At 43.8% G+C, this 288,358-nt stretch overlaps 2 protein-coding genes across 2 annotated transcripts; one reads left to right on the top strand and one right to left on the bottom strand.

The window, feature by feature from the left end:
* Positions 1-56,203: 56,203 nt before the first annotated feature.
* Positions 56,204-228,579, top strand: RUNX1 (RUNX family transcription factor 1). The gene is made up of 8 exons (XM_030477907.1): positions 56,204-56,493; positions 56,678-56,791; positions 152,198-152,451; positions 157,426-157,582; positions 174,488-174,592; positions 192,113-192,304; positions 219,146-219,307; positions 223,049-228,579. Exons 2-8 carry the CDS (start codon positions 56,737-56,739, stop codon positions 223,540-223,542), a joined length of 1,419 nt encoding a protein of 472 aa, XP_030333767.1. The 5' UTR covers positions 56,204-56,493; positions 56,678-56,736; the 3' UTR covers positions 223,543-228,579.
* A 22,779-nt stretch (positions 228,580-251,358) lies between these two features.
* Positions 251,359-282,908, bottom strand: CLIC6 (chloride intracellular channel 6). The gene is made up of 6 exons (XM_030477130.1): positions 281,457-282,908; positions 256,682-256,791; positions 256,109-256,234; positions 255,252-255,358; positions 254,520-254,701; positions 251,359-253,275 (listed from the first exon to the last, which is right to left on the bottom strand). Exons 1-6 carry the CDS (start codon positions 282,816-282,818, stop codon positions 253,114-253,116), a joined length of 2,049 nt encoding a protein of 682 aa, XP_030332990.1. The 5' UTR covers positions 282,819-282,908; the 3' UTR covers positions 251,359-253,113.
* Positions 282,909-288,358: the final 5,450 nt, after the last annotated feature.

Here is a 288,358-nt window from a genome sequence, read left to right as displayed (position 1 = left end):
GTAAAATTTTTGGACATTTTGGCCTTGGTCTAATATTGAAAGTAAATTAGGGAAAAACTCCAAGTGATTTCAGTTAGGCCAATGCTGGACAGTTTTGAAAATCTCACGTGAAAGTCCGCAGGGCAGGTGCTCTACTGTGCTTTGACCTGGTGCCTTCCCGGTGTTGCTGTGGCACTGCTTGAATGCATTCAGAGTTGTGCAATATGTTTTTACATATCTTTGGCAGTCTCTCTTTTCAGAAAGTCTGGACATTAGAGAGTAGAGAAGAAAGGCACTCAGATGTTCAAAGCAGGGACTACATCTCCTTTTGTCTTGGTCTTTAACCTCAGTTAAGGCCAGTTAAGTGCTACTATAACCTGGCTAATGAAATCTAAAATTTTAGTTTCTTTTGCATAATGCATTTAAATTAACAAAAACCCCCAAACCTGGTAGCCCAGGACAATCTCCACATAGATAGGACAAGTAGCAGAGTAGCAGGTACCACTGCAGTGTCATCAGGACTCAAGACATCCCCTCCAGCCCATACAGCTCGAAGGAGTTCTGTGATGATCACGAGGGCTGTGTAAGTTTTTAAAGATGACTGCAAGACTTTATTTTAAAGAAAAGATTTCCCACTCCTACTGAGCTGCAGAAGCTAAATATATCCTTCCTGTTTACTCTCTGTGTGATTTTAAATTAAGCTCCAGTCTATAAAACAAAATGCATCTCTGGCGTCTCTGCTCAACAAGGAAAAGTACAGTCCTGGTTAGTAATACAGCATCGCCTGACTGCCTGCCTCTGCCAAAGCTGGCAACAAAACACACTTCAGGCAAGTTCAGGGGACAGCTGGCAATATCTGGATCAAATCAGTTCTATGGTTTAGTTCGAACTTAAGGGATAAGGCATATGCTAATGTTCTTTTTCTTTCCTTTTTAGGTAAACATTTTCATTTGTAATGAGACATCAATTTTGGAGGCTGCAGACTGGATTCAGTGGGAGAATCTATGGAGTATCCAGGACATGTTTGACATCGACAGACTTTCCAGCTTCTCCATTCATGACAGAATGACAGCTGGTTTCAGATATCTCGTATTTAACTTTTCTAGTTTTCTTCAGCTATGATTTTTTTTTTTTTTTTCTGAATCTTTCTCTTCATAGCAAAAACCTATATTGGCCCAGTGAGACCCTCTGCATCCCACTCAAAAAGCAGAATCGCACTCAGTAATCATGGATGTTCTGTTTTATTCTCTACCCAAAACAGGCATCTTCTGGGAAGAAAGGGTAACGGGATGATTTCTTCTTATAAGCAGATGTGAGGAACTTGGAAAAAAAGCCTCTTAATAGCCAGTCCAAAAATGGCCAGAGGCACTGTTTTGCAATACAGGGTGTACGACCTCTCTAATGTAACATAGCTATTTCTTCCCTACCTCTCTTTTTGTCCCAAAGAAAAAGGTCAATTTTGTATTTAAAACACACTATCAAAGATTTAATGATTTTATAGTTGGCCATAGTTCAAACAATAGAGGCAGGAAAGAATGTACAGCTGTCAAGTGTAAACAGAAATGGGTACAGCTCAGAAATGCTTCAGACAAATCATTGTATGTCATCGGCTGGTTTTAATTAAGAACAGACCAAATATTCTCTCCCTTCCCCCTCCCTCTTTCTTCTCCCCCTTTTTCTTCCACCCCTTCAGTAACTTAAAACAAAATGATTTGTAGTGTATTGTCTTATTGGAGTCTGTTCTTGTGGAAGTAAGCAAATGGATATGGAAATAGCTTGACTCAAAGTTCAAAGCATATTATGACATCCCAAGGAGACCACAAGATTGTAATCTTAAAACTGCAACAGCAATAGGTTAGACTTGCACCTTCCCTCTTTCTGCAAGGAAAGTCTTGCTTCAGGAACAGAATCCCATCGTGTTGTTTCATGTTCTCATTTAAATCATTGTTTTAGAAGCAAATTTCAGGTTGATCACATCAGTCAAGTGAGTTTTCTTCATTATGCGCCTTGTGCTAACACCAGGTCTGTCAGGCGGGAAACCTATTTGCAACATATCCTATTTTCAGGAATGAGACATTAACCAGTACTTAGATTCTTCTGGATGGGCCTGAGCCAGAGACAATACAAAGGAACTGAAGAAAGATATGATGCATGCATTATTTGTTTTTATTTATTTATTTTACATTAGCTTCGCTGGTTTGCTTCTGTGTTTTGCTGTTGTTACTGGTATGGATCTCTTCTGAAACTGAGACTTCAAAAAGTAATATTCACCAGTAGACATATTGCAGCTAAGGAGCTGTCACTGAAGAAATAGCCCCAGAGTTACCTCTCTCTTACTGCTGCAGCACAGAACTGCTCCTGTGCAAGTATCAAACAGCACTTTCTCATGTTGTGTTGTATTTTGGGCAAGCTTCCCCCAGTTTGCTTTGAGACCATGAGGTGGTTGTATTTCCAAAGCAGCAGTGGTATAGTCTGTACATGTATTGCAACCATTTTGAAGGGTAACCAAGAGAAGAAAATACGCTGTCACAGTCCTAAGTAGAGCACTACTTGAGTGCACTTTGACTCAAGGCGGGAGAAATTAAGTCTCTTCAAGGAAAGAAACTATAATAGATGTTGGGGTTTACCTGCCAGCTCATCCTATTTCTCTTTGCTGTGAAGAATAGCAATATGGCAGTAGTAATAATGTTATTGACGGTACGTCGTGAAAAGATTGTAAGGGGGGGGGGGGGGAGTGAAAAAACCACCACATGGATCTCTACTGAAGTGACAATGGTCTGTGCATCTTGTAAAAAGACATTCCTGCATTTGCAAGTTAAATAGATGGGGAATGCTTTATCACCTGCTCGCTTTCACTGTTGTTGAAAGTCCACTTCTTCTGGGCACCAGACATTTTCTTTGCTGCTACCCTCAACCAAGACAGAAAGGGTGCTTTTTCCTTGGAGAGCAGTTTATAGCTTCCCACATTAAAAGAATTCTTGGTAGACATCATCCTGTGTGCTAATGACCACAGAAAACAGTAGACGTCATTGGCAAATGCAGTACTGGTTATTTCCATATTTGCTCATAATGAAGAAACAGAAGCAATGAGAAAAACTCAGTTAATTTATGCCCACCAATAGCTCCATACCAGTGCCAATTAATGAAAACTGCAAACAGGCTTACCTTGCATAAGATTTCCAGAACCTCTTTTGATTTCCTAGTTAAAGAAATCTTTTTCATTTAAAATAAAGGAAATAAATAAATAGTCTCTGAATCACCTGGAAGGCAAAATGCCTCCCACATGATAGTTGCCATATTTTTATTTTTTAAATGCTTACTTTTAACTAAAATCCTGTGACCTAAAGCATAGGGAATGGGGCTCGGTCTCTTAGAGCACTGGGGTACACACTTACCTCATGATCAAAGCTGAGGTAAGATGTTTTCTAGACATTAGGTGAAGGCCAGGGTAAAGGTACTTTTACTATATAAGACACGTGCTACAGCTGTGTAGTTACCAAAAGGCCATATGCCTTCTGATCTAAGCCTTTCAGCAGTTAGGCTAGGGGACAGTTTTTGGGTTTTTTTTTCACTAGCCCCTTACTTAAATACTGTCAATTAATGCTAAATGTAACACATGAATCCCTGCACAGGGACTAAACCACTTTCATATTTCATTTTCTTTTTTGGCATATCTTTCTCTCCAAAAGAGGATAGTAACCACAAATGAAGAGCTGGGAAGCAAAAAACCTTGAAAATTTTGTTAAGGCTATGTGGAGAGACAGCAGAACTGTCTTGACTCTGGCTCTACAGCAGCCTAACTTGTACCAGTTCTGAGACAAAAAAGAAGGGAAAAGAAATGCAAACGATCATAGAAACATGAGATGAATTAAGAAGTCATATGGAGATCTCCATGAAAGATGGCCTCTAAATTTACTGGGAAACATGTTTCCTATTTGCTTCACACGTTCAAATGTCTGGTTTGTATGCAGCAGAAACAGATTTTCTTGATATTCTGTGTGGGGTAAGTGCAATATGTATATTAATTTATGAAACATAATTCTGCAGTGCACGCATGTATGTATTTTGCACATTAATTATTATGGTTATATATAATATGTATGTATTATAGTGTGTTTATTGCATAACGCTTGTATCAGGTTTGGTAAGCAAGCCAATATTTTTACCAAGTAACATAGATGGAGGCCCCCCAGATGGATCAGAAGGATTGTCTGAAAAAAGCTGTACTTTTTTACGAGGCTCAGAAGCCCAGTAAAACTTCTCTACATCCTCACCCAGCCTCCCAACAGAAAATAAAAATCCTTTATTAAATAATGTGGCCCTTTAGGGAGACATATATGACATCATCAGAACAAATGTATTTGATGAATAATGCATCATGATGCACCACTCTGAGAGTGTGATTATGGAGCTCAGTGTGTGGGAGGCCTCCAAAATGGACAACTTTTCTACCTTAATATTATTCTTGTAAATAAAGATGATCTCAGTCTTTCTGAGAAACAGGGAGGGATGTTTCCCTCTGAAATCACTATGACTTTACACAAGATTTTCTCTTACAGACCTGCAGAGGTATTATGTTACTTTCAAAGCTCCTTTTCACTCATTTTTTTAAGTATCTATTCCAACTCAAACCAATTGAGACAAAACAATGCCTGTATGAGGGGAAAATCAAGTAAAAGAATGAGTTAGTTTCGTGATTCATCAAATTCCTTAATTCTTTTTTTATCTCTGCTGCTTATTCTGTTAAAGTGCAATGCAGGAGTTTTCATGTTCTGTAACTATACCAACTTCAGCTTAAGAAAAAAGACATCTTGTATTACTGCACATGAATAAACAACAGGCGAAAGTCTGTATCTACACAATGTCTTGTGGATATGCAGGGATCTCTGGGATGATCCTAGCATGGAGTAGAAAATATTTGAGAGGTGGCTCCCAATGGCATTAGTTGATCGGTTTTCCTTTTTCTATTGTTGCTAGGTCATCTCTGCAAAACTCATGGGATGACGAATTGCAAACAGTAAGATCAGATTATAACACAGGCTTAAAAAAGAGAAGTCCCACAATATGAAAACCCCAGAAAATCACTTTATTTTTGTTTGTCTAAAGAAATGAAAGATCAGGGAAATTCCTGGCTCAGGTTCATATTTGAAGCTCTGTATTTAACAAGCCGTCCTGAGAAGGCTAAATAGCCATGGCTAATGACAATGGAAACAATTTCGCTGTGTGGTGTCTGCTGTCACAGTAAGCCCAGAGCTTTGATGTCTGCCTGACACCAACACACTTATTAGGAATATAAAACTGAAAATTATTGCCATCTTAATTGAAAGCTCCTACTGGTGCCTGGTGAAGGCTCCCCCCAGCTCCGTCAGGCACTGCAGCCTCTTTCAGCAAGATGAGCTGCAACATTTGCAGGAGCTTTGGTTTTATTGCATGGGATTGCTGCATGGAAACAAATGTGAGGAGGAGACTCTTCTCTTTGAGCTGTCCCTAAATCCGTGGCATGTGGCCCCCAGGTGCTGAGATTGGCCTTGTGGGCCCATCAGTAGTGCTCCAATTAAATTAACTTCCTTGTTTGTCATTGCTCCCTACACCTCTGATGCACAGCCTTGTCCCAGGGATGCTTCTGGTCCAGCTTGTGATGTTCCCCAGAACCATAGAGAAGTGAGTGCTGTGCACCCTCTGGAGCTCTCTGAAAGAGTTTTACAAGATTTTTGAGACCTCCTCAGCCCTGCTCCAAATGTAAAAGAAAGAACTTCTCCAACGAGTTTTTGCAGTAGGCAAGTTGTCAGTTCAGCTAAAACTACCAGTGACAGAGAAAGACTGAATAGTTCTGGGGTTTAATTACAATGAACTGAGTTACGGCATTGTACAGTAGTAGTAAACTACTTGAAATCCAACTACAATCAGCAGCGACCAGCTGACAACTTCTTCGCAGCGTGCACTAAATGAGTTGTAATCGCTGATCTGATTTTAATAGACAAACTATCTGTGTTGAAAGGAAATAAAAAAGACACCCACTGTTTCTTTGAGGAAGATGTCAACAAATAAAACATGCAGGAGCACTTTGTACTGAGTTTTTTTTAATATAGGCTCTACAACCATAATTTAGAAAATCATAGCCTTTAGAAAAAGTACTTCATAAGCTGATTAAGGACTTCTAGAAAATAGAGAAAGTGAGGGTAACATGTGGAAACTTGCATTGCCACTCCTGTGGCTACCCCAGGTAAGACATATAGAATATTTTCTGGGTTCTTAGTTCTGGTGGCACTTTGGTTTTCAAAGACAGCTAAAATATGCTAAGTTAAAACTAAAGAAATAAATAACGCTTAAAAAAAAAATCGAGAAAAGTGCTTTTCAAGCAGAAAAAAATCTGCTTCAAAGTCGTTCAGGTTTGGTTGCCCTATGTCTTACTTAGTGTAAGCAAGAGTTTCTTGAATAGGCTATGTGAACGATGACGATTATGGGGAAATTCCCACCATACACCCTGCCCCCTCACCTTCTTCCCATTGACATGTGAGCTGAAAGGTGCGGTCTGGCAAGAGCGTTTGGAAACTGAGATACCTGTACTACAGCCCCCTGTAATACATTGCACCATCATATCCAGCCTGAAATATTTTGCCTTTTTTTGCCAAATAAACAATGATTTTGATTTGTTACTAAAAATTTTCATTTTTTCTCCCCTAATTTTTACGACATGGCTACTGTGAAAGCCTATTAAGTTTCGGTGAGGCTCAAAAGTCATTATTGCAGATGTGATAAAAAGTTCATAAGCACTGAAAATTAACAAACCTATCCTACCAGTATCCTACGAGTAAACAAGAGTCATTTGTGTTCTTTAAATGACAGAATAAGCTAATGAAAAATGACCAGGATTAGTTACATTACTATACTTTCGAGAGCCTGAGTGTATTGGAAATACTTGGTTAGAAGCTAGAAAGTCCTATTCATAAAAAGTACTGTTTCCAGTGGAATTTCTGACCAATTTACTATTTCTGTGCAATTTGTCCAGTGTGTTTTCTCCTCTTGTAAGCAGTTATTTTTCACTAGATGCACTTTTCCTGTTCTTGGTTTCTGTGACTTCAATTACACTTCTAAATACAGTCAACATCATTGACCTTCTTACTCAGAAGCCAGGCAAAATCCATGAAAATGTTGTTTCTGCTTGCAGTAAACAGGATGGGTCACAGGTGATATCTACTGCGACGCCAGTGAAACCAAAGTAGGTACACATGGGATGAGCCTAGCTCTTGGAAACTCCATGGTATAGTAAAGCTCATGGCAATATTATGATAACAAATTATTTTCTTAGTTGTCTGAAATTTCACTTTTCAATGGGGAAGAACAGATTCAACAAGTTTAAGAGAAAAGTGCCCAAAAAGTAGCTGTGGATAATGGAGGATGTATGACCAGAATTCATATTGTGCTGCTGTAGTAGCAATGAAAAGATCTCAAGCCAGAGTTTGAGAGTCATGCCAAATGCCAGCTCCACAAAAAAATCAGTTCCATCTGAGGGTACATACTATATGGTCAGACTGAGAATGTGGGGCTGAATTCAAGTGAGGGATGTGGCACTGAAATGGGCTGCCTGGTGCATGCCAAGAGCTATGTCCCTAAGACAGGATCCTCAGAGGCCAGACCTGGTGAGCATGGGTTACCTAAGATGGCCTACAGAAAATGGTGCTGGCCACATGCTTCGTTATGACCTGAAGTTCGGCTGACGATCCAACTGAAAACTGGATCAGTCCTTTCTCAGAACAATAAACAAGGAGAAAAAGGCAAGGTTGTTCTTCGCTACTAGTACCCATTCAGGTTCAAATCCCATCTCCTTGTGACCTGGAATGGGAATGTGAACCTAATCCTCCATTCTTCTGTGGAACGATCCTAATGATTCAAGTAAATTGCAGAGCACTTGGGGTCAGGACAGTTACTCTTTTGCTTCTGTGGGGGCTGTTGAACTCTGTGTACCCCCTGCCCTCATCAAGATGAAATGCTTTTCAACCTTGTACATCCAGTCTAGGTTTAAAATATGGGTCTTATATCTTGCTTCTCAGTGTTCTCAGTTTAAAGCACCACACTGGGATTGGGAATTGATCCCGTCTAAACAATTCAGCTGTGAAGTTAACATTATTAAATGGTTCTTTTAGTTCACCACAAGTATTGGAGGTTTGCAGGTTAACAAGCTTTTACAGTTATCTACTGTTTAATTGAACAAGCTACAATGTGTATTACTTAAGAAGTTGTTGTCAGAGAAAGTATTAGCATATGCTTTTACATCAAGGGTATACAGAGTGCCACGTGCATGTTGTATTTAATGTGGTAATAAATGTACAACAGTTTATTGAATTGTCATATTCATAAAGGTGGTTAGATGGAAGGTGTGTACTTTGTTTAATACTCTTTACCAAGTGCTTCTTAAACAATCAATATTTAATATGCAGTAATTACATTGTATATTTAAATTGAATGGTTCTTTGGAGAAAATTGAAGTGGCAGTAAAACTCTGGCTCTGGGCCGAAGGGGTGCAATAGTCATGGTAATGGTGAGGAAGACCTTGGGCAGAGCAGCTGTGGCATCTCCCCAGCTCTCATTTTTAGGCCTCTACCTGTGGCGTCCTCCGAAACAGCAGACAGTCACCACCTAGAGATGATGGGTTGATCCCAGTCCTGCTGAAGCTGGTGGGTGTTATTTCACTTAACTCGCTCACCTTTGAGTGGGTCTGAGCTCTAGGTAAAAGTGAATGAGTGACATCAACTCTGTTATTTCTTCTCTTAATTTCACATCACTGCTTTGCTCACTGACAGCCTAGTTCAGTCCCAGAAAAAAGTTCTGAGGACCCTTCTCACCAGCTTACATTGCTTCAAGTAGAGACCAGATTATTTGCAGCAAAGTGCCTACTCACTTGTCAAAAACATACTCAGATTTTTCAACAACCAACACTAAATGGTCAGTCTAAACAGGGAGTCGCAGAGGAACATGAAAGCCACAGTGCACAGCACCACATGTGGTATATTACTTAAACTACTCACATGACCACAGGAATACCTTGAACCTCTCTGACTGCAATACTTGCTGTTTTGATTTGTTACAGAGTTAATCCAGCAGGAAACAGAAATAATGCCATATGATGTGGGAAATAACTGACCACATCACAGCTGAAAAGATCAGTTCTGCAGCTGAATGCATTAACTGAAATCTCACAGTATTACCAAAAAAAGAGAGGAAAGAATGAAAAGCCGGAAACAGTCAAACTGAAATTAGCTGTTGAATTTAGAAGAAAACCTGTGAATTTTTTTCAGTTATTCATTTATCACTAGTCACAAGTTATTTCACAACTTCAGTGATAAAAGTGGCGCCTAATCATGATATTTAAACTAGTTGCAGGACACAGATGACTCACCTGCAGCCGAAAGAGCCTCTCATTTCTGTCAGGCCAAAGCCAATATCATTCACGTAGATTTTTCATGTGAGAAATGTTAAGATACACCAAACTGACTTACTGTGGACAGTTCTCTGAATGTCAACTCAGCACTCAGCAGCAATCAGATGAGAAATAGTGGTGTTAAGACAGTAGTCAGGAATAAAATAGAAAACATTATTAAGACACATTTTAACTCAGACACTCCTCTTGGCCCCATCTCAGAGGTATGTCAGATATGAGTGCAGGAAGGACACATGGAGTGCACTGTGGAGGAGCATCCATAGAGAGACTAAAGAAACTATAATCTCGGGAGGTGGGAGAGAGAAAGGTATAATTGAAAGGCAGCGTGCAGTTAAAGCAGGAAGGAGTGACTGGAAGAGGAACTTGCCATCACGTGAAAGCTGAGGGGCAGCCTCCAAGACAGTCAGGCACAGGTGTGGGATATGCCAGAACAAGGACTTTTCCCCTATGGCAGTTTTCCCACGTATTTCTAAGCTGTGGAAGTTTCTGCCATCAGATACTGTGGAAGCCAAAGTCTAAATGAAAAAAAAAAGGGCCATTAGGGACTATGAAACACAACAGAGAAAACACAGCCTTCAGCTCAGGACCTCCCTAAAGCTCTGATGGTCAGAGCTGCAGAGGAGGGGGGAGACACAAGTAGATCTTTGCATGCTTTCTACATTTCCTGCTTGTTTTCTCTAGGTGTCCACTACTTACCGTTGCTAAAAGCAAGATAGTGAACTGAAAGGACATCAGCTTTGACCCACTATTGACTATCCTTCAGTTCTTAGTAAAGGCTTAAGGAGAAAAAAGCTTTTTCTTGGAGATGCCCTCCTACACCTCAAGGCAGAGCAGCTTAGCACTAAGCCTTGGTCATCCAGACACTTGCACGCAAGTGACTTCACATATATAAGTAGGTCCATTAAAAGGCCTGGGACTACTCAAGTGCATAAAATTAGGCATATGCAAAAGTGCTTCCAGGTGCAGGGACTTTAAAATGCACTCTTTTTGGTCTCATCTCTGCAAAGCATGTGCTTAAGACCCCCCCTCCTCCCCCCTGCTGAAGAACTTTGGTGTGTTTGGCTGAGCAGGCATGGGCTTGTGGCAGAGCTAAGCAGTGATTTTTACAAACATGTAGAGCACAAAGCGTAAAATCATCGAATACTTGTTTAAACTCTGATTAAAGAAATCAGTAACAGTACGGTGTACAGCTTGCACGCTGCAGTTGCAGGTTTATGAACTCCACAGACATGATGAGAGAAAAGTCAAAATTGCTCTAATATAGCCATTTATTTCTGATCTTTCCTTTCACCAAGCTCACTAATTGGACAGAAATTACCTTATTTGTGGGCATCAATTTATCATAGTCGTGATTATATGCAGCTATGGTTTTACTTCTTAAAAGCTGTTCCAGAGCAATAGGATTAGGTGAGACTGTCATTACAGTATTCTGATAAATAACAAGAAAAACCTTAAAAACTCGCTGACTGCGGAACGGAGACACTTAAAACAGAATGTAGTGTTTAGCCCCAGGCCTTGGCAACAATTGAAACAAAATGTTTTGAAACAAAGCAAATTGGCATTTTGCTGACTTTTAATGTACTGTCTTTCCAAGCAAGACACCTGGTTCAACTACACAAAACATCTATTCAGAATTATAGTCTGAGCTTTTGTTATGCAAAAGGTAAATGAGGGCAACATGAACTTTGTGAGAGTGTCAGGTTTGGGTTTTTTTCTTTTTCCCTAGGGTAATCTGTCAAGAAGATACTGGTTACTGACAGGAAACCAGGAGCCTTTTGAGGATGTGTTGGTTTCTTTTTTGGCGGGTGGGGGGAGATAGTCCAGTGGAAAAAAGATATAAAATGCAGTAAAATCCACTAGCTGCATGAACAGAAAGAAATATCTCCACATTTGAATCTCAGGTTTTATAAAAATGGCACACGTGTGTGTGCACGTGTTTACATATGCATACCGGTATATAAGAATGGGGGATTGTGTATGTAAGAGGCTAGAAAGGCACATGTCACAGCATTGCTCATGTGTTACCTTACGTATGATGCTTCAAAGGCATTTTATGATATCCCTGCTGATGGTGAGGGAGTCGTTCGTGTGTTTCCTTGAACTTCTGCCATCTTGGGATTCTAATGTATTCAGACCATTCAAATCTGATCAATTATCGAGTTTGTTAATCATAAAGATGGACCAAAGTCCAGACTAATGGAGACTGCAGCCCCAACTTTGGTATTTAAACTTATGGGAGGGTATAGAATCAATAAAATCCTTGCCTGTTCATTCAGAACACCTCTTTCATCTGGAATTTCATTTGACAGACAAAATATGCCATATTTCAGTATTAAATGTCAGTCAAGCTGATCAGAAGCCCAAAGAGCTTGACCACTCACTCCTCGAGCTCCTCAAGCTTTCATGCAACAAGGAAGTAGCTCCAAGTCCTCTGTCACGTGAAGCAGGGCTATCTGCCCAAGTACCAACATTAGAACAAACCCCCCTCTGTATTTGCTCATCAAGCCTCACACCTCCAAACAAAGTGCACAAAAAGCCCTGCAGAGGTGATGCAGCCTTTGTTCAGGCTTTTGGTGAGAGGCAATAGTTGGATGAATATGCTGTGTTTAACTGCTGTAGGTTGATCACTGTTACACATGGAGTCCTCTTTGCTGCTCGTGGGCAGAGCATCTCATTGACCAACAGCTAGAACAGAGTTGCTTGAGAATGTTTGAACAAAACATATTTTGTCAGAGCTGCCAAATAAAAACTTCTCAAGAAAGACCTGTCTTTCTCTAATTTTTCTCCTTGAAAAAGCTATTAAAAAATACAGGAGTCATCTAAATGTTTCCCTTTGTTCTTTCAAAGGGGAGGGGAGGTTCTCTTTAAAAGCACTTTTCATTTTGTAATACAAATAAACAATGTGTTTAAAAAGCTGAAATAAAAATGAAAAAATATTTGAAAGTCATTAAATGAAACCTGGTTTGGTTTGGTTTGTTGTTGTTGGGTTGGGGTTTTTTTTAATTTCAAAAAGATACTTGGTATTTTAACTATTTGTTCTGACACAAATGGTTTTATTTTTTTACAGTATCTTTTACAGTAAGATATTAAAAATCTTGAAAATTTACCATGAAATAGAAAAAAATATATCCTACCCAACTCTACCAGAAATCACAACATGAATAGGTAATCCTGACTTTCTGCCTGAACATGTTTTTTGGGGAAGGTGAGCATGAAGGAGGTAAACACTACTGTCAGTGGCTGCTTCAGGAAAATCAGATCTGTGCTGGAAGGTATGGGTGGCAGATAAACCAGGCTGCAGGATGATGGGTCATGTGGGTTCTGCGAGATGATTCCCTGGGATAAAAAAGGTTTTACTGTAACAGTGTACAACACTTTGCTACATACACCCTTCAGATAGTTATTTTTTGAGGCAGAAAAGCCAGTTCCTTTTGCTGGTGGCTGCCTCTAATATTATTTAATTACAGTTATGACAGTATTGCAAAGTGCTCCCATGGCCAGGTAGGATGACTGCATTTCCACTTAGGTAGGAGAAAGGGATTGGAGTAGGATGGGTAGCCCAGGCATCAAAATAGAGACTCCAGCCCCAGCCCTCCCCGTCTCAGTTCCTGCCTGCCCTGGGTATTTATCCCCTCAGCTCTCTTTTCCTAAACCTCCTACAGCTCCATGCCTGCCTGAGGCTTCCCAAGCATCCTTCTGCATCTTTTGCCCTTACCTCCACCCTTGCACATGAGAAGCCCATACCCTGTCTCAGCAGACCCTCCAGCCTTATGTATCTTCCTGCTTCAGAGCCACCCAAGCCTCCCTTCCCACCAGCACCTCCACCCCACCCCCTAAACTCCTGCCCCATGCCCTTGGCCTCTTTTCCTGTCTTCCTGCTCCTAAACTCTCTTCCCCCAGCTCCCCATGCCCACTTTCTGCACAGGAACCCATCTCCCTGGCTCCAAACTTTCCCCATCCCTGAAGCCTCTCCTGTCTGCCATCTGGCCTCAAATGTGGCAGATGATTAAAATTAGTATAATTAATCCCATTCTCTCTGTGCTAACAGAGACAAGTGCAGGCACTAAATCATGCTCCTGCACCTGAATGTAATGCTCACTTTTGGCCCCCAGCCCACACCCATTTCCACTGGAGGGCTTTTCTCCTTTTGGCCCCTTTCCTCTTCCCAGGGTCCCACCAGAGACCCTTGGGACTTCTGGCATGTGCAAAGTTCGACTCCATCCTATGGGCCACAAGCTGCCCCAGGGCTGCCTTGGCTGGCCAAACCTGCCTCCTTGCTTCCTCATGGAGCCGCCTGGGCTCCTGGCAGAGATTTCCAAAATCCAGACAGGAGCTGCATCTTAAACTCCACCTAGATCGAGCCTGGAGGGAAAGAAAAAGCGGACATGTCTGGGAAAAAGGAGCTTTATGGTAATTCTGCAGCAGGCAACCAGACTTTTAGGATGGGAGCCAATTTTCTAGAAGCTTGAAAGGGGACATGGAGCCCAATATCCATGGGCAACAGCAAGTGTGAACGTAGCAAGAAAAGGGTGAGACTAGTCCTAATCTGCCTGGTCAGATTAGGACTAGTCTCACACCAGATGGATGCTCTCCAGAACAACAAACTATAACATATTCTTCACTCTGACTTGTGACCTGGGGCTGGCAGTGGCCATAACCATAACATTCTATTCTATTTTATAATTGCAGAGTGAGGGGTTCCTTGGGGCATGTGTGGAAAGGCTCTTCCCCCGAACACCCTCGTGGCAGGGGTGACTAGCTGGGGTAGGCAGCCTGAGAGACCATGGGAGCGCTTCCCTCTCAGTTTTAGTGATATATCAGGTCCAGCACTGCATGGGCATCAGATCCACAAGTTCTTACCTGGGCATCTCAGAGGCCTGCCAAGAACACCATGAGGGCATGTATACAGAAGACAGGAGAAAATGAAACAGCTTCTCCAAACACTAACAAGCATAAGAAAGAAATGTTGCTGCCCCCAAAGCTGATCAAATGGGCACAGAGCCATGAAATGGGGCTGCCACTGAGTGAGCAAGGAGGGTCACACAGTGGCCAAAGAAGGGGACACCAGAAAGCCATGGCTGCGGTACCCCCTTCTCTGGCATCTGGCAGGGCCACGTCGCTGTCAGGAGGGATGAGGATGGGCTGCCTGCATGCCTCTGGCAAACCATCGCAGACCTTTGGGCTCAGTTTATTGTTTGGTAAAAGGAAGGTGATAATATCTGCCTCACAGGGGAGTTGTAAGGCTTATTAACATTTTGTCTAGTGCTTTGAGATCCACCGAGTGAAAGTCCTTTATGACTATTTTATTGTTATTGTACGGAGATCAAAGTAAGAGCTCTAATCTAATGCCATCCCTTTTATGTTTATACCACCCACTTGCATCCAGAAGTCAGCCTGACTGCAGAGTCTCTCTTCAGCCTCTTGGTCTTTCAAGGCTGCGAGTGTTTGTTTGTCAGTGAGGTTTTCCAGGGTAACTGGCTGCTAGTCAGTCATAGTCTGAACCTTGTAAAAGAATGAGGGCAGACACAAAATTGCATCATTATTTAACAGGGCTGGAAGTAAACCATTGAGTTCAGTATTTTCTCTGGTTATGTGCTATGTTAAGGAGATAGGTGTGGCAGGCCAAAAATGTACAGTACCGAGGCAGCACTCTATTTGAAATAATTTTTAGTTTATAGGTGTTCAACCTTTGGTCCTTTTATTATGCATGGGGATGTTCTTATAAGTGCATATATATTTAGTATACATCTGTGTTTTTAAGCCGCAGAAGTCTGTAAATCACAGAACAGAAGACAGCATATGGGTAATTCATGGATTTTCCTTACCTTGTTTGAAGGAGCTAGTGTCAGAGTGTGATCTAATCCTACAAGATACCTGTTTTTTTTTCCTGTAACAGAAAGCTGCTACTGGGAATCTCAATTTATTAAGTGTATGTACTTGTTTCTTCTTGGACATCAATTTTACAAAGTGCCTTAATGTGTGAACTGTACACAAAGGGTCCAAGACATTGAAGGGTGACAGTAAGTGCTCTGTTGACAGGAGGCTGTGTGGTCCAATTATTACTAGGTGGAAAAAAAAAAAAGCTAAAGAAAAAGAAAAAAAAAAGGTATGCAACTTCAAGTCCAAACCTGAATGAAAAGGAGGAAAAACATGAGCTCTATAGAAGTCATACTCCGATTCTTGGAAGGAGACCAAACCCCATGGCAGATATGTTTATTTTAATACTTTTATTGTGTTATGTATTACTCTAAAACCTGTTCATTTGAAGTTCAGTACCAGAGGGTACAGCTCCCGCAAGCAACCTAATTCTCCACTTGTGCAGTGATTCACACCTGCCTGGGTATGTAATGTAGTGCTGCCTGGGTAATGGAGTTTTCTGTTTAGTGACTGAACTGAAAAGGGGGAACAACAAGGATTTAAAAAAAATAAGTTGTCCCACAGTGGAAATGTCTCAATTCTTGGCAAATCAAAGAGCAGCGTGTTTTATTTTGGATCGCTCTCAAAAGATTCTCTGGAGCCAAAACTAAATGTTTGGGGTGGAGGGGATGTCTTGTTTCAGGTTGCTTGCACTTTGTAGTAAGAAACAAAGGAAAACCAAAATGTTAAAACAACAACAGAATGATCTTCTTTAAACGAACAAGTAATTGAGATAAAAACTTAGCACTTCCACTTCAGAAATGCTGAAAAAATGCATTTTTATGCTCTGGAAATGTCTCTCTTCTTGGTTTTTACCTCACCTAAAACTGATCATTGAATTCAGCTCAAATTTGTGAAGTTTCTGACTGCCCAAGCCTGTGGTTTTGACTCATTTTGATTTGACAGAGCAAGTAAGAGCATGTGTTTAAGTACTTATTATAAATAGAGAACTCAGATAACTCCCAACTGTGGGATTTATCATCAAGCAATTCCACATCCTCATCTATCAGCAAACCAAAGCCTTACTTCATGAAAAAATGAAAATATGCATCTATCCTGGTGACAACAAACGAGGGTCTGAGGAACGCAGGCATGTCCTGTGAAAATACACGGGCAACCAAATCCCACATTTTCCATTAAAAGAGTAAGGGGTAGGATTTTGTTAAAAATCTTCGTGCAGTTCAAATAAAAAGGTGCGCAGCAGATGAACATCTGTGACAACAGAGGTGGTGTGATAAGGCAAGTGTGAAATGGATGTAATTGCAGAGAAAGATTTTGTAGTATGGGTTGTTACACTACTTTCAGTGCCCCTGTCAGCTGCTCTATGTGTGGATACTTATCTATATATACAGGTAAGTATATCTACATATACAATCTATTCAACAGTGTCAATACTCATTTTTAACCATTCAAAATGTCCTTCTACTGCAAGAAGACCCAAACCTACACGACTGTCATCTCTAAGCCCTTGACCTTAAAGGATTACTGCGGGTACATTTTTAAACTAGCATTCAACATCAGTAAATCTTGCACTAACACCCTTAGCAACTCGTAGCCTTTATTTGGTTTTCTACAGTCATATTTTCCAAAGTCCTCAAAGTTTGCCTACCTCTCCCCTCCCAACAAGGCCTTCCCCTGACTTCAAAGGCACGAGAGACAGGCCAGCACAAATTGCTCTTGAAAATCCCACTCTCATCTATTCGGCTGCTCTCCCCACCTGATCTGAGCGTCGCCTGTTACCCTGGGCAGCAGCACATGCCAGCTGCAGGTAGCACAGTCCTGACTTGTACGCTAAATGAGAAAAACTATGCTCTGCTGCCCTAATATGTGTACAGAATCTCAGCAAGTTGTTGGTTAGAATGACAGTAATTTTTGAAGATGATTGTGGGATTACATCACAGAAACTGCTCCCCTCCAGGGTGGGTGGCACTGCTGCATTGTAGGTGAGAAATTATCTTTTTTTGGCTCTTTGTGAAGCATGGAGTCTAAGAGATTTGTCAGCAGGCAGTGTCCTGGGACTGCGTTATCTGTAACAGTAATGCAAACTCATTTTTATTGCAGTTTAGCAATGGGGCTTGATTCTTTTTTTCCCCAAGGTGGCCTTTTCATGTGCTAAAAATGCCTCATCATGGTAAAACAGAAACAGGACCTTCCTTAAAATCCCACCCCTTCTCCTGGGGTGTTTGCCTCATCCAACTCTTTGGAGATCGGTGTGATTCATGTAGACTATATCAACATACTTCATCTCTCCCCCATTCCCTTCCCTTCATTTTCAGTGCTTGAAGCGAAAGAAAAATGTTTATGAAATAGTGCAGGGTGACAGCAGGGTGAAAGAGAGCTTGTGGAAAGCTGACGCTGCACTGTCGTTTCCTATCCCAGGGTCAGGAATGCATGCCCAGCACTAATGCCCCCTCCAGCCCAGGACCAAAGCGTTGCCCAAAGCGTAGTCAGTATCCACCAAAACCTAGCTGCACAATGGGCAGGTGCAGCCTGGGAACATTTGGCCTGAACTTTGCCTTTGTTCCTGCTCTCTGAATCCCCTGCTGTGGTGGACTCCTGCAGTTTGTGCTCCCAGGCTGACAGCCAGCCCTGCTACAGCAGACGTGAGAAGCCAGCAGCGTCTTCTTCACTAAGGCATTTTATCCTGTGTCTGCTTACTGCCACATGCCCTGAGTAGTTCTTATGAGAAGAGACTTTGTGAGGGACATGAAGGAAGCTCTTTCGTATCCAAACAAGTGTCCTTAACCACAGGGACACAGCTATGGGGGCACTCTCCCTCACCCCTTTCCCGCTTTGCAGAACTTCTCTATTTCTGACAAGAAAAAATTACCCTGATGCAAGAGCTTTATGGTGAAACAGCCCTGCATGGCAAACAAAATCCCATCTGCACTCCCATTCAGTGGCAATCCATCCTTGCCCGTATGCTGTCCTGCAGCTACCAGCTGCACCCCACTCCTCTTCCTCTAAACAGCCCTGTGTATACATGAGCAGGATTTCATGGGGCTTTGACCCAGTTTTAAGATTTACAGAATCTTTGCAGGTCCTGAATGTAATTTTACAAAAAACTTAATTTAGGTTCCAAACAAATAACCTCTTGATGGTATTAATTTGCTACACTCAGTGCTATTAACAGTTTTGTCTTCACATTAGTGACTACATTGCAGCATGGGTCTCTGCAATCCCTTCCGTTCATGTGCCAGTAACTGATGGAAGTCCCCTATGTACCTTGTGTTGTTCTACTTCTCCCCCCCTTGCCCCCTGCCAAGCTGATAAATTCTGCTTACTTGGAGATCAGGCTGTCCAAGGGAAAGTTTCTGTATTTGTACACTGTGTGTCTTTGTACCTCTGAAAATCGTTTCCACTATAGCAATGATTTTCTTCATGATACACAAATTACTTTACTTTGCAAAAAACCCCCAAACCCATGCTGATCTGCTTTCCTTCAATCCACAAGGCCCAACCTATGTGCTTCCCTCCTCTTGCCAAGGGGCAGATAACCAGTATACCAGTGGTCTCTGGCTCTCCAGGTTGCACCCTGTGCCACTGGTGTGGCTCAGCAGTATCAGTGGAATTATGCTGATAATTCCACTGGCCTGATCTAGTGATTCTCCAAGGCCCAGTACACACGAGTTAATTTTGAAAGGCCAGGTCCTCAACAGAAGGAAATCAAAGTAAATCTGCAGTTGCTAATCACAGCTAAACTAGTGCTATTAATTGGTTGAAGTTCACACCATGTACTTATTGGGATTGTCAGCTGCTCCCATTGAGAGACAGTGAAGATTCCTGTCCAGCACCTTCTGTGGAGATGCTCTGGATTTGGGTTACTGGTGAGAAGCAAATCTGTTCTGACTGAACCAAAAGGAACATTCATACAGGAAAAAGTTAGTGGGTTTTTTTGCCTTGTACAGTTAGACATGTTATCACTGTATTTTCCATTAATTTCACTAGTATAAGCTAGATTTACATTAGCTGAAATACACGTGAGAAGAATGTGAAATTATAATTCTAAACCAAATTAAGCAAAGACACTAATGGGCAAATTGTAATAATAAATGTGTAACAAGAGGGACAATTCATCAGGGACTATAGCGATAGGGCAAGTTGTAAAGGGTTTAAACTTACACAGGGGATATTTAAGTTAGATATAAGGAAGAAGTTCTTTACTGTGAGGGTGGTGAGACTGGAACAGGTTGCCCAGAGAAGCTGTGGCTGCCCCATCCCTGGCAATGTTCAAGGCCAGGTTGGATGGGGCTTGGAGCAACCTGGTCTAGTGGGAGGTGTCCCTGCCCATGACAGGGGGTTGGAACTAGATGATCTTAAGGTCCCTTCCAACCCAAACCGTTCTATGAGTCTATGATTCTATGATAATAGAGAAGGAAATAGAACTGAAACTTGAGCTTTAGTCCTAGGCCCACACCCCCATAACTTTCCTCACCCTAGTTTTACTCCACTCCGCTATACAATAATGGAAGAGCTGAAATGCAAAGATCAGAGTTAAATCCTGACTTTGCAATAACTCATAGTGTCTGGTCCCCACCCCTCCTTCCTGCATTGCTCTCTCTGTCATTCTCCAAGCATCATGCTGATATTTTGCAGTGCCACTGCTATTTGACTACATGACCCGTTTATCATCTTTACATTTCAGCATGCTCATTTTTCTTAATTTAACCGATGAATGAAGTAGCCCTAAATCACAAAATAGAAATGAGGGAAAGTGCTTAACTGGATCTAAGAAAGCTGCTGGCTAGAGTCCTCCCTGGGAAAGCAAAATAAATGCCTTTATTTTCAGCCTCAAGTTTATCACATACTTTCTCAGACTGAGAAAACCTCCTTTACTAGGTTTACAGTTTCCACATTGTGCAACAGTTTGCTCTGACTCATCTGTACAAATCAGTCATTTTTTGATCGAGGTCCCATTTTTGCAGATGAAGTTCCAGGGAAGAAACATCTAAGTTCTAGAAACAGTCATCCCAGACTTCTTCTAATAAATTAATCCCCACAGATGGCCAGCTAGAGTCAGCGCTCCTGCCTGCAGTAGACGTGTTTGGCACATTCACACTTTGAGTTTCTCCACATTAAGTCTTCCCTCCATTCCCACCAAGCCCTGCAGTGGGGCATTTCCCCAGAGTTGTGTAAGGACTCATCACTGTCTGCCTTGCACCCACCTCCTGTTAAATCCACCTGGTGGTTCCTGTATGCTCAACATCACTGGTCTCTCCTACACTAAAGGGTCCTAAACTAACCACTCATTCATGACATAGAAACTGTATGTACATGCTTGATGACCCTTGCTAGCCTTCTATGCGTTCTTTCTTGCCCCAGTATGGCCTTTTCGAAAGGGGCAGCAGGACTGGCTGCACACAGTATTCAAGACAAGGACACAGCAGGGTTTTATACCATGTAGCAGTGACAGTGGTTTGGTTCTTCCTTTCCCTGGGCACGGAGTTGATATTTCCGTAGCACTCTTGCCCCAGGACTACATTCCTGGATGTTCACAGGTGACTCAGAGCCCAATGTTGCATACTTAAAGTTATGATCTTTTTTACCCAGAGTGACATCATTTTACAATGTTGAAATTCATCTGCCATTCTTATCTTCAACTTAATTTCCTTCTGCCAAGTATGAATGAGTTCCTGCATCTTAGGGTGCAACAGTGTTCACCATGATGCTCGTAAACAACTTTAGAAATGTGCTGGTACTAATGAATTTATAGTATTATAATTAATCCCTTCTATTGCCTAACATCAAATGCAAAGAAGTATACTGCTTTCAAAGCCAGAATTTAAAAGAAACCTCGCCATTGACCATTTGAGAACTGTGGAAGAAAAGCAAATAATTAAAAGCAATTGATGCCATCCCAGCTCTCTGCCTGTGAGCAAAGCAAATTATCCACAGCGCACCATTTTCTTCTGCTTTGAAAATATGTGCACAGGGAAAAAAATCACTCTAGAATTCTCAGACTCATTAGACCATGTTGAAAAAAGAGTGTGTGTTAATATTTTCAAAATATTTTTTCACATCTTTCTCTTTCATGTGATTTTTTTTTTTTTTTTTTAATTTGTGTTTTAAAAATCAAATTTCAAATTTTGGAATCTTTCTGTTAAAAAAATCTTTGTGGGAAAAATAATAATACATTTTAAATGCAAGTGACTGCTTTTTCCTCTATAGAAAATTGCTATTAGTTATGTCAAAACTATATGTTAAAAAATTCTTAACCTACTCAAAAGAGGCATCATGGAATGAAGGTGTAGAAGAATTGAAAGCAATTTAGGGCACTGATGAGCAAAAATAGGCCAAAATCACTGCTCACAAATTGTGTGTGTGACGATGGATGGAGTAAAGATCAAGGCTAGGAGTTTTTCAAAGCAAAATATCAGAGATTCCTCAGCAGAAGGACAAAGTTCAGTGAGTGAGGAAATTGAAGCTCCCTTTTGCTAGGGGAAATGGAGAAGGTGCATCAAAATAATCAACTGCAAAAGTATTTCATGGTCTATCCTTTACTTGGAGATAAATGAGGGATATTCTGTTTTTCTCCCAAAGATGTATGTGTGCCCAAGAAACTGGTTCCAGTGCTATTATCACAAAATGAAAGATAAATAGCAATTAAAAGAGATGAACATGCCACTTACTTACAAATCAGGACTTTCAAAGCCTGCACAAATATTTTTCTTGAAAAAGAAGAAAAACTCAGCAGAAAATTTCAAACCAAACAAGCCAACTTGCTTTTGAAACCTTACTTTGCTGGGTTCAGCCCTGATCCGAAAGCACAGTGAGCAGGATGGGGAGCCATGCCAGGCACACACCACACTCAGGTTTTTACCAGCTTGTTCCTATTGCTACATGCACTTGTAAAAAGTCCTTCTCCAGCTTTCTTGTAGGCCACCTTTAGGTACCGGAAGGCTGCTATATGGTCTCCCTCTGTGTACCTTCAGGTTCCTTAGATGTTCTCAAACCTGATCTGCTCCTATAGTAGGTGGTTCCTTATGCTCCCAGTTCCTGCCTTTGCCTTCTATGCCTTGGTCAGTGTGGCTGGAGCATTTACCAGTGAAGACCAAACCAAAAAGAGTTGTTGAGTACCTCAGCCTTCTCCATGTCTCAAGTAACCAGGTCTCCTGTTTCCTTCTGGAGAGGGCCTACTTTTTCCCTAGTCTTTCTTTTATCACTCATGTACCCGTAGAAGCTTTGCTTGTTGCCCTTGACATCCCCAGCCAGATTTAATTCTGTCAGGGCTTTAGCTTTCCTAACCTGATCCCTGGTTGCTTGGACAATTTCTCTGTATTCCTCCTAGGACACTTGTCCTTGCTTCCACCCTGGCTTCCATTCTGTGTTTGAGTCTCAGAAGGAAAAGCAAAGCAGAGCAGCACCATGGACACAACATGAGAGCCAGAGCTGGGGGCAGAGCTGCACAGCAAAGGGAGCGCTGGCTGGTGGGAAAGGCTGGTGTGGTAAGGGAGGTACATCAAGAAACCCCAAACTACAACTGTGTGATGAGGCAGGCTGGAGGGAGAAAGGCTGGAGACAGAAGGGGAAGAGCTGTGTCTACTGCCTGGACCTACATGCGATGACAATTTATTAAAGCCTTGGCAGCATTTCTGGATGAAAATACCACATCTGCCTCTCTTTCCTCATCTCCAAATTCAGGTTTTTTAGCCAAGTTTGGTGGCTGTTTTGGGGTTTATTTTTGATTCGGGCACTGAAGCTCCAAGGGGTGTTAACTTTGAGTCATTGTAGAAATCTTAAGAATCATTGTAGAAAATCTTGAAGGGAGAACAAAAGCATCCTAACTCATCCCAGGGCTTACCGGCAGCAGCCAGAAAAGCATCACTTGGTCACAAGGAGGGAGGGAAAGCCGATGGGGCGGCTGTGGGCAACCGCAGGAGGATGGGAGCAGCGGTTTGAGCGAGCAAGTAATAGCATGTGCAACGAACGATGATGAAATGTGGCTGAACCAAATAGTTAGGGCCAGATTCCTGCCTCTCTTTCCTATAGTCAGCAAAGTTTATCTGGGTTTACAGCAAAGCCAAGCGGGGCTGAGAAATCGAGTTCGGTGTCGTCCAGTTTTAACCACCCCGAGTGCCTGCAGTGCGCACACGAGGTTGATCAACATTTACTGTAACTCGTGTTTTCAGTGTCTCTGAACTTGGCCGCCCCCACAGGAAACAGCTTGGAGCAGGTGGTCAGCGGAGCCTGCGGATCACGGCTGGCTCCGCTCGGGGTACTTGTGGGTTACTGACTCACTGCCGAGTTATGAGCCCAAACAAAAGGCTTTCAGATAAACCAGAAATCAAGGAACTGGAAAAGACAAGGTGAAGGAAATGGTGATCCCAGCCAGTGCCCTGAATGCAAGCAAGGGGTAAGGAACTGGTAAAGAGCAAAATAAACCAAGGGGCTGTTGTGCTGGGGTTTGGTCCTCCTACTTGCCAGAACACCTGAAGGAGAAATCATGGGAGTGTGACAAGATATGGCAGGTGAGGGAAAAGCTGTTTTCCATGTGTCATGCTGCTTCTAGCCTGCTAGTAAAAAACCCAAACTTGCATTTTAGAGGATATTTGAACCATTTCATTGGGCTGAAACTGTTTGCTTGAGCATATTAAAAGCATTGAAATTCTTACCAAAGAATAGCTCCTAGATTAAAGTTTTGTGAATACTGCCAGAAATTATACCAAACGCCAATATTAATTATTTTTTTTCTCTGTCACTTTTTGGAGCTAAAAAGCTCACAACTGTGGCAGAAAATCCTACCAAACTGGAAAAAGTTTCCTACTTATTTATCAGTCATGTCACATGCTGAATTTTTATGTATTACTTTCAAGGTACTTACTATTATTAAAATAGATGTTTTCGTTTCAGACACTTAAAAAATAAAGACATGAGGGTAAAGGAGAAGAAGTCAGCTTTAGACGACAGTACATCTTTAACCCCTCCTGTGCTCAGGGTTTGCTGTGCATGCTGTTCAGTGGGCGATCACAGGCAGGTCACTGTGCAGTGACAAGAACGGTTTTGCACAGTGAACTGAACTTTCAGTGTCCCCCTCCATGTCTATAAAATGTACTGTATGATGGGGCTCTGAACAACCTGGTCTAGTGGAAGGTGTCCCTGCCCATGGCAGGGGGGTTGGAACTAGACGGTAGGGGGGTTGGAACTAGATGGTGTTTAAGGTCCCTTCCAACCCAAACCATTCTGTGATTATACGATTCTATGGAAGACTTTGGTGATTTAGATAAAGGGAGCCGAAAGGACCCCACTCAGACATGTGCTCTTAGGCTGGTTCACAACCCTCTGAAGATCTGGAGAAATATCAAGCAGGAGGCTTGTGGGGAGCAGAGGCAGAGGGGGAGGTGAACACAGCAACACTATGCATTTATTTACTACTATTTTCCCAGGCATCCCTTTGTGGTGAGGATTGTTGTTTCTTTAGGGGACCTTCTGTTTTCACCCTAGAAGTCCTCTGCTGAAGGAGCCAAGCGGGCATGGTCAGCTCCAGCCCTTGAATGGCAGTGACATTAATTTACTGTTTGCTCTGTTGGCAGGTTTCCTTCCTCTCACCATCCCTCCTGCTGCTTTCTCAACAGCATTTGCTTTATGACCTCTCATTTATTTGGTGCATAAACTCCTGCACCAACAGTGCTTTTAATATTTGTTGGAAAAGAGGAAAAAAAGTCCCATTTACTAAAAGGGGATTTTTCATTCAGAGAGCACAGCTCGCATCATGAGTTTGCATGCTGTAAACTAGGTCTGCCTAGATGACTCACAGCGGTTGCCAGCAGACATACCTGTACAAGCACACACCCTGAAGTATTATAAATTAGTCTAGTTGCCTAATGCACTCACTGAGTGCCTAATACTGCTGGTAAAATATGTGCTGGCTTTGCTAGCATGGGAGGATGTTGTAAGGTCTGATCTGAAGCCAGTTTAACTCAGTGAGCTTTAGATCTGGGTTTGTATGGTGAGAAATGCCCCAAAATAGCTCTCATTCAGCGGAAGACATAAAAATGCACCTCTTTTCATGCTTCAAGTGGGGGTTTAAACACCCAGCAATATCAGGGTCTGTATCAGGGTTAGCTAACGACACTAAAAGCCAGGTCCCTCCTTCCCAGATTCCCTGATCTTGTGTTACAATTTGGGCCAGGGTATGTACCATAAACCTCTGCTAGTGTAGCAACACAGTTTGGAGGTGTGAACTCGCATATGCATTTTATACCAGAATGTTGTGTGAACTGAGCCATACCACAAAAACAATTGCATCTGCAGTAGGAGCTTTTGCTCCCCTCTATTGTAAAGTTTCTGTGGCAGATCAGGACCACAGAATAGTTTACTAAAACTAAAAATGTAGGAAGCCTAGTGCTCATCTGTACTGGGGAATCCTTTCTGCCCTGTACTATGTGGGTGAAAAAAATAGACGTCTTTCCCTTTTGGAAAGAGTGGTATATTTCCAAATATTAATATTATGTCATTCAGCTTCCTTCAGCTGGGCAATGTGTTTCAAGTCACAAAGACATAATACTGCAGTTCAGCAGAAATCTCTTCTCTATCTGTGCATGCTAGAATACAACATGAAAATTTCAAATGCTCTTTCTAAACTCTTCAATCTCAAATTGTAAAATAAAATACACATTCCTGCAGTGCTTTCCAAGAACATTTCATGTGACACATCTTCAGGAAAAAGCCTACTACTCGGAAGCCTGAGTGCATCAGGAATTCACTGGTCTTTTATGTCTTGTTGGAAATTAAACTGTTTGGGTTTTACTTTCACTACCTTAAAAACCATTGCTGTGGCTGTGCACTTTACTGAAAGTAGCTAGCAGAGCCAAGACATTGGGAACAGGAAGATTTCAGGAATATAGATTTCCACCCACACCTGCACTATTTTTCAAGGCATCAATTTGATTCTGTTTACTTGCCTGTGTTGCTTTAAGTCAGTGGAAACAGCTCTGCCTCTCAGGGAGGCGGGCTTGGTTGTGGTTTCAAGCAGCCAGAGCAGCCTACAGAGGTTTGAATGAGCTTTCAAACAGTGAGCTTGCACGATGGAGCAGTTTTGCCACAACAGTGTGAGGCTTGATGAGATACTTAATGCTTCTGAAGTGCATTTCTGAGTGCCAGGGAGTTGTGTGTTTCCTGCTAGAGCTAGCCCAATGCTGGTACCCAGATGAACGTTTTAATTGTGAAGAAGCTTCTCTTCATCCTGCTGTAGCAGCTGTGATAAGGCTTCTCTTGCCTAATTTGGCCCTCTAACAGGGAGGGAGGTGTGTGGTTCTGTCTCTCAGCTTTGGCAGCTCGTCTGCAGCCTCCTTCCAGAGGTAGGCACTTCCCTCCCTTCACTGTCCAGGGAGGGGAGGTAATTAGCTGGGACTACAGGTCTTGCTTTAAACAGCTGAAACTGGGTGAAATTAAACCTTCCTTGCGTGAATCCTGAGACTGTGGTGCCCTAAGTGGTTCCAGCACTGGGACCCTTCAGCTTTTTCTATATCTTTCTTTCACCACAATATCCAGATTAAAAACATATTGCAAGGATTGTTTGGGGCATATGTTACTGTCAGATCTGTTCTGTGAGTTTCTGAAATTTGGTATTCCCATGTTTGTAAGACAAGACAGCAGTTTCTGCATTAAGTTTTGGCTTTGATAGTTTGATGCTGTCTCTGAAGCAGATGGGTATTCAGTTCCATATGTCATCCAGAGCTTTGTTTTGAAAACATCCAGGAAAAAAAAGAAAGGAAGAAGGAACTTTTGTCAGATTTTATTCTGGTTTGTCAACCATCACTGAAAAGAGGACAGACATTTAACAGTGGGTCTGAACACAGACATTGGAGCAATAGAGCTCCCGAGTATATCAGATGAGTCAAAAAATTAAACTGAAACTTTCTGATTGAAAAGCTAAAGATTTTAAAAAGATAAAAGCTCCTCGGCTGCTTACGTCAGTTTTGCCACATTGCTTACATCAAAGAGGTATTTACAGGCTGCATGACTTTGACAAATTCTCTTGGAGATGACTTAGTTATCACTTCTTCTTCTTATAGTTAAAAATACCATAAAAATTAGTTTTTAAAGGGCTTTAACTACATAAGAGTTCTCTATTTCTGGTCAGGTGAGAGAGTTCATTATCCAAAATACACAGTTTTACTTGTTCATGTCAAAATCTCTCTAGCAAACTTTCTGGGCATAAAATTGAATCTCTCTCCATTCAGTATATTGCCACAGAAAGGAGAAACTATTTGTTCCACCCTTAGCCAAAAAGACACCTATGGAGTCATATATTTGGTCCCCACAGCTCCTGCCTTATGGTTTTTGGCACCCTTTTCTCCGTGGTTCACAGCTGCCACACACAGCAGTACCTCCTGTCCACCACAGGGACAGCTGCACTCCTGGTGACTCAGCACTAGAAGCACCACAATTCATGGTGTGATGGGTTCAGATGAGTTTTCCCCAAAGCTGGCTTTCCTGATAGTGGGAGCTGGCTCCCGAGCCTCCCCAGCATCCGTGTGGTAGGAGTGAGGGAGAGCTGGGAACAGCAGCCCTGACAGATGTCTCAGGCTCAGCCCACCCTCTTGCCCAGCAGACCAGCATCAGCTAACCAGTCTTCTTGTGGAGCTGTGTTTGTGCCTGTACACAACAGTGTTCAGACCTTAATGCGAGCACTACAACTGCACTTGTAAAGCAGTTGGATATTAAAGGGAGGAAGGTAACTGGAGCACCTAGTCAGATAACCACCCTTCCACGTGGACATCATCACAGGGGAGAAACAGAGGCCTTTAAAAATAAACTTTTAACTCTGCAGCTAAAAACATGATTACATATCTATTTTAAACCAATACCTTTAGTAAGATCATTGGGTAGTTTCATCACATTTCACTTTTTAAAGACTAGTGAAGGATTTTGCACACACCCACAGACACGTACATGCGCACACAAGCACATGCATTTCCTTTAATCGTTAATCCAGACAAACTAAAGATTATGTTGTCGCATTAAAGGCTAATGTGATGAAAAGATCAAGGCATTTAATGAAGTGCAAAATTCGTTCTACTTATGACAAGAAATGTTGCTCTCTCCAGGGAAAACTCCATACAGAAAATGTGGCTTTTTAATGAAAGTTATTTGTGTCTGTTTAATATTCTGGACCATGAGAAAAGATTTTTGTTGTTGTTGATTTGGCACGTTAATAGAGCAGAGTGTGCATCACTTCATTTTGTCTAACAACTCGAACTTTTTGGCAGACAGCCCCACTCAAGAGTGGATTACCTCTCAGCTTTAATGGGATAGTTCATTAGTAGATTTGGTTATGTAATTGGGAAGGATAGTAGAAAAATTTTAAGAACTTCCTAGCTGCTGTACGTTCAGTTCACCTCCTGTCAAGCACTGGGAACCCAGACCCACCACAGCCTCTGAGACACTCAGTTAATTACTCTCTGTCTCAGAGCGATTATTCCTGTCCCATCTTCCTCCTCACAGAGGTTAAGCGCTGTCTAATGAATGTGGAAGGAGAATTCAAAAATCACAACCCTGAGTGTGCGGAGATCAACTGTTTGAGACTTTTCAAGCTGCGTTGTAAAGACGGAGTTAGCAAAGTGCACATAGAAGAGAAATCTGTCCAATGCAGGCAGCTGCTCGTGACCATTACTGCCCAAGTAATGGTCATAAAAAGCTCCTAGAGAGCTCTCAGAGCAGGCTGCTTTGCAGGAATTTCTCTGCCTTACACTCATATGCATCTTGAAATACTTAGATGCAGCGATTGAGTAAGCAACTTCATACCACACAGTATTTTACTTGCAGTCAAGTACACCTATATCCCTACACCCTCCAATAAATTGCAGAGAGCTAAATTTGGAATTCCTTGTCATGGGGATTTGGAGAAAAGAAATGTATTACAGATGAATGCTATCAATAGTTTCCACAGATTCAGTCTAAAGCTAAAAATCACTTGTTCACTTTTCCTAAGGTGGTTTTCCCTTACAGCTGAGGTTTGCAACTGATGATATCCCTATAGTAAGTGACAGTATGAAACTATTTATTTCCAGCAGTAAGGAAATTATGTATTATATTACTCACAAGAGGCATGGTGTATTCTGTTCTTGGAAGTTCATGCTCATCTGTAAGTTTTACAGGAGCAAGGTTGTCAGAAGCTCTGAACACTCCCGGCCCACTCGTGAAGGTACTGCAAACTGGGGATTTACTTGTAGTTATCAGAGTGTGATGAGAGCTTGCTCTCAGGAGAAGCTGAATTACGGGAACCATGCAGCAGATATGGAAAGCTTGGACAACCTCATTGCAATTGTCTATAGAGGAAGGAATGTCACAGTAGGCTGACAATTATCTTTAAGTTCTAAAATGTTCCTAAATCAGGAGTCAAAACCAGCTTACTAAAAAGTTAAAGGTGGCCACAGTGGTTCTGATAGTATCCTTTACTAAGACATTGTGAAGAACACATGCCTTTCAGCAGGTACTGCCAGTTTCCTAACTAGAAGCAGTGAAAGTCCATTGTTGTATTTCAAATTAGAGGCTATGGCTATGGTAGTGCTTGTTATGTACTTTGAAAAAGGAATAGTCTACATAAGATGCAGGCACTGTATAAGGGGTAATATGTGTCCAGAGTCCAAGAGAGAGAGAATATCAATAGGATGTTTATATACACCCCAACCTTGATTCATTACAGCTGAAATGGCAGAAGAATAGGTCTTTAATATTTGTGTGTTTACAGCTGGTGTAGATTCACTGTTTAGGACTAGCTTGCATGGGAAATTTTGCCCTAGAAGCTACGCCAGGGTAGCTTCCTTTGTGGACTCTATTCTGGAATAAAAAATCAATTACTTCTTAAAAACACTCTTACTCACAAAATGGAAGTACTATTCTGGAATAAGGGATGTTTGTTCTGGAGTACCACCCACATGGGGAGTCGTATTGAATGGTAACACAATATCAGTTCTGTCCAGCATATTTACTCTGGTTGATTTTTTTTTTCCCAAAGAGAGGGTCTGGTGACAAATACATGAGTGTTGAGCATGCTAGACGCAGAAGGCATGTCTAGGGTAGGAACAGATTTAGAGTAGCTGAGAAAGAGACATTTTTTTTAATTTTAGAAAACCATCTACAAAATGGTGAAATTTTAGAATTCCGGGAAAGTTCCAGGTTTCAAAACAAACACAAGACACTGAAAATGAGTGGAAAACACAAACACCCTACAAAACAAAGCTGCCTATTTAGACAGTTACTACTACCACTAGGGCATTGACTCATGTTGATTGCTGGAGTAGATTGGGTTTACTCTCTCTGTACAAAATGAATGTAAGAGATTGCCATATTTCTGGTATTTTATCAGAAGATGGATGATAACCCCATAGCTCAACTGACAGGAGCCAGGTCACAAACATTAACCAACAAAACACTGGGGTTTTGGAGAAGGTCTACTGAAGGAAGGCAGCGGCCTGCAGCCTGTCCTTGGTATGCAGAAATAAATCTTTAATCAGAATCTAGCTTACATTTTGATGGACAATGCAGATTTTAGGCTTTCCTACACAAACGCACAGATCCAGCAGTTGAAAAGATTAAGAGAGACTCTTCTTTACAGCTGCGCTTTCTGTTTTAATGCATTCTGTACAAAACCTTTTCATATGTCTGAAAATGTCCACTTTAAATGATTAGGGTGCTGTTCTCAGGGAAAGTTGAAGACATCCATGGTAACAAAATAAATAATGGAGTGAAAAATGGGTCACGCTTTATTACAGCATTTCACGATAACATAGATCTTTTTTTGAAGTGTTAAACTGTGTCTTTTATTTGGTAAAGCATACCAGCCAACACTGGCATTTGGCAATCTGCAATTTATTAGCCATGATCCTCTTTCATCAGAAGTCATTCTAAATAACGTTGTGTCTGTTTTTTATTTACTGTAACTCATTACATTCACTGAAATGATGATCTGGCAGGTGAAAGTGAACAGCAGGGAAAACTGTTGGTGATTTTTCAGGTGGGGCAATTGCACTGGTGGGAATGTCACAGGGCAATAGCAAATATGTGAGGGGCAGCAAGGACCCTGCATGTGCTGGAGGTCACAAGCATTTCCAACATGGGCGGCAGTGATGGAGGCCGCTTTCCAGCAGTGAGCTTTTCTCCCCAGTGCAGATTCTCCTCAAGGACCTGGAGAACCTGCCAGAGGACAAGAGTGAGCCTAGCATTGACTTTCTTAAGAGCAGTTCATGAGGCAGGTACCAGAGGAGGTTCAAGGTTAAGGCAAAAATTGATGCCTTCATGATTTTGCTGAACAGCCAAAGTTCTTCTCTTGAGATGTAAAAGTTGCTGCCAGGAGCAGGGTAGAGATTTAGCCCTCCTAAATCTATTTTAATTAGCACCTCACTTTCTGGGAAATGGACTCTCTGGGATATACCTTATGTAAGGGCAGAGCATCCACTGCAACGTGCCTGGACAACCACTTGTGGGAATGACCTCAGTTTGAAAATCTTCCCTTTATTTTTCCAACTGGCAGGTTACCAGTTTTTCTGAGGCACATGGAAGGAGAAATTCATCACCAGCTTTGAGCCAATTGCTCCCCAGAATGATTCCAGCCTCTACAGGAGCCTCCTGTCACTCAGAAGAGTCTGTTAGTCCTTGTTTTGAATTTTTAAATTCCCTGCTCGAAAGTTGAGCCTGACAAAGACAAAGGTACATCCTGCCTCCTGTATCCTTTAATCTGTGCTATCCCTGGAAGATCTTGCATCCAACTTAGATAACTTTGAAAAATCTACCCACTCAGGCAGCTTTCTCCATCCTCTATGCCTTATGATGAGAATAAGGGATATTGTCTTTTTTTCTGAGAGGTCTGAGAGGGGGAAGATGAACAATATATGAAGTGCATTAAGGTCTCAAAGTGGGGCAGCCACAGAGACATGGACATGCCATGTGTCTCTTGTAACACCTTTGGTGAAGGTGCAGGAATGGTATGAATTCCTCGTCCTGGCCCTCTCTGGGTGAAGGTGATATCTAAATACCAACCCAACATTCCATCACTCTGCTAATCTTGAGCCTTCAGTTATCCTCATTTGTTACATGGAAACATGTATTCAGCACGGAAGTGGAAGATGTAGCCCCAGCTCCAGCAAATTTTCCATCTAAATGATACCTCAGTGGCATAGTCTGAACATCCAGTAAAGGAGTAAAATGTACAATGAAGACAAATGAAGTCTTTGATACAGTCATGGCAGGGCTTCTAATGTATTTTTCCTCTTTTCTTGGTTTATGTCTTTTGCAGACGGGCACAATTTGGTTTGCCCATGCTCTAAGCTATGTATACACAAGCCAACTGTGCACCGGAAACCACATGGCCATGATTAGTGTAGCACTGTGCCCAAGCTAATAAACTGGGCTCTAAGGCAGGATATATTAAGTTGGGCTCACTGCCACCCTAATATGTCTGCCTGGCATCCATCTGGTACAACATGCAGGCAAGGCATGGTTTCCTTTTCCTTCAAAAAAACATGTAGCTGCACTCTCAGTTATCTCCCCAGTGATTAGAAGTTAGCTTTGGAGGAAGGAACATGTTGGAGGAAGGAAATGAAATGGAGATGCCTCTCACCTGCCAAGCAAGGGTGAAGAGGAAACGTTATGGATTGCGGCCATCTTGAAAGAAATTAGAGGGATTAGAGGGAAGACACAATAGAGGCAGCCACAATATGTAAAGGCAAATGGAGAAATAAAGACTTCATCCAGTGGTATAGGCCCAAAGTCCTTCTGTTGACTGAACATGTTGAGACCACAAGAATTCATCACTCACTGCCTCAGCCAGGTATGAATGTCCCAAGTAGAGGGATACCTCTTACATTACCATCCACACTGCTTTGGGCAAACACCAAAACCCCTTTGCAGTATTATTTTATCCTCTTCTTTCTCAGGTCCCACCCAGAATGACACTCTTCCATCACATCCCAGTCCTCTCTGCACTGGTACTTGTGAGGCTGCATGGTCAGAGGTGCCCCTGACATCTTAGCATCAGCACCAGCTACGTCGAGCTGAAGAAAAGGAATGGAAGCCAGTACAGGGAATTCTCCCATCAATTTCATTCAGCCATGGAGGTTTGTAAAATTTGGTGTGAGAAAATTGCGAAATGAAAAGTCAGACCTGTTCTATTGGATAAATCCAGAGGTGTAGGAAAAGAAAATTTGTCTAGACCACAAGCCCTATGGAAGCAAAAGCCACAAAGATTTTGGTCTTCTCTTTCATTCCCTCTCTCATCCTTACAGTTTCAGTCCATCTCATACAGCTGTTACCTGTTTCTTTCCCTCCTGTTTTTCTTGAGAATTTGCCTCATGATGCGGTGTGTTTGATGGAGAAGGTCTGGCTGCTTTCCAGGCTGAGTCATCTAAAAGGGCAACTGCTGAAGCATCTTCATTCTCAGGTGCAGAGCATCCAGTCCGTACATCTCTGGTGAGCTGAGGAATAAGGCACGGTACTGCAGAGGTCAAATGTATTCCCCATGGGTTGCTGAAAACAGCTATTTTATTTTGCTGCTACCATTAGACCACCCTAGAGCCTCCTCAGCTTCTCTGAGACAAGGAGTCCTCATTTTATAAATAGATCTAGGGAATCATATTAACTCCTGGATCAAGCTGGGGGTGGGAGGCAGGTTGAGGTTTGGCCTATTGTAGACAGAGGGATTGCCTGAAATTTTTGAGCTGGAGCTGGACGCTGCCATGAGATGGGAAGGGGAAGGAGAAGGAGGAGGCAGAGGTCCTTGCAGGCCCTCCTCTGGGGATTTGTATCAAATTAACGTGGACCAACTGGCACAAGATGAGAATGTTTTCTCCTTCTCATGCACTCTTAGTCATTTTTGAAGGAGGTGGGCAGGGAGCAGGAGAGGATATACATGTATGAATGTACGTTTATACATACACATATATTCATGGTAGGACCTTTACGTTGCACAGAACAGACCATTTCTGGGCACTTCTCCATATTCAAAAATACATTCTGGCAATTAAAGTGAATAACACGCAGCCACTTCCACTTTGGCCTTACAACCGCCTTTCTTTTCTTGATTTTGTATGTCTCCCTGTAACAATGTGCTAATCAGAGCCCAGGGGCTTGCCAAAGCAAGCCTCCTCACTATGATGCCCTCCAGCCCCCTTAAGGCTAGCTCTGGTGAACTCTTGGAGGAAGCAAATTCCAGAAACAAGAGTTCACCCCTGGAGCAGGCACAGAGGTGGGAATACTCCTCTGCTGCAGAGATTTCAGATATGTGATTTCTGGCCTCTGTCTAGCACACACAGTGTGTGCTGGTATAGAAGCGATACAGTTGTGCTTTGTAAAAGATAACCTTCCTTTTTTATGTAAGTAGCTTTCTGATTGCAGAATAGATCTTTCAAAGGCAAAGTACAGCATAATGAGGTTGTCTGGACTTCGTGCATAATGTGAACCAAAGCCTCAGGAAAGTAAAAAGTTGCCCATTCTGTAATCGACCTACAGTGCTCACTCAAATGGATATACCTGAGGGTCCACATAAAGAAAGGAATCTAAAAGTAAGACAGAGAACAGGGTGAAAGAATAAATACAAACTAGGTCAAAAAAGCAAATAACATAAACCTAATTTTACAAGAAGGTGATGCTGAATGCAAAAATATGACACCAACTAAACAATAGTGATGGTAACAAAATGTTAGTGGTTTTGGCTTTTACACAGCTGAAAGAAATCTCCCAGGCTGGGAGAAGGGTGCTATGGCATGCAGTCCTGGAGAGTGACTAGAGGGCTATAAAAGTGCAAGGAAAGAGCCTTTGCAGTTTATAATTGCAGGGAAACGGGGGTGGTTTACAGCAACACTACTTCCTGCCTGTAGTTTAAACATAACATGACGGTTGCCTTAGAATAAAACCAAAGCAAGAACTGTTCAAAATAATTATCGTTAACACCATTTCAGCAATGACTACTCTACACTAGTGATGGCTTTCATCAGCTTCTCTATGAGAGAAGCACATGGTTTTCCAGGAGCTCCAGGCATCTAAAAGAAAATTTTGGCACTTAAGATGCTGCCTTAATTCCAGTAATTGTTTAAAGAGTTCAAACACAAGCCTCCCTCTGGCTTTTAGCTAATCACTCATTTTACTCCAGGTGACATAATTTTCACATATCTCAAAAAGATGCGGAGAGGGTTACTTAATAATTTTGTAAAACCTTCAAAGTCACACAACTATTAGCTGTTAGGGTTGTTGTGTGCTGTCTGTGGCCACTTTTGGACACCCAGCTTTCTGTGCACTGAGAGCAGGCAGTGTTGCAGGAGATGCTCATTCTGTAACACTCTCTTCCTAAAAGCCACGATAAGAAAGAAGTTTAGTTGCAGCAGTCATGTCCAAATAATGCTAAATATCTGACTAGGTCCACAAAACATGGCGGTTTAAAAGTTCTGGCTCAGGTTTCATCCTTACCCCACTATTCAGTGTCCTGAAAGTTAAGCTGACTGTATTGGTATTCTCTCAGACATATAAGCAGACCATCAGGTTGGGAGCCATTTGTCTTCTGATACACAGAGAATTATCTGTAAATGTTAAAATGTTCCAGGTCTTCCAACAGTAGATGTTCTTGGGTCTTCAACAGAGATCTAAGTACTCCTGCATGAGAGATAGAGTAAGGAGGAGGGGGGTTACCTCTGGAGAAATAATTAATGTCCGTAGTACTGACAGAATATATTGAAGGTACAGTTTTAATTAGGTGCTTATAAATGCGGGTTTTAATTAAATACTGAAACTATCAAGGATAATCTGTGTGCTTTGAATCTGACTTTACAGATTTCTAGTATGCCACAGAAGAAACATACGCATGCAGCTCCATAGCTGAAATAATTTATTATACTGCCAATAGAGTTGTAATAACTCTTTGCAGTTAACTTTGCCCCCACAGTACTTTCTTCTGTTGTGAACTTTACATATGTAACATTTAAAATTATTTATTTGACAGGTAATCCTTGACACCTGTAGCACTTTCCAGGTGAATATGAATGTATTTTCTGTACAAGGCAAGAGCATTTTGCTGTGCTTATGTATGTTGTGGAGGAACCAAGGCAGAGCAGTTAAAAGGCTTGCGAGTTAGCACAGCAGGTGCTGTTTTCTGTCTGCCTGGTAAAAAATGCAGGTGAGACACAAACCCCCAAATTTTAACCACTGGCTTGTGCACAGGCATCCTTCTACCCCAAAGTTTGCCAAGGGCTCCAGGGGATGGCAGCTGGTGGAGAGCTGGGCTGTTCATGGGCCATGTAAGGAAATGCAAAGCAGATCAAAAAGCAGAAACAGAGAGTGCAAGTTTTAGTGATATTCAAAACAAGTCGCATGCAGCATTTGCAGCACTTTTTCTGCCTGCAGTCTAGTCCTGGAGTCCTTTTGAACTCTGCGGTGAAGTCCCGTAGGCTTTTTTTCAGCTTCCTCTTCTCTAGCGTGCCTAGGAATAAATGCCACTTGCCTCCATAGGTCTCAAACTCCCATTAGACAAGCAAGCCTGGTCAGTTTTGGGGGAGCAAAGAAGGCTTTGGGAGAGCCAGTCTCTGCCCTTAGCCATGTGGGGGACTTCTCCAAGCAACTGCTTCAGCTCCAACATGAGGAGAATGAAGCAGATGTTTCTGTGCTTTAGCATGTACTGGTAAAGAGTGAAATCTTGCTGTTTTGAACACCAGGCTCTCCAGAGGACTCTTCTTTCCCTTGTCCTAATTTTTACTGTTGTGGTCCTTTTTATTCCATCTACATTTAGTCAGAAAAGGGATTTAGAGGAATGTAAATAAGTGGAATGTATGTCTGTAAACATATGCATGAAATTGGCAGTCCACTGTCAAGTGGTCTGGTAAATGTGTTGACATGACCATACCGTATTTTGACAGATTTAGGAGCCTGCCTGGTTTCCCACTCTTACTTTCTCTCTTTCTCTGCCTCACACACACATAAAGACCCATTCACATTTTAAAACTGATCTAACCAGGCAGGCACTATATTTGCCTGTACGACAGGTAAACTGAAACTTCCTTTATACCTTGAGCACCTTAAGTTAACTAGTTACCATTACACAGATAGACAGATGGATAGACAGATAATTTACTGGTACGTTACCAGATGGGTAACATTCAATTTCTTTTGACATCTGCAAATAGCTCAATCTTGCAGCCTGACAAGAGAGTCACAAGTGGAGCCAATAAGGATGTCGCCCGTGCCCCCTACAGCTTTGTCACCCTGAATAGATTTTGAAAGTGGTTGGAGTCCCCAGAAGCTTGTCTTCCTCCTGCTTGTCTGCCAAGAGGCAGTCTATGAAAAGGAAAAACGTCTTGGGCTGGAGCCTCTGGAGTCCATACGGTGTCTAATATATCCTTGAGAAGGAAATATAGTCAATTCTCTGCAAATGGTCATCCATCCTACTAACCAATAATATCAAGTGCTGAAAAAGTCTCTCTATATGTTATCTTATATTATCTAGCCATATCTTAGACTGGCAAGTAAAACAGCAGGATGTTTGCCAGCTGTTTCAACAAGTTTCCTGAGCAGCAGCAGCATCCACATAATCAGCCTTAAGCAGTGCTGTGGCCACAGTGAGAAGACACGACATGTTCTAGGAAAGCAAGTTTTACCCAGAAATTTAGATTGTTTACTGAATTCTCTTGAAGTGAGAAGATAACTGGTCTAAAAAGCTGTTTTCTCCCCTCTTCCCATTCTCTCCCTTCTAAAAACATGTTTTTTCTGGAGTGTTTTGTGAGCAGATATGCTCACATACAGCAAACTCTACAGCTTGCTGGATTCTGACCCACACGGCAACGCTGGGGGGAGCCTGGCCCCCAGCCGCTGTTCTGAGCCAGCAGTGGTTCCTGCAGTGGGTCCACCTTGCTGCCCTGGGGATGATCTGGGAGACTTGCCAGCTGTGAAGGCTGCTGGCCTCATCCAGGGAATTGCCTCAGGGCAGCTGGTCTGGTCCAGCAGGACCATTTCCATTGTCAGCAGTGGCTGTGAACACCAGGCTCTTGCTGCTTTTCAGGGATGTTGGTTTGTTCCGTTCATAAAGAAATACAGAAATACTCAGTGATTGTCTACTAATGTGGAGTGAGGTGTGAGCATAGTAGACAAGAGCCAGTTTGGTGGGGTTGGGGACTTGGTTTATATAGATATACAATTTTAGATTATATATATATATAAAAATATATATATAAAATTTTAATGAGGAGAATAACTGTTTTGAATGGGAGGAAGTTGGAGTTCTTTTCAAGCTGCTCCACGGGGCCTAGCAAAAAAAAACCAAAATCAAAACCTGAGTGGGAGTGAGAGAATCGGTATTTTCCTCAAACCTTTCTGACCTCAGTGGTTGAATTGCTGTATTTGTTTTGTTTCCTTTCTAATGTAGGAGAACCATGAATTTCTGTACTGATCCCATGTGGTTCAAGTAATCACGATGTTGTCTGTGAAGCCACTGTTTAGCTTTCGCTTCTGACTGCTAAAAACCAGGCACATTTCAGAAGTCATAAACCTCTCAGTCACTGGTGGGAGAAAAGGCAAGAGGTACCTGCAGCTCCCTTTAACCCCCCATCACATTGCAACCAGCCACTGTGCCCTGTTGCTTGCTCTACACAGCTTCATGCACACCCCGCACACCAGCCAAAGCAGAAAGACTCTTCGACGTTAAATCAAGCCTGTGGTTTGCAGGCACATTATTTGGAAATGAGGCCAGTGACCAACTCATGCATAATGTCAGAGGTGGAGTACTTGGACGGTGCCTTTTTCTGGAGGAAGCGGGGAATGCCCTGGGAAGCTCCTGTGGAAGGTGTGGCATGGGCCACCTCTGCAGCCATCTGCAGCCACTCAGATGGCTCCTGTGCTTGCTGACTGGGAAAACGTAGGGAAGGAGGAAGGAAGAAACACAAACAAAAACATCGTCTCTGAAATCTTTACCATCTGGCTTTGAGAAGATTAACATACAATGTTGTTGGGGTTTTTAACGGACAAGCAGAGAAACTTGGGGTGGGTATTTTTTTGTTTTCTAAGGGTTTGTTTTAATTTTTACATTGGTGTCTTTGACTCAGTCTCCTAAACTCCCTTGTCCTATCTCATCCCCTTTGCTTGCCTATGCAGAGCCATTAAAGGCTTACAATGGAAATATTTTTGTATCTATGTAGTGGAAAACACCCGTTTAAACCGGATGTTTGAGATCAGAAGGACTGACCCAGAATCTGCACTGGGGCAGACATGAAAGCATGAAAATTTCATTCACAAAGGTTTTCTGGGACCGGTTCTCTTCTGCCTAAGCGGAGTCACGCACATGCTGGCTCAGACGCTCCCACAGCGTTTCCAGAGCAGAGTCAATTGCTTTTAAAGTTATGCAGGGCTACATCCTTAATGGACAGAGGCCATGAGCACGACTGGGAACAATTACCAGCTGAATAAGATGTTCATCTGCAAGGGGTGCCTTTTTTGCCAGCTACTACCCTTGGATGGCCCAGGGAGCGAGAGGCACAGTCAATCCCACGCCTACTTGTTTTCCTTCCCTTCATTGCCACAGTTTCAACTGATTTTGATTACTCTGGCGCCAAATAAATGAAAACATTTCATAGACATATAATCATCCATCACTGTGAAGAAAGGAAAAATGCTTGTGTACTGTATGTTTATAAATATGCTTAATGAAAAAAGGGATAGCTCTACCCTTCCCAGCCTCGTGCGGCTGTAGCCAGCATAGCTGTGTGTCATGTTGGAAAAGACAGTTGCTGCTTACATCCCAACATGGTCTCTGGCACAGCCGTGGAGCTGGTGGTGCTACGGAGGAATGCATAGCCCTGCCCTCCCACCAGGTTACAAAGGTTAGTGCCCGGGGAGAGGTAAGTGGTGCAAGCTACTTGCATCCTACAGGAGGCAGAAGCATAACCTGTGCCCATGGGCTACAGCAGAAACACAGCACCTGGGAGGGAGTAAAGGGAAAGGGAAAAATGGGGAGGGGAGAAGGAGGAAAATAACTTGCAGGCACAGTCTGCTGCAACTTGTTCAGTCCCTGGAAAGAACCTGACTCAGCTTCCACCAAATCTGGGGACTTTGGCATTGCCAGGGGAATAGGAAAAGCAGTCCTTATAGAAGCGGTACGACAGCCTGCATGCTGCTCTCATCTCACAGGAGAATCCAGCTCGTCACACAAACTCTGTGTGCAGATGCTCATCGGGAAGGTTTTCTGAATATTTGGCAATGGTCTTTCCTTACATATTCTTTCATTTTTTACTATGGGGAGTGTTTGGTTTGCCTCTGTTTTGAGGAATGCGCTGCTTGTCATGTCAGGCTAAATACAACTTGATACAAGAATGCCATGCCCTAAATGCAACCTTTAAAAAGGCCAGATCGTCTTCTGTAAAAAGAAAACAAATGTGAAAAAATATCATGAAAAATTGCCACCAGGATCTATCCATAAAGTTTTTTTGACCCTTATTCTTTACACGTCAGATCTTTTGATAGGTTACTGTTTGCATCTGGCTTGGACCCATGAGCACAGGCATGCTGTTGGCCTTTCCTGAACTATCACCTGAGCTGCAGTTTGTAGAAATTGTTCCCATCAAGCTTTTTTTGCTTTGAAAGTCTTGTGAGCATTGAGTGGAGATGAATAGAAATGTAATGTATAAAGTGGACATATTAAATGGATAAAATATTGTGGCAAGGTGTCATGCCAGGTGCTTGTGGAGGTGGGTGCTGCTGCAGGAGCAATTAAATTGCACCACACAGTGTGCACTTGCAAGACTGTGGTGGGTAGGGAAAGAGAGAGATTAGATTATCAAAGGCTCCTTCTAAGTTGCTGCACTTTGGCGGGAATATCACATAATAGATGAGAGATGCAAGTGCAATCACAACTCAAAACACAGTAAGTTACTCTTTCTAAGGCACAGGCAGCTTGTAATTCACATTTTTATTTCTTCTTTTTTTGATCAATGTTATATAGCTGACACAGCATTTCAGTATTTGTGACCTTGTTGTAAAAGTAACAGATTTCATGTTCCATCGGAAGCACCATGTTATGAAGAGGAATTATTTTTTCAAAGAATGGTCTATGATCTATTTTTATTGCATCATGACGGAGGATGGATTTAAAAGTTTTCTTCTTCAGGCATGCTTTGAAGCCTGTCGTGTGGCTTTTGGTGGCTGTCTTGTGATAAATGAAGATTTCAGATGGGGCACCAATACTACAGCAAGAACTGCAGTCTGACATGAGCTGTAGACCAGCATCTTGCCTTCCAAAGTGGAAAATGACCTTTTCTTTCTTGAAGCCAGGACACTCACAGACTGGCTTTGTGGAGGGAAGGACCGGCTAGATTGTGCCTCCTGATAGAAACATAGAACTAAAAAGTTGGAAGAAATCTAGGAGGTCATCACTTCCATCCCTAAAATGTAAGCAGAATCAACTATATCAACTGGCAGGACTGCCATTTCAAGCATTCCTGCTTTTCAGAACTTCCAGTGGTGGTGAGTTTGTAGCCTCCCTGAACAGTTTATTCTAGTTCTTGGTTATCCTAAACTATTGAAATTTTTTACTCAAGCTTAACCTAAGTCTCCCTACCTGCAGTTGAATACCATCACTCCTGTCTACCTATAGTGAATATAGAGCGCAGCTCACTATCTTCCTATTTGTTAGCGTGTGACAGGTTGGAAGACCAGATTCAGCTTTCCCTTGAGAGACTGGGAAACAACCCCATCTGAATCTGTCCAACAAACCGCATTTTTTGAGGGCTTTTCCATTGGTCTCTCCAGTTCACCCACACTATTGAGCTATGGTGAACTGTGGAGGGCATAGCGCTCCCACTGGGGTTTTGTCAGTACCGACTTGAACAGAAGGACTGTGTTGTGTGACTTGCCCATGACACTCAGCACTTGCTGTTTCTGTAGCCACATAACACGTTTACACCATGTCACCTACAAACCCTATATCTTCCTCTGCAGAACTTTTGCTGAGCCAGTGTTTGTCCAGCCAGTATTTGTGTATCTAGCTATTGCTAAATATACAACCTTGAACTTGCATTGGCTGAAATTCACCCTCTTTATTCACACTCATTGGGTCAAGAGCTTTTAGGAATTTAGGCTTGTCTTCCAAAGTGTTTGTGGTTTCCACTGTTCCAGTAGCACCAGTAAGAGTGTTGCAACTTTCCTTTCCCTAGGAGTTAATACAGGCAGATCACACCCGATGCTTTTTTTCTTTGTCCTTGCTAGCTGCTCCTCCAAGACATCTTAACTTCTACCTGCTTATAGGTGAATGGACCAGGAAAATATCAGAGATCCTGGAGCTGTCTTCCCTCTTTTTCAGCCCTCTGGGAATTTATTTGCTTCTTCAGGTTCCCAAGGGTAGTTGCTAACAGCCCTGGGGTAGCTTCAGCCAATTGCCAAACTGCAATTAGGGTTCAATTCCATCCAGTCCATCTGATGCCAAAATGCCCAAGGGCACATCCCCACCTGTACTTCAGTGCGAATCAAGAGTGTGTTTTTGAAGCAAACCTCCTGCCCATTCCCCCCAGCAGAGCTTTGGCTCACACTGTGGAGCACTCACAGGACACATGCACAGCGTGACTTTCAGATGAAACTAAAATGCAAGGTGCGCTCTGGCCCCAGTCATCATATGGACCAGACTATTGCTACTTCGAGATGAATCTCCCTGATATACCTATGACACAGAGGTCAAGTCCTCAGCACCAACCGTTCCCTGGCATTATTACTTTTTGCAATTCTTTTCTATATAAGCTTGAACACTTACCTGCCTGTCAACACCAGGACTGTGTAAGCCAGCTCCTTGTATCAGACCATTTCCATAAAGACTTACACAAAAGATGTAATACACCCTGTGGTTTCCTCGGGATCTGTTATCAGGTTTCCCTCCCCAGTGAACAATAGACTGGCTCCTTCCTTGGAGGATGAGTGTCAGATTACTGTTTGTTCAACACACACATGCACATGTGTACAATCTCCATGCAACTATGAAAACACCCCTGGGGTACTGCTTCTCTGGAACACCCATTGCAGCCAGGCATCTGGCTGTGATTAAGGTACCATTTAACCCTATGAAAAATCCCTTCTTTCCTCCTTCCATCATTAAATACAGGGAGTCTGAATGTATCTGAAAGAGTCATCATTCACACGTGTGGCTTAAAGCGTTCAGAAAGGACAAAAACATCTTTCCTGCACTGGTGCAGAAGTGAGTGTAGACTTGCTAAAACTGCACCTCCGTTCCCAGGGAAGTCGTTCTCATTTGGTGACTAATGTTAAACAGTGCCAAAGCAGGCAGGCTGAGCAGGTAACTTAAAGCAGACCATAACTGCCTAAAAATGTATAAATTAATATTGACTTTTATTTAGGATACTGACCAAAGTGGGTTTTCTCACATATTCTTCAACTTAGACAATTTCAGGGCTGCTGTCCAGGCTTTGATATCAAGACATAACTGGCTAACTGCTACCCTCTGGAAATGCTATTTGAGGTTTTTCTTAAGATATTATGTCATTATGCATGGCATAATATTTCAATACCACATAAAGTATGTGCATTTTGCATTATTACCAAATGATACAGAAATGCACGATGTCTAATACAGAAGGAAATCTGTTATTGATCACTTCTACTCAACTCTGATGCAGACTGTTTTAATTTTTTATTTAATTAGCATTTACCATGGCTCCCATACAACAGCTGTCTTTCCACTGAATGCCACAGAAATGTCTGAACAAAAGCAAAATGAAGCTAAAGTAATGGAACATCTTCTATTTTGCATGCATATATAAGGTACAGTTGTGTTTTGTTAGGTACAAGGGCCTTTTTCAAAGGCTTGTTCAACCTCACAATAAATTTATTCTCTGACTTGAAAAGGAATAAAAGGGAATAAAGAAACAACCTATTTTGTACAAGCAAACACAAGTAAATTAATAGGTACAATTCCAGTCTTTTACAGTAATTGCCTCCTACTTGTAGTGCCACAGATCAATTTGCATTTGGGGTGAACCTTTGTAGTCATTCTTTACTCTACTGGCTAACAGGGAACCAAGGGCACACATCTGATCTTCTAGGGTGTGCATCAGTTCATCGTGTACTGCCTTTGGAAGAAGATAGAATTGAAGTGCCCTTTAGCTTAAAATCATAAAAGTCTCAAAAAGTCTGAATAGAAAAACAAATAAACTCAGACATTTTTTAAGAGTAGGCAGAGAAAGCAAACTTAAAGGAAAAGGGTTGGCATATATTTGGCCCCTTCAGCCACAAAGAGTCAAGCTCTAAAAGCTGATTTATTCTCAGAGCAGCTAGAGTTTAGCTGCTTTAATGTTGAGTTCTCTGCTCTCTTGCAGACTTCCTCAGCAAATTACTGCCACTTCTATGTCATAGTCCAAGCCTGAAGGGAGGATCAGTAATGTCTATCACAGAATCATAGAATGGTTAAGGGTGGAAGGGACCTTAGAGAGCACCTAGTTCCAACCTCCTGCCACAGGCAGGGACACCTTCCACTAGGCCAGGTTGCTCAAAGCCCCATCCAACCTGGCCCTAAAGATATAAAAAAATAGTGGTATAAAATACACCATTTAAACTGTAAACTGTTCAGATCAGTAGCAAAAACTTTCTAAACAATTGTAGACTGCATAAATCCCAGAGGCTGGCAATACATTTTCTAGGAACAAACAGTTACAGAAATGCATCACTGCCATTTCAATGATGCTCCCCCTTTTTTTACTCACTTACCTAGTATGGCTCTGAGGTGTGTCCCTTGATCTCTGTGTCTCTGTTGTCCCCCTTCTGTCACCACTTGCAGGTGCATGAGTTTACATTTCTACACGTCTTGACACTTTTTTCTGCACTCTATCACATGTAGATCAGAAGGCAACACTAACCACTCTGTTGCATGCTTTCCTCCTAAGAGCAGTGGGGCTTTTGTGTTGAAGATATGTAGTCTCCATCTCATAAAGTCATGCCTTCGTATGCACTTGGAGTTCCTAAATTGTTTCAGGAGCTCAAAAGTGATTGGGAACATCAGAGATCTCACAGTGGGAATGTGCACCACCTCTGGGGCAGATTCTGTTATTGGACTCCTGAACAGTGATGGGTTTGAACAGCAAGTTATTTACTTGCTGGGCAAGAATGTACATATGTGTGTGTATATGTATATACACACAGATAGATAGATAGATAGATAAAAGACTTTGTAACTTTATGTGGCTCTGATGGAGTGTATCAGACAGTAAAAGCCAACCTCTGCACCCCCAATAAGCCAGTTAGAGTGGACTTTGTAGGCAAAGCTTTGTGAAGAGTACAGGGAAGGGCTTTCAGAGAGCTCAGAAGGGAAGGTTAACTACAATACTACCAAACCTGCAACATCCAGAGACTGCCCTGCCCTTGGCCTGCCTGGGTAAATGGAAGATTTCTAGTGTCCCCAGTGAGAGAGAGGTTATTGAGACATAACTTCTCAGTGGTTTTTTATTAACTGCCCTAAAGGAGCACAGGAAGAAATAGTACATAAGAGCTGATGTGCTCCTGATTAACTGGCACATTACCCCTTCTCAGACTCCACAGAGTAAGAAATGAAACCAAACCAGGTGACAGAAGCTCTTCAGATTTTAAAGGAACAGAATAAGCTGCAACCCCTCTCAGTGGAAGTCCTAGGATTCACTGTAAGGCACAAAGGCTCCCTTCCTTTGAATGTGCACGTTAACACTATTTTAATTTTTAGCAGTGTTCACAGTCTTAAGACCTTAAAGTCAGATAAATGTACAGATGAGGAGATTGTTCTGGTTTTTCAATGGATGGAACAAAATAAAGGACATGTAACATACTCTCCAGAAGGACAGCCCTGTGAGGGGATTAGGTTGCAGGCCCAGCATGCCTGAAGCTTCGTACAATCTCACAAACCTTACATAGCTACCTTTAAGCAAATAAGCGGTTGCCAGCTCTCACAGACAAAATAAATAAACCTAAAAAAAATGTGCTTATTTTAAGACTATGGTTCAAAAACCAGGGGCTCCCTTCCAGTAGGCATTAGAGCAGGCCTTCAGATGTTTGGAACAGCGATTTCTGTCAGTATCTCAATAAGCAGTCTCCTTTCACGGGTTTCCTTCTGCTGGCATTTTATCCATCTGTGTGGTCTGTTCTGAAGTTGGATGTGCCATGCTACTGCAATCAATCAGAGGAGATCCAAGGATTCCCCAAATGCTTTCCCTTGAGGGCACTTGGCATGAGACTTTGCCAGGGAAGAAACACCTTTGAACACTCTTCAGTTGCATGTTTTCAGAGATGAACAGGCAGAAAGTAAGGCAGAAAGCAACATTCAGAGGTTCAGAGTGGGAGAGATATCTCTGCCCTATCCACTGCAGTTACTCAAACAGACACCCCACCTCCAACTAAGGGCTGTTCTTTGTTGCACTGTGGGGCAAGAAACTTATTTGATATGAACTGGCAGTGAAATGTATTTTGTCATTGATCCACTGGCAAATTGGCCCAGAAAGATGACATTTGCAGCTTGTTTCAAGGGATTTGCTCATGGAAAGAGCAAGATCACTCTGTTGTTGATGGTGAGTAATAAGGAGCAAAAAGAAACAGAGCTGTGAGGTATCTGAAAGTTCCCATGGATCAAGCAAGATTTGGAAAGATTTCTTCCCCAGGGATCTCACCTTTCATTCCAAATCACTTTTTTCAGTTAGGTCCTGGCAGGCTGCAAGACATCATAATCTCTCCAGCAAAATGGAAACCTGCACCAACTTTCCCTGATTGCCTTGAACATTCACTGAATCTGAACCAGCAGGAACTACTTATTAAATAGATATATCTGCAGTAGTTATTGGGAAAGCACACACTGTTGCCATGATTTCTATTTCTAGGCTATTGGGCATTTAAACTTTAGGAACAGGGACTTCAAAAAGATTTGACAGACGAGTATACACTATGACCTAGAGTTTCAAAAGCAGCTAATGGTGCAGAGTGCCTCTGCCTTCTGATAGCTTCTGTAACAAAATTAAAGGATCTTAATTTTCAGAAAGGGATGGATTTCCTATTACCAGATCTTTCCAGAAGCTCATGATAGGAGTATGGAAAATCATTAGCTGTTACCATCAAGTCTACTGAAGGATTATTTCTATAAGATCACCTTCCCTCCCAAACTGAACAGAGTTGCTCATTTTTCTTACAGGTGTACTAAGTTCACAGTGTTAAACCTCTGTCAACACAAAAAGCAGTTTTGTATATTGCTGCTTTCTGTGTTGTGGTGTGATCTTTTTTATGTATATGCTTGCAGCCTGGGGTAAGAGGGCTCGGGTATGGTATTTTGCGGAAAGTTTTCTTCATCATTTCTAGGGCTAATGCATAAAAGGTTGCAGATACAAAGTTTCAATTCTGTTCTCAGTAAGTCTAAGCTTATAACAATGCAATTACACTGAAAATTTTGGCATTTTCCTGTACTTAGCTACTGAACAAAGAGTAAAATTTAATTGAGAGGGTTGAACATCATTCAGTGCTTGTAAAAACAGAACGAACTCTTTCATTTGCTAGTTTCCCTCCCATTCTGGTGACTGCCTCTTTATTGCTATGAGCTACCTTGAGGCTACAGAGAATCTTGTACAGCTGTCATTGCAGCTTTGAATGTTGGCCAACACATGACAAGCTGATGAAGTGATGTGAACAGCACTCGTTGCTAATGACTGAACGTCTCATCAACTCACACTCCCATTCTATGGTTCGCCAGTGCTTCTTTCCTTTAGGAACAAACCTTAAATGAAAGACACTTTACAGTTAACTTTCAGTAACCTTCTGCAGGGTATCTATCTCATCTCTGACCCACTGATAAACATGCATACATTTAACACATATTTTTAAAGACTAAGAAAAATATTATGTTGACTTTGGTACCATCAGCACATCTGCATCATCAGACATACTGAGTGAAACAGTGGCCCAACATAGGATGATCTACACAAAAAGCAAGACTGAAGCTCTTCTTTATGGAGCTACCTGACTACACCCCATCCTGCTTTCAGCCCTTTTATCTGTTGTATGAGTAAAGGTGCGGAGATTTCGTCAACTGGAAGACTGTAGTCTCCGGGAAAACAAATGCATTCTTTGCCTGCTCAAGAGATCTTTCTCATCACAAAAATGTGCAGAATGCAGCACATTTCCTCCTTGCCATTGAGGAAAGCCTTCAGTCACTTTCAGTGGGGGCTGGATCAGACCCAGTTGTGCCTGTCACTGAACAGGCCCACACTGTGTAGGGGCCAGGCTGTTTGCTGGCCTGTAAGCAAAGGTCATAAGATACAGATACTCTCACAGACACAACAGACTTTATCGTAATCAAAAGAAGGTGTAGGTTTGGGATTTCTTTTTCCCCAGCCATTGCTCCAACAGGGCCCACCAGGATGTTTGTAGCAGATGTAATGGTGGAGATGTGCTGTGGCTGACAGCAAGAGAAACTCAAACATTGTTTTGCAGCATGTGTCCAACTCACAGCTGCCCTCCATTTCAATTTAACACATCTCCAAGCAATCAAGACATCCAAGCATTTCATGCTGAGGAAAAGGGGAAAAACCCAGACAGTGCCATGAAGAGAACATATGGAAGAAAAGGCAAGTAAATCCAGCATGGAAAAAAACGGTAAACCACTCATTTGACCGCGCTTTCTTTTGTCAAGCTGTTTCTCAGGATGGAGTCATAGCATTAAACCTTTCCTTCAAAAAGTCTATGACAGTAACTTTATTGCGCTGGTTCAATTGCTACTTCCACTCTCTTTCATTTAAGGCATTAAATGAAATATAAAATAAATACAAAATAAAACAGCATTCATCTGTTTTATTTTGTGGCAAAGTTTCATTTATATGATGCTACATCCCATTTTCATAAATGTCTGCCTCTATTTTCTCTAACAGAGTCCACCTGCCTTCATTGAAATTACTGTAAGACTTGTCCATTTCCCTGATCAGATTATTCCCTCTTCAAATGTATCTCTGACTTTCCATTTTCTTTTAGCTCTTTCCTTCTCCTCTTGAGTTTTCTCATGTTGTGATATTATTGCAAATGGATGCTCCTCAATCTCTTGCTCACCCTTTTACATCACAGCCAGCTTTCCTCTATGCTGCCTTTTACACCCAAAAGGTGTATCCAGTTCCTGCTTATTAGGCATCTTCCCTACTGCTAATCACGACTACGCAAAATTAGTCCAGTAATCATGATCAGACAGGGCAGGAGGAACAGTTAAAACTTGTTAAAAGTGAGTTTTATTAACATATGAAGAAAATTGGTAGGCATGTTCCTTTAGCAGCTAGGTCCATGAATCCTTTGTACAGAATTTGGAAAATCTTCCCCAGAAATCTGTTTGCCGTTTACCATGGGTGGGCATCCACCCATCTTTCATACTGGATCAGGCTGGAGCTCAGTGCAGAGGCAGTCACAGATTACTTTGTCAGAGGAGGGTAACCAGGTGTAACTCCCAGGCCACCAGCTAGTTGAGCCAACTCATGTCATGGCACCATACTGGGAAGAGGTTGGCATAGCTATAAAAACAGCAGCCTTCCCTGAGAACCTGTAATCAACTTTGAATTTAATGTATCCATCACTCGGAACATACTGTTATTCTTACAGTGAGAGACCTCTGTCATAAATGTTGAAAACTTTTCTGAGCAATTAGAGAGAATTAGTTTTGCTAACATCCCCTGTGAAATGCCAAGCGCTATTCTCTAAGCCCAGAGAGAAGAAGCAGATAAGTAACTTGAAGTTTTATCACTAAATTACCTGGATTATTTCTCTTTCTAACATAGCTACTTCTTATTAAGTAGATATTTAATTTCTCATTTTTGACATTTATAGGAAAACAATGAGTTGTTTTGATAAATATCACCAAGCACATCCTAAAAAGTAAAGAGTGGAAAAATAGCTCATTACAATATCTAGACAATCTTATTGGTGTGCCTAAAAACACAAAACAAAGAAGATGATAGCAAACCCTGTAAAAAAAATTCTCTGCTTGTTAGTAATCCCACTGAGTTCAGTAAAACCACTCGCATGAAGAAATGTAAGCATGTATTAGCTGTTCCACTGTGTTTTCTTTGTGACTTTACTGACAAAAGTTCAAACTGAGTCCTTACAGATTTAATCCAAGTCCAGTTCTTACCACAGCTTAGTGTGAGGATGTCATTTAGCTGCCTTGAGCTGTTTCTCTATTTTATTTTCATCCAAATGAGGTTTTGCTGGTGCAGATATTGAGACAGTGCAAAGTGATGGCACTTGTCAGTGTACAGGGTGGGCTGGGGCTCGTGCTGGAATTTTCTTCCCAATAGGTGAGAAAACAGAGAAAAAAAAGTCAGTAGGGTGGGGAGTTGCTTATTTTCACCACTGTACATCACTTGTAATGAGACACAACTGTGTTAGTCCTCAGGGAGCAGCATATCCCTGACAGTCACTGATTTTCACACAGAGTTTAGGAACATGCAGGACAGTTCTGGGTTGGGGCTGGCCTGCAACCTTTTCAATATTTACCAGAAAATTAAAAATATTCAGAAGTTCTAAGTATTAAAAATACCCAGAAGTTCTATGAAGAACATCTTCAGGTGCTTTTATGGATTTTTGAGACCCTTCCTTTCCCCTCCTTCCCCACAAGTTTCTTGTTATTCCTTTCTTTTTTTTTTTTTTTTCTATTTTTCTGCCTTTCACCCCGCAGGCCACGAGCTTTTGACTCATTTCAATTCACTAGCAAAAGGCTGATGAAAAATCCTCCAAACTCTATTACTGAAAATAAGTCAGAAAACAGCTCTTGTAACCAGGGAGAAAAAGGACCAAAAGTAGTGTAGTGGTATTGGTCAGGTTTCTCTGTACCAGAACACTCTGTAGCAGCACTGCTGCAGCATTTTTGGTATGGCTGCAAAACAGGAAGACCAGAAGGAAACAGTTCATTTAGGTCAGTCCTTTTTTTAGCACAGTTATTTAATCTGGGTCAATTTTGAAATTAAAACCTAAAGCGTTTTATTTTGAAACTACCACAGTGAGACATTCAGGTGTTGTTTTGAAATGCTTCCATGCTCTCCTCTGCTGTATTGACTGACAGCTTCAATTCACAGGCTGATCCAGTCCCTCTGAAATGACATCTTTTGGTGAATTTTTTCCTCTGCATTTGTTTTAATTACTATTTTCATAACTCTTACACCTCATTCACAAAGTTATGAGAGGCCGTTGTAAGCCAGACATCCCTGCTGATGGTATAAAAGAGCCAGCAGCAATAGTTTACTACAATACCAGTTTGCTGTAACTCATGCTCTGCTATTCCATAGTGACTTTGCAGGACTGCTGGACCTGTGACATTTCCAGCCTCTCAGTGCTAATTCAGTAAGCGGTTCAGACTCCAGGTTTCTTATGCTGCCACTCAGTAGCATTCAATTGTCCATCCTGCTTGCGCTTGAAGCCAACCTGCTTTGTCTGAGTCGGGCCAGGCTCACCACACATTTTGGTATGTGAAGTCCAGGCTTTGCTTGTGATGAAGCAGAGCAGCAGAGTGCATCTAACATGCAGATTATGCCCCAAGTGTCGAACACATCCTGCTACATTGAGACGTACATTGTCTGTTTGGAAGATCTCGATGGATTAAAGCCAGTCTAAATTGAAAGGAGGATGAAAACTGAGAGGCTGCTATCAGTGGAGGGAAGGAAGCCATTGTTTATGTACAGCCGGTCACTTGTAGGGCAGATGGAGAGACTACGCACCTCCCTACATTGTTGTGTCAGACCTCAAACTGTAAACCTGACCTCCCAACACCTCCTGAGAGCAGCCAAAATAATCCCTAAATCATTCTGGTTTGGACCTCTCAGTAACTTGTGGGATTTTGCAGCCTGCAAGGTGGCTGGCCTCTGGAGCATACCTTGGTGGGGTCGGGTTATTACTGTGCTCTGTGAGGGGAAAAAGTCAGTTTAGATGTACAGACTGATAAATCTTAGTCCTCAAAGCTTCCGCTGTGTTAATTTATTGTTCCTACCGGTGAGACCTTAACTATCTGCCCTTTAAAAAATGGACTTCTGTTGAGGGCTTGAGGGAAGGAGTGGTGATGGGCTTTTTACAAATTTTGGCAAGCTTATGAGATTCCAAATAGGATCTGTTGACCAAGACCACAGAGTATGTACATGCCTGGTGTGAGGGCTTGTTTACTGGAGGTCATGTTCCAGCCAACGACCCCAGACAACAGGGCCAACCTCTGCAGTACTAATGCAGAAAATATATTCCTCAGTACACCTAAATCTTTGAGTCCTACCCCATATATCAAATTAAACAAATGACTACTGACACAATAATTTGATCTTTCCACTGTTGTGGGGTCGCTTGTTGCTTTGCTTCTTGATGTGTCAGCTTCATTATCTAAAATAGGTATTACTCCCTGAAAGTTAATCCTTACCTTACATCTTATTCATTAGAAAGCAAAGGATGTCTAAATACAAGTAACAGGCGTTTTCTAATGGTCTCTACAGGACAGCTTTTAAAGAAAATTGAGAGTGGCATTAATGGTGGCGCAGCTCACACAGCAACAATTGGGTGTCCTCCTTGGGGCATGAATTGTGAAATGATCCAGTTTATTTTTCTCCTCTGAGCAATGTCAGCTATGCTAACAGTACATTTGACATAGATTTATTGTAAGGCTGTAGGAACAGCTGATGTGCATCCAGCATAAAATGGTACTGTGAGCATTGCCAGCAGCCCTTGCCCACTTTTTTAGGATTCATGGCTTCTCTGCTGTGTGTAGCAGTGGCCTGGGAGAAGAGTCGTCCATCATCCTGCTTGAGTGTAGCACAGACCCACACAGTACAGTCGTTTCCTTGAAAATTCAAGATGGTTAGACCTTACTAAAGCATGTTCCTGTGTACTATTTGTAGCTGACTGTTGGCAGAGAAGTGACTAGAGTGGCAGGCTACATGTCGAAACACTCAGGCTTTTCTCTTGCATCATCTGCTCTAGCTATGAGATGACAAAACCAGCCCAACTGTTGCTTGTTGCATAGCATAGCTATGCTCTGGCCTTCATGGCAGATGACTGAGGTGAAGGTATTAACATAGCTGACATTCACTGTGCACTGGCACGCTGTGCTGCTGGGTGCTGCCCAGAACGCTGTGGATGCTCGTGACACATGCTCTAGCTGCCTGGGTGTCCGTCCCAGCCCTGGCAGCTCTCCTGCCCTAGCCCGTTGAGTATTAGAAAAAAGAAACGAAACGCAGCATAAATAGTGATTTAAAAGCTCTGATTGATGATGCCTTCTGAAGCAGACAGGGACAGAGCTCCTGCAGGAAGGGTCTCTTTACCAGATGCTGAGACAAAAGGTCAGAAATAAGGGGTCTGATATTTCCCTGCCACAACAGTGAGCTTGCCCAAGCGCACCCCTGCAGCAGCCTTGTTCCTCACACTTTCTGAAATACATTCCTGTTGGCCTCATCTCAAACGTCTGATGTAATTTAAAATCTTCATAATACATCCTGTCTTTGGGACAGAGCAGATATATAGTCCCAGGCAACTCAGCACATCGTATATCTCTTCTGTGTCACTGATTTAAAAATCTCTTTTTTATACGGTGATAGACCTGTGAGGTCCCCCTGCCCACAACAGGGGGGTTGGAACTAGGTGATCTTAAGGTCCTTTCCAACCCAACTATTCTATGATTCTATGTTTCTATGATTCTATGATTCTATGATTCTATGAAATTTGGGAGATTGACTGCCACTCGGGTGAATGTTCCATAAGGTCCTGGTTCTGCTCTCTGACCAGCCAAGTTAAACTTCTACAATTAGGCTTCTGGGGCAGTTACCCTGAGAAAGTAAAGCTGAAATTAGCTTACATGCTGGATGCATGTACAACAGATTGCTTGACTTCCAGCTGCATTGTACTGTATGGCACAACCCAACTGCGTAGGGAAAAACAGAGCCAACACCCACTCCTGGCTCGGCCACACGCCGGTAGGTCGCTGGGTCACTTAGACTCTAAACTTGGCCCGACTTCGAGCTTTTTCCTTTCCAAAGATGCTTCTCTCCCGGGGCTGCAGGCTCGTCCTGCCGGGCCGAGCTCCCTCTGCCGGCCCCAGCCCCGCAGCGCCCGGGGGCATGCATCCCCCCGGGCCAAGCTTGGCAGCCCGGAGCGCTCCCGGAGCACCCCGGCTCCCAGGCAAGAGCCCTACGGGAGTCGGCATTACTGACAGGTTTCGTCTTTGGCAGATGCTTGTTGAATTGTTTACACGGGAGTGGAAGGAGTCCAGCTCTGGGAGCGGGGACAGGTTTATCCCAGACCAGCCAAAAAGTTGGTCTGGTTGTGGTAGGCTCTGGAAGAGCCCGTAAGCAAAAAAGCCAAGCTTTGAGTTACCGGCCTGATTCAAGTGCAGCAGAGGTTTGAGCCAGCACAAGGTAGCAAAGTGCCCTAATCTTCCTGTACTTGCTGCTCAGAATTGATCTGTTATTTTCTGGAAGTTCATTTCAGAAAATTTCCCAATTTCTTAGGTAGTATGTGTCACTAGACCTGCCACATCCTTTTGCACCATGAGAAGCTTCTGTTTTAGGAGACTGAAACACCTGAGGAAAACCTATTGCACCCCCACAGGCAGTTCGATGCTAACCCTAAAAGGAAGCCAGGATGCCCAGGTAGATTGCATTTGCACTAGAAATGCAGTCTGTGAGGAAAAGTCATTCTACTTCTATAGTTGCAATAAGCAGAAAAATCCAAGCGCATTAAACACCTGATTTTGTCTAGGTATCCCTGCTTCTCAATGAGGGAGCTGCTTTTGCAGAACCCCACAGAAGTCTGGCATCAGTCTGTGCCAGCGGTGTCTGTGTGCCAGGGGGTTTGACTGTGAGTTCCTTGCGGGAGGAACTGTGTGTTGTTACATATTTGTGCTCCACCTACTAGTATTTTTGATAATATTGCAAAGGCTTCTTGCTGTTCTTCCAAGGGAGGTCCTTCACTGTATATAATCACTCAATGGGTGCAGGGGAAGTCTTGTCTGGCTTTAGCTCCGCTGTTGGTGCAGTCTTTTTATCACCACAAGTTTCTTGGCAAAGGAGTCATGGGTTTCAGTGTGCTGAACCCCAGGCTGTACAGGTGTGAGGCATCCCATGCTTTGCAGAGAGGTGGAAAAGGGCTTCTCCTCGTGGTTCAGGAGAGAGGAAAAGGAGACAAAAGGTAGTACAGCAGCCACTTCTGTGTGCTGTAGTAAGTGACTTTTCTTACCTCTTTTTGCATTGTCACAGCCAGAGCCAGAACTGCCAATTGATTACTAGGTTTAGGAACCTTTTTTTTCCTCTTGTTTTTAATTCTTTTGGAAGGGAGAAGGAAAGAGAAGAATTTTGGTCAGGAAAGGCTTGTTATCCCCTGGCAAGACGCTGAACTAAATCTTGAGGATTTTACTCAGGTTTTCTCACGGGTAGGGATCCTTCTGATGGGAACAGGAGCTGTGCTGAAGAAAGACTACTGAATTCAACCTTATGGAAGTAACTAACAAACCTTTCCTGTGGGCTTAGAGACCAGCACGCCTTCAAGCATGCCTTAACAGGTGTCAGCATGAAGGCTCAAAACAATGTTGGGGCTTTCTTGTCTCCACTGACAATTAATTTTTCTTTTTTTATTTTATTATTTTTTAATAAACTTCTTTACAGTGTTCTTCCCCCAGCCAGTGGTCTTTCCTACAGCTGATTCCTAATGTTTTATAGGATGAGTTTGCACACCCTGCCTGAGCAGCAGACTAATGCTCGGGCTTGGATTACTATTGAATAAGCAGCAATGAAATCTCTATCAAAATAATCAGTACTTCCAAAAACCACAAACAACAAAACAAGAGGAGTTGAACTAACTCAGCAAGACCATTTGTAGCATCAGGGGCGGTGAGTCACTCTTCTTTTCCCTCCCTCAGCAGACGGCACTGGTGCCTCGCGCAGCCCCGGGGAGGGCAGGTGGAGTGGGTAGGGCATGACTTCAGAAAGCTAAAAAAAAAAAGAAAGAAAGAAAAAGAAAGTCGACATCACTCCGGTCACGTGATGCAAAGGGACCAATGGAGGCAGGTTCTGGAAAGGGGAACAGTTAAATTTGTAATTTTGGTTGTGTGAAACACTTCTTTGGGCCTCATAAACAACCACAGAACCACAAGTTGGGTACAGAGGCAGTCACACAAGAGCGGGTCCGGGATATTGGTCAGCAGGCAGGGCGAATCGTTTTGACTGCAAACCACAGGGTTTCGTAGAGTGGTAAGCATCATCAACCACAACCGACCCGCTACTTTTTTTTCTTTTTAAGAAACAATTTCAGAGTTCTTTTAGCAAAAGAACCTTATCCGCTTTGTGCTGCTCCTGAGGCACTGGGATAAAACAGAGCATGATGGCTGGGAGGAGGGTGGTAGCAATGACCGTTCTTCATCTTTCATTCCCCAAGGTAGAAGAAATCATACATTCCTTCACTGTAAAGAGAGAGTGAGTTTTAAAGAGGAAACAATGGCTTCAAACAACTTATTTGAGTCACTTCCTTCTTACCAGCACTTCTTGAGAGGTAAGTACTATTCAGACTTTCTAAATATACTTTTTACTTTCCCATACTTAAGAAAATGCATGTTTGGAGAGTATCTGGGGACATTCTTGTAGTACATGCTTTTTCCCACTTCAGTTTTCTTTGAGGCACTCTCATCGAAGCTAATATCTGAGCTTTCAGGAATACCATCTCATTACTTATCAGTCCATTAAAGAGATTATAACAAGGACTCATTTAAGCTGTTCAAACAACCATTGCATGCTTGTGAATTTTCTCTTCATAAATCAAAATGTTCTAGAATAAATCACAAGTACTAGTGCAGATACAAAAACAGTAGCACAAGACCCTTTTGATTCTTTTTGGCAGAATTATGACTTTTTGAGCCACTGCCATGAAAAATGACAGCCAGCAGCATACGACACATATTACAGGCTGAAGCACGGGGAGTGAGCAGCAAGCTGGTGTGTACAGCCAGCAGAGCGTGATACTGTCTCATTTATGCTAGACCATCAGCCTGAGTAAACGCATGTTCATGGGGGAGAAGTCAGGAAAAGCTTAGAAACCTACTTAAAGTTAGCTGCAACTCACGTGGCTCAGGAAAAGGAGCAGTGTGGATAAACTCAGAGATCCTGTTGATGCCATGCAGGTCTCAGATGGCTGCAAATTAACAGCAGCAGCCACCCTTAGAGAAGTGAAGCAGTCCTATAAGGGCTGACAGTGGAATTAAAGGGCTTCACCCAGCAATCTGTCTTTTTTCACCAGTGACCAAGAGCACTCAGAGACTCCTTCTAACGTTCTCACAACCCCCCGTGGAGCTAATGGTTTAGTCATGGGTTATTCATACAAGTAAGCCAGCGACTGGCACGAGAAACTTGTCCGCTTCCTCGTAACTACCTTCCTAAATAGCTCATGCTACAGCTGAACTTTTCCCCTTTCCATGCAAGCCCTCTGACCGCTCAAGCCCTTTTTGCATCAGGGCTGTTCCTGTGCGGATGACAAGGCACACAAAGCCTGTCGCAGACCGCTCGTCAAGCTTGGCCGGGGTGCTGCCAGAGAGCAGCACTTCATAACTCTTTATAGTTACAGACTACAGCTTCCCGGCCTCGCTGGCGGTGTCGGTGTGAGTCATGAGTTATTCGTATTAATAACCGGGCTGGGGAATGCGGAAGGGTCGTCCCAGCTGCTGTGTCACAACAAGCAGCAGTTCCGCCGGCACCCTGCCGCTCCTGCAGATCAGCACTCCCCGAGAGGGACGCGAGCGCAGGGCAGCCTGCCGAAATGCGAGCTGCTCTCCAGCCTTGCATCAGTTCTTTCCCCCCCGACCCCATGTCAAAAGTTCTTCTACATCTGTCTTTCCTGGCACTGGTGGAGAACGGAATCGCAGCGCACAGCGTGAGTCACTCAGGCTCACAGCACCTTCTAGCCTGGGCAGAGGAGATGCTGGAGGCTGAGCAAGAAGTGGCGAACTGCTCTGCAGCACTCGCAGCTGACATTTCCTCAGCACCCCTACCAAACAAAGGAAGCAATACTGCTAGAATAACAAGAAGGATCTTCCTGCATTTCATCAGACTTTTTTTTTTTCTCTTTTTCTGTTTTTTTTAGCTCACCCAACTGTTTACTGTTTAATCTCTAGCACAGGAAGGCTTGCTGAGGAAATTTTGTGCTTGTGATAAAACAACAAGAGTGAACCTCATGGGGTAGTGCTTGCAGTGAGAGCCAGAGCACAGCCTGTCCATGGGATAAGACGGGATGGGGACAGCAGAAACTGTATTGAAGGCAGTAGCCCAGAAAGCCTGAGAGCAGCTGGTGGGAGCCCAAGGACTGATCTGTCCAGAAAAGGAGGGGTTTCATTAAAGCTGGTTAATCCAGCAAGTGATTTAGCTCAACACTCCAGAATGGTTGTATTATCCTCCTTATTATGTTCTCATTTTTGCTGTTAACATTACAATAGCACCAGCATTTTGTGCTTATTCGTGGACTAGGCTGGAAGTCTTGCTAGGCTAGAAGTCACGCTAGATACCTTAAGATATTCATCCAGTTTGGGCAATTCAGGTACAGACCCTGGTGCACACCCAGCACAAGCAAGACCAAACTCCCACTGTACAATGCTAGAAAAGCTTGGGCAATAGTGCTTCAGTTGAGTTGTAAAGCAAACGTTTCATCATTGCAAAAGAATATTGTGTTTTGAACGTGGAAGCTTGTGACGGTTTTCCGGCAGTTCCCTTTTTGTTCCTTTCTTTACTCAAATGAACTTCACACAGTTTCAAAATCCTGGGTGCAGCAAAAGTAACACTTGGGCCTCAGAGCGAGAAAAATAAATCATCCCTAGGGTTGGTTGTTCTCACTCCCGTATTTCTCAATAGTGTTTACACAGACCAGTCATTCGAAATGTCCCAAATTGTCTCTTCTTTTTTTCCCGCCAAAATTTATTGCGCTCTCTCTCTTAACTGAAATCGTGAAGTAAAGGGAAAAATAACAAGCTGTTTTCTGCCATGGATTTCACTTTATCAGTCCATGCAGTTCTCTGAGAAGGAAATCCATAACTCTTTTTTAGCCTGATACTATGTGAAAATTGGGAAAAAAGAGGGGAGTGGGGAAGCAGAACCATTGTTCCAGCCCCTGTGAGCAGTGACAGACATAGAAAGCCTGACATATTAATTGAATGTGGTACACCACAAAGGATATGGCCCTTTTTCTATCACACCACACCAGGTCCTTGCTTCTGCCACTAGGTAAAGAAATGAGGATTACACTGAAACTTCCAGTGGTGTGCTCTGCATGCTGAACATATTCAAATGTTTGATGGCTCTGCTTTTAATGATGGCCTCATTTTCCTAATGGCCTCCCTCAGTTTAAAGTCTCGGCTTGGTGTTAGGACTACGGGGTAGGACCATCTGTAAGTGTCTTGCTGCAGTGCAGCCTGCAGAAAAACATCGCTTCATCTCTTTCTCAAATCTAGGACTGCATCATCAAGGCAGTAGTTTAAACTTTTATTCTAGCAAGATTCGTAGTATAATTATGCATTTGCTGGTTATATTCAGAGTTCATGTGTATTGTCCGGGTCAACACAGTGATACCTTTTGGGTAGGGGGACCAAAATGAGACCTGTTGGAGAGCCTTGTATTAAAGAGTAAACATACAGATTTTAAAGAGTGTCTAGATAGCTACATTATATTTCCCCACCCTGTAACTTCTTTTAACTAACTAAGGACATTAGACTGTCCTGTAAGGTTTCCTAATAGTTTTGCCTACGAAGGAAGACAGAATAACAAATCTTCTTGCAGGGTTTTATGGAGTTCTAAATAGCATGAAGCATAATATTTTCCAGGAGGGCACTTTTTCCTCATTTTTCCTTTTGCCGCGAGGTCGAATGATTTCAGTATACAAAGAAGGTTAGTCTTGGTTTTGCCTTTGTTGTATTTTTTATTAATTAATCATGGCAATGAATACTTGTGCTGCAACATTTTGTTGGTTTCTTATCAAATGGAAAGGAATTCCAGTAGAGCACTTTTCTAATATGGAAAAATACACTGTGCATACTTTCTTCTTAGTTCCAATGTGCCAAGCAGTGCCCAGTCACTGTGGGTTTCTTCCTTTGCAAATGATAAATAAAACTGTAGCAAGAAGCTCTTCCTGTTCTGAAGGGCTTCCTTGCCTGGACCTGTGGACATCTATACCTAAGGTTGAGAGCCATTGAAAGTACTCATTGAGAACTTCTCATTGAAAGTTAGTGGCTCTGACTTGCCTTGTGATGGGGTTTACATTGGTAGGCTCCTAAAGTTCCTGGTGCTGTATGTGAGCAGAATCATATACTAGGAGTAACTCTGCCAAAGATACGTTTCTCTGGGAGATGCACAGTACCTAACACTGCCATGTATTTTCATTCATTCACCAAGTAGAAGAAAACTATCTTTTCACAATAACATAAACTACATTCTTACTGTGTAGGGGTGAGAGAAAGTTTTCTGCCACTTTTGCAGACTGCCCAAACTGTAAGAAAGAGTTAATTTGCATCAGCATTATATGATACTAACTGCATCTTGTGAATAGGAAATTGAACTAAAGCTCATAAAAACCTTAGCTTACTAGAAGAAAAAAAAAAAATGCACAATGTCTGATTTACACAATCTTCTCTCAGTTTGAGCCTTTTTTTTAATTTAAAAGCCTTCAGAAACATTGCGAGACCTGAACATAGGAATTCCTGTGAAGCAAGGGGTAAAGTTCCTGACAGAGATGAATACACTGCTTTGGTAAGATCAAGAGATTTTATCCTAAGCCAAAATATTAGACTGTTTAACCAGTCATATTTAACATAGTGATATGTTGTGATGACAGCCTTAGCAAGGACTTAAGGTTATGGCTGGCTTGCAGATCCGCCACACTGGCTTGCCCTTTATCATGTGGCCATTAATAAGAGACTGTTGGATGGCAGCTCTACCACAAAAGCCAAACTCCAGCTCTGAGGTAGCTCTCTGGTGGGAAATAAAAGTATCTTCCGCATTCTACCGGTGCATGCAATATGAATGGAAAATACACTGCATTTTTTCATGACTAGAAGATAATCATGGTTTAGTTTGATTGCTAAGGCATGACCCCAAAAGAACAGTCTGCTTATCTTTAAATGCATGTGAAAGATAGTGATATTGGCAAGTTTATGAAAATAATTTATGAACTCTGGAAGAATTTTACTTCAGAACACAGAATGAGTATTGACATCATCTTGTTATTCAAGAGGGGAGAGTCTATACCAAAACCAAGAGTGGCAAATAAATTATTGTTCTTGGATTTAGAAATGGACATATTTGCTTTTAAAAGCTAAGCAGAGGCTATCCTAAGGAAACAGCAAGAGCATTTCTCTGTAAAACTATGAGGCTCTTCCACCAACAGGAGAAGCTCAAACAACTTTGACACCCTGCCACCTGCAGGTCCCAGTGGTCTCTGCTGCACATGGCAGGAGGTCCAGGCAGTGGAGATAGCATAAGGTCCTCTTGTGCTGTCATGGAGAACAAGGATGAACAGCAGAGTGGGCATGGGAGCTAAGGGGGAATGTCACTGGTAGGAAGAAGTCAGGGTGGGTGGTGCTCTGCAAAAACTGCCAGCTGCAGTGCCTCACTAAGGGGTAATTTGAGGTTGCTCACCCCTGTGACAAGGAAACCTGTCTGCCACTTGCATGCACGGGGCACGTGTTTGCATGTAGGAGTCTGCCACAGAGTACCTAGCTGTCCTTGGTAGCTCGGTGGAGGAGGAGGAGGGCAGTACCATGCAGCTATGATGTCTGTCAGAGGCTTAAGCTGCTTGTGCTGAAATGCATGGGTGCTGAAATGCATGGGTGCCTGGAGGGCTGCTGGGCAGTACCAGTCCAGCAGTGCCAGCACTAGGGCAAGAAAGAAGTAGCTCTAGCTCTGGGTAAGGACAGATGAAGGCTGGCTGGAGAGGGACCACCCAATCTTTGAATCCAAACCCCGCTTGGCATCTCTGTCTTCCCTGTCCAGCACAGGCCTTCTGAATTGCTGGGTGTGAGTTTAAATTGGGGTGTATGGTGTTTTGGGTGGAGTGGCTACCATGAGCATCAGGCTGCGCACAGAGACGAGACACTCCAGCTTCACGGGGGAGCTCAGGACAGGCCCCCTTCACTGCAGGGGATGAACCTGCATGAGCCTGACAGATTTTCTGTGTTCTGAAGATTGCAGTGTTCAATCTTCAGAACACTGGATGTGTTTGCTCAGATTTTGTTAATTTGCATCATCAAGGATGTGTTTGCTCAGATTTTGTTCAACTTTTATTTATTTACTTGTGTTTTCTCTTTGCTTGGGTTTTTTTTTCCTAAAACAACTAGTATAGTCAGCTCACCCCTTCACTCCTTTTTTCTGTGCTTAGTCAATGGAACAAGGTATGGTGGAATTGTTTTTAAACAGTGGGTGATTACAGGCTAGAACACATTCCCATAAAATACCATTGAAACCAAGAGTTTAGCAGGATCTTTGAAACAGCTGGGTCTGCATATACATAACAGTTTATTATTATGTACCAGCCATGTAAAGAAAAAAGAAGCTTTGGAAGGGTTAAGTTCTCCCTTGGACTCTCACTGTCACATTTCAGAGCACAAACCGACCTCTGTTAAAGCTTGGAAAGAAAGCTTCCCATGTAAGCACGTCTGTCATCTGCAAAGTGAATTGTGGCTTCCTCCATGACATCTGGCCACAGAGACAGACCACTGGCTAGGTGAATCACTAGTCTGAGAGAAGGACAAGAAAACATTACACTATCTCATTACCTCTTCTGTCATCTTAAGAGAATGGATAATATTTGTATAGACTTGAGTCAGCTTTCCGAATAGTAGATGAGTAGTAGGGGTATCTCCTCTCTGAAGTGTATTAATGAACTGTAGGGGCTGACAACAGTGGTGGTGTTTGGAGCAGTAGAACATCTACAAAGGTCTACAGTAAGCTGCTGAAGTCCATACATGCACCAGCATATCCACAGTGAATGCAAAAGACGTCATTCCTGCTGCCAGTGGAAAGGAGACTAGAAATTCTAGATACAGATTCCCGGTGTAATCAGTTTTCAAAAGAAATCCACTTACATCCCAGGAATGAAAGGCCTGGGCTTGTGACCAAGATACATTTTAGTTCAAAACATCAAAGTCTCTATAAAAGTGTATTCAGACAATCAAATTTGGGAAAAAAAATAAAGGGTATAGAAGAACTGACTGTGAAAGCAGGGAAGTAGAAAGTGATGATAGCTGCTACCTGGTAGAGATTCCAATTCATCCTTAATACTGTCCGCAGGGCTCACCACTTCTGCTTGCAAGTGAAACTCTGTGAAATTGGGTAGTTTCACTTCACGAAGACCTGTGAGAACATTTTCGCTGGCTTTGATCTATCTGTTGGTTTTAGTTTGGTTTTTGGTTGGGGTTGGTTTTTTTTTCCCCAGACTATGCTTTTTGTTTCTGATTCCTGAAGCAGTCCGAGTCAGGGGCTTGGGGCTTTTTCTTTTTCCTTCTAAGTATTTTGTCATGCAGTGTGTTTTCTGTTGTCTGGTTTTACACTGAAGTTGTGATTTTGAGATGTGCTCAGAAGCTGCCCTGAGGTTTTGACTGTAAGTTGAAAGGCTTACCTTTCTTACCTCTCTTACTGCACTTTTTGTGAGTGCAGTGGAAGGAAACTTGAAACCTGTCAAGCTGTATGTGATTTGCTACAAACATTTCACTTGGCTGTACTTAGGGCAAGCCTGCGGTCATGTCAAATCAGCAACATCAGAAGGCATTGACCAAGCCCTTCAAGTGCCTTTTTGTGGTCTTTAAACGAGAAAGATGACCTTTTGTGAAATACCTTGTGTGTTTGGGGTGAAGCGGACAGCGTGGAGCCCAGCATCTCTTTCCTTTGTGACAAATGTCTTGCACCTCCTCAGGCCCGGCACTGCCTGCATCTCTCGAGTCCATTTTCTAGGCGGTTTTATGGCATATATCTGTGCCAGACGCGTGCCTCGACGGTATCATGACATTTACAGAAGCCTTGAACAAGCACCAAAGGATGCCAAGCTCCATAAATGTTGCTAAAGCACCCTGCAGTTGCCTTTTGGCAAAGCCAGCTTGCTGAGGGCAGGTTAGAGTTGGGTGTCACAGCCTCTGCAGTGGGCAGACTACAGTGTTCAGGTATCTATTTATATTTGTTGTAGTATCAAAGGGTAGTAGAAGGCAAGCTAGCACAGCAAAGAGAAGGCTTTCATCTGTCTAGCAAGGATAAAATAGATGCAATCGCATGGGTGTAAGTCACCACCAGCCAACCCATGGTAGACATCAGTACACACCACAGTGGTGAGTGGGGGTGGGAGACACACCTCTGGGTTTTCACTACTGTTATTATACTGGCTGGGTACATTTAAGCTAGCACGGCTCTACTCCCACATGCCTGCAGGCGCGCTTCCCCTGTTCTCTACAGACATGACCAGGAGCAGAAAAGCATGCCTCAGAGCCAGTTCTTAGGGTAATATCCTGGCTCCATCCAGAAGACGATGGCTATCAACTGCAGCAGGAATGCATCTGTCCTGTAAGAACAAAGAAACCTGCGAGAAAAGTATGAAGTTTGAATAAGACAGGAGGTGAACTCTGAACGTTGATGTTGACATGGGGGCTGAAAGAAACATACCATTAAGATGGAAGTATAATTCATGTAGTGCCAAGTAGCAGAACTATGGCTTGAGAATTAAAGTTTTTGTCTCTTTTGCCCAGGAGATATTGGTTAGAATAATTATTTATGGCATATTATGCATGTTGTAGAAAGAGCTTTGAGTTGGCTGGGATTTTTTCTCTGGTTGGTAGTTGTTGATTTGTACTTAGCTTAATACATCAAGGGTGTACACTTGACCCAGTGGACAGGTGGGGTGTATTTCCTCACTAAGCAGTGATGAGAGACTGAAAGAAGCACTCTTTAGCATGTACCATCTCCTGGTCTTATACAGAAGGACAGAGGGGGAAAGGACTTCCATGAGGGCAATAGCAGCTTTGGGAAGCAATGCTAAGAGCACTTTCCAAGTAAGAAGCAATGAGGAGGAGGCCTCACACGTGCAATCAGGCTCCACATGGCAAAGGTGCCATGGCTGCTGACCATCTGTCCATGTTGCACATCACCCAGAGCAGGCTACTGGTATGAGATTACACATTATGCCCAGTTCATAGGAACTGCAATTTATTTTATAATACAGTTACTAGATAATATCAGACTTCTGTAAAATGCTTCTGTTTTTCAGGACCTACATGTAAATGAGCTTTGGGTTTTGCATAGGTCGGGTGTAACCGAACTCTAATCTGGAAGATACATTCAAGACTTTGTTAACCCCATTTGCACGGAGGTCACCAAACCAGTTGCTGCAGCTCAGGGTAACATAATTGCTCCTATATACATCCAAATGCTTTGCAAAGGAATTCAGTACCACTTTGTCCATTGCATCTCTGGACTCAGAGGCAGAGAGTTGAAGAGGTTACTTCATGCAGAGTCCTAATCAGACCTATTTCCACCAGATCATTGAGCATGCTTCTACACCAACCTGATTCCTGTTTAGCTGCCACCATGCCATTGGAACCCTAGCTTGGGGTGCAGATAGAATCTGAAAAGCATTCTGCTTATGACTCCAGCTAGGGAATCAGGGTGAGCCTGGAGACTCATCAGGCAGGTTGCCTTCTCACTAGAGAAAGGACAGCATGGAGAGCTGCCACATAGTTTGCGCCCCCCACGTGCTTTCTAAGGACCTCCAGTAATGCAGCCTGGAGAGACAGCCACCTCTGAAAGGAAACAAAGACACCTTAGTCTCTGCACCTATTCTTTCTTTATCTTCTGCACTTTTTGTCTGTAAAAAGTGATAATGTACAGTGCTAAACACCCACACATTTTTTACACTATGCATAAAATAACTAGCTTTTTGAAACCTAGATTCAGGTCTCATGCATGAACAGGAACTTATTCTGGCTGTACCTCACTGCACTGGAGAAAATTATTTGCTTTTCTAAATGAAACAGGGCATTTCAAGCACAGTATGTTGGGCTATTGTGGAAACGAAAGAATGTGAATGACTTGCCTAGGTAAGAAGAAAAATTGATAGGATAAACTTCTTGAGTTCAAAAGTGATGAACCACTTACTTACTATTTAGTATAACAATCAGAAATTTTATTGCCTTGTTTGAGATTTTTTTCCTCCTAATAGGGATTGAATGTAAATAGTAATTTTTTTAGTTTCATACATAATCCAAACAACTTTGAGTACTACTTTCAAAGAGTGACATTATTTTGTACTTATATTTTTAGGTGCATCTTTTTTACACTATAAGGCAGAAAAGCTACATGCTTGTCTTCTTTCTTTTACTATGTAGGAATAATCTTTGCCAGTATGAACACTTTTATACCTCTGTAAGTCCATACCCGTTTGGGAGAGTGCTCTGCTGTAACTAGACATGTACTAACATGAATAGGGATTTACAGTTCCCCTGTGGGGTGAAGTTATGTCATTAGACAGATGTCTATATGGGGAGAGACAGTTTAGGTTCACATTTTACTGGGGCAATTAAAGCAGCCCAGTATTTTGTGTTTATGGTATCTGATCCAAGAGCTAATGAAACCAGTAGAAAGACCTGGCTGACATCTTTGGGCATTGGATGAGACCTGTGATGGCTATTGTCCTCCAGATCAAGGTGTTAACAACCTGAAGATGTGTTGCTGACAGCCAAGGTCAGTGGTCCCTTTTCACCTGGCTGTCCTTGCACCCTCACACACATGAAATACAGGAGGGTAAGGCTGACTCCCCTTCTGTGCCACATCTTGCCTTTTGCTTTATAGCGGTGTCCCAGCCCTTTCTGCCCCATTTCTCCATGCTCACAAGAGCTGCTTAATAAAAAATATCATTCTGCAAGTTAGAGATCGCATTTCCAGCTGCCCACTGATGTGCAGCTCCTTTTTACAGGCTCATTAGGGCAGCCCCCTGCAGCTCCTTCCCTCCCTTTATATGTCCATGCTTTGGGCACGTCCCTGACCCACGTGGAGACAGGCAAACCAGCTCCTGTAGCCGCATCCTCCAGGTTTCGGTGTGTTACTGCTTTGACTAAACCACACCAGTTGAAGATCAAAAGCACTGCTTAAACAGAAGCGGTTGGAGGCTTTTCAGGCTGTCTCATCTCCCCTTTCAGCCTTCAGAAAAGCCCACTCTAGCCAGAGGGATTAGGAAATACAACATACCCCAGCTGTGTCTGAGAGGATTAGCTGGTGTGATACCAGCTCGGGGCAGCAGCTGGGCAATGAGAGTGCCCTCGGTCTGCCTCCTGCTTTTTGAAATCCTGCAAAGGCATAGGATCATAGAATCACAGAATCAGCTAGGTTGGAAAAGATCTTTAAGATCATCAGGTCAAGTGTTACCCGAGGACTGCCAAGTCCACCGCTAAACCATGTCACTAAGGGCTTCATCTACATGGCTTTTGAACACTTCCAGGGACGGTGATTCCACTTCTTCCCTGTTCTGATGCTTGACTACCCTTTTGGTGAAGGAATTTTTCCTAACATCCAGTCTAAACCTCCCCTGTCACAGCTTGAGGCCATTACCTCTTGTCTTATCACTTGTTACTTGGGAGAAGAGACCAACCCCCACCCCACTACAACCTCCTTTCAGGTAGTCATAGGGAGTGATAAGGTCCCCCCCTTGAGCCTTCTTTTCTCCAGACTAAACACCCCCCAGTTCCCTCAGCTGCTCCTCATCAGACTTGTCCTCCAGACCCTTCACCAACTTAGTTGCCCTTTTCTGGACCCAGTGCAGCAACTCAATATCTCTCTTGTAGTGAGAGGCCCAGAACTGAACACAGACAGTGTGTCCTGATGCATGGCTGGGAGACAGCTTCCCCTTGTGTATCTCCACCCTGTCCGCCCCTCTGTTCAGAAGTAAGAGAAGTTTCACATTTTGCTCCACAGTACCTATGGGGAAATAGGAGCTCCTTCATGACAGCAGTGGGGTTTGACTTCACAACCCTGGGCTGCCTAAAATAAGTAGAGGGAGGTGAATGGGTCTTCCTGATCAAAGTTTTTCACCATCATTTTCATCTTCAGCTTTTGAATTATTCTCTCCCCGTCAGATGTGCTCTCATTTATTCATTGCCAATTTCTTCATCAAATACTGCTTGGTCTCCAGCTTGTTCATGAGCAAACCCTGGTGTACACCACAGTCCTCACAGGAGAGACTTCTCAGCATGAGTCACACAGCTGCTGACTGAGCAGCATGCACAGCTAACCAAGGCAACACGAGGTGCCAGCTCAGTAGGTTTTCTCCCAGTATACGACTTAAGCCAGCAATTAAGCATTCTTAACTAAAACTGTAGCCTTCTCTGAAGGTTCATTCTAATATGATTTGCTCACACAGAGGTTTTGGTAAAAAAAAAGCATCTGAAACATGATTTAACAGAAATTTGTTGTCAGATTACAACTTGTTTTTAAGGAAAATCTTATCACTGTTCTTTAACTTGTGTTTTCTCAGAAGAACCTCACTTGTTAAGGTCTCATACCCTTTTCTTGCAGTGCGTTGCTGGATTTTTTTTTCCTTCAGAAAATGCAGGCAACATTAAGGCATCCCTTATTTGAAACAGCAGTTCAAAGAAGGAATGAAACGAGAATTAGAAAAATAACCTGTATAAAAACATTAGCTGTCCTATTTTAGGAGATAATTAGCTGTAGCAAAGTTTCCCTCACTTATTTTTCCTTGGTGAGAAAATAAACTACCTTGTCATTGAGGTTTTCATAAAATGCTGTTGTTTGCAACATTTGCCACAAACAAATTAACCCAAACATTTCTAGTGCATGACTTACACTAGTAATTTTGCTACTATTTTCATTTCTGCATCTGAAAAACAAAATGCTTTCAGTTATCACATAACGAAGGAAAAAGAAAAAAAAAAAAAGAATCACATATTTGACTGCCAAGGAGTATGTATGAAAAAATTTATACCAAAAATGTCTTACCAGAACCCAGCAGAGAAGGGAGAGTGTGAAAGTCAGGAAGAGAGCAAGAAAGGGAAAAAGTATTTTACTGTGTGGCAGAGGTGGCGTGCCTGATTTAACCCTTGAATTAGCAAAGCTACTTCTCCTTAGCAGGCCTCTGGGATATAGCACTATTTCCACTGGGAAATAGCATTTTCCAGCTTGAATAGGGCATACTCCCAACTAATTGCAGCTGACACAGTTTCAGGGGATCTGCACGTGATGGAGGCACTAGGCCCAGCTGCTGACATTTGAGACACAGGTGCTTGGAGCTGTCTTTGCCAGAAGCCAACAATAAGGCAATATAGGCAACTCCCACAGGTTGTGCTCTGAGAATAATCCACTGGCATTTGTTTGGGGTTTTTTGAAGCTTGGTGTTTGAATTAGAACCCTTGTTGTTCATAACGTCATCCTACCATCTTATTGAATTGTTGACCTTTTCCTCACTGGTATCTTCCTACTTTGGCTAGAATTAGATGAATACAGGTGGCCAAAGGAAACTATGCTTTGTGCCTCGCACCTGGTACCACCCCCCTTTGATGGTGATGTCTGTAGCCTCATCCCTTTCCAGTTGATACTAGAAAGTCAGAAAGGGATAGAAGGACTGGCTTCTTGTGGTGCTGGTATGCAATCCTGCCCTTTAATTTCTAAGCTTGCAGATAGTCCTGAGACAACATGTTGTGTATTTGGGCCTTTCTATGTACATGGTGAGTACACCTATAAGGTTTCTGATTTTTTCCCCTGAATCTCAAGTTTTGAACACTGTGCAGAGGTTGCCATGGAATCAACAGGTGTGTGTTTCTGTGGGTTCTTGCTTTCCTATTTTCCAGCCTCTCCTACAAGGCTTCTGCACGAGACTTGGCCTGTTAGTTTAATTTTGGTAATGCAATGACATCAATGCAAAGCTTGAAGGTGAGGTGGTGTGCTGGGTGTGGGAGGGAGTAGGGAAAAGAGAAGTATTTCTAGACTAACTTCTTAGCCTCTTATATTTTCATGTTTAGCATCCACTAATAGATATGAAACTTGGTAGGCAGCTTGTGTCAGATTTCTGCTGCAAGTTATGATATGGTAGATAAAAAGTGTTGAAGGTATTATGCTAGAGGGTTGGTTCAAGTACTAAAGATTATATCTGCAGGATTCTTTTTCTTTTTCAGTCCTATGGTAGCATTACCTTTCAGTGTGCCTTACAACAAAATAACAATACAATCATGCTAGCTTGCATTCTGCAGGGGATATCAGCACAGCACCTCCACCAAACCAGAAGCCCTATGCAGCATTAGTAGTTACTTTCTTTGTGAGACTTAATGTTGGACTTCTGTGTTGCTATGCCTGAGCCCCATGACTCTTTAGGATGCTATATGAGACTTTTTTAGTGTTGTTATTTCGGAGATAGTTGGAGTGGGAGCATACCAAGACCTGTCTTGAGCCACAGCAGATGCTAATGATGGCATCATAAATGTTCTTGATATGTTGTTAAGGAATTGTTGGGGAAGCGCTTAGGGTAGGGATGGATTAAGATCTGCCTCAAACACTATGGGTAATTATGCTGTGTATATTAACTGTATTAAATCCAAATGCTCTCATCATGTGTTAATGTGGGCCTTCCCCACAACCAGTGTAATGTGGTAAAAAGCTCTCATGCTACTGGGGCTGTGGGAAGCTTCTCATGAGAATTGTCATTTCTTTTCTGGGTAAGCCTTGCTTCACTGGGAAATTTCAAAAAGCTAATTTGGGTTGTTTGATTGAAAGCATGCAAACTCACTGAAAATCTTCTCTACGGAAATGCTGGGCTTATGGCAAAATCTTAGATGGAAGCAGCAGTCTGAATTCAAGGCACGTCTAGTTCGATGCATTTACAAAGCCAACATATGCTGTCCCATGCAGAACTACTGAACGCTAATTTCCTACAGAGATGGGTCTTGTGGTTGCATTCTCTTAACATCCGATAAGTCTTTAATCTGATCGAAGATTCCTCTTTTCTTGAGGAATCTCTAAAATCTTTTTTAGGTGCCCTTCAGCTGCGAGCACTGACAGAGCCTCTCAGCTACTGCCATGTTTTGTGAAAGCCATAGGAACTTAAGACCATTTCTGCTCTATCAAATATAGTTAAAGTTGGTCCACAAACTAGAAAAACTAGTGGAAGTACAGAGAAAATGGGAGTAATCACATAAGTGCTGCCTCCATAGAAAAGCATGCTGATAAAGGAGCTTAGTGGTTCAGTTTGATGTACACTGGGCCAAAGTGATACACAAAGACAGTTGAGCGCATTCAGAAGCTGCTTAAACTGCTCTGGGAATAGCATGTTCCTCATATTCATGGGTGAAGAACCAGGGAAGAGTGATCATATCGAATCTCAAAGGAGAAACAAGTGAAAATAGAACCCTCATTTTTTTGACTTGCAGTTCTGAGCCTGACTATCTACAAAATGATTTCTTGTTACTTTGAATTTCAAATCTGATCAAGTTAATGTTTTCATCAGAATTTTGCCTCAGTGTTACATTCATTATTTCAGGGCCCAGATATTGTACATCTCCAGCTGCAACTGGGCAGTCCAGTTCAAATAGCAAACCATAAAGAAAATCCAGGAAAAAATAACTTTTGAGCAGCAGGCAAACTTGAAAATATTACGAGCTGTTTGTGGAGGGGAATAGGAAAAGAATTAAGACTACCTGATAATTTGTGATGCAAGACTCATTCAGCTCTTCAGAATTTCAGATCCAGGAGGAGCGATGCCCTAGGGTTTTCTCCATCCTGGCTTAGCACCATCTTGGCAGTAGATAATGCTTTGCGCCTCCCTGTGCCAGCAGAGCAGGGGGATAGGGCAAGAAGAGCAGGAGTAGGGTACAGCTCAGTCCCACAAACACAGCTGGAAACATCACTGCTTGGAGACTCCCAAAAAACCTCCCAGGGTCCAGCAAAGCTGGAGGTCCGTGTTGAGGTACAGGGAGATGTGAGAAGAAACTATGCATCCATTTAGAAGTGTTCCCTTTGAGTTTTTGGTTTTGTTTGTTTGGGGTTTTTTTATTTTTTCTCCCAGAAAATATTTCAAAAAGAAAGCTTAATTTTTCTGAAAATTTCATTCTAGAGCTTTTTATTTTTTTTCCTGCTTTCTCTAGTGTTGATCTGCCGCAGCACTTGGCAGTGCCAGAAAAGCTTGAAGGTTAGAGAGCTCTGCTGCAAAGCCTGTGCTGCCATTGACACAGGCTCCACCTTTGCTGACAGAGGCTAAGCTTTGGCCCCGCAATTATCAAACCAGCGACAGAGTGTGTTTTGCTTTTCCCATATCTAACTCCTGAGTAGAACCCCAAGCTGGTACCTCGCTTGTTGGCAGACACAGCAGGCTTCCCTGTAGGATAGTCCAAGTGACCTGACAAACAGAAGGTTCTTCTTGAGGTGCAGGAGCAGCAAAGCTTGGTGCAGGGGTTTTGCTAGCACTGAGGTGAAAATGGGCAGTAGGAGCTGCCCAGCAGTGGTGTCAGGAGCCCTGGCTCTGCCACAGGCCCTGGTGCTGCTGGCTGTGAGGACAGTTGCTCCTTTACCTCTTCTGGTAGCATCTCCATTCAAACAGTCCTGCCCTGTGTCTTCGCTCCAGAGGGACTGCATAGCGAAGAAATCATGCTATCCACATCCCTATGGCCATCATGCCATGGCACATCAAAGCTGCTGAACAGACCAGAGAGAAGGTGAGCAGCTTGGAGGTGCCCTTGGTGCCTAAACGTAGCACAACCATTTCCTTAATAACTGCTTTTAGGTGGACTAATAAAAAGTGAGCAAGATGAAAGCTCAGCTTTTCCTCTCCGATGCAGCCAAGCCTGTACCACATGCTTCTTGTTTTGCTCATCAGCAGCGGGCTGCAGGAAGGAGATAGGTCCATCCCCTCCATGGCACTCTGCCCAGGGTGCACCTGAAGCCACTCAACCCAGGGGAGAGAGACGAGTGGCCCCGGGGCGATGAGAAGAACCCACGCCACCCCTCGCCCTGGAGTTACAGGGAAGCTGTCAGCCTGAGCAGAGGCATCCTGTTTGTTGAAAACAAGTGACAGTTGAAGAAGGGTTGCAAGAGCGAGCAAACCGCAGCTCCTGCGCAGGGCTGATAACAGCCCTGCACTGCCTCTGCAGCAGTTCCGTCCCTGCCAAGCACCGGCGGGGGGATGGCGTGAGCCTTGCCGGCGCTTTCCTGTTTCGTGCTTCTTTCCCGCCGCTGTTGCTTGCTGTTGAGTTTGCCACGTTTTTTCAGTTATTAGCTGGTTTCTCAAAAGGGCCCTCCCCTGCTATAAACGGCATGCCAGGGGCACCCCGGCACCTGCTCTCTCCCTCCAAGGGGAGACCAGCAGCATCCATGGAGCTGAGAAAGGGGATGGGCCCCAGCATTCAAGGAGGAGGCTGCAAATAAGTACTTTTAAAAGTGTGCACCTGTCATGGGTTGGGTTATTATAACTTTGTACCCATGTCTACGTCCCTGCCAGACAGAGATCTCAGAGCATTTTATGAGGCTTTGTTTAACCCCACATTTCTGGAGGAGGCCAGAACTGGTAATGTGAAAGGAAAAGCTTTTTCGGGCTCAGAGACCTGCAGTTAGGCATGTAGACCTGTATTTAAATCTGAGAGTGATGCAGACTTAGACCCTCTCTCGGCAACTGTGCATGACATTATTGCCATGACCATCGCTGGCTCCCTTGGGTCTGATGGGAACGCTTTTGTGGTGGTGAAGTGTGTGCATGCATATGTGTGTGGTTTCTGTTTGCAGCATGAGGAGCCTTGACTTTGTGTATAACTATGTAAATGATGCAACTCACCTCCTCAAAGCTAAGCACATGTGCAAGGCTTAGAAAGCTCAAGCTCACAGATGCATGGGCTACAAAAGTATTGGACACGTGTATCTCCCTCTGCGGGAAGCTGGGACGTTCATTGGGCTTCCCATGACTCAGGTTTACTTGACTTACTTTAAGGTTCAGCCACATGATAACATAAATGGCTTTCCATTCTTCCTCTCTGATCAGAATGCTGGGGCTAGCAGAAAAGGGGTTTTCTCTCTTCAACCAAGAATGCTACTTTTCTTGAGCTTTGCATAAAATTCATCGGTATTATCAGATTGCTCTTTCTCCTGAAAGATATCTCAGGAAATGTTTGTTTAAAGAAGCTTGACCAGCATTCTTATCAACCTCCATTACATCATCCTGATAATTTTTTCTTCATTTAGTAAAAGATGGGCTTCTAGTAAGGAATTCAATTGTCAGGAAAAAGATAAGTTGGAAAATTGCTTCAATAAAATGCTGATTCACTTTGTTCTTGTAAAAGAATAATAATAAAAATGTGGACAGAATTTTAATTTCAAATGCTGACAAAACCACTAGCTTTTGAGTTTCATGGTTTTCCCTGTAACTTTGCCCTCTTTCTTTTTACTAATACTCTCCACTGCTGTGCTAGGAGCCATACAAATGAACAGGAAAGCACCCTGAAGAATTAGCAACCAAGAAAACAAAATCAAAGATAGGTGAAGGCTCACTGGACTGGTACTGTTGAAACTTGGTTTGTGAGAAGCATGAAATGAAACAAAAAGGTAAAAATGATTTTGGCAAGAGCTAATGTCAGTCACACAAGTGTGGGGGGGAAGTCAGAGAGCCCTCTGTAAGGCTTTCTGAAGTTGCCTCACTCTCCACAAATCACTCCCTGCCCAGGCTTTTACTTCCCTCCTAGTTACGACAAAAGAGTTCAAGTGTTGGGGTCCCATGCTGTGCTGTTTGGGCTCCCTCCCCAGGCATGTGCATGCTCCTCTCCCCTCTGCTGCTTCCCAGGCAAGACCTTTCCTGGCGCCAGCTTCTTGCAAGAGCTGCCCTTTGGTCGCTTCCCCTCTCCCTCTCATGTGGTTACGTGTTTTCTGAGACTGCATACTCCCTATCTTCCTGCCCAGCCTACGGGAATTTTTCTTTGCCTTCTAAGTGGGAAACCCCCAAGAAATCTTTCTGCAGAGCTCAGATGTTAGAAGGGCACCAATATCCACATGCTAGCAAGCATTTAGACTGGGATCTTCAACTGGGACTTAGGCAAGCCCCACCGACAGGCTTCAGAGTAACTTGCACATCCTGCTTCCTCAGTCACTTTAAGTGTCAAGGCTTGCTGTGGTGTCTCTTAGCGTAGCAAGCTGTGATGAGACAGTGGAATTGTGATTCACGAAAGACTGCTGCTTGATCAAAGTTACCAACTCCAGCTTTTTAGTTTAGTGCTTTAGGGGTTTTTTTTAAGTGGCAGAAAATGAAGAAAGTATATTTTCCTATGTCATTTATTGGTAAGTAAGGGAAGCATACATGACTTTCTGTATTTAGTAACCCATCTGCATTGTTTTCCTTTTTTAAGAGACTTAGGATATGAAATCTTTTCTTTTTCAGACTTTCTTTCCCACAGAGCATACCTGGAGAATGGGGCAAATAGTGAGCTGACTCGTTAGTTGTTGGAACCAGTTAGCAAAAGTTGCTACAAACCACTGTTCTAGATAGCATGATGGTTTTCCAGGGCTTGTTTTCACCTTTGAATATAGAGTCAGGAGGTGAAAAACAAGCTGGTAGCTCACTGCAGTCATCCCCTTCCCACCCCATATACCCCGAGGTGATGGAGGATCCCCTCAGAGACCAGGGCCCCACAGGAACCTGCACCCAGCTGTGTGAGTGTACTGGGCTCCCATCCCAGGCCCTCCAGCCAGCCGGTGACCAGGGCTATGGCACTGCTGCTCTCACTTAGTAGAGTCATTGTTGTTTTAGAAGATGTGGTAGCTTTTCATTTTGCTGACACAAAAAGATAACTTTTTGGTGTGTAGCTTGCTTTTGCTCAAGCCTTTTGTGCCCCCTCAAAGACAAAGAGTGGAGAAACTTCCAGGTTATCCAGACAAAACTTTTACAAGGCATAGTTTTACGGTTGCAGGGTACTTGCTCTGATGGGTTTTGAACGCTGTAGTCATTAGGATTCTTTCCATCCCTTCCCTTAGGTAATTCACTGGGAGAATCTATGGTTAGGGTTTTTTCCTTAGCATTCAGCAAGTTTCTATTCTTTTCATCTAAGTCGCCTAATTACTGGAGATTATTGCAGTTGATGAATGTGTGTTCATAATATACAATATAGAGATACATACATGTGTGTATGTGTATGCGTGTCCATAACTACGTGTATACACACTGAATTTTATTTACTTTACACCCTAAATAATACCTCTTCTGTGTTTTACACCCTCTGAGTGTTTGCTGGATATGCTGACCATGCCAGCTACTCATTACTCATCCAAGGACAAGCTCTCCTTATATAACTTGTCCTTATAAACCTGTTCCTTGAGCCTGCTAGCTACACACTCCTCTGTGCGGGGTGGGCAGTGGTTTTAGAGTGCATGGCTGTGGAGAGGGAGCTGGGAGGAGAAAGTGTCACCTTCTATAGCCCCATGACGATGGCTACATGAGCCAGGAGCCTTGTGTCAGCCTCGACACCGATATTTTACATCACCACTGGGACCTTGAAGACTGGCCCAAATTAGCCTGTAATAAAGCCAGTCAGCTGTCCTCTGTATAAAGCTGCAAAAGAGATCTGCTCTGGGGAAGATGCTCTTCTCCCCCTGAGCTGGCTCAGAGCATCCTCCGAAGTGCTGTGAGCCCTCTGTTTCCGGCTTACTCCTGTGTGTGGATGTGCTAGATGGAAAGGGATGGAGTAAGATATGTCCGGAGAACCTGCTCCAGCACTGGGAGGGAGTGTGCATAAGGGTGAGAAGGCAAGAGGTGGGAAGAAAAGGTCTGAAATGAGCTGAGATTGGGCACAGAGTGCTCACAAAGGGCTACCATCTGGGAAGAACCATCATCATCTAGCCCAAATAAAGCCCTTTGCTTTTATTTACCCCTTCTCTTTTATCAGTGGAAGAAGCTGCTCCTTAGAAGACAACCATAGTCAGCAGCTTTGGCTTTATGGTGCTGTGATTAGCTTTGATTTCATCTTCTAGCTGCCAGAAGTGTGAATGCAATGCCGCTGGCCCCAGTGAGTTTCATAGAAAGTGAAGCTGCAAAAAGTATTAGGTTTTTTCTTGTGGGAAGGCAAAAGCCACATACACCACTAATTCCACCACAATCATTCCTTGGTTGCTGATGATAGGCAGGCTGAAGGTAAATGGGGTACTCTGCCTGGCCACAGATAGGGCTGGCTGACCTCATTTTTTCCACCAGCATTTCACATTTATTTTGGTTTCTTCCCAACATGTCCTTTTTGCATTTGACAGAACAGCAGAGAAGGACAAAAGTGCCACCCCTCAGCTCCCAAAATTAGCATCTGTGGTATGGGAGAGCAGCATGGTGGAGGCTGGACTAGAAAACTGATGGTGTGTGGGGAAAAGCTTGCATCTGAATTTGTGGATAGGCCTTCCCTGGATGGAGCACTTCTGGGGTTTTTATTTATTTTTTTTAATTTAATTTTTTTTACTCTTCTTCCTAGAAAGCATTTCTTTATTAAAATGCAGGAACAGAGACAGGGAGGGAAAGAAGCATGACAAATCTTAAAGTGTTTAAGTTCAACCAAAGCCTGCTGTAAACGTGAGACGGCCGTCCTTTGCTTTGGCCAAGGTGCACAGTTCAGACTGCAGTTTTATTTCATATAAAGATATCATCCTAAAAGAATTACCAGATATAACCAGGTATCTGCAGTTTCCTGAGGGGCTTTGCCTCCAGCCTCCTCACTCAATGGTCTCTGCAAAGCTCTGCCTCTCCTGATTCAGCACAAACTCTCGTAGTCCAAGGAATAAGTTCAGCTTCAGGATCAAGCTTGGATCAGAACTTCCAGGTTAGGCTGTAGGGAAAAACTTAGTTTGTTCTTTACATTTCTAACCCTTAGAAGAGTTGCTTAGGTGTGAATCGTGAACTTCTATCAGTAGGTTTTAAAACAGACTGTATGGTGGTTCATTGTCTATTCCCTACAATCTAATTTGCAATACAAATGGCTTTCTCCTGGTAAGGGTTTTCCACTCAGGTGACCACAAAAGCCATTACTTGTTAACTCAAGCTATTGTCAAAAATAAGTCCATTTCCTTTACAGGACTAGCTAAAGGAGAAGTGTCACTATTAAAGACCTCTGTAATGTGTTGCTGTCTCAGGATATTTTGTTTTCTTAACAGAAAGCTATATAGAAGACGGCTTGCATTAATGATGGGCCTGACAGAGCCATTCCACAGGGATTTCATTAAAACCCAAGAAGTAACACACCTCTTCTGGAGAATTTGTCACAATGCCTTTGCAGCAGTTTCAGACCATCTCTTTAAATGAAGATTAATCCCTCCTAGACTGTTTGTGGGTATCCCTGGTTTTCTAGATGCAAAGCCACCTCTAAAAGGCAGTATTTTGGATGAAGGATATTTGGAAGCTGCTATAGTCAGCTCTTCTAAATCAGCTCTTCTGGTAAAGACCAGGGCTCAAACAAATGTGCCCTTTTTTTTAATGAAGATTATTGAAGTTCATTGCATTGCTTGTGAAGCCATGAAGGCAAACCTGGAAGTCCAAACCTTCTGTGCACCAATCAGATGAAGCAGAAGCAGCAGGCATACATCCCTCCCCAAAATTGCCTGGCTAATACCTGAAATGTCTTTAAAGGAGAGAGGGCAATTCATGTACATGTTCCGTGTCATTTCAGGAGCAGGCCATGGGTGAGAAAGGAGCTAGGAAGGATCTTGCTTGAAGTGAAGCAGTTGCTGTATAAACCTTGAGCTGAGCTGCCAAATAAGCACAGCAAACCAAGGTACCAACTAAGGGATCAAACCTGGCTTGCATCCTCGTCAGCTCTCAGTGCAACAGGAGGGTATAGAGTGTGCTGCTCATGCTGTCCTTCTCTGGTTTGCAAAGCCGTGTCGCTTGTTCTAGATGCATTATGTGGTTGGTGCTGGCGGCCTGGGTGCAAGGCTTCCTAGAAACCATAGGACAAAGGCTCTTACTGTGTGCTTGATGAATGCCTCTGGGTAGTCTGGAGCTTTCCATGCAGTGCTAGAGCATGTATTTTGAAAAGTCCCTGAGATGCAAGTGCCTGAATTCTATGAATTACCATGAATCAGCCCCAGATAAGCTTGCTACCGAGTAAATCAGGAAACACGTGTTGTTGCTCAGCCTGTTTATGTGCTTTGGGCTTTGTGGTAGGCTGCAAGCAACTCACGCGGGCACTGAAGGCAGCTCTGCCAAGGGGATTTCGGAGCAATCCCTGCTGCTCTCTGGGTATGACTTATGGAGTGTTAGGAGCAGGGGGTGTGGACGCATTGGTATGTTGATATGATGGCACCACTTGACTGGATGAAAGTTTCTCCTTTTGTATAAGACGAAGCTGCCAGGGAGCAGCCTCATTTGCCTTGAGGACAGGTGCATTTGCTTTGTGCAGGAGATGCTGTTGTGAGCTCTCCTTTTCATGTGCCTTCACTCCAAAGCCAAATGATGCAGCTCATACAGAGGAGGGTCAACTGTTTGTAGATGGAAAAAAGGTATAAAAGATGTGAAGACAGATAGCTGGTTAACTAAATGCTATTATTCCTAGTTTAAAACAAACAAAAAATCTCTCTGACCTCTATGAAACAGTTTTCCCACTATGCTGAATTAGCTATCTTTTCTTATCAGTGTGAAATAATTCCTTCCCTAATGCAAACAATATGCTTGTCATAAGAACAACAAATAGTTGTGAAGCTCACACTGTAGAAATTTCTGGAAGATCAGCAATACTGACATGATTCTTCTCCTTATGAATTTGCCCCTGCCTCTTCAGGTCAAGTCTTCGAATTCAGCTCTTCAGATTCTGCATTTAGAGCAGAAAAAATGCAAGCTGTGAAACCAGAGCTATAAAAAAGTAAGTGGTAATGTCTGGACAAGGAGGCTTGAGCAAAGCTTCTCTGAATGAGTTCCTGCTTGAGGCAGATGCAGCAGAGACAATCATGGGGAAGGAAAAGTGCGAAGAGTATCAGAGAGGGTTTTATCAGAGGGGCAAGGAGGGGTAGGAGGATAGGAGGAAAATGAAGCTCAGTTTTAGGGGAAAGGGAATATCAACAGAAGAGGGGAAATAAAAATAAAAAAGGTGAGAAGGAAAGGAGAGAAGAAGCTGCTGAAGAAGAATCCCTTGGGACAGGGAAGGAGTCGTTGCACACCTTTACTCCCTGTATCTCCAACACAAAAATCCCCCTCTGGGCTTTTGCTCCTTTGAAGTGCAAAGCAGGTTCATGTGCTCCTCAACAGCAAGGAAAAGGGTCCCCCAAAAATTTCCTACTACTGCAGCCCTGCTGCTGCATGGAAAGTTTGGTCTTTTCTGTAAATACATGACTAAATTGGTGAGTCCAGCCATGGGGTTTGCATGTTCACACTGTCAAGAGACTAATTCCTATTATTCTACTGCTCTGATGCTATGGCTTCCTAGCCAGTACAAAAAACTAGCATCCCATATTTGATAAAGGGATTAGCTACAGCTCTGATTCCATTTCCCAGGGCACAGGACAGCAGAAATAAAGCTGTGTGTCCTCGCCCTTGCTGTAACACCCCTCTGAGAGCAGGTTGAAGGGACTCCTGTCAAAAACAACTGCTGTGCTGGTTCAAGTTTGGGGATATTTTTGTTCATTTTTCAGGGATGAATTGACAATATATAGTGCCACAGAAGGTATTCAGAATGAGACTATATTATTTCTCATTTGCATTGAAGAAAACAAAACTGTTGTACAATTTTCAATTATATATGAATGCAAAAAAACCCAAACCCCCTGAACAAAAAATACCCCAAACAAAAAAAACCCCCTTTCTGCTACAAAATCTCAAATCCCTGGTGATAAGAAGGGTTATACAGCCAATGGTGTTTTCTTAAGTAGTGAGAAAAAGCCACAGTTCAGAGTTTGTTCCTGGCCGCTTTAATCCAGTAGCACCTGCCAAAGGACATCCAATAACCTACTCTTTAGCTGGGAGGGCACACACAAAAGAGAGTGTGGGGTGTGGGACTCATATTTCAGGCCAGCTGCTTGCTAGGATGGTTAGGCTTCTGGAGGAAAAAGGGTCCAGGTCGCTTTTGTGGCTTTCAGCGGAGTTTACTTAAAAGCTGGGGTGTGGGGCAGAAACTTTGTGTGTCAGTGCTGAAGAAGAACTAGTTTACAAGCAAGCTGAGAAGAATGTCAAGTCTTTTATTTTATGCATCTTGATCAGTGGTGTTAGCATGAGGTTTTAAACGTTAGGTAGTACTTATTCATAAGGTACAATTTGTCCTTCCATAGGAAACAAGCTACAGCTGGCTGTGGGAGGAGGTTATGGTGCAGCTCTGAAGCGATACGCAATGTTTGATCTACTTAGGAGCACAACTTCACATTTCCAGAGGTTCCCAAGGGAATTAGGAGTCCATCTGCCACTTTTAATGGGGTTTAGGTGCCAAGCTTGCTCCATGTCCTTTCTGAATCCAAGGCTGGGAGGGGGCCTTGGCTCCAGAAAGACCCTGAGCTGCTGCCCACAGAGGGCCCACCCCACACTATATCAATGGAAGTGCTGTGGAAGGGGAGCAGAAGGTGAATTTTGGAGAAAAGTCTCTTATTCTTGTCAGATCCCAGCTTGAAACAAATGTGGCTTTGACTGCTTCAGAATTCAGCCACAACTGCAGATACAACAGAGATGGAAGCATTTTGTGCAGCCTCTGATTAAAAAAACCCGAGTGCCTCATTAGGTGGAAGCATAACCACACCAGGTCCAGACAAAAGTCTGTCTGGTCCCATATCTTCTCTCCAAGAAAGGTAACCAGCAGGTACTTAAGGAAAACATGTAAGAAACACAGCAAACATGACCCGTTTTCTCTGACTTGAATAGGGGCTTCTTCAGCCATAAACTGCTTTCAAAACTTTTGACATTCCCAGCTGACTGGTAACTTTAGTTGTGCATTATAGGAAAAATAGAGACCCCTGTGATAGGTGGTGTTCAGGATTTACATGGGTAGACTGAATAGCTGGGAGGATTATTCAGCTCTTTCAGTCTTCCATCATTTTTCTTAAGTTACTTACAGTTTTATTCCTCAAATAAATTGAAGAGGGCTTGGATATATGGAGATATGAATATATAATTGATTCGTATGCAAGGTAATGAAAAAAAGTAATCCATTTGTTTAGAAGAAAAGCCTTCCTTTTGGAGACTAGCTGCTTAGAAATCGTAACTACATAAGAAATGGAGGTTTTAAGGATCCTAAAGACTCTCTAGCTTCAAATAAACATGTAACTGTTTTCTATGAAAATATAATGCTAAAAATACACTGAATGTATCTATTCAATTTTTTTCATTATATGTCTTTAATGAAGTGTTCTTTTTAAAAGAGAAATGACAAGTCATAAGCCTAGGGGGGTGTTCTTTCAGGTTTCCATGGAATTCTAAATAACTATTTTTCTTCCACTTAATTCCTTCCTCATACACACATTGAATCCAATGATAGGAGCTGCCAGCTTTTCATTTTCTCCGTTTTGCCTCAGACTTTACACTAAAGAAGTTTAGAAAGCTATACTTCCAGAGACAGAGGTGTGTGTTTCATTTAATGAAAATGAATTGAATTTACCTTCAAAATAAAGGAAATTTAGCAAACTGGCAGAATAGAGAAAGGAAAAAAAAAAAGTCAGATGAGAGAAAGTAATTAGGAACTTTTTCAATATATTGCAGTCAACAGAGAGGGGAAAAAACTGGAAGGGGAAAGAAAAACTTCAAGGTAGAAATTGTTTTTTAAGCTAGTGTTGAGAGTGCCCAGATGTTCTTTTTCAACATATTTCAGATGTTTTGTGAAACTTTTGTCTATTTTTGACCACTTGTAATCCCCTGAAAATCAGTACGTTCTTCAGTGAAAGGATACACTCAATTTAAACCACTTGAACTATGTTTAAAAAAAATAATAATAAATCTAATCTACTGATGGCACTACAGAGAAGGGGGAAAAGCTTCAAGGAAAGAACACTAAAACATCCCAATGAAAATGATTCGCCTGAGGTTAGAAGCAAATGAATCCCAGTATGTGTTCTCCTTGGAGTTTTTAGTAAGGGCACCATTTCAGTCTAATTCCCATCGCTGAGCACCTGGTAACTTTAGAAAGAATGGCAACTCTGGCCAGAGATAGGTGATCATAACACCATCATCTTCTGTAGAAAACATAGGAAAAGATAGGTTGATTTCTACTTGTGCTTATAGCTTGAATATAAATATTAATCTGAACTTCAAAAGTTAGTGCAGTAAATACCATAGAGAGCAACAAAATCACTTGGCTGAGAAATATGTTTCTCTAAATATTTTATTTGTTGTAACACTTCATGGTAAACACACTTTACATTTAGTTCACAGGCCAATGCTTAAACATGAATAATCGTGTCTTTCATACCTTGGTCTTCCTCTAGGGTTGAGAGCACAGTTGCCAAATATGGCAAATAACTTCACATCTCACGGCTTGAGGCCAAAGGATGGGGTTTTTGCTCAGACTGTTGGGTAACAACACTATGTCAGTGTGGGACCCACCAGAAAAGGTGAAAAGGTCTGTCTGAGAAATGCTTCTATGCTTTCTCCTGGCCAGGCCAGGGCATGTGGCTCCCTAGCATGGCAACACGTCCTGCTGGGGACAGCAGTTTTGCAAGCAGGGATGTGCAGATGCTTCCTCACTGGTATCTCAGTTTCAGTGTTTGTTTCTTCAGTTTCTAATCAGTCAAAATGGGTCTGCGCTAGGTAACTGCAAATTCAACGGTGGAAATAAATTGGACCCTGGTCCAGCCAAACCGGCATAGGGTTAAGGATGCCGTACAATTTTGCCTCGCACAGATCAGCTTTCCATTTGATGCTCTCCTACATTCTTTAGGGCAAACAGTAAAACCACTGATAATTGCCTGTTATTCAATGCACACACGACCAACTTTCCCTCTAAGGGCCATGCATCTGCCCTTCTATTACCATCATGAGATTTGTGTTTTTTTGGACCAGTGGCTCTTTTTATGTACATGTCTGTTTGATGTCCTACGACAGTGAAATTTCATCTTGCCCTCTAAGCCTGTCCTGTTCAAACCATTAATTATCATGCCGTAATCACTAGAGCCTGTTCATTTGATTTAACAGCATGTGCTCACTCGCTATTTAGAGTATACGCTAATTATGTTATTACTTCATCAAGAGTAAATACTGGGGTAGATGGAGTGAGTCTGTGCTGGGTCTCCAAGGGGATGCTCGGGAAAAGGTGAAGTGTGGAAGGAGTAGGGATTGCAAAGGCTGTGGCAAGACACTGCTGGCTTGTGGCAGCTGGGTCTGTAGGCAAGGAAGTCCAGCAGAGATGTGGTGGAGATGGCTGCTGGAGCCAGGTGAGAAACAGCCAACGATCTATTTATATCTGTGCAAGGTATTTCACTGCTTTTCCCCTGGCCGCTTTGGAGATGGGTACCAACGAGCTTAAGATACTGCACCCTATGCAACTTGAAAGTGTTTAAAAGGACTGTAAGGCAGGTCCTATCTCATGGTGCTGGTAATCCCAAGCAAGACAGACAAGGAGTGACAAGTGGGGACCTGCCACCTCCTATTTCTTGGAAGGGGAAGTGAGACAGAGGGAATAATCGTCTCGTGCAAAGTCATACAGGAAGTTCGTGCAAAGCAGAGAGTTAAAGCCAAGTTGGCTGGGGAAGGCTCTCTGAAAAAACAACGTAAGTGGTTGAGTCCAACTCTTTTTTTTTTTTAAATTCCATTTCAGGTTAATCCAAACTGTAACAAAATTTCATGTATTTTATATACAGTTTATAATATTTATTTATTTCCACCAAAGTAAAAAAAGCTTGGCCTTGAATTAAACTTTTAACTGGATCCCAAACCTTCCCCTGTATTTTCAGTGACACAAAGCATTACAGGACCCCAGTGCAGGGAGTGACACGGGGTCTGTCCTCTGGCGGCCAGGGCTGCAGACTCATGCACAAGACCCAGAAAATATTTTTTGCAAACCCTGACTCAACGGCTGGATGACTCGTGCCCTGCCAGGAATTAAGTGTACAGCTCAGTACTTCACACTTGTGTTTTTGTTTGGTTTTCCAATGAGCAGCTGAGGTGTAGGCAGCAGTCTGCATATGCAAGGTTAGCCAGAAAAAAAATTAATCTTTGGGAATTATCAAGAGGCTTCAGATGCTCTGTTTTTAAAGGCCCAGAGTGGATGTTTTCCTCTTGGCCTCGTCATGTTTTCATAGCCACTTGGAAACTCAGCACTAGCATTATCTGTAGTGATCCAAGATCCCCTGCTGCCAAAGCAGGATAGTTTCCTACTCTGCCTTCTTGATAGTTTTGTCCTGTGTAGTTTTAAATGACTCAAGCAATGGTGCTTCCTAACACTTCCCTTGGGAGACAAGTTTGCAGTCTAAATAGGCTATATGGTAGCAAATTTTCCTCCTATTCAGCTTAATTTCTTTCCCCTCAGTTTCATCCCATAATGCCTATTCCAGACAGAGGCAATGTTGTTGGAGCAGGGGGAAGCAGCCAGAGGAGCTGGCAGGACTTGCGTCAGCACCCCTCGGTGATGGAAAGTGTGACTGCTTTTCGTAACACAGGTGCATTACTTGGGTGCGATGGTAGGTCCTGGGCTGCTCCTGGCTACTGAGGGCTGCGACTGAGTATTGGAGAGCCAGCAAAAGCCAAACCCCTACGTTACCCTCTCCAGCACCACTGCAAGAAAGTAATATGGAGGGAAGCCAGGGCTTTCCCTACCACAGTCTTATTTCCTCTCCTTCCAGCAGTTTCTTTCCCTTTAGTCAGGCAAAGGGCAACAACTTCAGACCTATGGTGTGCATTGACTCCCATTTTTAATTGCCTACCTACAGCGAAGAGGTTTCTCACTCCTCACTATTTCAAGCACAGCATCACCCTGTCCTCTGTCCTCCCAAGCACATCACCTACTCCTTTCCCTAAACTGGGCATTCTGCTTTAGTAATAGAAAAAAGTTTGTCCAGGTCACTTGTGCAGGTTTCTGAAATATTTTAGCCTGGGGGAGGGGAAAGGGAAGGGTTTGTCTTCCTTCATTTCTGCATTTGGCAGATTTCTGGTTAAAAAAAAAGACAGAGAAGCTGCCTGAACTGAAAGGGAGAGGGGAAAATCTTGCTTAGAGGTGGTTCTAAAAACGGTAGTTTTAAAGTAGACTTCCAGCAAATTGTGTGTTATGTGCAGAAAGCGTGTCAGTGTGGTATAAAGGTGTTATTGGTATTGCATAGCGATGACCTCAGTCAATGGCTTTGCCACTCATGAGTAATACAAGCTTTTCAACAATCAGCGGTTAATTTCATTTCAGATGTACTATATTAGAATTTGTATGCATATATTATATTTACATATTCCTATTACATAGCAAGGAAAGCAGCTACAATCCCCTTACCCGTAACTTAAATTAAACTCTCAGACCTGATTTTCCAGGTGCTGGTGACAGACAAAGCCCAACAACCCTGGGATTGTAAGGAAGAGGACTGCACAGACACATGGCTGCAGCCAGATCATACAGACCTGAGCTTGCATATGTTTGAGGAGAGCTACAGCTCTATAAGTCTCCTCTGAAGGACTTATGTAGACACTCAAGGGCCCTATGTAAAGACTTCACATAGGTCTTTGCAAATCGCCACGCAGGAAAACATGCACCCTGCAAAGCGAGCTTCTTGCTTCTGAGATCCCCCACTGTGAGGAAAGAACAAGGTCCATCTTTCACAGAGTGTATAGTCACGTGTCTGTGGTTTGGGTAAATGCACTGCTGTCTGTCTACAGCTTTGTGCTATGGTGTAATTGCCCCCGCCTGCCTGCCCCACCTTGTGCAGAACCGACTGTCACAGAAATCATCCGGCTGTGGCTCCTGGTGCCTGCCCACCTCCCCAGTCCTGGCACAGATGCTGCAGCCCCTTGCAGAGGGACGTGGAGGAGAGGACCTCAAGTCCTAGAATTGATAGGGGTTTTCTGGAATCCTACTAAATCACCAGGTGAACAAATGGGCTTTTGTTTTTCTGTCTTTATTTTTTATTTCTTTTTGCAAGAGCGTGGAAGTGGACCAAGAGGAGGGCACAGAGTATGAGAAACCGTTCTGCCCTTGTGCTCACAAGAGAAAAGAGGTCATCCTGGTAGCTGGTGAGAGTCTCAGTGCAAAGCTCAAGCTGGAACAGGCAGTAGAATCAGGATTTTAACTTTGGACATCTTCAGCTTGAGAGGAGTATTGTGTTTCGAGAACTCAACATTATGGAAATTGTCTTAGGTTGAAACAGAAAGATGAAAGCTACAAAGTTGTGTTCAACTAGTTCAGCTAGTTCAGCTGTGTTGAAGGGAGAATGTGGGTCGAGGAGAGGGAGAGTAACCTGCTAAAACAAAACCATGTTTCTTGAGCTGCTTTACAAACTGAAGGCTGTGCAGTGACATGTTTCTTGTACCAGAGTGGGTTCACTGTGTTGTGTAGTCTGATCTAGAGGAGGACTTACACAGCTAGAAGTGCTGAGGTTGTGTGGTAGCTTCATTCCAGGAGGTGTTGCCAGTGTCAAGGCAGGACTTCTGAGTACGATGACAGGACATACCTGCACATCATATCTGTGGACACATGCCCTCCTAAAATGCCTACAAGTACCAGACAAGCAGTGCAAAGAGGAACTGCCTTTTAGAAGTGAGATGTGGGATAAATAAGCATGTTATCTCAATGTCCAGTAAGTAACCCAGTAGGTATTTATTGTAAAATGTGAGGATTCATTTTATTTTCTTCCTTTTTTTTTTTCCCAGATGTGCAGACTAATTAAATTACTCAGAGAGGGGGGAAAAGATTAGCTTGATCTGACTTCAGTTTGACTGAAGTCTGGATCTAAAAATGTGGTGCTTTGAAAGACAGAAAAAGCAGTTTCCTGAGTCATAAATTGAGTCACACAGACCCCTAATGGTGTTTCCAGGACTGCAGACAAGCTGTTGCTCTTAAGACAAAAAGTAAAACCTTTAAAAATAAACTAGAGTTTGTGGCAGATTTCCAGGGAGATTTGTAATGTCCTGTGAGTGTCACTTTAAAGGTACAGATCCTGCCCCTGTGAGCCTGCATCTTTACATGAAGCGGGTGAAGGGAAAGCTCTGGTGATGTGCAGAAACAGGATCTACATGATAATAACAGTGGGTTTGCGTCTGGGGAAGCCCAACAGCAGACCCAACTTTACTGTAAGCCTGCAGCATGCTTAAAAATAAAGATGTTCTCCCCTGAGAGACTGATGGAATTAGCTACCACTGCAAAGCACGCAAGCCCTTGCACATTTGCTTGTGCATGAGTAATATAACCAAGCAAAACATTCCTGTACTCTAATCTGGCTCACTCTCCCAGGGGCTTTTCAGCAACAGACAGAAGGTGATTGCTACCTGCCTGTCCAGCATCCATTCCCAAACAAACAGTGAGCCCACACCGGACAAGGAGGAAAAGCCATCACGCCTCTGGTGTGAATGGTGTAAGGCACCCAAGCCCAATCCAGCAAATGTTTTAGGAATGACCAAGTGCCACAAACTCTTCGCTAGATCAGGGAGCAGCTTTGTGGAATGAGGGGGCTGCTTCATATCTTAATTGTGAATCTGAGTGCTGGCAGTCCCAGCAGAGACTGGGCTGCCTGCGTGTTCTGCAGTGTCTCCTCTTACCTCTGAAACTGGACCTTGCAAAAGGAGATGTACTGTGGGCAACGGCAAGGGGGAGAACTGTTTGCTTTCTTTCTTTTATGGATTAACTGAGGATCTTAGTCTCCACAGCTATCAGTGAGTCACTCTTCACAAGCAATAAATTCATGCAGCCACAAAAATGCTGCTTTATATTAATGCTTTGGTGCCATTGTTGGTGATTTCTTACTGTAACCTGTGCCAACACCGCAAACATTCTTACTAGCATGGGAGCTTCCAAGCCAGATGATGGAAAATATTTAAGATAAGAAGAAGAAAAAAATTGCCAGAACGAACCCAGAGGCTCCATCTTTAATTAAAAGAAAAAACAACCACCAACCAAAAAAACTAGGCCTAGATCAACTATCTTACACCTCTGACTTACCTATATTTTCTGAAGCAGATCTGGTCTTTGTTCTTAGCAGTAATTCTTTGCTGGTCATAATTAAACTCCCAGTAGGTGTGGGGGAGAGGGTGTCTCTATGATGTAAAAGTAACCTACTCCCTTATTCTGATTTCAGCTGTGTCGCATGCATTCTCCTTGAGATTATTATAAGAATTTAGTCTATGTAGGATGCTCCAAAGCAACACCTGAAGTATTGTCCTTTGTGCTGCCTCATGCCCTGATGTGTGTCCCATGGCACAAAAGGATCTTTAAGTCTTGCAGCTGGATCCCCAGTAAGGATGGCTCTACATCTCCCCAGCCACGTGCTGCCTCTTACACCGTGGTGCTGGGTGTCTGGCCCATGGTCGTTTCTTGACCGCCCTCTTACCCTTTCACCAGCACCCCCTACCCTCCTCCCTTTTAGTCCACAGTGATTATCCAGCAGGTCTGTTCTGATTATACACACATCTCTTGTAATACCTACAGTGTCGGCGTATCAAGTATCAAGTGCTGCTTGCCTTGGTTTTGTGCCTGGAAATAGAAATCCCAACCATACTGTAAGGGGTTTCATTTTACTTTCATGAATACAGTACACCACTCTTTGGCAAGGGAGAACACATTTGGAGAAGAATAGACTATACATAAGGATGTGGACCTGTCATAAAATTCATTTTAGTTTCCAGTTGAAATTACCCCTGCTAAAAAGATCTCATTACCATACAGCTTGACAGCATAAAACCCTGGAAGAAGAAAAAGGCCACCACCATGAGGCTGGGGGATGGAAAATGGCTGTAGGTAAACCAGAACCCCTGTTTGCTCTGTTTTCACCAAACTCTGCCTAACTGATGCTGCAAATCCCATCTAGAGTATGGCCTAGATGGGTATGGAGAGTGATCACAAGGTCACACTGCTGGCATTGTTCATATGGGCGTGGGGCACCCTGTGTAAGCATAGTGTGATGTACCTTGTTCAACCCGGGGCATAGGAGTGGCTGGCTGGCAGCTTTCACTCAAGATCAGAAGGTTTTGGGAAAAAAGCCAGAAAAGGAATTAGTCCCCAGGAGGCCCTGTGGTTGCAGCTATAGCAGAGGACAGAGCCGGTGACCTGAGTCATCCCTGCAGCCTGCATCAGCTGTGAGTCTGTTTTTTACTAGCTGGATCAAGGATGTGGGAGGTAAAGATGCAGGGAGGTGCAGGCTGCCTCTCTTACAAATCCGTGCTAAACTGGACAAGGGGGCCAGGCGGGCAGCAGCCCTGGCCCTGGGCAGTGTGTGGTCACCTCCTGCCCTCTGGTGTGTGGCATCAGGAAAGAGCATGGGCAGCCTCGGGGCCAAGGGACAGGCTGCCACCATGCAAGGGTTGGGATGCCCCACGGGATGCCCCATTACAGCAGCTCCTGCCAAAACGGGGATATTTCCCAGGTGGCCATAGTGGCTGCCTGGCGTGGAACTGACCATAGCATGCATGCCCATATCCAGTGATAGATCTGGCAGAAACCCCTGGTTCAGAAAGCCCCGTAGCAAGGAGCAGCAGCAACATGTAGGGGCCCAGCTGAACTTGCTGCACCTAAAACTTGAGTTTGCAAAGGCATTTAGGAAACTGTCCCAAGGATTTTTTTGGTATTTCAGCTGTATTTATGCATCTGTCCTTAAATGCTTGTTTAAGTAAGCGCAGCCACTTAGGGTATTTCAAGATGAACTTGTCAGTTCCTCTGTTTCAGTGCAGGACAACTCTTCTGGCTCTGCAGTTACTCTCTGAAACACTGCTTGTGCTTTCAGGAGAAAGATGTGCTTTTCCCTTTGCAATCACTTTTCCAAGGCTTTCAGATTATTTAGGGCAGAAACATTGTCCAAAGCAAATCTGGGGAGGATTTCCTGAACACTTTAGGACATTCTTTCCATACATGTCAAAAAACAAAAAAAGGTTTGATTTCTTCTCAGGTATGTTAACATGCCAAATTAGGCCTTCAGTTATTTCCATGTCCACCTATGTCCTGTAAATAGGATGTGCCTGGAGTTCAGCATCCACCAGTTCCACTTCCCAGCTGGCCATGCTCCTTTGGGTGCAGCTAATGGCAGAGCTGTGGCCCTGGAACTTACAAGCAACATTTTCATGTATATTCCTACCACGAGCGATGTCATGCAGCAGCACTCTTTCACAAGGGTGGGTTTTTTTCTTCCCCCCCCTATTTTTTTTTTTCAAGCAAAAGAAATGGATGAGTCATGTCTTACAGGCAGCTCTTTCCCTTCTTTTTCACTCATCATCAAAGTGCAAATCATGGCTTAACTATGTGCAATTGTAAATTGGTTTGGCATAGTTATGTCTAGATCCACTGAGTTTCCCACTTGTGGGAGTCTCCCATTACCCTTTCTCCTCTCTGACTCACTTGCATGTGTACCAGTGATTTCACTACCAGCTGTCTCACTGCTCCAAAAGGTCTAAAATGGGACACAAGTATATATTCCTTGAATTAGATATCTATCTCACTGCCATTTTGGCATTGTGTGCATAACCTAGGATACACCTCAGCCCCCATAGACATGTCATTCTTTTTAATATTAAACTTGGGTGCAGTAACTGCTTTTGCAGACAGGAAAAATAATTAGGACACATTTTCAAAAAGAAGTGTGTGGAGCATTAGTCATGCAATTCCTATTGACTCTAATGGAGGGTTCATATCTGAAGCCTTGTGCAATTGCTTTGGAAGTTTTAGGGGAATTTATTACATTGTCTACTGTTTGAGAGGTTATGTTATTGTTTTACTGGTAGCCATAATCACCATAATGAAGTTAAGCCTTAGAAAAGGAAGGTCAGAAAACAAATGTCTCCTCGTCATTACGCTAATGCTGTTAGATCAGTTTGTACAGCTGCTGAAAAAAACTTTGCATGTACAATAGATAATAACTATTTCAGATTTATGTCGGTCCTGCATGTCTGAAAGTTGTGCTGTGGATCTGCATGCCAGAAGACCGCAAGTTCCAAAAAATGCCCAGAAAAAGGTGACTGCTGCTCTGGGAGACTTTTAAAGTAACAAGATGTATGGGATGAGGCTCATCTCACCTATCCAGCCCAAGTTAGTCTTTTCTCTTTTCTTTAGTGAATGGGGGGAGAGGGAGAGGTGCACCTCCATATAGGGTTTGTTCCCATCACAAGATAAGTCTCTAAGATAAGTAGGTTGAATCACCTTCTGGCAGTGCCTTTCTAACCTCCAGTGGCTATAAAGGGAGCATGGTTTAGACCGGCTTAGACAAGACAAAGCTAAAATTAGGTGAGGCATATCCCACCCTGAGCTTTGCACCCAGGCAAATTGCTGTACAACAGCATGACTGGGGAATCTGAGACTAGTAGATTAGGCTTGCTGACCATTTAGTTTCCATGCTCTGTTATCCTTGGGCTGCTTTCTTGCCCTTTTGGAGAGAAAGCCCTACCCCAGGGGGTCACAGGAGTCTTTACTAAATCTGGATCAAGCCTATGGTGCTCCTTGATAAGTTATACGTGTAATTGTTCTTTCAACTGGGAAAACTATGAAATGCGGGAAAACAGAATTTGAAAAGGATGATCATAAGGATTCTTACCAGTGCCTTCCCTTGGCTTTTAAAAAAAGGAAACTTTGGCAAGGATGCAAAACCCTTGAAGATGGGTCCACCTTCTCTCTCTCTAATCTTATCTACCTCTTCTGCCCTGCAGGCAAAATGTATGGGATTCCACAGGCTGACAGTTCCTCTTAGTTCTAGGAAAGTACTTAATTATCTCAATCACTTCATAATTGACTCACTTCCACTATTCCAAGGAGATAGAGTTGGAGTGCTAAACCCTGAGGAGTGTATAGCTGGGCAGCAAAAACTCACCAGTTTCTGTAAGTGTGCTTCCAGGAAACCTATCTCTGTCCACTGTTTGGCTTTCTGACTTCTATCCCTTCATTACTGGCTATTATCTTTTGGATTGGTGCCCTTCTGAACTGCAGAATTGCTGTTAGCATGTAACTTTGGTTACAATTCGGGCAGTTTTCTTGTAAACAAAAAAAAGTTACATTAGAAATATGTCCTGTTCAGTGCCAGCAGTCCTAGAGAGCATCTTGTTTGGATACATTTTCCCCCTGCTTTCCTAGAGCAGCTGATAGCAACAGGAGCATCACTGGTAGATGATGAGTGAGCTGTCAGCATCTTGTCATCCGTGTTTGCCAAAATCCTTATCTGAAACAAACACAGTTCTTGAGCCCCCAGAACAGGGCTCGAGTTGTCACAGACGGATTGCCCGTGAGCTCCCCAGCGCTTCCCACATCGGGAAGGCTGGACTTGCCATGGGAATGGCCTGTGCCAAAGGATTTGGCATCTCCATCTTAAACCCGGCCAGAACACCCCATCCAGAACTGTGCAAACAGTATGATCGACTTATAAATCTTAGTTTACTTAGTTTTAGTAAAACTTATTTCCATAGCTTAGTGCAATAGGCTCATTCACATAGTTAGAAAATAATTTCTCTGCACTTGCTATTTTTCAAATGTTACAAAACAAAACTTCCATTACATGGTGGGAATTGTAGGATTTTTTAGATCAAAGTTCAGAACTATTTAGAAGATGACAGCTTTTCTAGCAATGAAATATATGAACAACATATCAATAAGTAATATTATCTGCATTCTCATAAACATGCATTCTCATTTTCAAGAGGGTAGTTTTAGGAAACCCTAGAAAAAAGGGAATGGATTTACCATGAATTAATCAGCAGACTATAAAAATGTCTAGCCAATTAGCCATATCTATGTAATTGTGGTTGACTACAGCAATTAGCCACACCGCTCTGAAAACTGTATTTTCACCATAAAATTCTTTAACTTATTTCCATAGTTTGCTGGTGGCTGCTCTTTTAACTTTTACATTGTAATAGGAAGAGATATAGCGTAAACTTGAATTTATTTTTATGTGCATGTTGAGATAATTGTGGTAGCTATTTGAGGAGTCAGCTATTTGCTACAAAGTACTGTCCAAAATTACCATATTTTCTCCAGTAGTGTAGGTACGCGCAGTGCTGACCTGGAAACTGTCTAGTTGGTTTTTTCAGTCTCTTATCCTGTAATAGCTTTAGCCCTTCTCCTCCCATGCCAGATCTTGTTTGCAGGGAATTATCAGAGGAGTAACTAAGGAATTAGTTACACCACACTTTGAAAACAAAGCAAACTACCTTGCCCTGATGTCCACTGAAAGCATCCACGAGAAGAAATTAGTCTGAAATAACTCGTGCACTTGAAAGTGCACATTCTTGATTACATTGAAGTTCTGTACAAGTCTGAGACATGTTTAACGCAAGCCAATGGCAGAGGTTTACAAAGATAATGGCAGTTATCTACAACTTTTTGGTGCTTTCCAGTTTACGCTTGTGCTTTGTGATATGATTTCATAAATCAGACCCAAAATGCATTTCCATTAGCACAAGCTCATTAGCAGGGTGACTGCAGTGTATGTATTAATAGCCTACTGGCTACCAGGGAGGATGACCAACCAATTGTTCATAGAAAACAGAAGATATTTTGCAGCCAGCCATTTCTTTTGAAGGAAAGGAAGAAGTCTGAGTCATCTGGGCTTCTTTGACCAGTCCATCTCAGTGAGTAGTACAGGATGAATTTTGTAAAGCTTATGGATTACATACCCAAAAGAGTCTGTGTTAAAGAACTATTTTAGACTCCAGATGATTTTAATTTTCACTGTATTTATTAAAAAAAAAATAATTAAAAAAATCCTTTAATGCTTAATGAGAGTAGATAAAGTTTTCTTGATACTTTTGAAAATTATTGAAATGCTTTTGGATGCACTTTCTTTTGTTATAGGAAATTAGCAGAGTTTATTCAGCTTTTACCCAGATACATCAGAACAAGATTTTGGCTGAAGTTCCACTTGCTTTCCAGGTCAAGATGAAGGGGTTTGCTGTGCCTTTACAAGCTAAATCTCTCTCCCTTAGCTGATACCTCTGTTCTTACATGATATCCTAGCAGCTAGAGAGAGGTGAAACACTCAGACTGGCTGCTTCCTGAATTAAATGCTGGCAGGAGAAGGCTTTCAGTGAAGGATTCCTGTCTCTGACAGCTGCTGGACATCCTGATTTATAAGCAAGCCTGCCTATTTGGCCAGTCTTGCCGTGAGCAGAGAAGTGTGTAGGGACAGTGGCATGTGTGGGCTAGAGATATTGAGTTTCTTGGTCAGGAAACAGGCTCCCTTCTGAGACATCTCGTGCTCAGTGTTTTAATGCAGCTTTACAGGCTGGGAGAAGACTCTGTAGAAGGTTTTGGTGGTGGGCAAGGGGGGTGGTGATGTGCAGGCTTTGTGGCTTCACTGTTGAGAGAGACCTTGGTCCTCATGGTGGTTCACCTGCTGAGGATCATTCTTGCTGAGCACAACTGAGTTGACATTGCTGGTGCAAAGATTTTCTTTCCTTCTTTCTGATCTGGGTGGAAAGAATGGCAGTCAGGGGCCTTGAGGGGGTTTCTGCTAGGAGTAGATGCTGATGTTGGAGCCCGATATTTGTTTGCTGTAATCCTGTTTGTTTACAAACACTGTGAAAAGCCTTGTTTCCCTGAATGTGGCAAGAATCAAACAGACAATGGTTTCTTTGAAGGTGGCTCCAAGCCTCTCTCAGCCCAAGCCATGTTGAAAGCTCCCATGGGTTTTTTCTTTGCAGCACCCTGCTATCACTCCATCTCCCACAGACCCTCCTCTATTGGCTTTGGGATCATCTTATTTCAACCCTAAAGGAACTGACTGCTGTCTTCACATTTTATCCTGAACAAGAGGTTACTCCCAAGATCTTTGGGGAACAAAGCTCTTCACTGCTGGGTTGCAATACCCTGCTCAGATCTGCCACTGCACAACCCCATGTTGACCTTTTCCTGCTCTCAGCTGGCTGAAGTCAGCTCTGGCCAGGGGAGCCGTAGGTCCATGTTAATTGTCCTGGAGCTGTATGACCCACCAAGTGACTGAGGGATGCCCCTCAGATCCTTCCTGGCTGGAACAGGTTTATGTCCAGGCTGCCCTGAGCAGGGGCAGAGGATTGGGGTCTGTCTGTGTGGAGGTCATGTGGATGTTCTCCTCATTTAAGCAAAAAGCAACTGATTTTGCAAACAACTTCTTAAGAGGATGTCTTGAGCAGCAGCGTCTTTTTTGTTTTCACTAAACGGAGTTATTTTCTGGCAATTATTTCAGACCGGAATAGCTGGAGACTGTAGAGTTGTATTTGCATTTTTGTTCGAGTGCCTGCACATGTACTGCACACTGTGTTCCTTGTGAGGAAGTCATTTCTTGTCCAAAAAGCTTTGCTCTCCACATCCAAGCACTAAAGCAGGAACCTCACAGGCTGATCTAGGTTTGGAGAACAAAAACTGAATGGCCATCCTGATGTAGAGCCACACTTTATTATTACTATTATTATATTATGTGAACAAGACCTAAATCTTCTGTAAAGTGGCTGGGATTTCCCTCTTCTCTATTGTTTTCCCTTAAGATTGCATGCCAGACTGAAATCTGGTCTTTGTTCAGCATCAGAAAGCTTCCCTAGTGGTCCCTGAAGGATATATTTCCCCTCATAAATCTGGAGGTGTATCTCCCACCCAGCATCTCATTGTGCTGCTCTCAGGAGCTGCTGAGCTCCTGAGAGTCTGTTTGGGAATCAGACATTATTCACATTTCAGTTATTCCCTGACATTGTCTTTGATCAGTAGTCCTTTACAAGCCTGACACTGAGCTCATGGTTTGAGCAGGTACTGGATGTGGGTCTCACTGAAGCTCCATGCTAGTTTCTGAAATGAAATGCCTAACTAGAGTGCCACCTACTCATTGTCTAGGAAACCCACAGCAGAAAAATCTCCTAAAGGTTGTGGTTATGGTTTTTTACATTACCTAGCAGAGAAAATGCAGTGTAATTTGTGTCAAGTAACATTTACCAGTGGCAGCCACTGCCAGTGTTAAAGGCAGCAAGAAATGACCCAGAAAGAATGCCTTCAACTAGGGCTCATGTGAGAGACTCTTCCACAGGCTCTGATACACATTTGAGATTAGCAAGACCCTAACAAGTCAGAAAGCAAAAATCCAACATGTAGTGGGAAGATTAAATCCAGAGAAAAATTCTAGCAAAAAAAGTCACAGGTTGATAAGCAAACAGGAGCAGTGGTTACAGCATGTGTTGGAGTGCAAGCATGCCTTGCTTTGTTTTGGTTTTGATGTTTTGTTGGGAGCATCCAGCAGAAACTTTCAGCTTGCTGCTCAAGCAACACGTTCTCAGCTGAACTGGGTCCCCAAGTGTTTTTCAGATTCACTTGAAAGGGAGAGGGGATTCCCTCTGGTGTGGGAGTTTCCAAAGAGAATCCCCCACCCCTTGGTCACCAGCTGGTGATGCATCCACCAGGCTAGAAGTCAGGACTCGGTGTTTTTCTGGAAGGAGCCAGCTCCTAACCTGAGCTCTCACATCCAGAAATAAACATTTATATTGATCTTTATCCAAAGCACATTCCTACAACATCAAATCAGCACCTTCCACCTCGTTGGCCTAACAAAGTGTGGCAGTTACAACTCACCAATGAAGTGCAGGGAAGGATTGTGACACAAGGGTGTCATCTGAGCAGCATCACATCATGCAGCCTGGCACAATGTGATGGCAGTGGGATTGGTGAGAGCAGAGGTGTTCCGTGTGCTCATTTTCCAGGAGGATAACCTCAAAACCCATGACTAAACCACAGCAACTTCCCCCTCCACTCTCTGTAGTTTCCATATTCCCAAGGTTTAACAGAAGTTTGAGATGAGGGTTAGTTTTAGTGTTGCTGGTTTGGTTTTGGGTTTTTTTTTTACTGTCCTTTACTCTTTCCTTTGGGAGCCCCCAGCAGGACAACCTTGGGTGCAGCTAAGCTGGCCAGAAGGTCGCAGGGTCTGCCATGCAGCACGCCAGCCCTCCCTGTCTTGCACACAGCTGCCCTCTGAAACAGTAGGGACACAGGCTGTGGCCACAGAGCAGACTAAACGGGATTTAATTCCATCTTTAGGCAGCAGTTTATCAAACAAAGACCTGACTGTGTTTTGCCTGGCCCTCGCTCAGCAGGGAGCCTGCAGAACAGCCAGCCTGGACTAAACAAAACTTGTCAGTCTGGCACTGACTCAAGTTCAAAGCCTGAAGAAGGCCAGGAGCAGCGGGCAGGGTCACTTTGCTGTAGTGGGGCATCAAGGCAAATGCTGTGGGACCTCTGCCATTGAGCCTGTTTTACCTGCTGTTGGCAGTGTGCTTCAGAAAATGTTAGTTCTGTAAGAATAATTGCATTTCTCCCAAGCACACTTGACCATCCAAAATAGCGGTAAGTAGCTTGCAGCTTACTGCAGGTTATTCCCAGCACTAAGAAATCATCCATCATCTATCACCACCTCAATCTGTTTGTTTTCACTGCCTTCAGTGCATCTTACCTGTGACAGTATTCTAAGGGGCTTACATAGGGGGGTTGTGGGTTTTTTTTTCATTTTTAAAAGAATTTATTTAGATTTTTTGTGATTTCCGCCAGCTTTCAGGGTTTCTCTTCTCCCACCAGGAGAATGGCATTTTTCCCACCCAGGAGTGCTGATTTCACCTCCCATTTCCCTGGAAAAAAAAACCAGAACAAAAAGCAATGGGGAGCAATGTCTGGGGACTTTGTACACATCATTTGCTACTGGCTGCGAGTCCCTCCTCTGCATGCTGGGGACACTTCTAGGGGCAGGAGGGGAAGAGAATCTGTGCACCCATGATATGGCCACCAAAATATTCCGGCCAGCCCTGGTTTTCCCATCTCACTGGTCAGGCTGTGATAAGCCTACACTAGCTTTCCAACCTCTCCCTCTGGATGGGGTGCCCCGAAGAAGTCTTTCCATGCAGACTTCTGCACAGAGCTTGCTTTTACTTACAAGGTAGCAGAGCAAATAAACTCTGTTGGTACAAAGCTATGCCTGTAAATTTTTCCTCTCTTTAGGCTTTTTCTTCTCTTCCTGCATTTTTTCCTTCTCCTTTCTATGAATGCATTGTGGCTGCCTTGCAGCAAGCTGGCCAAAAGGATCCTTTGGAGCCAGGCCTTTCCTACCCAAAATCTAAGGCTCAGCACTCACTGCCAGCTGGTAGTTGACGTTGTTTTGACACACATGCTCTTGATAGAAAAGACTAATCAGTGGCATAGAAATACACGTTTCTTTCCCTGCAAATCAGAGTAAGTTTATTCTATGCATGAATCTTAGCCTTGTGCTATGGAATATATGAAATTTAAGACATTAGCTACCCCCTGTTTAAATGTTGTGCCACTCCACAACATTGGGATAAGTAACCAAACTGAATCCTGAATCCTTCCCACCCAGGCTGCATCACATGTGAGCCTCGTTAAGAGCATTTAAGCAGTCAGTCAGTCAGTCACGAGAGAAAATAAAACTAAATAAATAGCAACAACCACACTGGGGAGAATTATGCACACTAATAATGGTGTCAGCACTTGCTGCTGGAGCGCTATTAATGTGCAAAGGCCTTGTCTGTGTTCGATTAGAGCATAATCCCGTCCCAGCCAGGGGTCCCGGCTGGTGCCGTTGGCAGTGCGCTTCCCATGCCCAGATGCGCTGGCCTGGGGCTGCTCTGCAGGACCCACTCCCTCTCGCAGCCCTCCTCCTGGCTGGGGAAGGAGGCACAGCAAGCAGCGGGAGGGGGGCATTTTATTTTGGGTGTTGGGTCAAAGTTTAGCAGATCTCATACAATTCCAGTTTGGTATCCTCTGTGGCTCGGGCCACAGATTGCATCAAGCTGGCTGGGGATTTGCAGAGCATGTGGTCACTGTGATGGAGGGGACCTCAGTTCCTCTGAGAGCATCCCCTCTACAGGCTGGTGCCAGCAGGGTCCTCCCTGCGGTAACTGAGCGGTGGGGATGCTCATGAGTGCTGAGTCCTGGAGGCTCTGGGCTGTGCAGCCACACGTCTATGAGCATTAATTCTGCCAGCATTGCTCTTTGTCCTCACCTAACTCTCCAAATCGTGTCCAGAGGGTAGATGATGTCTGGTCTAAATAAATATGCTGGAGAGGCTGAGTTTCCTGCCTCCTTCTCCCCCTCCTAGCACATCTGTGCCGGAAGAAACCTAATTTAAGCCCTGTGTCTCTGGCACAAAAAAAAGGGAGCTCCAAGTCCTTGGAAAGACAGCTTTCTTAATACCTTCTTAATTCTTGCTCTTCTTTCTAGTTTCAGGTCTCACTGCATCTGACAAGGCAGGTAGCAATCACACTTTGAAATTGTTTTGTACACTGGACTAGTCTCTGAGTTGAACTCCAATGTGTGCAGCTTAACACCCTGCCATTTTGGATTTGATTATTGACTCAGCGGTTGTGAGAATCCCTCCAGCCCATGCATCCATCAGTGAGCTTGCTGTGGTTTGAGCTGAGTGTTTTCTCAATCTGCAGAATGTGCAGCAATGCATTGGTGACTCATAAAGGGCTCAGTCCTGCAAAAGCACATATGTAAGCACATGTTTAACTTTCAGCACATCATTATGTGGCACAGAAGTCAAAGGGACAACTCACTTTCTTAAAGTCAGGTTTGTTCTTAAGCACTGTTGAGGGCTGGAGTCAGAGAGCTCAACACCTTCGCAGGAGCAAGCCCATAATATTTTTCTTCTCTTGCCTGCATAAATCCATTCTTGAAAACACGTTCTAAAGGATTAAGTTCTGCTACTGTTGAATAACACATATTCACAGATAGTCTGGTTTTAATCAGCTGGTGGATAATTTTGAGCAGATAAGATCCCCCTTCCTATAACTCAATTTCCCATGTGCAGAGTAGAGATAATGATACTTGCCTTGTTTGCAGAACACTTAAAGATCTACTGAGAATTCAGTCTATAAGAGAAAGTTCTGTATGTGGCTCTGAATGAATCAATAGTAACACAGTCACACACCAGTGAATGCAGAATAGGGGCTGGGAAGGTATTTTTTGGTTTTACACACTTGCCAGCTCTCAGCTGTAGGCAATCTTTCCATGGGAAGACTGGAGAGAGACAGGCTGAAGTTTTGCAGTGTATCTTTTAGTACGAGAGTCACAGCCTTACGGAAATAGGTTCTAATTTCCCTGCATGTGTACATGTTAAGGCTATTACAAGGTGCCTAAACAGCAAAATTTAGACTTGGTGTAAAAGGGAAACTTTTACACTCGTGACACACCTTTTCTTAGGAGAGATAAATCTGTAAGTCATAGTATTTCTGCCACTCTTGGGGGCAGATCTCTGCACATAAAATCTGGATTTGCTGGTGGCTTGGAAATAGTTGAACTTATTTCCTACCTTTACTGAATGAGGCAGGATGACATTGTGCCATGTGCCAGCTGCTAGGATGGAAACATTTTGTCCTTGTCCTTGCTAAGGATCTAGCTCTTTACATTTAATTGCAAAGGTTTTAAGTAAAAGGAAAAACTACCTATGGCTTATATTTTGAATATGCTGTTGGAAGGATGGCATTGCCTCTGTGTGATCTCATGAGTAGGCCGTTGACATTTCCCAGCAAAATTCACCTTTGCATCTTTTTAATGACACCCACACCATATTGTTTAACCTTTTGACTACATTTAATCATAAAGTTTCTGACGTATTCACATTTCACTGCCTATTTTTGAGTGTTCAGTTATTAGCATATGAATAATTCTAGGTTTCCAACCCTGCAGATGTAATGTCAGTTGGCTTTTAAACCTGTAAGTCCAGTTTGTGCATTTTCCACATCTTTGTGTTTTCTTTTCAGTGGAGATTTTGTCTGCCATGTAAAACAAAGTGATTATTCCATACAAATCTTTGGAAAAATCTGTTCTTTGGCACAGTGTTGTGTTGTCTGATACTTTTTTTTGTAAGTTTTAAATTTCTGGAAGGGAAACCCTTCCTATGAGGAGACTTAAGTTTCCATCAGTCATGAGAAAAACTGTTCCCTCTGGAATATTAGAGGTAAGCTTGGAAGACAACATTAAACAGAAATAAAACTCCAGATTGCTTCATTTTGAATTTCAGCCCTGTTTTTTTGGAGGGGTTATTGTTTCCAGAAATCACCTTGTTTTTTGAATTTTCTTGGCCTTTTCAAGTTTAGTGCATTGACTGTAGTAGCCAAGAGTTTTGGATATGGAGCAGACCAGAGAAATGAACAGCATCTGTCAATAGATAAATATACATGTGTGTATTATACAGGACATAAAACTTTGTGTTGCACTGCTATAAATGCAAAGCAATCATGAAGTGTTGTAACACTGGCTTTCCCTCTCAGTTGTTTTCCTTTGACCAGGAGAGGATTGGGGATTCTTGCAGAAAGTTATTTTGCAGATAACTTGAGACATATTTAGAAAAGTTTCATGTAAGTTCTCTGCCACTTTCTCTGCCACTTTCTCTGCCATGGTTTAGATGAGCCTATATTTTCCCTACAGCTCCTGAAGACTGCTCCTACATCCACAATAGGTAGTTCAGGCATATGCTAGTTCATTCAGATTTCTTTTCAGTGATTCTGCAAATTATGTTCTGATCTTTCTTAAGACTAATCTTCATTTCTTTGATCCCTGAACTGTAGGCAAAAGTTTCAGTTCTGATCAACAGGCAGTGAGGGGTAGCTGTCAGTGACTGCATGCTGTCTAATTGAATAAATGCTGAAGCCTGCATTCTTCTTGCAAGGACTAACAGGGTTATGAATTAGTCTTGGGGATAGGTGCCCCTAAATAAATGTTTCCTAATGCCACCGGGGTCTTGATTCTGTTGCCCACACATAGGCAGCTGGTGCTATTTGGGATGCCATAGTGTTTTCCAAATGGCCTCCAGTTGCTGCCTAGCATGGCTGCCCTATGGTGAGGGTCCCCCATGGGCCACCTAGGATGTCTGCTGTCACCAGGTGGACACCCTGGACTCCTTAAGGCATCTCAGAGGGCACTAGATACCTGGTGGAGATATCCAAATCGATTCCTAGTAGTCCAACACAATTATCTACTCTCAGACAAAGACTTCCTAGAGATACAAGATTCAGAGAAAGAAGTATCCTCAAGCGAAGGAATATTTCCGTCATTAATCACCTGAGAACTGGGTTTATAGTATAGGAAGATGCCAACTATCGTTACTTCTCTAGATATCATAGGACATTTCATGCTTTGCTGTCTGCAGCTCTGAAGTCACTGCGAAACATCAAACAACATAGAGAGGGCACTGTATGGCTTCCTTTATGCAACGGATTCCTCAACATTTGCTTTGGAAGAAAACAGCCTTGTTGTTTAGTATAAATGAAAATGTAATTTACTTCTCCTTTGATCAAACTGAAGCTAGTCACATGACAGGAGTGCCACTAACACACGCTGTGTATCTGTTTTTGTCTATTCCCAGTAGGCAAGCAGAGATTGCTTTCAGTAGCGAGGCATCCTAGTGCTTGGGCGTGGTACAGAAGAGGGTTCAAGTAATGAGCAAGCTCTCATTTCTCTCAGAAGACCTGGCAGAAGGCCCCGTCTGTTCTTTAATTACATTTCAACAGCTGTTTTTTATATATTTGTGTTTCCTTATTCAAACGTGGCTTATGAAAAAAGGAGGGAAAAAAAAAGAAAGGCAAATGATGAGCATGCTTTTAACCAAGAAACACAAAACTCTGCAACACAAGAAGCTGTCATGGACTAGCCAAAATCTTTCCAAGAAAAATTATTTCCTTCCCAGACCCACGTCAGTGCTGATGCCACTATGGATGAGGTGGAAAGAAAACAGAGCTGGTTGGTACTGGATTGAGAGCAAAGGCTATAATCTATATTGACTTGCAAAGAATCAAATATTGTTAGTTGTCAGCCAGTCATCCTGACAGCGAAGTAACAGTCCTGCATAATGGTACCCACAGAGTGAGTGGAGAGGAATAGCTTTCCAGATCATGCCAGGATACTTTCAACTGTAAACAACAGCTCCCAGGCCTCAGCTGTAGAGCTGTGCTTGGTTTCAGGGGAGTTATTTGCAGTACTCTTACCCATGCATGCACACACCTTCCCCCAGACATCTGCTTCCAGCTCAGGAAAGCAGTGGTGAGAAGTGGTGAACATCATCTCAGCCATCAGGGTCCGTGTGCCATTTCCCCTCAAGGCTGATGCCAGCCCATCTGCCCAGGTGTGAATACCCATCCAGAAGACTCCTTCAAGATTGGTCATTGGGAGACAAAGCTTCTCACCATTAGTTTAGCTGATGTGAGCTAAGGGGAAAGTTTCCCAACTGTGATGTGATGATCATCTTTGTTCCAGCAAGGGTAAAACTGAAAGAGTTCATTCAAAACCCAACGTGCAGAGGCAGTCTTTTTGATTACTGAAAAGGAAAATAAAGGTTTTCCCTCCCTGGGCAACCTCTGACTCTAAGCTAAAGAGTGGGACTGCTCTTTATAGCTTCACTGATTCAGGAGAGGTTGTCTCACCCTGAACATCACATCTGTCTTGTCCCTTCCTACTGCCCAAAGTTGTAAAAATAAGTATATGGGGATGACACCAAAGGGCCATCTTGTCTCCAAAAATGGTGAGTAGTATATGGTTATGGAAGATATGTAAGGCTTGGCATTCATAGCCCTTCACAGCTTCCAGCAGTCAGCAGCATAGGGATTTCTTGGGCTGGAAATTGCATATAGACTATTGTGCTTAGTAGACAGTAACAGACCTTTTCTCCCATGGGTCCATCAAACATTTTCTTTGTGGAGATGTTTAAACTCCTTTGAATTAATTTCTAATTTGGCCTTTACAGCATCCTGTCGCAGAAGTTCCATGATTTAATTAAAAGCCATATGAAAAAGTCTTGCCTTAGCTCATTACGAAAAAGCTACCTGATAACTTTTTGTTCTTGTGCAGTGAGAAATAGTGAATTATTTTTTTCCTTCACTTTCTTCACTGTATTTATGGTTTCATAGATCTCTTTCATTCTTTTTCTACCAACACAAACACACGCAGAGTCTTTTCTGGTCACCAAGAGGAGGAGAAAATAGAATTCAAAAACATCTGGAATATGAGTGGCTACATGCAATCTAGTTAAAGCAAGATGGCTGTCCATAACTATTTGTGTACACATCTGTGTAAAGGGAAATTATAAAAAACAGGAAGGCTCTGTTATCTTTGTTGGTTAATGAAGACAGAGCAAAGAAACAATATATTTAAACTCCAGTGAGACTTGGTAGGCAAAACAGGAGGACAAAAAGTCCTAGCCTCTGTTTCCAAAAAGGCTAGCTGTGGAACAAGTTTAGAACCAAGACAGCCAAGTTCAGACTAGATGTTTCCTACTGAGGAATGTGGTGGATAATAATAAAGTCCATTAGAAGTGGCTTCCAGCCCAAAGGGGATAATAAATGCAAGATTACAGTTGTCTCCTGAAAACAAAGCTGGAACTGTTCTCAGAAACACAGGTGTTAATGAAATGCATCAAAACTAAAAATATGTTGGAAACAAATGTGCCAAAGTGTCACAATCAGCTGGTGAAAAATAAGTACAGGCATTAAAATCAAGTGCATCTCTTGCGGGAGGTAAGTGAGTAACCTCATCTTCAGAAAAGCCTGATATAAAATCTCTCAGAAATATTTGCCTCTGGTTTTGTTTAAAGGGATATGCTTAAGCACCATTAACTTGCAGTTCTTTGCTTTTGTTTGCACAAGTGAAAGCAACATATGTTATTTTATGAACTGCCAGACATCATGGCAGAGCAACGAGCTCTCCCCCCATGGTGCAGAGTGGAAAGGGTTTCAGTGCTTACCAGTGTTACCAAAAGTACTGCTGAAAAAAGATGAAGGGAAGGACAACCGCTTTTCAAAGCATATCCTGTCTCATTCAGTGCACAAACCCCACTCTGGCCTTGAAATGCCCAGAACCTGAAATGCTGCAACCTAGAGAAAGGGTCTCAAGGAGGTGAGGATTCAGACCTTGGCATTTATAAGGTATCACATTACTATAGCTGCCATAGTTCATTTTGGGTGTTTTCAGATTAATTTCTGTAACAGATTGTTCATCCATGCAAAAAGATCCAAATATCCAGAGCAGATTTGGATCTGAACATTGTAAACTGCTCATTCAAAATAACTAATGGGTTGCTTTAGCTAACTTAGCATGACACCAACCTTTGGACTTTCTTTCAGTTCTCATTCCTTTTTAGCTTATTTGTGGAAACTTATAATTAGATTTTCCTTTTCCTCCTTTTCCCCCTACCCCAGCTGATAAAGTGCCATAAATCCTGGACATCATCCATGAGTGCAGTCATTTATGAATTTTGCTATTTTTTGCACATTGCACCATATGTAAGACAAACTAACTTGGAGGCACAGTTTCTTATTCCTGGCATGCAGGAGAGTCACTGAGAGATATCATATGGTCTCCTGGCAAAAGTACAAAGTGGCTCTTGTTGTTTGATCTACTGTCTTAAACTTAAATGCAAAATCTGATAATTGGGTCAGGCAGGAGAAGAACCTTACTAATAAAGCTCTTTTCATTTCCTTTTCCTATATTTCCTCTTTTCATCTTTTCTTTCTCTCATTCTTGGTTGGTCTGAGAAGTTGGAATCAGCTGGTAGCAAAAGGGTTAGTGGCAGAGCTCGGCCTATGGAATTTCATCCTCTCCCCAAAATCCCCTTCTGTCTGTCATCCTTCAGCATACACTGTTCTCTCGGCTGCCCTGCCAGGGGATTCACTTGCTTTGCTGGGCTTGCTATGAATGTTTTCTCAGAAATGTCTCAATCATCACAAAACTTGGAACATTGAATTTGTGGTAAACACTGTCCAGAACCATTGCCTCTTTAAAAACAAAAATCATCTAGGAATCTCTTTTTCATCTAGGAATCTCTTTAATGCTATTTTTAACAAAGGCAGAGGTTTCTACTCCCCAGGATACGCAAGCTAAATTGATACTGAACTTTCTTTGCAAGCTGAATGTCTCCATCATATAAGAAGCTGAGACCTGAGCACGCACTCAGCTGAGTGATTTTTAGCAATAGAGCACTTTTGTTCTCTGCTAGGAATAGCACAGCAGGAACATTCCATGGTCAGTTTAATGAATGGAATTAGATACTCGACGGTTGCCTCTGTAATTAGATTGGCTGTACTTTCCTTCTGTGATTTTGCAAAAATTCAATCAAAAAATACAAAATCTGAATTTTGAAAAATCAGCCTACGCACTTGCAAAATGCCCCCAAGCTTCTGAAGCAACCAAAGGCCTGTGCCCCCACCACCTCTGCAGGAAGCACGAGTCCAGCACACAGAGGCTGTATCTGCAGCTTCGTCTGCTGGGTGGCCGCTTCTCATCAGGCTCATCAGCCTCACACAGTTGCCATGGAAGGGCTTTTAGATCACACAGGAAAGGGCTGCAGGAGCGGGTGGTTGTTGGCCAGGAGTGACTGGGTAAGAGCATTTTAATTTATCGCTAAGCCCCAGCTATAGCAGGCTTAGCACACAGGAAGCCCAGACCTTCAATAATCATCAGTTTTACTAAAATACAAACTCTCATTCAACTTACTACACTTTTGGATCCATGACTTTCCTCCACATGTCCCCTCTGGGAGGCTTGGGAGTTCTTTTGAAGGCAGAAAACAGATTTGATGTTTGGTGAAGAACAAAAGTAGGCATTTTTCTCCTCAAATATTGACCACAAACATAGAAGCTCCACAGCTATAAACAGGAAAAACACTCCAAAGCTGTTTCTCTCTAGCCAGTTAGGTATAGAGCAGGAGAGGTTTCGTGAGTGCAGCTGTGCCTGCTCTCAAAACTGCATCTTGGCCTGTGTATTTATGGGAGCAGTTGCCCAACGTGGAGTCCTTACAAACCAAATTGGCTTGCTGGTTAAGAACGCCTACATAACTCCTTGTTCAGGACAGAAACTTAGCTGATAAGAAAAAACCAACAAATAACCCACAAATCAAAGAGAAATCCTTTAGAAAACACATACTAAATAATGTGTATTTGAAGAGGATATTTTTAGCAAAGATCAGCCACACTACATTTTCACTGTGCATTCCAAGTTCAGCCTTAAATACTGCATCTCAATCTGCAGAAGGGACACTCGAGCAGCTGGGTAACTTCATAGAAGAAAACATCAGAGCAAGTACAGAACACATGAGCAGAAAAATAACATTAAAAAACTGTAAGACCCTCTTATGATATGTGCTGAAAATGGAACTCAGGAAGAACATCAGGTTTTGCAGTGGTTAAATAAGAGAGCAGAATAACAACGCAAGGGGCTCAGAGATATTTTAACTTATTCCCAAAACATTTTTTTCCTGCATTTCTCATTTGGAGAAGATTAAACAAACTCATACAGTGAGGTGATATGAACACTAGCAAGGACTGTCAGCAGGGCTTCTGGGTTATTTTTGCTTTTGGCAGACATGAGAGGGCTCGGCTCCTAGTGCTTCTTGTATGATGACTTAGACCTTTTGCAGGTTTGAATATCTGAGCTGGGGGCAAGCTTACAGTGTCAATTTTCCTCATGTATCAGCATGACAGGCAGCTGTGTTGATCCGCTGTCAAACCTCAGCCTCGCACACTACTGAACATGGGCGGGTGGTCAGGTGTCATGTACTTTACATGTCTTTATTGGCCCCATTTTCCACCCTAAGCTCTTTCCACTCCTGCTGTTATTGTAATTAATTACTTCACATCCCATTTAAAGTGATGTACAGTCTAGGTGATGAGCTGCATGTATACTGATAATAAGAGGCTGTCTTGCAGTATGCCTTTTTAGTCGTTTTACAGACTGAACATTTCCAAATAGGCCACTATGAGAAATGAATGAATTTGTGATGGTAGCAGAAGATGTTTGTGCTGTTTTGCAAATTCCCACATCCTCATCTTTGATAATTATCTTGTCTTTGTCATTTGAGGTTACTGCACTGTCATTAATCTCTCCTCAGTTTGGAGAGAACTACTTCAGGTTAATATAGCTGTAACATTATTGGCAAGAAGAGCAGCATATTACCAAAGCAAACAGATCTGTACTAACAGCAGAGCACATTTATAGGCAAGGAAAATCACTGGTGAGCTCTGGCCAGACCCAGCAAGCAATCCTGGTTATCCTCAAGCACCAAGGACAACACTGTGGACCAGAGCATCACTTTTGAGGGCTGCTTTCCCCAGGACATGTCCCTCCTCTCTTTGCAGCACATCTTCACAGGAGGTGTGTGGGATACCCGGAGCCACCTGTACTTAAGCATCAGCTGCTTGCTTTTTTCCCTGTGGCTGCAGGATGGGCCTTTATGGCTCAAGGGAGCCTTTGAGATCACCATGAGCTTAGCATTGGCTTCTCCCGCTGTCACACAGACATCGATCACTGGAGCCCACAGTCTCTCCTGGTGTTCACTGAAATAAAAAGACCCCAGAAGGGAAACGCCACTGTGGCTCCTCCCACCCAGCAGCAGCCAGCTGGGCTGCAACCACTGCACCCAGTGACCAAAGGGAGAGAAAGAGGGACAATAAAAATTCTTAGCCATGCAAAGTCCTCTAGGAACTGCATGGCTTCAATTAGAACTCTTTTGTGTTGTTGGTTTTGTATCATTTTTACTTTTATTATTCCAGATTCACTGTTTCAGTATTTAATTCTACTCAGAAATACCTTTTTTTGATTCCTTCTTGCAGACTGGCTGAAGATGGCTCTAACTTTTCACTTAAGTGTATTTACTAGTTGACTTAAAAAAAAAAAAAAAGAATAAAAACCCAAAAGTTTTACTTGAAAGAGCAGAAGCAGTAACAATGTTATTTTAGTTCAAAAATAAATGTTAACAAAACTACTTCTGACAGTTAACAAATATGAAATACACTTGACTCCCAGGCTATTAAACAACAGCAGCAAAATGTTCCCAGCAGTTGCTTAATGCAATTACTTGATTAGAGAAAGGCATTTCATTTCCTAACCGCTACAAGAATAAGCAATATAGCTGTCAATAATTTTGCAGTGAGGGCTGAGGGCTGGTGGTCAGCCTTAGACCACATCTTTGCATGGTCATTAACACATATCCATCAATGCACCCAGCAAAGGCTTAAGATTCTTTAGGGATTTCAGCAGTATGCGAATGACCTTTTCCTTCATCAGCTTCCAGGATGTTTTTCATTACTGAATATGCAGCCCATCATAATGTTTTACATCAATCTTCCATTTAAGTCATATCATGTTATTTTGAGACAGTCTTGGCTGCCTTTTACATTAAAGTGGTGATGTGAAAGTGGGGTTCTCTCTCGGAAAGCACCATCTATGGGCTGCAAGACCTACAAGTGATTGTACAAAATACGTACTCTATCAGGAGAAAGAGGGATTTGTCTTTTCTGCAACTAGTGTTGTAGTGAGGGACTAAGGGAAAGATGATGGTTGATCAGATGGCATTGTGCTCAGCTCCTGGCACAATGTCGATCCATTTCCAACTCTCTTAAATGGTTCCGAGGGCAAAACTGACTCCATCCTCAAAACACAGCTTTTTATCTCCCTCAATGTTTGTTAGTGGGCAAGGGTGAACCTTTACTGGCATTTTATTGTGATCAGGATTGCACTTCTGAACGGCTTCTCCCAGCCATCCCCCACCACTCTGTGGTGCATATCAAGGAGGGGTCTCAGTGAGCATGAGCTGCATCCCTTTTTGCTAAAATAGAATGGAAAGACAGGTACCAGGGGGGTCAGGTACATGCCCTGGCCTCTGAAGGGCCCAGGCTAGCCTCAAGCAGACACCTCTATAACACAAGTAGTGTGGCTTTCAGGCTGCAGAAACATCAGCTTCTCTCTACAGACTTGTCCCTGTTGCTCAGCACTGCTTGTAATGCAAACACAGCCAGAGTGTGCACACCCCAATTTAAAGAGCTGCTGGAGCAGTGTTTGGTGGTGGTCCACAACAAAATTGTTCCTTTTTTTTCTTTCACTCACAGCATGTGCAGCCCAGTCCAGCACAAGTGCTACGTGCTGGTATCCCCAGCGTTAGGGTCATCTCTGCCATGTAGACTCAAACTCTCTGTGTTTACAAAACCATGCACATATTAAGTCAGTGACATCCCTTTGCTTAAAACTAAGCTTCACAGGCAACTATGGGGTGGCAGGGCTGAATAGTCCATAGTCAGAAGGGGCTGTTCACACTTCAGTGTTCCCTGTGGCCTGAAAGGCAGAAGCATTTTTATTTCCATAAAAGATGGAATAGTTTCCCTCATTCATCAGTCTTACTTGAGTCATATTTATAAATACATTCTGTCTGTGTTACTAAAGAAGATGTCTTGACCATGTGTCCAAAATTATAAGTGTGAACTCATAGTGTTCTGTTGTACGTAAATATTATCTGCCACCCTGTCATTCCTCAGCCTTATGTTGATGCCTTTAAACTCATTTATGGTATAAATAATAATGCTTCCTTTCAGGGGGCTAGTTCCTGGCTTGAGAGATACACTATGCATGGATTTATTGAGAGGATGGGACAGAATTAAAGGCAGGTTTTTGCTCAAAATCTGGGTCACATGATGCAGGAGCAAATAGCCAGATCCGCTGTAAACTTTCCACCTTGCTGAACTCTTATCATGACTGAAGTCATTCATCCAAAGCAGCTGGATAACTTATGAATTCGGGAGTTAATTTCTGTACATGAAGAAAAAAGTAAAAAGCAAACCCAAAAATCAAGAAAGGAGACAATACTGTGGAGAAATTAAAAACATAAAAAATGTTAATTTAGGTTGGTGCAAAATATTTTTGTTCAATCTGAATGTAAATGTTTCACTCTGACTTTGGTTTAGCATTGTTTTATAATTTTTTTATTTCCAATTTTTTAATGTAGACCAGCTTTTAAACAAACAAACAAACAAATAAAAATTACCAAAACGAAGAGTCAAAATATTAATTTTAAAAATATCTTAGTGAAATTTAAAAAAAAAAAAGTCTTTTATAAAATGTCAAAATAAAATTAACTGCTTCAAAACAATTTTCTCATTTTTCTGGACTAAATCTATATATAAATTTTATTCAAATTCATGAATTGCAGTTCATCCCCCTGAAATACCAGCTTTCACCAGAAAAATATGTTTTCAGCTCCACCCAGAACTTTTCCATGATGATTTCAGAACTGGGGGTATTTGCTGCATTTCTGTGTCCTGCTGCACATTGACACTGAGTACACCAATTTTTTTCCCTTTTCTGTCTCTCTCAGGTGTTAAGGTTTTGAGTCAGCTCCCCTTTAGAACCTTCTCAAGCACAGCTTTTCTTGGCCAATCCAATAGATAGAATTTAGCTTTGGCTAGGAATTGTTTAGGACTAGATTATGCATTTCAGAAAGATTGAAAAGGCGCCTGTTCACAGATTAGTGGCAATACACTTGCTAGCACAGTTTGTAGGACTGTTAGCACACAGCTACATGAAGAAAACCAGCATCCATCAGCAGAGAGATAGTGGTACCACAGCTGCCTTCTCTGCCCGTACTTTGTGTTCTCCTGCCTCTTCCTTATCAGTGACTCAATTATTACAAACGGGGTTCCGATCCAGCATGACCCCAGGAAATCAGGAGCAGCGCTGTTGCATTCCACATGCTGACAGAGCCGGTGCTCTGGGCATGAAGGGGAGTGTTGTGCAACCATTAAACACGGAAAGGCAAAATCCCCTCTCCTGGAACAGAAGGAAAATCCCCACCATTGTAACCTCAGTCAGCCTCTGGTGTGGCCCAGCACACATACCCGTTACCTTACCACACACGGGAGTTGCTTTCTAATTTTACTTCAAAAGGAATTTGAAGGGGAAAAACAGAATCCAGAAGTGCTTTCCTTGATGTGTTGCTCATTCTCCTACTTAGTGTATCAAGGGCAAAATTCTCCTTTCTGATCCTGACCACAGATCAAAAGGAAAAAGCAATCCTGTATTTGCTGTTTGCATTTTTAGGATCCAGCCTTTGCACACATGTATACGACAGTAATGCTTGCAACCTGCAACTGAGAAAACTGCATATTTGTAGTAGTTTGCAAACAAATTAACACAGCACTCGTTTCTCTCGAAAAAGGATGTTTGTAATTGAAGTTCTGGCTGCAAAATGCTACTGCACTGAGCTGAGTGGCCTGCTGAGACTGGATAGTAGTCTTCGCATCTGATACTCCAGGGTCAGATACTGCATTAGTAGCAAAGTGTCTGTTTTTTTATCCCTCCAGTTCCTGTACCTGCTAGTAATTTACTTGCATGAGTAATTTCTCTGAGTTTGCTCTCATACATAGATTTTTATGATACCAAACTCCTATCTTGCATTCATCATTGAATGCCACACTTCACATGAAACCAGTGGGGAGTTTAGGCTTGTGCAATATTTTTTCCCTCTTAATTTTTTTAGAAGTTCTACAGTGTTATCATAGGCTTCAGTGCCACTTTTTAAGTCTTTCTAGGTGTTTGCATATCCATATATATGCGTGTGTTTAGAAATATGCAATGTGTGCTTGTATAAGTTTACGTACACAAAAGCAGCCGTGAGAAATGCAATCCATTTTTCATCTGCAATGATAAAACAGAACTGCCTCAGAGAGTCTTGTATTGTATCGTCTTGTATCGTGTAAGAGGAAGCTATACCGTAGCAGCCTGAATTTCACATTTCTCTCTCTTACATACTTTCTGAGCCATTTTAATTTGCAAATATGAAATGTGTCATGCTAGCGAACATGATGAGAGATACTTTCCAAATCCCATACCTAGGTATTGCACATTGCAACAGCACAGTGGTGGTGCATTAGAATTACTGGAACATAAATCTGGTTGTAAGGTGGAAAACTATTCCTTTTGTGAACAAAAAAAATGCTTTTTATTTATTAATGGTATTTTGCTGAAGGAACAGCCCCTCAGTTTCTGAAGCTGGAGGTCTTTTGGGCAGTGCCATTCAACTCCGTTACATCCACCCAGTACCCCTCCCCGGGCAGTGGCTGTGCAGGAAGACCTCTCTCCTCCCAAGCAGCCCGCACTGAAATGCTTTTGAAGTGCTGCGCCTGGTGCACTCACCCGCTCATCCCTTTCAAGCCCAGCCCATTCCAATTTAGGTGACTTTAATCTGCCTTTCAGCCGACAGACACATGGGGCTATCTCCAAACATGGACTATGGGAGCACAGGCCTATTCTGGCTCCCACACTTCCTGGCCTCCAGTGCTGGCATCACCCTGCCCCTTCCTCAGCCACCCTGTCCCCCACGTCTCCTGTAGCCCCCCTGAGCTTCCTTACTCCAACACAACCACTGGGCTGGGGCGGGCTGGGTGCTCACCCCAGCTCAGACTGCTCTACTACATATATATATACACACCTAAGAGGAGGTTTGCCACTCAGAAGGAGGAATGAGAAAAAAAGCTTTGGGTAGCATTATTAAGTGGAACAAGTGAGGAGAGAAAGAGTACGGGGGGAGAGGGGAAAGAAAACAAACTGGAAAGCTCACATGAGGCAATGCAACTGGATGTCAGAGCAAGGGCTTTGATGTTGGTGGAGGAGATTAAATGTCCACATAAAGGATTGGACTCGGGTGGTCTGCACTGTTTCCTCTCACATGCAGGGCGGTGTGACAATTGCTTTTCAAACATTAGAAACTTACCACCTTCTAAACCAGAACTTAAAAAAGAAGAAAAAAAAAGGGGTGGGGGGAGGGGAAAGAAGATATCAAAGAGGGAGGGCTTCTGGGCAGGGTCCGAGCACGGCACGGGTTCATGTGTCACACAGTCCCACAGCCTCCCAGCGATGGAGAGGTACAGCGCTTTTGGAGATGGAGTGGAAACATAGCTGCAGTGTCAGGCAGAAAAAATGCCACTGCCGAGGCCCCCACACAGTGACGTGTCCTGAAAGGAAAGGTCACCAGCAGTGAGTTATTCTTCCCAAAGCCCCTGTGCTGGGCTCCCGGCTTTCGCCAGTGCACACTACTGAAATGACGGAGGAGCTGCTAGAAACCAGAGCGACCCGGAGGTAGCATAATGTATGTTTATTCTCATTGGGCTCCCTTTCGCAGGACAGCACCTTCCAGCAGAGCACTTAAGAGTTTTACAGATTTTAAGCATGTTCTTAAGCCATATCACCTCTGCCAAACCTTAGCACATTATTAATTTTCACATTTAAGTGCTTTGCTAAGTGTCAGCCAGAGCCCTTGCCAGTTTCTCTGTGAGTTTTGAGATATGAACCACAAGTGTATGAACCCCTCTCCATAAAAGAGGATTTATTAGGCTATAATTATTATTATTCATGGGTGCAAGTAATCACAAAAGGTAACTTTTTAGATGGAGGTAATCAAAAGTCCTTACTGCTTTAGGTTTAACAGAACATACAGAAATATAGGGAGCATATAGTGCTAATGCTTTGCTGCTTTGGTGTCATTCTTGTAAGCACTAGCTTAAAACACAATCTTGTGCTTCAGTATGCTAAATATGCCCTAAAGAAGCCCATGGATGTAAACAGGAAAATTTTGATTGATGTTAATGGGCTTTGGCTCAAGCCTAAAAATAAGAAAAAATGTACCACAGTGACATCTGCAAACTCTCCTAACTAGGGTACTGGAGGCTGAGGCTTTTGCCAACGAAGCTGAAGTTTGAACTTGCAGTAATTTGGCTAATGTGGTTTTGTGCGTTTTCTGCTGCAGTCAGCATTTTTATGCTGCTCTGATTATAGGTGCATTTGCAATTTTTAAAGACTTGGGTAGGGGTTTTTTGCATTGAATAATTACAGAATAGTATTTACTGGTTTTCCCTCAAACATTTTCTTTTACTTCAGTTATTTATTCTGTTCTTTTTCCTTCTGCACAACTTTTTTGCAATCTGTAATTTTCTGTAAAGATCAATAATGTTAACACTGACATATATTTTGATAGAGACAAAAAGAGGAAGCGTTTCCATTTGGGAAGGTAATGTAATAAAAATCTAGCTGATTTTTGATGCCAGAAAAAAACCCCTCCTACAGATTATACTGAACTGTGGAATCCAGCCAGACACTCCAGGCTTTATCAAGAAAACATATATGCACTAAGCATGCCATGTGCACAGCATTTAAAATTCATACGCTAAAACTGCGCCTGAAAAAAATTGCATTGATATGTATACACCTCATCTACTTCAGTTTAATAAACTCATTTGAAACTATAACTCATCTAATTTAATTCTACTGTATTTTCTGTGTAATAACAGTCCTGGTTACACAGCTTTCACTCCCTGCATAGACCTAAGCCCCTACTTCTTTCTCTGCTTAAACCCAAAGTGTTCAATACTGGGGAGTTTCTCTTCACTAAAGCAGAAAGCAAGTGAATGAGATGGTGGAGGTGAAATTGCTTTATTTATGGTAAAAGCACCATGGACAAGTAAATGGAGTGTGGTTACTCTGGTAATTAGTTCACATTTTTGTCACCCTTAGAAGGAAAGTTTGCAAATCTCCCTAACAATAATGCAAGGAGTCATACTTGGTCATACTTGCAAGGAAAATATTTGAGTCTATTTGATGTACGAACTCCAAAGCTATTCTCTCTCTCTTCTTCTGGTATCTCTAGAATGCATAAGATAATTGTATTGTGTGGTTCAGAATACCAAATATAAATCAAAGGATTTAGCATAGTTTTGTATGACATAGAGACAGTCTTAGCTTACTAAGCTTGAGTTACAGCATATGTTTTTCATTAAAGAATCCAATCCCTGATCTTCATTAAAAAACACCAAAAATACTGTCTATAACAAAACATCAAACAATAAAATTATCATTAGCTTTCTAGACCATTACAAAATGAGAATCCCTACATTAATCTTACTGTTACTTGGTTTTAGTAAAGCGACCTTCAAAAAGAGTTGGGGCGAAAAAAGCAGTGAGGCATTTGTAGCAGAGCAGACAGCCTGACATTTAAGAGATTTCTCCAGTTTTACTGTAATCAACATAACATCACACATGCAGAAGCAATGATTTTAAAAGTAAGTCTGGGAGATAAAAAGGTCTGTTGCTCAGCAGAAAGATCTTGAAAACGTTTAAGAAAATGTCCAGACTGTAAGGGAAAGCATATAGGATCATCTTAATACAGACAAGTCACTGAATAAAAGCATATTGGCATGTTGTGAAGAACATACAGGTAGAGGCATGTCGGCTTCAAGGCAGTTCTGTAAATAAAAATAATTCCTTTACAAGTCACCTGCAAGAAACAGACGCTGAGGATTTTCCCAAATTAAATGCATAAAATAGAAGAAGGAGCTACTTCTGCCTGGAGATGCTGCAGGGTGAGGAAGGAGGAATCATTTATCCGATGGCAACAGGGTGAAGGAGCAAAGGAGAGGATGGCAGTAATAATATGAGCCGATGCATCAGCTCTTATCACTGGCAGCAACCCCAAAGGGGCTTGGATGACAAACTTGGATGGCAGCTTGTGCTGCCAAAAAAAATGAAAGCTTTAAAAAGCCACACAGCTGCTGTGGTAGTGGCTCTTACCCATTGTGATCACCTTGGTTTGGCCTCCAAGAGGACCCTAGGGAGCCGGGTGAGCAGCGGCAAGGATGATGAGAAGGAGGCAGGCGAGCAAAGCCCACAGACTCCTGAAAAGCCTCACGCAGGGTACATTGGTGCCTCTGGATTTGGTGCAAAGAACTTCTACTGGGCTGCCTTTGGTTTTATTTCTGACTTTATTATTTGGTGCTTCTGATTATTTTTGGTTACTAATGGGTGTGTACAATAAAATACAGTTATTTGTGGTGTTTAGATATCTCTAATTCAGAACACATTTAACAAGGACATTCAAGGACAGGCAAATACTTAGCGCATGGCAGACCACATGTAATTTTTTCCTTTCATCTGAAGGATTTGGAGCCTAAGCTAGAGTGGATCCTACTATTATTAATTATATCCCAGATCATTAAAGTCTATTCATTACTCCTGATTCATTGGTTTTCTCAGGCATCCTTTCCAGTCACCCATGCTACCCTGGGTTAAGCCAGCTATTTGGTGTTGGGGGATAGCAGTGAAAGCCAAGAGGAGTCTGCTGGGGGAACTCCCTGCATGGGAGTGCTCTACTGCCCATCACCTCAAGCTGAGGGGACACTGCAGAAGCAGTGGCATCCATGAACATGGATGAGAAGGTTTAGCATATGCACGTCATGGTGGATAGATGGTTTTGTTACCTGCAGCCGAGATTTTATCCATTCGCACAAGCCAGGCAAAGGCTGTACTCATGGAAGAGTCCTGTGGGTTAGATGTGTGGCATGAGGTTTTGCTAGTGCTTCAACACAGAGCTTGAAGAAACCATACATTTGCATTAGAACATCGCACTGGGCTTGTAGGGCCCCTTCCCCTAACTTCTCCCTGCAAGCTGCCGGGTAATTTATTTCTCTTCAGGTTAAAAAGCTCAGGCGTTCCACCTCAGATGTGGTTGCACCTATTTGATGCTTTCAAATCCTCTGTGATCAGAAATGCTCAACAAAATTCTTTGGGATGAAAAGAGATATGTAAAAGAAAATTAGTATTGTGTATACTGCTCAAATAAGGGTCAAAGGATCTTCACATTTGCAAAGGCAAATAACAAGATATTGAAAATCTCACTTGTATCGGTGTAAGTTTTTATTTTTGACTGAACGCTCGCAGGACATAAAGCAATAACAAACTTATATACCTATATAAAATTTGCAAATGGGAAGAAGTAAATTGAACAAAATACACAAGAATTTACAGCAGTGTTTTGGAGCCAATATTATTATAAGATGCAGTTCCAAAGAAGTAGAGTTCGGCACTGTCAGCTTTTTTTAATTTATTCATTAATTTGGGAAAGAAGATGCACATGCACAGCTTCATTCCAGGCCAAGGAAATGAGAGCTCACACTATGAAGGAGTAACTTTTTTTTTTCCCTTCCATTCAGCAAAAATCTGCTGTATCCAAACTGGAATATGAGTGAAAAATAGATTACTGGCTCTTGGGGTTTTGTTGTTGTTTTTTCAATTGTACAGCTAAATAAAAATAATTTTCCAAACATAAATTTAATCCTAAATGATTTAATAATAAAATCTAATTGCTCAGATATAAGACAGAACATGAACCAAATTCAGCCTTGGTATGTACAAACTTGCCTTGATTAATTCTACCTACTTGCTGAAAGGGCTGGGTTTGGCTGCACCTTTTTTTCCCCCATCATAATATTAAAAGCTGGTGTCGAGTGAATCTGAAAAGCTGCATTAAGCTAGTGAGAAACAAATTCCCAATTTTTGCCTTGTTCTTCTCCAGGCTTCAAAAGAGCTGAGAATGGTGCTACCCATAAGCTTTTCAATAAACATCTCTCAGCTCAAAAGCAGCAGTAAAAGAGTTTCAGCTTTGCAATATGAACAAATCCTACTTCCCTTCATACACTTGAGAAGCATTTACTTTCAAAAGCACCTCAGCTTTTTGTGTAATTCCTATGGTCTAATCCTACAAAGCATGATAAAATGCTGAATGCTCCTGGAAAGCATGTGACGTTTGCCCTCCATGCAGGTCTTGGGGTTTTCTGGGGTGCCTGTGGCTCTCTTTGCTCTTCTAGGCATCCAGGTAAACAAAAAAAAATATATCCATGTGTATGATAGCACCCGTAAAAGCACCCTGAACATGTGAATAAGCAAGCCAGTGCCTTAAATTAATCTGTCTGCAGGCAGGAGCTGCCCAGGAGAGAGGTGTGCATCTGAGCCTTGTTCCTCTCATCCAGGTCTAGTGTCAGATCACGGCACAGCTCCCACACTTGGCTCACATCCCTGGGAAACTCCTGCTCACCTTACTGGTAGGAACTGGGTTTTGGTCTGCCCTTCAAAACAACTCTGCTTCTGGCTTTCCTGCCTTCCCTTGGTGTCCTCTGCAGCCGCAATATTTAAATTCAATTTATTGTATGTTCTCAAGTTTGAAATACTAAGGAAAGGGGAGGTGGGAGGAGAGAGGAAACCATATGTCAAGAAGACTGAATCAAAGTGAAAGTGGTGTGTATGCACATTGGAGGAGGCTAAGTTTGGCCTGATGTTTTCTATTTTGACTATTGGAAAATTTCGGTGAGATGTGGGCTTGGTGTGACATCTGTTTAGCTTTGGGGAGCATGTACATGTCTGTGTGTGTGTGCGTGTGTGTGGCAGAGACTGATGTCTTTCTTTGTATGAAGCTGCACAGTATCATATGGTGATATAAAACATGAACACCCACTTAGAAAATTCATGCAGAGTCTGCTGGAGTATTTCATCTCGCTTTGTTCTGGTGGGTTTAACTCATGGGGTACATGCACAAAGTCTTTTTCACAGTCAATATAGTGTCTAGGAAAGCTCTACATTGGTGATGTCTTGTGAACCAAAGGCCCAAAACTGTGATTTTTTTAAAGCTTCTTTATGATGAACCCATCCTAACACATTCATCCAGGCTCTGAACAAATATTACAGCTGGTGTCAATGGATGGTGCTCTATCTCATGTAGCTTCCTACCCCAGTCTGCTAAGGTACCAAAAGCCACTATGTGCGTGACTGGCAGAGGCACTGCTGTCTTACAGCTCCCCATTTGAGTCACCCCTGGAAATCAGGCCACAGGTTTTCTCTTCTCCTGATGAGAAATGAGACAACCAACCAAGGAGTTCGTTTTTGGTTTTTGCTACTTTCTCTATAGTAACAGTCCCAATATTTGTTTATAAAATAAGGGGATGGGGGATAGCAAGCCTGTTTAAGCAGAATTTATAGAAAGTTGTGTACAGCTCTGCTAAAAACAGAGCCCAATACTTCCAGGGTAAAGTGCCTGCAAACCAGCTTTTCCACCACTGCTGGCAATAATTAGCCATTCAGACTGCACTAAAAGCTGCCTGAAGGCGAAGAGACATCACTAGTTTGGGGAGTTGCTTTAAAAAAAAAAAAAAAATAATCAATATTTCTTTGCTGCTGTTTGCTTTAATTTCATTTCACTTTCTGTGGTGTCTCTGTACAATCTGAAAATTTGTGGTGCCCAAAAACAGCATCCAACGTTAGTCAGTTTTTCAGGCAATAAACCACTTGACATTAGCGTAGATTCTATTTTTGTGTAAAATCCCAAACATCTGTTCCACAGGAGATGGGTTTGCTACCAAGCACTACTGTTAGATTTCTCGCCAACAAGTTTCATTGCTTCATGTGGTTTGTGTTTTGTTCTTTAAACAGTTAATTATGTTTTATTCTTTCTTCCATAAAAGCTAAATTTAGCCAAGATCTTCTCTAATCTGAAACATTTTGTGGAAATGACACTGTTGTCAAAAAAAGCATTCTGGGTAGAGATTATAAATGTATAAAATAAGTGAGCACAGTGTCCTTTACATCATATCTCTGTTCACTGCTCCATCTTTGATGAGTATGGGCAAAGGCTGTTATAAAGGGAGATCAAGTAGCCTACCACACATGCACATGCGTACTAGTACACTCACACACACACGAATGGACGTGCACACACATGGATGCAGTGGTTTGTATGCTGCTGTCAGCAACCAGTCCCTGATTCAGCGAGCTCAAAGAGGGGGATCACAACCCAGGTTCTGGGGTTTATAAGAAAATTTGGTAATAAATTTGAAGAGCAGGTCTGGAAGAGACCTCAAGAGGTCACTCCATCCATTTCCTGTCACTAGACAGATCAGCCTCATCTATATTATTGCTGAGGACTGTCTTTCTAACTAGTCCATGGAGACATCCTGTACAGGAGATTGCACAGCTGATACCTGCTGTAGCGAGGGTTTGCTGCTGCCCTGCAACCACTTGCATGCTTTGTGAGCACCCTGGAGTGTATCCCAGTAGCTGCTGGGCACCGAGCAGTGATACTGGGATGGGAGCCACTAATGTGAGCGGGCAGAGCAATCCTGAACATATAAAACACATCTCTGATGCCAGAGTATCACCTAAGGGAAGGAGGATTTTTGCCATTCATTCGATTGCTGTCAGGATTTCAGCCAAAACATACCCGTTCACCAGACAGACATAAAATGCAGGCACAAACTTATAAAATATTGCCAGGAATGCTGTCAGTCTTACTTATATGACCCTCACCTTCTGTCAGACCTAAAGATAAAGTCTGTTTATGAGAAACTGCTGAGAAATCAGTCTGTAGTCAGTGTGCTTAAAACAAGGTCACCAGCTTTTCCAAACATTCAGCATCTGTATCTTAACTGACTCCTACGTTTTTTGTATGTTTTCATTTTTCTCTTTATGTATGGATACAATGTTATGCCCCCATCATCTCTAGGATGATGAAATGGACAGCAACTACTTTTGGCAAATTAAATGTGGGCCCCTGTTACTTTAGCTCCATCAAAGTGCCAGTTCCTCCTGCTTACACTCCCTTTGTACTGCCGCCTTGCTGGTCAGACCACGCAGCGCTACATTCAAGAAGCAGAAACTCAAGTGCTCTCTTTACAAAACTTCAAGTACTTTTCACTCCAACCACCAGCAAAACATAAATAGGGAATATTTGTATGGAAAACTGCGAAGCTCACTGCTATGCATAACCTGAAAACCCTGCATGGAGGAGGAGCTGTGTGGATCCTCCTGCTGCCATCCTGCACGTAACAACAGGGAGGTTGTATCTGGCTTGTTGGTTTGGTAGCCATGGATTTCTGGACTGCTCACACCTAGCATGTGGAAATGCTTCCCGTAAAGGAAGCCAAGCAACCCCCCCCACTAGATTTGCATGACAGTGCAATGCCTGTTACTTGCTGCTGCTGCTCTGCAGGACACCCCACCACCTCTTGGCAAGGAAGGAGCTCAGAAAATTTGTGTGGCATTTGCATGGACCAGCAGAGAAAGGAGCACCTCTCGGGCACTGAGCCCACCAAACATGGCCTGCCTTTCTTTGCTGGAGAGAGCTAAATCCTTATGGTGCTCACAGCAGCAGCAAAATGCAGCATATGAAAAGCGGGCAGAGTTGTGCCTAACGGGTTCACTCTCTTGGTGGTCATTTCTTTTAATACCATTGTTAATGTTTTGGCATAAAAAGGTCATGTGCTCTGTGCATTTGTAGCCTAGTTCCCTCTATAGTGCAATCCGGGGAGACTGTGGATATCATGGTGTGTTTCACGGTTATGGAGGTAGTTAAGCAATTTGAAATACCTATATTTCATACCCAGGAATTAGGTTTTCCCTACATCCTTTCTGCGTGTGTGCAATACATGTCCGGGTTACACTTTGTACTGGGGAAATTAAAATGGGAAAAAATGCTAAGGAATGCTAAGGGTGCACAGCACCCCATGTTTTCTCCAGAGCTACAATGTTCCTCTGTGCTTCTTCTGTCATTACTTCGCATGCATTCGCAAACTTCCAGGCTCTGTCTTCCTGGGAATTGTGTGACACATCTTTCTGAATTTTCTGTTCAGCACTATCAAGCTTTAGCCTCAGAAATACCTGTCACTTCCTGGATCTAATTTAATTTTGGCTATAAAATAGACCACCCAATTGGAGAAGGAAATATTGTTATCTCCATGCTAATTGTTAAATGATTTTGTTCAGTACTAAGGCTCCACTGGAAAGGAGCCAGATGTGTGGTGGGATACAAACCACTAAGAACTTAACAAAGACCACCAAATACACTCTTCTACAGGCAACTCGTCAGCAACATACAAAAACAAAAAGCAGACTGCTTTTCCTGCGACATGAAGCTGTTGCTGGAATGCAGCAATAAGATTTGAACAATTCTGCACTGGGATCTTCCTCTTTTGCTCAGTGCTAAGGTGTCTATCATTGCCTTGCTCTTATGCAGCAGATTTCCTTGTAAAATTGGCATTAATCTATCCTTTCGATGTGCTCTAAATTTTTCTTAACCATCTCTTCACATCCCCTTTTATCGCCAGGCTCTGCCTTGTTTTTATCTGCCATCAGAACTGTGCCGAAGTCGTTGGCTTTCTGTGTTGCAGATAAGCTTACCATTGTTTTAAACCTTTGTCCTGGCGCCTGGCTCTTGTGCAAATCCCTTTTTATACAAAAAGGTCAGTCAGCACTGTCCCTGCTTGAGGCTTTGCAGAAGGGAGCCCCAGCACTTGGCTGGACTGAGGAACCACCACATCCCAGGGCTCATCCCCAGCATGGGCAGAGGCCTGGGCTGTAGGGCCAGTGCTTCACCTTCACATTGCCAGCCACAGTGTGTTGCCACCTCGCAACCTATTTTCTTCCCACCATTGCTGGCGAACAAGTTTACCACATTTATGGATCCTTCTTCACCAAGCCTGTAGTGCTGAATTGCTACTAGGATAGCATATATAGGTCCTTGTGTAATTTTCTGTTTCATGGATGGAAGGAAAGCAGTAATCAGTTCTCAAGGGAAATGGCAGTATAAGAGAAGGGATGCTAATCCTTGCTGCTTTCACCTAATCTAATTCAGAGCTAATTATGACAGTGCTTTGCACCACCTAACGCTAGGAACCATTTTAACATGATTCTGAAGGCAGTCAAGATGTTTAGGGCACAGCTGGGTGAAAAGATCTTCCTCCACACACACATGTATGGGCATACAGTTTCCACTGAAACAAAATTCCCAGTGAAATATTTCATAAAACAAAAATAAATATAAAATGCCACTTATACTTACGTACCGTGTTTAATCTAAAACTACTGGAAATACCATCACAAACTTAATTTCAAAATATTTCAAAACAGAAAGTATTATTTTCCCATGAAAAATGAGGGAACACAATGTCAAGTATTAAAACAAAATTTCAGATTGTTTTCAAAGAAAATTGTCTGAAGCAAGTCCTTTTTCTCACAAAAAAATTGAACTTGATAAATCAGTATGGAAAAAATATTGCTTTGAAAAATTGATATCTGACTCCAGTATGGATCATCACTCCCCCACTGACTCCACTGAGCTAGTAATGGCAGATTGTTACTAAATCATAAAATGGAAGATCACAAAGAAGATGACAAATACGGAGTTTTTTTAAAAGAAGCCATGTACAAAACTGGAGTCATTCAAATGTAAACGTGTCAACTCCAGAATGATGCCTGTTACCTTAAATCTGACATCATTCAGCAAATTTCCAGTGCTTCTGTTTACCTTCTGCTTTGCAGCATAATATGTTCAAAAATCTGCGAAGGACAGAGTTCTACTTATCCTTCTTGCTGCTCCAAGCTCCAAAGGCTGATGCAGGGGCTTGGAACCCCAGCTCTCCAGCAGAAAATACATTTCATCTTCCTGCTTTGGGCAAGTGATTTGTGAGTAGGGGGACGGCAGCAGTCACATAAAGGCTAAAGGTGGCTTGCTCTTTTCACAAGCCTACAATTACTTCTAGAAAGGAATATGCCTTTTTTCCTCCAATAATAACTGAGATAATAGAAAAGCATCCAGGCCTTTTCTATCTACACTGGGCTGGAGTCATAACATTTCTGTGTGTCCTTCTGTGAGTTTGGGGTTTAAAATACTAAACTGAGGTACAGGCTTGAAAGATACTCAATTTTCATTCTGACTTTGGTCAGGCTGGTGAGGAAGCCCTTCTGTTTATGCTATTTCTTCCACATCTGCATTTCCAAAGAGGAGAGAAGAAAACGGCATTTTGAAAGGATGCGACCGGTGGTGTCCAGCACCCCTGTTCTGGTTGACAGGAACAGTCAGAGAGGCATACATGTTCAGGTATTTCAGAAAGGTGAATCGTTTCTAGATAAAGTGACTGTAGCTGTTCTGTCAGTGCTAGCTGCATAAAAACATAATTAACAATAATTGTAGAAAACCTCAGGAAATACTTTATTTTGTGTTGATTCAAAGCAAATCATTAAGAATTTGGGAAAATTACATTAAAAATTCTTCTAGAACCAAGAAAAAAGCCTAAGATTTACGGTTTCAGCTGCCAGGGCTTTTAGAACAATTTCAAAATAAAATTAAATTTCATTCATTGAAAATTTCATTCTGAAAACAGTTGTAAAGTATTTCATTTTTATATTTTTCACTCTTCTGTGAGCAAAGTAAGTTAAAAAATGGGCAAAAAATAATGAAACATCATTTTTGCCTAAACCTGCATTACTTCAGTGGGCAAAATAATATTTTGATCATAACATTTTATCCAGTTTTCTTTTACTTATCCATCCACCCCACAATTTGTTGCCTACTTTTCTCCCTCTTTCTTCCCTGCAAGTATTACTGTGGGCTATATCTATATAATATGCCGTAATCAATGGCATGCAAGCAGCACTGGTAAGTGAAGGAGGAATCCCATTCACCGATGGATTGTATATCTGACACTACTGTCCAAGTGGCTGCTTTCCCATCTTTTCAATTGTTGTGTCAGAAAATCAATCCATGACTTCAGCAAAATCTTGACACTTTCTCCCACCCACAGGAGGGACTGTTAATAATTCATGATCTCTGTTTTTCTTCAAAACTCATTTATTCGGAAGCTAAACACCCCACGAAATGCTCATTGCTGAATCTGCTGTCGTTCTATCATCCTTCTTTTGAAGTTAAAATAAGTTTTAACAGGGTTGCAGGCATTTTTAATGGCCAAATCTCAGGAGAAGGCTGGTGAAAAATTCTGAGGGTGAGGATTGTTTCACAGTCTGGGACTCTGTCCTGTGCCGTATACACAGAGTCAAGTTGGCTAATACTGTAGTTGCATAAACAGGATGGTCTTGGTGAAGTTAATTTCCTGTAGCAGCTTCTAGATCTTGTGACAAGGCTGAGTGTGTATAAGAAATGTTCTTATATTCTTGACACACAAAAGATAAAAATGGCAGGCTTTCTTGAGGTAAATATGGATATAAATAGCTGAAGAAGGGTTTGTGCACCAGAAAGCCTCTTGTTTTTTCCCCATTTTACAGCCGATACAATGAAAGTACCTACTACTCCTCACAAACACTTTAACACAAAATATCTATAAATTATCTATTAAAAGAACAATTTTAGAGGAGAATTCTTTCTCAGCTTATGTTTCTGTGGTGTTTCAGAGCAAAGGAAGGAAGGAGAAAAAAAGACTCTTTTAGAACAGAAGCAAAACAGTGTTCAACATGTGAAGTATTCTGGAACACATAAAAGTTAGGGATTTGATCTTCTAAGTTATCCATGATGGGATTACCTATATCAAAGCAGAGATCACAAGCAAGTAAGCTCATATCCTCTATAAAGAACAAAAATATTTCCAGTAGTGTCTCCCACATACTATCTATCCAGGTCAGAGTTTTCAAGCCTATATAATTAAACAGTAGATTTCAGAACTTGTGATTGTGGAGCATAATAAATGCTCTTAAGTTCCTCCGATAATTTCATTAAAGGCAGAAAAAGCTGGTCTTTTATTTAGAAAGAATATGGCTGGTTGGAACATTTTGACCACAGTAATTTATTTAACCTGCTTGCCACCCAGCCCTGGAGTTTATTAGAACTAAAGATAAAGACAAAAAAGCTATAAAAACCACTGTTAATCTCCAGAAACGGGTTCTGTCTTTTTGACTTCCTGCTTCAGATTCATCCATATATATGTTGTAGTGCTCCTGGTTTTCAGGCAGGTTAGGAACTGAGTATGGTGAAAGGAGATGCTCCAGCCAAGTCTCCCAGTTTGGCTAATATATGCACACATAAAGCCTGTCTGCAGACTCTTTTCTGCAGTTCAACATGTACAATTGTCTCCAGCTGACAGAAACTCTGTTTTCATACCTACCGGATGTTCTAAATTTAAATACTATCAGTCTACTGTAAATAACAATGAAATACTTCACTCTGACAGCATTGGAGGGAGCATATGGATTCAAGTTTTAGACAACACTACATGTAAAATGCCTTTCCTTTTATAGCAGAATATATTTAGAGTCTTTTAAGCTCAGCTCCTGAACTGAGTATGATGTATCTAGTCATCCAGCCCAATCAACAGCAGAATCACAACTTCATGTCAGTGCAATACATTGTTAAATGATATGTCAGAAAATCAATTAATTACTTTTAAGTAGCAGTTTAGAGTATCCACACAATACTGCCATGTGAATTATTAAAGAAAGCAAGGTTGAGTTTTCTCCGCAACTGAAACCCTGTCTTAGAAGAAAGTGCAAAATGCTGCTTCTGCCCTGAAGCCTAATCAACATTATTGGGCAGGCAGCAGAAACCAAAAGAGTGGTGAAGGGTACAAAATGGGAAGGATGCTGCCTCCCAAAGCAAAGGCACCAGTAATCTGTAATGGCTACAGCTGTTAAGAAGCCTGAATGATAAACCCTTTCTTCTTTGGAGGTACAACCACCTCCAAAATGGGAATAATGGCAGACACAGCTCTGAGAAACTACAAGCAGAGCAGCGTGAGAAGGGCAGAAAGGACCTTCTGTATCCTTCTGTATCCAAGGGATCTGTTCAGACTTTTTTCATTCCCTGTCATTTATAGTCTGTTGTAGATTTTTGCTTGGACTGTCCCCTGGCATGCTGAAGGGAAACATAGCTTTAGTGGGACATCATCATCATGAAACTTTCTGCTTTCTTTATGGTTTGGTCTGTTGGAGATGCTACATGGGTGAATAAATCAGAGAAGGTGTAGAGGTGACTGCGAGGTGGGATTTGGCTTGGGCTTCTCATTTTCTCTCTTTTTGTGGCAGTAAATCTTCACAGAGTAGGGTCTGGAGGACTCAAGTAGGCCTTGTTAGAATGAGCACATCTGGAAAGTTACCCCATCAGTTCCACCACCAATGAGGCTTGGCAGGCTGTGTCATGGTCCCTGGGGTAATGGAAAGCTGATGGTATTTGTTATGGCATTCCTTTCACATTTGGAAAAGTTTGATGCTCTTGGTTCAGCTTGGCCACGAGCTAAAGTGTCCCACCCAAGTCTGTGAAAGATGGCCCTTGCTCTTCTTTCTCCCACCCCTCTCCTCTCGCTCTTCCTTTTGTCAGGAGCTGTGGGAAGGATTGGGCTGGGAGCAAAGAGCAACCCTATGCTTATCCTGGATTTTCTGGGGTTTGTCCTCTCCATCACCATAGCCAGGGATGTCTCATTGGGTGGCATGCTAGACAGGACACAGTAATGTGTCTTAGCACAAGGGTGCTACCCAAATACCTCAGCACACAGTGCGTTCAGGCTTCACGTCATTGCAACAGCAGCTACAGCACAGACACCACGGTTTGCTTCCTGTGGGTTTCAGACCTACCTTTGAACTACTCACCAAACCTCCAACAGCACTTGAGGCCTGACAGATTGCTAAATGGAGATCTGGGAAAGATTTTTCTCCAAAAGCTAATGAGTCATGGTGTAACTGTGGTGCCTGGTTTTCCTTGTCTGCGTGGCCTGTAGTGTTTCTGGCTTTGCAGGGTTCAGATACAGAGGTCCTGGGCCTGGTGCTTTCCAGGCAGCTGTCTGGCACTGAAGAAGTCTAATAAATTACTCAAATTCATAATCCACACTTGACAGGGCGCTCTCTGATGCACTCTCAGATCACATTTGTCCTTCTGGCTAAAATAAGAAATGGTAGATAATTTTACACACACACAGACACACACTTTTTTTTTTTTTTCTGTCAGAAAAATGTCTTTTTCATCAAAACTAAAGCTTTTGACAAAAAAAATATATGTACTGGATTTGACTGGAAAACATCCTTCAGCTTCTGGGGTAGGATCTTGGGCCAAACTAGAGGCTGCCTCTGCATCCCTGCCTGGATGTGGGAAGCTGCAGTCCTGTCCCTGCTCCAGCTGTACTCAGCTATTGTTGCAGATGGGACCCGCTCCAACAGGAGAGGCTGGGACAACCAGCTGCTCTCTTGGTGGCTAGCGTTGTGCAACCTTCACCTCCTGGGTACAGCTCATCCTGACCACCCAGGCAAGCCCCCTGTGCACTGGGAAGGTTTGAAGGTTTGAAGCCCCACACAGGAGCACAAAAGTACCACACTCAGACAGGACATGTGCTCCCAGCTAGCCCTGTGTCAGGTCTCTTGGCCATCTTCAAGCAACCAAGAGGTGAAAGGTCTTCATACCTGCTTCTAGGTCTGGTTCATTTAGCATTTTAGCTGTACTGTGGCATGTGCCTGATGTTATTGCCAGTCCTGTATTTCAAACTAGGTTAGTCTTCACCAGTCTGAGTCCATGGGCTAGCTTCTGTGCTGGTGCGAGGCCAGGGGGAGAAGGGGAGCTGAGCTGACAGCAAATGTGTTCATTCTGCAGTGATTCTGGCTGAGTCTGGCTGAGAAAGTCTCATGTAAAGAACTCAGATTTTGTCTAAAGCACGTGGGTGTGTGGCTTGGGGTGGAGGAGGCAATGGGCACTCTCACCTCTTCCCTGTGGCTATGTAATTACAGCCTGGAGTAGCCCCAGCAACAGACAGAGACATGCAAACTGCTCATCGGTGTAGATACAGCTGCTGCAGACGTAGCAGTGCAGAGACCCTGGCACTCAGGCTGGATGGACAGCTGGTATTTGGTTATGGCACAGGCTACCTGGGCTGGCATTGTTGCTTGGCCAGGCCATTGCAAAGCTCCCTCTCCTGGCCAGCACCGACCTGAGACCTTGTGCTTCCCTGAGCCTGCAGACCTGCCGCAGAGCTCAGCACGGGGATGCCCACTCAACGCAGAAAGACCCCAAGCGGTGTGTAGAGTGTGCGCTGCTACCACCTCTACACTGCCACCAAGGGATGCGGCGGTGGATGCTGGCAGCGGGAGGCAGCTGCCCAGCGACTGTGCCCCCAGAGCAGCAAGTCGGCAAACATGTTCCCACGTTGCAAGGCTCCCTCCTTTTCTAAAAGTACCTAGTTCACAACTCTTTGACTTTATTGAAAGGAGACAGTGATGGAAGGAAAGCTCATGTAATTAAAAAAAAGGATAAACATGCTTTTGATTGCTTTCAAATGTCTAGTAGGCAACTCCAGAACAAATGAAATCTTAGCTGTTGTTCCAAATGTCTCGCAGAGTTCAGTTTCGCTGGAGAATGCATCCAGCTTCAGCATGGTGAAAGTGCACAAAAATATTATCCTTATCCAAAAAAGCTCTGGCATTTGAATTTTCCCAGTAGCCATGTGTACTTTCCAGTGAAATCCACCCTTGTCCACAGGTTTGGCAATCTCCTCAGAAACACAGGCAAATGTCCGTGACATCCCGCTTCCAGAAAAACAACCTGCTTCAGAAGGGGGTTGCTAAATGCTCTGCAAAGAGGATGTAGTGCTTCAAAGATAGTTAAAGATGGTGTTGCATGTCGAAAACAGGACGTGTGCTCCATCCTGTTTCACTCTTACTTGCCTCTTTGGTTTTTCATTTGGTCTGCGTTATGCTTTTTTAAAATATGTCAGTCATTTAGCTCAGTTCAGAGAACCCTGAACATATTTCTGTTCATAAAGTGAAATTCTCTGTGCCCTATTGGGTAATCTTTCTGCATGGTCTTTAAAAAAAGATTGACATAGGCTGGATGTTAAGACAGGAAAGGGACATCAGGTTATATTTCTTTCATTGTGTGGTGATTTTGTATAGCACGGGCCACAGAAGCCTGTATCTTCTATAAGAAGCCCAGACCCTTGTGTTTGAGAAATGTAAGTTTACTGTAGGGTACATAAAGAGATGCATGTGTGTACGCAGTCATTTCACAGGGTTCCTGTCTTGCATATTCACTGAAGTAAAGGTTTTATTGTTAACAGGAAACTATTTTGGATGGGTGTCCTGCAGTTATGTGCGGGGATGTTAAGAGCAATATATAAGAAGACAAAATGCTTCGTAACTTCCGGAAACCTGCTTTTGTTAACAGGGCTGTTTTTACAGTTTTGGAAAGCTGCATGGCTAACATCCCTTTAGTTGGAAAACAGAAGCCATTAATCCGCTTTCATTTTTCATATTACCTGCTAATGGGATACCATCAGTGGCACAGTGTTCCCAGCTACTTCAATTTTATTTCAGACTGACATTTACTTTTGCTTTACAAAGCAATTGTAAACCTCTCCAAGGGCTAATCTTAAAATTTGTGCAATGCCTCAGATTACTGGAATTAAAAAATTATCGCAATCCTGACTGCCAGATGCTCTGAACACCAATAGCTTCAGTGAAAGTCCATGAGAGTTAAAGGTCTTTAGCACCTCCAGAAAAGCAGATTTTCATGTTTTAAGCTAATGCCTTGCCAAAATGTATGTCTTCCTTAGATAAGCACTGGGTCACAATTTACTGCTGGAGCAACGCTTGCAGTATATATGTACAAATCAAGGATTATTGCTTTTCTTCGCTCTTATAACCTCCTTTCTGCCCCCTACCACCTCCAGGCTAACACTGTAGTATACAGCTGAAAAGTGGCCAGTGGAACAGTGAGTGCAGTTGATACAATAAAAATTCAGCTGGGGTTTCATTTGCATGCTCATTTGACCATCTTTACACTGTTGAACACACAACGCACACTGTGAGTAAGAAGCATTCATCTGAAAGGACGGATAGCTTTTTCCTAGAATCCCAAAATAACCAAACTAAAGACAGTGGTAAAGAAAGTCTTTAATCATCTCCTCAATTCTCTGCCAACTAAGGTATTGTATTAGGAAAGAAAAGTATTAAACCCAAATCCATCCTATGTCTGTAGTTCAGTTCTCCCTGGAGATGCATCCTCTCTGATAACATACATGTATCTTGCATAGCCCCATCACTCCTTATCTTTATGTAAATGCCCACAAGGTGCTCACACTCTCGTAGATGGGCAACAAGCAATAGGAAAAGGAAGGTGAAAACTGATAATAAAAAAGAAACATGAGAGAGACAAACACTAAAGATCCGTACATTTCAAATGCTCAAACATAACACTATATGGAGGAATGGAAAGAAGGAACCTTTTCTGTAGCGTTAGCATCTGTAGATAGCAGCTAGTGGGGGTGCTTTATCTGCCCTGTAACAGAGGGGCTATTGCATCGCTGCTGAACCACTGTCAGCAGAGCCCAGGAAACATCTTGCTGTGCAGTTGATGAAACATTTGCCTGAGGTCCTCCTGTGGCAGTTGAATAATGTCATAACCCAGGATTGTGTAAGAGTTGCTAGAGCAGGAGAGATTGTGCTGTTTCATCTCATGTCACTGGTCTTTCTGTTGGGTTTTCCTATTTTTTTTTCCCCTCTTTCCATTATTTTCCTTGGGAAAAGAAGTATATTTCTTGTGCAGGTCTCCTCTTTACTCAGGCGGTGTTAAGAAAAAGTTCAAAAGAAAGGAAAACAATGTATCACTTCTTGTTTTCCTGTTCAGTACAAGAACAACGTCCAAACAGTCCCAAACAGTTTCTGGATTAGCCTTTCCCAGAAGTACGTTTTATTTCATTGTTCCTTTTATACTGGCTGTGGTGCAAGAGTTCCTGTGATTCCAGCTTCGGTTGTTCCTGGAACAGCTTAAGCATACACAGAATTTTCCTCATAGGCAACGTTGCATGTGTTGATGTGCTTCTATAGACTATAGGTTTGTGGCCATATCCTGACAAGTGAGATTTTTGCATTTTTATACAATATAATACTAAAATGCTACCAGAGGTCCTTACTTGAAATGTGACATTTGGCCAGAAGCAAATCCTTAGTAAATCTCAGTCTTTTGTTTCCACATGCATCATTCCCTGATCTCATTAGAAAACATCCCATCCTGGAATCTGGAAAAGAAAATACCCCCCCCCCCAAAAAAAATACAAACCCCAAAATAAACGAAGCCCACATATCAGCTATGCATTTGGCAACATTTCTTTTTGTCTACTGAGATGCAACTGCTTTTACTGGATTTTGTTTCTTCTTACCACTGTCTACAACCATCTCTCCATTATCTAGGAGGAGAAATGGATTATAAAAGATGAGGTGCAAAAGTAAAGGAAATATTTTTTTATATCTCAGCAAAGACTCCCATCCTTAAATTAAAAAAAACAGAGAGGGAGGTGATTACCATGTGGGCCACTAAGTACACAGAGGTTTTACACTGCTGTGGTACAAGAGATGCTCTGCAAATCTCCATTGCAAGCTAGGTTCTGGTTGTCCTCCAGCTGCCTTTTGTACTTTTTCAGTGACTGAAGCATTCGGCATGCCTTGCAAAACAGCTGAGTTAAACTTTGGAGTTTGGTTTAATACTTTTCTAAATCTCTCTACCTGCCTATCCTTCCTTTGGTCCATTCATCCATATATCTATTCACCTATGAATTCCTATGAAATTGCTGAATTTTACACTTGGTGACAAATGTGACGGGCTCATACATAAAGAGTACCTGTACACTTGCACACTTCTAGGAAGGATTATTTCTTCTTAAATGCCACTTCTCCTACAGAAGAAATTTCAAGTTTTGCAGATACTGACTCACATTTACAGATTTATCAGAACACAGTGGCCGACTTCTGTTACCATTTTTCATACAAAATTCCCATCCCATGGATGTCACTGGAATTATTCCCATGTACAGGGGGAAAGAGGCTGGGCTTGAACCATCCTGTGTATCTACTGGGAGAAAAAAAACATCCTCCTCATAGTCCGAGGCATTCTCATGATACCACTGTCTGGTGTTAGTGACTATAAAATACTCTGAGCAGGGGAAGTCTGCAGAAAGAATCATTACCCATATCATTACTCTGTTTACTGGTAGCAGATGCTTGCACCTCTGAAACAGCACATCAGCTGAAACAACAGGAACAATCCCAACCTGGTTTCTAACAGCAAAACTCTGAACTTAAATCTTCGTCCACTTCCACTCAAATTGGGCAGAAAAAAATCATCTGAGAAGCTAAATGAAAATTACTAGCCTATAAATGCCTGAAGCAAAGAAAAAAAAAAGAGAGGAAGGGAGGGAGGGAGAGGAGAGAGAGAAAGATGGGAAGTCTCATGTGAGTTTGGTTAGTGGAAGAAAAAAAACCACGTACTAAGTATGGCTGCATGTCATTTTTCAATTTGCTCATGTTAAATAATGATCTCTAGGGCAGAGAAAGAGTGAAGTGAAAAGGAAGAGCTCTCCCCTCATCTTGTTTAGTTTCTGCTGGTCTTTTGCAGTGTCTGGCCACTGCCTGGCTAACATATAAACTTAAACATGAACCATGGGCAGTTTGGTATGTCTTCTCCTCTATCCTGGACCATGTACCTGATGAGGAAAAACAGAGCAGCAACTGGCTTTTTTGGTAATGACCTCTTTATCTTCCTTTAAAAAAGTTTTTCTTTGCATTGTAATGAAATAGAAATCTTGATTGTAAAGTAATAGAAAGTATTGGGTGAAAAAAACTCTCTAAAGTAATAGAATTTCTGTTGGAGGAAAATAAGGAAATCTCTCACTGTGTGCATATATGCGCATTAACTTCCATGAGACAGTTGAACACGTATGGGGCTTTCACTAGCCTGATAAGTGTGTTGCAAGTGTTCTTAACTGAATCAGTTTCTTCAGAGGAAAGACTTCAAAACAGTTTTTATTTCAAATGCTGGGGATTGGGGGTGCCACCAAAGCTGGAGTGAATTGCGCTGTTGAGTTTGGTGGTGGAAGGAGATGACCTTTCGATGGCACTTAATGTTCAATGGTTTGCAGCTTTGCAATAGCAAAGAGATCACAGAGAACCACATAGTGTAAATGGTCTTTGTCAATCGGTTTGAGTCCCAGGGTTATGATAACTAGTGATGCTCTTTTACACAAACTAAAGGCTCAGCCTATTATGCTTGATGAGTTTTTAATGCCTCAAAAATGACAACAGAGTAAAAATTTTCCAATCAGAGCGCCAAAGATAACTTTTTATCACAATTGTAATTCAGATAAAATAATAGGAATTTTAACAAAACACTCATGAATTGCTGTGTATCTGTAAAGAATAGGACTGCCTTTTCCAGCATCCCTGGTACCTCTTGCACAGTGTGCCAGAAAGAAACACATCATATTTTCTTTTTAATATTTGGCATACTCTGAAATTTGTTTCTGTTCTATAATCCTGTGACTAGCTTTGTTCTTAGTGACTCTTTTTCTGATAAATATTTACTGAACTGAACAAATTGATATCTGTATGCAAAAGAGCTTTATAGAAAGGTTTTGAATGATTTTATGGTTTTGATTCTAAAAGATCCAATGAATACCAAAGGATGAACATTGGGAATGAAGAAAAGAAGATCTATTATTTTTCATTCCCGCTTGAAGATTACTTCACTTTTCTTCTCCTACCTCCTGTTTTAGCAAGTCTATATGGCACCTTCCTCAGGGAGCTGCTGTTAACATTAACTGCGGCAAAGTTTCCATTTGCAGTTAGGTGAAGGGACAAATTTTCTTCTGATTTATAGTCCATGAACCCCTTGAACTCTGAATTCCACTAATTCCTAATTAATTCCAAATTGAGAGGCTCACCACTTGTTTCTGTTGCGGAGCACTTGGGAAGATGGCATTGAATCATTTTGCAATATATGTAAGCACTAGATAAAGCTTGACACTGAGGACTTACCATCCCAGTGCCAAGAGGAGTGATGTGGAGGCTGCAACTGTCAGAGGAGCAGCCAAGTGCCATGCCCATGGGACAAGTCCGGCCTTTCCCTGGTTTGCTTCCACACAGTGCAAGTGCTGGAAAAGCCTGCCACACGGCTGGGTGATTTATTAGGCTTTTCAAAAGCAGGCAAAACAGTGAGACATTATTTTCCTGACCTGTTTGGGGTATTATGGCACGTGCCTAGGGTAAATCTTGGTGTTTGTGGGATGCTTTCTGCTTTGTAAGTCACGGAGATTCTTGGTGGTTATCTTTTTCATAGCATCTGATAAATTAGTATCTTAATTTCATGCTTGCTTAAAAGCATGGAATAAGAAGCAAATTACAGAATTATCTCAGTATCACAGAAGGGCTGAGGTTAGAAAGGACCTCTGGAAGGCATCTGGCCCAATTCCCCTGCTCAAGCAGGGCAACCCAGAGCTGGTTGCCCAGGACAAATATGAGTGGTCAAGTTAGAAACATTTGCTGTATTTTAGATTCTGCTTTTAACAGATGCAGGTGTCAGCAGGACACCAAAGATATGATAGATAAATAGAACGTTAAGTCAATGCTATGAGACATTGTTTGTGTAGTGCATAAACTAGACTACCTTTTTTTAATAGTCATGCACAGATTTGATTTAGTGGTGATAATTCACTCCTAAAAATCATGCAAGAATGCTTTGTGTTGGCTAAGAAGGGTTTAAACATATTGCTACATGTCTGTTGCCTAACAAAGCTAAAACTAAGGCATTTACAGTCCCTAATTTCATAACTGTGCAAATGAACTAGAGGAAAAACAGATTAAAATATCCTGTTCTCTTTAAAAAGAACTTGCCAATTCATAGACAGCACATTGTGCCACTGGGTATCATGTGCAATATCTGTAAATGGAAAGCAGTAGACGAATAAGATCTTAAGCTAATTTTGCTAAGCTTTGTTCACTCTACAGCAAATTTCCTTTTAAAAGAGTTGTTCATTGTAGTTGGTATTCAAGGAGTCATTTATTATGACTTCCTGGAAAGAATATTTCATGCTCTTGAATATTCTATAAGGTTAGGGTATATTTCAGGGCAGATTTGTAACGAGACTGATGTTAAAGATCTGGAATTACAGCTTTTCTTCTCACCTACCCTGACACAAATCAGGGCTCCACAGCTAAAACTGAGTAAGCAGAAAACCAGGCTCATGGAGGACTTTTTAGCTCAGGGAACATGGGAGGCATCAGGTTTTGTTAAACCCTGCTAGATATCATCCTACTGCATGGCACTTTCAGGACATGGGAGGACAGCCCTAAGGTGGTCCAAGCCCAGTGACACTGTGAGGGGACCAGGAGGCATCAAAGGGGAAGAAGTAAAGGATGGCAGGCTGCCTCAGCATCCCCACTCAGAATGCACGGAGAGACCTGACTCACCTCGGCTGCTCCCTCCCTCTCCCCAGACCGCACTCTGTTCCCTCGCTGGAGCACAGATTTCACCTTGGATAAGTGGGAGCGGAGGCTTTGATAACCAAGTTGCACCTCATTATGACCTGGGGAAACCTGTGGTTGAGATCAAAGGCAGCAGATGACATACCTGGTAAATTAAAAATGCTCAAGAAAAAAACCACCCAAGAGGAGTAGCGATGATTTCCATTAAAACAAAGGGACACTTTTGAAGTGATGATTTACACCTGTTTCAAGTGCAATTACTGGTGGTGAGGGATGCCAGACTGACAGCCCTGGAAATGCTGCCTTCTGCCTCCATGGGAGCAGCAGTCTGCTCCTGAACCAGCCACAAGCCCTGCAGCAGGGCAGCCTCGGGAAGTCCAGCTTTGCCTAAGCTGATGCTCAGGGCAGACCTGCTTCCTGTGTCACACGGGTGGCTGGGCTGTCCAAGCGCCCACAGACCTCTCACTGGGCATGCATACACCGGTCTTCTTCCAAGGGAAGGCAAAGCATGGGGAGGAAGGATGTTGATGCCCTGTCACATCCCATCACACATGCCATGCTTGCAGGTCATAAGGTTCAGGGGACGCCTTTGACATGCCCTCTGGTTTAGTGGCTGCCAGAGGGAAGATCCCCATGATTAATGAACAGAGGCCATTCCTTCATGCCTTGTGAAGCCCAGGTGCCCTACACTGGCCATGCAAGAGATCAGTTGTCATGGTTTAACCCCAGCTGGCAACTAAGTGCCATGCAGCCACTTCTTCACTTCCCAGACACACACTGGGACAGGAAGAGAATCGGAAAAAGGTATAAGCCATGGGTTGAGATAAGAACAGTTTAATAACTAAAATAAGGTATAATATAATACTACTAATAATAATAATAATGAAAGGGGAATTAGCAAAGAAAAGAGAAAGTGAAAGCAAAATAAAAAGCCTCAACAAAAAACAATGATGCACAGTACAATTGCTCACCACCTGCTGACTGATGCCTAGCCCATCCCTGAGCAGCAATCAGCCCCTCCTGGTCAACTCCCCCCTGCTTCTATACAGAGAATGACATTCCCGTAAGGGTATAGAATATCTCTTTGGCTAGTTCAGGTCAGCTGTCCTGTCTCTGCTCCCTCCTCACTGGCAGAACATGAGATTGAAAAGTCCTTGATCAGGGTAAGCGCTACTTGGCAACAACTAAAACATCAGTGTGTTATCAGCATTGTTCTCAGACTAAAGCCAAAACACAGCACTGCACCAGCTACTGGGAAGAAAAATAGCTCTATCCCAGACAAAACCAGAACATGAGTCCAGCCGCATCCTAGGACTTGCAAGGAGGGAGACCCATGACTTCTCCAAGGAGCCTCTCCCCACTTCCCCTGCACTCACTGGTGGAGAGGTGATCTTTACTTTCCCCTAAAAGTTAACTAGTCACTTTGCCCCATCCCTGCAAATGCCATGAACCTCCTGTGCCCCACAGGTGGTGCCCACGCAGAGTGAACTATTGATCAACACTGGACATGGACTAGGGTTTGTCCACAGTCTGAGCAGAGGCATACTGTCATACCTTGCCTGGAGGTTACTTTTTAAAGTAGAAATTTACACTAGAGTTAAATGAGGATTTAGGATACAGAGAGCTGAAGGAAAAGCAGCTTAAATAGGGACAAATGCTGAAAAGGGATCGGTCTTAATGACAGTGACACTGAGACAGACAGTGACACAGTGATGCTGAGACTAATGAATGAGCTGCCTTTCCTAAACATTAAAAATGAGCCCATCCCTGGTACTGCTGTGCTAGGGTATCCAGAGCTGTTTTGAGTTATCCTTAGGGATTTGCGGATAGATCTGCTGCCACCAGAAGATCCTCATATTGGTCTTTAAAAGGGCTCAGAATACCCTATCACAGGCATGAATGTCTTGAAAAGTCCTCATTTAACCAACCGACACAAATGGTTGCTGCAAACATTTGCATCAGCTTAGGAGTCCCCTAAAATAATCAAATTGTGGAAGTCCCCTAAAATAACCAAACTGCAAACCAGTCTTACGGGTTAAACTATAATTGCAATACCAAAAGAAAGTAACACTGAAAAAAAAAAAAAGAAACAATTTGGAAAATATTTTTGTCCTTAGACTAACAAAAATAAAACTCAGGGGACAGCACATTTTGAAAGGAACACAGATTCCAACATGCAGTCCTCCTGCTTCCCCTGCTTGTGCCAGTAGGGATGTCATCTAAGATTTTAGTGAAGGGCAATATATCTAGCTGTACCTGTCATTTACAAACCCCAGGGCAACCCAGGGAAGAGATACACAGAAGATCCAAAGACAGAGTTTCATTTATTATACACAGACATCACTGACAGTTGGCACAGGCATTGCTTTGCCAGAGAGACCAGCTGAGCATCAGGTCCTTTCACTGCAGAGTCACTAAAAGCAAGTAACATTCAGCATGTACATATAGTTCTGAGCAGCCGATATTGAAGCATCACTAACACAGAGAGGTCTTACAACACTGGGTGTGTACATCCTACGTAAAGCATGTCAGACACACACTTGTACTAGATATTTCTAGTAAATTTATACTATCAAACCAAAAGAAAAACTATAACCTTACACAGAGATAAGAGCAACCTGGTCTAGTGGAAGACGTCCCTGCCCATGGCAGGGGAGTTGGAATTAGGTTTAAGGTCCTTTCCAACCCTAACTATTCTATGATTCTATGCTGCTCTTTCCCAGGCCTTGTCTCATAAGCACATGCTCAGCCTAAAACTGAAAATGCATCTTACTGGGAGTTCAGCAGAAGATTATATGTGTCTGTGTAGCAAATGATGATGCTACCTTAGAAGTAAAAGGCTTTTCAGCTGGAGTTTTTATTATTAATCAGGATCAAAATGATCCAAATGATCCAAATATTTTTCTCTTTATATTACTGTCATTAAGGTCTATATCCAGAGCATTTGACAACACGTCTTCCTGAACCTTTTCCAATTGCTAGCCCACACACCCCACAGCTGATGAGCTGGCCTGTATGGGAAGGCTGCTCCCCACTGGGTGCAGGGCAGCTGGCACGGGGCTGGCATCAGCATACCCAAGCTCAGACCTGCTAAGCACAGGCAAAGTCAGGTGCAGGTGGGTTGTTAAGTGGAGAAGAAACAATTTAGAAGATTAACTTGTGGCTTTGTCTGTGGCTGCAAGAATGCATTAGTGGTGCAGAGCGTGGTTAATAGTGCCTTCGCGTCTCAGTCAGGTTTTTCTTCTTCCTTCCCCGGTTCAATCAAGGGATGTTGCGGTGCAAGTCCCAAGCATGATCCCCCTGACAGCTCAGAAGCAGAACCCTTTTCTGCATTAAGTCATTGTTTTGTGCATGAAGTCATTGCTGCGCTGAGGAGGGTTAAATATAAAGTGTACTGGCCAGTGGAAAGTACATAGATGTGGAATAGGCCCAGTTGCTGACTGGAGTCATTCACAGGGCCTCATGCAGCTGAGACCAGCCCTATCATCTGAGAGAGGTGCTAGGAGAAGCCTAGTTCAGGACGGGGAACAGCTTCTAGCTAGATCTCTGCCTGTGCCTCCTACAGAAATAAGGTATCTGGGATTTACTACTCCTAATCACACTGCAATTCACGCTGGGAGAGGTTTCATGTTAGCTGTGCGTAAGGGGACTCTGGGTTGGGGCGGCAGCGCCTGTCCCCCAGAGAATCCCTGTCTAACTATGGCAACTCCTGCTGAGGCTCACATGGCAAGGCTACTGCCTCCCTTTCCTGGAGGGCTGCAAAAATATCAAAGTAAACTAGATCTATTTCACACCATCTGCTGTACTTGAAGTAGCAAACTGGATTTGCGACTGAAAGGCAGTTTCTGTCTCATCCAGTCAAATTAAACCTGAAGCTTGAGCAGCAATAGCCTCTCACGGCAAGCCCTATGCTGCCTCCCTGGGAACGAGACCCAAGTCGTTCCATTGCCACCAGTTTGTTGGGCAGCTACTGGAACTGCTCTACAAACTCACTGCGAGGAACACTCACATGGACAGTGAATGATCTACCAGCATTTACTCCACCACCCTTGAATGGGTGATGGAACAAGGGGAAACAGAAAGAGAGAAATAAAACCCGCCCTGACCCTTAAAAACAAGAGATGAAGGGCGGGAAGAGACAGGAGGAGCAGAGAACCTATCCCTTCACTGAGTGCCTTTCCTAATAATATCACCTGATGATACCAGCATCACAGTGTCATACTGGGAATAACATTATCATTTCCTTCCGAAACTTCCAATTTCATCATTCAAGTATGTCACAGTTTCTAAATGATGAAAATAACATAGGAAGAAGAAAAAGGATGCAGTTAGCATCCTTATTTCTCCTGGTAACTCCAGTGCACAGTGTCGCAAAACCACAACTTTCCTTCTGCCAAGCCTGGGAGGGAGGGAGCCTCCTCTGGAAACCATCTCTCTTCCTTTCTATTATGCTGTCAGGAGCTCCTCTTCCTTAGTTTCAAAGCATCTCTGCAACTTGTTGACCTGAACAACAAATCCCTTATGTAGAAGGATAATGGAAGGACATTGTGATTCAAAAATCTTTCTGTCTTAATTTCACTGTCTCAAATTTGGGCCAAAGTTAGTAGTGATTTAGGCTTCTGTACAAAGTTTTTCTATATCTTATTTATTTGCAGAAAACCAATGTTTATGTCACAGAACTCTCATGTAATTGAGGGTTTTTTACTGGCAGAGTGAGTCGAGAGGCCATGGGTGATGTCCCAGAACTTCACTGGTCAGCAGTAAAGTGCAATGGGGGTGCCTGGGGAAGGAGTTTTGTTCCAAGAATACACTGAGGCTTTCAATCTCCTGCTTGCGACCCTAAGGAACTTTTGCAATCATTTATAATTCATACTTACTTTGGACTGAAAACCAAACCAACTGACTCCGAAAAAGGCAAACCCATACCAAGTAATTGGGACCAAATATAGTGTGAATGATACCATTACATTCTGCCTATTGGCACCACGGCTATAGTAAATTATTTTTCCTAGACTGAGTACATTCAGTGACCTGAATCTCTGTCTAGTCTGTCACCACTAACTGCAGGAGCAAAGTCTGTGTCTACCTGCACAGCTCCTGGCATAAATCAAAACGCCATCAGGGCTTCTCCAATATGAATTTAGCTGTCTGGAGCACTCAGGGCCAGCTGACAGCTGAGCTGCAGTTCCTATATGCCGGCATGCCCGTGCCTTCAGAGGGGCTGGAGGCGGGAATAAAGTAGTTATACTAATTCTGTGCCATCTGCAGAATCCTCCTTATCCCAGAGTTGTTCCCTGCTGTCCAAATGGATCAGATTTACAGCTCCTTTTAAATGTCCTGGCACCAAAGGAGCGAGACTTCTTTCTTTTCTTAACTTTTTCCCCGTTTTCTGGTACAAGGCTTCTGTAGTGTTTCTACCAGAGCAGAAGATCAAAAGCCCAAATGTTACAATTAGTGCTGGAGGTTGTTATGATGTGAACCTGAGTACATAAAATGCCACAGAAAATACTAGGTGTGGGTGATGTTATCTGCACTAATCTAGGCATGTAATGAGCATAGTATAATGGCACACAATGCGTGTTATTTAAGACTCCAAACCAGCAAGTACTTATACCAGATGGCAGCTTTTCAACAATTCCCTTCTCCACCCCATACTACCAAGCATTTCAAGTAATTGGCTTCTCCTCTAGGGATTAGCCACAGTAGAATTATATTAAATGACTAATTTTCCTCACTTAGCCTTCCCCCCACCCCCCCTTTTAATTTTGAACTGTGTGGAGAAAGAAATCATCCAAAAGCTCTGAGTGTTTGTGTGTGTGTGTGTTCTGCAGCCCTCTAGAATTGCCTCAAAATCATCTGGGCTTCTAGGTCATGCGGTACATCCTGGCGCTTCTTGGCTTCGCTTCTACTATTTCTTAAACTTTCCCCTCCAAGGTGCTTGTCAAGCTCTGACTTGAAAAGTTCAAGTGATGTTGAATCTGCAGCTTCCCTGGGAGCGAATCCTCCTGCCTATTTGATCTTAGGATCAACGCTGCCCCTGCTCTTAAATCTGAACTCATTTTACTTCAGTTGGCATCTGTTATTTCTTGTCTTATCATTTTTAGTTAATGAAAACATTCCCTCCCCTTCCTCTTCATGGTTGTCTTTCATGTACTTGTAAACCACAGTCATGCTGTCCCCTTGGCTTCCCTTTTGCTCCAAATTATATGTATGCATTTAATTCCTTTAATCTTTCCGTATAGGTAGTTCCTTTCAGACCCTTAATCACCATAGTTGCTCTCCTCTGTAATCTCTCTCATTCACTGATATACAACCAGAAACGCAGTGGCCAGGACAAAATCCATTACTCCCCCTGGGATGTGAGTGCTGGGAAAATAAGACTGGATGCTCCCTCAGCTCTAGACATGACTCCTCTACTTCTGCACCTCCAAATAGCCTATCCCTGCTTATCCCGCGCCAAGTACTGAAATCCCACTTTGAGGAAGGCAAAATGTATTGTGTCCTAACTGCGCAGTGCACCGTTTCATGGGGAGCATACACAAGACAGACCAATGACAGGTATTTTTGCAGTGGAAACTTTAACTTAGTCTCCACTCCTACCCACAAGTTTACCAACAGTGTAAGACCAAGGAGAAAGCCGTCTCACTGGACATATTCTATGAGTATTTTTAAAGCTAGATTGGGATGCTCCTTGTGAAGTAGAGGAAGAGAGAGGCAACCCTTGCCCTCTGCTTAGCCCTGTGGCCCCTGGCGCTGGGTGCTAGCAGCAAGCACACACTGCTCACCTTATGCTGGCACACACCCACAACAGGTGAGCACAAGAATGAGCCCAGCCTTGGCTTTGGCCCTGAACAAACCTCCCAAAAGAGTTGAGCCGGCCTGACTAAGCAGGATACAGGAGGGGGGGCATCAACAGGGGTTGCTGCTGCAGTAACCTCATGAGTATTAAATGTCCCCCTTGGGGAAATGGGGAGGAAGGATGTTGTGGAGAAATGTCTCCAGGGGTGGTGGCACTGGTGAGGTGCTGCATCCTTCACATAGTTGAGCACACTGCATTGCTGGGCATTGAGATTGCATTCATGCTGGTAGGAAGAGTCAGCTGAATCGTGTTTCACTACCCATCCTTTCAGGGCTCTTCCCCACTTTGAGCTCATCCTTTGGCTGGCGGTTTGACTCATTCCTTCCATTGACCCAGCAAACCCTAGGAGGACCTGCATAACTGGGGTTAATGTTGGATGCAAATTCACAGTTTAGCCTCTCCTGAAAATTGTCCTTCCTGGGGTGTACCCCGCTCCCTGCCCATTGTTGCCACCAGTTGATAATTTGAGTCATGAAAGATGCAGCTCTCTGGGTTGCAGTTTCTGAATAATGAGGGAGGTGAAACAGTGAAAGATAGCTCCTTTCATACGTAGGTCCATGTCCTTGCTGAGAATATTTCTGGTAACATGCTGACTATTCAGGCAAATCATTCCCCACATCCTCAAAACAGGAAGCATGTCTACCTTCTAAAATACTTCGAGTGACAAGAGCATGGATTGGTCTGCCTATTTGAAAAGAAAAAGGCTGGCAGCTTCTGCTCAGGAAGAACAAGACAGGCTTTTGACCACCGTTATTACCTGGAGGTCCTAAAGAGATGGAGAGTTCTTGGGAATCTTTCCAGTGGTAAACTTGGATCACAAGTAATTAGATGCCCAGGTTAAAGATATTGAATGAATATATGTTATTTCATCTTTCCTTGCAACACCTCTGCTTTGCATAAACTGAGCTGCAGCCAGTTTCCCTGCTTCCAGAGCAAATAACCTTGTATCAGTCAACAGAGATCAAAGACGAGATCCCTGGAGGGGTTTAGGCCCTTCCCCCTCCCTGAAACAGAGCAAAGTCAGACACCATACACCCGTGTAGTCCTGGCCTCATTTCCCCTGCATCATGCTGGCCATCTCACACCTCGTTCTTGGTGGCAGCATATATGCACTTTACACACCAGGCTAAAATATGCACATTTCATTGTGTGTGGGAGATCACTGCAGGAATTAGAGAATCTTGCCTTTTTCTTTACTGGCTGCTACTTTTCTCTGTGCAATGTTTCACTATTCCTGTAGTCCAAAAATCATTTACTATAGCAATTTTTTTGAGGTCAGTCAGTGGCATCATCCACATTGGTAACTGCTGTTCAATAAATATTTGCAAGGGCAATTCAGAAGCCTGATCCTACAAATTTCATTCACAGGCATTAACACAGGTTCATCACCAGTAGAAACACATCACACATCGCTATAAACATCTTAATACATATATTAAATTAATTCAGGTGCAAGAGGTAGGAACTGACCCACTGAATAACTCCATCTTAAGCCCAGATGCTCCAAACAATTAAGTGCATGTCTAATTGCATTCCCCAAGGAGATTTCTACTGCATTCAGCAAAAACGCTGCTAAGAATGAAGTTGGGCATGTTTTTAAGTGCTGGCAAGATCAGGGTCTGTAGCCAGTTCTCTGGCTACAGAGTTTGTGCTCACATGGTACGTATGCCAGCACTGTTACAGTCTGCATTTTTTTCTCCTTTAGCAAAATGGTTTGTTGCTTGCCTTGTGCAAGTTTTCTCCTGTCCTGCACAAATCCAAACCCTTGCAAACAAGTGTCCATTGCTGCCTACTTGGCCAGGGTATATTTACCTGTGCAGTGGGAACTTGCATTGCGTTCAGGCTCTAATTCACCCTTTGCAATTTAGGCTGTTTTAAATTCATCCCTAAATTGCTGCTCCCTCTCTCATATTTCCGAAGCTTTTGCTTAACTGTATTATGTAAAAAGCTCGGTGCTTTGTGGTCGAGTAATCCTGTATGACAGAGGCAAGGAACGGTAGATAGAGATTCACTTGTGGTTTGTTTACGGCTGTAATAAATTGACGTCAAAATACAAATGTAAGCGGTGCTGAATGTGAATTGGTGAAGTTATAACACCGGTTGCAATTCCCACTTCAAAAAGATTCCTGCACAAAAGCCTGACCGTCCGAGCGCAACTCCTAGCGTCAGGGATGCTAAAAAGCCTTACCATGTGAGAAGAAACATCAGCTCTAAATACCCTGCCTCGTTTCCTTACTTTGCCTTATCACTGATACTCTTGCAACCTGCTTAACTCATTCATTCCCACTCTTTCAGAGTACCTGCATGGGATGTAGTAAGGGGACAGTAAATTCCTATGAGAGTACTTCTCTTTGTTATGCAAAAATAATATTAGGAGGAAGACGATAAATTGAATTAGCTAAACTAACTAAAGAGAGAGGGGGGAAAAAAGGCAACCCCCCAAAAAAACAACAATCCATGTATAGTTAATGTTAACGGGCATGTAAAATATTTAGCTCGATCTGTATCAAAATGTCCTCACCACAGTATTTCCCTGCCCAACCTCTCTTACTTAATTCACGTACAAAAGCTTAGCTTCTGTGTAGTTAAAAAAGAATACCGTCACCTTTAGTCTACATGAACGTTCTTCATCTCAGCATTGATAATGCTGCTAAGTTACAGAGAACTGTAACCATATAGTATTTTCTGTGTCTTCTGTTAAATCGTGGCATCTTGTACCCTTCTGATTATCCACGTACGTAATAAATAGGGTTTATTTTGTATTTAAAATAAGGAGTTCAGATTAAGACGGGATGAAAAACAGCGAGTGAAATTCATCTCAACATACTTCTTAATTTAAACATGAAATAATCCCTACCTCTTGACTAAAAAAACCCCAACCAACCAAAGACTATATGCGTATTTACACATTTTAGGCGATGTATGTAGATGTATGTACATCGGTAAAATAGCTCGTCTTATCTCTACAATGCCCGTAAAAAGTTATCAGCCACTAATATACCCCAGATGCTTTTTAAGCTGTCGTTTATAACAGCCATTTGCCTGTATAAAAATTATTTTCCTTAAAACAGAAGGAAACCTCTTCCTAATAATTTAAATTCGGAATAAATGTCATACAAGAAAGGAATAACCGCGTAAGAGACTGACTTAAAAAAAAAAAAAAGGCGAAAGAAAACCACACAAAACCCATAGAAATTTGGTGTGAAATAGACAGCTTTCTGCACCAAGCTCAGCTGCTTAAGACGGGGACCCGTTGCAAGCGGGGTACGAGAGCCGGCTGAGCTCCGTCAGGCTCCGTCACTGTCACCGCCGCGATGTAGCGAGTGGGGGGGGCAGCACTGAAAACCCGCGTCCTTTGGCAGGTGGGAAGGAGGGGAAGGTTGCGAGGGTGATGCGAGAATGAAGCCGTAACAGCCCTGCGATAGGCAGCCCCGGACCCGGCGGCGCCTCAAGTGACCCGAGGCAGAGGGGGGATAGCCGGAGCCTTGCACCCTCCCGCAGAGGGGCAGGCGCTCTTGACCAGCGCTGGAGGTGTGCGAGGAAACTTACACCTGGCACTTGTACCGAGAATTCGGTGGGAAGCGGCGCAGCCGCTTCCCGAACCCGGTTGCGCTGCGCGGATCTCGGCGCAAGCAGCCCTGCCCGCAGCGCATCCCCCTCCCGGCGGCCGGCTCCAGGGAGCCAAGAGCCCGGTTCACCCCAGGCGCTCAGCCCGCTTGCCGTGTAATTGCGTTTCAACCGGGTAGCGTACATGGCAGGAGCTCGCAGGTCGCGGCGTGCCAAAACGCGGTTTCCCTAATTCCAGCGCGTTTCCGAAGCTGGTGTCGGCAAACCCGAGGATCCCCGACGTCCTGTCCTCGCCCCGCCCTGCGCGCCCCGCGTGGGGAGGCCTCCGGGGGCTCCAGGCCAGCCGCCGTTCAAAGCAGCTCTCCCCGCGGAGCCGCGTCCCAGGGGATGCGGAGAGTCGGGACAACAGTCCCCCGTGGGTTCTGGCGGGGACGGACCGTGCTGGCCGCAGCGGGCCGAGCAGGCAGCGGCCGCCCCCCCCGAGGGTCGCCCTAAGGCCTCCCCCATCCCCCCCGCGTGCCCTCCGCCGTGCCGACGGCGGGCGGCGGGCCCCCTCTGCCGGCCCCGCCGCGGAGCTGCACCAAGGGCCGCCCCCGGGGCCGCCGCCGCCGCCTTGCACAAGGCCCGGCGACGGGCAACAGCAGCGGGCAGCAGCCCCAGCCCTCTCCCGCGGCCCTTTCCCAGCCCGGCTCCCCCGGTCCGGTCCCCTCGGCGGCAGCGCCCACCCCACGGCCGCATTGCCCCCCGCCCCACCGCAGCTGCTGTCGCTCCCCTTCAAAGCCGGGAGCGCGGGGAGCACCGGGGGAGCGCGGCGGCCGCGGCTGCTGAGCTGGCAGAGGCGGTGTCCTGCGGGTGGCCGTGAGGAGGGACAGCAGTGCCGGCACACGGCGGGTCCGCGGCGCGGAGAGGAGGCGACACGCGGGAGGGCGAGGGGTGGGAAATTGGACGGAGGGAACCCCGAGCCCGCGCCAAGAGCACTGCGGGTACAGAGCGGGGCTCCGCCGCGACGGCGGTAGCGGGTCGGGATCGCCCTGTTCCCAGCCTGGGTTACGCCAAAGACGAGCCCACGACATTCGCGATTGGCACCAAAAACTAGAAAAGAAAACCACCAAAACCAAAAACCAAACCAACTCCAACCCTGCCCGAAAGGACAGCCACGCCTCCACCCAGCATCCTCGCTACCGGCTCCGCGGGCCCAGACCGGCTGGGACACAGGCGCCGCCAGCGCGGTGCTGCGCGCCCGCCGGCCCGGCCACGGTCGCGCTGTGTCGGGAGTGGGGAATGTCCCGAGGTTGAGGGCCCGGCGGCCGCCCCGACATGTAAAGCGGCGATGGGCGCCCCTCGGGGCCGCGTCCTTGTCCACGGGGCGGGAAGCAACGGGGCGGGCGGGGGAAGTCAGCCCGGCAGCGGCCTCCTCTAGGCCGCTGGTCCGGGTATTTCCCCTCTGCAGGGAGAAAAAGCCCCGGAACACACGCTACCGGGAGTTCTCCCGGAGGGCGCGGGGCTGCCCGGCGGGGTGCGCAGCCGAAGGCGGCCGTGTGCCGTGGCGGCGTCCGCGGTGCTGCGGGCACCAGCCGCTCCTCGGGGACTAGTAGTCCGTAAGTGGAGGGCAAGCGGGACCTGCACCAGAGGCAGGCAGAGCCGCGGGTCGCTCCGGCTGCCCTAAGCACCCCCCAGCAAACCGCAGGCGCGGAGCATCCTGTACGCGGCCGCGGCGGGCCTCGCCGGCAGCGGCTTGGCTGCGGTGGGCTTGGAGAGCGGCGACCTCCCTCCCTGCCTCCCTCCCTCTCGCGGGCTTGGTTGCGGTGATCGCGGTGTCCCGCCGACCCGGCGCTCACCCCCCGCGCCCCACGGTAGCGCCGGCGGCGGGCGCGCCAATTCCAGGAGACCCTGGCCCGCGGCCGCGCCCTGGCTGCTCCCGGAAAGGGCCGTGATTGGCCAGCGCCCTCCCCGTATGCAAAGCAGCCGGGGGAATGACATTCCTCCGCACTCCGCCCGCCGCAGCCGACTCGCTCCCGGCCACCTCCATTCATACCGGCGGCGGCGGTGGCGGCGGGAGCGGGGCACGGGGCGGACCCCAGCCCGGCCCAGAGCGAAGCGGCGGAGCCCGGCCCGGTTCGGCCCGGCCCGGCGGAGCTCCCGGCGCCGTGGTTGGCCGGGCGGGCGGCAGGAAGGCTGCGTTCCCTGCGGCTCACGTGAAGACCCGAGAGCTCTCCGCTGTTGGAAATGCGCTTCCTCTGAGCGGTCGTCCCGGCTGGAGGCTGTCACTTCTAACCCTGGCTGGCAACTTCGGGGGGTTTGGTCTTCCCCGCTTCTTTCTGTCTCTCTCCGTGGGGGTCAGCGGCTCCTCCACCGCCCGCCTGCCGCCACCTTCTCTTTTGCGGAAGGAAAGCTTTCACTCGTTCAAAAGTAGTGTTTTGGGGGGTTTTGGTTTTGTTTTATTTTCTTTTTCCTTAATCGGGTTGGGTTTTTATTACTGCTGTTGCTGGTTGGTTGCTCTTGGTTTTCGGTGTGTGCGCGGGGGCTCTCCGCGCAGGCTGGCGGTACCCGTCCCGCTGGCCGGAGGCGGCCGAGGGAAAAGCCATGCTTCCGAAAGCAGCCTTCCACCTGCTGCTGCGGTTAAAATATTGTTAAGCAGCCGGTTCCTGTGGCCGAATTAGAGGAAGACTGCCTCAGATACCGAAAAAAAAAAAAAAAAAAGAATTGGCAATGACTGCCGAAGTTGTTGCAGACTGTTGGTTTGACTGCTGAGGAGGACGTGAGCGGGAGAGAGAGAGCGCTGTTGCACACACAAAACCACAGAGAAAACCCACAATTTAACCAACATCCCCAAACCCAAGTTTTCAGCTGTGGACCTTTCAGCCTCAGAGCTTGCGATCGGCTGCGACCTTTCTTTAAATTGCTGAAAGACCTTACACCAAAGACAAGTGCAAAGACAGAGATTTAAAGCTTGAATGCCATGCACTGAGCTTTCCTTTTTTATTTTTAATTTTCTTTTTGCTCAAAGATGATTGAAAGGTCATGACATGAGTACTCTTAGAGCACCGCGAATCAAACTACTGAAGCTCATTTTCAAGGCTGCTTAAAAAAAAAAAAAAAATACTCGCAGAGAACATTAATGGATTCCTGTTGTGTTTAAATTCTCTACAGATTATATTGTAAATATTTTATGAAGTACGGTATATCTGTGTGCGCGGGCGTGTGTGTACGTGAATATATATATGCAGTCGTAGCCAGCTGACCTTTGATCAGGCAGTCTAGTTCGCGTACCGCCGTCTCTGAAGACTGACCCCGAAATTCCCTCTCTTAAAGAGCGACTTTTGCCTACGGAAGACGCTGATGTATTTCGTTTTCTCTTGGGACTGTAGAGAAATCACCTGGAAGAAACTGATAGGCAACTGACTCCCTGGGAAGCCCAGGCTTTGCATGTGTTTCTGACCGCGTCTCGTATGTGACTTGCCTCAGTTTCTCCACGGTGCTTGGGAATTTGGAAGGAGCTTGCCCCCTGATAACTTTCTGCGCCACGGCCGCAGAGTAGATGCCCGGGCGTTGCGGCAGAGCCCCGCACGGACGACCCCCCTTTCGCTTATCGGATTAACGTGATCTGCTCTGTCGCGCCAGGAAGCCAAGAGTTAAGTCTCGGCGCGCTCGCTATCTCAGCCGCCTTCAGCAAAAAATTAACTTTGGGGACTGGCGTAGAAACAAGTTTCCCCCGGGTCCTCTGCCTGTATCCGTTTATGTTGGTCCCCAGAGAGCAGATCGCTGAAGAGTTCCGCTCGTTTCGCTGTTTTGTAAAAACTCTGTGGAGGTCTTTCACTCAAAAGGCTTGTTGTGATGCGTATCCCCGTAGATACCAGCACCAGCCGCCGCTTCACGCCGCCCTCCACCACGCTGAGCCCGGGGAAGATGACCGAGCCGCTGCCGCTGCCCGGCGCCGAGCACAGCGGCGCGCTGCCGGGGAAGCTGCGCGGCGCCGACCGCAGCATGGTGGAGGTCCTGGCCGATCACCCCGGGGAGCTGGTGCGCACCGACAGCCCCAACTTCCTCTGCTCCGTGCTGCCCACCCACTGGCGCTGCAACAAGACGCTGCCCATCGCCTTCAAGGTACGTCCGCCGGCTACCAAAATCGCGCTTCTGGGCGGGGGGCAGGGGCGGTGGGGAAGGCAGGGCAGGGCACGCTGGAGGGCATGAGGCGCCGACCCTCGGGCTCGAACCCGCACCGGACCGGGACCCGGCGGGACGGCTCTCCGCGGCGGGGAGGACACGTCGGGGATGGCGGTGGGTCGTAGCCGGCCCCGCGCCTCCTTCCTTCTATCCTTCTTTCTGTCTTCTATCCTCCCATCCTTCCTTCCGCGGTCTCTGCCAGTCGAGGCGCGGCTCTCGCCCGGGCTCCGGGCAGCAGCAAGCGGCGGCAGCGGGGGCATGAGTGGGCTGGGTGGGCTGCCCCTCTGCTGCCTCCCTCTGCGGCCCATTCATAACTTTGGTGTTAAAAGACGGCTCTGCTCGAGGGGAAAAAAAAAAAGGTAAAAGGCCAGGCCCGAGCAGTTTGGCTGCCCTGGGACCAGGTGCCGGCGCAGGCGTCTGCAGGCGTCCCGGACCTGAAGGAGCCCCGGGCTCCCCCAGAAACCGCCAGCAGCGGCGGCGGGTCCTTCTGCGGGCAGCCCCGCGGCGCAGCGCCCTGCCGGGGCTTCCACCGGTGTTGACACCCGCCCGCCGTCGCAGACGCACCGGCAGGTCCCGGTCGGGAGATGCCGGGATTCCTCCCACCAGGCTGCCAGGGGTTCTGCGGAAAACACACCTTGCCTTCTTTTGGCTGTTTCTAAAAGAATAGTAAATGTCAGGGCCTAGCATGGACGGACCCTGCGGCCGCTTGGGTGTCCCTTGTTTCCTTTGCTAAATCCGTCCTTGGTAGGCCAAGTTAAATATAGAGCCAAAGATGGGGGAGCACACACCGGCTCCCCCCTGCCACGGACCGCCGCCAGCCGGGCTGCGGTGCGGGGCCGGGGCTGCCGAGCGGTGCCCCCAGGCCGGCTGCGGGCAGGGAAGGAGTAACTGCTGCGTTTTCCTACCCTTCACGGCCTGCTGTCCCGTTAGCTGGGTTCAGGTAAAATTCATCCCTCCACACACCCCTTTGATCACGCTCTTTTTTGACTTGGGTCTGTCGCTAACTTCTTGAATGCGGTGATTTTCTTGCTACTGATGTGGATACGCTTCCGAACAGGGGAAGGAAAAGGTAATTATTCTCGTTATCCTTTTCTCCGAGGAGGGAGCCGCAGAGACATGCAGCTCCCTAGGAGCCCCGGGGTTAGATTTAGGTTCGGGATTTGACTTCTTGCTTTCTTTTGCGGTCATTGCTAAACACCGACCGCTTCAGCACAACTTTTCTGGAGGCGAGCAGACCCCAGTCTTTCAGATGGCTTTTTGCGGGAAGAGAAACGAGGGAGAAGGGAATCAGTTCAGCTTCCAGAGCTTTGGGAAATCCCGCTGAGGAGGCAGGCGTCTTTAGGGATAAGTTTTAGGGAGAAGTGTGCCTAGAGAGTCTTCTCGGTTTACGCGTATGTGAGTCTGGGGAAACGGAGGAACCAATCGTCAGGGTCAGTTCCTAAATTCACACATTTAGATTAATTATTACACTGTCACCCACGCACTAGGCAACTGCTGCTAATTATTCGGGAAGCTCTGCTCCTGGAAGGCAGAGTTACGGTGTGGAACAGGCGTGAAAACCCGCTCCGCCCCGCCGGGAAGGCAGACACGCAAAGTCCCCAAAACGTCGCCGGTGTTTCTCCGAGGGGGTCCCTTGCGGCCGGAGGCCACCGCGGCGGCTCCCGCCGGGCCACGCGTGGCCGCGTCCCAGCCCCGGTCAGCTCCCGGCGGGGAACGGGGCAGGGGGGACGGACACACACGACAAGAGGCGGCTTACCGCAAGCGGTGCCGCCGCCGGGTGCCGGCTCCCCCCGCTGCCGCAGCGTCCGGCAGCGACCGGGGCCCCGCTGGCCCTCGGCTCCCCGGCCACGGGGAAAGCCAGCGGCGGCGGCTGCCCCGATTATGTGAAAAGCAAAGGCGGGGGGCTGTTTTTGAGAGGGAGCCACGCTGCTGTCCTTCCTCTTTCCGCCCGCCCGCGGCCGGCGCAGCCTTCCGCGCTCAGCCGCAAGCCCGCTCCCAGCTTCTGCAAACAGAGGAAAGGGTCAGCTTCTCCAAACAGAGGAAAGCAAGCGTTTGTAACGCTGGGAGCGTTGAACCTAGAAATACGCATGTAAAAACAGCCCCAAAACCCAGGAGAGCGTTTCCTAAAGCGGTGGGCTAGGAGGCACCTGCTCGCTGGTGCTCCTCGCCCCCCCGCCAAAACTCCCGCCGTGGACCGCTGAGCAGTGAGTCCCGAAATAGTTTGCCACATACAAAACTACCTCACTGGAAAAGCTGAATATTTGCAAAGGCATTTTTTAAAGGTGTGGTTTTTAAGATCTTTTGGACCAGGAACTAGAAAATTCAGTTCAGATCATTCCTATGCTGCCAATATCTTATTTGCATCTGAGTTTTATTAACTATTTGCTAAGAACTATTGTGTCAAGAAAAAGAGTCAGAGAGTTTTCTTTTCACATTTCCTTAGAAAAATTCACTCACGATGTTTAATCTTAGGATCAGGATGTCATTTTAAACCAAAATGATCATTTCCACATATTATTTTTCTCTCAAAGGATGATTCTGAGAAACTTAGAAAATAATACCTAATAACTCTAATAAGGTGCCATATAGATTAATTGTCCAAACGCTGTTAAGAAAGAATCTAAATCTTTATTTTAAAGGCCAATTTTGGTTGATTGATGCAGCAGAAGCAGATAATTGAGATACCCAGCAGCACTGCAACTCTGATACTCCTCTCACTTCTCTGGAAATGAGTATTTTTAAGAGCTAAAGACTACAACAAAGTGCTAGATAACTCCAGTCAGCAAGTCCCAACTTATCTGTTTAGTCTTTTTTGTAATGTAAATGTTTGTATTTCTGTTTCTATTGTCTGTGATTTCTAAGTCTAATTTCTTTTCTGGTCTGTGTTTCTCATATTTTCTTCACGTGTCTTATTGCTGAGGCTGCCTTCAGTGTAATTTGAAAACAGAGATTTAAAATAGTTGTCCTGTAAGAGACAACTCCCCTGGATTCATGAAGGTTTTTCATTACTTAAAATGCTAGCATATATTTCCTTAAACAAACATGCAAATATTTGTATCGCAGGGAGGAGAGGGTAATGCCCTGATTTTCCCCTTTCCCTTTCTTGTGCCTTTGATATATGTGCATGCATTAAGGCTTTATGGTAACTGTTTAAGAACTGGGTGAGTGCGTTGGGTTCGCAGTTGCTGATCTTACGGGGCAGTGTGCCTCATGAGACAACACGGTGCAAGGAGAAGACTTCCCAGCTTCAAGTGCTCAAGCAGGGAGTCATTTATGCCAAGATCAGGGAAACATGAAAAACGCGACGCTGAGCATAGCGCAGGCCGCAGAAACACATTACAGCACACGGAGGAGAACAAAAACCCTAAAGTCCAGGCCACAGAGGAATGGGAAAGAGGAAGTTGAAATAGATACGTAAAGAGGGAATTTTGACACAGTGATTTTAAGTTTACATGTGGAAGTGAAAATAAGGGTTATCGGTGACAAATGGGAGAGCACAGAAGTGAGAAACGCAGCCTCCTATAAAAGGAAAGGCTGTGAAATACCTGGGACTGGAGGTCTCTCCCGTATTATGGGAGGTAGCTATGGCTGGGCAATAAGCATTGAAGACAGATTGAGTAAAGACGCTGCTGGTCCTGTGTAGAAAGAACAAGTGTAATTAGAAACTAATAGAAATAAGACTGGGCCGTGACAAGTTTCAGTCCATTATAACTGCATGGACATAAGCTAGAAAATCCTAAGAGGAAGGAAAAATATTGAGCTGCAACTCAGAGGACATGATGCAGGACTACTTCCTTTTAGAATGTGTAAAAGGGGAAATAAAAACTAGCTAGATTTTTTTCTTTTTTTTTCTTTTTTTTCTTTTTTTGGTAGTAGTCCTGAGGTTGCTACTATAGACTTAAGTGGGGGAACAGAAACGGCATCTAAAAAAAAGTATGGTAGGAGACCTAATTCAAGCTCTTACTTTTGCTATAGTAAATCAAGAGAAACACCAGAAAGCCATTCAATTGTAGCAGGGTAAAATTGTATTGAGAATTAAGTCCGGCTCTAGAAAATAAGATAAAATTAAATTTTTCATCGTTTAGCATCATAGACACAAGACAGAAAATTTAAGGTTAGAAATCTCTGTATCTCTCAGCACACTGCACCAAAAATGCAGAAAATCCTGAGTTCCTAAATATTTGTTTGATAGATGCTGGCACCAAGGAGCTACAGCGCAAACATTTCAGAGCAGGTGAAAGCCTTTGGCTGAGCGATTGCAGATTTCATTAGTTCAGATCATGGTTTCCATCCATCAGGTTGCGGGTGAGGTTTTAAGTCAATAATTTGCTTTCAGACTTCTGAAGGAAAAAAAGAAATTGTTCAGAAAGTTGTGATTAAACATTTGACCGAGGCCTGCTTTTCCTTGGACTCACTCTGAATTTGTGCTGGGGCAGCTCTGTTCAGAGCAGCGGGAGGAAAAGGTAGGGAACTAGTGCAGCTGTGGGGACTCTGACCCTCTGCCTCCATGAGACGATTGGTTTGGTTTTGTTTTCTTTGGAATTTTACATTACATTTCCATCATTGTGCTGACTCCGCTGGAGCTTAAAAGTAATGCTACTGATGTAAATCAGACCAGAATCAGCTCCTGTTACTTGGATTTATTTATTGGCAATTACAGAAGTATATCTTGGAAGGCTTATTTCATGTATTTTCCGTGTCGGAGTACACGAATTACACTGTTCATTTCAGAGGTGCATCAATGTAAAAAACTTTTCTGTAGGTCTGCAAACTAGGAATATAAGCGATTCTCTAAACAACTTCTTAGTCTACATAGATTTTTGCTGTTGCTTCTTTTTCCTGTTTTATCATGTTACTTGTTAAATGTTAAATGTCGCGTGAGGAAGCTGAGGCTTCTGCCCCTTGATTTTGTAGGTGGTGGCCTTGGGAGACGTGCCCGATGGGACGCTGGTAACAGTGATGGCTGGAAACGATGAAAACTACTCTGCAGAGCTCAGAAATGCCACAGCTGCCATGAAAAACCAAGTAGCAAGGTTCAATGACCTCCGATTCGTGGGTAGAAGTGGAAGAGGTATGTGTTTGTTCTCAACTACACTTGGGTCATGTTCACCATTTATGTCAAGTTCAGGTTACGTGGAGGGAATTCGAAGATGCCGTCTATTGAGTTTTCTGCAGCAGGGAATGCCGCAGGATCTGACGCAGGCCAATTCCAAAGGCACAGAATTAGCTGTATGTTTTTCTTTGTTTTCTCCCAGCCTGTCCTCCGTGTTACCTCAATTTTTAAACAGTGGAATCTCATTTGATAAAAACCACAAACCTCACATAGACAGAAAATCACATTTGACTCCGGAAGCCGGTCCATCAAATTTAGAACAGCACAGTATTACCCATATTCAAGGTTAAATAGCATATTTTTAATTTAAAATGAGAATTTTCAGCTTGTATAAAGACTCATGACCATTTCAGGGCTCCCAGGCACTCTCTGCAAAAGCTGGTCTGTGCAAGAGAGTGAGTCAACCTAAAATTACAAGTAATTCCTGCATAGATCTAAAAATTTTCTGAGTTCATCACAACCCGATGAAGGCACAAGGCACTTTTTCTGGTTTTTATTTTTCTGAAATAAATGTAGAACAATATGCAGTAGTCATATTATTTAATGTGGTGCTGCGAAAATGGATAGGACAAATCAAAACAGAACAGATGAATTTAGTATCTGGCTTGCCGTATCTCTGTAATAACCAGTAATTACCAGTATGTAAATAAAAAGGCCTTATAAGCATAAATAACAAACAAGAGTCAAAATTGACTTAGACTAGAACTATATTAAATGGTTTTAGGAAGCTGCAGTCAGTACCTGACACGTGGGGCTTGCGTCGCATATGAGTGAGCAGGTGTACAAAGCTTGATCCAAAAGCCCATAAAATCAACAGAAGGACCCTTCGCAACTTCACTGTCTGGCTCCAGTCCATAATTTTAAACCCCATAAATTGCAAGCAGTTGTGTTTACCTTTCTATTACAAGATTATTTTAAGCACTCCTCTTGTGTTACTGCCCTTGTTGCTGTGAGTAGCGTCCCGTGCATGGGTCATGGGGGCTCAGTCAAACCCACAGAAGAGGAGCCAGGGAGCTTCAAGAATGAAAAACTATCACAACTTGCATATGATATTTATGTACTTTTCTTCTGTTTAATTCGTATCTTTAAGTAAAATCGGAATGTAACATCATGCTGTTCCAAACACAGCAGTGTTATATAGGGACAGTTCAGTGCTGTGACACTCACAAATCAAAATAATAGTGTCTACTGCACTTAATTAGGTTTCTGTATGCTACCTTTTTAAATAAGTTGTGCGATGCTATCTTTCTGAACCAGATTGAGTGCTAAGGGCTCCCTCTCTCCCCATGCGAGCATCCGAGCCATCTCCTGATGTGTGGTTGCACGCATGGTCCTTACAAACACGAACAAAGTTAAGAGCATGCCTCAGGAGAGTTACAAAGGTGACCCACTTCTGCTCACTCACTCTCAAAATGTTTTATTCCAAATGGGAGATGGGTCAGGCTTCAGACCAAGGAAGTTATCCTGATTATACACAATAGCCTTTATTTGCCTTTGAAGTGAAATGCATCTGTAGATATTCTTCCAATATAAATACAGTCAGCAATTGTGGAAGAGCACGTCCCTGTTGAAACATAGGTGCAAGCAGTAAATACATTTTAAGAATAAAATGCCAATCCAGTCCCTCTGTATCCTGCAGCATTTTTAGCTGAGGATACACAGGGAGATGTCTTTTAAATCATGTTGTTTGGGCTGTCTTCAAAATGCACTTGGTGGAAAACACCCGCAGCTGAGAACGTAGCTTTGTAATGCTAGCACAGAATAATAATAGGGTAATGCAGAGAAAATTATATCCATTTACTGAAAACATGAGAGATGCTGTAATGTCTAAAAGTATCAGTCATTAAACATGTTCATTTGTTATATTAAAGGTACCACCTTTTCAGTAAATGGAATTTGCATTATGATTCAGAGATGACTGTTTAGAAGATTCAAATGAATAGCTGGCAAAGTGGCGGAGAAGCTAATAAAAACAAACCTGTAGTTCAGTTCCTGGCCATGGTAATGAAGCTAGAAATCGTAACAGTGAACTGTGTGAGTTTCAAGGTCAAAATCCAGTGGCTGAGAGTGAACAGACCCTATTCATACAGAAAAACTTGGTGGGGAGCATCGTTGAGCCCCTTACCCTGCTGTAAGTGGTTGCTAGTAGCCAATCACTCATGCACAGACATAAACCTTGTCCTGTCGTACTGTATTCAGGTGCTCAGGTTCCTTTAAGCAATGGAGTGATTTGGGAACGCTGCTTGCTATTAGTCAGTCTTCGAGGTTAAATCTCATCACCTCCACTGGCTGCCCATCTTTGGAACGAGTGACTAATGTATGCTTTTGTTTACTCCTGGAACAGGGGATTGTTTTCAAAAGGTGGGGATTGTGTGCATTTGGTATGGGATTTCTGAGGTGCTGTTCTGTTGAACTTGTATAAAGCCTAAAGTATAAGGTAGCTGCTTCAAAGGGCATTGCTTCCTTTGATACTTCGCTAGAGGAAAATTAACCGAAACTTTGTTTGCTGTGTAATTCTTGAGTTTGAATAAGTTCAGTGGCCACCAGTGATAATGCTATTCCAGGAGTAATATGTGAACAGTGACTGAAAGTTCACGTTGGTTACGGTCAGAGTGGACGCTTTTTGTATATGTACCTCAGGTGATATAAAATCCCAGCTGGAGAATAAGGAACAGCTTCTACCAGTGACAGTTCCCTGTGCATCGGTTATCGCCCAGATGCAACCATCCTCATTAAAAGCCTTGCTGAACTGATGGCAAGCCACTGCTCTCTCCCTTGTAGGAAAGCAGGAAATTGTCATTCTTGACACTCTTGATATTTAAATATCCTTATGTGAGCTTTACATGAAATCTAGCAAGACAGTCCGACGGCTGTTTCAAATGTAAGACTATTGTCCACGTTTTCACCTGAGTGAATAAGTGGCTGTGTGCTGTGAGAGAGTTACAGCGATTCCCCCTGTTTGGGGGTCTGATCCTGCCCGTCAGCCAGAGAAGACACACGAAAACACTGGCCAAAGCTTAAAGAACCAAACTGCATTTCAGCGTTCATTTCACATCTAACAGCCAGCGGTTGCCCCATGTTGCTCTGCCTGTGCCCGTTGTTCAGAATTACAGAAGAAACAAAGGGCACTTGATTTTCTTGACACCCAGAATGGGAGCTGAGAATATCACAGGTCACCCAAGACATTGAGATGTTGTAGAAAAGCAATTTGGCTCACTTTCCTGAACAAAACAGATTTACATTGGAATTGGCTAGGCTCCAGAGTTACTATTCCTCACCCTAGTTTGAGAATGCTACTGGGAAAACCTGCCTGTCTGGCTTGTAAGCCTGGTAAGTAATTTCTGAAAGAAAAATGTAGTTTTAAACTTCAGCCAATTTCAGCCCCCCTCACCTGATTACCTGGTTAAAATAAATTAATCTTTATTTTTCTCCCTCCGTTCATAAACACTTCTAGCTTCAAAATGCTACTACTGTTTTCTTAATGTATAATGAACCGGTTTAGGTTACTATGATGAAATAAATCTGATGCAAAATGACTGACACCATAGAGGTTCATTGGATAAAATTAAAAATAAATAGTTATTTTGGAGAGGGAAAGCTTCATGGCTTGGTAGGCATTACATATTTTCCTCATGGAATCATTAATCCCAGTAACTATCGTCTTTGTAGAACGTAACATTAAAAAAACCCTAACAAATAAACATGTTTTCCAGATGAAAACTATTATTAATAGGTTATCATAATAGTAAATAAAAGGGGAAGTGTCTAGGCTTGTTGCAGAAGATCTCTATCTGAAGCTAAGAGTTGGAGCTTCACGATAGCTATGCAGCAAGGTCTTTTTAAAAACTGTGTTTTGGGAAGGACTGAAAATTGAGCCTACGTGTATGTTTCCTACTAGCTGTCGGGATTAAAGTCATGAATAAGTTTTGTGAGAGTTTTCAGTTTCCACAGAGCCAAAGAAGTACTCGTTTTTCACAGGTGTAACTGGTAGGAGAACACGAGAGAGAGAGATCTATTACCAAGCATAACCAGCAGTTTCTGCTATCAGGACTCTTCCTTCTGGATATCATTTTGGGGAAGAAAAATCACTTTTAAGCTGGGATCTCAAAAATACTTAAACTCCAGAAATTACTGGCCTGGATTCTGAGTCCAATTATTTTAATTAATCTTTCTGAAGTCAGAATTTTGCTCCTTCTGTGCAGCTTCAGCTTGCGGTTGCATTATTTGAGCACTTTGTTAAAATTTGGTTTCTTTTTTTACTTAAACGCATTCAAAATTATTAAAAGTATGTGCAAAACAGAAGAGGAGGCTATTCAACAGGATCGTAAAAATCAGTATTAAGCAGCCGGCTGGGTCCTGGTCCAAGCCATTGGAATGCTTCAGGGGACACAGTATCAGATACTGGAGTAACAATGAGCCACGTTTGCCAGACAGGACAAAAATAGAAGAAATCCAACAGCAATGAAAACTGAAAAAAGAGTCAATTCGTAGGGTTTAAAAGCAACCACTTATTTATACTTTGGATTGATAAGTATGTGGCGCTATCAGGATGCTACATCCAGCAGGAGAGTGGTTTGACTGCAGGGAGATGGGCAGCTCCTTTGAGCCATCCTCCAGCCCTGCTATTGCGCTGGGCATGGGCAAGGCTGGCATGGCCCTTGGGAAAGGGAAGCAACCAAAAGAAGGGGCCACACTGCTGGTCCTTACCCCTGGTGTGTGTCAGAGGGTCGGTGTTTATCGCAGGGCTCTTCTCCTACCAGTCAGGCCAGGAGTGCTGATTTATGTTTAGGTGATTCACAGTTTGTTGGTTGTGCTGTTAGTTTTAATCAAGATTCCTGTGTAAACCGAGTAGCCGTGGAAGACTCCTCATGCTGGTACAGAGGAGTAGATGCCTATTTCAGGCCAAATACCCTGGTTCGGCTTTAGATTGATCAGCAAACTCAGCCCCTTCAAAACGACACTGCCTCCGTGCTGGCCTTTGGCAGGGACGTAATAGCAGGAGGAGGGGAGAGGAGGTGAGAAGACTTTCTCGCTACACCAGTGCCCGAGTCGTCTTCAGCACACAGTCGCTACGTGCAGCCGGGTTTGCACGAATTGCTGATTGTGTAAGAAAGTATAAGTATGATGCAGCTCCGCACGGGGGTTTGACTCGAAAAACATCATGTGGTCTGTGAGGCTGAGCATGACTGCGGCTGGCTTTGCCAGCTCCCAAACACTCTCTGCTGGGTTACTTCAGATTTTGTCTGGGCGAAAAAACTCTCGATCAGAAAGCGTCAACAGGAGAAAAATAATGGCAGAGCGATTTGGAGAACTTCCTGTCTCCGGGAGCATTACTGCTGTAAACAGTGGCCATGCCAAGTGCTGAACCACTGCCCTCAGTCCAATAACAATAAATCTATTTTTTGGTTCTGCAGAGCTCTGCTTGTACACTTTTGAAACTCGGGCTAATGACGAGGATGAGGCAGACACTGTCCTCTGAGCGTTTTCTTCTTTTTTTCTTTTTCCATGCTAAAACGAATAGGAATTGGGTTTACTAGGATACTACTTAGGGGAAAAAAAGTACCTCTCGAGATGAAAAGGTTAGAGAGTTTCAAGAGAGCTGTTTGCCCTTTTATTTTCCTTTGGTTTTATTTTGCTTTTTTTTTTAATTTTACTATGCCTTTCCTCAGAGGCTGCATGAGTTCTGGTAAAAAAAATAATTATTTTTGTGCATACCTATGTACCTATATATATATATGTACCTGTATTACAACTCAAATAACAGCTGCTGTTTTGTCACCAAAATAAAATCATTCTGAGAGATTAATTAGGACCTGAGATGAATTAGGACCTTGGCTTCAGGTCTGGCTAGTGAACTTTAGCTGACTGTCCTAAGGCATGCAGTTCTTGTCAGCTCATTCAAGATTAGCAGAAGCGAGGATGCTTACAATTTTGTCTGGGCTTACAATTGCTGTCAGGAGAATCTTTTCCAGCACAGTCATGTGCATAAACCCTCAGCAGTCTGAATCAGTCTCTGTTCCCTTCTAAAACCCCTTTAGCAGCAGAGAAAAAATAGCCTTTTTTTACCTTAATGTTGTGCGACTCTCCAACTCTTTTGCTCCCTCCTACTTCTCCCCTGTTTTCCCATTGTTACCGTATTTCAACACAGTTTTCTCCACCTCTCCAAGTCGTCCTTGTTCCCTTCATCTGTCCCACATCAATCTCTGTCTCTTGTCCTCTTTCCTCTATTGATGCTATTCCTGCCTGTCCCCTTTGAGAGCTGTTGCCTCTCAGCACAGGTTGGTATTCCTTTGTGAGCCTTTATCACAGGAGCAGGTTTTGACCTCAGAGTGTGCTGCTAGGAATTATCCTAAATTCTTCCCACCCTTTCCTACTGTTCCCTGTGGGGATGGGGAACTACCTGCCGTGTGGTGCAGGGGGGGAGCAGGCAATGCATGGGGAGGAGGTTCTGGAGACTGAGGCGAGGCGAAGAGAAGCAGCTGCATTGAAGGCTTGATGCTGTAAGAGCTCTTCAGCGGGGCGGTGCTTGGAGCAGTGTGTATGCACATCAGTTCCCTGAAGTTTAGGGAGGAGCTGGAGGGAACACTTTGCCAAGGCCACAAAGTTTCCACAGGCTAGACTTCATGCACCACAACTGCAATGAAACCACATCGGTATCTGAGGTCACAGGGGTTGCTCTACGTTTGAAAGTTGCCTCTGGTGGAACTTGGCAGGTTCTGAGTTCGTAATGGCAGTGTTATCTCCCCCATCACTGACTGCATGGATATCCATCGAGTGACCCCAGACCTCTTCAGAGCTCTGAAATCAATGCACATTGCATTAGCGTAATGACAGCACAAGGAGTCCTTCCTCTAAGAAAATGAACTCTGAGTAAACAGTCCCAGTGCACACTCCCATGCTCAGCTAGCTACTGAAGAAGTGACTTGTCAGGTTGTCTTTTGGTGTTCACCTGCTTTAGGCCACTGCAGGCGGAAGTCCCTCACTTGCTAAAATGGCCCTGATGATCATAAAAGTGCTCCTTGCCTGTTGTATTCAGAGCAGCATGTTGCTCTTCCAGTGAACCCACACCTTCCTTGTTCCCTGTACCTGGTGCCTCTGCCTGCAGCCATGCTGAGAGGTCATCATCTTCATTACTCCGCAGGGCAGGAGCATGTTTGTTCCCAGCTCTCGCACTGTACCAGAGCACTGAGGTATGCCAGCACCTGGCTGGACAGGTAGCCAGGCTTGGGCTGGTCCCAAATGAAAGCCAGTGCTGGAAAAAGAGAGAGGAACTGAGAAAAATCCAGGTTTCAGAGGGCTTTTTCTAGGTTCACGGGACAATGCGCCATGAAATGAAGGTGCCTCAGAACAGGATCTGCCAAAAACCACAACACCCATTACATCGAGGTTTTCCTGGTCTGACGATTAGGCAAAGGATGAGAACAGGGCTTCGAGGGATGAAGAAATCATGGGTTCAAATACAGAAGCAGTCCTTGGAGAAGAGAGTGGAATGAGGTGCTCTCCTCACCCCAAACTCTGCAGCCACCAGCCCCGAGAGCCATGCGTGCAGCACCCCTCTGCCTGAAGGACGACCTCTTCCAGAAGACGTCCAGCCCTTGGGGCCACCAGCGCTGAGGATTCTGTACCCCACCAGAGCCATCTGTCCATGGCCCTTCAGGGAGGTGCGAAGTGTACATCTGAGGTGCATCCTACAAAGTGGAGACCTTCCCTGAGGAAATGCCATTAATGCTTACAGCAGCCGCCTTGAGAGGCCGTCAGTGGGTGAGCCCCGAGCGGCACCTCCTGAACCAAACCTTCCAGAGGAGAAGGGGCAGAGGAAGGCTCAGGCTGTGGGTTCAGGCCAACTGACCATGCTGAGATGCTCCTTCCTGGAGGCTGAGCTTGCAGCCTTGAGGGCAGGAGGCTGTTTAGCAGGGGAAGCCCCCTCAGATATCCTCCACGGCTGCTGCTAGGCACCACCTGGATGGTGGGGCGGGAGGCGTGAGGGGTGTAATTTTGGACTTAAGCATTTAAATCAAACCTGAATCCCACTTTAGGCAGCTAAATCCTCTTGTGAATCTGGGCCTTAACCTTTTCATGTCTCTGTCATTGCCTGTAAAGTGTGGGTGATAATTTCTGCCTCAAAAAGATTATTAATGGTTTGAAATTATAGCTGGGTTAAGGACTGTTATTAGGCTTAAAGATCCCAAGGCATTTTCTGAGAGAAGGTGGTAGCTTTGCATTTAAGTAACTTCGTTTTGAACTGTCCTTTCCATCTGGTGTTCCTGTTGCTGTTTTTTCCCTTTCCCTGAACCATCCAGCAGTGACATAGCAATCTGCCGAATGATCGTTTCTCCTTTCCGCCCTAAAGCTGGATGCACTTCGTGGAGGCTAAGTCATTTCTGAGTACTTACTCATAAACAGCCCAAGCTCTGGTATAGAGAAGCACTTCATTCAAAACTAAAATGATACTGCACTGAGAAAAAAACCCAAAACAAAACACCAATGCAATGAAATTCCCTGATATGCTATAGCTCATGGCTTGAAAGCAGAGGTTCAGGTTTTGGGGTAGCCCACTCATAGGGGCACAAGAGATTTCTATTAGAGTCATCTCTGGGGAATAAATAATTCTACTTTCAAAATCTGTGTTTAAACATTAGTGACGTCATTTGTATACATTACATATATATTACCTCTTAAAAATATTTTTACAATAAGCATTGCATTTTAAGACTCAAACTGTAATCTCCTTGTGCTGCCACTCTGCTGCGGAGGCCGGGCACCCCATAGCATCTCATTCCTCCTCTGCTGTAATTATTGTCTCCACCCAAGTTCATAAGAATTTTATAGTGGTTACTGCAGCAACTCCACTTATAGTTAGAGGCTGCTTGGCTTTTCCATTAAAAGGTCTTCCCCCCCATCCCAGTCTTTTAATGCCTTAATCCATTTAGCAAACTTGATCTGCAGGCTTTCAGTCTAAGAAGGCATCCCACCCCAAAAATTCAACTAAAACAGGTCACTTGGGTTGTCTTTCAGAACAGAATGAAAAAGCACCTTTTTTTTATATATTGTCAGACTTTTTTGTAACTCTGGTGCACACACTCGTGCACACGTTTGCATATGCCACCTCCATCACAAAGCTTGAAAGCTGGTATTTACATAGGATTTAGACCTGAGGATACTAAAGTACAAATAATGTTCCTGCCAGCCAAATTCCTGCCACAGCTTAAAATAGTCTCTCTTCTGAAATTAGACAACATCACAATATAGGGGGATTCCTGGTGGTTTTGTGTGTTTGTGAACTCTTGATGGTGACATAGAAAAGTGACTAATGTCTGCGTTAACTACTGGGTGTCACCCTAAGCTGACTATTGTAGGACACACTGTTTTCAGAGATGTCCTTCTTGCCACCTCGGTCCCAAATCTCTTAACCCTATGCCTCTTCTCCTCAGTTAGTTCATTTCATATCCTTTCCCATAGGCTCAAAATTATTCTCCTGCCTGTCTTCTGCTGCAGCTCCCTTCCTGATAAATGGCCATGACCATTTAGTACCCACACCAGGTATCTCCTGCTACTCAACTGCCACTCTTTTTTTCCTCTAAACAGAATAAATTGTGCTTTTGTGGCATCTCTGCTGAAGCACATTCACAGAAAAAATAACATTAAGGTAGCAGAAGTAGTAACCTGAGGGAAGGAGCCCGAAGGAATCCAGCTGAGACTGATGCCTTGTGTCTAACATTTTAGACATGAGCGTTTCAAATGAGTGCATTTTAAATCCAAGTTTCTGAAGTAGAGCAGGGCCACCAGGTGCCTTCCAGGCAACCAGTGGAGCAGCAGCAGCAGTGGCGATTGAGCTTTTACACACATTGTCAGGGAGGGGATTAACACAGAGCCCCCTGCAAGGCTGGAGGAGGCATTGGAGGGTGTCATCATGACAGCGCATGCGACTGGGAAGTGAAACCACCCATCAGCGCAGAAGTGAAACTGGCTGCACACAAACTCTTGTCAAATTAAAATGTAAACATCTGGCCAAAAGGAGAGAGAAAGAGTGTGGCTGATTTAGAGAGCTGAGTTCCACCCTGGCAAATCATGAAATGTTTGTGCAAGGGAGAATCACTCTTCAGAGGGATTCAGGTCAAATACAAAAGGTGTTAGTTGCTACTGTGATGGATAAAAAATATTCAAGCAAATATGGGACTTTGGAATTGACAGTGACACATTTTTGGGATGCTGGCTGCTGGAATTTTTTGTTTATTCCAGCAGGAAGATGTTCTTTTTTTTTTCCGAGGAAAGGGATTTGAACGTTGGTACCATTGTAGCACAGCCAAAGGGTGAGGGAGGCAACTTCAGGACCTGCTACCTGCATGGACATTCTTCCATGCAAAGGGAAACATGTAGCATTGGCAACAGGTCTTGTAGGCTGCCTGGTATACCTGATGACAAGGGGCATGCACAAAACATTGCTCTTTGTCACCAATATGCATCCGCTGGAATAGCTGCTGAGGGCTGGAGTCAGCTTTATTTAAGAGCTGTTAGTTACACCGAGTATAGAACCAACTTCTACATCTGCTTAATTATTTTATGTTCAGAGCTTGCAGACTTAGGGTTATGTTTTTGACAGAGACAGTTTTCAGAAGAGTGTCATGGACTATCCCTATCCAGATAATGGGCTTGAGGTAAAATTCAGTCTTAATGCCTCCTTGGGTTGGCAGCGTCTCTATTAATGTTACTTGATTTCAGTTATGTAATTTTGGTTGCTTAATATAGTTCCTGTGTTGCCTTAGGTTAAATGTACATAGCTTCACCAAAATAATGCCTTGAAATGATTCCACCCCAGACACAACCTTCTTGTAGCCTCCTAGCTCCGGAATCCACAGAGCCGTGGCAGGAGAGGCAGGCTTCTCTGCTGCTCTCCACCACAGCATTTGACTTGTTAGCCAGGAAAAATGTTTGGAGAATGAGCAAGGAGGAGAAGAGAGTGAAGTGCACGTCTTGCTTAACCACTTGGTAGTGCTGCAGGGAGCTGGGAAGGGAAGGGGAGAAGCCAGTGCTAGCCATGCTCCTACAGCAGTGAGTTGCTTTTCCACAACTTACTGCAGAGCAAATTCAGTAGTTCATAGCTGGATCTAAGTTTGTGGCAGGGCCACTTCTGGCCATTGCATGGCAACTTGGCCCCATATAAATCAAGAACAAAACACCTATTGATTTAACGCGATGGAGATTTCATTCTGGGTAAGCAGAGGTTATGTAAACACAGGTATAAGAGCTTCCTGGAGTGAGACACTTGACAGAAATGTTCAAAAGTATACCTTTTATGCTGACCCAGGCTGGCTCAGCAGGAGGCAAGTGGGTGTATTTCCCAAATCTCCAACTTGACACACGCTTACACCACAAAACGTCCGTATGAATACACACACAGATCTCTTGCCTGTGCAACTGATTTGCATGGGCAGTTCTTGCATTTTTTGGGCCATCACTCTGATTTGCTGACATATCCCCATGTTCGCATTTATCTGTTTGGACCGTTGGCCTGTGGCAGTTTTGTAAACCATTCCCAGCATGGCAGCAGATGAGGTGAATAACAGTTTTTTCTCATATTTAAATTCCGTGGTATCTGTGGTGCTGATGGTAAACAAATTATGTTATTTTTTTGATGCTGCTTACCTCAACTGCAGCTTTTTTATAGTGAAGTAGCCACTGGACCAACACAACAAGCAGTTACATTCTGACTGTGTGAAACTGTCATTGGGGGTGAGAGAAAATGGTCACCACCTGGGCACAGAATTTGTGCTTGTGCAATTGGACATGCAACTTGGACACCTACAAAAATATTTCACTTGTATGGTGAGAAGCAGTTATCTAATGAAGCATCAAATTATGCTGGCCCTTCTTGTCCTATTGATTACATTGGAGTATTTAGGGGATTGAGTGATAAGAATGGCAAAATTTGGCCCCAGTGTATAATAATCGACATTTGAGAATGAATATATGAGTGTGTGTATTACATCCTGCCCAGAGATACAGTCAGATATGTTATTAAAATGCAGTATACATCTTCACTTTGGCAGATACCCAGGAAGATGTAGTGAGAAACTGTAAAGATGTATAAAATTGATCATTTAGCATGGTTTAATAAAAGTAAGTACATAAGCACTAAAAAATAGAAGCTGGATTTAAAAAAAAAAAGTATCATAATCTTTCTTACTAGAACCTGGAAGTCTCTCACTAATATAATAGAAATGTCTGTAATATAATTTGTATTGCATTTGTGTATTACATTTCGTATTTTTCCAGCTATACCTTTTGTCCTTGTCAGCACAAGCATTCTTGGCTCCTTTCCTTTTTCATCTTCTTTTTATTTAATAATTTACTGTAACAATTTAGAAAAACAAACAAACAACAAAACAACTCTAATGACACTTCATCAGAATAAATCCGCAAAGCAAAAGATGGTAATTGTAACCACATCATCTGTTGGCCTCCCTTTCTTCTCCCCCTCCACAGGCAAACTTCTGAAGCTTTAATTCATCTTTTCTGCCCTCATTTGGATGAACCTTCATAAATGGAATCAATGGCTCTTTTTGCCTGAGAAAGGTGGATTAAAATGAAGTGATAGATTCAGGATGTGGCCTCCCTTCCCTAAGGCGTGCCTGCTGTCACTGCGCTTTGCATTTGCACATGCAGCCACTTTTAAGAGCGCCTTCCCTCCTCCAGATCCATCTGGTCATGACACTGCTCAGAGATGACTAAATCAGCACACAGGAGCTTCATGTGACCATGTTGTCACTTGGGATTCATTTTTTCCCCCTTGGTTCCTCTCAAACATTCCCAGGGGCCACAACTTACAAGCCTATTGCTCCCTCTAGAGCCTTTCAGTGCTGTTGTGGGGGACCACTTAAATAATGTCTCATCATGCTAGATGTGAACTCACTGCTCGTTTTGCTTCCATCCTCTGTCAGATGGGATGCAGACTGAATGCAAACTTGAGGTTCCTGTACTGCAGTGTAGTGCACAGGCACAATACCTTCAAATGCTTGGGTGTTAAAAACTGATCTTCACCTTTTGCTGGTCCAGGAACAGTATCGCTGAGCAAGTGCTGGCAGACAACATTATGCTTTGTGCTTCCTCTTCAGTTCTTGCAGCTTTGCACAGCATCAGGGAATCTTGTGAGCAATCCTGTAAAGTCATGAGCTCGGGACAACTGGTTTAATCCATCTGACTTCGGCTGTCAAATCAGCAGTGACTTCTGAGGCCTTTTTTGGTAGTACAGCCTCTAGCAAACCCAGAGTCAACAGGTATCATTTCAAAAGTCAGTATTGTATTTTGACCAGAAACACTACTGCTTTCATTATTTTTTCTAGAATGGTTCTGACCTTAATGCTCTTGTAAAAATAAACATTACGAAGAATTTTTCCCACTCTATTTGTGAGGGAAGACTTGATGGAAGCAGTAAGTCTTGTGCTCTGCCCGTACGTGTATGAGGGTAGGCTTGATGTCTGTGGGAAGGGTTTCCAAAGGCAGAGCCCTGTCCCACATCTGGAGAATTTAATCCTTGTGCTCATGAGGTGCTATGTGCCTAAAATTAGGAACTGCCAGGCATAGTTACAGAAACAGCAACAATCTCTGAAGTGACTCTTGCACTCCAGTGAGGCACAGATTGACACTGACATCACCCGTCAGCCCTCACACCATCGGCAAACATTCCCATGATGACACAGTAGTTATTTGCTTCAGTATACTGAGGGATGCACCATAGACCCAAGCTAATTTGTGCATGTTTTCTGTAGATTCATGGGGCTGTTTAACCCAGAGGGTTTCAGATTTTGATGTTAGCTCATGAAGGGCTTTGTGCCGTCTTGCTGAGACTGCTAGGACATCATCAAATTGCCATAATGACTATTGGAGGCATCCAAACAGGCCAGTGTTTCAGAATGCTGCCTTGGGGTGTTTGGTCGCTCTTTACAGTCACTAGAGAGGTTAGTCCATCACTTAGGCTGTTTTGGTGGCACACAGCCCTTCCTGAGTTGAGCAGAAACTAAGTGCTCAGTGTAGGTCTTCTATCAATAGTTACAAGGCCCACTTACTTAGGCATCGGAAATCATGGCATATAATACAGGCTGCAGTGCTAGGGAGACTGAATACAGCCTCCACTGACTAATGTGGTATAACTTCAACCAGTTTAGTCTGCTGCACGTTGCATATGTATGTGTGTGTGTATATGCATTGCGCTTGTGTGTAAGTGTATTATGCAAGAGCATGTTGAAAATAAAAATCTGTATCATGGCTGTATCATAATACATAAAAGCAAGGAGGAGACATTTACAGTTCTGCTGTCATCCCAAAACAGGTATATCCATAAAACACAGATTTCACTAACAATACCTCTAATTTTAATCTGCCTTTGTCAACCAGACACATAAAGGATGAATAATGTAGAAGCTATGAATAAAAGTGATAAAACCACTTAACAAAGCTAAATGTAAATGAAACAGAATAACCAGGGAAAAAACACAGCCGGAATTATTGGTAGGCAGCAATGAGTGACACGTAGGTTTATGGTTATATAGTCCTGTGGTTAACCAGTATGTGGTTAATGAATAGTCTTCTGTCAACAAGAAGTAAGCCGAGTATCTTCCTGCTTTTGCCAACTTGTGTCACAACCATATACAGGCCCTGAGATCTAGTCTGTTCTGTAGAAAATCTTGAAAGTAACTTCACCTCCCTCTTCTTTATTCTCTATTCTTGTAGACTGGTAATGTGGCCACATTTTACTACATTTCACCACTGTTATAATTTTATACTGCATTTCTTTTCTATCTGGAAAATCAATCCACAACTTCTAAAGAAATAAATGGACTACATATTCTAGCAGAACAGCAGAAACACCTTACCTAATGCATCAGCAGTTGTCAAAAAAAAACCAACTACCAAACAAGCCAAAACCGCAAATGGGAAGCAAGGTGGAAATACCGCAGATTAGTAAAAAGAATAAAGCATATTTTCAAAGTCTCTTTCAGTCTTAGTGATCTAGGTGTTGTATATAATGATACAGATAAAATATTTCTGGAAATAAGCTATTTTTGGTATTTAAAGAATGTCAAGGACACAGACATCCTTGGTCTGGGTAGACATGGGACCCAAGAGCTGAGGGACAAAGGCCCTGAGACAGGGATCTGAAATGACTTTTGCTTCTGTTGCAGTTCTTTCCATCTCAGGGACTGCTTTCTATTGAGGATGTGGAGGTGGGAAGAGACTGACCTGGGATTTGCAAGGCTTGTGTTTCAGCTTCTGTTTTGTCAGGACTGTGATTCAGGATTATAGTTGGATTTAGTTGCAGCAGCCAGTGGTTAGCATCGCTGGCCGCAGGCTTCCTGTGAGATTGTGGCCAAGACACTTTATCTCTCCACAGTTCTTCATCCACAGAGAGGGGAGAATACCTCCCTAATTCTCAGGGATGTGATGAGGACAGTTTCCAGTAACTGCTATGTGTGTGTGCTCGTTGTGATGTTGATGCAGACCATTAGCACCAAAAGTCGGAACTGCATTAAGAGACGTATTGAATTGCAAGTTAGTGTGCATGGGGTGGGGGTAGGGGAAATATTGCTGCTAGAGGCAGGCATTTATATTTACACTTATATTTAAATTTGTATTTATTTATATAGACAAACAAAGCAAACAATAAAAATGTAAAGTCTTAAAAGAGAAGGAACTCAGCACTCAGGAGGGCTGGAACCAAGTGGTAAAGTGAAGCAGGCTGATCGGTATGGGAAAGCTCACACAGTGTGTACCCGAAGGAGGAGAACCTTAATTTTCTCACAATAGTTCCTGGTTATCTAACTTGGGGTGATGTCCCTTGATGTCTCTTACTGATAAGCAAGATTCCTGTCGGTATCCGAGTCCTCTGTGATAGATAACTGTGCTCAGATAACTGTGCTAAACCTGCTGACGCGCAATGTTTGTATTGTTGTCCAGGCCAAAGCCACAATGAATGCATGTATGAGGTCTTATCAGAGATGCAGAATGTTACTTTTGTTATTTAAAAAAGGCCTGAAGTAAATGCTGGCATTTCCCAAAAGCACATCCAGGGATAGCAGGATCTGAAGACATTGCAGTCACAAGGGGATGCAAAACCCTCCCCAGCAGCCGTCAAAATGAGTACTTTTCTCAACTTAGAGCCATGGCATGCACATAACAATTTTGAAAAGGCCTTCACAGTTTTCTTACTGAATAATAAAGCAACTAAGCATAATGCTCTGCTATGTCTTCATAAAATGTTTTAATTCTCTGTGGACAAGCTGTAGGGATTTTTTTTTTTCCATTCTCTTGTTTCTTGGCATTGTGGTAGCCAATTATTTTTAAAGGATTCTGGTTTGCAATATGGAATTGATCTAACACTAGCTTCAACCACAAAGTGTGGGATTTTATAATCTGCCTAGGGGATATGAGCACCCAGTTCTCTTTAATTTTAACAAGCGCTGTTGATCAGATTCCCATGGCAGTTTTGGAAGAGTCAGCCACGATTTCTAAGCCTCTCTGAACTAACACCCTGTAGAAAGTACAGATAACGTACCAGCAGTCATGTAGATCAGATAAACTCTAACTGTTAGGGGGTAACCTCCTTTTTTACAAACAAAGTGTAGATCATTTAAATAGAAATTAATTTTTTTTTTTCCTGAAAGCTTTGAGTAGTTGCCACAGAGGGAATGCATCCAGCACCAGGCAGTTGTGGGGTTATACATCCGGCTCTCTGGGCACATATCTGTCTTAAGTTACAGACAGTTGAAGTGTGTTAGTGCCATTTGATGTGTTCGAGTGCTAACTGAAATGAGGAGTACACCTTTTCCCTAAACATGTGCTCAGTAATCGTCTTCTTTCCTGTTCTAGGGAAAAGCTTCACACTGACTATCACGGTCTTCACAAATCCGCCACAAGTAGCCACATACCACAGAGCCATCAAGATAACCGTGGACGGACCTCGCGAACCCCGAAGTAAGTGAGCTAATGACAGCATTTGCAGAAGACCAAGTTGATGGTTTAGTGTAGGGGTTCATCACCAGCCTCATGAAATGCAGCAATACCCAGTGCATGTGGAGCAGTGGGTATGTTTTAAGCCAAGACTGTTGTATGAATGGTTTTAATTACGGCTTCCCGAAGCCTTGTTTTTCACGGGTGTCCAGCTGATCTAGAATATGATTTGCATTGCATTTCTAAAGCATTTACCCAGGGATATCTTGGATCATACCCAAAAGCTGACAGAAGGGATGCTGGTAAAAGGTGGGCAGCATATACCTTCTTATGCATCATTTCTTGCTAGTCTTGCCTTTCAAATGTTAAGAGGATTTTAAAGCATTGGAAACCAATATGTCATTGATCTAACTTTTCAAGCTCAGCCACCCTGCAAAAATAAATACATGCCTGAGAGAGGACACCTTATTGCTGCCTTGTGGAGTTCACAGTGTAACTCAAGCTGTTGTATAGGTTAGGAGCATCCATTTTCACAGACAATCTTTCCTCTTTTTCTCTTTTTTTTTCCTTAATTTTTTTAAAGATTTAAGTACAAGGAGGAGATGAATGTTTGATATCTCCAGGGGAATACCTGCATCTTTCTCACAGGTGGTTGTTTTGTTCTGGTGGCAAGGGCAGGCTGTTTTGTCTGCAGGGTGAAGTGAGGGTGGAGCAGATGGGCAGGTATAGATGCTTCTGCAGCACATGCGCTGCCTGTTACCAGAGGCAATCATTAACCTCAGTCACTAGCCCGAATGGGACATTTTCATATTTTTATCAAAATGCCCTGATGTAAATTGAGGTTTGTGGTTAGCTTCTTGCACTACCCCTGCACATTTGGCACAAGTTCTGGCTGTTGCTTAAGTGGAATCATCCCTGGAGAAGAGAGCAGCAGGATTCAAACACCCACTAGAGAATGAGACTCACAGCTTGGGGTTGCTTAACTGGGAAGGGATTCGTGGGGGAGAAAATAAAGGTCTGAAACTTCAACTAAAATAGCTTAGAAAACTCATGTCTTGCCTGTGCATTTTCTTCTTGAGCCTTCGTTTGTCTGAGTTGCATCATGATGTTGCATGCATTTAGTGGAAATATCTAAGCTATACTTTCTGGATTTGAGTCCAGAATTTAAAATAAATACTACTGTCAGGGTAAGGCTTCTTATTTAGTTTGAATTTATTTTTTTGGAAAATTGTGGCTGAATTGTCCATGAAAAATACCTCTGGTGAACCAGGCAGCTGCGCACATAGAAAAAGATATTTGTATATGCAAGTTCCAGCTTTGCATATGCAATTAACCTGAGCATGTACATAGTTTGCAGACAACAAATAAGCTTTAGTTTTTTGAACATGAGTCTGGTAGAATGGTAAGAAACAAAATCATCCTGCAGGCAGACCTACTGTTTTAAATCAATTCCTCAGTTGGTGTAATAGTTAATATTTAATAAGATGCTACATTTTAAAAAGGAGGTAGGGATACAATACATACTGAAGCAACATACGTATCTCCCCAACTCAAATGTACGTGAAAGCTTCCTTGTAAATGATTTCACTTTGTCGTAGGCAAATCAGCTGCATAGTGGAGGAGGCTTTTTGCGTGTCAGGGGAAGAGGTCAGACTCCCCTCTCAGCAGGAATGCACAGCTCCTTTTATCACCAAGTCATTCATGACGCAGCGTGGAAGGGATTATGCTCTTTTCATTTTTAAGTGGGCCGCAAAGTCCTTCGGTCTGACTTCTCACGAAGGGTTTCTGAATCTCGGCGGCTGTTGCAATCTGTCTGGTATCTCTTCTTCATACATCTGACAGATACAGGCTGGCCTGACAAGACACACCACAGGCGGTGAAGGAAAAAAGAAGTGCATTCCCCATTCTGAGACAGTTCTGGAGGGTTGGGGCTGTTCATTTATTTCTCTGTACTCTCGCTTGGTGGGTGTATCCTATTTTGCATCAGTTCAATTAGATCACAGGCTACACGTGTAACCTGTACAAAAATAGATTACAAGGCTATTACCTCCGCAACTCACACACAAGATTTGTGGTTAGACTTATCAAAACATGCATGCTGTGTACTGAAGGGATTTAAAATATCAGCCTTCTTGCATTGAGACTAGAATCAGAATAAAAACTGCTGGAGTGTTTCTGGTTTCAGAGATCAGTATTTGGGAATGCTCATGCTTACAGATCCATGCCTCACTTGCTTGAGTTGAAGGAATTACAGAAGTACCCAGGTGTATTTTCTAAGGTGTCCTGATTCAAAAGAAATCTGCAGAAGAGAGTAAGGGGAACAAAATTAGATACTGCTGTCTTACAGAGATCTAGAAAAAATATGCCACCAAAACCAACTCCAGCAACAGTTTTGATTCATTTACTACATGTTTATAGTGATTCTCAGATAGCCTGCATTCTCGTGAGTGTCTGCATTCTCTGTGGAAAATGCTGGAAGGTAAGGGGCCATTTTTGAAGGTGGATACCATTTGGGACAACAGTCAGAGCTTCACACCACAACGATTTTTATTGAACTTTACAGGACATAGAAATACCTTTTTTTTAAATAACCCTAAGATTGATTAACTGGAGAAATAACAGAAACATTTTCTTTTGTCTTCAGAGAATGTCAGATCAAGAGCAGTTTCTGAGCAAGTATTAGATGGATTTTCAGAGTGGTGGGGTTTTCTAATGCACAAGGACAGCCTCTTCAACTAGGCACACTCAGGGAAAAGACTTCAAAAAGTAATATAAAGCAGGATTTGAAACCATTTTTGGAAAACAGAAAAATACCCAAACCAAAGGCTCCAAAAGCAAATACTCAAAGCACAGGCTTTTTGGCTCACTGGGTTATGTGGAGATGTCACGATAGGTGATAACACGGTGTGTATGATCACACATGCCACCATCACCCTGCACAAAGGCCTGCAGACTTTGGGTTCTTGCACGTCTCACTGTACATTTGGTCAGGGTTACTGTGATGGCTGGGTCTTTGCCCAGCAGCATATTTGCCTATGTAACTACCAGATTTGCATTTACAATTGTGATAATTACTTGTGCATAGGACTTACACCATTGTCCTTTTTATGCCACTGAATTTCTGGCTGTGCCTATCCAGACTATACTTCTCATCAGATTGTCATGGCTTGCAGAGAGAGCCAAGGTACTTAAGAATCTGGCTCTTCCTCCACTGCTTTCATTATGTATTTTTAAAAACTCTTTTGAACTTAGCATTTTTATTCCACAGCTCTGAATAAATGCTTATTTTCATATATATGTTTTTTTTATATATATAAAAAGAAATAATACTGCACTGTCAGGGAGAAGGGCAAGATGACCTAACCCATCATTTTCTTCTCCAACTTCTATGATTCTATGATTCATAAAGCAATTTATGTTTTTATGAGCTAAGTCCATGGGGAAAATCATTAGCAGTAACCAGATCAAGAGTAGTGCTCCTGATGAAAATACTTTTGGTTAGGAAACTTGGTAGAAATAGTATGACTCTTAAATTAAATATTTCCCTTAGGCCATTTGACCTACTGTGTACATCTGCTGAAAAATTAGGTTTTTCTTCTTTTGACTGCTTCTTTCTGTTTTTCTCATTGAATTGTTTTAACCTACATAGCTCTGAAAGATTTGCTAATGGACCAGGTGCCTGAAAATGGCGCAGAATGAAAAGGCTACATGGATTTAACCCCAGTGGGCCTGAGATGTTGAAGGTTAAGCTGGACATTAAATGTGATTATCTTGTATTGGATACGTGGTTTTCCCAAATACTTTTTTGGCATTCATATATCAAAGGGCAGGATGCTGAGAAGCAGAGAGAGAATAATATTGCTGAGCAGGATTTGAGAAGGAGCTTAAAAAGCTATTGGCCCAAGAAGTGCCTTTTTAGGAATGGGAATTTCCTTTTGCCTCCTGGGAAAGGTAGCCGGAGAGGATGCAGGTACATCTTTGGTCAAACACAATTAAGGACACCCTCAGACCCTGATCTGAAGTGATCCCACCTCAATTATAAGGTTCAAGGAAAGCCCATGACCTATAGCTGTTCTGAAGTAGATCTTCAAACACCCCCTTGCCCATCCTGAGGTCTTTTTTAAGGAATCCGAAGGACTGGTGGTGTTAAGTGCACCTGATCTGCCAGTCCTTTCCCCACCCAACCTTTGCCCACAAACTCCCATAACAGCTTCTGAAAGGGGAGTCAGCAGAGCTGGTGGGAGGCCAGCATCCCCTGTCCCATGGCAGAAGCAGGGAATACTGCATGTCAGGCTGGGGAGGAATGATTCCTCTGAGGATTTCATATCACTCCCACCTTCAGCCTTTCATGCAAGGAAAAGCCAAGCTATTCTCAAAAAAAAAAACCCCAACCTTTTTAATCTCAGCTGAAATAATATTAAATGCCTTAATTTCTTGCTTGCTTTCTGCTGCAAGTGCCTTCATCTGTTGGAAACTGTTATACCAACATATACAAACAGTTCAGGAACCATGAAAAAATGAATTATTGTGTTATTGGAAGAGACCCACCATATAAATTTCAGTGATGGCTTATCAGATCCTTCCATTCACCTGACGACTTACAGTGCCTAAAGGTTACTTAGCAGTAAAAAAAAAAAAGTTACTTAGCAGTAGAGGAGAAAGTGGTGCTTACAAGTTGATTGTCCATACAACAGAAATGAACTGGGACTCCTTCTTCCTTTGCTAGCGCTAGCTGCGTGCTCCACAGCACGCCACCCTCTCAGTATCACAACCCAACTTTGCTAATCGCTCTTTAAAATATCTTGGCTAAGGAACTCGCCTCTGAGAGCTTCCAACCTAAATAGACCATGTACAGACAAAAGAAAGGGATGGGCTGCAAGAAAAGGCAACGGTTGTGCACTGACTTCTGGGTCTGTGCCTGTGTGTTTGTGTCGCCGCGTCCTATTGTCTGGGTGACACTGATGTGGGTGGACTAGTGCTTAAATTATGAGCGCACTCTGGGGACATTTGTAGTTGGCTTGTGCAACGGTTATATGCAGGCATGCAGCAGTGGGAGAAGTTACAAAACATCACTAGCTCCAATTCACACAGTGTGGCTTGATGCATTGCTGTCTCTAAATGGGTATGGGTAGGTAAGGGATTGCGTTTGGTTTCCTTCCTGAGAGCATGTGTGTGTCTCAGTGAAGGATGGACGGAGAAGAGCAACTGAATCAATTTAAATAGAATAAAGCAGCGTACTATTGCAGGGGCATGCTTACAAACCAAAGGAGCTGTTTCTAAAAAGGCAGGGCAATCCTAGCAGCCCCCTGGCAGCCAGAGCAGCTCTGCGGTCCCTCAGAGCGGCAAGGGAACAACAGCCTGAAGCATATGTCCTGTGGTTGGACACGTCTCCCCCTGCTATGAAAGCTGTGCATGCCACCAGCCCATTTTTCATAATGAAAGTACACAAAGAGCGAAAGAGCAGAGACCAGTTTGTCCCTTTATGACTTGTGTTTTCTGAAGAAAAGTGAAGAGTGAGGGGGAAATCAGCCTGTTTCCATTATGCATGCAGTTTCACACAACCAGCCTGAATTACTCCAGTGATAGAGCATTGGGCCTTCTGGCTTAGCCCAGGACCGTGTAGCACAGGAGCATCGCATGGCCCAGGACCACCTGAAACTGGATGTTAAAAGTTTGGCTGTAGAACAGGACCAGGGTCGCATGTCTGGATGCAGTCAGCTCTGCAGAGCATCCCCAGGCACATCCACAGCCTTAGGGTCCCCTGTGTCCCAGAAGGACTTCTCTGCACCCCACGTCCCAGCTGTTCAGCAAGCTCCTTCTCCTCCATGAGGGGAAGGTGGAGCAGCCCCCTTGAGGCAGGGGCAGCTCTGTGCTGGGGTTGGCCCCTCACAGTGGCTGGCAGGGCTGGCACAGCAACAGCCTGTTGTCTGAGGTCTCCACATCCCCTCGTTTGGCCAACCCAGGGCTTTCACTGGCCGCAGGAACCTGAAGCAGTGCCCATGCTCTCAAGCAGTTGGTTTCAGATTGGGAGTCATACAGATATACGAGCAGGCACGCTGCCCACAAACTGAAAATATCAGTAAAAGCAAAGACCGGTAGCTGCTGTAACTACCCCAGTGCAAAGATCCCTCAGTGCAAACAAGATCCAGGCAAGACCTGCCTCATGTGGACTTTAACTGGCTAGCAGCTACCCACAACTCCTAAAACCAGCACTGGTTGTTCTCTATCAGATGTGCAAAGGATTATGAAATTTATGTGAATGCTCAGCACTCCCTGGTGTAACAGCAATAAGGGGGGATCCTTTTTGTCCTACTCAATAGGTGGGATGTCAATAGTTTTTTAATACCAGCATCCTTGAGGTTTCGTGGTGAAGACACTTCTTTTCCATATGGAAAAGGTGGAACAGGATTATTTTCCCTGGCATTTCTCAGTATCACTGCTGAGTCACTTAGGAGAGTTGATGTTGGGTGATGTGAGGCAGGGAGTTCATCATTTTAGTTCAATAAAATTGTCAAATATGTGGAATACGAAATCTTGTGTCAAGACTGCTTTTCTGGGAGTGCAGTAGCTCATGTATGTTTGCTTGCCTAGTTATTTGGCTGGGGTTTTTTGAAGATACACAGAAGTGTTGACAGGATAAGCTCCTTCCTTGCATAAAGCAGGTAAACAGGAAACTAGATTTGCTGTGGAGTGGGCTAGAAACAGTGGTAAGACTGGCCCAATCCTATAGAAATTATTCTATAATAATTTTTTGAGTTACTCCTTTTTTGAGTCACTTAATCCCATACAGCTCTTTTTCCACCTGCCTTGAATTATTGTGATTTTAAATTGAGAACAGGTAGGTAGTTATTTTTCATTTCTTACACATTTTTTTGTCTTTGTCAACCTTTTATTTTTGCACTTATTCATTACTTTGTTGCTTACTGGTTGAACAGCAACAAAGACAATGGTGAATATTTTTTAAGTGTTTACCTATATTTGCATGGTGGGAATTTCAAGGGATATAGAGCCTTGGTCTAGCTCTGCTGAAATCAGTGGGCAAGTAGTCTCTAACTGTGGTAAAAGCAGAATTAGATGAATGTGTATTACTTCTGAATATGCTTCCTAAGCAGTCAGTAGGTCTGACTTTCTCCTGTTAACTGCACTTACCTGCAAAGAATTTGTAGCTGCTAAGATTGGCGAACAAGTCTTTGGTGGGGGGGAGGAGGGGAGCATTTTCCATAGAAATATGAAAAAAGACTGTATACATACATGTCACTCATAATTTTGTGTGTGTGTGTGTGTAAAGAAAAGCATTAATATGCAGCACCCTGGTGAGTAGGTTGGCCATAGTGGATGTGACTATATGCTGGTCCCCACCGAAGACCCTAGTTCACTGACATGCCATTCCATCCCTGGAAGTGTTCAAAAACCATGTAGATGAGGCCCTTAGTGACATGGTTTAGTGGTGGACTTGGCAGTCTTGGGATAACGGTTGGACATGATGATTTTAAAGGTCTTTTCCAACCTAGCTGTTTCTGTGAGCTTTTCAGTAGTTAGCTGGTTGTGCTCTGAATCAAAGATTTCTCAGTCTGGACCTTCATCCATCACGTTTCTTCAGCAAGGAAGGACTTTTGAATGGCAGACATTAAATGTAAACGAATGAGAGGTTTGAAGAGGCTGCTGGGGCTTTGCACAACCTGGGGAAGGATGGACTTGCACTTGAAACCCAGCAGTGGAGCCGTATCTGTGGTTTTATGTGTGTCATATATCCCCTCCCCTCCCTAGAAGGGGGTTAGCTAGTGAAGCTGGGCTGTTGGAGCATCGGGTCGGCAATCCCGCTGTCCCTCCAGGGTTGGCCACTGAATGCCTTCTGCACTGCTCTCAGAGAAAGTCTCCTTCAGGAATGTGCTGGAGAGCAGCAGGACCTGACTGCACACAGCCTCTGCAACCCACTTCCTTCCCCCTGCTCTCCAGAGGAGGTGGAAGAGAGGGCCTTCTCTTCCTTAGGCTCCGAAGGGAGCTGGGAGAAAGAAGAGGGAAATTTTCCCCCTGTGTGGAGTGGTCAGATGCTCCCATTTGCTAACCAAGCTTTTAGCAGTGCAGGACCTTTTCTGAAGCTTCTGTTTTTGAGGAGTTGCCTTACTTACTGGCTTACCAAAACAATACTTGTCTAAGAGAAAGGCTGGATGAAGCTGTGTGGCACTTACAGTGAACAGCCCTATTTTCTTTTTGGAATGTAAGTGGCAGAGGTGAAAATCAATTTGTGCTATGGTCCCTCCCAGCTTCTCCTGCCCATGGTTATCAGAAGGTGCAGCAGTTTCCTCCCTGCAAACCCATACAAAAACACTGCAGGTTTTTGCTTCATCTTCTGTCACCATTGTGAAGGATGCAGAAATGATTGTTGCTCTGCATCTCCATTTGTGCCCTTGCTCTTTGCTCGTCTGCTGCAATTGGGAATTGTAATCAGTAAATGCATTTTCTAATTGTGCTAATGATAAATCCTGGTCAGACTGTTCCTGTGTCAGTGCTGCATGGGTCTGTGCAAAGCATGAGGGAGAGCAGGGCTTGAGAGAGGCCATTTCGATTCTGCTTCTGAATCGTAAAAGAAGGAGTTGCCTATTGTGTGAAGGCACAATGTGCTTGTTAATAACCGAAACACATCCCAAAGCAAGGGGAGGATGGAAACATCTCCCCTGCCTTCTTTAATCATGGAATTGATAAGGAACAGCCTGTAAAAATGGGAGGAGACGTGAGAAAGAATTTAAGCAGCCATAAATGAAAAGTTGATATATTTTTGTTCTTTTTTAATAGCAGCTGACCTTTATTCTTCCTCTGAAGAGTGTTGTTGTTTGAGTCCATTAAACACGACATGCACCAGGCCATCTCCCGAAGGCTGACCAGTCCAGAAAAGCCAGGCTGTGTCATAACCTTAGCACATAAAGCTGCAGAAAAATTTAGGCGACAGTGTTGATTTAATTATTAAGGATTCTGTTTGTCTGAGTCTGTCTGCCTCTCCTACTTACACCCTGCATTATGGGCTGTTCTTCATTACCTGCTCTACCTATCTTTGCAATCTAGCCGCAAACAGTTTTGGTTGACCACACCACTTCCCTCTTGAAAGTTAATACTGTTTGACTCATTCTGTACTGCTAACACCAAGCCAAAGAAAACAAGCCAAAGAATAACCTGCTTGTATGCAGTTTGGAAACTTCTCAGAGGCCCTGCTTTCAAAATGCTGTACAGTAGCTTACTATATCTCTCTGCAGCTGCAAAGAAAATGAGGAAAGCAAAAAATGGTTCAAGAATCTAAAATAAAGACTAGGCAGAACCACATGAAATTTATGAGCTTCCAGTGAACTGCAGTCCTGTGTAGGCACAATGGAGCATTAGTACAGAGGAGGGACTGCTTAGTAACTACAGATTAAAATATCCAAACTCATTACTTCCGAAAAAACAGGTATTTTCAACTGTTGTGTGGAAACACCAGTCACCAGACTTGATAAAAGCAAAGGTCTTTAGTTCAAGGGAAGTGTGTAGACCAGATACACACTTTTTAGACAGGAGCAAAGTTTTTTACAAGTCGTTGAAGTCTAAATGGTCAGTATCCATGGGGAGTAAATTTACTTTTGTGTTGCCAAATTCCCTTGGTTTACATAGACAGTGAGCCATAGGACCTGACCTTTAAGTTGCAGGTGCCTTGTTCAACTCTGTCTGAGGCTGAATGATGGAGACCTTTTACTGTTTAGAGATATTTCAGTGGACTGATGAAACAGGTTTCTATCTAAGCTGTGTCTCTGACCTCATACACCGTGATTGCGCAACTCACTTTCCTGTTTGTTTGTCCTCTCCAAGGCACTGCAAAGGTGGCAAAGGTGTCATCCCTCTCTGTTCCCACTCAGCCTGAGGGCGGGGGTGCAGATTCATCCCACCAAAGCTAACATTTGATTAAGGTGCCTGAATCAGGAGCCTGGTCCCCTGTGTTCAGCAGAGAGACAACCTTCTCCCAAAGGCTGCTCAAATGGCAGCTCAGTCCTTGCTGCCTGAGCCTTGTGTTTCTACACATTTTCTTTGGACAGAGGTGTCCTTTTGTGCCTATATTTTTCTTGGTTGCTTGCTGAGCTGTTGGTTGGCTGGTTGTGTCTCATTCTGCACCTACTCTTTCATACATATCTTCAACTAATGATGTCTCAGCCCATGGCCGGAGGGTATTATGGCAGTTTGTACATGTGGGAAGATGCAAACTATAAGGAAACAAAAGAGGCTTTTGGCAATGCGATGCTTAAGTTGGGAGTCATTCAAACTTTCTGAAGGAGTTGGGATTTTTAAAGTATATACATTGACATGGGGGAAAGGGAGAAGAAAGCGAAGGGTATAATTTTGCAGACTAATTTAACTTTCATGAACAACTTCTTCCCTCCGAACTCCTAATGCTCGGTTCCCTTACTTTTACTTCATTGCGATGACCTAATTCCTGGGGTGAACCCACAGAGTAATTGCATTTCCAAGACAGAAATAGAGGGGAGACATATGTCAGATTCATCAGAAGTTTTGGTGGATGCACGGCAAGCAAAATAATAGTGTTTTAAGTGGAAATGTGTTTGTGCATTACTGTTTGTTAGTACAGCACAGGCCTCACCAGCAGGGCTGGGGGAAGAGGAAGCATATTTCCTGCCTCGCAAAAATTGTTGAGATTGCTTTTTCTGGCTGTGGTACCTCAGGGTAGACGTGAGGCTTGTCATATGTTCATCAGGAGGCAGGGAGAGAGCTGGAGGGACCCAGCCCAGAGGAGCCTGGGGTCTTGCAGTTAGCGTGCCAGCCTCCACTTGTCCCTTTTCCTGGGGTCATTCCCCACTCTACTGACACAGCTGGATAGTGAATCAGTGACGAAAAGGGCTCTCCGCTTGCAGTTAGGTCACTCACCTGGAAAATAGGAAACTGAAGTTTGTTTTCTAATATAGACCAGGACAGAGAGGCTTGATCCAGGCTCTCCTGCCTGCTGGGAGAGGGGGATTGTTCTGTGGCAGGACTCCCTCTCATTGCAAATTCTGCTCTATCTAGAGCATCTGTTTGTGTGGGGCTTTTTAAGAAGCTTTTTAAAAAAGAAGAGCTATGGGTTAAAAAAAAAAGAAAAAAAAAAGAAATCTTTCCAAAATTTTGTTTAAGTACTGTTAAAACATGTAGGGAAAAAATACACCATCAGCTCAGGGTGCACGTTGTTACAGTAGGGCCACTACCCCCCAGCAGAGGTGCAAGAAGCTACCTGGGTTTTCCCCCGGGAAAAGTGGAGAGTTACCAGAAAGCAGGGAACCTGCTGCATAAATCACTGTTCACTTTGCTAGTATCACTGGACACTTGTTCAACACGCAGCCAAGTTGGATCACCTGCTGGAAAAATTAAATGCTTAGCAAAGGATTGCACCTGAAACATCCAGTCTGTCTGCAGCTACTCAGAGTAACAAGCAGATTTTTCCACAGAGACACTGAAAGGGTGAGGTTTGCCAGGGAGCTGATAGGAGAAGCACATGTGGAAGGGCTTCCCGTCTCAGTCTGTCTGTGCTTGGTGTTGCTTGGCATTCTGCTTCTCAAGGGCAGCTGGATGTCAGCCTGGTCATCAAGTCACGTAATATCCAGACTCATTCACACATTTCCCAGCACCTCGTGCCCATGGTCAGGTCAGGTCTGATGACCAACTCTGATTCTGCTGGTAATTACAGACGTGGCATGAAAACATTGAGCATAATATCCTGTCTACCACAGTGTTCCTTCTGTCTGGAAAGAAAGTTTGCATTGTAGAGTGCTTAAGAAAAACAGCGGAAAGATACAATTGCTGACGAGTTTACTCAAAGCTCTGGCTACCATCACCATTATTTTTCCTCACCACAGCAATAATATTTTTAGCTGAGGAAGGAGAAAATATCCTACAGTGTCTAATTAATTTTTAGGAATTTTTTACTTATTCTCTTTTTAGCACAATATAAGAGGTTGGTGAGCTCTGATGCTGTCCCGTACTGATCCTTCTAATGCCTGAGTGCAGTATAAGTCTTTTCCAAGTGATGGATGCTAGAGAGGAAACCACTGTACAGATTAGTTTTATTTTCAAGCATGATTTCCTCCAGCCCGGTGGGCTGCTGTGTAGCAATGTTTGGTGCATTATGCTAAGCATGTGCATACATCTCTGCAGGATCAGGTCAGGTCTGTTTGAAAACACATAAAACAGAGTCCTAGAAAAGTTATACTACTTTTGCTGTGCAGATAGGAAATCAAGGAAAAAGAGTGTGCAAAGCATTTTATATCTGGGATATCTGGCGCATAGACAAACATTACTGGTTTATGCCCTTAAGGCACTATTTCTATTGTTAGCAAGAAAAAAATGCTATTTTGCAAGCAGGATAGTTGATGTTCAAGCATTTCCCAGCTTGATAGTAATATAGAAGCACTATATTTTAATTCACTTTTTTTTTACAAGAATATATCATTTTTTGCACTAAAGATAGTGTGCTGGCTTCTCGGAAAAATGTGAAAGAGTGTATTTTCTTCTCATTCTTCACTATGTACAGAATAATTGGATTTATTTTAGCTCCATGGCACAAAACAATGTGTACCACTTTATTAACTGGACACAATGAAACATGGCTTATTTTCTACCCCACTAGAGCTGGAGCCAAACCAAAGTCCTGAACACAAACAGCCCTGAAAAGAGGAGATGCTTGTACTAAGGTCCAACATGGTTTCAAAGCAGCCAGCTTTCATTAAACCAAAACGTTGGGTCTCATCAGTCACTCCCTACTTCGACAAAGTCTGCCAGATGCTGTATTTTCCTTTGTATAATCCACTTTCTGGGTGTGAAATGTTTCCATTTGCACCTGGGAAAAGCGGAGAGAGTGGCAAAGAAAAGAGGGGAAGGTATTCTGTTCCCCTCTGGGAGAGAGGGCTATGCTTAATTAAACTCCCCTTATATTATCGCCATGAAAATACACCCTGCTGATTTTGGGAAGAAAACTCATGGGCAATGCGCATGAAAACCTGTGGTGTTTGTGCTCAGGTCTGCCTCTAGCTGGGATGCTCAGCAGCCATGAGCCACTGAGTCTCCATCAGACGCCTGGTCCCCCAAGCCCAAATCTTTTGCAGGCATTAGTACCTCCCAATGCACCAGCTCCAAATAGTCGGATTTGTGAGTGAATGAGAGCAAGTGACAGAAGAGTGTACTCATCCTGTGAATTGATTGAAAGAGAAGAAAAATGTCCATTAATGCATTCCAGCAGTGTTTACTTGTACAAAGGTCTCGGGTACCACAGGAATTTCAGTAGCTTCAGCTGGCAGAATGAGAGTAGCGATGCCTTTCCTCAGCCTCTGTTTTACCTGTTTCTCCCCCTCTGAACCTGAAAGGCATCTAGTGATACTTACAAACTAGGTTACAATGAAGGTAATGGGAGACCTGTTTCTTTTTCTGCACCAGAAGGCACCCCAATGTGCTGCTGTCATCTCCATGGGGACAGCCATGTTGTGAAACCCAGACCAAGCAAGGATTCCCAATGACTGCCCAATGTATGCAAAAACAGGGGCTGCCAAAGCACTTTGTTCTTGTTGTTTCCACATCCAGAGCCCCAACAAAATGGCTGCGGGCCAAGCTGAGTGCTCCACAGTCTCTTAAAGTCTATAAAACCGCGTTTCCCTCCCATTAAGAGGGAAAGTACTTTCATGTTCCTTTGCCGTAAAAGTATCGGGAAAGCTAATGTTTTCTCTGCACTCCTTGTTTAATATTCTGTGTAAAAAAGTCTTCCTGACCTCACTGAGACAGTATTTGAAAGGGATAAAAGAAAAAAAGTCCAAAAGCCCCCAAACTGTGAGGTTTAGCCAAGCAGGCTGGATGTCCTATTTATTCCATTGTCTGACCCTGCAACCCAAGGGAAGCAAATGCTGCCCTTTTCTTTCCTCTGCTAGTACCTGCAGATTGATGCTTGTCAAAAACCATGGGGCAAAGGGAAAAACCATCAGGGAAAAAAGGCAGTGGTACCATTTCATGGCAAGCCAGCTCTCTCTGTGAGCTCTAGGCCAAGGTCTTCTTCATTCAACAGCTGGATGTTTGATTGACTTCCATGAAGTACCATCTGATTTGCAGAAGTGGCAGATCCTTGTGGCCAAACTGCTGGCTCAGCAGAGCCGCACCGGTTACTAAGGGCCTTCCTGGCAATCTTCATCCTGCAACGTGCTGCTCTCTTGGGAAGGGGAAGCCTGGGCTTGTGGTCACCGCGCTGAGCTGGGAGGCCAGCGTCTGCCACAGGGTCACTGACTGGCCACAGGCAAGTCACCTCATTTCTCTGTCATTCAGTTTTCCACCTGTGAAATGGGGGTAATAATAGTCTTGGGCTTTACAGGGCTGAACTGAGGATAACTTGCCTGCTCTTTAAGCAAGGTGTTTAGAGGGTAACTTCAAAGTAAAGCTAATAAATATGAAAATACAAGTCACCCTAGCAAAGCTCTGCCTGTGCATTTATAGTGGCTTGGGAAAACCATTTATATTTGTTAGATTTTTCTGACACAGTTCTTCACTTTCTTATGGCAGACCCTCACGCAAAACAGGTTCTGTGCTGCTACCTGCAGCAGTCAGCAAAGGAGAAGAGGTTAAATAGCTCTACTGATTGGGGCAGGGTGGTAAGAGCCACTTTTGGAGCTACATCTTGAGGTGACAATATTTCTTGGCATTGATTCTAAGTAGATCCCTCCAAAAATTACAATGTGTGGACAAAAGCAACAACAGAGCTCCCCTGAGCAGGAACCTGTTGGCACTGATCTTTCTTCCCTGAATGCATTGGCACAAGTGGGATTTCTACAAGCCCAAGGGATGAGACAGATCTTGGGTGTGCTGATGCACCACTGCTACTCCAAGGCTATGGAGGAGGCCCTGTCCAGGAGGCTGCTAGCTGACACACCCCCTTCAGTGCCCAAAATTCAGCAGGGCTGGGTGGGGGGATCCAGGAGTTTCCCTCTGTGGATGAGCAGTGCAGAGGCAGGCAGAGATTCTCCCATCAGCCCAGAGGGAGCTGGCCTGGGAACAGGGTGTCCTGCGGTGACCTTGGGAGGATGCTGTGCTTGGGTTAATGTGCCCTGCTCGCTGCCTGCTCTCTGGTTTGTTTAGAGTGAGCACAAATTTGCCTGCCCTGCCCGGCGTCGTGTGCCAGCTCAACACAGATTTAGTGCCTGAGCTAGTTTCAAAGCAGGAAAGTTAATCCTGCCCCAGCAGCCTTAATGCAGCCCTTGTCCTGTTGGCTTCAGGAGGAACCGCTCACCTCCATGCAAGGTTGCAAGCACACAGGCTTGTGCTTCTGGGATGCTTGGTTTCACGCCAGGCAGGCAAAACTCCGGATGCTGGGAGGGCAGCACCAGAGAGGTAGGAGGAGAAGGCAGGGTAGCAGGGGGTCAAACTTGGCGTTGATGCACTCACTTGAAAGCAGAAGATGTCTGAGTGAAATTTGAAATTAGGAATAAATTACACTGGGGGGAAGGATTTGGAAGGATCTGACTCTTGGCTCTGCAAGCCCAAGATCAGCCTGCTGAAGCTTAAAATAATCCAAATGTATGAGGTATTTTACACTTCATGTATGACTCTGCATGTTTGCATTCAAGCCCAGGGTCAGGAGCCCAAGGCTTGAGGCAGCATCCAGCCATCTAGCTTTGCATTGCTGACAGATGAAGCGTTTGCTCTTGACCAACCAGAATGTCAGATAAAAGTCTTTTTCATCTTTCTTCACTTCTCCCTTCCTTTTTTCCTTTTTTTTTCTTTTCGGAAGCCCTAATGGGTCTCTTTAATGATGAAACCACTACTATATAGTATGTCTTTTTGTATTTTAATTCCCTCCCCCCCCTTTGGGATAATTTACAGCACAGTGTGGAATCTGAGACAGTTCAAGCTGTGCCAAAGGGCCTGGCAACAGGAAGAAACGCCAAGCCACTGCGATTTGGAACCATAATACAAGTTATAAAATTTAATTTTAGAAATGCAGCTACTGAGAACTGCTTTTAAATGTACATTTTCCTTTTAGTGCATAAAATGGTCCTGTGTCTCGTTTGAGCTGTTAGGGCAGCTTGAAAGAGTGCTCTGTAGAGTAAGGGGCATACAGAGCGCTCCAGCGATCTTTTGCTGCTTACTCACCAATACTCAAAATTGGAAGCTGGATGTTTATGAATGTTTATGTATTAAATACTATGGGGATGTGTGGAATAGGGCACGGTGGATTATTTTTAGGAATTTTGTGCCAGTCTGTTTTACTGTTGTAGCCATGCGTTGAGAAAAGACTCAACATAGGAACAGCGCTGGTCACCTCCTTGCAGGGGGGCTGGAGATGTAAAGAAAGCTGCAGGAGGCAACTCTTCATGCCAAGAAAATGAAAATTGGGAGCAGATAGACAGTAGACTATGGTATTCAGCAGAAACCAAGGATGATGCCACCTTCTTCAAGGGAACAAGGAGAAAAAAAGATGTTTGATCTCTGGGCTAGAGATCTGACATGAATTCCCGTCAGGGTAACGGTGTCCTATGGGAGGAAGGGGAAGGGAGACAAGACATCCTTTTTGCATGCTCTGTGTGCTATCTTTGTGGTTACAGGTTGACACACAAAAGATCCCAGTGCAGAGAACAGCCGTAGGCAACAGTCAGAAATGCATTATCTTAGTCCTTGAGTACTGCTCACTGCTGCTAGCTAAGGCCTATCTAGAAACCAGCCCTGCCCAGGATGGGATGTCTCTGCTCTTCCAGCTGAACCTGGACGTGCCCTGATACCGCGCTGGAGCTGGGCCTCTCCAGCGCCTTCCTGCTCCTTCCCAGCCCCACGGGGACGCAGCACCATAGCTTCATGGGGACCATGCTCCAGGGGCTGCCCTGGGGAGTGCTGGACCCTCTAACTCCTGCGTGGCCATGACCAAGTCTGTTGTGCACTGGCCGATGCTGTGATGTCAGCATCTATGGTCTTATAGTCAGATATCTGGTGGGACCTTACGTTTCTGAAGCTCCTGATGCCACTAAGAGAAACTTCATTACTCCAGTTTCAATTCTGCCAGCTTCTGGTGTTTCTTTCCTGTTTCTGTCTGTAAATCCATTGCAAAAGGATCAAAAACTTCTGGTTTGTTATTTTATAGCCCCATAGTACTTATCAAATTATGGTCCCTTAGGACAATCTGGGACTGAATTTTTAGAGGAGTTATCCCAGTGCAGGTTTAGCACAGGGACCACTCAATGTTTTCTCCTTTTATGCATCCCCACAGACGGTGCTCCTTTTAGAAACACCTCCTGTCCCAGTGTGAGGTGTAAGAAGGCACTGCAATTTCAGTGGATCTGGTCCTTCACACTAGACCTCTCAATACGGTTACAATGCATGACTTGCTTGTGTCACCTGTTCTTGCAAAGAGGTGGTTTCAGTTTAGTTTCGGACAGCCGCTAGCCGGTTAGGTACTTTGCCAGTGGATGAGGGGTATAAAAAAACAGAAAACAACAGGGAAAAAAAAAAAAGTCAACAGACCTCATGTGTCAGTGAGATTTTCTGATCTTTTTCCCCCCCCTCCCACAATAGGACATCGTCAGAAAATAGATGATCAGACAAAGCCCGGGAGCTTGTCCTTTTCAGAGCGCCTGAGTGAACTGGAGCAGTTGCGTCGTACGGCCATGAGGGTCAGCCCACACCACCCAGCCCCCACACCCAACCCACGAGCCTCCTTGAACCACACCACTGCTTTTAACCCTCAGCCTCAGAGTCAGATTCAGGGTAAGTACCTGAAATCCTCCCCCCGCTCGCCCATCTCCACCCCGCCAGCCTGCAGAGCATGGGGGCTCGCTGCCCCCCACCCCTCCATCTCTTCTAGGCTCCCCTTGGCCACCTTTAATGAGTGAAAGCCTTTAACAAGTGAAAGGAGTGGCTTCCTAACATATGTCTGTATTACTAAAGACTTGACAGATTTTAAGGGGTCCGTACTGTTGCATCTTCCTGGTGTCAGTACAGCTCATGGTGTTTGTTGCCCTCATCTGTGCTAGAACCCTATCTTGAAAGCTGTTGTTTTCTTGCAAAGATGCATTATGCCAGGCTTTTTTCTATGTGTAGGTGTATTTCCTGATGGATATTTATCAATTACATTGTGTGCTTGAATGAGAGAGAAATACTCTCAGCGCCTTGCTTTGACCTTTCTCAGGAACGCAGCAACAAAGAAAGCTTTGCAAAGTACTTTGTCCCCTGAAGATGACCTCTTAGTGCTAAGACTTTAATATGGGCAGGCTGGTTTGAGCATATTTCTGTAGCTGGTGGTTATTTCAATGATAATGTGCAAAACGGTGATTCAGGAGTCATTTCGTCTGAGGCTCAGGCTCGGATGATGCGAATGAAACCAAGTCATCTAGCTTGAAATCCTACCTGCCACCTCTAGATCTGAGTCTGTCCCTCCTAAAACCAGTTGTGTCCCTAAGATCAGCTGAAACTCAGTGAGCGGTGAAGTAGGTCACTAAATGATCAGCTGATCCGTGTTCTGCAAAACACGTATCAAAGTGCAGCTTCGTACTGAGTTGCAACTAAAGTGGGGATGTGGGACAGTATTAGTTCTAGTGAACGCTGTTCTTATTGGAGTTTTCTTCTATTCTTCCAGCTGGAATGAAATGGCCTTAGTTGAGGTTCTCTGCTGGGGTTTTAGGGACAAATAGTTACCGCAAATCGGAATAAGTTCTTTTTTCAGCATTTATTTTTAAAATCGGGGTACACCTTGTTGTATGCAGAAAAGGTTATCTGTTACTTAAGACAAACATTTGTTACATCCTTTTATTCCCAGGGCTAGGAAAGTCTTTGTCTTAGTGGAATCTGCTGCAAGTCTGCTGCTGACTTTGCTGTGAGCAGAAGGCGGCGTTTTTGAACAGCATGGGAAATAAATCAACACATTGTCATGTGCCGTACTGTATAAAGAGGTGGGCAAAAAGACAGTTGGAAGGACCACCCAGCTCCTTCTCCCTCCGCAGCCATGCCAGGTCAGGTCAGGTGAAGGATCCAGTCCCAGCCCCGGCAGTCCCCTCACTTAGTGCTCTGATTTGCAGAGCAAACCACGTTGGGTTTCCGCTGTGCACAGCTCTGCTCCTATAAAGGAAAACGCACATATTATTATGGCAGCTCAGCAGCCAGAGGCTACGTGGGTGGAAGTATCGGTCGCAGACGTGCATTCTTCAGCTTCTTGGGAACACTATATGCTTAGCAGGGTATCAGGTTTAACGTCGAATATCCCTCTTCCCTGGTTCCCTGTGAAAGTCCCTCGCTTGTACAACTTCAGAGCGATAGGCTTTTCACGCTCGGACGTGGATTCAGCTGCTCTCTCCAGAAATAGTTTTAGTACAGTGCTCGGCTGTGCTGTTTGCAAACCAGATTTTAATGTGTTTCACCTGTGCACATAGCTCAGAAAATGATAGCAATTGAACTGCTAACGTTTCCTCATTGATACCCTCCTCTTCAGCTATCAGGCTGCTTTCTCCTGGTTCCCCTTTCCCTCTGCCTCTGAAACGTACATGTTATCCACTAAGCAACTTGTTGAGGCTTGCAGTCGCTATCAGTAAAATAAGCCCCACACTGAAGCCTCCCTCACTTGGGACTGTCTCTGCTTCAGACGCCTTCTAATTTCTAGGGCTTGTCTTTTCAGGGTCACCCTATCACAGTGGTTAAAAGGGCTAGAGTGGGAAGGAGCATCATTTTTTCCTCAGTGTTTAAAGTATGATTGGTTTTCAGGCTGATCTCCTGTGTGAACTCTAGGGAGCTGGGATATTTCTTTTTTTTTTTCCTATTTTTAAGAAGCAGTGTTACATTTCAGAACACAGGCCTCCATAAACAAAACACTTCTGGCCTGCTCCGTAGTATTGCTATACCTATCCACACATCTTTACATCCTGAAATACTTGTGTTGAAACTCACTGAAGAGAGCGCAGAGTGCTTTTTATATAGGCGTAAAATGAGGCATCAAACCCCATGTGTTGCTAAGTTCCAAGTAGTAGCATTCAACTTTGCTTTAACTCACACCAGTATGAATCACAGGCTACTCCTCTATTCATCCAAGTCCAATTATCCTTTTATAAAAAGCAAAACTAACTCAAAATAGACATCTCAGACTAGTTCTTGGATTTAAAGGGGCAGGTTGCCATGCCACTAAACCACTGTTTATTTGTTGAGGTTTTCATCTATAAAAGAATTGAGGTTAATTTTAACTTCCTATTCTACCAAGTCTTGAATTTGAGCATAAAGCTGCTTGTGTCATGGATACAAGTCCAAGCAAGTTGAGAGACCATAAATTGCTATAATCGAGTTTTATGCTTCTTTCATATCACAAGGAGGGAGAAAGTACACCTGTTCATTTAAAAGATCTAACCATAACCAATTCACAGACCAAAGGGGAACAGAAGGGGAGAAAAAGCTTCTACCACATCACACATGGTTTAAGTTGAAATATTACTCTGTGCCAGTACCAAGCGTGTAATGTCAAAGGATTTGACCCACACGCACAGAGTGAGGGTATTCAGTTAAAGCTCCAAACCTGGCCAACGCTTCAACCTTAACTCACCCCTTCCTTTGTACAGAGGGGAAAAGAAAATAGAGATGTGAGCTGTGCTGAGGTGTTGTTTAGCAAAGTTTAGGTAAGACCCTTGATGATCGTTAAAGTTTATATAGAGAAGAGCTGTAAATCTATCTATCTATATATTATGGCTGAGTTTCTTCTAACACCAGCCTGAATCAGATACTAAAGACACAATTACTAATTCTACAGTGGTTAGTGTTAACCAGAGTAGGTAGATCTGTAATTCAAGAGTTTTACATAAATACGAATTTACAGGCTTCCTTTAGAGTATAATTTTTTTCAGGGCCAATAAAAGTATTTTAAACATGTAAGTCATGAGGCCAAGAAGGTGTTCTTTTGGAGGCATTAATATTGAGTTCATACATTGCATAAATAAACTTCTAACTAGTGGGTTTGGGAATATCATGCAAAAACGTGCAATTAAATAGCTTCATTTTTTTTCCCCCAAATTAGCCCAAACAATGTTTCCAACTGGTGACTTATTAATTACCCATAGGTTAAAAAAATAAATAAAATAAAGCTATTTCTCCTCTCTAGGGAGAACAAATAATCATTGTGATCACTTTATGCTACATGCTTCTGGTTCTTTTTATGCTTTTATAGCCTTAAAAATATCTGAGTTAGCTTGCTTGCTTTTTTCTTCTTCTTCTTCTTTAAATTTTGAAACCTTATAGGTTAAGTTTCAGCTGGGACCACACTTTTATGACCAAATCTAAAATCCCTGGAAACAAGAGTCTGTAATAAAATTGCTGACAGATCTTTAAGCGAAGCAGCAGAATTAGCACCGATTGCAAAGCAAGAGAGATCATTTAAAGATCAACTCTTTGAATTAGCATGAAACGTAACGACTGAGAGATTATTCTGTTACAAGCCAGCCTTTTGTCTTCCTCCAGGTGCAATACGCTTTGTTTAAGAGACATTTCAAGGTCCTTGCTATCGTAATCTTGTTCCACCAAAACCAGTCCAAGTTTATCGGGGTTCCCATGAGCAGGTGAAACACGGGAGTGGAGTCAAGGGCGGCGTTTAAGCCCGGGGAATTAAAATGGCTTGGTTCTGACTACAGAGGTATCCTGCCTCAATTTTTAATATTTCCACTTTTAAATCAGCTCAATAGGCCATAGGTTAATGGAGTTAGAAGTGTTCACAGGGCAGCGTTTCAGAGCAGGCTTCAACAGGGCTGTCATACTGCCTCCGTGTTTTGCTGCTGCAAAATACAGTTTTCAGGTGCTTTTGAGAATCCAAATTGATATGCCTGTAGCTCTGTGCAAAAAGGGCTTAACAGGCTCTGAAGATCAGGGACCCGCCAACTCTTTCTGTTGTGCAATACACTCAATGCCAATATTTTTATGTTCTCTTCGGACACGTCTGCATCTCCCCATCTTTCCTTAATCCGGCGTGCATGCAGAGCGAGTACATGGCGCTTTAACATCGTATCATCCCGTTTCCACTTGATTAACCACCTGACCTTTCCGTCCCAAAATACACTCCCTGGCATGTGGAGCAAGTGCTGTCTGAGCTTGGCACCCTTCCTATCGGCGCCGCTCCTGCCTCCCCCCGGCTGGCGGAGCAGCAGGGGGTGAGTCGCACCAGCGTGTCAGCGGGCAGCATGGGCAGTGCAGGCAGTGCGGGCAGTGCAGGCAGTGCGGGCAGCGCGGGCAGCACGGAAGCTGGCAGCGGGTACGTCATTTCCAATCAGCTCCACCGCAGCTGCCAAGCTCTGCCGCTTCTCCTGGATGTGCAGATCCCCCCTCCCCAGTCCTCAGTGCGTTTTCCCCACTATGAGACCGGTTGCATACGTTTTGCTAGGAGACAGGGGAGATCCCTTTTGATGGAGGTCCCCTCCATCACCCATCTCCTGGAGTGTGCAGCCAACATGGTGAATGCGTGCTGGGAGCCCACTCCAGGCGAGGGAGAGAGATGCTCTTTTTTCTTTCCCCTCTTTTCAATGTCAGTAGCCACCAAACAGCTCCTGCGTGGGGAAAAGGAAGGAGTTGAGGCCACCCCAGTGGTATGGACACAGAGCTCAAGTGCCACAGTCACTGGGAGGTCGCATGAAGTTTGTTGAAATAGTTATGTTTGCAAACCAAATCTGTTTAGCTGGAAGGGTTCCAACTGGCTCTAACAAAAAGGAAACTTATAGAGAGAAATATCTTTTTACTGAAAGTACAGTATGTTTCTTTGATTCATAGATAATACTTTTATATGATGCCATGAGTAACCTCCGCAGTTTTTCTTCTTAAGGGGTATGGTGTCATTAGCAGCAGACTCATCCTGCTGTCTATTTATCATGTCATAAACCAGCTTGCATCTGAAAAGGTAAGCACAAAAGCATGTGAACGAGATTAGAATATGAAAAATAATTCTTCTTTCATTCAGTCTAATAAAGTCCACTCTGGGTAAAAATCCCTCCCTTTTCACACCCCCTACTAACAAATTTATATAAACCTCCTATTTAAGGCTGTGTGAATCCATCCTGTAGCTCTGCAGGCACAGATGCTCCCATGTTTGTCCAGAGTTTCTCATATCGATCAAACTGGAGCATGTCTTAGGAAGTTTGCTCTAAAACATAAACGAAAAGGGAGCAGCAGAAATGTGACTCTTGCCAACTGCAGAAGCACAAAAGTGAGTTGTCTAGCATTTCTGGTCTAGTGAGTCTAGTGAGACTTCTTGTTTTGCTGTGAAACTAACACCCTCAATATTTGTGTCTTGGAGAATGTTTGTGAGGTTATAGTATATACAGAATATATTGTATAGACTGGAAAATACCAGTCTGGTAAAGATATACACAAGACGTGCATAATACAACTAAATAACCCGCAGCTTCATAGCATCCATTTTTTCTTGGCTCCAGCTCTCGACGTTGTTTTTTACACAATCATTTCGTCCCATGTGGAAATAGGCTCCTTATAGCAAGAGGCATGTCTTCCATTTGGTTTGTGAAGTTTGTAATGCCATTTGGGTCCTCTCCAAATAGTAATTTTGACAGGGCTACAAATCTGTTATGGTGACACGTTATCTCTGCCAAGTCTTCGCTTATCTGCAGGGCTGGTTATGCTGAGACACATGAGAGGGCTGGTGATACCCAGCAGCAACCCAGGAATGAGAGCAGTCCCAAGGAATTCCTTCTGTGTAGCCTTAGAAATCCTCCTCCCCTCCCAGAAATGGGCCACCAGTTTTGCCATTTTGGGATACTGTAGGTGGGATACTGTATTAATAGCAGTATAGAAAGTTTTAGAGAAATTTCATCTGAGGTCCAGATGAAGTGATGATCATCCAGTGTCCAAGAAAAATTTAACTGAAGTGACAGTGCGTGCAAAGGGGGCTGTTAGTATGACCAGAGGGATAAAGACCTTACTTTAAAGAAGAGCTTAGCAGAGCAGGGTTTTTTCAGTGTGCCAAAACAGAGGCTGAGAGGGAAGATAATTACAGTCAATAAACACAGCAGAGAGGTTCAAGATCAGGGAGGGAGGAGAACCATTTGTGCCAAAGGACAGTGTTGGCTCGAGGACAAGTGGTTGTTCTGTAAACTGACCGTCAGTGAATTTAGGCTGGAAATTGGAAGATGGTTCCCGGGTATCAGAGAACCCCTGGCAGCCTTCCAAGGGTGCTATCAGAGACAGAAAGATGCAATATAAGACAGATCTTACTATGTTATGCAAGTGCAGAACGCAAGATGTGGCTGGGCTGCAGGGCCCAGGAGATGCTCTCTGGACTCGTATTTTCTTCCAGTCAATCAATTCTCTGCACCTGTGGCTTTAGTGAGGCAAAATAAGAGGCACTTCATTCTCTGGGACAGGCAGGAGGATGCTCAGGGATCTTCTCAACTCTTTCCTCTGTTGGATCTCAGTGACAAGGTAAAACCTTTGCCTGCAAACCCCCAGTGCACTCCTTACTCGCACGTGGACCTCCAGGTCTTCAGCAGTTCTCTCTATAAATCCCACCTAGGATGCAGGCTCAGTCTTTCCAGCAGCAGCATCGAACACCTCATGCTTTGCCTGCTATAGGGAAGACTTCTCCCATCTGAGGGTGGCAGGAATTCATCCTGCTGCCCCCTCCATGCATCTCGAGGATTCATGCCCTTCAGCCATAGATTTGTGCCTCCTCTGTCTGTTCCCACTCGAGGCAGAGCGAGGTGAGGAAGCCAGTTCCTCCACACCTGTCCGACTGCAGGCAGCACGCCCAGCTCCGGGGCATAAGCCTTGCTCAAGAGCCTCCCCTGCCTCCTCACATTCAGCTCTAGAAAAAACAGAAAAGGCTTGAAATTGTTCAGCTTTTTCATTAACTGAAGGCGCTAATGGAAAGAGTTATGTAATGGTGTTTAATCCAGAAGATTTCCAAGTGTCGATATATTTAAGATACCAATCTTCATATTCCAATTGCCTGGCACTTCCTGAGGTTAAAAAAGCAGTAGATAAGGCAACAAATATGTTTTTAGTCCCCAAGAAACATCTCTACTTACACGAACTTTTCTTCTGCTTTTTTTCCCTGTTTGTCCTCCCCACAGAGCATCCTAAAGGATGACTTTAACTAAAGAAAAGGAAATCTTGGTTTTAAAGCAGAAATTGAGAAGTTTAGAGATCTCTATTTTGTCCTAAGTTTTGTCAAAGTAATTCTGCATAACTTTTGGCAAGCTGTTTAGATTTTGATTTTTTATAGAGTAGTTAGGAAAACTTAGCACACCAGAAAGGTGTTTTAGCAAGATTTGTGATAGTGCCCAACCACCTAAGCCACAAAGAAATTGGTGACAGCTATGTAGATGCCCTTGGAAATCCCTCTAGCTGTCTAGCTGAAACTTTCGGCAGCTATAAAATTTGGCAGCTCGTGCCCAGACACAGTTTTATTTTTCATTAATCAATCCATGTCTTTTACCACATGAGAACAACACTGAGGTGATGGATACTGCTAAGAGAAGCAGAGCTTGCAGGCAGGGACAAGTATCCCTGGTTCAGTTTTTGACTTGCACAGCGATGCTTTCTGTTTTGTTTTGTTTTGTTATCTTCCACTCAGTATGCCAAAGTCCCTTCTCCGTTATGTCATTGCAAAAGTGGAGCTGCTCTCTGGCCCAGTGCAGGAATCCTGTGCCTGCGTTGACGCTACCAGCCTAGTGTTAGTGCTCTTGGTGACCCCTGTGATTGCTGGAGAAGAGAATGATTTACTTGGCCTCACTTCTTGTTCCTTTAGCTCTCCTGTGGTAAGCAGCGCTGGAGTCACCCCTCCAAGGTGGACCATCTGCCTGCTCCTCTCTCCTCCTCATTTCTGGGGCAACTGAGAAAGCTCAGCATCTTTCAGGATGGCAGCTTAAATGCTTTCTACCTCAAGGGACATTTCTATCTGCTATTGAGATTAGCTGTGTCACTGGGCTTTCTTTCTTTTCCATGGGAACACCCTATTCTGGCTTACCACTTATCTTGCCTGGTGCTGAATCTCATGTATGGCATGTATGCTGGAGATGTCTAAAGCAAATATCCCTGCCTGCCCCAGAGGCAGGTGCTTCCACTGTCCTGAACTTTGGATGGCAATGCGTGGTCATGTGTTTGATTGCATTTCAGCATTTGAGGCAGCTACTCCTTGGTTTTGGGGTTATTCCTCACTGGCCGTTGAACAATTCTCTCAGCCTTTGAATGGCCCAATTGTGAGGAAGATTAAAAGTGCTGATTGCAAAACTCTAGTAAGTAAAATCTCTCTCAGTTCTTTACTGACAAACCCAGTTTCTTTCCATAGCATTCTCCTCTTTAATCCCCTCTTGGCAGAACATGACATGTTCTGATACCAGATCTCAAATTACCTTCCATGGTAAATAAAACAAACAAAAAATAAATAAGAGCTCCTTACCCTAAAAACAAACACCCACTGAAACCAGCTTATTATTCAGCAGATGCTGCTCACATGCCAGAAGATACCACTTTGATTTTGTAATTGAATGTATTCTTTTCCCTTAAATACTGAACTGAGCGTCTCCAAACTGGAAATGCTGAGCGGTTAGAGCAGAGTGACCATAGACACCCGTACTATTTGCCATCTAGAAAACAAAGAAGGAGGAAACGAGAAGACTAGCACACAAGCTAGTATTCAAATGCTTGTTGCTGAGGTGAAAACCCCACCTCAGTATACAGAGCCCACATGGTCTGAGTTGGTGCAGACAGCTGGATTTGGATGGAGTGAAATCAACCCCTCTAGCTCTGCAGGAGGCTCAGCAGCTACCCATGCTCATAGCAGCCAAGAGGCTTTGCAATCAGGAGGATCGGCACATGGATAAATCCTGCTTTCTTCACCAGCCCAATGTATCCATGGGGCAGGGGGCTCCTTTCGAAGCATCAAGTGCGGGCATGCCCTCGTCTTTTCCTCTGCCATGCCTTTAACAAGATGTTGCGTCAATCAGATCTTCTCTAACGATCCCACGTGGTTAGAGGGTTCACAGGGCTCCTTTTACATAACTGAGTACACAGTACACCCTTAGCAAACTTATAAATAAGTTTTCCCTGTGTATTCAGTATATGATGACCCCAGCAAATGGAGGTTGTTCACATGGAAAGAACAATGGGCTTGGATGTGCTGGGTAACACAATCAATTATGTGGAGAAGCACACATTATATAGTCAAATAGACGATCATCTCCATCTGACCATTTTTGTTCTATTTATACAACTCTTAAAAGCATTGAGAAACAAAGGCATATGAAATAGATCTATTACAAATTTGTGGATTTGCTGTCAGGGTCGGCTTCATCTTCAACAAAAAATACCCAGGTCTGTTTCAGAGTTTCACGTTTATTTGCATTGGGCGAGATACTCAGTTCAAGATCAGTGAATCTGAGAGCTTCCATGATTTGATGCTCAACTCCAGGCTCTTTCAGGGAACCTGGATATCTGCAAAGGAGATGTTTTGAATTCCTTGCATTAGGTACCCAAAAATAGAACAGGATCACTGTGCATGCTTTAGAATATAAACCATTGTAATTTGCGTCTTTTGCATTTTTAAATTGTTACAATTATCAGAGCTTTTAGGTATGACTTGGCCAGTTCAGGTTCCCTCAGCTTCTGGCAGATCAAATTCAGGTGATTGTTAACAATAAAAACCAATGAAACCAAAAATCATTTGCATAGGTAAAAGCTATATATTCACTGCTTTATTCATTGATAAGTTTTCAAGTATCCAGAGAAGTTTTTTTAAACTGCTATATCCTTTGGCCTGTGGGAAAGACCACATTTTGTCGGAAGCTGTTCTTTGTTTTATTAGTGTAGAGGTGATTTACAGCTAGCTAAGCAAGTGTGGCATTTATGACTATTTCAGCTTTCATTGCATAAGATTACTGAAGTATATTTAATTTTAAAAATTCCAAGTCCAAACGATGATCCTCATTCTGCAGTAAAGTATATGAATAACTGCTCAAAAGAATAGTCTCTTTGATATCCTTGAGACCTATATATACATAAGCAATTTTACATGCAAAATCAGTTGCAAATTTGAACTCGGTATTAATTAGTTCATGGGGGAAGGTATCCACCCGAAAACAGTGCTGCTCCGACATACATTATAAAATGAACACTTGTGTTAACTTGAAAAGGAACCACACAAAAGGGAGGGAGATACTTCAAGTGAGTGTAAACCGAGATTTGCCAACTAACACTCACCTAGATACAAATGGATCGCTAGTGTATTGTCATTTTTACCCCTCCTCTGGAAATACCTTTTTGTAAATCTCTCTTTCAGCTTCCTTCAGCTTTTAAGCACATACCTGGGTGTTTGTACCAGGCGCTTGTGCTGATGGCACTCCCCAGTCTCCACCCTAGTGAGCCCTCTCCCATTGCCCCACAGGTGGATGTGGCAGGGGACAAACTGCCTGGGACCCACAGGAGTCAGCCCTGTCCCAGGGAAACCTCCTGTGGGTCCCCCTCTTGCTCGGCCAGCGGCTGCGAGCGCTGCCCATCCGTGTTATGAACTGCAAGAGCCCCATGTGCCCCCTGAGGACTGAGGAGCTGGAGAAGGGCTTTCAGCTGGGATCAAGGGCAGCTAAAACTAAGACATTGGAGCACACGGAGAAACAAGAAGGAGTGGGGTTTGCCAGATGCCTCAGGCGCAGCAGGGGGCCTGGCCATCACCAGCACAGTGTGGGTCACCCCTGGTGACCAAGCCTGAGGTGGCAGGATGCCACATGGGATCTCTCCATACACGTGCCGGAGCCTAGGGGAGGAGCAGGAGGCCACCAGCACTGCCCTCTCCTGCCCTCACCAGGGTGACTAACACGGCCAGACGTAGAGCAGGGACTAGGTTGAAGCAGGTGAGAGAAGTAAAGGCAGAGAGGAGAGAGTGTGAAAACAGGTTTTCCTGGAAAAGTGAAGGAAATGTATCCATGGATTAAAAAAAAAAAAAAAAACTAAAGAAAGAAAGAAAAACAGCTGTGCTAATTCTTGTGCTTGTTCAATCATGTTCAGAGCCTCCTAAACTCCCATGGAAGAGAACAGTTTTGTTTCATGAGGGTGGTGCATATTGAGTGCGTGTCCATGTGATTTTTGTATTTGTACATTAAACATTTCCCCAAGATGTAATTCCTTCCCTCCTGCACTTGGAATAAAGTGACTTTACAAGAAGGACTGCCTCCAAACAGCAAGCAAAGGAGGGCTGTTGGGGCAAGATAGGGCAAATGTAAATGTGTCTGAGCCAGCTGCTCCACCCAGCCTCTCATCTTTATATGAAAAAGAAAAAAAAGTGTTTCCAATAACCGAAACAGGCAAGGTCTGATCTGCACAGACGGTCTGCAGGCATCTGCCCAAGAAGCTGACGGTTGGCTGGTACATCCTCATCTGATTTATGTTGTGTGTGTGTTAAGCCTTAAATTGTTGAGTCTCTGGCTGGCTGCAGTGGTATTACTGGATGGTTGGTGTATGTTTTCAGCTCACAGAGCTGGCTCTGATACTGGGGTTGTTGGCGCTGAATCAATTCCAATCTCACACCTGTCTGAGACAATGAAGGCCTTGTTGCACACATCTCCACCAAGGGCAGTCATACAACTTATTTTTCACATTTGAAGAAGAAGGAAAAAAAAAAGGAGGACTGAGGAAATGCTGTCTCCTCACAAGACACGTTCCCCATGCTTCGGTACGGCATGCCCCTCTGTTCTTTATGGGGAAATGAATTTATAAAACAAAGCCAGTGGAGAGCTTATGGAAAGTATAGCTTAATCCCAGCAGTTAAATGTGACTAAGGCTTGGTCTCTAGGGTCTTATTTGTAGGACCATGCCTGGTAGATTAAGCATGGGAGATGCTTAATCTCCCTAGTTTGTCACCCAGTTTGTCACATTCTTACTGGAAATTTAAAAGCACTATTAATACCTTCTTATCAGTATGCCTAGCACCTGTGCCATTAACACAGCATTTTAGGGCCATTTCTTCAGATCTCAGAGGTTGTGAAAGGTGCTGGGCTCAGATGCCATCGTGGCTGAGATCCTCTGCTTCCTGGCACTGAAGTAGCCTAGCCTGAGTGGAGGATTAGCCTACCTCTGGACACCATTCACTCCCAAGTTGAAGGCAGAAGTCTGATCTTTGTCTTGGTCATCCATCTTTGCTGTTGTAGTCTCTCTTCATCCACTCTTCCTCCTACAGTTCTGCTGCGCAGATGTTTAAATATGCATCTGTGTGGAAACCATAATGTTTTAGAACCTTTTCCTGCCCCTTCTGCTGTGCCCTGCTTCCTGCTGAGAGTGTGTAGCAGAGGGAAGCAGGGGCTGCAGGCCTGTCCCATGCAGATTTTCCTTCCATTTGTTGTGTTAATGGCAGTTTTTCACCACCTCAGTCAGGAGGCATATGGCTGAGCATTGCTGCGGTGCCGGAGTTCGTTCCCTGCTGCTGAAACAGCCTGGAAATGCAGAGTGGCCTTCCAGACTCTCCCCTCATGCCTGTTTGCTGTCCATCAGCCAAGGCTCATGGAGCCTCCTGAGCAGCAGAACTGCTGCCGTGCTGTTTGTGACTGGGTCCATGGGTCCAAGTGAAAGGCTGGTTGTGCAGTTCAGCAGCTTTCCCATGTCCTTTCTCTATGCTTTTTAGTGCGGTCTCCTCCATTTTTGCTAGCACCATCACTGGTTGGATCACCGGGGCTATGCAGATGGGAGTGGGTAGATGGAGGGCTGGATTGTGTTCTCGTTCCTCCTCATCTTGACTCTTACTACAGGCTCCATTCTTTGCCCCAAAACATCTTTCGAGGAGGAAAGTAGGAAGGAAAACAGGAGAGTGTGTGGCACTGCAACCCTGCTCGTATGCAGTGAGTTTTGAAAGGTGCAGAATTAGATCAAAAGACAGCTCTTCAGCCAATGTAAGTTGGCCTTGCTCTACCAACTAGGCCAGCTGAGGATCTGCCCTTGCACCTTGTCGGGGTGGTCTTCAGCATAAAAATAAATGATTAACTATGTAATGAGTGAATATAAAGACAGATGGTAAAGTATACTTCTGTTGGTACTTGCATGCCTTTGTTTAAGAATACAGAAAAAGGCCCTCCGGTGATGAAATGCAGACGGGAGCGTGATGTTATCTTGCACCTATAAACCTTGCTCTGAGTCCACTGGTGGCCACTATCCAGAACTGCTGAGTTCAGACACACTGGCTTGTACTAAGTAGAAATGGCGCTTTCAGTCTTCAGTAAACAGCATTTTTGCCGCAGGGCCCAAATCCTTCAAACATTTGCCTAGGTAATTGTCTGTTTTTGCCTTCTAGTGTCTCATCATCAGCTTATCTTTAAATTCAGACTATCTAAATGAGCATGTGAGGATGGGGGAAGAGCTGCTGGAGGACGGGGGAATAAACCATTTCATATTTAATTCACTGGCAGGAGAGACTAATGTGAGTGAAGCTAAGTGATCATTTTAGGATCACGGTGGGGAAAAAATGAGTAATACAGCATATTAATTTAAACAGATTAAAGAGCAGAACAAATAAATGAAGGGGTTTTTTGTTTTGCTTCTCTGGCAGGCCCCGAATATCCACAACTGCAAAACAACAACAGCAAATATATGTATCTCTGGTTGAATTTAAATGAATTGTCTCAATATGTTGCCAATTTTTGAAACTTTGAAAATGTAGACATAAAAAATACTTCAATTAGGGCAATTTCTGAAGGGTTTTTTCCCTGATCAAGCCAACAGTCTATAACCTGCAAGTACCTCGTTTCTTACCATCACATTGGATTTCTATGTAAATGCCTCGTTTGGTCTTACTGAAATAATTATTCAGTATTTGCTTACGCATCACAATTATGTTTAGCCTTGAGATAGATAGTTTCTTACATGGGAAAAAGTTCCTTTTGCTCATGATGATGACTTGTGATCTTACTCTCCGTGCCACAGTTGTCTAAAACTGCTCAGTTCAGCACATTCACGGGAGTTTAGCTGTGTTTAGCTAAGTTTCTAAAAAGTTTTTGATGTGTCAGTGTTTCATAGGTTCGGAACTGCTAACAGGGAACAATAATTTTACATGATGATACTTCTGAGCAGGCAGGCTAGTCACAGGGAGTAATTTGAGAAGAGGTTACAGCAAGTTAAACTTTTCAAGCCATTCAGAAGTGTTTAATGCATTAAAGGTTAATTTTTAAGATGTTTAACACAGAAAGTGAAACAAAACTGTTTTTTTTATAAAACATCACACATTTCCTATTCCAAAAAGAAATCTTCCTCAGCCTGGCAGCACAACAGCTGTTTGTTGGTTAATACTGGGAATTACTTTATTTCTTCCACAACGGGACATTTTGCAACATTTGACATGTGTTGACACTTCTTTTCTATACTGGATTACAACTTTCCTTCAACACTGTTATTCCTCACTCCACCCATTCTGGTAACACCTGCCTGCACACAAACCAGAAATCATGATCGGGACGTAGGTTCACAAAATCAGGGGCCGCAGTACACAGCTTCCAAGCAGCCTGGTTGTACCAGGAAGTGACTAGGAGAAGGGGCAGGGAGGTGTGCAGGAGTTGGGGCATCAGCAGGAGTCCTCCAGGCGTCACTGCCCTAATGGGCAGCACAGGCGTATCCTCCTTGTTTGGGACAGATCCCTCCCTGACCACGCTGATGGAGAACATGTGTCCAGGGCATTGCTGGCTGAGTCCTGCATGCTTAAAGCCCTGTGCCTGCTTATTCAGGGTCTCATTTTTGGCACCTTGCTTTGGAAGGACTACACATCTGTGTGTTGATTTGCTAAGCTTCTGCTTGGTTTCTTCAGTAGCCCTAAAGAGAGAAGCACTTTCAACTTCAAAGCTTGTGCTGCCTGTATCTTTTGCACTTCATATTTCAAACTAGCTTGCTCTGAAATCAATCAGTATAACATTTAAATGTGGCCGGCAGAGTGAACACACAAGCTTAGCCGGACGTAGTGCATGTCTTGAGCATTCCTGCTCCTGCAACTGTGGCAAAGGGTTGAACAAGGAGATCAGTCTCTATCTTCCTTTTAACCCTTCTTCCTCTGGCTGTACTCCTCCAGCCTCTCTGGTTTGGGGGGAGCCAGGGGAGACATCCTGCTGCCACCCACCAGGGCCATAGGTTGGGTGGAATCGGTGATGGCCGCAGCACGGCAGGATGCTGCATTCCTCAGCTACGCAGCAAGTGCCAAGGGATTTCGTAAAGGAAGCAAAGCATTTCTTAAACGGTATTTTAAATGTATTTCTGGACTGAATGCTCCTGACAACCCAGTGAGTTGGGGCTTTCAGCACATACTTCTGGGCTTGACTCATTTTCCATTTCGGTTTTGCAAATCTCCTCAAAACCAGCTTGACAGTTTAGAGGAGCAGATCATTTAATAGAGTTTTCAACAAGTCTGTTTTAGTTCAGTACTATAATGAGCAACAGTTTCTTAGTTACCTCCTTTTTAAAAATACCCGTGCATCATTCTAAGTCAAACTGACTTTACAAATATATGTTCACATGAGGAAGACCGAAGACCTTACTTCACCTTGTAAATCAAAGCTGCACTCTGGAGGGAGGTTTCATACCAGTGGGCTCAGTATCATTTTTCTCAAGGTGACCTCAGTTGTTAAAGTATGAAGGTTGCATTTGATATGTCACTTACTTTCTGTAAGTCAATAAAATGAACCAGTGTGTCTTTAGATCATCAGAGATCTGCTTATTACTAAAAGGCATTTTAATCCTGATTTGTGTTGGAATTTAAAAGAATCCAAGCAGATTTCATTTGCCATCCTGAATAAGGGTTTGTAGGGTGATACTCTGCTGTGTGTGCAGAGTGCCCCTGGATGAATTCTACTTTATTAGTTTATAGGCTTTTTTCTGAGCACTTGGGATGAGATCATGAAAGTGTAAATGGCTGTTATCTTCAAAGGCCTCTTTTATACTGACAAAACTCCACCTTACCGACTCGTATTAATAATCTATTGCAAACCTAATTAGTTCACATCAAGGTCAGTGTTTTGTGGTGGATAAAATGACTGTAAGCTCCAGAGAGTAAGTTTTTTCTTCCACTACTTTTGAGTTGAAAAAAAGGAGGGAGCACTGAAAGTGTAAAAGAAGAGATTGATGAGGACTTTTTGTTTATCCGTAGGCTAAAGAACTTTAATATGGAGTAATTAGTTCACATTGTAATGAGCAACCCGCAAGATACCTGAGGCCACACTGCAGTCATCCCTTATCACTGTGTCTAGCAGTGGACTGCAGAGACTTCCTCATTCAACTCAGCTCTTTTTTTGGTTTTCCAGTGGGAATAATCCATCCAAGGAACTTTTGGCCTCATGTGTAATTATCCTGAAACATAGACACGAAGCTAGGAAATGTTTCACTGTGACATAAATTCATGACTGCATTCTTGAATGTCCTAAGGCAAAGTCCTGCTCAGGCAATGGCTCTGGGGCTGAGCCCCAGGGTATCAGCAATGCCCTCCCAGGACCAGCAGCGTCAGGTACAGAGACATGGAGGGTACTGCCCTGGAGACAAAGGTGCAGCTAATCCTGTGGCTGCAAATAGTGACTCAATGTGACTTCCAGGTCCTGGCCCAGGAGATATCTCTCCACTTCCTTTGGTCTTGCTCCACCCCTTGAAAGAGAAACTTTGGAGGTGGAACCAGCCTGTGATTCATTTCACCTAACTTTAGACATCCATGTTTTGTGTGTCTCTGTCTGACATAGTCATCTGGTATCTTTGCAATCGGGGAGAGAAACAGCTGTTCATCGGGTGTGATTCACCCTCCTGGCTTGGCTTAGATGTCTCCCTTAGGATGAAATGACTTGCACCTCACAAGTGTCTGTTTTACCCTGCTGGCAATAAAGTCTAGAGTCTAGACAAGTAGCTCAGAGGTAGACACCTACATTGTAGATCTCTCAGGCAGAATGAATCCTTCTCCAAGAGCCAGGCCACCAGGAGTCAGCATTATACTTTTTATACAATTAACATTTCTGTGTCTTTGTTTCCAGGGCATGATATACCTGCCCAAGGCAGGCTGAAAGCAGCCACTCTGACCAGCAGCACTGCAGTGAGATGGGCTAATTGACCTGCTTCTCAGTGAGCATTGTACCCCACCTGAGCCCGACACTGCAGGTAGACTGCTTTCAGGATGTGAGCTAGCTAGCACCAAGTAGGTGTCTCTCCCCCAAGCTGTTTTTACAGGTGAACTTTCCCTGCCGGGGTGACATCAGGTAATTCGCATGTGCTCTGACTCAGCCAGGCGCTGAGCTGTGCCCCGAGTGCTCTGCTGAACTGAAGCCTTGCTTTCTGCATCAGTTCTCCGCCTGCTAAAACGAGGATTGCAATCATACCCTTCCGCAGGGGGCAGCGTGAGGATCAAGGAATGAATTTTAGCTGGGAGGCATTCGCCTACCTACAGTGGTTCAGGGAAAGGTAAAGAGGGGAGTAGTAGCTGGGCCTAGAGCAGCAAAAGGGAGAAGCCGAGGAAGGGACAAGTGGGACAGAAATGGAGGTGCTCCACTGTCCTGCAGGGTTTGTCATACGGACTGTGGCAGCAGGTCAGGGGAAGCTGCCACAGTCCCCATGTGATTCTCCTCCAGCCTCGGGGAGATGTTATTTCTAGGTGTGGATTTACTGAGAAGGAGAAGGGAGCAGTAACTCTCCCAACAGGTCCCACCCTCTAGTTCCTGTGCAGGTCACCACAGATCAATACACTCTCCCAGCAGCAGCACGCAACCTACGGTCTCCCTAGCGCCACTGGAGCTAGGGGAAACTGCAGAGCCATGCAGCAAGCTGACAAGTGTGTGTGCATGCACATGTGTGTATGTGCATGTACACACATGTATGTGCTTGTACTGGCATCCTTCCACCCAAGCAACAGGGCTTTCTGCACTGTGCCACCTCCCAGGCTGGGCACAACGGGACAAAGAGTGAAATCTGCTCGCTGCCGACATTTGTGTGATATCTGTTCCTGATTTCCTCACTGTTTCAGTTTGTGCTTTAGCAGTACATTTAGAGATAGGAGAGAACACCACAGCGGCATCGAGTCTGGTGGCATGTCTCCTCTGAGGGAGCCAGAAGAGTGGAAAGTCAAGGTTGAATTCTTTTACTTCATTCCTTGTTGATGCAGAGAGGGAGGGAAGAGGAGGACGGGTGGTGGAATGGAGTCTCCCTCTTGAACAAATAACTGCAGCTCTCCGGGGTGACTCATATTGCCGAAGACAAAGAACAATGCATCCTAATTTGCAAAACTCAGCTTTCCATTTTCTGCATGTCACTGGCACCCAGAGACTTTGCAGTTTGCCCATAATGCCATCATGTTCTTCAAAGCGGCAGTGACGCCAGCCCAGAAGGAGTGTGCTTACTCAGAAGGAGAAATGGTTTATATTTCATTTGAGCAGCTTATGTACTAACCTGCTAGGGCAGCACATACGTTGATTGTGCAATCAGAGTTTTCACAGTTCAGTATTTGGAGTTGTCTGCACTTCCTGATTCTGGCACCAAGTTAGCAATGAGACCTGAGAGGTTTTTTTAGGGGACCCCCATCCCACAGCCAGTTGCCATTACTAAAACACTACTTGTTTCTTTATGGCGCATTGTGCATATACGTTTGTGCTAGTCTAGGTAGCTCATTCAGACAGCTTTAAACGTGAAGGAATACACACTTCTCCTTCTAGCCCCAAAATACACACAGCTTCAACAGGTGCTTTCTCCTGTTGCCTTTGGTATCATCTCCAGGTATCTTACTATCATTCTGAGCAACCTGATATAGTTGAAGATACCTATGCTCATTTCTAAGTCCCTTCGAACCCAAACTATTGTAAGATTCTATGACTGGAGCACTGATTTTCTTGTCACCAACATGAAGAGAGTGAAGAAAATTCAGAGAAACCATTAGGATGCACTAATTTGGTTTTCTTTCTTCTCTGTCATCTATTTCTAAAGAAAAGCTATAAAAGAAATCTTCATACAAAACTTCAGTCTTTCACTGCATTCAGCATTAGAAGACTGATATCCTCAAAGGCACTATCAGATTTGCATAATTTTTGTCCTCAAGACCCTTTCTAGTGTAGCACTGAAAAGAAGGGAGCTAGCATGGAAGATGATGATGAGATGGTCCAAGGCCAGGTTGGATGGAGTCTTGGGTGACATGGTCTAGCATGAGGTGTCCCTGCCCATGGCAGGGGGGTTGGAACTAGATGATCTTAAGGTCCTTTCCAACCCTAACTATTCTATGATTCTATGATTCTGTGAGTCGGGCATAAATGATGCACAGAAACTGAATGCAAAGTACCGAATGAACAGTAGAACTGGTGCTCTGCACACCAGCACCTAATAACACCACTCCTTGTCTCTGTTTTCCCATGGTCATCTTTACCTTACACTCAATCCTTCTCAGGGGCTGGCACCCACTTGCATGTCCATGCAGCGCCTCGCATGCTTTGGGAAGTTCTGCATCAACTCTAAGCACCGCAGTAGAACAAACAGCCTCAGCAACTGGTTTTTGAAAGGTTTTTGCTTGAGGCTGGTGTTTTTCTTCTTTATTCTCAAGAGTGTGGTGCCTCAGTGTGGAGAAACTCCCTCATTCTCCTGTCCTACAGGAGGTTTTTTAGAGGCTCAAATGCCTCTAGAACTTCTCTAGCCTTTGCAATACTCCCCAAAACCACAGTAATATTGACATAAAATGAATGAAACGCTGAGAAAGGAGGTTGCTGCCAAGAGATCTCTTTTCCAGAGAATAGCTGTGGATTTGGGTGGTTCTTCCACCCCCCACCTTGAAAAGTTCCAGACACTCAACATGTCTGTCACTGTTGTTCTCAATCAGAGTAAGTCCTGTCACCTGTTAGCAATCTAAGAGGGGCTTTGCAAGGCCACAGAGAAGAGCGAATGCTCATCTCCTATAAATTTCCAGTGGGAATTAGAAAGCTTTAAAGAACTTCCCTGAGGGGCAAATCAGAGCTCTTACCCACTTCTCTGAAACCTGCCGCTCTCCCAGCTGTTGTGCTGGGAGGTGGCTCAGTGGTGTGACAGTGGCTTCCACAGCCTGGCACACGGAGGGAAACCACCCTGCAGGGTGAAGAGGCTGCTGGTGGAATTTTACAGTTTGTTCTGTAATTTTCCAGCTCCTCATGCTCCAGCGCTGAGAGGTATGAGAATACCAGCCTTGTGTGGCTGCTGCCACTGCCAGTGATGAACTTGTCCTTTGGAAAGTCCCCCTTATTTAAGCTACTGACTAATTCTTTCAGCTGCTGGGAGATGACACACCTTTTCACAGTGCTGCATGAGGCTGAGGATTTGCTGGGTCCCGAGTGAGGGAGGGAGATTGAGTCATTTCGGATGCCTTGCTGCAGAGAGGGACTAGGTCAGATTCATGCAGGACCATGGTCCCTTGTGCTTCTCACACCTTCACCTGAAGCCTGTGGAGCTAGGAGGTAATGTGAGACAGCAAGTGGGACGAAGAGGCAGAGACAGGCATGTAAGAAATGTTGGCCAAGAGGGGAAGGAGGAAAGACTGAATTGAAGTTTTTAGGCAGGCGGCATCTTTCTCCTGAGCACAAAACTTCACGGAGTATTTCTGTGCTCATAGTCCATTTCCTCTATTAAGCAAGACACCTCTCTGAATGAACAAGTCTAATCAAGACCATTCCTGCCTTACACTCAAAGGAAGGGAAAGTCACACCATAAAAACTGTTTCCCTTTGGAAAGATTAGCAAATCAGGCCAGGGAGGGGGGGAGATGGACAAATCCCAGACTCAGAAAAGCCTTTCAAAGCAGTTAAGGATCCGACTCTCTCCTTGTCTGCCTCCGAGTTTGACACCAGTAAATAATCCCAGCTTTCATTCACCCCACGTCTTCTGCCAGTTGCTGCCTTTAAAGTGCTTGCCAGGCTGGTGGAGGAATTGCAAAGCTCGATGCTATGCGACTTTCGGGGTTTGACTGACAGAAATTTTTGCAACTTGAGAAAAAAAGTCTGGCAGCAACAGCGGCTATTTCGCAATTCATCTCGCTATGCCGAGGATGGGGGGATTTTCACTGACATAGATAGTGGTTAATTAGCTGCTCGGGACTCAAGGCTGACTCCTCCGTCTCCCCTGACCCTGGCTTGGGATAAAACGCTTGCAGAAGGTAGTTTAGTAGTTTTTCAAACAGGCAGGTGTCATTTCTGAGGCGGAGGGGTGCGGGAGGACGCGCAGGCAGCCCATGTGCAAGTGCAGCCCGGCACAAAGGGGAAGGTGGAAAGGCGGGCAGCCTGGCTGACTCAAAAGCATACCTGCTCCCTCCCAGGCTGCTGCCGGCTCCGGAGCCATCCTGCTCGCGCCACGGCGTACTGACTCACATCCTGCTGCTCCTTTCCGAAGCTTCCAGGAACATGCTGTATCATACAGAGATTTGGCGACGCAGCGCCTCTTGGCTGGGAGCAGGTAGCAATGTCTGACCTGCAGTGACACACAGAGAACGGTCTCTCTCTGCGCTCCAAGGGCAGAAAACACGTTCAGAGGTGTGCAGGATCCAGCCACGTGCATCCTCATAAGCATTTCATACCTCATACCTTTCAGCTCATAGGTACATTGGGACCTGTTACCTGATTTGAATTCTAAGCTTAAAGCTTTTAATATGGTTAAAAATAATAATATTCTGATCAGAATAGAAGATGTTATGGGGGCTTTCTTTTAGACAGCTTGGTATGGATTGTTATATTTGTTCTATAGAAATGACGAGGCGATAGACATTTTTGCTGTCATCTCAAGCAATATCCTGACTGACCTGGTGCTATAAATCACTACAATCCCACTGAAACTTGCTGATTTATACCCTCTGAGTGCCTGACAGCACCACAGCGTTTTCTTTTGGACAAAGAGCAGGGTGTTGTTTTTACATTTTTAAGCATGTGACCCTCTGAAAAAGAATCACATAGAAACTGCATCCCAGGACTTTATGTTTATCATGTCCTAGTGATACCTATGTCCCCTAGGCTCAGGATCATTTTTATAGACAAAATTATGTTCTCTGTGAGCTCAGGATATATGCCGTGGGTTTGACCAAGGTCTTGACCCGTCATAGAATCACAGAATGGTTTGGGTTAGAAGCGACCTTAAAGTTCGTATAGTTTCAACCCCCTGCCATGAACAGGGACACCTTCCACTAGACCAGGGTGCTCCAAGCCCCGTCCGACCTGGCCTTGAACACTGCCAGGGATGGGGCAGCCACAACTTCTCAGGGCAACCTCTGCCAGTGTCTTATCACGGTCACAGTCTGTCTTGTGCTCTGAGCGTGAAGGGAGTTCTCTTTTTGCACCCGAGTATCAACAACAACTTTGGAAGCCAAAATATGCCCTATGCCACACTAGGACAACTCCATTGCCTGGCAGGTATTTGCTCACCATGCTTAACCATGCCGGTACAAGGCTATCTCCGGGTCTGGGTGTCTGCATCTCTCCCGTGCACTCGGATAACCACGCCGCCCGTGGCCGCTCCTACCAGAGATGCTGGTGCTGCGCAGCGGCTGTGCCGCATCCCGGCTGGGAGCGGCGACAGGGCGCTCACAGAGGTCGTGTGAGGGGCTCTGGCGGCTGCGGGGGACGCCGTGCCCGAGCGGGACCGGGAGGCGGGTGTCCGCCGCGGAGCCGCCCGCCGCCCGCACGGGCTCCGCCGCCACCTACCGACCCCGGCCGGCGGAGCAGCCCGCCGCCTGCGGCCGGGAGCTGCGTTTTCCACGGGCAGAGCGGCTGGGACAATGCTAACCATGAGGAGCAGGGGGAGCACCGCGGGGCGGGCACACCGGCTTTCTTCTTTCCCTATTTTTCCCCTACTTTTTTTTCTGACCAGAGCCGCTTTCATTAAACTATTAAACGTTGTGCAACATTTGTACAGCTTAATTACAATTTAAAAAAAAAAAAACGACAAGCCGAACGCAACCTTTTTGCAGCAATAAAACATGACGAGGCATGAAAGATGGTTCAATACTTTCTGCTTAATAGCTTGTTAGGCATGAGGCTAGAGGCCCAGAGCTCGTGACTACGCAGCAAGGTGTGAATTATTGCACCATAATTCTCGCCCTGGAGTGTTTTATTGCAATTAATAACTGTTTTCATGTTTTAAATACATTTTCTCACACCATAAAAAGCAGAAATGGAAAGTACTTGCTAATGGGAGGAATACTGGGAGGACTGGGCACGGATCACCAACTGCAGCAACTTCCTTGGTTTCATGCTATTTTGATCTGCTCTTAAACGATTTTGGAATCCTCTTTGGCTTTAAAACTCTGTGGGTCCAAAGCCCTGTTATTTCCCTTTGTTGAAGTAGCTCTCCCTGCAAATCTCTTCACAGATATTCTGGGTTGGGAAGGAACTCCCATTTATTTGCAGCATATTTTCTCCAAATCAACTGCAGCCACACAAAGCCACACATTCAGTTCTGCACGCCAAGCTACTAACTTCTGAGATGTGCACCTCGTTATTTTCAAAGCAGGAAAGAGATGGATTTGGAAAACGTTTGCTGACATTTTGCGTAGCCTGGTCCTGTGGCAAATTTGAACCCATTCCAGTTTAATTTCAGTTAACCTGAAAGCTGAAGAAAAGCAGGTATCACAAAAATAAAATGCTATTTGAGGCTCCTGATCCAGATCCTACTGAAGCTGCTGGAAATGCAAACCTTGCCTTCACTGGGAGCTGAATCTGCCTCTTGATACTGAAATGGTGCCATAAAAATGCTATTACAGTGGTACTTTCCTCCGCTTGTTATTAAAAAACAGCGAAGGTGATTCCTGGGGTTAGTCAGCACAACCTGCTTTAATATGTGTATATAATATAATGCTCTCTATTAACATCACTAAGTAGATTGCAATTGGTTAGCCAGTCTGATGTCAAAAAGCCAATCTTTAAGAGCAAATACAGGGATTGGGAATACAGGTACAGAGATGGAAAATTGATTGGTAGTTTGAACTTTCACTTAAGAAAGACTTAATGGGATGAGGAGATTAATAATGGGGGTCTCTTGGGCTGTCTGTCACTGTTTTGAGTACCCCAGAGGTCAGTAATAACAGCAAATGGATAAGGCAAGTCAGATACCTTAGTAGCCTTTTTCTGGATGTTACTAGACATGTACTTGGCCCATTATGCAGTTTCTAATCAGGACACAGCACAAAGCTAATTCTAGTAGCACTAACAGAAATAAACCATATTTCAATTTAGTCTTGTCAGTGTTTAGTAAATCCATGACAAGGTCTTGCTTCCTCTTCTGCCACTGCAGTGGCTGCTGCGGCTTTTTCTGCATCTTCTTGCTGTTTGTTGTTCATGTGTTTATTGCACTTGGGTCTGTTTTATGGACCAGGATCCCATGCGTGCTGAGCAAGGTACAGGACAAAACCATGTTTCTTGTCCTGAAGATCCAGCAATGTAAGAAACAGGAGAAAAGTGGCAGATGCAATGCAATGACAGTTTGTAACAGGAGAAAATAGACAGTACATTCTCTTCTTTCAGCCTGAAAATCAAGGATGATGGCAGCACCCTCTTCACACATACCCAGACCGCTCTGGACACACTTTTCCCATCATCTCTGCAGTGCTAGGACCTAAGGACAGAGCACCCGAAAGCAGGGGATAAAACATTTCCAGCCAAAGGGGTTCGGTGGCTTCTGCAGTGACCATGTTAAACAGAAACCTTGCAAGGGAGGTGACAGAGGGGAGGCTCTGTCACCCACACCATCAGCTGTGGCAGAGAACAAGGGGGCCACGGGGGTTTCCATCCCTGGGCTGGGGTCCTTTCAGCACAAGTTGGGATCCGGATTCCCAGATTCAGGATTCTAGTACTTGGCTGCGCTGCTGAACTGAAATCAATGGGATTTTGTGCTGAAATAAGGGAGTAATTATTTAATTAACCCCATTTCAGAATTGAAACACAGTGTCATGCCATTACGACGTTTACTCTGTCGATGCTTTGTGGTATTTATCCTAATGCTAACCCTGGAGACTAAACTCCCTCATCTGTCTCCCTGTCATCTTTAATAAACACTGACCATACATTAACAATGAGATGATGTTGTAAGTCAGAATAAGACAGGCTTTGTGCCTGTGTCTTTTTGTTTGTTTCTACTGAAGTCCATTTAATGCAATTGGATGTTGCTTTTAAAACAGCATGAGTCAACTGAATTTATTTTTAAGGAAGTCTGCCTGAAAAAAATTAAATATTAATGATATCTGAATTTCAATATGTTACTCAGCAGAAAACTCTTTACAAGACTTTATTTTATTCTGCAAATTACTTCACTAGTTATTTTTTATTAAAGCTTGGAGTTTTATAGAAATCCTCCCGTCTAAACAGATGAAACAAACAAAATGTAAAACTCATCTCCATAAAGCACAACAAAATAATAATTTCCAGATGGGCTTTCTGATGGAAGATCAAAGTCCCTCATCTCAGACTTGGGAGATTTCCCTTCCATGCTGATATCAGTTTTATCTGCATGCAGTTCATCCAACATTTGCTTTTTTTCAAAAAGGCAATTAGCTAGATGAAGCTGCAGGAGAATGCTCTTAGAGCTGAAGAGAATAGAAAAGATTTACTATAAATAGTAAAAGATTTCTGGCTAGGTAGGGGGGGAGGAATCTTTCTCACTTTGATTTATACAAAAATTAGTCATTTGTATACTCTGAAAAATGCCAGCTTCATATGCAAAGATGAAATAAGCAGAAAAGAGTTGTTTCTGCATTTTTGCAACCGGTTTGGACAAACTCCTTGCTGTGCATCTCTGATTTCAAACGTCAGCCAAACTAGGCGTGTGGCTCGAAAATAATAGGTTAGTGTTTTTCTGTGAATGTTTTGCGCATCTGTGCATTTTGAGATTCTGCTTCCAAGAAGCAGCAGTTTCTGCAGAAAGCCTGTACTCACGGGTTGTCTGCATTTTCAGCTTAGCAGAGCCATAGAGGTTGTTTAAGGCTTTCTGTTTCTGAAGTTCAACCACTACTAGTTAGATGTACCCATCACTCTGAACTGTATTTCTGTGTTTTAGCATATACAAAATAGATGTACAAAATACCTCGTCATTTCATTAACCCTGGCAATTTCAAAAGATTGAGGAAGTCCGATTTCCCAGTCCTAATTATCCACTTAGGAGCCTGTCTTCTGGAGGACACTAGTTTCGCTCTCCATCTCTGTCTGTCTCTCTCACACACATATTTTCATTTTGTTTTTCTGTCTCTACTTACACGTCTGCACGGAAGCCCTCACAATTCTGTATTGTTGTCTCCTTGGTGCCATGCTCCACATGCCTTTTTGGCTAAAAGGTCTGTGAACACACAGCCCAAAATACTAATGCATCTCAGCAATGAATAGTCTTTCACCTTGGAAAGCTTAATCTGCTTTTCCCTAACCGCTTTCCCTGCCCACCGTCAATGTGAAATACCAAAAAGCTTCACAAGAAAAAAACCAACCCCTCAAAACTCACAGATGCACAGAGTATTTTAGAAAGCAATTCATCTGAAGGTCTCTTGACAAAGGGGATTATGGAACTGAAATGTAATTACCTTGGCATTTAAGTTTCTATTTCCACCATGTGGTTTGGTTCACATATTTGATTGCAAAGTTTTGTCATTCAAAACAGCCTATAGGTCTCTTTTTCATTACAGACACAAGGCAAGTACAGCCATCTCCGCCATGGTCCTATGACCAGTCCTACCAGTACCTGGGCTCCATTGCCACCCCCTCCGTGCACCCTGCCACGCCAATATCACCTGGCAGGGCTAGCGGCATGACATCCCTCACCGCAGAGCTTTCCAGCCGGCTGTCAAGTAAGTACCTAAAAGTTAGTCCCCCTGCACTGGGCCTCACCAAGACCTTGAGGCTGACTCCAATTGCAATGTCCCGGGATGCTGCCACAGCTTTCCCCCAGTTGCAGTGAAGCCTATTGCACACCCCTGCAGCAAGGCTTCTCCAACACTTTGCTGGGATTTGTGCAAAGATTGAAAAATATGGTTTGGGTCCCAATATATCATTGTCAAAAGGGAAAAGAAAGAGGAGAAAGCAGCACTTTGAAAATGTATGGAGCTATAAAGATAGTTTGGAGTGCTGAAGAGCTATCCTATCTACCAAGAAATGAATGCCACAGATATTTCAGTTCTATTCTCTTCCCTCACCCTAAATTGAGACCAGAGAACAGCAGGTCATGGGTGGACACACCGGCTGCAGGATGGTGAGGTTTGACATTTTAAGTGTTGCACTGGATTGTCTTGTCACACTTTCATCAAATTGTACTGCAGAGCTTTACAAGCTAACATGAAAATATAGCATGGAAGTGAAAGCTACCCCCCCTGATTTCCACCATACTCAACTGACCATCTGCTGACTCTAACCCACACATATTGAACCAATATGTGTGTGTTCAACAGCAGGAATGAGAGCCATATAATTCAAATTTGCATACAGCTTTTGAAAAAGTATCTTCTTTGGCTGCACATATTGCTCTTATTTGAATACCCAGAGCTTCTTCTAAGATCAGAGAGAATCCCTTGAACGTGCTCCAGCCTGTTCTATTGTTGTCATATAGAGCCTGCTTTGAAAGAGTGACAGGGATGATGCCCACCAAAATTAAATTATTTGTTAGGTCTGGGTGCTAATTACATCTTAGAAATAGCTGAAAATAGGAATTTTCTTGTTTTAAAAAAGTCTATAAAATTCTCTATTGACACACTCTTCTTTTGAAATGAAAAGACTCCGTTTTTACTTTCTCCCCTGTGTTTCCCTCTCTTTGCACTTCTTTCCACTGGCAAAATGCAGGAACGTAGAAAACGGAGCAGGATGAATTAAGATCTTCATAGAAATTCATAGAAGTTTCTTCATAGACGTTCTCCCCTGTGAGGGTGCTGAGGCACTGGCACAGGTTGCCCAGAGAAGCCGTGGCTGCCCCATCCCTGGCAGTGTTCAAGGCCAGGTTGGACGAGGTTTTGAGCAACCTGGTCTAGTGGAAGGTGTCCCTGCCCATGGCAGGGGGTTGGAACTAGATGAGCTTTAAGGTCCCTTCCAACCCAAACCATTCTGTGATTCTGCAATAGCAACCAGAAAATTTCAAGTAAACCAAGTAATTTCATTATTTTTTTTTTACTTAGAAGAGTATTTTTTTCTTGACAGAATTGTCTGAAATCAATATTTACGAGCTATTTTGATTTTCAGACCCTATACAGGGGTGGCTGATGCATATGTACTGGTAGGTGTGGATACGTGGCTCAGAGTGAATGGAGATGTTAATCACATTTTGCCTTTACCAGTGTGGTGACTGAGGTTGCACTCAAATAAGTGAATGCACTCAGTATTGAAATGCAATACTTTTTGCACTGCCATAGTGCCCAAATGTCATCATTGTGTACCAGGGCCCTTATTGTGCCATGTGCGGTGTGAGCACCAAAGGCTTCCAAGGTGGCTGCCCCCAGGAGTGCACAATCTAACAGAAGATAGCCATGTAAGCGTGGAGTAAGTGCACTCTGTGTCTCTTTGGTGGCACATGGTGAGCATGGAGGTAGAGTATACGAGCCCTAGGGCTTATTGGTGCTTTTTGTGCCCGTGGTCAAAGTGATTTACCTTGTGGCAGGTATATTTTCTCCATGACTTGAGAAGGAACCTAGAAGAGCTCCATTCACATATCAGCATCCTTTTCTTTCCTGTCTGAATTCTGTACATGGGGGCTCATCTCTAGACATCTTAAGTGTTTTTTATAATGCTTCCGAAATGTTACTTCTATATCAAATGTCATTCAATATTCCTAGAAAAAATTTTCACAGTATTTTCTCCCCAATCACATTACTGGCACACACGCTGTCTAGCTAAGAAATTTCTCCTTGCCAGAACAAAAAGCAAATTTGAGGGGTTTTCTAGGCCCTACCATATGAAGACACAGTGCCTCACAAGAAAAAGCAAAGATATGGGACCTGCTTGAAACACCTTGACATTAAGTCTCATTATTCTGCTTTTTGCCAAACTGAGCAGAAGAAACCCTCATCTGATAAGTGATGTGTCCAGGCAGTTTCGAGAAGCTTCATTTCTTTCTCAGGAATGAAGTGTGGAAGTACCATTTAAAATCTGGCAGGTTGTCAGATGCTACCTTCAACCTTAGCTGCTCTGAAGCTCCTGCCATTCCATACCACAGTATGTCTTGCCATGTTAAATCTAAAGGTGCTGGGGTCTACAGGAAGGAAATGTGTTCAGGGTCCCATTAATCTTCCAAAAAAAATGGGAGGCCAACTCAAAAAGGAAGCATGCAGCATGCGTCAGAGCTTTTCTAGGAAATTTATAGGAATTCATCAAATTGTGCTGGCTGTGTCGCTGACGAGCTTTCAGAACTTGGCGCTGCAGTGTGTCTGCTCTAGCTTTAAATCCAGTCAGAGCCAAGAGCTTTGTTTTCTCTCTGCTTCTTCTCATGAGTATTTCCTTCAGCGCATGGCTCCTCTTCTGCAGACTCCACGCCTTGTCTGATAGAAGAAGTTGTCTTCTGGAAAGATTTTTTCTTAATTATTATTGTAGTTATTTTAATCACGCATAGCTGCCAACTCTAGGGACTGACACCTTCCATTAATCTGAGTCATGATGAAGGTCCTTACTAAAGAAGCCATTATCTGCTTTGCTTGTTTAATCCTCGCACACCAGGGAAGGAGACAGTGGGACCGGACATAACTTCCACTGATGTCCGAGAGCATGGAGCAGAATTTGACTGTCCTAGAAAACATTTCACTTGGCAGGATGAGAAAGGCTTCCAGCACAAAGGAAAGGAAATAAGAAGGCCAACCCCCAAAAATATATCATTCTCCTTTAAAAAGGCAACACTATTGTTGTCCTTCATTGCATACTCATTAGAGCCAAGATTTTGAGAAGTTAGTAACAATTATGTAGACATTATGTGAGGACCCAGATATAAAGACCTTAAGTGAACCTGACTTATCTTGACTTTGGTAGTGTTGAGAGTCAATGGGAAAGTGTGAGGGAAGTGTGCTCCTAAATGATGAGAGCTAGGTTGAGCCTGTGTGTGTAAACCCTGCCTGTGCATGTTCGTGTACCTGAGGGACAGTCTCTGCTCCATGGAGCTTCCCATTTGACTTGGCAAATAAAACTGGGTGCAGTGAGAGACTATGCAGAAGCCAGACAATTTATAATTAGGTCTCATCAGTGTCCCTGGTAAGTCAAGTGGTGCTGGGCAAGCAGCTTGAGATCTGTGTCCCTCTTCCTCACCCACCCATTGAGGATGAGGACATTCTGGAAGTATAAATAATTCCATGTACTGTAAAGTCTCTAGGAGCGAACACATACACATAAAAAACAGGGCAGGAGCTCGGCACTCCTCTTTAATTGCTGCTTTACTGAAATTAATCCAAAACATCCAGATCTGCAAGCATTACAATGACTCTCCAGAGCAGCTGAGGGATAGCTCTGTTCTGGCTGCTTTGGTTAGCCGGAGACCAGAGTTTGGATGCTGGTTCTTGCCTCGAACACATGAGCCTCCATTCTGCCAGCTCAACAGTTCTCTGTTTCCCTTCCCCACCATCCAGGTGCTTCTGAGCTGACAGCGTTCAGTGACCCCCGGGTGGGAATTGACCGCTCGTTCTCTGCGCTCCCCTCCATCTCTGACCCTCGGATGCACTACCCGGGAGCGTTTACCTACACGCCGACGCCCGTCAGTTCAGGAATAGGAATCGGTATGTCTGCCATGTCCACAGCCACGAGATACCACACTTACCTCCCACCTCCCTACCCCGGCTCGTCGCAGGCCCAGGGCAGCCCGTTCCAGACCAGCTCGCCCTCCTACCACCTCTATTACGGAACCTCTGCCGGCTCCTATCAGTTCTCCATGATCTCAGGGGGAGACCGGTCTCCCCCACGCATCCACCCACCCTGCACCAACGCCTCCACGGGATCGACGCTTCTCAACCCCAACCTCCCCAACCAAAGTGATGTGGTCGAGGCAGAAGGGAGCCACAGCAACTCCCCAACTAACATGGCAACCACAGCGAGGCTAGAGGAAGCAGTGTGGCGACCATACTGAATGAATTTTAAGTAGTTATGGGTCAGGACTAATGTGCTTTCCATTTCCCGGTGCCCATAGGTATCCCATAAACACCCGTCTTGCTTATGGGCCCTGCCATGTTCGTACATCACTTTCAGAAGCAAACCCTCCAGAAGTCAGCGCTCCCAGGAGCGGTGGCATGTATTAGCCAGCCCCTGTCGAAGCGATGTCGCTCCAGCAAAGCATCCCTCGCGGGGGGCTGAGCTTCTGGAAAGGAGGACGCCTGAGTTGGTGGTCCAGAGGTAGTGAGGGTGGGTAGAAAGGTAACCCAGTCTGTTTCCAGGCCTGCGGCTTTCCAGCATGCCTGGGCTTGAAGGTCTCCACAACCCTAAAGAGAGTTTCGGTTCACTTCTATTTTTAAGATTTAAAACCTGAAAAAATCTTAGTGAGTTTACTGCATCTTATGGACATATTAACTGTAAGGAAGTATAGGAAGATTCCCAGAGGGAAACTGTGAACGCTTCTGTTTTAGCAATGCTGTGAATGAGAGGTTTTATATGTTGGACTTCATTCATTCTTTTTTTTTTTTTTTTTTTAAACCATGTTGTATATTCCAAAGAATATGGAATTTTTTATTGCTGGGGTTTGTTTTGTTTTGGGGTTGTTTTGGGGTGGTTTTTTTTTAGGATGCAGCTCATCCTGCTTTGCATCTAATTTGTTTTATTTCTCTTGGCACCTTATAAATTGCAAAAAGAAAAAGATTTTGCTCTTTTTTTTGTTTTAATCATGCTTGCTTCTTTCTTGCTTTGTCAACTGAAAGAATCAGCCCCTTTTTCAATGAGTTAATTTAACTTTTTTTCTCTTGGACTTTTTTTTTTTAATACAACGGCTACAGCCTTGGGTCATTTTCAACTACTGTACTATTTTGATGAGTTCATTGATATTTATGCTTGATATTTAGACTTTTCTTATTTGTTGATACTATTATTATTTAAATATGCCTATATTAAAAAGATCAGCAATTGCCTTTTTTTTGGTAGCAGCCAAAGTCAAATTTATCACATTGAAAAAAGCTGGAAAAACGATGGGTAAAGTGACCTCCTAATTACCTAGAAATATTGTTTACAATTATCTCAGTCTCATTTTACTCAGCTAACTGGGCTCAGATCCTCAAAGGCATTTAGGTGCCCAACTCCCACTGAAGCGATTTAGGCACCAAAATCCCTGTGAATTTCTGTGCCTTCCCACACAGTGGGGTCATCTCTCCCTACTCCTTCCTTGCTTTTCCTTTGTCACCAATGGTGTACCTCAGGATCAGTAATCAAGATGTACATATTTCATGAGGCAGACTCAATATTCCCTAACTAAATACATCCCTATATGGCCCCATTCTGCTCCCAAGCTTGTCCAGGCTTCCTAATAGCACCAGAGGAGGCCTCTCAGGCTTTCAAAGGTGAAAGCCAACATACAGTTAGCATGGCAAGGGTGAAGTCCTGGCTCCGATAGAATCTCTGTGAATTTGCTCCCAGCTCAGCAGAGCCAAGATTTCTGCACAGTACAAAAGCCACGTTCCATTCTACTGGAAAATAGATCAGTTCCTGCACCACAAAATAACTCAAACTGAACAGGGGTGTCTAGCTCATCTGGAAAGCAGGGTAGCAAAGAAGGGGCCTTAACGGTTCTTCTGTCATCATCTTCTGGGAGAAGAGGAACGGTATTTAAGACTGGTGCATATAGTATTCTGTCCTGTAGCAAATATGCAAGGCTTATGCTAACAGCATGTTCTATACAGAGTCGTCATCATTGCCCATCGTTACAGCAGAAACATATCAGATGTCACTGTAAAGTTTATGGCACTATTTTATTTGAGGGTTTGGTCTGAAGGCAGTTGTTGTACTACTCGTTAATTACAAACTGCTGATGTTGACACGTGTGCGTTCCAAATTAGCTGATTATTATTTAATGTACCTCTTTAAATGAGTGAAACAATTGCAGGTCAACTCAGAGAGTATTTGAAAGCAGGACTTCAGATCAGTGTTTGATGTTTAAAAAAAAATTTAAAGGATTCAAATTAAAAAGATCCTTGGCTGCAGGCAGCAAAACAGCTGGACTTATTTAAAACCATTTGTTTTTTCAAGTTTTCTTTTTTTTTTATATAATTTTGCTTCTTTGTTTAAGTCAGATGCAGTAGCACTTTGGTATTGAAAAGTTACAAATTGAAGAATTTACATTGTCAATAAGGTCATTTTTGTGCAGAAAATAGGGAGTGTTTCAAGAGATCTCAGCAAAAGTTCAAGATGTTCATGTTAAAATACACACATGGCCTTGTGCTTTTCATTTGGTATAACAGTTTTCATGATTTTCTAGAGTTTGCTCTGAACAAAAAAGGCAGAAAACATCAACATTATATCAGAACAGTTAAAAATCTATTTTGGAAGTATGGAGACCTTGCTGAATACAGAAATAGAGACCCTACCTGTCGTGACATTTACATAGTTGGAACCTCACTTCTTCGGTAGCCTAAAAAAAAGTCCTTCATCACTAAACAGTAGCTCTGTTGCAGAATCCATCTCACACATCTCTGTCTCTGTGCAATTAAAATCATAATTTACTACAGCTCTCACATCTGCCTTGTGACTGGACCACCCAAGTGCATAGTACTGTGAGTGCGAACCCCAAAACAAGGGAGAGGAGAGGACCTCCGAGGAGAGAGATGCCTCACTGCAGAAGGCAGGGCTGCCGCGGCCAGGTGACCCCAGCCCAGTTGATAAGGTCAGTACACTCCCAGGCCTGCCTGTCACCAGAGCCTGCTTTCTGCTAAAGCCCTTGGCCCCTTTTTAGCCCATAGTATTGTACTTTTGAAACAAAAAGATCAGGGATTCACAAGAATGGGGAGTTGGCATCTCTCAGCCTGGAGATTAGACCCTGCATTGAACATTTCTTATGTCTACACACCTACTTTCTTTGCACTTGACCTAAAGGTGAAGTTTAATTTTACTCTCCCCGGTGTGAACAGGATGAGAAACTGCAGAACTGGTAGCCACGCGTACCCTGTGTCTTTACTGACACATAAAAAGCCCCTGGGATTTCCCAGTGCCTCACTTGTGGTAATTGCCAGCAACTAAACCTGGGAGTCTAATCTATCTGTATATGACAAGCACAGCACAAAGCAGCGCCCTCTTAGAGAGGAAAACCTAAGTTCATTATCCCTTGGAATTAGCCTGTTTAATCACTGTGGGTTTTAGTGTATTCACACAAGTGCTTATGAGAAACCACAGTTTATTCAAATTTATATTTTTGTAGCCATCCCCTGTCCACTAAGGAGCGCAAGTATCTTCAAGGCTATGAAAATGCTCTCATGTCACTCCTCTTGTATCTTAAGAGCACTTAGCAGGCAGAAAGAGGACATTTGGATAAAACATCTCCATTCACACATCTCCAAATTACAGTATATAAGTATATATTTTTATATTTATATATAATATATATTTATATAGTTTTATCATCCCAGTAGCTGAATGGAACCAAAAAAGAACTATTGTGCTTCTGTTCACAAGTTGCAGTCAGCAGAGTGCCTTAGGTACCTTCCCCTATAGAAATACAGTTAATGGCAATCCTTACTATCAGCTTGTGTGTTCCTTTCACAAGACACAACTCGTTGTCCAGATGCACCCATACCAAACACCTTCAAAGTACGTACAGAGGCCAGCTCTCATGTGCTCTAAGGCCCATAACTTTGCTCTCAAACCACATTTATGCTCACTTCAACAGTTCCTGCTGCATTTCCAGGGAGATGTACAGGAGCTTACGTGCAAGGGGGAGGCAGATGCAGAGTGCATCCCTGCTACAAAGGATTTGATTTGTAGAATTATGCCAAATTATCTTCTGGAAAGGAGAAAACCCCTTTCCTCCAAATGGCCCACAGCCTTTGCCAGAGTGTTCCAAACTGCCTGCACTCTTGAAACATTCATTACTGCTTTCTGGGTGACCTTTTCTACTGGTGTGTTTGAAGATTCAGGAGAAGTGGATCCTTTTTCTATTTGAGCAAAACGCTTGTTTTCCTGCATTGTAACATTTTCGTATTTTATTTTTGTTAACCTTGCTTGGTCAGTACCGATCACTTGGCATTTTTCTCCTTGTCCTAAAAGGGTTGCATCAACAGAGTTACTTGTATTTATGTATGTAAATAGATTTCAGAAGCTTCATAGCAAAATATTTAGTGCTTGTAATTACACTGCATTTTTTTTCATTTTTCTGTGTTTTTAATGAACTTACCTTTGTGTTTGCTTAAATACTGTAGTGAGACTTATTTCTTTCCCAATTAGTTATTTTAGGCTTCAAGATTAACTACATTTTATTCACTTTTGTAAACAGTTATAGCATGGTCTCTATTCAACATTCTTCACTTTTTTGTGGTAGGGGAGAAATGAATGTGCAAAAATCTGTGGGTTATTTGTGGTATTCTGGGCTCAACAGTTACATCTTTCTTTAAAACAAAAACTAAACTTTCAGTCTGAGGTGGCTGTGTAGTAAGTCTGAGGGGAGGACACAGCGGGAGACGCGCTCCTTTCAGAATGGCATCAGAGTGTATTTGTTCAGCATTTACTGGCTATGTTTACAAAACAGATGCTGCAGCATCCTGCAATGGTCACATTTTCCCTTGACACTGTCATGCTGAACATTTCCAGAAGGGGAAACTAACAGGTTCTGGAAGTTTGCTTTTTTGTTTTGATTGCAGGGGATTTTAATTTTGGGAGGGTGGGAGGGAGGAACAGGACAGGACTGCTGGTTTTTGGAACCAGATAGGAAAAGATAATAGAGTAGATTTTTTTCCCCCACTACAGGAAGTCTCTAGATACCACATCAGAGTAGACTCTTGCTGTACATAGGGATGGCTGTGTACAGCGCCACGGGAGAATTCATTACAACTAGCACACAGAGCAGCTGGACTGCTGCGTTAGTTCTAATGAAGACTTACTTTCTTTTCTTTCTTTCTTTCTTTCTTTGTACCACAGTTTCCTCTGTAAATTCAGTATCATAATTAGTGTGAATGACAAATAAAATGTTTGACAAGTATCCACACTGGCCTAGTGTGTTCTTTCATCAGGGAGAAAACAACTTTTTCAGAGAAAAAGTAACCATCAGAAAAAGGGTATATGTATCACTCACACCAAAAATATCTTTCCGTACTTCTTTTTTTTTTTTTTTTTTTTTTTAATGATTTCTTTTGGGTTTTTTTATAAAATGGCATTTTCCTGCTGTGGACTGGCATGGCAAAAGGTCTGCAATCCAACAGGACCATCAAAATATGACTGAAATGAGGCTTTGCAGATACAGAATCCTAGTAATCGCATTATATCTCTGGCTTCTTGATTAATTTTCAATATTCCAAGGTCATCTACAGCTCTTATTTTTCTTCCTTAATCTTTTGGCTCTTGGATTGGATCCTTTTTGATATCGATGAGTTGAACCTTACTTCAGGAGCACCAAAACAGTTTGAGGTCATGTTATTTATGAGATACATTGGTTGTTTTTCTCTTTAAATAAATAATGAAACAGTAGTGTTAATGAAACATTAATATGGCAGAAAAAGGCTTTCAAAATGAGAAAAAAAACCCAACCCAGAGTCAATATTGAAAGTTCAGTCTGAAAGCCTGTCTATATATACATATCTATATGTATATATAAGTATCTATATATATATATAAAATCGTCTAATATTGGCCCTACACAACATACTGCATTATATTAAAGAAGCTCTCAGTACCATGCTTCTACACAATAATGTGTATATACAAAGATAGTGAAGTGAAAAACAAGCTACAAAACAAATTATTAAAGATGGGTTTGGGTTTTTTCCTGACAACTTGTCAGGCAGCACTCCATCTTGCAAATGATAATTTGTATTAGGGCCCACACACTAAGAGAAATCAGTTAACTGAACTCCAGATACCTCTTTAGAGATTAGAAATACTAACACACACTGACATGGTTACTGGTTACCCTGCACAGCATGACCACCCAGCATTTCTTTCTGGCACAATCCCAGGTTATCCTAACAATATTGCACTTACATTTTTGCAAGGGTCTACCCTACTGATTCTTCTCCTTGCCCTGTGAAACCCAAGAGCACTTCTTTAGAGGTGGGTGATGAAGTAGAGCGCATACTTATTTTGTTTCTTACTTTAACACAACAGGAAAAGAAGCCACAAATAGCGACAGTCAAAACAAAACCAAAAATATTACACTCAAGGACATCTCCAACAGAAATATTTGCTGCTAGATTCTGAAGATGATGCAGAGGACATACCAGCAGAGTCTTCATTTTGTATAGGAGAGTAAGGCATCAAACTCCCATGGCCATTTTAACTGGATGCACATATCCCACTGCCGCTGAGGCTGCCTATCCTTGTGAGGAAGGCTGTGTCTCTCTTTCTTGACTGCAGCAGCTCAGGCATTTGTGTAGGCCAGCTGGACTGAGGCAAGTCCCTCCTAGCCCCACGCCTGTCAGCTTTCACAGTGGTTGTGCCATTCCAGACCGGCGGCACCCACTCCCTACAGGGCGAAGGGAGGAAGCATGGGCAGCTGCCCTCCCCTGCCCGTCTGCCTTCCTTCCTGCCCTGGGAAGCAGAGAGCTCCCTAGCAAGCAGCTCACAGTGAGGGCAGACCTCCGGGATCCCTGGGCACTTGAGGTGGCCCCACCAAGCCTGTTTTGGCAGCTGAGAAAGGCCAGCTCAATCCCCCCGCTCTGGCTGCTTCAGCAAGAGGAAGAGGAAAGGGCAAAGAAGGTGATGAAGACTAAGGCTGGAGGCTGCTGTTTGTGAGAGGAGAGGCTAGCAAGGGTGAATGCAAAAGGTTGTTGACTTCTTGTGGCACCTCACGCCCTGACTGACAGCTTTTAATGACCTTTAATTATAAAAGCCATTGTCATGGGTGTTCTCCCACACTGCTTTGTTTGACTTGCGCAATGAGGAAACAGCCATAAACCAGGCTCCAGAGCAAAAGCATCTTATTAAATACTATCAGCCCGCAAGGCACCCTTCAACTCAACACAGATGTCCTGGAAAGATAACACAGGTGTGCTACCTTTGGTGTACATGGCTTTTTCCCTCTTTTCAGTGGTTTGCCTCGCAAGACAACAGGCTTGGATTAGTGGTGCAGCATACTGAGCCCAGAAGTGCTAGTCCTTTTTTCTGAGCAGGCATGGAAATGCTGGTTACTGGTGCAGCATGTGTGGTCACAGAACAGACAATAAACTCCATATTATCTGCTCTGAGACAGACTTTGTTCACAGCATTCACATCTTAGAAGCCTGTCACCACTACAACTGCTACAATACTGGAAGACCTTGTAATGGCACTGTGGTTTCCAGACATGACTAAAATATGACTCAGTCCAGCACTGTAAATGGGCCAAAAATACAATTTTTCCGTGGCCCCATATCTTTTTACAACACCGGGCTTCTCATAGGTCTGTAAGATGATTTGAGAACATGTTTCAACTATTACTTCAGGCACCCCCTTCTGGAAGACAGCTCCCTTTTGCACTGTTTGCCTTTGTTAAGGGCTCACAATAACTTTGCCACTGGGATGCCCCATGGAGTACAACTTCTAACCTAGGCAGGATCTCAGGGGAGGAATGTCCGAATTACAGCTCATCTCAACTCTTGCCTGCTGGGGGAGGGAGGCACAGTGTAGATAAAAGCATGTTTAACCCTGAGGAGAAGGAAAATAAAAGCTCAGAACCTACAGGTCTTCTTTGGAATGTCTAGCTACTGAATTAGGAAGCTTGTTTTCTGGTTTTAAGTTACAGGGACACCTAGAAGTCTCCCAGACTGGATTAGTCAGCACGAGTCACTGTCTGGGAATTGTTTGGGTTTGTGCGAGGAGGATAAAACAATTTAGAAAGAAAATCTAATACACAGATTTAAAACATAGCCTACTTTCAGAGCAGGGAGGGAGTTCGGTCTGATTTGTGGGCTTTATAAAATGCTGGTTCCTAAGGGTAGGAAGGTTGTCAAAAGTGAGAGAACCTGCTCCCTGCTGATGCAGAATTGTTTCCTGTAGCCTGTAAAAAGTGCCTCTGGCTGTTTTACTTTCAAATGCCCCTAACACAGGAACATCTGTAGATTTTCTGGGGAAGCTTAGACGGCAATCTTACTTATCTGCTGCTACACTTGACACATCCTGTAAGCAGAGAAGAGAGCCTGTATTCAGGGCAGCCCGCAGTTACAGTTCCTTGGGAGGTCTCTGACATCTGAGTGTGCTTCCTGCTGCCACCAGCTTTATGCCCGCTGGCTGCTCAGTCCCATTTCCCCTGTTTGCTCTCACCAGAATCCCTCAAGACCAAGACCTCCCAGTTCAGAAGGCACCTGCAGTTGCTGTCTGCAGGGGTACCTGCAGGTACAAGGGTGCAGGTTTCCCAGCCCTAGCAGCTCAATTGGTGTGTGCCTGAGGGGCACTGAACCCTGTGCCACAGAGCTCAGCCCCAGTATTCCAGTGTCCTCTAAGACCAATAACCACTCAACTTTTTTATATGGCCTTCTTCAAAGGAGTCCAGTGGTCAAACTGCACTATGTCTTTGCATCGGGTGAGCATCACAGGTATGGAAGTGCTTTGAAATTGGCTAAAAATCAGCTGATTTTCACTGAAATAGTAAAATCCCTGCATAAAGGCCCTGTGGCAAACTTTACCCTTCCTCTCTTAAAGGTCCGTGATAAAGAGTTGCTCTGAAACAAAGCAATATGGGTTATTTTACACGGGGAATGCTTCCTGTTTCACTTTGCTGCATAAAACAGTAGCTAAATTTGCAGAAGGGGAAAGCAACTATCCTCCTCCCTTTCTTTTTCTACTCTGCTCCCTCCTCTAATAGACGTCTCTGATATTTCTCCAGCTTCCTGCAGAACCAGGAGCCTGGTGATGTCAGTCTAACTTTGAAGGATGTATGATCACAGTCAGTCAAATGCCAACATGTCCATCCCATGGGCATTATGAGTTTGGGGCTGGATGAGAGAAAGAAAGAAAGAAAGGTTGTTCTATTTTTGAACAGAAAGTTACATTTCCAAAACTTTCTGCACACAGCAAACATCTGCCCATGTTGTCCTGAAATAATGTTCAGTAGTATCCTTTTGAAAATGCTGAAACCAAAATCATCTTGGTTGCCAAAAGTTGCAGCCTGCCAGCTTAGCTGGGAATACTGGGCTTCCAGGCTCCTCACTCTGCGGGAAGCAGGAAATGCTGCTGATCGGCAGCAACAGTGACATGGCTTGAGTTGAGTCAGCATGTTGCACTGCAGCTTATCAGAAATATTTCCAACCAGCCCCAGGAATGAGTGGCCAAAAGCAAGCTCTTCCTACACAGGCATTTTGGCTACTTTTCAGTGCTGTAAGGACTGTGGCTGTGATCCTATGGGCTCACTTGGGTGACCTTGCAGAACTAAAGTCGTAAGGGGCAGATATTTTGCCTTGTAGTTCTGCCTTTCCAAATGTGATCCCTTTAGTCTGACTTGATTAACAAGATCCCTTTGTAATGCCCTGTATAATTCCTAACCTCCCTGAATCTTAAAGCACATCACCTATTGGCAAATATTTGTGTCCTTTCTCAGTGTCCTGTAGACAAGCTTGGCATTTTCTGCTCTCTAAAGTCTTATGTGCATCTTAATTCTCCCCAAACCACAAAGTTTTTGGGTTGCATTTCTCTTAGTTCTCCCAAGGGTCTCTCTCTCCAATGTCTGCTTATCTGATTTTAAAGTATTAAGACTTTAAAAGGGGTGATTGGGGGGGTCAAATTTATCCCAAATCTTTAAATAAGCAAAATTGTGTTCCCTGTATGTTATCCCTCCTACCTGGATTTTGCAACCAGGAAAAGGATTCTAGCAGGAAAAAACCCAACAAGTTCCATTAAAGAGAATGAGGTTTTTCATTGTCTGTTAAAGAGGAGCAAGAGCAATCCCCAAAGAGTCATTTCGCCTTCCAGTGCAGGAGGCTGTAAATAGCTAAAAAAAGGGAATACCTCTGAAGGTGTTTTTTTCTACCCTTGATAAAACAAACATACGTTAGAGTTAAACCATCCTAGGAACTAGGTTCTCCTCTGTGATGCTAACAGAGACGGATGCTGCAAGGAGGAGAATTAACCTCAACTTCTCACAGGAATTACTCAGCATCCTTCAGAAGTTCTTTAAAGGTCTCTTTTCTCACTTGTACCATCACTCACACACACTGTGGAGCTTTATGATCCAGTACTGTCAGTTGCTGGTAATAACCCACCATTAGAAACTAACATTGCTCCCACAAGTTGCTGATCTCCTTGACAGTTGTTAGGATGCTATATTAAATGCAGCTATGCCTGTACTTTTCCCCCTTTCCTGTCCCTTGGAACATCTCTCCATTTGTCTAGCTCAACTGTGCTCTTCCATCACGTCGGGTTTGTACCCACCCTGTGTGGTCGCATCAGAAGTGTTTCTCTTTCAGGTGAGTCCACGGAGAGCACGATGAGGAGGTAAGCCCCTGCTGCTGCAGTAAGATGTGCCTTGTCTCAGGTGCCATTTGTAAATTTAGACTTATGAGTGACATATCTTAGCACAGAACATACTTGACTAAGGATCTGTTCTTGGGTTCTTCACTTGCTGATGGCTGTAGCAAAATTCCTTCCGTCCTGTGCCTTGGTTTCCTCATCTGCAAATGGGTAGTGACACTGACCTTCTTTGAGAAGCACTTTGAGCTCCATTGATGAAAAGGTCCTCGTTGAGGAGGTTGTTGTTATTGTTGTCTGCAGTTTAAAAACATGCCCATAAATCATCTTTCAGGGATGGTGAAGCAGGTTTCATTGGCTCTGGAGCTGGGTGACTGAACAGAGAAGAATTTCCTTCTTTGGCATTTTCCCCTAGTTTTAATAACTTTGAACTCTTGCTTTAGATCTTGTTTACATTAGGCTGGTTTAGTAACCATGTGTCTCCCTCCAGCAATTGTCTCCTTCTTCCCCACCTTCCTCAGGTATTTGGTTTAGGTACCAAACATCTGACTCAGGTCTTCCTGAGCTGGGGTGGATGGAAGAAGGAATTATTTTTCCCGGCTGGTGAGTAGAGGGACTTAACGGGGGAAAGAGGCGGAGGCTGTGACTGCCATGGACATGGGCCCTGGGAACATAAAAATCTAGGCTGTTACCACACCCATCTGGCCTCTCGATGAAATGTTAAACACAAACTGTACGGATGGCCTGTGCTAAAAATGTTCGGGTCAGAGAACTGTAATGGGTCCTTCCAAGCTTTACAATCTCCGAGCGTGCGATGCCTGCCTTTTGGGGCAGGGAGGGGACGGGAAGCTTCTTGGAAAGCAGCAGGTCACTCACAGCTAACACTGTGCTAACACTGAGCCATACATGTGCATTTATGGCTCGCAGATCTCGGTCCCCACCAGAGCAGTTTAGCTGCTGCTTGTGCGGTTCGCTCTGAGGGGCGCTGACAAGCGAAGGGGGTGATCAGAGCCCGGCCCGAGCTGCCCTGCCCCAGCAAGGACTCTGCTCCCGAGAGGCGCATCAAAGACGCCGGCCTGAGCCGGGACCCCGGGGTTTCGGGGCAGGCGGGCCCTTGCTGCAAGGGGGGTTCCCGCACCCCAGCCACGCTGCGCACCCATCTGAGCTGGCCGCCCGCCGGGCGCTGCCAGCCCGGGCCCGGCCCCGCTGCAGGCGCCGAGCCGGCCCTCCCACCGCCCTCACGGTCCCCAGCGGCCCCCGCCCGGCCGCGGCCCCGGCTGAGGGAAGGGGCAGAGGCCGCTAGAGGGCCGCCGCGGCTAACTGCGGCGCTGCTGCCGGCGGGACGGTCCCGCACGCAGCGCTGCTGAGGGTCCGGGCGAGCCCCGGTGTGCGGCGAGCAGGCGGGGCGGGCTGAGTGGGCAGCGGGCAGGACCAGGGGGCAGCGGGCCGCGGGCTGCCAGTGGCGCCGGCAGCCTGGCAGCAGCGGGCCGTGCTCCGGGAGAAGCTGTTGCTGCGATGCCCTGATGGGGAGGGCGAGATCAAGATGGGGTGGTCGGTCAGGAGTGCCCCGGGGTACCCGGCAGAAGGGGCTCGGCTCCAAGCAGTTGCTCGCTGAGCCTGGCAGTTTGGGTGCCTGGTAGTGAGTTGCGTGAGGAAAGCAGCCTTATAGCAGCCTTCCAGTACCTAAAGGGGGGCTACAAGAAATCTGGAGAGGAACTTTTTACAAGGGCACATTGTGATAGGACAAATGGTAATGACTTTAGACTGAAAGAGAATAGGAAGAAATTCTTCACTATGAGGGTGGTGAGGCGCTGGCACAGGTTGCCCAGAGAAACTGTGGCTGCTCCATCCCTGGCAGTGTTCAAGGCCAGGTTGGACACAGGGGCTTTGAGCAACCTGGTCTAGTGGAAGGTGTCCCTGCCCGTGGCAGGGGGTTGGAACTAGATGATCTTAAGGCCCCTTCCAACCCAAACTATTCTATGATTCTGTGAAAGAAAGCTCTGTAAAATCAGGGTCTTGTCTATGCTGGGTGTTAGCAAAGCCGTGGGTGAGGTTTTCCCAAGCCTGGTAGCCGCTAACCTCCCCCAGCATTTCACTCTGTTCCCACACAGCCAGGAAGTGCTGCATGATCAGCAGGGATGGAAGGTGCCAGGAGTCCGGGTTTACGATTCATTCTTACGCTGCCCTTTCAAAGAATTATCACCCTCAATGGGAAGCTGCAGCGTGACAGCCACTCAGAGCAACAAGAAACTGGGATTAAACAGATATAGACAATTGTCAGACACTAAATCTAACAGTGCCTGAAGGCTGAGCCCCCACAGCAGGGCTTTACTATTTGCCAGGGATCTGAAAGCTGTTTGATACTCTGTTAAATTAATAAAGGGAGAGGGAAGCATTGTCAAAATTTGTTTGGCATCTGTGATCTTAGCAGACAGTTTCTCGGTTCACATGGTGGTGGCTTGCTGGGTTTAAATTGAAAAGGTCACTGTATGAAGTAGTAACTAGGTGCCATGCTGGAGGGGCACAGCATAGGCAGGAAGGTGAAAGGCCTCTGCCATTCACTGGGTCCCACAGCAGAGCCTGCGTAGCCCTTCAGCTCAGCGAGGCTGCAGCCAGGCACAACTGGGAGGAATGGATATACATTAGCGGTAGCTGTAGGAAGGATAACAATGTGCTTTTCCTACTCACAGAAGGGAAATTTTTAAAAGCCATTGACCTTGTCTGCAAGGCATTTTCGCCTACTGTGTTCATTGCTGCTGGATGAGATTTTCAAAGCCATGCCAAGGGTGTATGTAGCTACATATCTTCTGTGAAGATGAATGGAATACATCCATCTGGCGTTTCTTTCCAAGTTTCAGCCGCGGATCCTCTCCTCCCTTCTTCATCATGGAAAAAGTCTCGTCGCCCACTCTGCCACCGCGTGGGGGACTTCAGCAGTACGACTCAAGGGAAGGATGGCCTGGAGCAGCCCGAAATGCCGCGCTGCAAGGATCAGGGGCAGTGAAATCCGAGGAGGAAAAGGCTCAAGCATACAGCTGAGATGAGATGGATTATTTTAAAGCTTCTGACAATTGCAGATCTCTTAAGGAGAGGAAAAAAAGCAACAAACCAAACAAAACAACTGCTCTTCTATAAGAGATTTTTCTAATTAACTGGATCCAAACCTGGCAGGAAGGTAAACAGTATAGTATCTCTAGGCTTGGGCCTTGTAGTTGTGGCCCATTCAAGGAGAAATCCTGACCTTTCCAGACAGATGGGCTAGTTGCAAATGCGCTGATCAGACAACCAGACAGATCCATGAATGCTAATGTGGAATAAATTTCAAGAAGTCTTGATCAAAACTGTCAGGAGCCATAAATGCATCCAGATGGGAAATAGCTCAGAAGAACTTCCCATTGCCACATCAGAGACCTGGAAGCTTGGAAAATGTTGAAAGTTGACTGTAATAAGAGGTTCAAAGCTAACAGGCTGGGTTGTCTGCAGTGTTGTGTTATGGCTGTAATCTCAGCAATGTATCAGGCGCCCTTGCTGGCTGATAGGGAGACTTCGGCTCCCGAGCCAGGCTGATTCCTACTCCTTTAACAATATGCAGAATATTAGTACTCATTGCTTGCCTTCCATTCTTTCACATCCAAACTTTTGGAGTGCCAAACACTTTGTTGTCCTGGATCTGTGAGACGGTTTGAGCCCTGTGACAGCATGTTTCCAGTCACATCTGATGAGCTGTCCCTGAGATTTTTGGGTTTTTTTCAGTAGAGTCCAAACTGATCCAAAAATCATAAGAAAGTACCATATAACAAACCGGATTGTTCAGATGTGTTTCTTTGCTTTATTGATATTGTATCATCTACACGTTTAGTTTCACTTCAAAAATAAATGAGTAGGAAGATTGAGATTAGATATTAGGAAGAAATTCTGTACTATGAGGGTGGTGAGACACTGGAACCGGTTGCCCAGAGAAGTTGTGGATGCCCCATCCCTGGCCGCGTTTAAGGTCAGGTTGGATGGGGCTTTGCACAACCTGGTGTAGTGGAAGGTGTCCCTGCCCTTGGCAGGTGGGTTGGAACTAGATATCTTTAAGGTCCCTTCAAACCCAAACCAATCATGATTCTATGATAATTCCATGAAATCCTGAAGAATTTAATAGAGCTACATGGTGATAATGATAACATTGTAATGAAAGAAAGTTGTGATCTTAATACAACATGGTTTGTCAGGTTGGAGTGGGAAATGAAGGTAATACCCACATATCCCAAATTACATGCAAGTGTTTTTGTAATGCAGAAGAAAGACCCATGAGGTTAGCCTGTAGTACTCAGTGGAACCTACGTACAACAAGTGCTGTGATCTTGTCACCCAGTTTCCCAAAAGCCTTGCTTTGCCATTTAGTTTGAAGGAGTATGGCCAGAGCTAGCCATCAATGTTGTTTCTGTTAAACGCTGCACTAAAGAAAGGCAGGATCAACTACTTCTGTTCCTGGGTGAGCTGTCAGGGTGTCTACAGAAATAAATAAGAAAACCCTATGGGGGTTCTTGCTGAACCTCTTGTGTCCCTTGTCTGAATCCCTGGTACAGACCTAATCCTCCAAAGCAGCATGCCAGCACCGTGCCAGCCAGTACATAAGGTGCACTGCTGCGATGCTGTGTTTCATTGCCATGCTTAACTTTTAGCACCAACCTGTTCCAAACATAGGCATAGTCTGACTAATTGTGGGTGCATGAAAGTATGCGTGCGTTCTTTGGCTTGGTGCACACCTTGAAAAAAGAAGCTCTACAGTAAAGTATGAAACAAGTACATTTTCTCAAGTTCACATGTTTTCACAGGAAAATATATTTTTTATGGTAGGAAAAAAATGTAACAGGCAAAGATTTACATACCTACTGCAAAATGAAGTTCCTTCTCTCTTTTGCTTAGGTATGCCTGCCTTCAACATACAGTAAACTAGATATCTCGGTAAACTAGATATCTCGGAATCAGTAGTGCATTTGTTTTCAATGCTGTCCTGGGAGTTAGATATGCATGAACCATAACCTTAAGCGCTGTGAGTTCAGACAGCTGCATAGTAGCTGAGACCAACTCTTAATACTGGCCAGAGTCATGCAAGATGCAGGCCTGGGCAGCTTCTTCTTCAGGAGGTTCCAGAAGTGCTGAGGTTTCCACACGGAAATGCTGCTGACCTCAGCTATCTGCCCAGCAGTGAAAATGGCCCCTGGCTGTGCAGTTCTGTTTGCAAATGTGTTATCAGGAAATTTTTTTTTCCCCTTTTGACAATTATCAGCCTTGCTTTAACAAGCAGCCTAAAAGAGAGAGCAGTGGCCTCACCACCCCAAGGAAATGCAAAAGAAATCAAGAGTACTCTGTTGACTTCTGGTAGAGGAGAGGGGAGATAAATGAAAGGAACCGATGGGCAGGCCTGGGACATGTTTACTTTGTGCATAGTATTTTATTATGTTTGGGAGGCATTTCTGGTAAAAAGAGGAGCATAATTAAATGGAAGAATGTTTGTAATTGTAACTAGGCATAGAAATCTGGGCCAAGGAGCTAGACTTCAGTGTCCCTGGGGTGAGTTGGTCACCCTCACCAGGCCAATAGCTTCCAGAACTGGAATGCAAAAGTTATAGCCTCAAAAAAATAAAACAACAAACCAAAACCAAAATGGCAGAGAGGCAAAAAAAAAAAGCTTTGATTAAAAGTTGTCTTTAAAGTGTAAACTGGAGCAGAATCCATTCAGAAGTATTCTCCAAAGTGTAAGACAAGAATGGGGTAAAGCGTTTCCTGAGTGCACAGGGGCGGGGGTAATCTGAGATGGTGCATGCAGTCTTGCTGAAGAGCTGGAAAACCAGAAATTGACTCCAGCACTAGCTCGGAGAGCAAGGACTGGCGAAAGAGAATGGAAAGGAGGCCAACAGCCTGAATCAGACCATGCTGATCAGCGAGATTTGATCAACCCAAGCTGGAAGTGGGATGTTACAGGAGGAAGGGAAGCAACTGAAAGCTGAGCTCATCAACTTCCCCCCAAAAAGATGACTGTCAAATAGTAATACACTAGGAGTTAAATGTTGTGTGCTATGCTGTTTGTCTACCTTTCTTCCATAAATAAAACATCGTTTATTAAGTCCACTGACTCGTGTTTGCAAATGAAGAAAATTAGCTTGCTGAGCACCAGAAAGTTTAGTTTTAATTTTCCCAAGCTTCTGGATGGGCATCTGGGTTTAGAAGTGACCTGTAGGATTTGAACTGAGCCCTTGTTGCCAGCCAAGTCCCGACGGAAGAGTTATACAAGTAAATGAAGTTTATCCGGCCTTTCCCTGCCCAAGGCCTCAAACAGCAGCTTCAGTTCTTTTTTATATCCAAGCTATGTGGGATTCTGTCAAAACAATTCACTAGTCTCTTTCTTGTGGTTTCCTTAGCCAAAAGCATGGCAAAAATCTGTCCATACTCAGCTCTGACCACAAACAGGAGGCAGTGTCACAAGGAAATCTCAGCTCACCTAAAACCAGCCACAAGTGACCGACAAAAGGCTGACAAAATAGCCACAGGAACTACTTGGAACAGGGCCAGATAGGGTAATGTTTACTCAGTATGAATGGATTTTGGGTGAAGAGGTGTTGGGCTGGAGGAATTCTTCAGAATGAAGCTACCAGGTGTCCTCCTCAGGGAGGACTGGTCAAGTGCATCCTTTCAGGATGGCTGAGTGTTTTCTCTTTCAGTAAGAAGACCAATCCTCTCCCTCAGCAGTGCACTTACAACACATTTTAAATGTGCTGGAAGAAAAAGAACAATTTTTTAGTGAAGGTAGAGGAGAAGAGAGCTGCTCTTTGTTCTCAGCATTGCTCTGAGCCCTCTTGCTGTGCTTGGAGAACGTCGCTTGGATTCCAGGCTGCTTTCTCTCAGGCTCAGCAATGCTTTCTCTGCAGGAAAGCTGCAGTTTGAAGCAGAGAAGTCCCATTAGTCAGTGAGAGAACCCAATAAGTAGGCATATGGAGTTAGCTACACAAACCGTGTTGCAGTGTGTGGTGCGGCCCTGTGTCAGGACCAAAAGGCAGTCTTTTGTCCAGTCAAATGGTGGTGCACACTCCAAGCTGCCTCTCTGCCCAGCGTGGTTCTGGTACTCCTTTTTTCCCCTTGTTACACTGCCTGGATGTTTGGGAAAGTAGAGCCCAGGACATACTGTGAAGTTCAGCCACCATTCTGCTCCTGAGAATGTCCCTTGCAGCCCTTCCTCTGGCACCAAATGCCTCTGACACACTTGAGGAAAGCTCTTGGCTATCACCCCCTGCAAGCTAATGCAAGCTCTTGAACTAGTGGTGTATCACTCCCGCTCCACCTTTGGCTGCAGCAGTCGAGTGATTTAGCCCTGCATCTGACAGATTCATCCAGGCTGGTTTCACCCCTATCTCACACTTTGATTTAGTCCCTAGGAGCACACGACGGAGTCTGGAGGCTTTGCTATTTATTCAGTTCCTCACTGTTTGCCATGCTGACAGCTAGTGTCACTGCTGTGTTTGAAATCTTGGCTCCTGAAGCAGTAGCCCTGTTTCTTTTCTGTGCCTTGATGATGTACATCCAGGTGATCATCCCTGTGCTGCTGTTAGCAGTGGCTGTGCTCAATCCCAAAGTTTGCCATTCAAGATTCTCCTGTACAAGCAGGGAGAGCACTCAGCTGATGTGTTCAGGCAGAGAAAAGGCTTCTGACATTGGTGACCTTATTATTAGTGGCACAAAGCAAACCACAGAAAACAGAAAAAAGACACCTCTCCAAATGTCAAAATGCAGATCGCTAAAGTGAAATTGGATGTGGAATTTGTTCTCTGGGTAATGAAGAAAGACCAAGGATTTATAAGGCAGGGGATGGGATGGTTCATTCAACCAGAGAGAAGTTGCAAATGAAGGAGTTTTGAGGAGCTTTATAGATAGAGGCTTCAGCACCTAGAAGATCCTGTTTGCCCATAATGGCAGCCAACATGTTGACTAATATTCTTATCAGTGCAGTTATTTAGAATGGCTTTCTAGCAGCTGCTTCTCCAGTCGTGCTTGCAAACCTACAGCATCCAACAGGTAAGGTCTGCTTTAGCGAAGGATCCCAGTGCTGTCCTGTGGTATGTCTCAGTAGGAGACCAGTCTCCTACCGTGGGTGTAATTGTTAAGTGTGCTAGTGGGAAGGAGGAGTTGACAGATGTAAGTAAAAAGAATGAAGAGAAGATCTTTGTATTATGATAGGGATTACTAAGACAGAAAACAAGATATTCTCAGGTGGAGTAACACTCATAGCCCCACTGAAGAAACTGGCCCAACAAAGATGTTGCATTCCTTTTAATGAATCCTTTTTATTATTTAGTATTTTTTCTTTTAAATTAAGTAATGTAATTGTTTATTATACTTTAATTATATAATTACATAATTATATTTATTTGAAATTATTGTTTAATAATTCTTTTTTATTTTGCATATTGAAGCTGTGTAGTTTACAACAAACCTTACCATTGAGCTGAACTGTACTAGAGATCTGCATTTTCAGTAAGTGCAAGGCTACCTTTTTGAGGTAAACAGATCCAAGAAGAAAAATGAGGTGTGAATCCAGCCAAACTGTAGATACAGTTTTATACATGACATTTAAGAAGATCGTAACACTTCTTTTTTTCCCACAGCCAAGCTCAGAGGCAGAGGTCATTGGAGATCCCTGTAGCAGATCAACAAGAAAGGATCCTGAAATTTCTGTCATTGTTTGATGAAGCACAAAAAAGTGCCATTCCCACAGCAGACCATGAAATCAATGGAATCAAAGATAACTGCCAGAAAGTAATTGGTCTGGAAATTCACAAATCCATTACTAGTTTTAGAGAGCTAAGGCACTGTATATTGTTGATTCTGTGTATGCCTTTTTCTATAATGCATGTAAGAGCCCGGTAACAAAAAGTGCCAGGTGCCTTTTTGAATGGGCTAAGATTCTTCCTTATTTCCTTGACTGCTGTTTTTAATGTGTTTTTCTAAGGAAGGGGTACCTCTATGTTTGTCTGTTTGTTATGGAAAGATTTTTTGGGAAGGAGGGGTGAAACGAGCAAATTGTCCTCACTAGAAGTTCCTATAGGCATGCAAGTTTCCAGAGTGTTGGAGGTATTTCTTCGTGACGAAATCCAAGAATGGAGAGGAGAGCAAGCTGTGAAAAACCTTACTGCAAGCAGTATGTTATTGCAGGTGTTTTATTAGTATTTTAAGGGCACCTCATTTATCAATGTTGGTTCTGTATGTTTTACTTGTAGTACAAGTTGCCATGTCATTCAGCACTAATGACACAGCATGAGTCAAATACTGAAGAGATAATGATCGTATCTGCAGGGCGGAGGTCGTGTTTCAGTATAACTGGAAGCAAAAACACACGCAGGGAGGTGGAGGGATTTAAACAAGAAACAAACCCAGAAGCCACAGAATTTCCATTGACTTCTGTTTGGACCAGTGATCGTTTGCTTTTAAATCTTAGAAGAGGCTAAATAATTTCTTTTACTAACACTTGTAAGTCATGTTCCAGCTTCAGAAGGTGAATGCTATATAACCCAATTCATGTACACCAGTTGCACAGCTATAAACAAGAGTTTCCTCACTATATTCTAGTGTGTCAGATCTACCATCTGCCTGGTAAAACAAGGATCTCACTTCAATCATAAACTTAGTGTAGGTTCAATTTTTGTCAATAGCCCTCTCATAAAACTTTTCCACAATGTAACAGGGAATCCTTTGTAACTTAAGGAGAGCAAATGGAAACAAGGAGCAGGATTTATGTGTGCCATTGACATTAAACTTGTTATTAACTGGACACAGTTAAATGAGGAACGCAAGCCCATGAGCACTGAACAGTGCTCCAAACCATGGCATGAACATCCTGCTGTGAGAACCAGCATTAAATTTTAGTTGTCCATAAACAATACAAATTCTGCACAAAAAACCCACCCAGATAAACCCAAACCAAAAAGAGAGAGATTTACAGCTTTCTCAGGTCAAATTTGGTAGATGTCTCGGCACAAGAGAATTTTGTCTAAATTTTATGTCTTGTCTGTAGTCATCTAAAAAGTCTGTCTGCTCTGCTGTCAGCCAAATTACACCATGGTGATACTTGCCAGTGCCAGAGCTGCCGCAGTGCCCAGTGGGGTTTTCCAACAGACATATTTATCATGCTTGAGCAGCTTTATCTGAATGGATCTGGGTTTATGCTTGTGTGATCCAGGTAGTCTGACCTAGGTATTTCTGTACCAGGACAATTTCAAAGATCCCATTAAAGCTTGGGACTGCTTTCCTGGAGATTCAAGACAGCAATGTGTATCTTGAAAGGCAGCTTTTGCATAAGTGGAAAAAAAGGGTGAGGTTTTTCAGTAGAAAAGCAACTGATCCAGCACAGAACAATAGAGCTAACCCCCTACCAGGGTCTACTTTCAGTTAATTTCCCTTCACTTTAGTGTTTGCTTTGGAGATCTCTGTCAGTCTTAACTGCCATACCAGTAGTAAAATGTTCATTGTACTGTCAAGAAATCAAAGCAGCTTCCTATCCACTTTAGAAAGTCTCAGCAACTCAGTTGTTCACACCCTAGTAAGGGGCGGAAGCGATGCTGGAGGTGAAGCTGACCTTTGAGGGACAGATGGTAATGCTACATTTATGGGAAGCTGAGGTGCGGGAGGAGCCAGCTCTGTTAACTTTCCTCATGGATGCATCTTGTTAAATGACGGAACATGCTGAAGTGTGCAGGAAGCAGAACCATTGTCTTCCAGAACAGTTTCTGTGTTCTCTTTTTGCATTCCAGCTTATGCCAAGACTTATGGGAAGAAGGTTGAAATGGTGAGAACAGGCAGCTCTGTGTTTTCTCTTGTTGCTCTTGTTGTTGTCTAATAACCCATATAAATCTCATCATTATTCAGTAAAGTAAGCAATGCTGTGGTTTGTGTTTCCTGGATCGCCGGTGTTCTCAGCGTCTAGAGGCTGCTTCACTGCATTCACTGACAAGTCCTAAATTTGTACTGTTTTGGGCAGGAAGATGTAAATGAAAATCCATCTGATTTTCCATCTGAACTGAGCAAGGACCTCCTGGAAATAAATCCTTTACATGGGAATAACTTTTGGAAGCATTCACTGGCAACCTCCTGGAAAATTAGGAAAGGTAGAACTTAAATACTGATGCTGTACCTTGTCTAGCTAGTTACTGGGTCACTTTGGTGCCACAGCTAGTGCTGTAGAAGGTGCTAGAAATGCCAAACTAAAAAAATTGTAAACCATAGCTTTCTCGCTGAAACACTTTCCCCTGACATATATCCACAGGTGAGGCACCAGTGCTGTTTCTAGGGCCATCCAAACTCTGGGTTCATGCTAATCATGCCAGGTGTTGATGAGGCCCACAACAAAGAGGAATCTATCTGGATTGTGAAAACCATTGAACAGAAACCAAAGTAGACATTTTAGCCATTATCAAGTTGAATCAGACTTTACCTTATATTGCCAAAGAGAACACATGCACAGCTTCCAATGTACATATAACAAAGTCTGTCTCAGAAAAGCACTTTGGTGATGGAAGTTGAAGAGTGAGAGACCTCACTTCACCACAGTTTGCCTTATGGCTCTGAACTAGAACATTTTCTGTGTGCCTCCTTCAGTTTTGTGGGTGTGAAATGCGAATAACAGCTCTCCTTTTGTGACAAGTGTTGTGGATGTGAGTATACTTCTGAGGCATTCAAACACTACTGCAGTAGGGGTGAGATGGGAAGCTGGCTGAAGTGTTTCAACATTTTCTGGTATTAAATCTTCTGGGATTGTTTTTTAAAAGACACCTATTTTCTAACTGACTTTCAAACCTTTTAAAGTGTCAGCTGTTCAAATGAGATGTTTTTAATCCAGATGAATGGTTTTGACTGTTCCCCATTTTATAACATAATTTCATGGCAAATTCTTAAATTCATGGGAGAAGAAGGGTGTTTGCATTCTGTCTGAGAGAAAGAGCACAAAACCTTAAAGGAACTGTGTGTATATGTGTGTATAAAACATTGTTTGTATCAGGTACATGCAGTACAAATACTGCCTGTTATTCAGAAAGAACATCTCCCTTGCCTTGTCTCAGCTTACCTCTTAACTTTTTTTCTTTCATGTTGTCCTTTTCTACTTCTCTCTTCTTGTCCCTTCTAGTTCCTGCACTTTGGATTTATATTCCCAGTAGATATGTAAATTTAGTACCTAACTAGCAGCGGGAGTGAGAATCCCAAGTCACAATTTTCTTTTCTATGGTTTGTGACTGATTACTAGCTTTCTGCTAGGACAGTAAAGCAGGCAAAACAGAAGAAACACCTCTTCAGTCTGTCACACTTTTTAAGCCAGCTCGTTCTTCCAAAGATCTAATTCACGATTGTTGCAGTTGAAAAGATTGATAGTGGCAGATGTACTTTGCTTCAACAGCACTTCAACATTGCACAACACGTATGATGTACTGGAAGATTTAAAAAGCCAAGCAACAAGTGAAAAAAACAATTGTGTAAGTTGAAGTGGGCAGAGTAATGTTTTGAAGCTTGTTACATTTCGGTCCCTCTTTTTGCACACTGAGTACCTGTCAGTCCCGCCTGAAACTGCCCTTGGGAGCAATCTCCTGAATCTGCCCCTCTTACACAGGGTTTCAAGCATGACATGAGCCATTCTCCTCACGTGCTTATCACTCTGTAGGTCCAACTCAATTTGTGATCCCTATGGTCTATATTTCTGTGGGGCCTGGGAGAGCTTCTAGCTCAAGGTATGCACTCAGACACAGCTGGCATGAAATGTGAGCGAGCAGTTCCGCTGCATGCCCTAGGCAGAGAGACTATGCTGCTTATGCCAAAGGTAAAAAAACCCACTCTTTGAATAAGGAAAATGAGGACGGAGACTAAAGCATTCCAGTGCCTTCCCACATTTATCTCGAAACAACTCGTAACTCAGTGAGAGCAACCTTGCTGTGGTATTAGGGGTGTGTCTACATGATACAAGCAGCCTAGTGTGGATATCCCCCCTCCACTGTGAAGCAGGTACTCTAACTTGGACAAGACATCATGCTGGTGAAGAAAATGAGGGTAACTTAGGCACTTCGGGCAGCTGAACTGGCTTAGAGAGCTGTTGGCACAAGCCTGCAGAGCCAGGGTGACTGTCTTCATGAGGCTCAGGAGCATGGTTAGCTGCTACAGCTGCTCTCACCTCTACAGCAGCTGTGGTTCAGCAGGCTGCCTGTCTTATCAGTTCATTGATGTGGTTATCTGGGTGTGCCTTTGCTACCACATTTCCCAAGGCACAAGGTTTATCTAGAATGAGGCAGGAGAGGGAGGCAGGAGGTGGGGAGAGGCTTTCACTTTGGTTCAAATTACACCCACAGTGATGTGAGCTCTATCAAAGGGGGTTTCGCTGATACCAGCAGAGGAGTAACCTTCAGGAGGACTCATACTGATGCAATGGTAGGACTTGCCATCCACATCACAAGGTATTATAACTAATACCCTTACTTGCCTTGCAGCCTGTTGGCTCAGGCATCTTTAGGCACAGATGGGCTTCTAACACTCTGCCTGCTACAGCACAGCTACGTGTAAGGCACTCAGAGCCTGTATGTTAGAAGGGATGTTATGTATATTAGAGGGATTTGACATGCAGCACCCTCCTTGAAGCCTGTGTAAGGTCCAACTCCTTGTAGCCTCTCACATGAGTGTGGCTTCATTACCTGGCACAATTTATGACTATTTCAGTGTCCTGCAATGGAGTGAGCTGGAAGATCTGTCCTGTGATTATTCCTATGGGCAAAGGAGCGTCAGAGTTTTTACTTCTAGAGACGCCTTGTCTTCACTGCAGATCACTTGAGAGGAATGAAACTTTTAGGAGCTTGGTGCTGATGATAATGTTTTCAAAATGAAGAACGAGAAGTTGGATGAAAGCAACATTTCAAATGTTTTTCAGCAGAAGAAGATACGGGTTTACTTTAGGTTTTGTTTTACTTTTTAATCTTGAGTTGAAACGCAAAGTTTGGTATTCTGTGGTCTTTTCTTCCCCAGCACTTCTACCTCTCATTTTTCCCCTTTCATCACTGAAAAAAAAACAGAAGGAAGAAACCCAAGATAAATAAATGGCCTTAGCTTTTGAAAAGGAACATTTATTTTTATTTGAGTTCATTGCTTTGATTTAATCAAAAGGCTGAACAATGTTCAAATTTTGAAATAAGATTCTTGTTTCCTTTAGTTCATTTCCAGAAGAGATTTTTCTGTTTGCATTCTACTCATCAATAAAAACATCTTAATCAGCAGAAGTCCAATTTAGACCAGGACCTGGAAAAGCCTTGCTCCTTTACTTCTTGGAGTTTGCTAGTGAAGGAAAACTGAATGCTGGTCTGAGCCATGCACTAGCAACCATCTTGCTTTACCCCTTCTCTCGTCAGTAGGGTCTGCATTTGCGTCTTTGTCATATAAGACAACTAAGAGTAGTTGAGGGATAAGGCTGCTGATGGGAGAACATAGCATGAGCGTGCAGCAAACCTCCGCTCTCCCAGCCCTTCCGGGTGCTCAGGATCAGGAAACTCAGTCTCTAGGGCAGCAGTTCCCATGTGTGGGCACTAATGCCACAGTGAGGGTCCACAGAACCACTATGAACCTTTAAGCAGCTTTTCAGGATCCATGGGGGGCATCTGTGCGTCTGGCAGTGATTGGGTGGTATCAGCACTCGGAGTGGCTGGTTTAGAGGGGTGTTTGCTGACCTAGCCAAGGCTCTGCCATGCTAGTTTCTGTTGGCTTGAACTTTCAGAGTCATGCCCAGTCTTAGCAGTTGAATACTGGTTCTTGACAGCTTCCTAATAACCTAGGGAAAAAAAAGGCTTTTAAACTGAACTTCAACCAATTTTAAGGTGCTTGTGAAATTTAGATATTTGCTTATACTCAAAAAAAGCGCATGTTGATGTAGGTAAGGAATACTAACTTTCTTTCATGAGGTTTATTTTTTCATTGCTTTGAAGCTATTAAAAATAAAGAATATGCATTGGGGAAAATATGTTACGGTTGGTTACCCTGCACTTGATTTTATTTCAGCTTGCTTTTGGAAATACTGCATTGAGCGCAAATAGTGTTCAAACTTCAAGCTGATGGGTCATGCTGGAGACTAAGATACTGAAGCTGAGAAAGAAACTTTCCAACCTTGAAGAATTTTCTACACAAGTGGTTGAAGAGCAGTTAATAAAGTGACTGTCTGACCTTATTAGTCTTGTGTAAATAGATGTTTAAAAGGGACATGCAAAAAATGGTAGTTAAAATTATAATAAAAACATTTTTTGTGCACAGAAGGCTACTTGTTGTAATAAGAATTTGGAAATCAGTAGCTCTATCTCCACAAACATGACTTTAAATAATAGAACGTGATCTCTGCCCTGGCATGGGATCAAGCACTACAAATCTGTGTCTAGATATGACATCTCATTGCATGTCAAGGCCACTTAGCTGGTGATACTGTTAAAACCACAACTTACTTTCTCTTTCATCTCATCTAATGTGTTATCCAGTAAATTGTTTTAAAAAATAATCTTTTGATAGTCTTTTAAAAATGAAATAACTCAAATGTGGACAAAGCTATTTTCTTAAAATAACGTGTTTTAAGAAGGGCCAGACTCAGATGCTTAAAATGTGTAGAAGATGTGGACTCGTTTACTGTGGGATTGTGCAGATGCTTTAGCTCATCCCAGGACAAATGAAGTGACTGCAGTTTTCAGATAGACTGGATTATTTCTGTGACTTCTCTACTCGCACCTTCTCCCTGTGTTGCCAGAAATATTGAAACGCCAACCCTAACATACTGGTTTAGGTAGCATCATGTGCACCACAGGCTTCCTTTGCATGAGTAAGAGGAGTAAGGAAACCACAAAGCTCTTTTTACCTTCACCTGACAGTACTGTTAAGTGCAGGCATGTGATTCTGATGAAGCCTTAGAAAAAGAGGACAGGGAGGTTAAATGAATGATCTGGAGCTAAAAAGAAGTTTCATCGTGTCTATTAACCAAAAACATGGGCATAACACAGAGCAGCTTGGCGTTTCAGGCAGATATGGCTCTTGCGCTTTCCAGTCAGTGAAAAATAAATGGTAACGGGCTGCTGCTGAGCCCTGGCAAACCACCTCCTGAGCTGCAGCTGGCCCCAGACACAGGCATGGGTGCTGCGTTTGGGAGGGAGCAGGGAGGGCGAGGCCATCAGATGGTTGTTACCGTGGGTCCAGGGAAAGGAAGCCTGTGTGGGACCTTATGGAATCAAAGGGTGATATTTCTTTCTAAATGGCAGGTACTTTACCCACTGTCAGTGTCCCACTGGACACCTGCACCCAGACACCCTTCCCCTCTGTGTGTGAGGTGGCAGGCCAGTGCCACCCACTGTCGAGTCCTGGCGCAGCTCTCGGGTTCTTCGCTGGTGACAACAAGCTGTTTTCTGGATGTGCCTTTTGTACCCTTTAGGGACCTGTTAGGATCTTTAAGTCAAAGGTGAAATTCCTGCTTCCCATTGTTCTGTTGTTTTCTTTATCAGGATGTTTTATGGCACCTTTCCTGTTCCTCCTTATCTCTGTGCCTTAGCTTGAGGCTTCAGTTTGCTCTTTGCCTTCTTGCTATCAGGTCCTTTGAATGAATCTACTTGTACAACGCCCTGTAGCAATGAACCTATTCATTTATTCAACACTGTTCTGTTTCTTCCAGTGCTTTCACAGGCACATTTTCATTCATCTTCACCAGCCTCAAGACTTCTGTTACAAATACTCTCACCTCTGCCAAGAGCATTGCTCTCACTGATGTCCAGGCATGATTTGGAGATAGGTACTGTTCCCCACAACCAGCATGGCCACCCTGTTTCCAGGAGGTAGAAAAGAGCCATAGGGATGTGACCCACACATTGCTTATGTGCTCTCAGGGCCAGGGAATAGCCCAGGCTTGCTGTTATTTATTGAGGATACACAGTGATAACTGTATTTTTATGGTGAGAAGCACAAGAAGGCCAGGAGCTGTCTCATGCTTTTCACATTTGCATAGCTGCAAGAGCTGCTGAGCAGTGTGGGCAGTCCCTGGTGGTTTTGGATCATCTCAAGTGGATCTCCACAAGACCAAACAGTTACAAATATGGACAGCCCCAAACCAGCGTGGATGTGGGACAGTTTGTGCTAGGCAGCTCGGCAGTCAAGGTTCACATGCAAATCCTTTGGTTTCTTATTCATCAGTCAGTATGTATTGCTCCCAAGATCTCACCGCAAGTCTGTGACATACGTGATTCCTCCAAAACAAATGAAAGCTGGATTAAATTTTGCCCTGTGTTCCTTAAAATCTAGGCCACTGTTTCAATGCAGCTTACGAGGAAATTACCAAGGAAATAAAGACAGGACACTGTTCAAATTACTTATGAATTTGTGCATTTTCTATTTAAATTTGTAAGGCATATGAAAAGAGTATACAGATTTCATTTTTTATATATTTTATATATATATGTATGTATTTGAAAACACGAAGTAAGAGTTAGTAATATGTGATGAGTGCTCAGCTATCAACCCCAATATGAGAGTTCACAGTTAAGGGTGGAAGGGGAAAGGCATTGTGCCTGTTTTCTCTAACGGCAGACTAAAGCCACACATTCAACACTGCTTACAAATAACTGTGAAGATAGCACATCTGCGTCAGAACTGTGTAGTGTGTAAGACAAAGACAGTGCAGGCACAATGTATCTGACACTGACTATTACGGTTAAGTAAAGCTTTGTTAGAAAGCAAGCATATGTTTGACATGGGCAAGGACAAGTGACTAGTCTAAAAGAGTCTTTCTGTGGATGTAGGTGCTGTAAAGGCTATTTTTAGCCATTTTCACATCTATTTTGTACACAGGCAAAATCCATCAGAAGAAAACTTTCAGGTGACCCTATGCCTAAAGCACTGCACACTCTACTCCTATGTGCTTGCTGAGGGCCTGCTCAGCAGAAAGCAGCTGTGGACGTCACTTAGCCCAGTCCGTGCATCTCTGATTGTGCTCTCCCTGATGCCAGGCTCGGGGGTGCTCCTCGCCAGTGCTGATTGACTGAACACAGACTCAGGCAAGGCTGGAGGGGTTCAGCTAATCCATCCCCCACCTAAGGCAGGAGGTAGGTCTACATTGTCTTATCAGCTGTAAAGCTCTCAGCAGTGAAGTCCTAGCAGCTGCCCTGGGAAAGCTCAACCAGGAAAAGGAAGCATAGGAGGACTGTTTCTTTCTTAGACCCTCTCCTCCTTTTTGCTTTCCAAAACCAGATGAGAGCCATGGAAGGATGACAAAGAAATCCTACATCAGTAGCAGGGGACAGATGTTCACCCATTTCTTCTGTCTACAGTGAAAACCATGTCTCTCCTTCCTCCCTTGTCAAATACCTACTACCAGACAGTCCACAGGCCAGTGACAGTCTGTGTTCCTCTCTTTGGGCGCACCAGGAGGGAAGTTCAATGGGTTATGCAGCCCTGAGAGAGGAGAAGGCAGGATGGATTTATTTATTTAATTATAATACCAAAGAAGACTCGCACGATGTAAAAAGGAGTTCTGCTTCCTTGACCTGCCCCGCAGGTCTCCAGCACGGAGGAGAGGGACATCAGGTGTGGTGCCAACTACAGGCTGGCCTCTCTCCGGGGTTAACCAGGGTGCTGCATGGGCACCAGCGGCTGGCTTGGGGCCCTCTGAGGCTTGCAGAGAAGCAAACAGAAACCCTCCTGGTAACTATGAAGTTTGGCAACAAATGTGAAACAGAGATCAGAGGCAGCAATAATGACAGGTTAAATGTGTTAGAAACAGGGCTATTTCTTCTCAAAATTCAGCAATTCGTCCTAAGTCATTAGTCTGAATTATCGCTATAATTGTGTAACCTACACTGTTTCCCTAACTTCAACGAATGCTTGAATATTGACTGATGCCTTTAACTTGGAATGCACAACAGACATTCATCTGTGCAGACATCTGTACAGACACACAAACATATACATACATAACTTAAGAATGAGCAAATAAAGCTATACAATCATTATAAAAGAAGGATTGGCCAATAGCAGAACTAAAATTACGCTGGCTTTTGTTACTTCCATCTTGGCTGCTGCCCATCTGAATCTCAGAAGCAATAAAGAGCAATAAATCTTCTGTTTACTTCATTCTCTTTGCAACATCCAAGTACGCATACTCAATTTCTTGATCAGCAGGACAAGTGTTTGTAAATTCATCTCTTGCATAGGCATTGTTCAAGTATCTTGAAATCCCTGTCATTTCAGGTGGAAAATCAAAATTTCTATATTTTTTTGCAACAACCTTTTATCAAAAGAAAAAAAGAAAAATATCATTATATGCGTGATCTGAAAAAAAACCCCAGATCTACTCTTTATGCACATTTTTAATTTTCAACGTGTAAGTCCGCTGTTATATGCAACATAGGGGTAAAAGGGAAGGAAAAAATAAAGAGAAGACATGGGATGAAGAAAGCTAGCTAACAAACTAACTCACTTAAAAGGATTTATTTGGTATAAATATTCTGCTAGAGCTATGCAAAGCTATGTGGACCAGTAGACCACACGTGGAAGAGATACAGCTTAAAACAGCAAAGGAGCTAGCATAAACCAGAATTAACAGAATAATCTTATAGTAATCAACTGCCCCACACTTGGATACTTTCACTGAAACGAAAAGCTTGAATTAAAATACTAGATTTCAAATGGCCAGGGAAAACAACTATTGGCTGATACCTAATAACTCCCTGTTGGCCAGCAAAGGATGGCGCAATGTTCATCCTCCATCATCCTTCAGGCATTCACCTGGCACAAGGTGATTCTCCCGACACTGGCTCTGCTGACCCTGCTACCTCTGAGCTTTACTGTGCCTGTAGTCAAAAGGGACACCTTCTGAAGGGACCTAGTTTGTTTGAAAGCCAATGAACTTCCAGTGCGGCCATTTCTCTTCCAGAGCTTGGCTGGCTCCAGAGTAGCCCAGTGACAGGCTGTGGCAACACCCAGACATCTCGGTCACTAGGACTGTTAGGTGTGTGTAGATGCTCCACAGCCCTGCAAGAGGAGGCTGGGAGCCTTGGCTGGAAGGCAGTGGGTGATGGTTACCCTGCTGGTGTTATTGATACTAGTGGTGATATTCAGCAAAGCAAGAGTTTTGGATTAAACGTGGGAGAGACAGGTTTGAATTTCAGGACTTGTTGGCTTCTTGAATCAGCATGGGCAAAATAATTTAACCTTACTGGTCCATGCTCATAAGCATTTTGCATGTGGAATGCAAATGAAAACACTTCTCTACAGCACTCATTTCATACTTTTGAGAGGCTTAGCAAGTGCAGTCACAGCCCAGATATGAAACCAGATACTCTAGCACCAGAGTCATCAAATTGAGGATCTGCCTCACTGTACTGTAGTGAAATGGCCTTGTGCATTAGCATACAGTGTCCCTACGCAGCTACTGTGTGACCTCAGAATAGATAAAGGATTCCTTTGCCTTTTAGAAAAGGACTTGAGCTCCTGTGCCACTCTTCAGGAAGCTAAAAAGCAAATGCAAACCTTGATTATATGGAGCTTTGGTAGGAGGTTGCAATCCGCTAAGGTGAGATCATCTCCATCCAGGAATTTCCGGCTGGAAACAGTGATCTCTTCAGTGCTGTAAGCATCAATTTCATCAGGCAAGGGGCTATTTAAATAGTTGTCCAGCTTCCTCAGGGCTTTAAGCAAAGATTTTTCCAAATCTAGGTTAAGACAATAAAAAGGTTATTCAAGCCTGTACCATGATCTCTCTGACACCAAACAGAAAGGCGACTCCTGCATCCTGTCTCCTGGCACCAGCCCAGCTCACAGACATCTGGCCATGCCAACTCCTGCAATTCCTTTATCCTAAGCTTAAAACTTAATGCTGAGATAAGAACTCTAAGTAGCTAAGGGGGGGTTCTGAGAAAAACCAGAATGGGCCTGTGTTGGCAGAAATGGCTCCTCAAACACCTCTGTGGAGCGTGCTTTTGCAGAGTGGCCTGGCAGAGTGGCTCTGCCTTCACATTTACTTCTTGTCTTGGGAGACATGGGGCAAGTGCCTGCCCACAGGCAGGACAGCGAGGCTGGGAGCGATGACAGCAAGCCACCAGTATGCCACTTTGGGGTGTATGGGAGAACAGCCCATGAGTCCCGTGCTTTCAGCTGAGGGCACTGAAGTGGGGTTGGGGCAGGAAGGGCTTGTACTAGATTTGTACAGCTCTAATTTCTCCCAGTAACTACTAGGTCTGACTAAAGGACCGCAGCACTTACTTTCGTTAGCATCTTTTCTTGGGTTCTTTATGAATGCAGAGAATTTTGCAAACACATCATTTCCTGCAGAGTTAGACTCAGGGTGGTTCGGTGCAAGTTTGGGATACCTGGGAAGTTAAACAAAAAAAGTTATATGACTAGCATTTATTTTCATCTCCACTAATTAACGTAGATTATTTACACTGCAGTGTCACAATATACACAGGACTCTCAAAGGGAACCATCCTGAACTGAAAATTACTTGGCAAATGATTTTAAACATACCTAAGCCATGTGGATGACTACCTTTCCCTGAGGGAGATGGGAAACAACTGTTATTGCTGCAAACACTGCCCAAACAGCCGAGTGCCTCTCCTAGGCCTCCTCCACTGGAGATGAGGCCGTGTGGAGCATGGCTCCTGGCATAAGGAAAAGCAGAGGGAAAATCCCTACTCACACTAGCTGCTGCTCCTCCCAGCCTCCTCGCCTGGCCAGCTCAGGTATCAGCAAGCTGAGAGCAGCCAGCCCAGTAGCTGTTGTTGCTAGGGGCAGAGAGGACGGGGAAAGTGGAGGGGAGTAGCCGCTTGCCTAGTTGAAGTCAGGTCTGGCTGCTTGAGAAGGGAGCGCTGGGGAGAGAGCTTCCCCCATCAGACGCATGGTAGAGGGCTGGGACATGATGCTGATGATGGTGGGACAGCAGGGTTTGGGGCGAGGTAGAAAGAGCTGCTGAGGTGGGGAAGGACGAGTCTGCACATGCAATTCTGACACATGCACAATGAATGAGGGCCTGACCCAGCAAAACCAAGGGATTTGGTCACTGACCCCCATTGAGGGCCATGAGGGGCTGAAAGCAAGAGAAGCTGCCAGGAATACGGTACCGGGGCGGCGATAGCTTTTCTTCCAAGAACTCCTCGATCTTGTTGACATCGGTTTTCACTTCACCATCAAATGTCATGAAGGGGGGGTTTGTTCCCGGGGCAAGGTTCTGCAGGTCAGCGGGCTTTCTGATGGGAGGAAAGAGATGGGGTTAATCACTGCAGGAACCACATTTGCAATTTTTACACTTAATTGCAACAAACTGTTGCACCTTTAAAACAGCAGGCTGCTCTACAACCTTCTTGCAAAATAAACCTTAGCGAGCTGCCTCACAACAGTGGTGTGAGGATTCATTACCCTGTATCTGAATGTGCTCTGAAATGCTTAAAAAAAAAACCCAAAACTTTTGTGTCATGTTAAAGAGACCTACTGCAAAACAGGTTAAAATCTCAACAGCTTCAAAGGAGTTAGTCCACCTTATGCTACTGAACCCTAAAGAGGAATCAGGCATCCAGACTGTTAACATAATGCCAAGCCACGGTGAGCATTTCAAATCTATCAGAAGAGAGTCAGCCTTTAAAATCACCATTTTGGAAGAGTTGTTCTGAAAAAGAGAACTCCTGTTACAATCTCACCTTTTCAAATCCACGGTTGTGACATTAAATATGACACCTTTTAGCCACAGAATCATAAAGAGACGCTGAGAGAATGGGCAATTGCCAATACTTTCCCCATCGCTGCCAGCCTATAATTAAAAAAGAAAAGGTAGACATATATCTGCGATTATAGCAAATTTTGATAGCAGATGCAGCAGGAAAGCAGAAAACGCAGGTCTGCTGTGAGTACATATAGCATGTTACCCATCTCTACCAAGGCATATTTTCATGCAAAGTTTCTGTATGTCCTTCTCCAAACATGCACAGAGATATGACAAAGAATCCTGTCATCTTGGAGTTGTAGTTTTTCATTAAAATGCATAATGAATATTGCCGTAACTTAGAAAACAAAATTGAAATTACAGCAGTCCTTCCAGAGGAAATAATCTTCACCTCATTTGTCTATGTGAACATAAATCTACCTAAGTCACTGCATGATTAAAACCAGTTGAGTCGTTTTATGATCACAGGAAACAAATGGAGACTTACCAGCATAAATTGAGATGTAATGTCTAAAGCACTTAAGGGAATGAACAGAATAAATCAAACAATTAAGAATTTCAAACTAACCAACTATGGGAGCCCCAGAGAGGAGGGAAGTTCAGTGCTGAACTCACCTGTCTCTGTGCTTTGCTGAACTGAGAACTAATGAAGCACAAGTGCCACGTCTCCCTGGGTATTCCCTCCTCATTACAGTCCCAAGGGTCCCACTTTTAAGTGTGAAGTGTGGCCCTTTCCAAGTCATGTAACCTCTTTTTCTGTGTGTCCCTCTTTCCTTTTTGGCTAAACAAATCATTGGGTGTCTGTGTAAAGCACAAGAGGTGCAACTCACCAAATGTGCGGCCACAGAAGTGTTGCTCTCATGTACTTGTATTGCATTTTGTTACGAGGCTTTGTTAAAATAAGGCAGTCTTGCACAGTTGTTATTGGTTAAATTAGGCTTCACATGACATTGTTGGAAGAGATCAGAGGTCTAATTTTTAAGCCCTTCATATGATTCTCCTAGAGAACAGTTTCAAAACTTAGATTAAATGTAAGTGCACAGAAGTAAAAAACCAGGTGTATCATTTATTCAGTTAATAAGTTAGTCCATTAAGTTTTGCAGACCTTATAACCAAACAACACACATTAATGAAACCAGTTCTGCTTGCTCTTTCACCTTCCTCAATGCTATCAAATGAATCTCAACTATAGTAAAAAGTTCTCCATAAACAAACATTGCTGTTGGATTCCTTTACAGTGCTCACCTTCACAAAGAGCTCTATGTCTGGAAATGAGCACCTTGTGTGGAGCAGGCAGGTTTCTGCCATGGAGTTTGAGGGACGTATGAGAAGGGACGCTCCTGCAGCTTGATAAACTGTCTTATTCTCCCTGTCAATCCGAAGGATTCTCCTCTGATAACTCTCTGCTGCTTTCTGCCTCTGGTACTGGCATAATCACTGGCTTTCTTGGTAGTGAAAATCAGAATAGCCTCTTGTCATAAACACTGCCAGGGGACAAAAACTTTTAGAAATGTGAAAACAGCTGGACTGCTGTGTTAGAAAACTCTTGTTTTGTAGGTGGCAAAAATGAAAGCTGGTCAAAGCTACTATTGTATTTTTCTTCCTACTCAGAGCACTGCTTTCCAGCGCTGTACAGTTCACAGCAACAAGAAAATAGAAAACTCCTGTGCATTTTGTAAAAATGAGACTAGAAATGCTGCTAGCATGTGCTTAAAATAGAGCTAAATACACGACACCACCATTTTGTCTCATCCTGTCTCTTATGTCAAGTTTTACCTACCCCCCCAACGAAAAAGGGGGGTGATGAGTATTATTGTGGCTCCTTGGTGTTAGCAATGGGCACCCTCACCCTCCACCAGGCTGCAGCGGGGAGAAGCAGCAGCCAGGGGACATCATTTTGGATGTGCTGTGCCTAGAGCAGTCAGGCAGGCACATCTGGCAATGAGTCAGCTCCTGACAACTCCTTTCCAGCTCTCTGGCATTGAAGGTGCTGCTGCAACTGCTTCCCAGCCCACTGCCCTCACACAACCTGTGCTGCCAACAGCATCACCAACCTGAGATGGGCTCCCAGGGGAACCCTTTGGGCAGGATACCGAGGGGACAGCAGCTACCAACCTGTGCTTTGGTGTCTTACATGGTTTATTATTGAGGAATTTCAACCATTAAGCTAAGTCAATGAAGAAATAATCTTACAGTAACAGATTGTTATGGTCTGGGGAAAGAAAGAAGAAGTGTCCAGAAAAACAGCTCCTACAACTGATTTGATATTTTCATTCAGCTTTGATAGGGGGGAAAAAAGAGAAAAGTTATCTTAGCAGAGTTCATGTGCCATTTGGAGAACATTCCAGATAGCTTTGGGGTCAAGAAGAGCTATGTGATCAGGAGTGACAGCAGAGTGAACTTTTCTCGATCAACTACTATCTTCTGCTGGCCACTAATTACCAGAATTTTGGCTCCTTTGAACTTTTACTACTGGAGTTAAGGAAATATCTCTGTTGCTTCATTTTGTCCCCCACCACCTTGGGGACAGTACATTTCAGACTGCCGGATGCAGCAGCCCCAGCCATAGCCCTGGAGATGTTACAGAAGTAACCTCTTGTTTTGTTTTTAAGTGCAAACTTTTTAATGTCCATACCAACTTGGGAGGAAAATTTACTGCAGCACTACTGTGTTTCTATTTTGCACTGGATAAAATGGCAAAAAGCAAATCTCTCAGCCTTTTACCTTCATGACTTTCAGCCTGCTAGCAACCTAGCTATAACCTGGCAATAAAAAAATCATTTGAACACTAGGGAATTGAATAAAACAAGGGATTAAGCATTACTGATTACAGCAATGCCCTGCCAACTGTAATGACTGAGGTGATCAACTGTTTATTTGGTACTTTTTGATGACTTCTATGGGCTAGTTCTGATGGTGTTAAACATGCTGATGAAAGCCAGAAGGCATCTGACCGTCAAGTACTGTGCTACTTCCCCTCCCATGCTGCCTACAGGGGACATTAATAGCGTACTGCTCTCTTAGCTATGTTCTGTGCAAAGAAGGCACCACAGTCTCCAGTGAAGTGCTGCAGTGTTTGCCCAGCTTTGCTGTCTTCAGTGGTTATGGTAAGCACTTGGCTTTTACAGCAGAAAATAAATTCACTTTATTGATATAAATCCATTCTAAAAGCCCATGCTATCCAGGCAGTGCAGTACACCCCAGCGTCTTAGATGGGTCCGTGTCCTCTAGGGCTGCTATGCCTGGGCTGAGAAGAACAGTCAGAGCTTTGGGAGTTCCTCAGTCAAACCCAGCTGCTGAGGTCCTAAGGCAAAGGAGGCAGCAGCCATTCAGGCAGGGACAACTGAGAACGTGGTGAACCACATCAAGCTTTAGGAAGCTGAAAGCCATTTAGTCCCCAGGGGCTCGAGCTCTGGGTGTGAGGTGAAGGAAGGACAATCTCCACGTTTGCCACGCTAGGGCTGGTGGTGGATACCTCCAGGTTTCTTTCAGTTCTGCAGAACTGAAGGCAAATTACAGTAGCCCACACAATAGCACAAGCAGTGATTAAACCTTTCCCTACTGTAAGAGTGACCAGCAGTCTGAAGTGACTGCAAGACCTTGACCACCAAATCTGAGTCAGACCTTGACACGGTCTGACCTGGCACCTCAAAGATGCTGCAGTTTCCTATAACATTTGCTGAAAGCCCAGAACATGGATATTTTGGCCTGCTACAGAACACAGGGTGAATACAGCTAGCTAAAAGCCTTCAGATACATCAACATGCATATTGGCTTACTGGAGACAACTCCGTTCTCCTAACTCAGCTCATCTAATCTGGGGAGCTACAATTCCTACTGGACATAAGCATCAGAGACACATAACAAAGGTGTTCAAGTTTCCAAACAGAGGGTCTGCCATGATGACAGTAGCCACTCAAAAATCATGAGCTGGAACACTGAAATAGTTTTATAGCTGTGTACCGAGCAAGTCAACAATACCTGAAGTATGCAATCATCATATGCTAATGTACTTCCCAATAAAGCAAGGGTGCCCTTTTTACAGAAGTAAGACTGTGTGTCGACATCTTACCTAACAGGACACAATGCAGCAGTAAGAGAACCAGAGAAGACCCACCTGTCCCATATTAATACCCTCAGGAAGACAGTGCAGCGAGGGGCATTGCAGCCTCGGAGTGAAACTCCCTGTGTTTTTCACCACACCACTGCTCAGGGATGTGTAACTTTGAGCTGTGCCTGGTACACACACAGAATTTAGTTACACTTCCTCACTGCTGTGCTTAGTGATGATGCAGGGTGAAATCTTAACTGCGGTGAAGTCAGCTGGAGTCTCTTGCTGTTGATTCAATGGGAGATTGTGTTTCCAGACTGCTTATAATTTTAATAACTAGGCAAATGCTGCTCTAATTGTAGGTAATGCTGCATGATGACCTCCACCTGCAATTGTTGTGACATTCTCTTAACATTAAAACTTTGTGGGTGAAGTGGGCCAAATCCTCAAAACACAAAGCTGTTTTTTATGCTCTTCTGCTGTCTAAACAGATGGCTAACCAGCGTCTTGAGTAAGTGGCATTTACGTTTTAATTGTGATTGGTCAGGAGGTCAATATGCTTTTTCTAGTAATACTGGGATTTAATGAGTTCATTAATCAAACAATTAAGACAGCCCTTGCTGCAGAGGAGAAAAATGTCAGGCCGTGCACAGAAGCTTTCATTCAGAGCCATCAGAGCCCTAGGCAGCGATTGTGACAGTATCAACTTATGACAGCTCTCTGTAATCACGTGCCATTACCTACCAGGATTATTAGCATGCACTCCCTGTTTCCATTCATTTTTCACTGTTCCACATTCTTCAGTCTATTTTTCTGTTGTTGTCCCAGGTCTTGCTCAAAGATGCTGGGAAAGGGAGAAGCTCTCCACACCCTTCTTCCCACTACTGCTTAAGCTCATGAGTAGGAGCACCACCATGCCTCAGGCTAATTTCATTAGACAGCAAGACCTTAGGCACAAGATATCAAAGAGGGTCCCAAAAGAACTATATTCAGTTTCTGGAGCAGCAGCTCTGCTTTTCTAGGTGGTCTTGCAGAGGTCACTTGCCTCCACATCCTTATCCACAGCAAGAGGATAATGATAGTGACTTTTCTCAGGAGTCACACACTCTATGTCATTCTTAAGCCAGTAGTTTGGGCTCTCCTTGAGCTGGAGTTGCTCTGCCCCTGGAGCTGTTGTAAGGATTTGTTTTGTAACTGTTTCTGTCCAAACATCTCAGGAACCAGGTTTTTGAAGGTTCTTCTGTTGACCTCAAACATTCTGTGACTTTAAAATCGTGATGAATAGAATTTGTTTTTCCTGGACTTTTTCTTTCCTTTTGAAGGTTAAGCACGGAAGAAACAGTTCAGAAGGAGCAGAGCAGACTTTTTTATTTGTTTTCATATAATTATATAATCCCTTTGAAGCTACAATAAAAAGGAGAACAAGGATCATAACTTTTTTTTTTTTTTATCCAAAAGCTGAACTCTGATTCCATTTTCTTTCTTCAACACGAGGGAGCTAAGTTACCTCCTTTTCCATATTTATGCTGGCTAAGAAGCAGGTTTACCCAGCAAGTGGAGCAGAACTGCTGCCTACTGGGACACAACGAACCATCCAGTTGGGACCAGTACCATGGATCTGCCCCCTGCCTGTTCTGCTGAGCTAGCTGTCTCAGCCTGAACTGGGACTTGCCTCTAGGTTTCCTTATTCGATTCTTAGCTATCAGGCAGTTTGTGTGTGCTCTTCCTTCTCATACCACACCACCAACTCTCCTCTCCTTTTTCACAGTGCATTTGATCTTCTGTCGAATAGGAACCACAGCAACCAGCCCAAAACTACTGCCTGAAAAACTACAAGGAGTTTGCAAGCTTGGGCTGCTTGTGGGAAGCAACTTTAAGGCTGGGTGCGACTTTCAAGACCAACAGCTATTTTGCTTTAATTCCTTCTAGAGACTCATTTGTTCCACACTGGCACGGATTAACTGAGCCCACTGCATTCCTAGCCCCGACTCTTGCCCTGAACTAAGCCCTGCAATGCCCGCCTGACAGCAGTAGCTGCCCTGAGTAGCTACCACTGGCTCTGCACATGTAGCAGCAATGCAGGAAAGGCCCTGGTGGTAGACAGCTCTGCTTCTTGCCCTGCCACATCACTGGAACTAGCCATTGAACTTGTCCACACAATATCCAAGGAAAAAGGGAAGGGAACCTTCCAGTGCCTGCCCTCTCCTCCTCACCCCTGAGAAGAAACCCCACTGCCCTCTTGTTTACCATGAAGCGCCCAAGCCATTTTTTTAAGAACCTTTTTTTAAGATCACAGGCAGAAAGACAGAAAATCATCTTTTTTCTAGACATAACCATGTTCTGTTAGTGTGCTGTGACAGATTTTTTAATTAAATTGTTTTAATTAAAACAAAATAACAGCACCTAATGCTTGAGGATACAAAGTGCATTTTACATTCTTGATGCCTACTATGGTCTTCATGCAGATTCCTATAGTATCGCAACACTGAAAAAAACCCCCAAAATTGGCAATACTACTTCTCTTATGAATGCAATAAAAATATAGTTACAAGTCATTTTGCTTCACTGAAGGCAACTCTAATACTTAATAACATATGATATTCTGTGCTAGGCACAGAAGCACCACAGGCACGTCATTTGGGTCAGATCACGTTCAAACCAATGCTTTTTTGGAAGGAAGGGACATTACCTGGAATTTTCTCTATCTAAGCACCGTGTTCATTTTGTGGCTACAGCTAGGGCATGAACATCCAAACACTGAGTTTTAGAGTACTCGTTTGATGCCACCTACTGGGCTTGAAATGGAAATCTTGACTTGTGCACTTGAAGCAACCAGCAGCAGCAGCCTCAGACATCAGCACATCTCACCATAAAAAGTTCTGCCTTGGAGCCACCTTTGAAGCAAGAACCCTTGCTTTTTGCTAATGGCACTCTTGAGAATACTTGAGATGCTGAAATTGTACTTCCAGGCTAAGTTTTAAGATAAATCATCTTCAATTTAAAATACATTTTAATGGACAAAGTAAAAATTTTGCCACTTATTATTCCAATACTTTTAAACAGTCATGTAGCTCTGCCTATCTGCTAACATAAAACATTTTAACCAGAGGTTTCCAGCTGCTGTTTAGTTTCTCAGCCAAACAGAAAGAGTATTCATATGTAAAATGTGGCTGGTGGTTGTGATTCCTGCACATAAACTGTACTTTTTGTACTCACCAATGTAGACTCTTGCTGTGTGCAATGTCTGCAACAGAGAAGTTCAATGAGAAACCTGTGCTAAACAGCATTGGATGCTCCTTCAGGTAAAAAAAAAAAAAAAAAATTTCCCCTTCCCTTTCTCTCTTTTTTAAGAGCAAAATAAGCACCTTGATATTGAAAGTGTGCGATAAGGATTTTTGTTTTAAAAATAAATGTATCTTATTTTATATTTAGAAATATTAATAACACCTATCTTTTATCTTGAACAGTATTACAGGGTTCATATGTTTAAATATCAAACATATTTAAAGGATTACAACTTTGAACACCCAAGTTCAATAACACACTTTTTGTCCTAAACCCTAATTAAGTTTTCAGGTTAAGGAGGCAACAGTAAACGTAACTACAAGCATTCTGCTAAAAATAGCTTCTTTCTCTTTCTAAGGTGTTAAGACAAAAAAGCATGCAGGGAGAGGAGGGAGCAAGTATACTAAAATGTTTTCTCTAAAGAATGAAGGGGTGATTTGACTTTCACCACTCTCCTCTACGATGACACTTGTAAGGCCCCTTTTTCCTGCTAAAGCTGGAAGTCTGCCCCTGCTGACTCAATTGCAACTGGGGACAAACCCTGAGCACTCTCCTTCCAGTTCAAAAAGCTTCTAGTCATTGAGTAGCTGAGTCTTTGACCAAAAGAGTGTCCATGTTGAACTCCACTCCTGTAGGAAGCATGGCCCTTTCCCACCTGAGCAGGAATGATCCTCTTCTCTACCCATCATCCCCTACATAAGAAGAACCAAGTTAGGGCTGCAAAGACTATCACAGCTGCAGCCTTCAGCTACATCACAGTTCTCACTCTGTACACCCCTCCTCAAGCATGTGTTTGGGTGGTTCAAGAGACAGTCTCAGAAGTGAGATCACTCAGTGCAAGGCTGAAAGGATCCCCATGACCACCTATCCAAATAAAATCATGCCAACGTGTTGCAATAGATCTTACAGGGCATGAAAAATTAGTAATCTGGATGGTCAGCTGAAAAATGGACCCTGGGATCTCTAGATGTCTTCCACTTTCCCCCCTTTCTCCCACCTCTCATTGAAGTCACAATCAGCCAATGCATTTAGTGTGCTTGCAACTTTTAAACAAGTTAGTTCACCAACTGCAAAGGAAAGGACGGATCCTTTAAGTTTCGTATCTGCTAAATATCCGCTTGAATGACAACCTGAAGTGCAGCTAGTTATCCACTCAAGTGGATTTAATTTTGTTGTTAGAATAAAGCAGACTCGTCATAAGTCCTGTGCGCTCAGTAGGGGAGGAGAAATGACAAAGTAGAGCACCAGTTGACTTTACACCTCAGTGATCCCGTCTGCAAATTGAGGTGCTTTGGGAGGAGGACGTGTTAAAAAAGGGTAGGTGCCCAGATTAGCAAGCTGCACAAAACCTGGAGACAGCTGCAGGCACAACTGCAGGAAGGAAACCTGGGGGAGGAACCAGCAACTCAATTAGTGTGCACTTGGCTTGACCATGACCTGCTACTAAGCCGGAGGGAAGAGCCTGGTTTTGTTACAGAAACATGAACCCTCTCCATCCTGGTCAATGGATGCTGTGTGCTACAGGGACAGGCAGCAGTGCAGAGTCCCACTGCACAGAACAGAATGTGATTAACTGAGAAGCACATGTCTTCTAGAGCACCAGGGTAACTGGAAGTGGTTCAAATCACTGGGTATGCTGGCTTTCCTGTTCTCTTCCTCCCCTTCACAAAAATGGAAATGCACACTGGTCCAGGAGGGAGCCTCGGATGCCCTGTCTGGCATTTCAGCAAAACATAAGGGCAAGTTTCAGTGAGAGAGGTGCTGGAGAACTATCTAATGATAACAACCAGACCTGCAGATGGAGTCTGCAACCCAGAAATCAAGAACAGTGGCAGTACCTCCAATGCTTTTTGGAACAGAGTGAATACCCCACAAACTGATAACTCTGAGTTAAGATATTGGAAAAATGGTTGATGACAATGAGTGATAACTTTCAGACAGGGCTGTCACTGAGTGCGTGGACTGGACATCAGGAGGCTGCTCTGGGTGCTGAAACCCATCCGCAGTTGTTTGTACCCATCAGATGTTAATAGCCATCTACAAAACAGGTTACAAAGATGAGATCTTAGGAGTCCTGCTTTAAAATGCTGTCAGGATGTGGAGCTCCAGGACATCGAGCAGCTGCCAAACTGATGCAAATGCAAACCTACGGAAAAGATGTGGCTGGGATCCTCAGACAGAAGGATTTCTTAGCCCTGTTTGCCTTTTTTAACTCAGGGATACAAGGAAATGTAGACCATTATAGAAGCATCTAGACACTAGAAATTAAGTACTGTACAAATACATATAAATATGTATTTGCAAATACTGTGCAAATATGAATGGAAAGACTGCTCCTAACTTAAAAAACAAACAGAAAACTTATATGTATGGCATTAGTTGGAATGTGGGAATGCCAAAGGATTTTTAGAAGTCTTTTTACAAAACACTGTGGAGATTAAGTCTTTTAGACAAAGCTAGGCCAAAGAGATGCCAAGGGAAAGTGTCCTGGGTTCAGCTATAGCAGTCATTTTTATCCTTCTTAGTAGCTGGTGCAGTGCTGTGGTTTTTAACTTTCAGCCTGGGAACAACGCTGATAACACCGATGTTTTTAGTTGTTGCTAAGTAATGTTTATTCCAACCAAGGACTTTCTCAGTCTCGTGCTTTGCCAGGGAGGAGGGGAAGCTGGGAGGAAGCAGAGACAGGACACCTGACCCAAACTAGCCAAAGGGGTATTCCATACCATGGCGCGTCATGCCCAGTATATAAACCGGGGGGAGTTACCCGGAAGGCCCAGATCACTGCTCGGGTCGGGCTGGGTATCGGTCGGCGGGTGGTGAGCAATTGTATCCTCTCCCCTTGTTATTTCACTAATCATTATTATCATTGGTGGTAGCAGTAGTGGTTTGTATTATACCTTAGTTGCGGGACTGCTCTTATCCCAACCCGTGGGAGTTACATTCTTCCGATTCTCCTCCCCATCCCTCCGGGAGCGGGGGGAGGAAGAGGGGGAGTGAGTGAGCGGCTGTGTGGTTCTGAGTTACCGGCTGGGCTCAAACCACGACAGAAAGACAATGAAAGGAAACAAGTATAGGTGCAAGGCGGTAAAAGGAATTAACTTTTCACCTGCACATCTTCAACTGACCACAGAACACCATTAATCTGGTTTTTGCATGACCACAGATTATAAGTAGTAAGCTAAAGGCTGATTCTACCTACAAACAGGATGATAATTTAGGCAATTTAGGATTCTTCTGGCACTGACGGTGGGTTCAGGCTGAGCTTCCACCTGCAGAAATAATGAAACACTTGCTACCTCATATTTTAACATCTGAAGCTTGGGAAAGATTTATGCCTCCTGGCCTGGCCACCCATTAGCATTTCATAACATCTTCTAACAATTTCATTATTAAGACTTTTCTCATTCTGTTAGGTTTCCAAAATTACACTATACTTTCTTTCATGCAGTGTTTGCATTAACTTACTATGATTATTTTGTTTCATTAGATTTCATAATTCAAATGTTCAGTAGGGCTCTTTGCTAGAAATGGTTCTTCAAATGCTCTTGGTCCTCAGTTCACGCTGAAGGATTAACAGCGTGTTGGAGTTTCTTTATGGGATATTTCCCTTGACCCTGTTTTTATGTAGTGAGCAGTGGTCACAGCTTAAAGGGGTTATATACATCTGGCAATTCTAATCCTCTTTAGATGACAGAAAGGTAAAGAACTCTGAAGCTGTAATTTCCTCTGGTTTCAGGCCTCTCTCTCCCCTACATGCCAACAGCCATTTCAGAGCAGAAAAAGCCTCCTTTATTCTAACTTTCGCTGCATTATGTACTTACGGTCTACTGGGTAAGTAATTATTCCTGAAATTAACTTAATTACTTAGTAAGCAATTAAATGCTTTTGATGCATAGGAAGAAATTTTCCTTCATTAAGAAGTAACTTTGTGGCAATAAACTTTTTACCTTTGTCCAGTTACTTTATAAATAATGAGAAACAAAAGGCTCAAACTCACTCCTCTCACTTAGATGAAATCTGTTTACTTTTGATTTCCATGGCACAGTCTGTCCAGTACTTCTGCTGACCAGTGGGTCTCCCTGCACCCTGCCCTTCCACTTCTGACAAAAATTATAAATAAAAGAATCATTAAATGATAATTCTGTAAAATGAACAAAACACAGGAGACTGAGGGTGAAAATTAAGATGTGCAATGTCTTGTAATACATTTATAGAGGCTATGGTTCACAGAATCACAGAATGCTTAGGGTTGGAAGAGACCTTAAACATCATCTGGTTCCAATCCTCCTTCCATGGGCAAGGACACCTCCCACTAGACCAGGTTGCTCAAAGCCCTGTCCAACCTGGCCTTGAACCTGCCAGAGATGGGGCAGCCACAGCTTCTCGGGGCAACCTATGCCAGGGCCTCATCACCCTCATAGTAAAGATTTTTTTCCTAATATCTAATCTAAATCTCCCCTCTTTCAGTTTAAAGCCATTCCCCTTTGCCTTGTGACTATACACCCCTGTAAAAAGTCCCTCTCCAGATTTCTTGCAGGCCGCTTTAGGTACTGAAAGGCTGCTATAAGGTCTCCCTGGAGCCTTCTCTTCTCCAGGCTGAACAAGCCCAGCTCTCTCAGCCTGTCTCCACAGCAGAGGTGCTCCAGCCCTCTGATCATCTTCGTGAACTCCTCTGGACGTGCTCGAGCAGGTCCGTGTCCCTCTTGAGTTAGGTGCCCCAGAGCTGGACACAGTACTGCAGGTGGGGTCTCACGAGAGCAGAGTAAATGGGGAGAAATCACCTCCCTCGACCTGCTGGCCATGCAGGTTTTACTAATATTCACTCTCATTTGCATTAAGAGGTTGAAGATTAAACTTATGTGTGTATGCACTCTTACAGAAAAGTAAACCAATTCTGTGATTTTACACACACTGCTGTTGCCTGCCTTAGGCCGGGCCCTTCACGTGGTCACAGGTATTCTCATCTATAGCTGTGGGTCTCTACAGGGCAACTAAAGGCAGTCAACAGGTGTACTTAAAAAAATGGCTAAACTCAAAGGAAATTACAAAGGAAAAATGGAAATTACAGGTTTATTTTCTCAGATATCTTACAGCTGCCTGTACCAGGTCTACACATAAAGCCACTCTGGTAGCTACAGTATTTAGCATAACCTGGCACAGTGCTGAGCCTGGTTTCAGAGCAAAACAATTGGTGCCTCTCATGATGGGAAGGCAACTAACTAAACACAGAAGATGCTTGCACCTAGCTACCTGCCATCCAAAGCACAGTAAATATGTGGTAATCATGCAAAAGCAATCAGCAGCCAGGAATCCACCGCTTTGCAAGCTCAACCATCATTTTCTGAAATGATAAATAAATAGTTTGAGTAATAAGGCCTGGCCAAGCAGAGCTGTCTTGCTTGCACAAGCAGATCCCCTCCTGCTGTGGGGAGAGGAAATCGGATGCTCCTGTGGCAACACCAGCATTTGGGGGGCATCAGAAAGAGGCTCCCCTGGGGCTGCTTTGGCTTTGAGGGGAAATCCTTGCCCCGTGCTCCTGCCAATCAGGGATGCCCACCTGGGCAGTGGCCTGCAGTGCTTCCCGTGCTGCTCTCATTTAGTTGGGCACCAAGGGAGGGGGCCAGCAAGCCCTGGTAGAAAGCTGGGCAAAACTCAGCATTTTCCCAGATTTACATCTCTGGATTGTAGTGCAGCAGTCACACAGTCTTTCCTTGGCCAGATATTAAACGCTTTAAGGCAAAGTAAACATCCTTTCTATGGTTTTTTAGATGCCTATCCCCCAACAACAATACATGAATACAGTAACCCTTTGTGACAGTTTACTTTTTCCCTAAAACAGCTTGGAAAATTATTTCAACAAATAGTACTTTATCCCACCATTATTATCAATGCATTATATCTTATCTGTTATTTTACAAGACTTACTTAGATGACATTGAAGAGCAAGCTTCCAGGAACTGTGCACAGCAAGGAGAACAGAGGCAAGACAAGAAAAATTAAATGTAAAAATAAATAGGAAAATTAATGTGTGTCTAGCAACCACTGGAAAAACTTCAGCTACAATTTAGTATGGTTTAAATTAGGTTTGCCCAATTTATGGATATCATTCTTCTACACGAGTAATTGTCATATTGCATGAATTATACTTGGTTTGTGTCTCACCCAAAATAGCATTACTTTCAGTCATCACTACTTGTTTACTTATTTATTACGCAATGATAATGAATTATGTGTATTACTCACACACAGTGACCAAGACTTTTCAAAGTAATGTAAAGAATCATTTCCGCTCCTCCAAAACAGAATCCAGTTTATTTTAACGTGAGATGTGACAAAACCTCCATTGCTTATTAAAAAAAAAAAATCAAAAAATTAATCAAGTGGTTTATTCAGAAGAGAAGTTTTTAAGGAGAGGCAAAGGGGAATGGCTGCACAGGTGCCCTAGCTCCTCTCCCCCTGCAATTGAGGAGAGGGAATACCATCGTCCACTTTAACCACAACAGAAATATGCTGGCTAATAAATAAAAATACACAGTATTCAAAAAGATCACTCCCCCTAATCCTTATCCATTCTTCACGATTCAAGATTATTTTCAAAAACCTGCCAGTAGTCTAAGGAAACCAAGAGCCTTTTAACTGAACACAGGTGAAAATCTGAGCTGGGAAGCACCGTCCAGTTACAGATCACTGGCTTTAATCTTACACCAACTAGTTCAAAACCCAAATTTTCTTCTGCTGGGAATTCTGCCTACAGAGCTTGGGCCGTCTGTGTTTGTTTTAATGGGAACATTACCAGGTCACAAGCACACAAGCAGCAAACCAAATGCTATTAGCTATTTATCCTGTTACAAGAATTATGTTTAAATACCTCAGTGCTATTTCTAATCCGTATTTAATAACATGGCAAGATGCCAGCCCAACATTCTACATGGAGACAAAAATCTTATATCCTTTTTAAATTCTTACAAGGAATTACTTCAACAAAAGAGCATTATATTCTCAAACACATAGGTTTGGGAAAAAAAGATTAACTGGCATTTCAGTGACACATCCTGTTTTATACTTCACCATATGATACTTAACCTGTGACACACAGACATGCTGTTTCAATCTAAATGCAAAAACTGCATATCTGTGATTTGTGTTGTAAACAAATAAGTAAATAAATAAGAAATGCCCAAATAAATAATCTATTTTATACTGCTGCAGGGAGTTGGTCACTGAAGGCTTGAGAAAACAATTTGCAAATGGTATTCCAAATTCTGATGTTTAAATCAAGTGGTGAAAGATTCTCCTCCAATACTTTGTGATTTTTTGGTCCACGTAGAACATAATTCAAATAACCAGGTAAAATATTACATAAAAAAGCCTACCAGATCCAGTGGGAACTGGCAAAGATATGTCCTGAAAGAACAGTTAAAAACTGGACATAAGTACCAGCATAACCCCATCAGCTTGAGAAAGAAGGGAACTGAACTCTATTCCTTCCTAACGTAAATTTAAATTCAAGGCTATTCTTCTTCCTGCTCTCCCCACCACCTCACTTCTACTCACGGGCTTTGAGAAACTATAGAATACACAGTGTTGCTAATTACAATACAGTTTTTAAATAAATATAGACTGCATGAACCATGCTGCAAACCTATCATCTATTACACTGATATTCCTCAAAACAAGGACTGTCTGTGGTCTCAGCCCCTGGGGAGCACCTGCAGTGCTCCTGGCAAAAAGGAGGCTGATGGTTTTGCTGAGGGGTTGGTAGAGTGTTTGTTTCTGCAGGCAGCACAGGCCCCAAAATCTTTAGGTCTTTATGGTATATTTGGATCCCATTTCAAGTTTCATCTGCCACCATTATGGAAAGGAAACTACCCAGGTTCTGTAATTGCTTTTAAAAATAATTTCAAAAATTACTATCAGGTAAAGTCAATGATTCTCCAAGACACAAATTAGAATTTTTCTGAAATCTGAGTAAATGTTTAACTTCTTTGTAACTACCCCATTTGAATAACTTGGAAAAGGGCATGCGTCTGCAACTCCAGTCCTGCTGTAGTTCACTTCACTCTTAACAATTATATTTCTAGTCTATTTTGAATACTCACATATGTGCTAAAAATTCAGCATATGAAGAGGAAACAAACAAGATGGGAGATGCCACTTTGGCACCTCTGCCTGCCTGTGGGGTTTCACTATAACCACCTCCCTGCACATGGCACACCCTGCAGCCGGCCGATGTGCCAGCCCCAGGCTCCTCGCAGTCAGGAGGCTGTGACGAGCACCCTTTTCCCAGGGAAAGCCTCCAGCAGAGGGGTCGGTGGCAGGCTGTACAAGCTACCGCTGTTTGCTTTGAGAAGCTAAATATTTTTATGAAGGAATTAAAACACTTCGGTGCTGACAAGGCAGGTATTATTGAAAGCAACTGGAACGGAGTCACTCAAATTGTTCAAGCTTTTATCAGTAAATAATCAGACATAGCAAATGGAAATGCATACAAGTCCTTATCACAGTGTGACATTTTATTATCTGAGTGTGAAAATAATCATTTAACCTTCACATGGCATTTACTTACACTACTTGGGCAGCGTCCAAAGAACACGTAATTTTTTACTTTTTAAAAGAAGCAATAGGACATTTTTTAGGGGAAACACAGAGAATAGAGTTAGTGATGGCACAGGAGTCATTCTCCATCCTTCACCTCCCCTTCCACAAAATATGTATAATATTTCCTTTCACTACCTTACTCCCTTTACTACCTCTAAAGAGAAGAGGTCTGCCTCTTGCTAAAAGTACACACTCGCCACCAATTCAAAGTGGCTTCACTAGAGATAAGCATCTGAAAAAGTGTGGTCATAGTAATAATTTCCATCATCACTTCTGCTTCACAATATTTAAACTTCTAAAAAAAGGACATAAATATAATTTTGCATGGATTCATATGAGACCATATGCAAGGCCAAACACAGAGGCCCTAGGATGGCTAACCTTGGCTGGTACCCATCAAGGTGCAGAGCTCACAAAGGCAGAATTGTTTGTGAAAGTGGAGCCATCACAAGGTTGCCTAATCCTTCCCATGAACAGGGCAGCAAAGTGCTGAAATGAACCAATTTCAAATGGAAGAAAACATGGAAGAAAAAATTGGGTTAGGGTTAAAGATATCTAATAAATAGAAATAGACTTTTTAAATTCATCAAATAATGGTTTAACTTTACTGTTATGGATGTTAATAAAATCAAAATCCAGATTCTCAAGTGGACTGGGCATGATTTGTTACACCCTTGCTAGGAAGGGGACACGATACCTTTTCATCTTTTTAATGCCTATCACATTCTGGTTTCTCAAAGCACATGGGTAACACATCTCTTATTCCACAAGCAATTGCAAAATCCACAGGAACCAGAGGCTGCTGAATGCCATCAAAAATCTACATACTGCTACAATGGGACATAACAGCAAATAAGCCATATATTGCCTAACTATAAGGTTGCTGGATATTCCTGGCTCTTTGCATTTTATCTTTCTGATGCTGTCTCACTTTGCAGGCAATTATTGTATGTTGATGGTGTCAAAGAGAGAGCAGGGATAACTCTATGTGTCTATGGCACCGTCATGGGAGAGGGATGCACACTAATCTTCCACTTACGATCCAGGTAACATCACAATCTCGGTCACCCACATCCAACATCTTAAGTACAGGGCAGCTACTGCTGCCTCCTTCATTTTGGCAACTGTGCCTAAACCCCTTGTGAATGAATTTAAACCTAACACTGACAGGTAATATTCCCTCAAAAAAAGCTCTTATTTCATGAAGACCATTTGCAAAATTTCACCTGAATTTACTAATAATTTAATTATAGTATAGTTGTCTTTTTTAATTAATTAGCTAAATCCCTTTCCTCCCCTTGCCCAGAAAATCATTCACTACACACTTAAGCTTTATATTCATGAATGCCGTAAGTCCTGTAGACTGGTTTGTTATCCATCTATATACATCCAGGAATCAAGTCTCAAATTAAACAGACAGCATGAAAATTCCCAGGCACAACTGCATGATAATCACTTCATGCAGCATTCATCAATGTTTCTGAAGAAGGCTGCAGCTCTGCAACTGGATTTATGAAATGAAGGTTCACTTCAGACAACCAGGGACCTGAGACAGAAAGCAGACAAAGAAAACTTCCATCCTGGCCCTGGTCTTTGATGATCACAGGTAAAATCAACCTTTTAACACAGGCAAACCTCAAGGAACAGAGGCAGTACGGTTGAATTTTGGGCAGCAGGCTCATCTCGTCAGAAGTTGCTGCTGGTTTCAGCCAGCAAGAAATGTAAGCTGTGCCCTGCAACTGAATCAGGAAAGTCTCCCTTGTTTAGCAAACGGCTTAAGTAGCACGTGACTTTAAGCTTGTGTTTAAAGCAAAACACATGGTGTGGTGCCTTACTGAAGCTGTGAGCTGAGAGTAAATAAAGATGGGGAAAGGTCTAGGAATGCAGCTTTGAAGATATTTACTTTATTTCTGAACTTCTTTTGACTAAAACAAGCCTTCAACCTGCAGAGACCTGCAATCACACTGACAATAAGTAGATGCTTAAGGCTTGTACAATCCTGTGGCATATGCAGTTTTAGGACTCCCGAAGCACGGGCAAAAAGATGACTCCAAGAAGCATGACTAGATCACACACACACAAAATTAAATGCAACTTTGTATTTCTCATCACTTATGTCTATCTGTTGCTTTGTGTCTTTCTGGAACAGGACTTGGCCTGTCAGTTGTTAGACCTGACACTGGCATAAACAAACAGAGCACACTACTGCTCCGTTAAGCACCCCTCCTGGAGCAAAGCAGCAAAACAAATTATGGTGTCATTTTCAAAGCTACTCTGTAGTCAGCAGTTCCAAGGATCCTTGTTTCTTTGTAGCAGTTTAAGCATTAAAAAGGTGACAACCTGAATGGCCGGAAAGGAAAGCATGAGAAGTAAAAATGAAAAAGATTGCACATTCAAAAAATTTGCATAGCTCTTTCAGAAAAAGTTTGGTATCGCTGCCTTTCACACCAAAGTCTCCCAAGCAGAGTTTTACTGAAGACTGCTGGAAGAGTACTCAGCCCCCAGAAAAACTGCTGCAGGTGCATCCAGCACACACAATAACCTGAAGAGTTATGAAAGGAATTCGTAATGCCAGTTCCTCTTAAGCTGCATTAGGGAACCCAAAATTGCCATATTCCATCTGAATAAAAAATAAAAACTAGCTAAGAAAGGGCAAATACCCATGGGAAAGAAGCCAGCTTCCTGCTTTGTACTACAGTCTTGGGAACAGAACCACAAAATGTCTTTGAACAAACACACCTCTGCTGATTTGGTACTTCTTGTGCAGCTGTAAGTAATCAAAGAATCAAAATCACCATACAAACAGGTCATTAACCAGCAGCCAGAAAAGCAGGGCCACGCTGGTTTTGCTGGGCAGCCTCATAAGGCTCAGTCCTGAGCAGATTTGGTTTGATTCTGGTTTCAGCACATCTAACCTACACAGTGCTCCTGCTCCGCTCCAGGGGAGGGGCTTTCTCCTGAACTATTTTTCCTTTGTTCTGGGGTAATTTTCATGACTACTCAGTTATAAAAGCACACAGGTCTCTTAAACAACTGTAAAACAAAACAGCCGAAAGAATGGTTGTTGGAAACAATGTTTAAAAAAGTGACAGGATTTTAGTGGCAGTGATGTGGCACCTGAGAAAAGGTCCCGCTTTCACAAAGAAGGTACGCAAAATGGAACTTGAGAAGGATAAAAACAGAGGGTGAGGAGAAAGGAGCAGATGTGTTCCTCAAGGAAAATGCAGTGTGGTTCTGACAGAAAGTGAAATGCAGCAGCACTGGTTGAAATGGGGGCAAAGAGAAGCTGTCTGTTTTCTACCATTGTTGAAACCATATCAAATGGTCCCCTGCTCATTTCATGGCAAATTGTGTTCAGTAGCGTCACATTAATCTAACATGCTCTCCTTTGGCAAGCTCTGGGTAGCTCCCTTTGCTTGGATAAATATCCAACAACTAAACTTTCCCCCAAAACTCTTTTAATCCGCAAACACAGAGCTAGTGTGACTCTGCGCATAGAAATTTTTACTTTCCACTCTCCCAAAATAATCTAAACACCAGGCTCCCATGGTGAACCTACAGTAAAAAAGGACAACAAGCATGTGTGTACTTGCATTTTGATACAGGACGTCAGCTATTCTCCTTATAAACCATACTCACCTAACCGATTTACAGACTGATTGCACCAGTGAGCAAAAAATCAAGATATTAAGCACAAATACCTACTGCAGACATTTACATTAAGCATCATGTACAGCACAGAGTCCACTGAATGGGCATTACAGGCTTTTTCCAAGGATCTGAGCTCCTGCTACACATGGACTTTTTACCTACAGCACTCGGAGCCCAAAAGTTCAGTTTATACTTTAAATATGTATAAACCACAGATTCATCACGTCACAGAAAAGGAGATTCTTTTTTTGTTCTCTAGTATAAAACACCTATTACCATTTAAGTTGGATATGTTACCTGTGGTGTTTGGAGGCACAGAAGAAAACACTTGTTATTCCTGTCTCTACTCACAGCAAGGCTTTTGCTTTCTCATTTATTAGCACTTTTGATAATTCAGCATGGCTCTAAGTATGTGAAATCAGTCAAGCACATCTCGGGAATGGTGCAAGGAAATTCTGTTTCAGTAAAGTAACCTCAGCCCCTGGTAGGAATGAAATAACTCTTTGAATCAAAAGAAACTACTTTGATTTAGAGACCAAGAATGTCATGAAACTAAATATGTCATGAAAGCCTATTACTTTTCGTTGAATAAAAACTATTTCCTTAGGTTCATGGTCAACTTCTACTGTATACTCTTTAACCCAGAAACTAAGCAAGTAATGTTTTGGAAGATAAGCAATCTCAGAGAAGGCCTTGTGCTCAAGCTGGGTTGTTCAGCTGACTGTGTTCAGCAACTACAGATAAATCACTATCCCTAGAAATCTTTGGAATGATGAAATCTGCAGTTGTGATTCTGGTGTTTAAGTTTTCTATCTGTAAGAAAATTTAAAATTCATTGGTAGGTGACCTTGGAGGTTTTTGGTTCTTTGGGTTTTTTTGGAGGAGTGGGGGGGGGTTTGGTTGATTTGTTTTGGGGGTTCTGATTGGGGTTTTTTGTTGTTTTCAGGTTTAGGTTCTTGGGATTTTGGGGTTTGTTTTGTTTTTTGTTTTTTTTTTTTTAATTTAGAAATGAACTCTTCAGTCCTACATTAAGATTTAAATCGCTTAAAATTAACTAACTAATTTTAGTGAGAATTCCACTTCCTTCAAATGGTAAGATAAATGAGACATTTACTGAAGTTTTCTGGCAAATAAAGGGCTTTTGCCACATAAGGGAAAAGAAAAGCATACCTATACCATTGACCTTAGAAGACCAGCTAGCAAGCTTCAACATCCACAAGGTGTCCTACCCAAGGTCTCAGATATGCTTAGTTGTATTACCAAAGACTGATTGGAAAGTATATCTGGATGATATCCTTTGCAAACATTTGACTTTGAAACACCAGAAACACCCAGTATTACTATCTAAAGGAAATACATGATAGATACGGTTTCATGGGAAAATGGAAACCAAGTAAGCACCTAAGTGAAAATCTCGAAGAAATTCTGATATGGCTTTGTCTTGACAGCCAAAAAGTCTCATGTAGTTCAGCTTCATTAAATTCAGTCACCCAAACACAGTTGTCTCCTGTCTCTGGACATGCCCTAGTTTAGCCCATCTAGCATTGAGCTGCTGGTCCAGAAGGATATTATCTCCCATAGATGCCACTAACCCTGCTCAGTGCTAGAGTATCTCAATAGCATGAGGTCTCAACACTGGACCCTGCATGTCTAAGTTCAAACTAAATAGCACTGCATAGCAACACAAATCAGCCTAAAAGCACAGCCGCTGGTACCCATGCTTGTGGAGCTAGAAGGAACTTTGCCACCCACCACACAGAGGTAGGCATGAGGTGACATGATATTCACAACGTTCAAACACATATATGCAAAATTAAATGAACCACAGCAGGAAGCAGAAGAGGAAAAAAAATGCCAACATAAAATAAACAACAAGCCCACTAAGAAGAACAAGCTTGATCAACAACAGTTAAAACAAGAAACACTACTCATCACACAGTTATTTCTTAAAAGTTTCTTTCTGATGGTCATGCTTCTGTTTGTTATTCTTAAAACATTATTACCAAGTACTTTAGTATTAGCCAAGTCTAGTGTAATGCTCCCTAGCAGGGAAACTGTAAGGATCATTCAATCACTATTACTGTATTATTTTCTTGTGAGTTTTCTCTTATCATGGGACTTCTAAAATTTTTCTGTATTTGTATTGTGCTATCAAATCATGGCACAGCCCCCCTGTCTTTAGCACTGTGCATGCAGGCACAGACAACAGGCAATCCCCCCCATCTTGACCATTTATGAATAAGCCAAAAATCAATAGGCAGGTGAAATGAACAGTAATAGGCATGGCAAAGAAATTAGGAACAGGACATGCAACAATCTCAGTATTTTAAACAGCCTAATCACTTCCCTGGTCTAGCAGTGTTATAGAATGCTAGAGTTTTAAACAGAGGTTTGAAGAAGGTCAGGGAGCTGATGGATAATGTATTTATAAGGAAGCCCCCAACTGCACAGAGGAAGCACAGAAGGTGCTTGTGAGAAAGGCAGCAGAAGGGTGCAAGAAGTCAGCAGCACTTGCAAAGCAGAGGTGGGTATCAAAATCTCGAAAGCACATCAGAGCTAATAGGCAGACATAGAGTAGTGATATCATGGAGCCTAAGAGGGGTGACCACGTCCATTAGAAACACTCATGGGAAGGGAAACATCACAGGCTGAAAACAAATGTTTGCATTCAGTTTGGATCACCTTCTCACTTCCTTAATCCTTGAGTTTTAGCAATGGCTCAGGAAGGAGCAACATGTCTGTGGACCACATGCTGTGGTCAGATACAAACATTTAGTAATCCCAGAGTTCACATTCTCCTATGTTGGAATCCACTCTCCCCCTTTTTCCCATCAAAATACATCAGCAGCTATTTAAGCACACCATTATGTATGTGATTTTAAAACCTAGTTTAAGCCATCACAGAGAACTTCCAATCTCCCTCTTTTTATACCCCTTTTCTTGCTGCTGAGAGAAGAATGGAAAGATAGCGAGTGTGTCTCGACATGACAGCAAGAACAGCATGTACATGAACTTTCCTGACAGCAGGAAAGAAAAGTGCTTCTTGTTTCCCAGCGCGGTGGCCTGCAACATTTTGGTGGGTGGGGAGATACTGTCCTGTAGGTATTTTTTTCTTCCATTAAATTGGAGAAACTTGTGCCAAACCCTAGAAAACTAATCCAATCTCAACTAAACCAGTCTCAGCTAAAAAAAATCTAGCTCCAGGTGAGGTAAAATATTCAAGCTTTGTAATACTTCTCCCCTGAAATCATTAGAAAAGCAGCTGTATTATTTTCTAGGCATTCTTAAGTTACTAATGCTAAGTCAATCATAAAAAATGCTCCTTTTGTCTTTACTACTTCACTGATACTTTCAAAAACTGTGCTTAATCCTAATATTTGGGGACTACAAAGTCACAACAGCTCTGAATTTGGCCACATTGCTATTCCATAAAGCATGCACCCAAGTGCGATAATGCACATGTAGTCTTTCTGACTTTGGCCTCTGCCACTCTCCAGCATTCCCTGATAAATATAAGAGCATACAACAAGAACTTAGTAAGTTACAGAAGTGTCCCTGCAAAGGTGGCTGTTGATCTGTGAGCCATAAAGTCCATCAATCACCTCTGCAAGGCTCAACAGTGATAGCTCCTGCTGTCTGACACAAAATCAGATTTTGGCTCCTGTGTTACCATCTACCGACTGTACACCAACATTATGTACAGAGTTGCCTTTAGACCACAGAACCCATTCCAGGCTGAGTGCTACGGAGTTGCCTAAACTGGGGAGTAGCTGGGGAGCATTCACCAACATCAGCCATTACTATCATTCATCTTTCCAGTATGGCATCAGGCAGCACACCCGACACTACTGTGTGTAAGCCTCAGAGCATTCTCAGCCTTTTTCAAGTAACAATACTTCAAAAGAGGCTCAGCACTGAAAAAAAGGAGTGTGCTCTGAGGTAGGATACATCACAGCATAAACATTGCTTCAGCCCTAACACCCCTCACCCAGAGGGCTGGCAATAAGTTTTTCTTTCATGGTTAATTCCAACTGCTACAGAAGCAGCTTCAGTCAACTCAGGAGGTACAGTACTTGTATGAGAGGTATAGCTTGGAGTGCAGAAGGTGCAAACATCTTCTTCCCTAGTTTTAGGTCCTTAGTTTTAGGTCTACACTGAGAAAAAATTCTCACCCTGCTCCACACTTAGTCCAGAGAGGTCAGAGAAGAGGTAAGAATAATACCTTAGGATGGTTTCTACACACAGAAATTTCACAACAGATATTTCATCTCTGTGGATGAATATGCTGTTACCACACCAAGACCCACTGGTTTTGGTGGGATTCCAGGCACAGGCTAGACAGAAGCTCTAAAGCTCTATACTATAAAATACCAGAAACTAGTTTTAAGACCACTAAAATTTTTCTCTTCTTTGTCCATTTCTCTCTAACCTAAATCTTCTCTGCCCAAATATACACAAACTGGACAATTACAAGCGGTGCTACACTGCTGGGCATTTTAGTGACTCTCTGAATCCAGTCTTGCCAAACTTGGAGGCAATTATCTATACGTCAACCACAGGTCATTTTGGAAAATCTCGGTATCATGTTTTAAATAGTATTTTCCAGTTTATTTCACCTCAGCCCCCTTCTCACTGCATTCTGAGGATCTTATAATCCCTTTAGAACTCATGTCACAAGTCGCAGCTAGCAATTCCAAACAGATGCTGCTGGGTACCTTCGTACCCCTGTCCTGGGTCCCAGCCCCACAGTGAGGAGGGCACAAGCAGCGTCCCCGAGTCCACAAAAACTGAGATCCCTGCATACCCTTTCCATTTAAACGTGAAGAATCCTCACATAACCTAGCACAGGGCCCATTAGGGGAAACTGGGGGAGACCACCTTGCAGGTCAGGTCTGTACTTGAGCAGCCCCTCCAGCTCCCAGGGCCGAGGGGATGGGTAACGCCTGACTTTCCACCGCCATGCTGGAAGCCCTGTCCCATCTCGCCTGCTGGAGGAACGAGGAGCCAACAGCAAATTTATTACGGGTGTTAATAATCAAATCACCTTTGCCAGGGTGGACTTCTGCCTGCCAGATTTAAATGCCACTTATCACAGGAGCTGTCCGGTGCTCCTGGAGGAGCCGAGGGTCGCGCACCCAGGTTTCCCCAGCAGCCCCTTACACCTTACCTTGACGAAAAGGGAGATGTCGTGTTCCTGTTTCTCCTCATCTTCCTCTTCCTCCTCCAGGGCGGCAGGCGAACCTCTCTCGTTCTCCCCGTCCTCCGCCCGGCCCCGCACGCCGTTAAGGCTCCGACCTGCCCTGTCCCACTCGCCGCCCCCGGGGCCCGGGGACCCGCTGCGCAGCCCCGCCGCGCCGCCTTCCCCTGCCCCCGGGGCCGCGCTCCTCGCTTCCGCCACGGCCACCGCCACCTCCACTCCATCCTCGCCGGCGGGGCCGACCGACGACCGGCGTCCGCCGTCGGCCTCCCCTCCGGCCGGCAACGCCACCTCCGCTTCCCCGCCGCTATCGGGAGCCACCTCGCACCCCGCCGGGGCCGCCGCCTCCTCGAGGTCTGACCCCACCAGGGCTGCTTCCCGCACCGCATCCTTCGGGTCTGACTCGGACGGGTCTGCCTCCCGCACCGCATCCTCGGGGTCTGTCCCCGCCGGAGCTGTCGCCGCAGGCTCCTCGGGCTCTGTCCCCGACGGAGCTTCCTCGCTCACCGCCTCCTCGGGGTCTGTCCCTGCCGGCGCTGCCGCCACCGTCTCCTCGGAGTCTGTCCCCGACAGGGCTTCTTCCCTCACCGCCTCCTCAGGGTCTGGCCCCGCCGCCTCTTTGCGGTCTGTCCCTACCAGGGCTGTCACCATCACTTCCTCGGAGTCTGTCCCCGTCGGAGCTGCCTTCCTCACCGCTTCCTCGGGATCTGGCTCCGCTGGGGCTGCCTCTACCTCTTCGGGCTCCGTCCCCGCCGGGGCCATGGCCGGGTCCTCGGGCTCCGTTCCCGCCGAGGCTGCCTCCTCGGTCTCGGTCCCCGCGGAGGCTCCCTCCTTGGGCTCGGTCCCTGCCGGGGCTGCCCCCTCGGGCTCCGTCCCCACCGGAGTCACCGCCGCGCCCTCAGGTTCTGCCCTTGCCAGCGCGGAGCCCTCGGGCGCGTCTACCCTTGCGGCCGCCGCCACCGGCTCGCCGTCTGGCAGACCCTCGCCCTCTGGGCTACCCCCGCCGGGATCTCGCTGCTCAGCCCCCGCCGGAGGCTGCTGCTCCGCGCCCGGCTCCCCTGACATCTCCGCCGCCCCCTCGGGGTATCCGCTCCCCGTCCCGCCGCTGCCCCCGGCGGCCACCTCCGCCTCGGCCGCCTCCTGCCCAGCCACCGCCACCCCGCTCAGCCGCGGCGCCTCGTCGTGAGGGGACCCGTCCGGGGGCTCCGCCGCCCCCTCGGCGGACACCCCTGGCTGCGGCTCCCCGGCCGCCGCTTCCTCATCGCCTCCTTCCCGCGGGACATCGCTCCCCTCCGGCGGCGGGGCGCCGGGCCGCCCCGGGCTCTCCGCCATGCCGGCCTTCCCACCGGCCGCCACCCGAGAGTGCAGCGGCACGGGCGCGTCCGGCCGCCGGGAGGAGCGGGAACGAACGGGAAACAGCGGAGTTGCCGCCGGGGATCAGCACCGGGCACCGACGGGGGGTCAGCGGCGCCTGCGCAGGGCCGGCCCCGGGACCGCTGCGTGTGTGGAGGGGGGGCAGCCACAGATGCCCGCGCTCCTCCTCCTGCCGCGCCTGCCCTACACAGGGCAAAGCCAGCGAGTCCCTTGCCCCACACCTCTCCGTCCCGGCAAAGCTCTTCGCTGATTTTGGCTATCGCTGGCAAGGGAGGAGGGGCGAGAGCCTGACCGTGACCGCGACCGCGACCGCTGTGGCACCAAGCGCTGCCAGCCCTCCGTCCTCTCGGCCATCTCCTGCCTACCCGGCGGCTGCTTGCAGGCGCTCAGAGGGACTGGAGCCTTTGCAAAGAGTGCCCCAAAAGCTTGTCCTCTTCCCCGGCGCTCCCCTCCAGCATCCCCACCGGGTCTTGACATGCCTGCTAAGCACCTTGCTGCCCGCCTGTGCCTTGCCTTCCACCCCAAAGCCCCCCAACCCCTATTTCTGCCCTTGCTTTTCCCCCTCGCTGTTTTTCACAGCCACAGGCACAGCGTCTCCTGCAGCCCCTCAGACGCCCTGCTGCCCTCCCCAGCCGCAAGCCCTGAGCTGCTGGCAGGTGGGACCAACAGCCACCCAGGGGCTGAGGGCTTGCTGGCCACCAGAACAAGGAGCGGACGCCATTCCTCAAACCCAGGTTTACAAAGGGAACCACTAATCCCCCCGCTGCTGCTGACGCACTGAAAGTGACAGAGCCCCAGCAGTCTTGCAGGGTTTCTTAAAAATACAGATGAACCAATATCTCATCTCAGCAGCTACGCAGTATCTGAAGCATATTCCCAGGCCTCTTTAGGCTGCATCAAACATTGCGAAGAAGGAAAAATATGCTTATCGACTTGCAAAAGTTGTAAGAGGGAACATCCAAATCCTGTGTAAAAAACCCTTGGATTTGCATACTTTTAAGTAGCTTTTCTTCATCTGTGACCAAGTGAAACACTATACATCTCTGTGAGAGTTTGCATCTAAATGCGATGAGAAATAGCACGTTCTGTGCAACGCAGGCAACTGGTGTGAATGAAGCGCTAACTCGTAGCTTGGGTAAGGCAGCTTCAGGATTATCCCACAGGCCTTCTTCTGTTCCACACATCTTTTCACACTTCTGGTAATTTTTCTGGCTTCTGGAGGCTTTTTACACAAACAAGGACAATCAGCAGGTTCTGGTGTGAGGATAAGCTTCAGTAGATTTGCTTGTAAGAAAGATCCAGCCAGCTCTAGTCCCACTCTTCTCAGAAGCGATTTATGAGAAAGCATTACTTAAGCTATTGGAATGGAAAATAGTTTTCTAGGTGCAGAGACAACAGTGGATGGCAAAGTTAGCTGAGAGGAGTGAGGTGTCATATTTAAAAAACATGCAGTTGAACACTTTTATGTATGTTATATAAACCCCCTTTTTTATATTTGAGAGCGGAAGGAGCAGAGACAGACTGAACACACGAGTTTGGAATGGGTGGGAAGGAAGAAGATGAAACCAAGAGGAGATGGGAAATACTATAGAATAAATCATTCCATCAGGTGAAATACCTGCTCTGATAAAAATAAACAGACAAATAAATAAACAATCCTGAAGCTAGTTTTCATAGAACTTATGCTTGCCCAGAGATGCATTGCCAGTGAGACAACAGAACAGGGGCAGTCGTGTTCAAAAGAGATGCTTCTTGAAGATTTAGAAATGAAGGCTCAGCATCTGGCAATGGAGGTCTTGCAACTGGACTCATTGTAAGGCAATTATTTCACTTGTCTCTTACAGGTTCTGATATTGATAGAATGACACATGTCAGCCATCTCTATTTCTACATAGATAATATTGGTTTACTTGTCCTAACCCTTGCAGAAGGGTTCTAATTGCAGTGCTTATTCAGTAACACCAGTATCCTATTTTTCTTTATTTGCCTATTGCCTGCTCTGTAGCTCTTAGCATGAAACAAGGTGAGGATTTCAAGGCCAGTAAAAAAAACATTTCAGTGATAAACAGTGTCTGATTATTAACATTGGGCAATGTTTAAGTGTAGCACAAGATTAGCTCTTCAAATACTCATGGAAATCTGACTAAGGCAGACCAGAAAAGGATCAGGAGCTGTCACGGACAAGGTGTTACTATCTTTTTAGGATAGAGAAAAGTTTAAGGTATAGTATTTGATACAATTACCATTTTTCCGGAGTAACAATTACTAGTTTGTAACAGATCTTGCTGTGTTTTTCCTCAAGAATAAGAACAGACATTTTCGAATTCTGCTGGAGTTGAGACCTAGCAGCGACACGTGCAGGCACTAGGTTAAAGCTAGTGCTCTAGCTGGTGAACTTGCTGGTCCCTGTGCAATCAAGAGAGACAAAGTAGGAAGTCTGAGAGCTAGAGGACAGGGTAAAGAGGGTTGAGGTAGGCACAGTTCAGAGGAGAGCTGACCAGTCAGCTCGTCATTGCTCCTTGTCACTCTTCAGCATCGTGGTTTCGCAGAGGCAGTTTTGGAAATGCACCATTAAAATTGGATCTGTCTCAGTGAAATCCCAGAGCTTTGGATATCTGTTGTTCTGTGCTCACTGCATTCAGCAGTCTTCCCCTCTATCTCAGTTACTTAACAATTAATCTCTCCTGCTTCACAATCCTCCCATACACTACCTTCAAGCTCTTTACACCCCATCTGTTTCTAAAATAGGTCCTTAGCTAATAAATACTATTTTCTCAGTTTGTCTTCAGGAAGGATTACTGCACATCTTCTTCATTTAAAAGATGAGTGCAGGTAATTAAATATCACAGATGTTAGAAATTAGTGGACAACATGAAGATCCCTTTATAGTCTGTTAGCAAACAAGTTATATCCCTGGGGAATATCTCAATTAGGCTGTACTTGCTTGGATTATTGTAACTTCTTTTCCTTCCCTGGTTATACAAGAAGTTGCAGATCCAGGTTGTAGTTTTTGCAGCCTGAGGTAAGGAAAAAATACCTATGGAATTACAAGGGTCTCGGAGAAAGCCCTCCCCACCAGCCTGCGTAAATCCTGGGACAGGTCAGCCCCACTGCAAAGGGAGCAGGCTGGGGCACTTGTTCATGCCTCTGCAACTCCAGTTCACAGTCCTCTGCCATGCCAAACACACGGATGCCAAATATTTAATGCTTTGCCCTAAAAGAACTGGGGTAATGGAGTCAGCAAGGCTTTTTTTTGCCTCCCTGTGCAGGCCACTGCCTCCCACAGAACCTTGCTCTGCCTGTTCCCTGGTGCCTGCTCTGCTTGAAGTTGTACTGTTTCATTTAGCATGTGCATCTGCTCTTCCCAGGGTTTGCCACATTTCAGAAGTGAAGCTACATATCGCCAGGCCAAAAGCTGCCTGCACACCATTTGAATTCTGCTTGTTTCTGCCAGATGCTGAGTAACTACCATTTTGCACTGAAGCCGGTGGGAAATAGGGGTGAGCAGAGCTGCCAGAAATCAGGGGGCATTTAATTGGGTTCCCCTCCATGGGGTGGAGGGAGGGATTTATCAGAGTAAACATAGACAGGTACAAACTTCATGTGTGCAAACCCTGGGGCCAACCGAGATCTAGTGAGCAGAGTCCGTGAAATGATTCTTCTCATCCCCAGGTAGACGTCTAAAGCAGACCAGATGGCCCTTGACAGAAAAGTGCCTATTTCTCTACACTGACTGTACAAAGACCTGAGGGTGATTGGCTCAGAGGGATGATGTCTGTGCTAAACACATCTAAACTCATATGAGATGAATTCTATCCCAGGTGATTCCCTTACAGACTGAAATTTGAAAATGGACAGTCAGCAAAACGTGGGCTAAAGCCTGATTACTTTTTTCTGCATTATTTTTTTTGCAGCTGGTGGTTTAACTGGAATTTCCACAAATTACTTGTGGTATAAAACATTATCCCCTAAAAGAATATGAGGACCTAGACCAAAACTATATTAACATTTGCCAGTTCTGTATTCCTCTATTTAAAATGTTGTTTCAACTATGGAAAAGACAAAGTTGCAAGTGAAAAAATAGTATTGGAGGGCTATAATTTTTACTGCTTTCAAAATATATGTATGTTTGCTGTGTTAGCCCCTGGTTTCTCAAACTTCTGTCAAGAAGTTGGTGTGGCACTCTTGCTTCATGGTCAAAAGGGTGTTTAGCCTACCCAAACAAATTAAGAGGGAGAGATGCCTTGCTGAGTATCACAGCAGCATGATGCATGTTGTGGTGGGTGTGTGATGCCATCTGTATTTAGTGTTCTGAGCTTCCCAGCACTAAGCTGCTTAGGGGCAATTGGCTCCCTTCCCAGCTGCTTAGAGGCAGTCTGCTAGGGATGGGGAAAGGATGCCAGGGGGGAATAGCCTGGTGGTGGGCTAGGAAGCACAGAAAGCCAAGCTACCTCTAACCAAGGCTGAAAAAGCAGAGAGAGCAGATGCATCTTCTTGCCAGATACTACCAGTCCTTCTCTTCCTTCAGTTTGTTACTTGGTTTCCTGAATTCCTGGCATCTTACAAAGCCACAGGCACCAAAGCAGCCTGTACTTAAATTCTGAATGAAACATTCTGCAGTGTGTAGGAAAAATAGAAGAATATCAATAATAAAGCTTTTTTTTTAAAAAAAAAAAAAGAGACTCTGTACTGCTAACTATTTTAAGTATTTCAAATCTGTTCATTCTCCAAAAGAGTCTTTGACTTTCCTATTCTTATATTTTACTTTTATTTTTGCTAGCAGTACTATTTTAATGAAGCAATAATGTCCTCCATGTGCTGCAGGCAAGATAACAAACAGACCTCATATGTAGGGGTTTTTATTGTCAAATATCACGTCTAATTCAACAAAATAGTGGTTTGGAATTAACTTTAAAAGTGCCCCAGAAGCATCCAGGTCCTAGAAAGTCTGATGACTGTCCTGGAGCCTTGTATTGTCTTGCTTGCTAGCTAAAAAATGCCAGCTTGGCACTCACTTGGTTGTTAGCAGTATATCTGGCTTGAACTCTGGACCTGCTCTCATTTTGGACAACTCTGGGCCTCCGCCCAGGCTTTTGATTCTGCTTGGGAAATCCCCATCAAATTGCTTCACTGAACTCTCTCCTCTCCATCACTTCGAATGCCTTTCCACCATTCCCATCCCCTACCTCATGCACCATTGCTTAGGGAAGGGTGTACACACAACACTATTGAAAGGACCATCTTGATTTGCACATGATTCAATAGGATTACCAATATGTTTAAAGCTAAGAGTCTTTACCAGGATCTGGGTCTTATTAAGTAACTGTGATTTCATTATTGTCACCCTCATCATTCCTCCCCTCCCTCTATTTTCTGACACATGCTGTGGCATGGAATTTGGGGCGTAAGTTTTCAAAAAAGATGAAATGCTCCAACTTCAGCCGAATTTCATCTGCTTGATGCATCTGAAAGCTAGTCCTTAAACTAAAAGCTTTTTT

The sequence above is a fragment of the Strigops habroptila genome, chromosome 2 (genome assembly GCF_004027225.2).
Source record: "Strigops habroptila isolate Jane chromosome 2, bStrHab1.2.pri, whole genome shotgun sequence".
In the NCBI taxonomy this organism is placed as follows: Eukaryota; Metazoa; Chordata; class Aves; order Psittaciformes; family Psittacidae; genus Strigops; species Strigops habroptila.
This window is presented reverse-complemented; position numbering and strand designations above follow the sequence as displayed.

What these genes read in the sequence shown, in the direction of transcription:
- CLIC6 (XM_030477130.1), bottom strand. Translation starts at nt 282,818, where the DNA reads ATGGCGGAGAGCCCGGGGCGGCCCGGCGCCCCGCCGCCGGAGGGGAGC. An exon ending in ACATCTCCCTTTTCGTCAAG is followed by an intron (nt 256,792 to 281,456) that starts GTAAGGTGTAAG and finishes TTTTAATTATAG; the next exon opens with GCTGGCAGCGATGGGGAAAG. An exon ending in GAAAAGCTATCGCCGCCCCG is followed by an intron (nt 255,359 to 256,108) that starts GTACCGTATTCC and finishes TTAACTTCCCAG; the next exon opens with GTATCCCAAACTTGCACCGA.
- RUNX1 (XM_030477907.1), top strand. Translation starts at nt 56,737, where the DNA reads ATGGCTTCAAACAACTTATTTGAGTCACTTCCTTCTTACCAGCACTTC. An exon ending in TTACCAGCACTTCTTGAGAG is followed by an intron (nt 56,792 to 152,197) that starts GTAAGTACTATT and finishes GTATCCCCGTAG; the next exon opens with ATACCAGCACCAGCCGCCGC. An exon ending in CGGACCTCGCGAACCCCGAA is followed by an intron (nt 174,593 to 192,112) that starts GTAAGTGAGCTA and finishes CTCCCACAATAG; the next exon opens with GACATCGTCAGAAAATAGAT.